The sequence below is a fragment of the Mus caroli genome, unplaced genomic scaffold (genome assembly GCF_978045245.1).
Source record: "Mus caroli unplaced genomic scaffold, Mus_caroli_1 scaffold_3, whole genome shotgun sequence".
In the NCBI taxonomy this organism is placed as follows: domain Eukaryota; kingdom Metazoa; phylum Chordata; class Mammalia; order Rodentia; family Muridae; genus Mus; species Mus caroli.
In genome coordinates this window covers 122,977,320-123,265,677 of record NW_028227258.1, presented here as the reverse complement: position 1 = coordinate 123,265,677, position 288,358 = coordinate 122,977,320, and the positions used below count along the sequence as shown (strand labels likewise).

Below are 288,358 nucleotides of genomic sequence, written 5' to 3'. Positions count from 1 at the left end.
CAGGGAACAGAGATGGCCGGGTGGATAGCAGGTGGCTCTGACAGAGCCCTGGGTGTGCACTGCCTCTGAGATGTTGAGTGCTGCATTGGTCCTATGGTCTGTCCCTTTGATGTTGGGGACATTACCAAATATACACTTAGGGAATTTGTGGCCACCCAGCAGAATTAGAGCAGCCGTTGTGATTGTTGGAGGCAGAGGGTTTGTATTATATATATATATTTTTTTTTTTCGTTTTCGTTTTTTTTCTATTTTCTCTTTCCTTAAGATGGCTTCTCTATGAGCCCAGACTTGAACTGCAGGATTGCCTCACCTTCATTTCCAGAGGTCTGGGAGTATGGACAGAGACACCACTCACGGCTTACAAATCTGTCCAGAGCTCCCGGAAGCTCCCAGGCCTTAGATTTAATGGGGTTATTGTGAATGTGACGCTGCAGTCTGAGGGTGGGGTATGTTGGCCCAGTGAATAGCCCCACGCAGAACCAGCGGAGGGCAAAGAAAAAGCTTTGGCACTGAGCATGCCCAGAGCAGCGGCCTGAGTTCTGTGCCTGGCTCACTCCGCCAATGCTTTACCCATCCTAGCTCATGCCTGTGTCCACAAAAGGACCCTTCACCATGCACTGAAACATGATCTTCTGTTGTGGAGAAGCCATCCGAACCCATGGACATGAATTAAAGCAGGTGAAGCTGCACCTAAGGCTTTCCTGAGAAGATAATGGTGATAGAAATCCGAGGTCTGGACAGCAACTTGGCGAGAGAACACAGACTACTTGTCCGAGATGGCTGGGATGGATAGCTATTGCTTAGTTCGTGTATCAGCTAAGGATGATAATGAAAAGTACAAAGAGCTAAATTCAGAGTGTGCGTTGAGAAATAAGAGTGTGGATGTAATGTGAACGTAAAATTTAAAAATAAAAGATACGGAGCTGGAGAGATGGTTCACTGATAAAGAGCACTTGATGCTCTTCTAGGGGACCCGAGTTCAGTTCCCAAGACCCACATCAGGGAGCCCACAACTGCCTGTAACTCCAGTTGCAGGGTATCAGATGCCTTCCTCTAGTCTCTAAGGGCACTACACACATGTGCATGAGCCTCCACCCAAACACACATACTTTATTTTAAAAAATAAAATAGTCATATTTATGATTAACAGCTTGGACTGTATGAACTATATCTGCATTAAATGCCAAATGTGGCTGATATGAACGCAGATAATACAGCCATGGCCACCTTTTTTTGGTTATTCGGAATGTATTAATACTGCCTTTGTTCCTTTTTAAATTTATTCAAGCCTGTTCTCTTTTTCAGTTTGGAACACCGGTCAGTGAAAGGGATTCAGAAGTAGCGCAGGCTTCCAAATCTGTAGCCACAAGGATCCAAACGATAATATCTCTGAAAATCAAAACAAGAAACTCTGGGATGGAAAAAAAAATCTCTGAATGGTTTTCAACCTCTGTTTTATATAAAATTCTACTTTGACTTGGAATTTTTGTAAAGAGTTCGGTTTCATATAGATGACAAAACTAATAAGCATGCCTTCTCACTTATGACAAAGTTCCTTGCAATACAGATGTGTTCTGTATGCAACAGCACACACTTAATTTTCAGTAGTATCTTTCTATCCTGCTGACACATGGTTATTTGGATTTTGATGTAAAATAAATCCAGCTTCCAGAAACAGCTATATAGAGAAAGAGTAAAACCAATTACACTGTGTTATTGTTAACATTAGTGCCAAACAGCAATATAAACTTACAGGGACATTCTCTGTTGATATTAAGGCGCCTGGAGGATGCCGTGTACTCTGTTGTCACTTAGAACTAACTTGTCTACCCAAGTCATCTGTGGTTTCTTTAGAAACAGAGGCCAGGTTTTTGTCTAATTTCCTGTATCTTTTTATTCTATTCACATTGTTTATACTCTGAAATTATTATCTCATTTAATAGCTACTATTACCCTCCTTGTGAACCATTATCAGTGCCATTTACAAACGAACAACCCAGGGTTCTATTAAGGGCTAAATAAAGATTTGGACTTAGATCTGTTCTTAAAGTCAACATTATTCTCCATCTATTATACAATAATGTCAGCATCTACCTCAAAATCAACAAGGGACTACCGAGCACTTTGCCTAGTCTCTCATCCAGCATAAGGGAACTCCCTCTCTTCTTGTCTTTTCCTTTTTCCATTCTTCAACTCTCTTCTTCCCTCCCTTTTATTCCCTTCAACAACCAAAAGAAAAGTAGATGAGTCCATAATAAAAACTCAAACCCCGTATGTTGCTCACAGTTGGGCCTAGTCTATGAGGATATGATATCAGTTCTCTAGAAACAGTTGGCCAGCGTGGCCGGTGTGAGTGACACAGGGGAGCAGTAAAGGGCAAAGTTCATGCAAGAGGAAATATGATGCTACCTATATCAAAGCCAGGCCTATCCCCTGGCAGCCCCATACTGCAGACAGATCTCCATCCATCCCTTGAACAGCTTAATAAATAGACAACAGTGGAATGCAAAACAAAGTTATTCAAAGTAGCCACACTGGGAAGGGAAACAAAGTTTGTGGACTCTCCAGTCCATCCCTAGGGTCCTGACATGGGGCTTAGGCTTAAAGAAAGCAGGCGGTGTGCACAGCTAAGACATCAAGGTGTGGTTCTGACTGTCATCACTGTCCCTACCCTTGACTCCCATGCAAGATGATCTGACATATTAGTCAGATCTTTGTGAACACTATTCCAGGCAGACAAGCTCTCCCTCTGGCTGGCTCCAGCTTTCAGTCTTTGCCTGTTCCCAAGGAAAATTCTAGTTTCTTGATGGTCATTGCCTCTCTACCTTTATAGCAGATGGGAAGGACACAGAGATTCTTTAGAATCTTCTTGCCTCCACACAGAGCTCTGCTATGGCAGAGGAGAGTTTGAAAGCAGTGATATTTCAAGTGTGACTTTTAGAAAAACAAAGACAATTATCATCAAAGACCTAATTATCAAAATAAATCTCCAAAAACTGTAATGTTCAAAAAAGATGTTTAAACTCAGTTGGTGAAGGAGTTGCCCTGCCATGAACAATGCCTGACTAGGCATACCTCAAGTGACCTTAGGTTGATTGTGTTGTTGTTCTGCCCAGTGTCTGACAATGAAGTGCTTCTCTGGGACATGCTGGTTGCTTTTGGGAGTTGTTATAAGCCATTTCATATTTATTGTCTGGATTGCCCTTTCTTTGTTTCAAGAGACAATGAGCCTCTTTCTTGTAAGGAATCAAAAAATTCTGTAATTGATTTCCCCAAGGTGTAAAGAACCCCTTTGTAGGGAGCCTCTCTCACAGAAAATGGAAGAAAATCACACTGCTTCTTGCTACCACCTTTGTTTCCATTGATCTCCAGCATTGATTGACACTGGATGCTGATAGTAGCTTCCTCAAAAGCAAAGCTGGTATCAAACACCAACCCATGCGATGGTGACCTCTTTGGTATTTTCCTAGAACCAAGTGGTTCCACAGCAATCTTTAGAGCCATCCCTGAAGTTTGGTTTCTAGCATTGATTTTCTAAAGTTGGTAACAACTGTTTCCAGATGCGTACGGCATCAGTCTTGGGCAGCATGTGTGCACTCCAATTCAGAATGCAGTAAGGGATCCAATTCTGTGTTTGTAGTCAACATCCAGGCTAGAAAGCCTTCTCTCTTTGGAGGACACTGAGATTTTAGCACTATTGTGAGAATATTTCTTTGCATATGTGTGTGTAGGTGCTCATACATATGCAGGGGAAAGTGTGTATGCAGATGTGTTTGTGTGTGTGTGTGTGTGTGTGTGTGTGTACAGAGAACAGAGGTCAACTGTGGGTATTATTCCTTAGGAACCATCCACCTCAGGTTTTGGTGGTTGTTTGTTTGTTTGTTTGTTTGAGACCTGGGACACCCTGATTCAGCTAGGCTGGAGCTAATGAGCTTCAGGGATGTGTCCATCTCCATCTCCCCAGCACTAGGGTTTGCAAGCTTTTGGTTTGTTTTTATGAACATCTGAGGATTAAACCTTGGGTCTTAGTGTTTGGGCAGCACGGCAGTTGAGTTTTCTCCCCAACTCTAGAATCTAAAGGAAGGCAGTGTTGGTTAAAGCCTTCTCCGTATAGACCAGAAGGGCTCATAATACCAGCTACAAAAGACCAGGCCAGTAGGTGGTTCTTCATTTGCCTCCCTTAGGCTTGAAAGAGTAATTCGTGTGAGACTGACTCAAGCATCATAGGTTCTGAGGGAACTGTGAAGATCATAATGGCCATGCCCACATATAATAGGTGAACAGGGTTGAATGGAGCTGAACATGGTTGAATGAGGCTGTGCTTATAACCAGCAAGAGACATTGACTTTGGTTGGTTGCTCATATCACAACATTATACAAGGGCTCTGGATATTGATAAAGTCAAGACAATTCGAAGACTGAGACTGGGAAATGGCTTTGCTAGTAAAGGCCTGGCTTTACAAGCATGAGGACCTAGGTTTGATCTGTAGAACACTTGTTTTAAAAGGTGGTGTAAGAACTGGGGAAGCTGAGACAGGCAGGTCTCTGGGGCTCACTGGCCAGCTGGCCTTCTTGGTAAGCTCTAAGCTGGTAAAAGACTATAGAGGTTTGAATGAGAATGGTCCCCAGGGGTTCATTTTCTGAACTCTTACTCCTCAGTTTGTGGAACTGTTTGGTAAGGACTACGAGGTGTGGCCCTGTTGAAGGAATTTAGGTTTCAAAAGTCCCCTATATTGCCAGTTATTTCTCTCTGCCTTGTTGTTACCTTAACATGTAAGCTCTTAGCTAACTAGTCCAGCACCATGGCTGCCTGCCTGTTTGTTGCCGTGCTCTTGGACATGGTGGTCATGAATCCTAACTCTGCAAAACTGTAAGCAAATCTCCAATTAGATGCTTTCTTTCATAAGTTGTCTTGGCCACAATCTCTTCACAGTAGTATGAAAATAACTAGACCCTGTCCAACACACACACACACACACACACACACCAAACAATGTGAGTAGTGTTGGTGGCTCGAGGATGGTATTGGAAGCTGTTCTCTGGCCTGAAAATACATTCAAATATACATGCATGGACTCAACCCCACCCCCATCCCATGTCGCACACACAAAAGTGCATCTAAAGATGGGTAAGGATCTCATTGTCTGCTTTGTTGCAAGAGTAGCTTTCACTGGAATTGAGACCACACTAAGATGGGTTTCTGCAAGAATAACTGTGGACACAAAGCCTTCCTAATAGCCGAGCAGGGAAACCCAAGCCAGACACTGTGGAAAGGGCATTTCTAGGATGACTGAGTAAGAATAAAGCCGAGCCAAGGACACTCTTAATGGCTGCTGATTCCACGCCTCGTGGCTTTAACAGAAGAGCTGTTTCTTCCCTGATAACCCTGGGGTGGATTCTGAAAGTACAACCCCTTCATGTCTCCACTTATTACTGTAACAAAGACGAGTTCTGTGAGCACTGGCTCTACTGAGCTCAGCTGAAGCAGTTTCCTGCTTCTAGCCCTGGGGTTTATAGCTGGGTCTCTCTCTCTCTCTCTCTCTCTCTCTCTCTCTCTCTCTCTCTCTCTCTCTCTCTCTCTCTCTCTCTCTCTGTGTGTGTGTGTATTTGATTTATGGATTTATTTGTCTATCTTTTTTCATCAATGTTTGTGTTTGGACATGTTTGAGTATCTGAGTTATTTTAGCAGCAGAGCCTGGACTGTGGTTACTTCTGAATAGCTAATTGCAATAATAGAGCATTGTTTCCTAGTGGGTTCTTCTCATTCTGAGGTTAATTCCTACCAGACTCTAGGAAGAAATCCTGTCTGTCATTCTGGGGCATGGCTTAGGGTAGAGTATTGAGGCTGAAGATCTCGGTACAGCCCTTGAAAATCAATGTGGGAAATGTTCTCTTCTGGAAAGACCCATCACTGGCCACAGCATCTGTTCTTAAGTGAGAAGCAAGAAGACCAACGGAGTTAAAAAAATAGTGTTAAAAAGATCTACAAACTTCCTATTCTAGTCTTACTACTGTTGCTATGATAAAACACCCTGACAAAAGCCATCTTAGGGGGAAAATGGTTTACCTTCCCTTGTAATTCCTGGTTGTTTGTCTGTCACTGCAGGGACAGACAACCAATGGCAGGAGCTTGACACAGCTGATCACATCATATCCACAATCAAGCACTTATTGTGCTTAGCTTGATTTACCTACTCATAGGGTTCAGTACCTCCTGCACAGGGAATTATACTACTCACAGTGGGCTGTGTCTTTCCACATTAATTAATTCAGTTAGGATTATTTCCCATTGAAATTCCTACAGACAATCCTCCATGAAGAATCTCTTTCCAGGTGATTCACACACACACACACACACACACCATGTAGTATAAAAAGAATGTGGCTTCAAGTGTAAGAAGCAAAGCAATGCATGAAATAAAAATGTTTTGAGAGTTAAGATTGGTAACTGTAATATCAAAGCAAGGGAAGCCAAGACAGGAAGATTAAGAGTTCAAAGTTAGCTTGGGCTACACACCAAGCCCATCTCAATGAACAAAGGAACAACAGAAACACCAGAAAACAAATTAAATTTTAGTTTTTGTCCATTTCAAAATGTAGTAAAAAAAATGAAAATTGAAGGCAGATCATAAGTGGGCTGGGAAACACACTGCAGTATGGAACAATTATTGCAAGATAATACAACAGGAAGCAGAGGAACAAGAGAAACAATTAACAACACATGGTTAATGGCATCCAAGAGAACTCCTGGGTGCTCTCCATGGCCCCTCAGCCTAACAGCATAACAACACAGTGTGCAGGCTACCTTATAAGATCTCCCAGCAGCCTTCACTTCCCACTTCTGACTTTATCCCAGTGATATCATCAACTCACTCTTTCATGTTTCTGTAGATATTCCATGTTTTGGGAAGGAAGAGAAGGTGGTCCCGGCAAGTCGAGAGAGAAAAAACCAGCATGATACATATAGAAAACTCGGGAAAATAGCAGACTTATTCCACTAACAACCTAAATAGCAGGGCCTACATCCCAAGTCAACTGAATACTAAACTCTCCTTGCATGGTTGTGCCTTGTAACTGACTCTGAAATATAAGATTCTATTTTGTTGTTCCATCCTAGCCTAGGATTTACCAGAATTGCTGATTTCACTGATGAAAAACTTACATTTGTATTTTAGTATTAAAATTAGGGATTCTCAACTTCACTAAATTACCGATTATCTTTTCCAAGATGTACACAGGATTTTAATATTTAGTGTGTAGTAGCACTAAGTTTCTGGTTGGAAACACGTCTGTGCAGGAACCACACATGCATGTAACCTGAAACTATGATGACTTCATGTGTTTCTCAGCTTGCACCACCCCCACCGTCTTACCTAGGTCAGCTTGAACACACAGGCAGGTGGCTAAGGAAATCACCCCACCGCCCCAGAGGAGTCACTCCTTGCTTTTCTGAAGGAGATTTCAAAGGTCGAGGGTCATGGAAGAACCTGAAGAACAGGAGGCAGCAAAGTTCATCTCCGTTCACCGTGGGGCATGAGCACGCGTGTAGCACTGTGCCTCTTGTGTCATCAGCAGGGCAGCGTAGTTGCAGATACAGTGGAAATGACCACAATAAAGGAGGTGCAGAGCCTCGTGATGGTTAATCTAGTGCCAACTTGACTAGATTAAGAATCGCCATGGAGACAGACCTCTCTGAATGTCTGTGAGAGGATTTCTAGATTGGGTTTATTGAGGTGGGAAGATCTGCCCTGCTCTGCCCACAAAGGTGAGTAGGAGCATTTCATGGTTTGAGATCCTGGACTGAATAAAAAGGAGACCTGGGCTGAGCACCAGCAGACATCTCTCTTCTGCTTATGCACTGTGGAAGCCACGTGATCACAAGGGAGAAACTGGGCTAAATGTCAGCAGACACCTTTCTCTGGTTCATGACTGTGGAAGCCACCAGCTGCCTGGTCCTGCAGCACTCTCAAACTGCAAGGCAAAAATAAACCCTTCCTCCTTTAAATTGTTGGTGTCCGGTATTCTGTGACAGCGGTGAGAAGGGTAACTTGCAGAGTACCTGATGATTTCCATGCCTCCATTCAAAGTGGTTTTGTGTTGTTTGAATTCTGGTTGGGTTACAGAAAGCCCTTTCTCCATCTCTCCTGTGACTCAGGTTCACTGAACACCAGTTTCCCTTCTTCTATGGCTCAAATTCAGTTCAATGGAGAAATGTTTGAATTGGTTTTGAGAAGTTAAACTGACCTTTTAAAAATAAGATCCTACCATTTTATCTACAAAAGCTAAGAAGAAGAAAAACGGAGTGTAGGATCTAAAAGGGAAAGAGGGACTGTCTGGTCTGATTGCCTAAAACACTTCCATGGACATTGCTCTGAGACTGGTCCTCTGTGAAAAGTGACAGTGTACCCCAAGCTGGCTGTGAGGAGCAGGCTAAAGGTCCTCAGCCACTGTTTTTTTGTTGTTTGTTTTGTTGTTGTTGGTGGTGGTTGTGATGATGGTGGTGGCGGTGGTTTTTGTTTGTTTGTTTTTCTGATTTTGTTTTTTGACACAGTATTTGCTTTGTAGCCCCACGGCAGGTTTTCATTCCAGCTGTAAGCTGTAAACTTTGAGCTTCACTTTTTTTCTCTTACAGGAGCCACTGGATTAGATGCCTGGAAGCGGAAAGGAGGGATGATTAACTGGGTAGTAAGTAGAATTCAGCTCTTTGCTGCCATAGCAGATGGGGAGAGGCACTGGGAAAAGAAGGGGGTTAGATGCCGAGCAAGCAAGCCATGGCTATGGGCCACAGTTCCACCTCTTGAGTGTCACACGTCAGTGTCACTGTAGCAGGACTTAGAGCTGTGGAGTGATCACAGAGACCTGAGGGAATTGTAGCCCAGGATTCAATACCCCGTGTGTACCTCCCTGACTAGCCTCAGGAGGGGCTTTGGAGAACAGCTCAAACTTGCTATTTCCAAGAACCATTCTCCAGCTACATCAGTTCTTTGTTTTTTGATGCAGGAAGAAAAATCTTCAATACTGAAGAAGCAGCTATAACCACGTTCCTCTGGCTTGTGTGACAAGGGGTATTTTCAAGCCACCAGCATCCTCCTCTCTTTCTGTAGTAGACAAATGTCTGACATCCCCTTGCCACCCAGGTGACAGCTGTACAATTGTGAGTCTCATCTTTTTAAGAGTGGAATGTGAGGCACTGATAGTTCAGCAAACAGACCTTATCACTGTGACCTGAAGGAGTTGTGACCGTGGTGGGCACGCCTACTGGCTGACTGCAGCCTTCTAACAGCCTGGGTAACAAGGGTTTCTTTTGTCTTCCGGAGCTCAAGCAACATCTGATATTCACAGCTGCTGTGCATCGATTTTGTTGGGAGGCAATCTCACTATGAAACCCAGAAGTTACTGACTGGAATCTCAGAGCCACAAAGGTTCAGGTCCAAGTGCTACAGACTTTGTCAGGGCCCAACAGGGCTATAATGTTTCCCGGAGCCGGCCAGACTGCTGTCTGTACATGCCGCTAGATAGCATCTCTTGGGGTCAGGATAGAAGACACGGAGCTTATAGGGTTTTTGTTGTTGTTTTCTTTTTATTACTCAGGGACTCATTTGAAGCAGAAAGCAAGCCCAGAGAGCCACAGCAGCACTGAACACACACACACACACACACACACACACACACACACACACACACACACACACACGCAAGCGCGCACGCGCACGTGCTTGGTGAGAAAACTCTCCCGACCAATGTTTGATACAACCACAATCAAGGCTGCACTGAACATGGACACAGAGGACTCAGTTTCACTATCCTGCTGTGGAGACTTTCTGAAGGAATTTCCCTGGGTCTCCCATTCAGAGAAAAGGAACTGGCTTTGTGCCAGCCAAAGGGCACACCTGGAAAGAGATTTTATACATTCTGGCAATTCTGACTACAAGGGTAGTGGTGATGGACCACACCTTGACCAGGGTAGCTTAGCTTTGCACCTCTTTCCTTGGGTTACACTCAAACTTCATTGGACTTCTTTGTTCCTTTCCCCAAAGCGACCACACTGAATAAATCTCTTTTTTTTCCTGCTTTTTGCTATCAACCGTGTTTTTTCAACAGGCCTGTTGAGCATAGGTGGCTTGTTGGCACTAACTGACCCGACCTGACCACAAAGCAGAAACATGGCTAAGAAGATGAGCATTATGTTTGGTTGTTTTAATTGCATCTTTCTAAAAATCTCTCTGAGGAGTTGTTAAAAGAATAAAAGAATAAAAGAATAAAATTTCTATGGGAGGATCACTGAAGCTACACAAAAGTTGAAAACTCCAGAATTCTGTCAGTAGCTTTTGGAGGAGACAGGCAGTTTGGGAAATCCACTCATCTTTGCCCAACTGTGTGTTCCATTTGCCATACAAAAGACACATTAGTGTGAATCTGGAAATATGCTTAAAGCAACAGATATAATTTAAAACATTGGATCTTTTTAAAGCTAGAAACAGGACTGTGTGTGCTGCGATGCTCCAGGCCTGCTTTCTGGGATGTTCTCTACACACATTGGTTTTTCTTTGTTCCATTCAAGGGCTCCACTGTTCTGTCAGGATGCTGAGGTCCAAACTGTCTCCTGTCCTTGTCCTTTTGTGATTAAGTCAGACATTTGAGCATCATCCACACGTCTGCCTGCCATAGACTTCTCAACACCTGTTTCTTAGGTTTCACTCCTGTCCCAGTATGGGTTTGTGGGATAATAGCTTTGTGTCAGCAACAGCTTGTAGGCATGTGACAGGAAACTAGAGACTAGAAAAAAAACTATATCAAGGTTAACACATAAAAGAAGTCAGTTGCCCAAGAAAGGATGGAAGCCCTTTACCTCCACTGGGCTTCATACACAAAAGGAGGATATTCAGCTGCGGAAGGGGCGCATGCTGTGTGAGTGCCTAAAATGGGTGCTGCCTAGCAATTTACTTGGAGAGGCTGGGCTTCTGAGGCACTTCCACATCTCTGGAAGCTGAGATCTAGAGGATGTATATGGCTCTTCCCCTAAGCTACAGAAATAGTCAACTATGGCAGGGCTAGGGAACCTTGACCAGCTCAGCTTTGGGGAACAACTACCCAACCAGCGTCCCTGCCCGCTGTTCTCCTACAAGCAGGGGAAACCTCTCTCTTACCCAAGTGCTTGGTATTAATTATGAAGCAGGAGAAGGCTCATTTTCTAGTTTCTCAATAGTGTGGCCCCTGAGATTCCACAAAACTGTGAACAGGAAGTCATTTCTAAAAGTTAGGAACAAGTTGTACGTGCATGCTTGTAATGCTATGTTTGTGGCTTGCACGTATGAAGTGCATGCACACACATTTCAGCTGTTTGCTGACACTGTGTTAAACATGTGCTGTTACGCATTCCCTGGGTTGCCGTCTGTTGCCTAGGCTCTGAGAAATCATTGCTGTAGGATTCAGAGTTCTTCGAGCACTAATTGGCTCAATGAGAGCAAAATGCTCAAAACAGCACAAACTTCGATAACACGTTGTACTTCTAATTGGTCTAACTGATGAGTTTTTTTTTTGGACTCATCATTTTTGGCAAAGATATTCAATTGAAAGAACTTTTAGTTGTTGACCTATAGCTTTTAAAGCACATAGGTTTGGGGTAGTAAAAATTCCATTTTTTATTTATATTTAAACATGAATATAAATTTAATAATATGCCATTTTAAGGAAAAATCACCTCCTGCTGTAAATTTACTCAAAAATAACTTTCATATATTCAACTAAAACGTATACATTGTAATATCTTCCTAGATTGTAATATCTTCCTACTAATGATAAACTTGAGTACTCTTGCTTCAGGAATTATGAAATATATTTACAATGCAGTAGTGACCCCCAGTGGTCAGAAAAGGTCAGGCAGCTCTGCATAGCTCAAAAGGCAGACAACATACTCCTTCCAAACTGAGTATTTACAGAGAGGTAAACTAACACTTGTGTTTGACCCAGGCAGGAACTAGTATTTGTAATTTGTAACATAGTTTATAAAGAAGTGTGGATGCATGGCACTCAAGACTATCAGTCGCAAGACTATTAACTTGCTTTTAAAAGGTATTTAATTGTGAATGAATCAAGACTTGGCACATGTTAGTATTACCTCAAGATTCAGAAGTTGCACTAAACACCCACCTATCATGGAAGAGAAAGTGACAAACAGAAAAGCCACCTAGTCCTATCATATTTTTTACTCACAAGTTTGAAGGACTCATGTCAGATATTTCACTCAAAAATAAATGTCTGAAAGGAAGCACTGTTAAATCCCATTCCTGAAACAAGCTTTATTTCTTCTTTGGTTTCTTTGTCTTTGCTGTGCTTTGAGATAGAGTCTCATTGTACAGCCTTGGCTGGCATAGAGCTTGCTATGTAGGCTGGGCTGGTCTTGAACTCACAGAGCTCCACATGGCTTTGCCTCCAGAGTGCTGGAATCAAAGGCCTGTGCCACCACACACTGCCTCTGACTTTTCTTCTCGACCTGATCCTTCCTCTTGTCTCAGTGTTCTCTCTTCCCCTCCACAGGTCTGGCTGGCAGCCTCAACGAAGTTGAAGTTGAGACATGGCGTCCTTACTGATGATCACCTCTCAGAGTTAAACCTATCCTTTTGACTGTTTATATGCCATTGTTCTTGTCTGTAGACTGGTTGTCGATATTTTGGTTCCTGTGACTATTCTAAGTTTAAATGCCTCTGCAGGGTTGCTTTGCACACTGTGTGTTGGCACTCTTGATGCTTCTGTTAAAATCGTGATTCCTCCCTTCCCTCCTTCCTTTCCTCATGATGATGCATGGTCTCAAAAACACAGAGGCAGGGAAGGCCGGACTGATGACTCCATAGGAGACTTCTGGTTAACTGGGAGTTCAGCCAGAGTCACCACTGTGCTTGTAGTCATGCTAAGAACTAATGTGATTAGTTACAGGGAAAAAATGGCTTTATTTAACCTCCTGTATATTCTTCTAGGGTATAGCCTAAATCAAGTAAATAAAAACAAGCAAGAGTTGTTTAGCTCATGTATACTGAATAGATAATGATCTTCAAACCTGTCAGATCTGCTGAATATGGCATTTAAGATGGTTAAAATTACTATGATAGACAGACTTCAAGATCCTAGCAGTGACCCCCCAGGGTCTCCAAGGAGACAATAGGCACAGGGACAGCAACTCCACGTGGATTGTGGTACTGCTAATCACCAGTCCAATGCCTTGCATTCTACCAGGGCTTAACCAAAACTGTGGTTACACAGGACACTGGAGAGTCAATTGCCCTGCTTTGCCTAGACAAAGTAAGGTCAGTATTTTCCATGTTCCTCCTGCACAGGAAAGCCTCTCATCTTCTGGGCTTGGTAGCAAAGACCGACGCTGTCCTGGTACCTCTATTTCCAACACCATGGAGCTCACAGGCGCCTGTGATGACTGTCTAGGTAATGAACTATGGAGTAGTCTCTATCATTTTCATTGACATGTGGGCCATTTGGATTATATATCCTGTAATAATTTATCCTTCTCATATCTCTGATGGCATTGAAGGCTAGGCTCACAGTAGCTTTATCAGGCAGGCAGCAGCAGGCAATCAGCTTCTTCCCCGAAGGATGCAGCCACCTCGATAGTTACTCAGTTCATCTAACACTACTAGGTATCATGTTAAGAAACAGAAGAAAGGTTTTCCTTGCTAACAGGCTTCCTATTAAAAGATGAGCAGGTTTCAGGTGTAGCTCTCCACAAAAGAAACGTACTTTACACTGACTGTTCTCAGTAGTAACTACTCATGCTCCTGGTAATGATTAGATTAAAAGATATATAAATACCAGTTGTAAAGGTATAAAAAAATAATTCAAGGTAAGGTTTCAAAGATCTCAACGGTTCAAATTTTAACATTGATCATTGGAGTTCTAATAAGCTGGTAGAACACTGACTACTTAACACTCAGTCACAAGCTTGAGATTTTAAATGTCCTTTGCTTGTCTTCTGAGTATAGACTAAAAGGTGCTTTTCACCCAGCTAAAACATCTCCCTGCAATCTCAATATCTCATCCTCTGGACAGACGAAAAATATTTATTCTTTTAAATCCAAAGCTATTAGTTTTTGCTAGGACTCAAAGGCATGTGTCTATTCCAGCTCTTTTACAATCTAGATTTCAATACCACGGTGACACAAATGCAACTAAACCTTTATCTCTTTTTATTAACTAATAATTCAGTAAGCTTCAGAGAGTCAAAGACTTCATAAAACGTGGATCCACCTGCTACAGGTTAAATATCTTCCAGATGAGTGCAGACTCAGTTTCTCCCCTGCCCATTCTTGAGAATGGGATCTCCTCCCTGATCTTGGGATTCCTCTTCTTCCCAGATTACTAGGACTAAGGGTCTGAGAGTTCCAAATGTAAGCTTTTCTTTTAAGTTTCTAAGTTGTAATTTCTGCCTCTAGTCTATATTTGTCTCAGCAGATTTCTGCTTGGCTGACAGACACCATCCAGTGGTCACCAGTGGACTGCAAACTGCTGAGCTCTAGACTTGCTGAAAACTGATGCAAACCAGTCCAGCCACTGTGATTGATCCCCTTTCACCTGGGTCAGCTAATCTGATAGATCCCCCATTGCCCAGCCTTTGATTAACCTTTCAGCCTTCCTGGGCCCTGACAATGACATTCTAGTTCAGATGGAAATAGTTACAGTATAGAGGAAATCATGCCTTGCTCCCCCAGCTGCTGGGAAGCTGAAATACTAAGTCAAAAGGAATCTCCCCCTGGCATAAGGGGCAAAGTAGCTACCAATAATGCTAATTAACATACCAGGAAGTAGACCTAGACTTATCAACTGGTAGATTCATTAACTGAAATAGCTCTGCAATATGATTGGGCACTTGGCCTGCCTGCTTTATGAAGAACAAAGAGGTATTATATAGCTTCAAAAATTGTTATTTCTGTACAAATCATTTGGGACTATCACTTGGCTGTACTTAAGGAAATACTACAAAAAGGAGACCTGAGACCTGTATTCCTCATCCATTTCCGGGATCCTTCCAAACATTAACCCTGATGCCAGCCATCACAGGGCCTTTTGCTTCTGCTAATTACTATTGGCTCTTACATCACTGATGCAACAACTAAATCATCCCTATCTGGGTACCACTAAGCTAATAGTTATTAGATTCCAATATAAACAAGTAAAGATCATAGAGTCAAGGATTTGACGCAAGATACAACTTAAGGGGGGGTACTCTAAGTCCCAAAGTCAACCTGTAAGCCCCACCTGCCCAAGGACCAGGTAACTTTCTAAAAATGCTTAGAATTGGAGTTCTTGCTGTGCCTCCAACTCCAAGAATTAGAGTTCTTGGAAAATATCAAAGTCTCATGGAAAATTATGGTGGTCTATGGGTTTGTCTTTATAAATCTCTGCAAAATGTGTTTCAGGGCTACTCAGCAGGGAATTCCAGGGAGTGGTCCTAAACAAAGCCCATCCTGGTCATTATTTAATTCAAAGCTTGCTTCAAATAGACTCAGATAGTGAAACCGGTTTCCTCCAGCAATTCTCAGGATTAACAATACAGGCTGTGTAACAATTAGAGAGCCTGAAGATGTTTTGTCTGTAGACATGTTCCCGGAGAAAGAATGGGAAAGGATAAATGGGATGACATCCCATCACCATTGCAGAGTCACACACATAAAGTATTTGTGATAACAGTGCCTTTAACTTTCCCTAGCTTCTGATAGAAACCTAACCTAGGATGTAGAATGCTCATCTACATCAGGCCAGATAAATTCACACAAAGTCAAGTACCATCTTCAGCTACCAGTACCCAAGGATGCTTGAAGAAAATGTTGGAAATAAATGGAGGGAGGAAGGAAGTCCAAATGGCAGAGCTCTGTGAAGAAACTAATCAGGCAAGGAAAGTCAGTGTAAAACAGTGTGGAACGGAAGGGCATGGCAGAGGAGTCTTAGAGAACAGAGTCTAAGAGCTTATTGTTGTCATGACGAGCCTAAAGCAGCAGGGGGAGACAACGAGGTATTTTTACCAGCGTCAGGAGGTGTTCTCTCAGAGGGACTTCCACTCAGATAAAACCACATCCTTGCCTTCCTGGCAGCAAACACTTCAGATGCAAAGTGAAACAATGTTAACGAATTTACTAGGAGGAGATACAGAGTTGAAAAAGTCACTGTGATGGAATCGAGAGATAGCAACTGCTCTAGTGGAGCAGAGTCTCCAACTCAGCAATCCCAGAATGTCCCTGCTGGAGGCTAGCAAGGACCTGTGGCTGAAACTAATGAGAGCTGCCCAGAAATGTCCTTGGGCTACCTGTGTGACCAGCCAATACCTTCCCCATATCTTTGCTCAGTTCCTGCCATGAGTCTTTCAGAATTCCCAAGACCAGCTCAGTCCTGCCTTATATCCCAGGACCACTCTGTACAGCATACATCCAGGGCTTTGCTGTCTCCCTGTCTCTGTCCCTCTAGGGTGTACACCTATGAATCTGCAATAAACTTCCATCTCAACTAAACACTAATAACGAAAATAATACAAGAAGTCATAGTGTATGTGTGCCCATGCATATGTGCTTGTGCGTGTGTGTGTGTGTGTGTGTGAGAGAGAGAGAGAGAGAGAGAGAGAGAGACAGAGACAGAGACAGAGACAGAGACAGAGACAGAGAGACAGAGAGAAAGACAGAGACAGAGAGATATATAGAGAGAAACAGAGAGGGATAGATCTAGGCACAGTAAGGGTATATGACTTGCATATCCAGTCTCATTAGTATGTAGATCACCAAGATGTTCTAACATTAAAATAAAAAAACCAAACCCTGAAATCTCTTAGATATGATACTTTCTGCAAATAAACAGGATATAAAACCCGCATGCAAAAACAACTAGCTTTTGTAAATAAACTCACCAAGGAAAAACAACAACCACCAAAACACCAGGATAGAAAATAGTCCAACTCACAAATGCCTGTTTCTGGTAGTGTATCAGGGGCTTTTATGATGATTAGAAATTGATCTAACTAAGGTTGTAGAAAACTTCTGCAATGAAAACATCAAAACATGAAAGGAAGAATTTCAATAAGACCGAAGAAGACAGAATGACAAGACCCTCTGTGTTTATCCTCCTGTGTTTATGGATCAGCACAATCCACGCTGTGGAAAGCCCACAGCACTGAGAGCAAGCCCCGCATCCAACAGAATGGCCACCAAAAGGTAACCCTAGCATTCACAGGGTAGCTAAAGATCTCACATAGCCAAAGAGTCAGGCTGCGTGTAGCATGTACTTGGTCCCTAGTTATGCTGTGGAAGCCAAAACAGAGCCATAGCAGGAAATAAGTAAACTCGCTCAGTAGTGGTTACCCGATTGTGAGTAAAGATGTCAAGAACACACATTGAAGACAAGGCAAGAGGTTTCTCCGACAAACGTCGCTGTGCTGTGAGAACTTGCTATCCACATGTACAGCAAGAGCCCAGATCCCCTCAGCTTACTCTGCACAAAGATATATTTCTCAATGGATCAATGACCTTAATTCAAAACTAGGAAGCAGCCACAGGGAAGACCCTTCAGGAGACAAGAATTGATTGATGGTAACCTGCAGATTTCTTTTGATCTCAATGTTAGTTTAGTTCTCTTCTTTACTCAATAACTTGTCTCCTCACTCACACTTGTTGTTCACATGGTCTAAGGGATCTCTGCAATCTGTACTCAGCCCCCCCTAGCCTCACCTTTTCTTCATACAAGTCCTAAATCTATCCTTGATGCACGAATATCTCAAGATTTGCCCTGATGTACGTGTGCAACAGCTTCCCCAGCATCTTCACAATGACAGATGACAGCATTCTCGAGTGCCACATCTGTAAGGCCTGTCCCGATTCACACAAAGTCAACACACCTCAAGTGCCACATCTGTAAGCTCAAACCATTTCACTTAAAGTCAAGTCATGTCAAGTGCCCTATCTGGAAGGCCTTTCCCATTTCACATGAAGTCAACTGACTTCATCAACTTAGATTCCACCCATTGTCTTTCTGACACTCAACAAATATCTGAGCTGTTACCCCTCCTAAATGCATGCATTCTGGTCTGCACTAGAGCTTTAGTAGTGAACAGCTTAGCCAAAAAGGTCTGGTTTCACAGCATTATACACAAAAAAGGTGGCCTCAAACAATAAGCAAAATAAAAATCCAGATAGAATGCTGTAGGCATCATTTGACCTTCTTAAAGGCATACATGGGAGCCAGCAGCTGAGGACCTCCTTGGAAGGCATGAGAGTGCAGGTGTGTGAGGCTGTAGAAGGGGTTCCAGGCAGAAGTTATGGAAGTGTAAACACTCTGAGACCAGGTGTTTTTTCCAGGAAAAAGAGGGCAAGCATGGCTGGAGCCAAGGGACCTTCAGGGAAGCAGGATGGGGAAACAGAGGTAAGCCAGATCAGGTGGAGACTTGACAGTCAGTGGAAGAGTGGCTTTTACCAGGTAAGACAGGAAACCTTGGTTCTGGGCAGAGAAGACATGACTTGGCTTCTTTCCACCAGAGTTCCTCTGCCTTTTCTTTGAGAAGCAACTGTTTGAAAGTGGAGCTGGAGTCAGAAAAGGGAGTGAGAAATGGTATTGATTTTAGAGATCCATAGCCAAAGGGCCATCATGCATACAGTCGCAGTACTTAAGAAATGTTCTAGAAATGCATCAGTGAAGCACAGCAGTGCCTTGAAGCTCTAGAAGCCATTTTCCAAACCACCATACAGTGTAGAATAACCCTCACAGGAGCACAAGAGCAGCAGGAGACTGTCCTGGAAATGGATCAGTTTTTAAATGAGCTTAAGACTGGTGTGTGGAAAATTCTGGAACAAATTCCAGTTTCAGGTTTCAAATTAAGTATTGATTTCGTAATATGGATTTTATAGGTAAACCTGTTATTTACTCATTTCTATGAAGTACCTTGGGTTTTGTTGTTGTTGAGTAAACTATAAAAATGTAAGAGCACACCAATACTTTAAAATAACCAGTTAAATGATGTGACGTTTATATTGGTTTTCAACTTGACAGGACACAGAATCACCTGTGAAACAAGCAATGTCTCTGGGCATGCCTGTGATGGACTATTGAGATTATGTTAATTGAAAGGGGAGAACCACCTTAGAGGTGGAGGGTTATCCCCTAGACTGAGCCCCTGGACTATATACAAAAAAAGAAAGCTATCTGAGCATGAACATTCATCTGTCTTTGTACTCTGACGAAGGCTGCAATGTGTGAGCTGCTTAGAGATCCAACCACCATGTTTTCTCTACTCTGACAGATTGCGCCCTCCAACTGCAAGCCAAAAAGAAAAAACCCTCCTTCCTCCACTGGTGAACTTTATCACTAAGAGTGGAGGGTGGCCAAAATCTCCAGTGGGTTCCACTTGAAATCTCTTTGAATACATAGATGAGAAACTCTACTTTCCCACAGATGTACACAGGGCCCAGTCATGGAGACAGTCCACATGGAGTTCATGTCCTCTGCCTGTCTGATATCTAATGAGAACAAATAGATGGAGTTGTTTTTAAAAGAATGTCTACTCTCAGCCACTGAGATGGCTTTGCAGAGAGGCTTGCCACCAAACCTGATGACTGAGTTTGATCCTTTGGAACCCATTGTAGAAAAAATATCTTGTGTAGTGTATGGATGCATCACCTGTCAATTAAAAAGCCTATGGCCTATGGCTTAGGCAGGAACTAGAAAGTGGGACATCCAGGATGAGAAAAAATTCTAGGATAGATCCTGGCATGGGAAGATCCACCAGGGATGACCTAACAAGATGAACTCATGGTACCTGACCACATGTAACCAGCCACATGGCAGAATGTAGATTAACATGCATGGGTTATTCTAAGTTATGATTCTAGTCAGAGAAGAACATAGCTATATTGCCAAGGTAATTTTAAATATAAATGGACCTAATTTCTAAAACCCAGATGGTAGAAAGGAAGAGATTTCTACAAGTTGTCTTCTGTCCTCCATGAGCATAGACAACATATGCACACACATAGAAACTGAATCAATGAATAATATTTAAGAAATAAAATTTATCTCATTGTATACATCATGAGAGTGTAAAGAAATCCTACCTTTTCACAACCACTAAGTATGAATCACAACCAGTTCCTTGGAGTCTTTCAGAGAACGGGAATCCATCCAAAGATGCAGAGCTCTCTTGTTCCACCATATCACTGAAGGGTGTGGGCAGTCGGCACCATTGGGCTTGTTTCTACAGGCTGGAAGACTGAAGCATACCCTGCCACATATTTCCTCTACTACTCTACTGTCCCAACAGAGAAATTCAACACTGCCCATCTTCAGATGCCTAAGTAAATCTTTCAACATGTGTGTAAGGTTCTCCCTGTGAACACAGGATGGCTGCCTGTGGTGTGATGCCTTCATGCCAGGGTTTGCTCACGAAGCTGAAAGCAGCTCTAGGCCTGATTTACATCTCAGTCATCAGAAGACATGGACAACCATCATTCCACAGACCTTTGCCTCCCCAGGACGCTGTGCCACTTCTGACCTCATCAGAGTCCCAGAGAAGTGTCTGTCCCTTAAGGTGACTTCATCCAGTCCAACACTACACAACAGAGTTTTAAATGTATGGCTTACTAATAATAATTAAAATGAATTCAAGGGGCTATAAAGATACACAATCCTACTTATAGACTTAAAATAGATTTGTCTGAAAATAAAACAGCCTTCCAAACTTGGCCACAGTCATAATCTTATACCTTTTCCCCATTTAGTGGTGTGTTTCTTCAGGCCTCTAGAAGAATGTGGAAGAATTGAGTAGAGTGTGCACCTCAAGACTCAGTCAGAAATGCTATAATAATCTACACCATGGACCTTGTGTTACTCTGTCCCCAGACCTCAGTTTTAAAGTACACGTAGATCCAACGGCTTTTAGCAAGAAATTGGACTTATGTCAAGTTATCTTCTGCGATGCCTAAGCTTGGTGTCAGTTTGACACATAAGTATCAGTTGAGGAATTACTTCCATATTGGCCTGTGGTCATGGCTGTGGGACATTTTTCTAATTGTTAATTGATATAAGAAGGCCCAGCCTCATGTGGGATGTACCACTGCTAGGCATGTGGTCCTGGGATGCATAAAGAAGCTAGGTGACCTGGAGCCTGGGAGTGAACCAGATAGCAACATTCCTCCATGGATTCTGCTTCAGTTTTTGCCTCCAGTTTCCGGCTTGAGTTCCTGCCCCTGGCTTCCCTTGATGACCTAGAGCCTGTAGACCAAATAACTCTTTTCTCCCTAAATTAGTTTTGGCCTGTTGGCTTTTCATCACAGCAAGAGGAAATCAAACTAGGTCATATACTAATCTGGAATAATTACCATGGCATATTAGACTAAAAAACTTTTAAAGACACATAAGGCAGTTCCTGGAAAAACAAATGTATAGATGTATGTGTTTTTATGCAAAAGAAATAGCTTCAATGCAGACTCAAAGACAGAGATCACTGGAAGCATATACCTGGCACTCTATTTTTTTTTTTAAATATTGTTTTAAAGAAGCTTGTACCTTCAGTTCTGAGTGCAGAGGTCTTGGGAAAACTAAAATTAAGAGTTAAGGTGTGAGGGGCAGTGGTGGTGCATGACTTTAATCTTAGCACTTGAGAGGCAGAGGCAGGTGGATTTCTGAGTTCGAGTCCAGCCTGGTCTACAGAGTGAGTTCCAGGACATCCAGGGCTACAGAGAGAAACTCTGTCTTGAAAAAACCAACCAACTAAACAAACAAACAAACAAACAAACAAAGAAATAAAAGAATTAAGGTGCTCAAGTAAAGAGGTAGCTACATAATATTCTTTTATTATAAACTCAATTAATTTAATCTGTATGACCCCAGACTAAAGGACTGCATGGATCTCTGCCTAAAACCAGGAAGCTAGAAAACTCAATAATCTAAAGTATATTAAGTTGATTTTTAAAGAGTATCACAGGTTAGTGCTAAAATGTTTTAGATGTGTTCATAAATTAAAAAAAGAATGAAAAGTCAGATGTTCAGCTGTTCTCTGTGTGAGCATCCATGGAGATGCAATTCAGAAGGGTCTATGCACTCACAAGGTCACAGGGCAGGAGCCACATGCCCAAGCAGGCACTGATGTTGGGCTGCCCTGCCAAGAAAGGGAAGAGAGACAAATTTCTTCTGTATCCTATGTGTCCAGACTCAGCACACAGAAAGCCATTACCCTTCACCCGAGGGAGGGCCTGCTGCTCAGAGTGAAACTGGAACACACTAACCAGGCCTATAGGACACAGGGACCAGAGCTCCAAGAGGAAAAGGAAGATGCCATTCAGGGTGACCTTCCACTTCTGTTAGACTTGCAAACGAGAAAAATGTAACAAAGGGCTGTGTTCTTAAGGACAAACCTGCCACCATGTGGCTTCAGGGAAAAAGACATTTTAAAAGCCTGCTTGGCATTTCAGCCTTACGGAGGGGAGGGCCCACAGTATGAGATTTCAGAGTTATGCCATTATATGCTAAGTATTACTTTGTATGTCTGTTGACTCATTTTGGAGACCTTAAACCAAGTTAGACGTAGAGAACCAAACAGCTTGGTTCAAATGAAGACGGTTGCCTTTGCCTTAAAGAATGTTTGCATATATATATGCATATATATATATATATATATATATATATATATATGAATGATAAGAATGTGTGATAATTTAGGCTCTAAAACGGTAGAGAGCTGCATCCTTCTCCGTTCTCTGAGGCATTCACATGGGAGAGCAGAGAACGTGCTCTCATTCTGCTCATCCTCACAGAAATCATAGGTCGATCTGGAAAACAGCATCCTGCAGTGGATGCTCCTCAATGGAGCCTGTTGATTACCTTATCAATAAATAGTGCGTAGGGCGGTCCTTGATATTACTATCTGGAGAGAAGTAACCAGAGTGTGATGGAGAGTCACCAAGGGCACTGACTGCAGAGGCAGCCAGACCCCAGAGCTCTGGGGATTCACAGAGGACCTGGGGTCTCTTCCTGAGTGTCAAGGGCCTTGCCTAAAAAATGAGTTGGGCATCTGAATTCTTTCTATACCTTAAAAAGGACTAAGTAAGATGATTTAGCTTAGCCACGGTTACAATTTAAATATGAAGATGGTGGCCAGTGGGTACCACATATCCAAAGATCCTAGAGAATAATTTTTAAGTTTTATTGAGTAGGGTAATAGCATGCTAGATATGTAGCATAATCAGTCCTTACAGGTGATGACATACTGAATTCTTGGGAACAGAATGGCTCAAACTGGTAGTGCACTCTGGCTGGCATCTCTAGGCTGAACTGTGACCCCTCAAAATTCATGTGTCTACAGGAGTGATTGCATACCTACACCACAGCCTGTGGGAAGCTGGGGCAGGAAGGTGATACGTTCAGGGCTAGCCTGGGCTCCATAGTGAGACTAGAAATGAAGAGTGGTAGGGTAGAGTTCTATCCTAGCATGGCAAAGGGTTGGATTCCATCCCTCAGTCCAAAATTAATTAATTAATTAATTAATTAAATTATCAGATGTTGAATTACTAACTTTGAAGATTTGACTATCAGGAGAACTTAGAGTCATATGAAGTCATAGCATCAGACTGAATCAGATATTTCTTTTCCTCTCAATGTCTCCTCCTCTGTCTCCCCATCTCTTTCTCTTTCTCTTGATCCCTGTCTCCATTTCTCTCTCTTCTTCTCTCCTCTGATTTCCTTCTCCCAAATCAGTGTATATCCAGCACAGATTGAGAGAACAGGGGAAGACTGCAGCTGTGGAAACCAGGTCAGATGTGATGTTCATTTGGAACCTTCAGGATTCTATTCAGTTGTGGAATTCTGCTGTCACAGCTGCCCAGAGGGTAGTCTTCTGTGGTGATAGCTAGAACATCAAGCACCCAAGAAACAGACATGAAGGCACAGGCGGGTACTACAGTCTCCTGAGAGCGAGGCCTGATTATGTGACTGGGAGAGTATGAGAGTGTGTGTGACTATTGTGTGAGTGTCTGAATTGTGAGAGTGTGTGTATCTGTGAGTTTATGTGTATGAAAGGATGTGTGGGGGGGAATCATAGGTATATATGTGTGTGAGACAGTTGTGTGTGCACGAGTGCATGTATAAGTGTGTGTGTGTGTCTGTCTGTCTGTGTGTCTGTCTGTCTGTCTGTCTGTCTGTCTGTCTGTCTGTCCATTCTAAAACCATCATATAGGGCAGATGCAGATGCTGAGACCTCTGACAGATCTCATGGATGGTAAGTAAAGTGACCAGAAGATGTGAACAATGATAGAAATTCTAAGAATCAGAAGGCAGCAGTAGACGGCAAAGTGCTCAAGCAATCGTGAGCACATTTGACTCTCTCCTTGACAGACATGACAGGAGGAGAAAAGCCACCAAGCCTGAGAAAATAAACACATCCAAATCAGAGTACAACTGGTTTAGGTTTCACTATTGTGAACTGTGGGCTACCATGAGGTGTGCAGTTTTCTTGTAACAGGAATACCAGGAGGGAAAAGGGAACCTGAAGGAATGGAAATATTTAAAGCTAGTTCAGTCAGGCAGCAGGGCTCAGATCCTGGGAGCTGGGAAGGTGGTAGGTGGAGTGAGAGGAAACCCTGGGCTTAAGTGAGAAAACAATCTTATTTTAGAATTCCAAAGATAAGGGCAGAAAAGGAAATAAGAATGCCTCACACGTGACAGAGCAAGAAAGAGAATGTTCTCTAAATACATCTTACAAACATGGGAGAAAAGACAAAAAGACAAAACAAGAGCAAATTGGTCGTTTAGACTTTCCCTCCTAAGGACCAGAAGCAAGGAAATAAAAATGGTAACAATCAAACAAACAAACAAACAAACAAACAGTCCTGCAAGTTTGTTTCCAGTAACCCACCAACCAAAAAGTGCGAACTAAGTTACTGAGAGAGCCATCCCTAGCTGTGGAGTTATCAGCAGGCCATGGCTGCTTAGGGAGCGAGAGCCATTTCTCTGCCAGCTCTCCTTGCCCCATTAGATGGCCCCACGCCCAGGCCCACTGTAGTAATCTACTTTAAGCTTATCCCCAACTAGTTTACAAATAACTGAGACGTGGACTATGGTTATTTTATTTGGCTTTGACAATGACTGAGGGGCTTAGTCCCTAACCCACTCTTCTAACTGCTGGCCTAGCTATCTCCCCAGCACTGTGCCCCAGACATTTGCTGTTTCTCCTGGCCCCTCCCCTCAGGCTGCTTCCCCCTCTCCTCTCATTCTTCCTGCTTCTCACTCTGGTCTCTCCTCACTCCTCTCTCTTCTCCACTCCCAATTATGTAACTCAAAACCCACCTACCTCTTATTCCCTCCAGTAATTGGCTGTAGTCAATTTTACTTAAGCAATCATTTATTCCCCCCTTTTTATTGAATATTTTCTTTATTTGTATTTCAAATATTATCCCCTTTCTCATTTTCCCGGCCTCCTTGAAAACCCCTATCCTATCCTCCCTTCCCCTGCTTCTATGAGGGTGTTCCTCCACTAATCCATCCACTCCCACCTCCCCGCCCTCCATTCCCCTACACTGGGGCATCTATTGAGTCTTCATAGTACCAAGGACCTCTCCTCCCACTGATGCATGACAAGGCCATCCTCTGCTACATATGCAGCTGGAGCCATGTGTACTTCTTGGTTTATGGCTTAGTCCCTGGGAACTCTGTTTGAGTCTGGTTGGTTGATATTGTGGTTCTTCCTGTGGGTTGCAAACCCCTTCAACTCCTTCGGTCCTTTCTCTAACTCCTCTATTGGGGACCCCGCACTCAGTCCAATGGTTAGCTGCGAGCATCTGCCTCTGTATTTGTAAGGCTCTGGCAGGGCCTCTCAGGAGACAGCCATATCAGGCTGCTGTCAGCAAGCACTTGTTGGCATCTACAATAGTGTCTGGGTTTAGTAACTGTATATGGGATGAATCCCCAGGTGGGACAGTCTCTGGATGGCCTTTCCTTCAGTCTCTGCTCTACATTTTATCTCAATATTTGCTCCTGTGAGTATTTTGTTTTCCTTCTAAGAAGGACAGAAGGACCCACATTTTGGTCTTCCTTTTTCTTCAACTTCATGTGGTCTGTGAGTTGTATCTTTTTTTATTTTTTATTTTTTATTTTCTATTCCTTATTTTTTTTTTTTTTTTTAGCTTTTTGAGACAGAATTTCTCTGTGTAGTCCTGGCTGTCCTGGAACTCACTTGGTAGACCATGCTGGCCTTGAACTCAGAAATCTGCCTGCCTCTGCCTCCCAAGTGCTAGGATTAAAGGCGTGCGCCACCACAGCCCAGCATGAGTTGTATCTTGATATTTGGGGCTTTGGGGCTAATATCTACTTATCAGTGAGTGCATACCATGTGTGTTCTTTTGTGATTGGGTTACCTCACTCAGGATGATATTTTCTAGTTCCATCCATTTGCCTAAGAATTTCATGAATTCATTGTTTTTAATAGCTGAGTCATTCTCCATTGTGTAACTGTACCATATTTTCTGTATTCATTCTTTTGTTTAAGGTCATCTGGGTTCTTTCCAGCTTCTGACTATTATAAATAAGGCTACTATGAACATAATGGAGCATGTGTTCTTATTACAAGTTGGAGCATCTTCTGGGTATATGCCCAGGAGTGGTATAGCTGGGTCCTCAGGTAGTAATATATCCAGTTTTCTGAGGAACCACCAAACTGATTTCCAGAGTTAACCAGTCATTTAAAAACATGAAACAAGATTTGTACAACAAAAATTTGTAAACATGAGAAGTCACTCATAGGCCTAGAGTACAGAGTTTAACATTACAATACATAGCAACAGAGCAAACCTCAACAGCCCGTGCTCAGCACTAAGTGGTCCTGGGAGGCGATTAATAATAACATAAAAAAAGGACATGAGACTTTGCAGGAGACAGGTTGGAAAATCTGAAAAGGGGCTAGGTGTTGAAGGGAAGAAATAAGGAGAGTGAGTGACATCAAAATACATTACATGCATTATGAAATGTTCCAAGAATATATTTAAAACATTATTTTAAAAAAAATCAGTTAGATAAGAGAAAAAAGATGTAGGTCAGAAATACAGATGCCAGGCTGCAAAGTTGTTGTCGTGGTTAAGAGCATCGGCTGCTCTTGGTGAGGACTGGAGTTTAGAACCCAACTCCCACAGTGGTTATGGTGGCTCATAACCACTGTGACCCTGGCTCCAGGGTATCTGATGCCCCCTTCTGGCCTCCTCAGGCACTGCACACATGTGCACATGCACAGGACAGAAATATAGGATGCATGAAGGTAGAATAGATAGTCATCATTTTTGTTCTTATCTGTTATACATGCTTATACAAAATAGGGAAAGGGGTGACATTTTTTACTTCTATAAGTATACTGTACATATAAATATGTATGTAATTAAAATTGTTGTAGAAAATGGCTGACTTCACAAAGCAAAAGAAAGAAGAGAAGAACCAGGAAGCTTTTGATATAAAGGATTATGCTGTTTGAAAATTAATTCTCATTATTTATTGTGAATATTGAAAACTCTAGAATAAAGCCCAGGACACATGCAAGGAGAGAAGATGGGAATGCCTAAATGCTCTGTTGAAATGCTGAGAGACACAAAAGATCTAAGACTAATGGAGGAACAGCAAACAGGGGACAGGCAGTCAGCAGGGCAAAGCCACAGAGCGGGGGCTGTTTGTCATACTCTTTTGTTGTGGTTGTCTGATCTTTTTTTTCTTTCTTTTTTTGGGGGAGTGTTTTAAAGATTCATTTTTATTGCATTTGTTCGTGTGTATGCCTGTATGTATGTGTGTGTGCCAAGTACATGCCCGGTACCCAAAGGTGCCAGGAGTGAGTACTGGTTCTCCTGAGCCCAGACTTAAAGATGGTTGTGAGCTGTTATGTGGGTACTAGGAACTGAACTGGTCAGTTCCTGGTCTCCTGCAAGAGCAACAAGTGCTCTTAACCGTGGAGCCATCTCTACAGCTTTCTCGGTTTTGTTTTTGCTTGCTGATTTGTTTTGTAGACAGAGTTTTACTGTGTAGCCCTGATAGCTTGGAACTCACCTTGTAGACCAGGCTGGCCTTGAACTCACAGAGTTCTGCCAGCCTCTGCCTCCTTAGTTAAAGGTGTTACCACCATGCCTGTTATTTTCTAGTCTTTCACTGAGAACATTTGCATGTGAGTTCATTGCGGATATGTTCCCATAGTTTTCACACCTTGTGTCCTTGTCTGGACTTGGCCAGGGTAATATGGCCACCACAGAATGTTTTTGATAAATTTCCTTTACTTTCATTTCTGTGCTACAACTTGACAGAAGAATTATCATCAGGTCTTAAAGCGTTTAGCATCATTCATCTGCAGAGTCATCTGGAACTTCTCCATTCTAGGGAGGTTTTTCATCATTTATTCAACCTCTTTACCCATTACTGATCTATTTGGGCCTTTGTGTCCTGGTCATTTGGTAGGTCATACATGTTCTAAAATTTATTCATTTTTTTTCAAGGTTTTAAATTTGTGTGTGTGCTCATATGTAGATTATGTGAGTGACCATTTGTGGGTATGTTCACATGTGTGTGTGTGCATTGGAAGGCAGAAATAGCTTTAGGGGTCATTTCTTAGGTAAGGCCTACCTTTAAATTAATTAATTAATTTGGAGTCATAGGATTCAACTGGCCTGGTCCTCAAGAAGAGGCTGGGCTGTATAGCCAGTGAGGCTCTGGATCTCTTTGTCTCCACCTGTCCGCAGCTGGTTATGAATGCACATCATCATGGCTGCTTTAAGCACTGGACTCAGAGCAATGTGCCTGTGTGGCAAGTGCTTCACCCACCCTCAGCCAGGTTTTTTCTTAATGGCTAGCAAATGCATGCTGTACTGACCCCTACAGCACTGCTGTTTCTGAGACAGGGTCCTTTTTATTCATTTGGGTTTCCCCCTTCAGTCTCTGTTGATCTAGCTAAGAGCTTGTCCACTTTCTTTATCTTTCCAAGAAAGTGGATTCTTTTTCATTGCTCTTTTCCCACACGTTAAAAGTCTCGGCTCTACTCTGTCCCCCTGCCTTCCCTTCTGCTGATTTGGGTTTGGGTCTTGCATTTATAGTTCTCTGAAATGGGCCCAGGAGCCACTCACTTGGACCGTTTACCTCTTCAGTTGTAGACACAGGAGACTGCCTCTCAGCACTCCTGCTTCTGCACCCACAGTTTTGGTGTGTTTTGTTTCCCTTGCCTCTTTCTTGTTCTGAGAACATTTTAAGTGTCCCCTGACTTGCCAGGGGTGTGATTTATTTGTGGTGTGTTGTCGTTGTCCTGAGAGTCATGTGATACATAAACCATCTGTCAGTGTTGACTTCTCATTTTATTACACGGTGATCAGAAAAGAATCAAAGACATGATTTCAAGTGTTAAATTTTGTTAAGCTGTGTGGTCTAACAAAAGACCCTCTTGAGAGCAGCATCTCCCGATTGGTACACAGACTGTTTGGTGAGTGTCTGATGAGTCTGTGGTACAGTTTGATGTTGATATTTCCAGTTGGATGGTGTGTCTGTTGGTGACAGTGGGTAATGCAAAGCATACAATGTTTGTGTTAGAGGCTATTTCTCCTTTTATCTTAATAGTGTTGTTTTTGTAGACTTCTTACACCACTGTATGGAACATAGATACTTTCATATGTACCCTTGTATTTAACTAATGCCTTGGCTTCTAGAGGAAAGCTTGTTTCTCTTGCAGTTTTGTCTCCCATTTTTCCATATAATTATAGCAGTTCCTGGTTATCTTGGGGTTCCTGTCAATCAGAATCTCATGTCTACCCATTGTTTCCAGCCTGTGTACATTTTTATTGGTGAAGAGGCTATCTTGTAGGCAGTGCATTGTGAGGGCAAGTTTAGAAACTCATCAATGTAGTCTGTATCATTTAGTTGAAGAATTTATTCTATTTATTTTGAATCTTACTATGGACAGGTTAGGATTTAGTCCTGTCATTTTATTGATTTTCTTCCTGTTTTTTTCTTTGCTCTTTTTCCCCTTTTTTCTCACCTTTTGTATTCCTTTTCATTTAGTGGCTTACTATGTGTTTTAGTCACTGTTCTATTACTTTAAAGAGAAATCATGACAAAGGCAACTCATAAAACAAATTATTTAATTGGGGGAGGGGCTTCCTTATAGTTTTAGAGGTTAGTTCTTGATCATCATGTCTAGAAGCAGACAGGTATGGCACAGGTATGGTAGTTGAAGGGTGTCACACCCACTCCAATGGAGTCTGCAAGACAAGTCCAAAAGCTTGGCTGCAGTCCTGAGGCAAAACGTTTCACAGAAACTGGTCTCTTGGAGTCTTTGGTATCCCATAACACAGATGTGGTCCAGATATGCCCTTGTGATAGTCGGTGAAGGGTTTTTGTGTGCTTTCCTTCAGTATTGTTTTATTATAAGTGCCTCCAAGGAATGATTTCACAAATAGCTAAGTTAGATTGCACATAGCTTCCTGGCCTCCACCAGTGTCCCAATATCCTAGGCAATCATTGAGCTGACCTTAGGCTTTGAATTGCATAAGAATATTACTTATTCAGACGAAGTGCCTCCAGTTCTGATAGAGAGATAGTGAAAGAACTCAGACATTGCAGTTTACTGGATAAGAGTTAGAAATCTCAGGGCAAGTTCAACAAAGTAAACTTAGAATTCTCATTACAGTCATGTATGGCAGACCATATCACATATTAGAAGAAAGTTGATGGGCTCCTCTGATAAATGGAGGTTCCCTGCAGATACTTAAAATAACAACTAAGTCACTCCCATATGCAGAAATTTACAATAGCCTAGGAAGAAGGTGGTTTGTCGTCTAAGAAGGAACTAGAGTAAATACTTATAATATCAGCTGAGTCACTCCCATATACAGGGATTTACAATGGCCCAGGGAGAAGGTGGATTATACAAAAGACTCAAATTTGAACTATGGCAAGGGAATGAAGCCCTTGCCCCTGGCTTCTAAGAATAAGCTGACCTTAGGTAGGGCTGATTTTTATCCCAGTTGTAAACACTGCCTTGTTCCTGTTATGTATTTATTTCTCTGTTTTGTGTAAAGAGTCATTATGCATCGGATGACCTCAATGTATCACCTAACTTCCTTGTATTCTTCTGTAATATAAGTCTGGTGCTCGCTTTGAGAAATTACATTCAGATTCAACACTCTTTTTTGTTCATGTCTGTCATTTGCTGACTCCTTACCCACCTGAGTACCGGGACCCTGATTTCTCTTCAGGGTTTGAGCGATCGACTGAGTCCACTTGGATAAGGCAGGGGGAGAGAGAGAGAGAGAGAGAGAGAGAGAGAGAGAGAGAGAGAGAGAGACCTTCCCAAACAGTTTCACTCTCTGGTGACAAAGCACTCAAGTATATGATCCTATAGAGGATGTTCCCATTTAAGCCACAAGACTATACTATCTCACTTTTTACAATGTCTTCTTTGTGTAGCTGGCTGCATAGTCACATTGATGCTTTCCCTACACAGGTTCCCTGTCTCTCACATCTGATTATAGGCTCCCACAAGCATTAATGTTCAAGCTTGTCTGTTCGCCTCCATTTTCCTTCTGTTCTTGTTTTTCTGCAGGGTTGCTGTTTGGTCTTGAGTTTCATAGTTTCTCACAATGCTCTCAAGATCCTGAGCCTTTTGCATATTATGGTCTGACTGCATCACCCTTCTCTGGCTTAGACAATACCTCGCTGCTATCACAACCAACACATCCCAGAGCCTTTCCTCCCAGGGTTTACCATCTCCTTAGACCATTCCAACAGCTTTCACGCTTGTCTGTTGGCTGGTGTCTTCAAGCCCTTGGATGTTCTCTTGAAGATCAGTTTTCTTTGTTTCTTTCTTCCTTCCTTTCTTTCTTTCTTTCTTTCTTTTTTTTTTCTTTTTTTCTTTTTTTTTTTGTTATACCTCTTTTCTCTTTTATCCCTGCACTCTTTTTAATGGGCTGAGGCCAACCACCAAAAAGTTTTTGCTTTAGTTTAAATCATTGAGATCTTCATTTCTTACTTTTTACAATGTCATCTTTCTATTTGGTTCTGTATCAAAATCAATCAATCTCTCTCAATCTCTCTCTCTCTCATCTCCTCTTTCCTCTCCTTCCCCCTCTCTCTTCTTTCTCACCAACTGTACTGGCTAGTTTTGTGTCAACTTGACACAGCTGGAGTTATCACAGAGAAAGGAGCTTCAGTTGAGGAAATGCCTCCATGAGCTACAACTGTAAGGCATTTTCTCAATTAGTGATCAAGGGAGAAAGGCTTCTTGTGGGTGGGACCATCCCTGGGCTGGTAGTCTTGGGTTCTATAAGAGAGCAGGCTGAGCAAGCCAGGGGAAGCAAGCCAGTAAAGAACATCCCTCCATGGCCTCTGCATCAGCTCCTGCTCCCTGACTTGCTTGAGTTCCAGTCCTGACTTCCTTTGGTGATGAACAGCAGCATGGAAGTGTAAGCTGAATAAACCCTTTCCTCTCCAACTTGCTTCTTGGTCATGATGTTCGTGCAGGAATAGAAACCCTGACTAAGACACCAACTATGCTAAATTCTTATCCAAATCCTGAGTTGTCTTCATATTTGAGTTACTCCTGTGTCCTCAGGAACTTTCCAGGCATTTGAGTTCTCTTAGACTCTTTACCAGACACTCCATGGGCTCCTGCTTTCTCGGGATCCTTCCAGTAGAGCTGCTATGCTTGTGACTGCCCTGTTACTTTCTTTTCATAGTCTCCATGCTGGGGCTTATACAACTGGTGGCTCTCATATCTGCCTATTACATTGGCTGGCTTTCCAAAGAAGCAGCTTTCCCTGAAAACATGTTTCAGGGACTTGGCTCGCTATGTGATATTGGTGTTACTTCTCATTAGGCACTGAGGTCATTTGAATAGGTATGGCCCCTGTAGACCCATGTGCACGAATACTTGGTCCACAGTGACTGGCACGATTAGAAGGTGTGGCCTTGTTGGAGTAGGTGAGTCTTTATTAGAGGAAGTGTGTTGTAGGGGGAGTGGGCTTTGATGTCTTATAAGCTCCAGTCTGGCCAATGTGTCTCGGCTGTACAACTCTCAGCTTCCTATGTAGCACCTATGTCTGCCTGCATGCTGCCATGATTCTTGCCATTATGATAACAGACTCAACCTCTGAAACCCTAAGCCAGCTTTTATTAATTAAATGTTTGCCTTTATAAGAGTTGCTGTAGCAAAGGTATCTCTTCACAGCAATAGAAATCTTAACTATGACCGGCATCATGACAAGGTTTTCCTATAGTATCTTTGGCTCTGATCAAGACCTTTGAGTACAATATGTACCATGCTCAAGAAAGGGTGTCGTAGCATCTTTGTGGGTGTTGTTCACTGCCTGCAGTGTGAGTGGCTGCACTATTGGCTGGTGGATGATTTTCTAGGACTGAGATCGCTTGCTTGCTTGCTTGCTCACTCGCTATGTCACTAGCTAGCAAAGCGCTCTGGCAGTTTTGGTCCTACTATCAGTAAGAGGCTAAAGCACTGGCCCCAGAGCAGTGGTATGGGCTGCACAGGGAAAAACATTGACTGAAAGCTAGCCCCTTCTGCGGCTCTTCCACCTGACTCTAACAGCTGTGCCTAGTCAGGAAACATGGGAAAGGTATTCTGGCATAAAACATCAAGAAATGTAGTTTTCTTCCTGGTGCTCAATGGTCCTGACAGTGGAGAAGAACTCTAGCAGAGTCTAGGAATTTAGCCCTCAGCTTGCCTGTCCATGGAGCTTCCGAATGATTGACTCTCTCAATCCAACCCGGGGCACAGTTACTATAGGCTCTGTGCTGTCCCTTCCTGTCTAGGAGTCAATAGTTCCCCGAGTCTGATCCAGATGAGAGGTCAGGTAAGGCTATCAGGAGTTCTGGAGGTTTTAATTTTCACTCATGCAGATCCATTTGAGGTTGGCCACACCTTCACCTCAGAGAGTAGCAGAAGTAAGTAAGGATGCTACCTACCTGAAGTAAGGATGAAGGGCAATGCCCTTGGGTCCCCTACAGTGTGGGATACACAGCAGGCCTGGATTGAAGTTTCTTATGGGTTTATAAGCAGGGCAGAGAAGAAGGGGTTAATATGCTCTGACATTGGGAAATTACTGCTTCCAGCTAAAATCAGCTTATTTTCTTCTCAAAATACAGGTTTGCAGTTTTTAATCACAGACTCTGTAATTAAGGATGCAATGAAAATGAGGCGGGTCCAAGAAGCGTCTCAAATAAACAAAGAGTTAAGATGTGTTTGATAGAAAGACAAGAGCCCTTTGGACTGGTCTGCAGAAGTCTTTCTGATATATAGCGCACTCTTTCGTTAACCAAGCTCAGAAATGGTTCAGTACTAGTAATGACATCTGCTAATTTTCCTGACTCCCAACACACCAAGCTCTGAGCTTATTATTATTTTTATATTTGTGTGTTGTACTAAATACTTTGATTTATATGAGATATTATTCTTTATAAAAGAGAATCCTGTTTTAATCAAACACTGTCATTTGGGAAATGTTTCTTTATGAATTATGCATTTCATACTGCACCCTCAGAACTGTTTCTAGCCTGAAAGAAACAAGCAACATTATGAAGAATATAGGTTCTGCTACAGGACCGAGAATCCTTATCCTGAAAGAAATAAAAATGGGATTATCCACAAATGTCTGGTTGTATCAATAAGAATCCACTCGATGACCTCAAAATGTCAAGAGGGGACAGACACAGACACACACTCCTTTGTCAGGCGCTGTGAACCCAAAACATCCAGGTGAGGAAACAAAGTTCTGCTGGGGGACACAGGAAAGTAACTGACGCATGCGCACTGAGCACGAGGGTCACTGATTGATAAACACTGACCCCTGCCCGGCAGGGTGGTCCAGCATCCAGGGCCCTGGCAGATGGCAAAGAGAAAGATGGCTTCTGCATACAGTTTGCCTGACAAATCCACGTGAGTGTCTGTAAGTAGGACGGTTCTTGAAGAGCTACGGAAAACAATGTCTAGAAATTCTCGAACAGATGGCTAATGTCAAGCCACTATACCCACCATAGGGACTTGAACTTAGAAACAGACTTTCTGATTGTTGTTGTGTTCTGCAACCCTCCCCACAGCCTCTGGAAGCTTCCCTGATGAGTGGCTGACAAGCCATTCTGAAAGACACTGCTTTAGATTGTGGCGTGAAGTCTCAGTTTCATGCTTATCTTTTTTAGCCAAGGCCGTGGAAACCTTTAGCTGCACCAGGAGAGAGGGAGTTGAGTAGATCTTTACTCAGTGCTATCTGAATTCCAAGCATCATGTTAGACACAGAGAAAACAAAATTGTTTCTTTCCCTGGCTCCTGTGGTATGGTGCCAACTAGTACCACGCATGTAAGACAAGCAGGGGAAAAAAAAACCCTGTATAATTAAAGTGTTCTGTGTCCTCATTCAGTCTCCGGGTAACAAACTAAATTACAAACTTAAAAGAAATGTATATTTAACACATAAATTTAATAGCAGAGAAAGAATCACAATGTATTGTTGAGACCCCAATTGCTTAGATTGGTGAACACCACAATTAATTCATGAGAAAATAAATATAAATAGCATATACATTAAGCCATCCCTTTTATATCTTCGGATGGCTCAGGAGTTAAGACAGGCTGCTCACTATAACTCAGTTGGTTCTCTTACTGAGAAAACTTAATATACTTCAGTTTCTGTTAGAAATGGTTATAAATTTTTAATGAAATAGCTAAGCAAGCAGAATAAATTGATATTTATTTCAAGCATTGCATGATTTCCTTTTTCTTTTTTTCCTTTCTAAATAATTGAGTGATTTTGATATATGCATTCTTTAAAAGAAAAAAAATTGATTTAACCAAACCAATCCAGAAGCTGTTTGTTTGTTTGTTCTCTACTATGTCCCGATGGATCTATTTTAAATACCCACATACAAAGTGACATTCAAACACCACTCTTGGGAACACGAACATCTTCAGCATCTTTTGCCTCAGCATCTTCTGCAGCAACAAATGAGCTTAGAAGAATTTTTAATGAACGTAAAAGGTACAAGTTATTGTTTCTAGTCCGTTCATATAATTCGTTACCACTCAGTGGGGGAACACTTATGGTGAATAATTATCACACCCAGAGATGCTTAGTTCAGAGAAAACATGAGGTGGGTCATCTTGCAGCAGCTCACATTTGATCATCTTAATTTAAAATCAGATGTCAGCTGTGAGCTGTGGGCAAGGGTTCCCTGCCCTCTTGGATGGACTCTCTGACTGGGTTCTTCCTGTTGTCAACTCTTCTGTTGATAAAAGTTACAATAATGTTTTGCCCATGTATCTAATGGTCCCATATGGCCAGCTGATCCTCATTTACCTGCTGTGACAAACAAATACATTGACTGAATTAATCAGACACACACACACAGACACAGACACACACACACACACACACACACACACACACACCTTCTCTTTTCTCTCTAGCCCAGTAGAGATCCAATGCACTGTTCATCTTAATGGTTTTGCTAGAACACATAGGGTCTTTAACCATCACATGCATTTATTTCAGACTGAAAGAGCTAACAGGCTTCTAGATAATGAAGACAAAACCATGACCAGTTCTTGACGTATGTTTCAACAAAATGGTAGATTGTTCCAAACAGTTGTTGAACTGAGAAGTTTCTCCACATTCTGGGCAGTAATTACTAGCTTGTGGTGGAGGCCACAACACTCAGAGGAGGAGGCTTGCATTCAGTGTAAGCAAATTCCATTCCAGTGGGTTTGCTCACGCAGTCACACAGAGGATATTATGAAGAATTTTCAAGCAAACCCTTCATTTGGTTTTTCCCATAAGTGTGACATTAAAAAATAAGATTCTAGTTTCCATCATGTAGTTTTAGATTTATTTACAGAAAATGATGGCTTCATAGAGTCTTTTTTAAACACTAGTTTGACTAAAAGTGGTATATTCATATATAACATTGCTTATTGTTTATATAAGCAAAGGCGCACACATTGTGTGTGTGTGTGTGTGTGTTATAAACGTGATTAGGAATATATGCATGAAGGAGATTTAGTTAATAAAGAGAAACCAAAGTAGTGAAAACCTAAAAAACCAAAGGGTTTGTATAAAAGGCAGAGAAGATGCCTATCTTAAGAGAGTGGAAACAACTTGGAATTAATCTTGCAGGGATGGAGAGTTGGCTCTGTGGTTAAGGCTCATGCTGAAAACCTGCCCTGGGTTCCCAGCATCCACACTGTGGAGCACACTTACCTGCAACTCCAGTTCCAGGGGACTCGATACCCTCTGCTGGCCTTTATGGGTACTACATGCACACAGTGCATACAGTACATACACACACATGCATGTAATGCATGAAGGCAAATATTCACACACATAAAACATAAATCTTTATTTTAAATTAAGCTTTTCAAAGACACGGGTATGTCTGCCTAGGAACCTCCTGTGCTCTGAAACAAAGGTCAGCGGGGGATACTAAATGGCCAAATTGACTCCTACTTCCTGTCTTTATAAATAAAGCTTTATCAGAACATGCTCATAATCAATTGATCACATTTGTTGTTGCACTACAAAAGCAGAGTTAATCAATATGATCACTATTAGCTTTCAAATTCTAATGTATTAATAGCTTGCTGCTTATGTGAAACCGTTACCTTTAGTCTCAGATTACAGCCTGACTTGACTGTGGGTCTCTGCTGAACATAAAGTTAAGAAACAGCTTAATTTTGGCACATCTGTCAAACTTACTAGAATCTTAAGAAAGATAATACTTTATAAAAAGCAAAATTAATAACATAGGGAAGACTGAATCTCAGCCTGACAAACAAGACTGTAATTGTGGTGAAATAGGTACCGATAGGCTGAGTGATTTGATATAAACACACACACACACACACACACACACACACACACACACACACACTATTTTATGTACAAAGTTCCTTAACAGAAAACTGGTTCTTTTCTTAGATCGAGTTACTGCTGCAGTGCCATGAACGAAGGAGCTGGGGAAGGAAAGGATAGATTTGTCTTCAATAAAGGAAGTCAGGAACTCACACAGGGCAGGAATCTGGAGGCAGGGGCTGGCTGCTGCAGAGACCATGGAAGGATGCTGCTTACTAGCCTGTGTCCCCTAGCTTGCACAGCCTGTTTTCCTATAGAACGCAGAACCACTAGCCCAGGGGTGCTACCACCCACAATGGTCTGGGCCCTCATCCATCAATCATGGATTAGGATTAAGGATATGTAGGATTAAGGATATATCCTTCAGGCTTGCCTGCAGCCCAATTTCATGAAGGGATTTTCTCAGTTAAGGTTCCCTCCTCTCAGATGACTTCAACTTGTGTCAAGTTGACGTCAAAGTAGCCAGAATAGTTATGACAAAGAGGATATTAAATGAAACATTAGACATTGTTTATCTAGATATTCCTCAGGAATGAGCTGAGGATGGCAGATCAATGCCACAGGGTGTAGTCTTCCCTAGAGAAAAGAGAGTCAGAGAAGGGAAAGTATCTGAAAGAACAAGGGTGACAGCCCTTCAGCTCTGAGAATATCAGGCTATTATGTGATCACTTATGTAAAATTACTCAGGTTTATTTTCTTAAAACATACAAGAGCTGACTTCATGCCAGATTTACCAGATGAAGTCCAGGAAAAAATGAGACCTCAGAGAGGTAAGTTCAGTACCAAAGCAGCTCTCGGGGAAGATTCTGCTCAACTCACAAGTCTGACCGTCAAGGTGGCCTTGGGTGTGGGAGCTTCGAGTTTCTCATGGGAATGGACCTTAACCAACTTATTCACCCTGCTTTCTCCAAAGCAATAGAAAGAGGATGGCTACAACAAGACTATGTTGGGAGGGTTGAGGGACCCAGCATTGAATGGTTAGAGCCACAAACAGTTCTGAAGTTCACATTACTAGGATGATAGGATAGAAATAAAAGCAGATTCAAGTTTCAAATTGCCATTTTTATTTTTTATTAATTATAAATCACTTTATGGTAATGACTCATATTCTTTGAGTCCATCTTACCAATAATCTGTAGAGTCAGGATATGCAGTGTATTTGCTAAGGGTCACAAGGCCCTTATGATTCAAGTATCACAGAAAACAGCTATCAGACAGACAGACAGACAGACAGACAGACAGACAGACAGTGACAGTGTGTTAGAGAAAAGCAGGGAACTTGGTGGGATGTTTTACGCTGTCTCAACTTCCCAGGTCCTAGAGTTATAGATAGGAACTAGAAGGTCTACATGAGAGCGGTATGTTTGTAATTCACTTGGTAGTACTGTATAGAATTTCATAAAATACTGTTTCATTGTGATGAGTATCTTTGATCCAAGAAAACAGTGGTTTCAGATAAAATAATAACCCAATAGGATGGCCTATTTGATTGTCAACTTGATAAAGTCTAGAATCATCTGGAAGGAGAGGGTCAATGAAGGATTTTCTAGATCAGGTGGGCCTGTGGACATGTTTATGAGGGTTACCTTGATTAGATTCATTGAGATGTGAAAACCTGCCTACTGTTGGTGGCGCGATTCCCTAGGCAGGGGAACCTCAACTGTGTGAGTGAAGGGAGTAAGCTGAGTACAGACAAAGTCATGCATCCATTCTCTCTGCTCTTGGCAATGGATGTGGTGTGGTCAGCTGCTTCTGGTTCCCGACACCCTCACTTTCCTGCAGTAATAGACTAGAACTTGGAGTTGTGAGCTAAAACAAACCCTGTCTCCCCTAGGTTGTGTTTGTCAGGGATTTTTATCATAAAAGCAAAAAACAAAACCAAGATACCCATAGATACCCAATGAAAGCATTATCATTTTACAAAAGTAGGAAACATCTCTATTCCAGAGAGACTGACTTCATAACCAGACAACCTACTATAAAACAGCATTGGTAAATCAGAAAGAGCTAAATCTCTGTGATACAGATTGTCAGGCACAACTTTGACAGCACATCAAAACAATATTTAGTTTGTTCAAAGAAGTGGAAAACAAGCATGCAAGTATTTGTTAGAGTCCAGGCATTTGTGAAATAGCAGAGCAGAGCTTTGCACACCAATAATTTAACAAACCTGAATGGAGATTTTTGGCAGCATGTTAGAAATAGTTGAAGAGAGGGTTTGTAAACTGGAAGATGAGTCAGAAATACTCAGAATTAAACATGGAAAAGTAAAATTTACATTATTAGAATAGTATTATGAGACATAGAAACACGGGTATCATGATAAATGTGACTATTTTTTAAAGAAAAAAATTGTACGTGTGTGTGTTTGTGTGTGTGTGTGGGGGGTGTAAGGGGATAAGGAGCACACATGTGCCATGTGCTCATGTGGAGCTTAGAGGACAACCTGTGTCTCCTCTCACTATGCTGATCTCAGGAATCAAACTTATGTCATCAAGTTGGGGGCCAAGTTCACTTTTTTTTGAGCCACCAACCAGGTCCTGAATATTTTATTACATTTTTGTTTACACTGAGTGTGTGTGTGAGTGTGAGTGTGTGTGAGTGTGTGTGTGTGTGTGTGAGTGTGTGTGTGTGTGTCCTCTCACATTGCGCAGCCCTCATGTTTGCAAGTCAGAAGACAACTTTCAAGACTTGGTTTTCATCCATCTTGTTGATCATTCGTGTATCAAACTCAGCTTCTCAGACTTGGCAGCAAATGCCCTACCACTGAGCCATCTTGCCAGCTCTAATGTAAAACTTCTAAAAAATTAATTAAAAATAAAATAAAACAGAAGAACTAGAACCATGTAGGACACACTTGGTGGTTTGAAGGGAAACCTAGTCATAGGCTCAGGTTTTTGAACACTTGATCTCTGACTTGTCATGAAGTTTGGGGAGGTTATGGGACCTTTGGGAGATACAGCTTTGCTGGAGAAAGCATGTCACTGAGTGAGCTTTGAGAGTTTATAAGTGGTTTCACATCCTGTTCTCAGCTTCTGTGTGTAGTTAAAGAAGGGACCAGTCAGCTTCCTGCTTCAGAGGGTATGTGTCGCTGCCATGACAGACTCTCTCCAAAGCTGCTAGCCAAAATCAAGTCTTCCTTAAGCTGTCTCGAACACAGTATTTATCACAGCAACAGAATAGTAGCTTATACACTAACAGGCACATAAAAAGCTGATTTTGTTAAATAGGGACAGCCTAAAAGTTCCAGGTAAGACATAATTATTTTTAAACAGTTGAAAAATCAAGCAAGCAACAAACAGACAGAAATGATAACACTACACCAAACCGGATCTCAAAGGAGGCAGGAAATAAGATGAGAAGAAAGACAAGAGGAAATTCCACCACAATGGAGCCAAGGACACTGGCTATTTGTGTGTCAGAGATACATTTTCAGGACAAACACACTGTTTAGGATCAAGAAAGTCTTATCATAAGTAGAAAAAGGCTTTATATACTTCTGTTATTAAACAGATGAGGAAATGGATGGGGACATCTCTGTAGGGTAAGGTTTCAAATGGATGGGGACATCTCTGTAGGGTTAGGTTTCAAGGGACAGGACTCCTTCTCAGTACATGGAGTTCACAGGGAGTAAGAGGCTTGCTAAGGGGGAACTGTGTTGGTAGGAAACAATGTATCTGGGGGCACTTTCTGAAGTAGGAGGGGGGGAGTTATGTTAACTTCTGGCTGAGGAATTTAGGTTCCACAAAATTGAACTTACTACCCACAGACTTGAACTCAGCTTTGATTTAGAAGATGTTAAAACTTTTAATAATTAGTTCTTAGTCATATCTATGCAGGTGGACATGATATTTTTTTGTCTTTAGCTGCGTTATTTTCTTCATTTGCAAAACATGCTCATCTAATTATAAAAGTTGACTACTGCAGCACCTTGAGGAAAATTAATAGCTTTCACTTTGTGTACCAGAAAATGCAAAAAATAAAATAAAATAAAATAAAAAAGTACTGAACCCAACATTCAGCACATACCTTGAAGAAGTCCATCAACTAAGACCATAAGGAAAAAAAAAATCAGAGTTCTCTGAGACACCAGGGTCTTGGAGGGACCTGGTATCTGTATGACAAGGAGGCCTGTCCACTGTGGGTACAGACAGAGCAAAAAGTCAGGGCAGCAGTGAAGATAAGAGTAGAAACATGGGGTGTGATCCATCAGGCAGTAGACTGAGCTGCATGCACAACACAAGATCAGACACCTGTGTTAAAATCGCAGCACAGCTAAAGGGCACCTTTGCCAGACCACTCAGGATAGCCTCAGACTGAGGTCATTGCCTCTGGAAAATGTGGTGTGGAGGGCATGAGGGGTGATAAGGAGTAGAGAAGACTGGAGTGTGTGAGTGTGGACGGAAGGGAGGGAGGACACCTCAGGCCCTGGGGAGACTGGGAGAGCAAAGACAATGTGTTTATCACTTTTCCTGCGGCTGTAACCAAATGCCTGAAAGGATCAGGATTGGGACGGAAGGTGGGAGTGCAGTAGTACCTGGAGATTGGCTGCACCCACACTCAGGAAGCACAGAAGGAACAGGTCCTATTGTCTGCTTCTAGTGACCCAACTCCTCCTGCAAGACTCCACTTCCTAAAAGTTCCACATTTTTCTCAAAAGGTGGGCGGAGCTGGGAACTAAGCACTCAAATCTGTGAGCTTATGGGGGGCGCGTTAGAGAATTAAACCAGGATGGAAAAGAAGAACAGAAAACAGAGAAGAGTGGAAGTGAAGAAATGATGGGAAGATGGGGAGAGGGAGGCTTCATATTAGTCACCTGTCTTGTTGCTGTGCCAAAATACCCGGATGAAGCTGTTTAAGGAAGACTTTAAACTGGCTCCCAGTCTGAGAACCCAGGTCGTCATGGTGGCAGGAGTAGGAGACAGTAGTTTTGCCATGCCTGCAGTAGGACAACAGAGAACAGTGAAGTCTGGAGCTCAACTCCTCAGCTGGCATTCTCCTTCCTCTTCAGTGCAGAGCCCCAGCTGATGGAATAGCGTCCACCATACTTAGGGTGGGTTTTCCCACTTCAGGCAAACTGGTCCCGAAATCCCTCACAGACATGCTCGGAGATGTGTCTCACTGGGGACTCGGATCCTGCCAAGTTGGCAATCTTCAGCCATGGAAAAACTGCATTCATAAAGGAAATCTGAAAGAAGAATTGAGAAGAGGAGTGTTAGAATCGAGGAGACTTAGCTCCATCTTGCAAGTGTCCTGGAAACCGAGGAGTGTGGTTCATTAATTGTTGTTACTTCTTGCCAAAAAACCCATAGATATCACTTTGGATGTTAAATTAAATATGTTCAAGTATGTGTGCGGAGCACAGCAGAGCATCACGAAATCACTTGTTCAACATATATGCAAAGTTCAAATGATTTGTGTTCTCCGGTTCGTCTCCTGCTTGGGCACACATGTGTTTCTTCCTACCCACTGATGTTGTTGAATAACTTATCCCTGTGAACCATTTGTCTGTCATAACCCATCATGGATGGACGCCAGTACCACAACTCAAGCAGGAGAAGAGACAAGAACCGGTGGGAAAAGCTGCTTCCTGGCTTGCTTCCACTGGTTTTTAATATAGTCCAGGACCACCTGCCCAGGGGTGGGTGTACCTACAGGGAGTTGGATACTCATGCATCAATCATTAATCAGGAAAAGCCTCACAGCCAGGGCACAGGCCAACCCAAAGGAGGCAATTCCTCAACTGAAGGGCGCTCTCTCTTCTACAGCGACTCTAGGTTGTGTCCAGCTGACAAAACCAATCAGCATGGATTTTAATTCCATTTTTGTTAAAGCTCCGACTTGACAACCATTTTCATAACTAATTAAGATTTGGTGGGAAAATTAAACTACATTTGTTTGAGTTTTCTGAAAGGCAAGAGGAAATGAACACTTAGAAATGGTCCTAAAGTCTTCCATCATACCCTTTGTCATCTGCTTAGTGAAGTGGTTCATGGTTTCAGAATGTATTTCACATGTACAATGACCTCACGAGAAGAATTACGATTTTTTTTGATATGTATGTTAGAGAGATGTGAGTGTGTGTGTGTGTGTGTGTGTGTGCGCACACGCGCGTGTGCTCCTGTATGTATGCACATGTGTGGAAGTCAGAGGACATCCTGTCCACTCTTCCTATCTTGCTCTAAGCTTCCTTTCAAAGACATCCTCAGACTGCTTGGACTGGTTTCCACAGATTCTCCTGTCTGTGTCTCCCATTTCCCACTAGGTGGTGCCACAGTTACAGACAATTGTGCTACTTTGTCTGGTTTCTGGGGATGGAACTGACGTGGTCAAGTATCCCTGGCAAAAGCCTTTATTTTCACCCTGAGAAAGAATTACGTATATGGTAATATATTATATCTATTATCTATTATATTATATATTATGTTATATTATATATAATATGTTAATATTAGATAATAACATAAATAATATATATGGTGTATATATATACATATATATATACATATATACATATATGAGGTAGTATACTATGTTAACACAGCTCTAGAAATTTAAGGGAGACAAAAATAAAATGTAACAAAAGCTTTATTTCATGCTTTATTCAAAACATTCTCCTTATTTCTTTTTAAATTATATACGACGAACGCAAAATTGTAGTTTTGTGTAGAATTATCTGCAAATGAGTCATTACATCATTATGGAAAGTTAGTTGTTAAACTAACCAGAGCATTGCTTAAATAATTTGTGGCAATCCTCTCTTGGAATTTTCCAAACAAATATTTTTGGACTGAATGTGACCCATTTTTTTTGCATTGCTTTTTTTATTTTTTAATTTAAGCGAAAACTATACACTTATTTCACTCCATTCTACAGAATGAATTAAATTACCTGTTTTCTCAACTTAAATTTACTGGCAAGAGATGTTAATTCCATTCTGTTGAGCTGTGAAGGCATTTCTCATGCTCCCCAAACAGACACCAGGCAGACCAGCAAAAATCCAGTCTTCCCCCAATATATCCGAGTGGTGTCTTCCCAGTTTTATGTGATGGAGTAGTGAACTGCGCAGGACTAGCAAACAAAACTAAAGTCTTCTACAGTGTTCACACTCTCATAGCTGCGGTTTGTAGTCCCTTTGAACAAGCCTTAATTCACGAATCTTTTCTGGCTTAATTACAGTTAAATACTGGCATTAGGGGTGGGGGTGGGGAGGGGGGTGTAGGTGGGGTGGGGTAAGGGTTGGTTGGCACTGATAAAATAATTTTGGCGGGGCTTAAGAGTGGTTTTGTCTGTTTTGTTTTGTTTGTTTTGTTTTTGCTTTTTTAAAAAGGGGGGGGCAGTTAATGAAATATATTCAATAGCTTTGCAGTCAGAAAAATGTAGCAATAGAGACGCCTAACTCTCTGGTCTGCGTCCAGTTCACTCATCACGCTATAGCTGGGGAAAAGGCAGAAATGAATGTTCTAACTAAACAAAGGAATTCGCGATGTTTTTAGAATCGGGGCTCTATCTTTCCTCAGTTTAGGGTACAGGCAGTTTACGTCCATAGGACTTGAATGTGTTGTCTTCTCTATCGCTTTTGATTGTTTTCTGACCTCACACAAGAAAAGGCAGTAGGACATCCTTCCAGATCCTTTTCTTTGCCCCCATCCCTTGGCAAGAAGGAGGAATTAGCTCTGTAACCAGATCTTCCCAGCTGCATTTAATTTAAGGCACGAAACCAGCCACTGTAGCAGCCAGATTGGGTATAAGCAGCAGGGGGCAGTGTTGACTCGTGCTTGAACCATCTCTGGGCGCAGAAAGTTTGATGTTTGGAGGGATTCCTGTGGCAAAATTGTATGACATATGCCCTATATTTGCATTATTTGGCTTCAGTTCATATTTTGCAAGTTGATTCCCTTAAAGGGGAAATTTATTGACCCGATTCCTAGTCACGTTTTCTTTCTTTCTTTTCTTTTCTTTCTTTCTTTTTTTTTTTCTTTTAAAGAAATCTCACCCGGCATCACACAAATAAGCCAAGGCAGGGGAATAAATAATCTGAGTGCGGTTGGTGGTGTGTGACACTTTTTTAAAAATCAAATTTGAACTGCATTTTATTTATTTCTATTTTCTTATAGTTTTTCTCCCTACCCCCACCCCATCCCCAGGCCAAAATCGAAACCAAACGTTATTAGATTTCCTTTGGCTAGAGAATGTCAAGGGGAGAAAAGCCCCACAGGGGGTCAAAAATTCCAAACTGGGTTTGTAAGAGAAAACTGTCCCTGCAGAAACTGCCATTGTTTCAGCTGAAGCCTACAGACTGCTCTCGGACAGGATTCCTGCTAGGAGACTAACCGCGCGCCGCCTTGGGTGCCAGCGCGCCCCTCTCTTCCTTTGAGAAGTTTGAGCTTGGCTGGCATCGAGGCCTTGGACCCGAGGGACAGCGAAGAGGGGCGCAGGCTCACGAATCGGGAAGAGCTGGGGTTCTGTTGGGGTACCATGAGCCGCAGTTTGCTCGAACACTGCCCTTGACGAGGACACGAAATGGTTAAAGCTCAGCAGCCTCGCGCATTCCCAGACAGGCTTTGCCTAATCCTTCCTCCCGCGTTAACAGACCCTCGCCCCAACCTTTCTTTCATTTCCCTCGACCCCCTCCACCGAGTTATTACCAGCCTAACAGCCTAATGGCACCCCCAGCTCCGGACACTAAACTTATTTCCAAACCTGACCCCACCTCCATCTATTCCGCGGCTGCCTCTTGCTGTGATTGCGCCGACGCCGGCCAAGGTTTGACCAAAAGGGAAAATAAATAAATAGAAAGGAGTTGGGGGTGGTCGCCCCCTTCTTAGCGCCTCCGCCGCCGTGGGGCTCGCCCACCTCCCGCCCACAGCTTCGGAGGCCTCGGTGACGAGCGTCGCCCCAGCCAGTGGCGGCTGAAGGCTAGGGCGGCGGAGACGCGGGGCGGGGCTGTGGCCAATGAGCTGTAGCGGGGCAGGGCCCGCGGGTGACAGGACCAGAGCAGGGGAGTGGCGGCCACTGGAGTCCGGGAGCACCGAGGGGCGAGCAAAGTTTCTCAGTCCTGCTCGCGATCGCGGACAACCCTCCCCCTCCGTGTGTGCGCGCGTGTGTGCGAGTGCGTGTGTGCGCGCAGCGGGGAAGGGGCGGGGAGAGTGCGAGGGACCAGGAGAGGCAGCGGGGGACTCGCCGGGCTCCAGATACGTCGAAGTGCCACCTCAGAGTCCCGGCTGCAAAGGAGCGCGTCCACACGGCGCACCGATCAGCTGCCCCGCACCTCCGCGCTCCCATCGCCCGCGGGGACCGCGACGAAGGGACCCACCCCACTCCAAACACAAAGCCTGGAGGATTACAAAGTGAAACTGACCCGGGACAATAAAAGCACAGATCCCAGGACAAGGGCGAGGAGCGCTCGGGGGCGCTGGTGCCCGCTGACGCCCGGGGAAGAGCCCCTGGCATGGTGAGGGGAGGGGACTCCGGGACCAAGCGCTGCCGCTGCTGTCCGACCCCCGCGGCGCCGAGGAGGAAGGGAAACCCGCGCTCAGTGGACTTACAAATGATGCCGGCGCGGAGGTGAAGGATGCGGAGCAGCGCCTGCGGCAGCCTGGGCTGGACCTCGGGCTTCGACCCGCGGCGAGAGCAAAGGCAGCCCGGGCTGCCCGCAGAGGCACTGAGCTGAGAGCTGCGGGAGTGGGGACGCGGAGCCCTGGCTGCCTCCGCTGCAGGGGGAGGGAGCCCGACCCACAGACCACCTTCCAGGCTCGCCCGAACGAAACCAGAGAAGAGTCTTCACAGCTAGCTTAGGGCTCTCCCGGCTCTGTCTCCAGGGTGCAGGGGCTCTGTGGCCCTTGGCCCTGCGCTTTTTGGCGTCCCGTTCCGGGGTAAGTTCTAAAGTTTTTGGAGAGACGTGAGTGCAGTAAGAGGCTCCTCAGATCCTCGAAATCCAGGCCGCCTCTCGCAACTCCGGTCCGCGGTCAGGACGCTCAGACTTGGGATTTCAATCTAAGAGTCTGGAGGCCTGGAAACTTTCAGCGGAGAGCCCAGGGATGCTCCGTCGCCTGTCGCCTCACTCTCTTCTGCGATGCGCGACTCACCGGCCACCTAGAGCCTTCTCCAGAGCGCCTGTCCCTCACCCACTCTTCTGAACTGCAGAGGTCTCTGGCCAAACTGGCTTTTTACTGGCGCCACTCAGAAGTCTTTCAGACCATCCCGTTTCCTTCACCTTGTTTCTCTTCTCCAGGTTCCTGGAAACTAGGACCATGAACTTGGCCGCAAACCCGGCTCCTGGCCGCAGGCGGCTCCCGCTACCTTCTCCATCTCTGTGCCAGCTCCTGAGAGTCTGGGGGCTGCTGTCACTGCTCCCCGGCTCGGCCCGAGTCCAAGCGGCCGAACAGCGCCAGGTGTTCCAGGTGATGGAAGAGCAGCCCCCAGGGACTCTGGTGGGCACCATCCCAACGCGTCCTGGCTTTACCTATCGGCTCAGTGAAAGCCACGCCCTGTTCGCGATTAACAGTAGCACTGGAGCGCTGTACACCACCGCTACCATCGACCGCGAGAGCCTGCCCAGCGATGTGGTCAACCTGGTGGTCCTTTCCAGCTCCCCCACATACCCTACCGAGGTGCGAGTGCTGGTGCGTGACCTCAACGACAACGCCCCAGTCTTCCCAGACCCTTCGATCGTGGTCACCTTCAAGGAGGACAGTGGTAGCGGGCGTCAGGTCATTCTGGACACCGCCACGGACTCTGACATCGGCTCCAACGGTGTGGACCACCGCTCCTACCGCATAGTCAGCGGTAACGAGGCGGGCCGCTTTCGCCTGGACATCACCTTGAACCCCAGTGGCGAGGGAGCGTTCCTGCACCTGGTGTCCAAGGGCGGGCTGGACCGCGAGGTCACACCTCAGTACCAGCTCCTGGTGGAGGTGGAGGACAAGGGTGAGCCAAAGCGGCGGGGTTACCTTCAGGTCAACGTGACGGTACAGGACATTAACGACAATCCCCCGGTGTTCGGCAGTTCCCATTACCAGGCGGGGGTGCCTGAAGACGCAGTTGTGGGCTCCAGTGTCCTGCAGGTGGCGGCGGCGGACGCAGACGAGGGCACCAATGCAGACATCCGTTACCGGATGCAAGATGAGGGAACCCCCTTCCAGATGGACCCAGAGACGGGGCTCATCACCGTGAGAGAGCCGCTAGATTTCGAGGCCCGGCGACAGTATTCGCTGACAGTTCAGGCCACGGACCGGGGCGTGCCCTCTCTCACCGGGCGCGCAGAAGCGCTTATCCAGTTGCTAGATGTCAACGACAACGACCCGGTAGTGAAGTTTCGCTACTTCCCTGCCACCTCGCGCTACGCTTCGGTGGATGAGAACGCGCAGGTGGGTACAGTGGTGGCTCTGCTCACCGTGACTGACGCTGACTCCCCAGCAGCCAACGGAAACATTTCAGTGCAGATTCTCGGGGGCAATGAGCAGCGTCACTTTGAGGTGCAGAGGAGCAAGGTGCCCAACCTGAGCCTCATCAAGGTGGCCAGCGCCCTGGACCGGGAGCGCATCCCTTCGTACAACCTCACAGTCTCGGTCTCGGATAACTCCGGGGCGCCCCCTACCGCCGAGGTCCAGGCTCGCTCGTCTGTGGCCAGCTTGGTGATTTTCGTCAATGACATCAATGATCACCCTCCGGTCTTTGAGCAGCAAGTATACAGAGTGAACCTGAGTGAGGAGGTGCCTCCGGGGAGCTACGTGAGTGGGGTGTCGGCCACCGATGGCGACTCTGGTCTGAATGCTAACCTGCGTTACAGCATTGTCTCCGGAAATGGGTTGGGCTGGTTTCACATTAGTGAGCACAGTGGCCTGGTGACTACCAGTGCTGCCGGGGGCCTTGACCGTGAACTTGCTTCCCAGATTGTACTAAATATTAGTGCCCGAGACCAGGGGGTCCACCCCAAGGTATCCTATGCCCAGCTTGTGGTAACTGTCCTGGATGTCAATGATGAAAAGCCGGTGTTTAGCCAGCCTGACGGTTATGAGGTGTCTGTGGTTGAAAATGCTCCAACTGGGACAGAGTTGTTGGTTCTCGGGGCAACAGACAGGGATCTGGGTGACAATGGGACAGTGCGCTTCTCCCTGCAAGAGGCAGAGAATGACCAAAGGCTCTTCCGCCTGGATCCGGTATCTGGAAGGCTGAGTACTATCTCCTCCCTGGACAGAGAGGAACAAGCCTTCTACTGTCTATCGATTCTAGCCACAGACCTGGGTTCCCCTCCCCAGTCCTCCACAGCTCAGGTAAATGTCAGTCTTCTGGATATAAACGATAACAGCCCTGTGTTCTACCCAGTCCAATACTTTGCTCATATCCAGGAAAATGAGCCTGGAGGTAGCTATGTCACCACAGTGTCTGCTACCGACCCAGACATGGGTCCCAATGGAACTGTTAAGTACAGTATATCAGCTGGGGACAGGTCTCGGTTTCAGATTCATGCGAAGAGTGGGGTCATTTCTACAAAAATGGCCCTAGATAGAGAAGAGAAAACAGCATACCAGCTGCAAGTAGTGGCCACAGATGGGGGCAATCTACAGTCTCCCAACCAGGCCATCGTAACTGTCACAGTGTTAGACACACAAGACAACCCACCTGTGTTCAGCCAGGCTGCCTACAGCTTTGTGGTCTTTGAGAATGTGGCTCTGGGGTATCATGTGGGCAGTGTTTCTGCAACTACAATGGACCTCAATGCCAACATCAGTTATCTCATCACTACCGGGGACCAGAGAGGGATGTTTGCTATGAATCCTGTCACAGGGCACCTGACCACAGCAAGTGTCATTGACAGGGAAGAACAGTCCTTTTATCAGCTGAGAATAGTGGCCAGTGGGGGAGCCGTCACGGGAGACACTGTGGTTAACATCACAGTGAAAGATTTGAACGACAACGCCCCCCACTTCCTCCAGGCAGTGGAAAGCATAAATGCCGTGGAGAACTGGCAGGCGGGACACAGCATCTTCCAGGCCAAAGCCGTGGACCCGGATGAGGGTGTCAACGGTAGGGTGCTCTATAGTCTGAAGCAGAACCCCAAGAACCTGTTTACTATTAATGAGCAGAATGGTAACATTAGTCTGCTGGGGGCCCTAGATGTCCACGCTGGCTCATACCAGGTAGAAATCGTGGCCTCTGATATGGGTGTCCCTCAGCTGTCCTCCAGCATCCTTCTGACAGTTTACGTGCATGATGTAAATGACAACCCACCAGTGTTTGATCAGATTTCCTACGAGGTCACACTCTCTGAGTCAGAGCCTGTGAATTCTCGATTCTTTAAGGTACAAGCTTCAGACAAAGATTCTGGAGCAAATGGGGAGATAGCATATACGATCACAGATGGGAACAACGGGGATGCCTTTGGCATATTCCCAGATGGCCAGCTGTATATAAAAAGTGAACTGGATCGTGAACTTCAGGACAGATATGTGCTACTGGTTGTTGCCTCTGACCGGGCAGTGGAGCCTCTAAGTGCTACTGTGAATGTCACTGTGCTTTTAGAAGATGTGAATGACAACAGGCCTTTGTTTAATAGCACCAATTACACATTTTACTTCGAAGAGGAGCAGAGAGCTGGGTCCTTCGTAGGCAAAGTCAGTGCTGTGGACAAAGACTTCGGGCCAAATGGGGAAGTCAGGTATGCCTTTGAGGTGACACAGCCAAATTTCGAGTTGCATGCTGTCACTGGGGAGATCACCAGCACTCACAAGTTTGACAGGGAGTCCCTCATGAGGAGAAGGGGGACAGCAGTATTCAGCTTCACAGTGGTAGCCATGGATCGGGGCCTCCCTCAGCCCCTCAAGGACCAGGCCACTGTGCACGTCTACATGAAGGACATCAACGATAATGCCCCTAAGTTTCTAAAAGACTTTTACCAAGCTACAGTATCCGAGATGGCGACCAATCTGACCCAGGTCTTACGAGTGTCTGCCTCCGATGTAGATGAGGGAAGCAACGGTTTGATTCATTACTCTATTCTCAAAGGAAATGAAGAAAGACAGTTTGCCATAGACAGCTTCTCTGGACAGGTGACTCTTGTAGGCAAGCTAGACTATGAAGCAACCTCGGCCTACTCTCTCCTCATCCAGGCAGTGGATTCGGGGGCCATTCCCCTCAACTCGACCTGCACCCTGAGTATCGATATTTTGGATGAGAATGATAACACCCCCTCTTTCCCAAAGTCAACACTATTCGTGGATGTTTTGGAAAACATGAGGATTGGCGAACTTGTATCCTCCGTCACTGCCACTGACTCTGACTCGGGTGTCAATGCTGACCTACACTACACTATTACAGGGTCAAACAACCATGGGACTTTTAGTATTAGCCCCAACACTGGAAGTATCTTTCTGGCCAAAAAGTTGGACTTTGAGACACAGTCTTTATATAAATTAAACATAACAGCGAAAGACCAGGGGCGGCCTCCTCGATCATCCACGATGTCAGTGGTGATCCAGGTAAGGGACTTCAATGACAACCCCCCCAGCTTTCCTCCAGGAGACATTTTTAAGTCAATAGTGGAGAACATCCCCCTTGGTACGTCTGTTATTTCCGTGACAGCACATGACCCAGATGCAGATATCAACGGGCAGCTGTCTTACGCCATCATCCAACAGATGCCCCGAGGCAACCACTTCAGCATAGACGAAGTCAAAGGAACCATCTACACCAGTGCTGAAATCGACCGGGAATTTGCCAACCTCTTTGAGTTAACGGTGAAAGCCAATGACCAAGCAGTGCCGATAGAAACCAGGAGGTACGCTTTGAAAAATGTGACCATTTTGGTGACCGACCTCAATGACAATGTCCCAATGTTTATATCCCAAAATGCACTGGCTGCAGACCCTTCAGCCATGATTGGTTCTGTCCTGACTACCATCATGGCTGCAGACCCGGATGAAGGTGCCAATGGCGAAGTGGAGTATGAGATACTCAATGGGGACACAGACACCTTCACTGTGGATCGTTACAGTGGGGATCTTCGAGTGGCTTCTGCCTTGGTGCCTTCACAGCTCATCTACAACCTTATTGTATCAGCCACAGACCTGGGCCCAGAGCGGAGGAAGTCAACCACAGAGCTAACTGTCATCCTCCAGGGCCAAGATGGGCCTGTTTTCACACAGACCAAATACATAACCATCTTGAAGGAAGGGGAACCCATTGGCACCAATGTCATCTCCATAGAAGCAGCCAGCCCCAGAGGGTCAGAAGCTCCAGTGGAATATTACATCGTTTCTGTTCGTTGTGAAGAGAAGACTGTCGGACGTCTCTTTACCATTGGACGGCAGACAGGTGTCATTCAAACTGCAGCCATTTTGGACCGGGAGCAGGGAGCGTGTCTCTACCTGGTGGATGTTTATGCCATAGAGAAGTCCTCTGCCTTTCCCAGGACACAGAGAGCAGAGGTAAGAGCTTGTATTCTTTCTTTTATTTGTTCTCAATATGCTTAAAAATTACTTTCTTCATATTTACTCTTTATGATTCAACTTTGCTTTTATGGCTACTTTTATAAATAGGGACAATTGAAGCAGGTTGTCACACACTGACAGTTTCAGAAAATGCAGCTGCAATCCAGGTTGTCATCAATAATGAATTTTTTAAAATATACTTTAATGTCCCTTATCAGCAATAATGAGCATAAGGCTGCTGCCACCTGTTTAGCCATTTGCAGAATTAAATAAAGCCCATTTGTATGAGCAGAGTCACTGTACTAACCTATATCTCCCTAAAAAAACCCCTGGCTTGTGGGTGGAAAGTCTCAGAGTTAAGAAATCCCTGTTCTAAGGGGAAGAGCTTTGCAAGAACTCTGAATGGATTAGATTTCTGAGTTGAATGAAGCAGGAGCCTGCGTAGCAGTTTACATTGGAACAATACTGACTTTTCCATCCTCAGCAAGCTTGGTGGATTCTTCATAGACAGCGAATAATTTCAGTGTGCAGAGCTAAGTCTGTGGAGGTTCCCGACTCCTGCCTGTTGGGCTTACAAACTGGCACGGATTAAATACTTCCTTTTCCCCTGTACATGCAGGTGTCTGTCAACAGTTAGGTCAGATGTGCCAACCACTCTGGTTCTTGCAATAAAAGAATGCTGTTAGATGCGATGGTACAGGCACTTGTGCTGTCTCCAGGTGGGAAACAAACCATTTCCAAGCCCATCCCCCAGAAGGTGCAGACTGCTTCCACCCATCCTCATCCTCGTATCATTGTCTGCCTTCCTTTCTATTAAGTGCCTTTGTTCCAGGGTTGAGGGAAAGTCGCCAAGAATTGATACAGCTACCTTCTGGAAAGCTCCATTGACTCTTTCTGAGTTCTTCCTCCCACTTCCCTCTCCCCTCAGAGATGTTTTAGCATCTGTCACTCATCCAAGAATTCAAAATATCAAGTGTGGTTTCTGATGCTTGGCAGAGGTCCAACTACAACACGCTGGTGGAATGGAGGCTGCTATGTTTGTTTGCCTGCTTTCTCCTTGTGGGAGATGAAGGATGCTCTGCTTTGGAGTGCTGGCTTTTATTGTTAGCTTTTGAAATTCCCTGTGATTATTTATTTTTGAGATCGCTAGCTGGATACATCCTATGGATGGCACTCAGAGGGCATTAGCATTCATTAGAAATATAATTCCCAACAGGGCTGTAATTGTAAGTGGATCTCAATTTTTCCTTGCACATCCTGACCCCGAGAGGCTTCCGAGTCAAGTTGTCTCCTTATACCTTCTATAAAGATCTTGACATCAGAGGTCTTCTGTTCAGCTCAGGTCATGATTTACGTGTAATTTTACTTTGATTTGAGTGTATTGCCTGTCTCCCGTTTTCTTCTCTGTAGTTATTTCTGAGATGAGCAGCTTTGATTAGTTTGAAAAGCAAAATATTTACTGAGGCTTGGCAATTAAGACTCTCTGGATAATGACTGCATTTGTTGAACAGGGGACATGGTTAGGTGTTTATGTCAGTCAACTGCTTTTATCAGAAGATTGCAGAACAAGGGAAGGAATATTCCTGGGTGCCATTAGATCTCTCATGCTTGTGATATGAATCCATTCTAAAGGGGAAGTTTGGTTTGTCATAAATGTACTAGACAGTGATATCTCTGAAACATTCATAAAGGCTAAAAATAATCATTACAAATAATTTTTCTTAGGAATGGGGACAGTATGCTACAGTGTCTCTTTAACTTCAATTAACATCAGTGTGACAGGTATTCTTTTGGGCTTCCTGTGTTTTCTGCATTGAGAAACCAAAGGAGAATCAACCTTTGTTGATTGTGTGTGTGTGTTTATCTGTGTGAATGTATCTCTGTGCATGAATGTGTGTTTGTGTATTTGTTTCTCTCTCTCTCTCTTGTGTATGTGTGTGCCTATTTGTGTGTATGTGTGCCTGTTTGTGTGTGTGTTCCTGATTTCATGTGTGTGTTTGTGTGAATGTATCTGTATATGAATGTGTGTTTCTGCATCTCCCTCTCCCTCTCCCTTTCCCTCTCCCTGTCCCCCTCCCTCCCCTTCCCCCTCCCCTCCCCTCCCCCTCCCTCTCCCTCTCCCTGTCTGTCTGTCTCTGTCTCTCTCTCTCTGTGTGCACTCGTGACACGCCCATATATGAGGATGCCCTCTATATTCTGAAGTGCTCAAATTATAAACTAACTCTGAGTTCCTCTGGTACAGCTCTGCTGAAATTTAAAGCAAATGCTTTGTTTATTTCTTATGCCCAACGAACACTGAAAGCAGTGGTTTATAGTTAAAATTCCACATTACTATTGATCATATTTTTCCCACATATAAATTAAACCAGCTAGTTTTTCATTGTGTTCAGTTGATTTATTACGATTCTGGAAAGAGGATCCTCGGTGTCACGGAAGGGTTACTTGTGCACTGTTTGCAGGTTCAGACTTTTTGCTGAATTTGAAAACACGGATCTCTCTGACCTGATAGAGGTCCAGGCTGATGCACATGGCTCAGGCCAATGTCACAGCAGATCACATGCTATGTAATAAGAATGACGAGAGAAGATGGACAATTGGCCTGCTTTCTCTGTCTAGCTCGAAGGCTTGGTGTGGGCACAGATTACATTTGATATTGTTTACGCTGGACATTTGCCCAAGGGACACATTCTCTCACTCTGCCTGTAAGAGCTAAAGGTTGGCAGGGGCAGGGATGCCTCCAAAGTAATTCTGTCTTCTGTAATATGCCAATTAATTAATTATTTTTGATCGAAAATTAAAATATATTTCATCCACAAACTTCCAACTTAGGGTCTCAGACATCATGATGACCAGGGCCTTTGTTTCATCAGTCGTTGTTATTTCAGAGTCTTATTCTTTTACCCAGCATGCAGTAGGGGCTGCAAACATGTTACTACTGAGTAAGATGGTAGACGAACCAAGACTAGATAGTGTACAGCTTCCTCGGGGAGGAGTCCAAGAAAAGCTGCGGGAAGGGAGGATGTTGGTGAATTTAACTGATCAGTTGAGTATGGGCAGAGAATAGTAACTACCTCTGCTCTATAAATGACATGAGAATTGTCAGAAAGTCGAGACAACAGAGGGAAGTGAACGGTGGTCTGACATGAAAGGGGCCGCACCCACTGGAATCACAGACGCTGCATTGCAGGCCGCTGATCTCCCGGCCCTCTTATGTTCCCTTGAAACTCTCCAAGGGCTTCCTGATGAAGAGTGTCTCTCAACTATTTTACTTGTTGTGCCTTGAATGAGAAATGTCCTGCATAGGCTTCTGTATTTTGGAATTTTTAGGAGGTCGAGCTTTGTTAGAGGAATCACTGGGGGAGGCGCGAAGATCTTATAGCCCCGCCCTATTTCTTGCTTGGTTCTCAGCTTCCTGTTTGCAGTTGATATGCAACTTTATGCCATGCTTGTCCTTCACTACGGACTTTTATCTCTCTACACCATAAGCCAAAATAAATGGCTTTGTCTGTAAATTGCTTTTGGTTGTGGTATTTCATCTCATCACCAGACAAGTAATTAATGTGGTAGTTTTAACTAAGCAACAGAAACATATAGGATACTGATTTATTAACATTATAAGGAACACAATGTTCTTTTTTGTTTAAAGATGTTACATGTTCAAATTTGAAAAGTGGAAATATCTCACATTTAAATTTTTTCTTTGGCTCATGACTTACAGAATATAGTAGGAGTCTCAAAGACTTACAGAATATAGTAGGAGTCTCAAACTTTTTTTTCTAGTTGAATACAATGAGTTGTTTTTGTTTACTTTTTCTTCTATTGAAATATTGAGATTAATCCATCCTCAGAAAGGGAGGTTGAATAGGGCAATGGAAAAGTATTTTGATTTGGTGCCCTATTCAGGTAATTATTGATTTTACCATCCCTGTAGGGACAATGCCTTGGGACTTAACTGGCACCCCACCAGAAAACCAGTCAGCTGCTTTCCCTGTGTAGTTATGCAAATATCATGGTCTATGCCATGTTGCAGTTGGATCGTTCCCTGTTTAAGCTATATCCATCAGCCATTTGTTTCTCAGAAAATACTGGTGTAAATGACAGAGACTTTGTGAGACAGGGAAGATTTTAGTAGTTTGTTTTGTGAATTTCAAATACTATTTTTTAAATGATGGATAACCTAACATTTTGATGTTTTTTAGTGTGTGAATGTGTTTATGTGTGTGTGTACATGTATATGTATAAATGTGTTTATAGGTGTTATATGTATATATGTGTCTTAGTCACGGTTTCTATTCCTGGACAAAACATCATGACCAAGAAGCAAGTTGGGAAGGAGAGGATTTATTCAGCTTACATTTCCACATTGCTGTTCATCACCGAAGGATGTCAGGACTGGAACTCAAGCAGGTCAGGAAGCAGGAACTGATGCAGAGGCCATGGAGGGATGTTACTTACTGACTTGCTTCCCCTGGCTTGCTCAGCCTGCTCTCTTATAGAACCAAGACTACCAGCCCAGAGATGGTACCACCCACAAGGGGACCTTGCCGCTTGATCACTAATTGAGAAAATGCCTTACAGCTAGCTAGATCTTGTGGACGCATTTCCCCAACTGAAGCTCCTTTCTCTGTGATAACTCCAGTCTGTGTCAAGTTGACACAGAACTAGCCAGTACAATATGCAAATGCTTATGTGTGATTTTGTGTGAGTATACACACACACACACACACACACACATATGTGTGTGTGTATATATACATGTATGTATGTATGCATACGTTTGTATGAATGTGTATGTATATGTGTATATACGTGTGTGTGTATTTATTGTGATATAGTTAAGCCTTGCTAGTCTGACAGATTATTACATAACATGCTTATTTTTGTGATGACAGTCCATAGCACACTCCCTTTATATGTTTCACAAAAACAGTGTATAAACAGTTATGGTTGCTTTGCTCTATATTAAGTCTCCTATAATGCGTTCCTCTTAATAGCAGTGGTGTACGCTTGATCACATCTGACTATCTCCTGTCCAAATACTCCAGACTCTAGGAGCTCCACTGACCTCTCCTCCTGTGCCATCAGCTTTCAGGTATGAGCGAGTCACAGAGATCATGTGGCATCCGTATGTACTTGATGATATCACTCAGCATCATACTTCCAGTCTCCTCCATGGAGCTGCAAATGCGAGCCTCAGTGCTCTGACAAACCTGGAGTGTCATGCACATGCATCCTGTGTTCTTCAGATGGTCATATAGGTTAGGTTGGTTTTATAGTCCGGCTCCTTCACAGTGCTCAGTTAGCATGGAAGGAACTTGGCTCTCCAAGGTCTGCATTTTGATCCTTCTGGGTACTGCATCCTGTGGCATTTCTTTCGTGTTTGTACAGAACTTCTCTAGTCTTTTCTGTGACAGAACTACCAGTTCGCATTTCACTGCTACAGTTCAGATGTTGTGGGCTCTGTCCCTGTCATGTCACTACTGAGATGTGTTGAATCCCTGCATAGGTGCAGCTGGGGGCGGGCATTTAGGATATTTATGACATCCATGACCAGTGTCATGACCCATTTCTCTTCCTCTTGGTTCTCTGGCTCATGATGTAGCTAGTTCCTGCCACCATGTTCTTCTGACTCAATCTTTGGCTCACCACTGGCCCAAATCAAGGATGCCAATGGGTCAGGAACCACAGCCTTCAAAGCTGTAATCCACACTAACCCTTTATCCTCATAATCTGGTCATCCCAGAGGTTTTGTTATAGTCACAGTAAGCTGACCAGCACACCAAACATTGGTATATGTGAGTAAATTCTTCACCGCATCTGCAGCACTAATCTTGTGTTTAGATGTTGATCTTTCTAACTGGAGTGGTACATGACATCCTAGTTTTGGTTCATGTTTACCTGAAGCTCTTTGATGTTGAACAATCATCTACAGACCTGTAGGCCACTTGTGCAACTTCTATCACATCGCATGCCCATGATTTAACTCTGGTGCTTCCTCTGATGCTATTGAAATGTTTAAACTTCTCATATATTATCAACACTAAGCCCCTGTGGATGCATCCTTTAGGCTGTTTTCTTATCTATAGGATTTTCTCTTACTGTGTTGGTTGTTTCTACCACTCTAAAAGCTTTTTAGTCTTGATTTGTATTTGCCTTTTTAAAAATTTTTCCATTCTGTTCTTTTGAGCTTTTAATAATGATGATGATGATGATAATAATAATAATAAAGCAAGATCACTATTTTGGATCAAAGTACACTGTGGGCAGTGTTTTATTCTAACAGTTCAGCTTGAGGTCTGGCCTTTCATACAAAGGTCTAGCTTCATCCACACTGCCTATGAGCAGGGCTTTTCCCAGCACTATCTAGTGAGGACCATGTCTTCCTCCCGATGTGTTCTTGCAGCCACTTGTCAGTGCAGGCCAGTCCACCGGCAGTGTGTGACTTTGCCTCTGCTGTCTTTCCCCTAGTGATCTGAGCACCTGTTTTCATGAGGACACATAGCATAGCATTTGCCTTGCAGAAAACACTTCCCATGTACTGATAGCAAGCCTCCTAGGAATGGTTAGGAATTATTCACAATCCAAACTTTTACTTGTCAGCTCAGATTTTTATCACTAATGACTTACCTTTTCAGGTATTTTGCTTGAAGTGTCAGGTCCCCTTCATTCATTATAAAAGTGAACAGTTTCTGTTAGTGGCTCTTTGCAGTGGAAATGGGCCTCCCCAGACAGTTGCTTTTCAAGCTAACAGCACAGTCAGTTGGAGCTTTCTTTTATACCACCTCAGCCCTCAGCTGGGTGCAGAACACTGATTCTCTGTGCATAACTCATCCTGAGTAACATAGAACACTGATAAGACATTAAGACTAGAGACTTCATCTAGCATAATTGATTCTAAAAAGCATTTACTTTTTTATTTTGAGTGCAACTGCCATTCATGTTTACTATGAATACTGGCGGTGAACCTGATGTTGACCTGTGGCTCACACAGGCACAAATATCCTGATGAACGCCTATAGATACCAGCCCAGTCCGTATGTATGTGGTTAGCCATTTTTTGGTGTCAGGAGTAAATGTCCTCTGTAGACAGAGGATATATCAATTGCTTTAAAAATTACATTGTCTTTACTCCTGTATTTGTTATTAAATCTTCAAGAAGTGATATAATGCATGGGTGTGGTGAAGTGGATCTGTAATCACATTAATGGAGAGGCAGAGGCAGAGGCAGAAAGAGCTCATGTATGAGGCTAGCCTCAGCCACAGAGAAGGATTATTGTTCTAAGGCTTCTCACCTGCTGCAGTTAAGGTGGTCAGCAGATCAGTTAGTGATGCTGACCCAGACCCCAAGCTGAGGACACTGTGTGGAGTGTCTGAGCGGCTTGGCCTCAGCAGTCTACAGAAGTGTCGCATGAGCAGCAGGCCACTGCAGCTGGAAGTGGAGAATCTAGCTCCATATTAGAGTTCCGAAGCGTATGTTCTAAAAGCAACCAGAAGTCTCACACAGCTGCGCACATCTGTAATCCTATTGGTAGGGGGTGGAGGCAGAGGTATCAGGAACTGAAGACTAGCTGAAACCCGTGAGACACTGTCTTGAAGAATGAGACAAACTGCTAGTACTGGACGGATGAAACAGTGAACTCTCTAGCCTTCAGGAGTTTGATGCAGGAGGATCACCATGAGTGCAAGACCAGCCTAGGCTACACAGTGGAGTTCTGTCTCAAAATATAATCCCAAATCAAAAGTATCCCGAGGTTATTATTGCTGACTACTGTATTTTAAAACGATTGAAACCCTGTGTCATAGCTAGGATTTTTTTAGAGCTAGTTATATCCATGGTGCACACTTTAAATGCACCTTCAGCTGTTTTAGTGACAAACTTTCAGAGATCAAATCCATCTTCAGAGTCATTTACTCTTTTCCTTTCTCCTTTACTAAAACTTCAGTCCCTTTAGTATCCTACCAATGGGTTAGGCTTTTGGGTACCCAAGCGAAGAAAATACTTTTTCAAAATTTCTGCTTGTGAGCCTTATTCAGAGTGGAGATTTCCTCTCTGTGGCTTGTTCTCCACCATGATTAGAAGAACACGCAGTCTGGGGACTCCTCAGCTGAGAGGATGGGTGGTGACTGCTAAGGGGGTCTCCTGGTGCCCATGATGGACACAGTGTTCATCACATTGTCATTGGGGGTGCTCATTCTATCTAATTCTCCTCAAAGGCTACTGACATACTTTCTTTTGCTTCTGTTAAATGCTCCCTTCGCTAGGCTTCCAAGTCACTGAAATCTGTAACTTTGTATCTCTCTTTGTTTCTTAGACTAATTACTTTCCCCACCCCCACCAGCTTCTCTCCATCATCTCACACCATGAACATGGTAAATTACAGAAGTGAAATTCTGCAGCTGGTTTGTGACTGGGAAGAGGTTCTCCCAGGTGAATTCTCTCAAGTACCTGGAGAAGGTTCCTGTCAGTGGCTCTCCAGTGCCTCACAGGGGAACCTGACAATGAAGGCCTTTACAAAACCTAGCTTAATCTACCAGGGGAACTTTTTTTTTTCTTTTTCTGTCTTAAAGCATTAGGGAGTGGTTAAATACTTGATATTATCTCTAGCCATCAGTGGTTTAGATTGTCTCTTTTCATTAAGAATAGAAACCACTAAAGCTGCAAGCTAAAAGATCTATTGAAGAACTTCTGCTGTTTTAAAGATGTGACAGGGTTTCAAATGTTAAAAAGGACTTGAATGGCAGTTACATCCCCTCATCCCCAGGGGAACATCTGACCTACAGGAGCAGAATGACAGGATGGGGGAGGGGCTAAGGATGGGGGAGAGACTCAGGCTGTGAGTACTAGGGAGACCTTGCAGTCTCAGAGAGAATGATAAAGGGAAGTGATTGGCAGTCTGTCTACTGACATGACAGACCTGAGTGGCAGAGGTGTCACAGAGTGGGAAATTGTTCACGTCTCAGTCTACAATCAGGGTTGACTCCACGCTTTGGCCTGAGACTCCAGCAGGCCTATGAGCCCCACAAAGACTTCTCAAATGAACATTGATCTGAACTGGAAGCAAAGTTTGACTGTGAAAATGTGGCTCACGGATGATGCAACTAGCCGACTTCCTGCTCACCTCTCGCCACTCGGTGAGCCTGTCACGGTCCCAACCAGATTGCTGATCCTCATGGACACAAGAAAAGGAAAATAGCTTTGCTTGTGCATGACCATGGCTCTGAAACTTTCCACAGAATCATGAGGAGTTTACTTCATTTCATGTTCTGGAGAAGCTGTGTGTCTTTAAATTTGAAAGTATATTAAATATTGTTGTGATCATTTCAAATTTATAGCAATTTTCAGATTTGTGACACTTTTACGACAAGTAGTATGTAAAATGAGGCCCATATATTATCCATTGCTTTAATGCTAGTTTTAAGTGTGATTATGTCAAACTGTGTAATAATGGAGCTTTGAACCGTAATTGCCCCGAAATGTTACTGAACTGCTTCTGCCTCTGACAGGGTGTTCTTGCTCAGTAGGAGCCACTCAGAGTGTGTTAGTGCTACATAACATTGAGTCATAGTCTATTTTTTTTAAAGATAGTGTATTAAATCACCCAGTAAAACCATTAAAATAGCCATCCATGTTTGTGTTTTGTGGGCCAGGGCAGCCTCTGTTGCAAGGTCAGCTTCTTACTGTTTGATTACTCTGAATAATAAAATGCAGAAAGTATCTTTCTGTTGAGGTTGTAATTAATTGGATGTCAGTACAGAATCTTGAGTATCCAGAGCTCAGGGCCAGGTAGACTAGGAACACCACTTGACCCCTGAAATAGTGAGGAATAACGGAAGTGGGAGCGTAGTTTTTGTTTGTTTGTTTGTTTTTTGTTTTTTGTCTTTTGTTTTTTGTTTTGTAGGGTAAGATGGCTTTGGATAGGCGGGTCAATCTCGCTTTTCAAGAACATGGTCTTCTGATTGGGCAAACATGGCTGGATGCGATAGAGGCAGCCAATCCGATATTCTCTCTTCTGCGTATCTGTGAAAGTCAGTCAATGCCTTTATTCCCTTGTAAAGTGTTTGTCACTCAGCATCTAAGAGCAGATACGTATGCTAAAGGAGTCACTTCTGTTTAAAAATGCTGGAATGGGAGTGGCACTGGGGTGAGCTTCAGGAGCATAGAAGAGTGAGTGTGTGAAACAGGACTTTGGCACACTTGTTCACTGTTAACTTCACCACATCCCACACTTAGATGTGGGATGCCTCTTACCCTCCCTATCTTAGAGACTGTCTGAAGGACCCTGGGGTCACTGGTCAGCCTGCCAAGACTCCTTCCTGAACTCCAGCCTAAGGATGAGACTCTGTCCCAAAAACCCAGAGAGGACCACACCTGAGAAACAAAGCTACCATTGACCTCTGACCTCCATACCTCTTAAACATTCATCAGCACCCATAACCATTTAAACATCCCCCTATACCCATGAAAAATATACCTTTTAAAGTGCCCTAAACACATTTTACTTGTTGATAAAACATGAGACAAGGTATACATAAACCAAGAAATACAACTATAATTTACATTTTATCCTTATTAACTTTGGTATTTCCTAACCAACTTTTCAATCCTCTGTTAGAGAATTTGACACACATTTCATTTTTTGGAGGACCTCTCTATTGTTGTTAATACTAGGTACATAGGCATACTGCACGTTGAAATTTTGTGAACAGGACTTGAGTTTTACTTCATATTTTGTGTTTATGAGTGTTCTCTCACATACCTGCACATCCCAAGAGAACACTGTATCCCATTATAGATGGTTCTGATCCACTATGTGGGTGCTGGGATTTGAACTCAGGACCTCTGAAGGAGGAAACCAGTATTCTTAACCTCTGAGCCATCTCTCTAGTTCCATGGTCCGTGGAATTTAAAGGGGAGAGTAGCTTGTTCCAAACCCTACCTGTGGTGGGAGCTTCAGGTAGATGGTCAGCCTTTTTGGTCTTTGTGCCTTGTGTATAAAGAGAACACAACGGAACCCCTCAATAAGCCTTAGGAGGAAAATGTGCCTCACGGTAGGGTAAATTGTTCTTCAGTGTTGCTTGGTTTACTGTTGAGACTCTTTCATTAGACTGTTTACTCCTTGTGTGGTCCAGAAGGCAATGGTTTCACAAAGATGTAAACAACTGCTCCTCAAGGTAAGAGCTCCTGTTCACACAGGGATGGTGCTGCCGATACGTGAAGGACACCGTGTGGATGTGAGTAAACCAAACATTTACATTTAAGGGAATTATTAAGGATGTACATTAAAATGACTCTGGTCATTTGCTTCATTACCTGAAATCCAGGACAAAAATAGATTTTAAAAGACAGTGAGTGGCCAGTGAGCTGGAGGGAAAAGCTCAGAACTGAAGGGATTTTAGCTAAGTGAGAGAAGTGAATCTTGTTTTTAAAATACTGTTTTTTTTTTTCACAGACACTTACTTTATTTTAGGTAACTCATAAAATAAACCCAGATGAGCGCTCTTTAGTTCATAGACTGTTTACATACCTGTTTGGTTCAGACATCATTTCTAAGCTACATTCCATCCAGGGGATGCTATAAAATATTAAAAAGGGACATTGAGTATTCAGCAAATATGTCGAAAAGGGAACTTCAGGCCTTATTCAGGCTGTAAAGACCTTTGTTTAATTTAATCACTTGTGTGGGATATTTCCTCACAGTAGATCTTTGAACATCCTCACCTGTCTCCTAAACACTGCAGTTTCTGTTACTATGAAGCACTATGGTAGAAAGTGGCCATTCTGTTTCCAGTTCTCTCATTCTGTTGTCTTTTGTTTGTGAGTGTTGTAATGGTAGGAATGAAGCAATTTTGTTAGAAATAAAATGTTAAATATGCTTTGACCCGGAAGGCAGGTCTGGCACCTACTGTACTGATCAGTCTTTATTGTTAACTTGTCACAACCTTGAATTACCTGGCATGAGGGAACGTCTAAAGAATTGATTGGATTTATTGGCCAATCTTTGGGGCACCGCTTTGGTTGATGACTCGTGTTGGAGAGCCCAGCCCATAGTGGGTGGTTCCATCCCTAGGCAGAAGGTGTGTAAGAAAGGTGTATATGATCAACCATGATCACTGGAACACACTGTATTGGATAGACTTGGGCTCAGTTTTATTTGTTACCAGTGCTTTTGTTCTTTCTAATACACTTCTCTGCTCCTAATTATTATACATAATCATAAATTTCACATGACAATATGATGAAAAGATGAAGCTTCAAGGGATGAATTGACAGCCTTGGGGGCTAATCTATGTCGTCAACAGAGCTTACAGTTTCATTTGCAGCTTAGTGAAGACTCATTGGCTTTTGAGTCAGAAAATAGGTTTAATTAATATTTCTGTGAAAGAGTTAACAATGCCCAATTTCAGAGAACATGAACATATCAGATTAAAGAAGCATTAATTAGTAGTTAGCAGAAGTATAAATCAACACAGTGAGGGAGGATGGAAAACTCAAAGCTTGCCTGGGCTTCAAAGGGAGACCTTGGGGCAAACAAAACAAATCAAGGAGAGGAGAGGAAGGACATGCTTAGAAAACAGAAAATTTTCATTTGCCTTGGATCACATTTATAGTTAGCTAAATTAAATTTGGATGTTAAGCTGACTTTGAAGGGGTGTCTCTACCATAGATATAACTACGAGTGCCTCCTAATTAAATGTTCAGACATGAATGAGTTGGGTTTTGCTTTCTAGTAGTGTTTGTGGGAGAAGGAAAATTCAGTAAGTTAACTGTTAACGAACACAGACTTCTTAGTGTCTGAGGAGAGGTAATAAGGAGCATAAGTGTAAATGGGATTTGTATCACACAGACAGGGTGCAGAAGGCACCCTGGTGTCCATGGCACCAGCGAAGGCCTGTTAGTGAACTCAGACATTGTGAAGATATTGCTGGATGTGCCATTGTAGAGATTCAGCCTTTGGATGATTGGACAGTAGCTTCTGGGCATGTGTAGAAGATAGCTCATGATAGCAAGAAACACTTAGTGTAGTAAGCTGCTTACCTCATAGTGACCAGGAAATGAAAAGCAGGAAGAGAACTCATTTCCCCTCATAGAGACCAGGGAACAGAGAGAAAAAGAGGAGACCACATTTCCCTGTATTCTCCCAGGACACTCCGTCAATATCTGAGACCTCCTCCTGGGTCTCAGTTCTTTTGTTCCTGTATTTTCCCACATCCCCAAGTTAAGGACCAAGAAGACTGTCGGCTTCAGACCTAGGAAAGAGTCAGAAATGAAGTCTACCTGAGGCTATGTAGGGTAATGAAAGAAGGAAGGATTTGTATCTAGTTGTCTCTGGGCAGGCATGACTTTGTACACTGTACAATTTGAAAGTTGAGTCTATATTGCTGCTTTTAGATACTAGGTGTACACAGCCATAAGAGTCATCATCTCAGCCTTTAGACAGAGCCAGTTTGGAGCATTTACTTGGGTTGTTTCAGCAGAGAGTGAAAACCACTTAGGAATTCCAGTTTTGTAGGGAGACAGCTGATAGAGGCAGGAAAATGCTGGCCTCACTCCTGGCCATGGCCTTGGGTTGGAGTCTACTTGTCTGTAAGCAGTTACCAGAGACATCACAATCAGAGGGGTTAGCTCTAGAGTCTTGTGAATAGTTTTCTATGACTTTCCAGTCCTCAGTCTTACCCCAGTGTTCATTCCCTGGTATACTGTTGAGTGTTCTGGGATCCAGCAGCCCCACTTCAGACCCACCCTGCAGCACACAGGAAGTCTATTGTAAAGACTTGTGTCAGTAGAACTAAAAGACAGCTACACAGAGAGGAGTCACCAGTTGATATCCCTGACTCAGGATTGTCCCATCAAGCTTTCGTGTTTGTGGTTTTATAATCTTGGTTGTCAGTGGGAACCAAGTGGGATCCGGAATCTTGACTGGAGATTGCCTCCGGCAGACTGGCCCATGGGCATGTCTGTGGCGGGTATTTCCTTGATTGCTAAAGAGCAAAGAAGGGTGAGCCCACTGTGGGCAGTGCTACCCACTCCCTCCTCCAGCCAGTGATTTTGGCTTGTACAAGAAAAGCATCTGAGTAAGCTGGACAGAGCAAACCAGTGAGCATCCTTCCTACATGGTCTCTGCTTCAGCTACTGCCTGAGCTCCTGTACTGACTCCTCTCAGGGATGAACTGTTACCTGCAAGTGTAAACCAAATAAACCCTCTCCTGAATGTTTTATCACGGCAATAAGAAAGCAATCTAGAGCAGTGTTAGATTTAGATAGGGATTTTCTCAATTTTTTTGTGACCCGGGGGGAAATTGCTCCCTATAATGTGATGCCTGTTAGAAACTGCCCATCTTTGTTCTTTCCTGATTTTAAATAATTTAATATGAACCATCACTATGTAATTAAGTGGACCACAGCTCCTGTCAAGAGGCTCTTTCCTGCACTCAGGTCTAGGGTCAGCATTTCTAACACCTGCCTTTCCTTCTGGTTTAAGACCAGACCAACTCTGTGCTTATATAATCTCTGCCGTCTTCCTTTCCTTCCTTTTGAAAACAGGCCCACCCGTGCTACTATAATCTGTGCTTTCCAGAAACCCTTCTTTCCCTAGAAGCCCTGGTCATTTGAGTATTTAAATGACTTATTTATAGATCTCCCTCAGGAAGTACAATTATTCAGTGATTTTTTTAAAAAAAATCTTTCTAGTTATATTAGCAGTAAGCATTTACTATGTACTTATTGGATATGATCATTGAGCAATAATAAGCTCCTATTCCTGAGACAATAAAAAGCAGCATTCAGCAACAACAGATGGCTACTTAGGCGCTTTCATGCAAGCTAAAAATGGTGCTCAGAAATGAGTTCTGTTGCTGGCACCATCTTACAGATGGTGAAGTGGAGGCTCAGAGGAGATGGATTAACTGCCTGCAGTGCTGTTAGAAAAGGCTGGGGCGAGCGAGGTTTGGGCTGTCAGTCCAAACTGCGACACATTCTGACTGTAGTCTTCGAGAACACTGTCAGGACAATGTTTAACTGGTATTTTCATTTTGTTTGGAATACATTGGTATGATCTTTTTCTTTGTGTGTGTAAGTAGCATAGATTACAATGTTCACTTTGGGTTCTTTTAGAATGAGCTATGAATGAAAATGATTTAAACACAGAAGTATAATCTCAGTCAAATGAATGTGGAAAGCAATCACCAAAATCCTGATTTATAAAAAGTACTGGAACCTAACAAAATACTGTTCTCCAATTTCCTTTCTTATCAAGGTCTCTTATTCTCTATATATTCTTTCTCATATGTGTGTGTGTGTGCGCGCACGTGTGTATGTGTGTGTGTAATTTAAATGAAGCAGAATTTAAAGAAGTTTAGAGAAATATTTGATTTTTTTATATGTAAATGTTTTAGCTTGATTCATTCCCAATTACTATCCATGAGTTGTGTGGGCATTATTTATGATGCAAAGTATTTTCAAAAGTTTATGTAAAATCCCTGGGGAGACCTGAAGTGGCGGTGATGAAGTAGCATACAGGACATCTTAGCAAAGATCCTCTTAGTTGGTTCCTGCTTCTTACACAGAACGGGAACCCCACATTTGCACCATCAGGAGAGCAGCTTTGAGGGTGGCCAGCCTGGTTCCATTTCTCTGAAGTCGCTGCATCAGCACAGATGAGAGTGTAGGAGAGGAAGCTAGGGTCCTATAGGGATGGCAATACCAGCGGCAACAGTAGTAAGGGGGCAGCGGTAACAGTTACCAGCGGTGGTGGGGAGGATCAGTCATAATACTTGGAACCACAGCGAAAGGAGCCATGATAATGGCAATGGAGACGCAGCAGCAGGAGCAGCAGCAGGGACTGCAGCAGGTGCGCTAGCCTCAAAAACACGGGAGCAGCAGAACAGAGGTGGCCGAAGCTTCCGGAGGGGAGGCAGGCAAGGCGCTTAGCAGTCAGAGGAGCATAGACAGCATGAGCAAGGGGATGGCAACGGAGAGCTGCTTTTCTTACTGTAAATGCCTTTTGAAACTCCTGCAGTATTTGGGCATTAGTTGACCAGCCATTACAAGTGTCTGTCATCACGATTGTTTTTGATGTATAAGGCGAGCTTAGTTGATGAAAGGAGAGGAGCGGAGATGAGAAAAATGCTTTGTTGTAAGTACAGGAAACAAGGAAGGCCCTGAGAGCCGCCTGAGACCAGCATGTAAGATGGACTGAAATCAGATCTTTCTCCTAGCATTCATTAAAAATGCCTCTTTAATTCCTTTTAGGATGAGCTAATGTATTCAAATGGTTTCACTGTGTGGGCTATATGAGTTGTTGTAAACAGCACATGAGATGCCCGGAAAGTCACTATCTGGATGGCATGTTTCTAACATTATACTTTGAAATAGACACGACAGATGGATGACTGTAATGTCTGTGACCGTGAAATGAGACTTGCTGTGAGGTCCTAAACTCTCAGCGTTCTGAACTCAGATAGAAGCAAAACCGCGAGAAGAGAGTAGGGTCCATTCAGACGAAAGTTAATTGGTGGTGGACTAGAACTTCTCAGAATCGACCATACCCGCAGATGTGATTTATCGTCTGTACCAAGGTGTTGTTAAGACATTGGGATTCCCTTATGTTCTTCCCCAACTAGAGAAAAATCTACATTTACATATAAGAAAATAGTTGTCCGCACCCATCAACACACAGCCTAGCTTTTAATGTAAAGTCTGCATGCACATAGGAAAAGAACCCTTGAGAAAAAGCAGAATTTAGCATAATTGAAACGTGGTTAGCCATCTGGAGCAGTCGCTGCAATACAAAGACATTTGGTATTTTAAATAGAGGATTTGGAATTCTTTTGTGTCTTTTAAGAACATTGATTTATTGAGACTATGCATGGCTTTCCATCATATACAAAAGAGTAATGGCTTCCTAAATACCTTTTTCATTCATCTTACAAAATGTTCAATACAGTTACACAGAAAGGAAACTTTGAGGGCATATAAACTGAAGTTACAGGAAATATACAAAATATTTTGTACCAAGAATTCACCAAATGGTATAAAATATAAGTTATTTTTCCTAGAAAAAAAAAAACCCTGGATATTTTTGAATGTTGGACAAATAATAAACAATTTTAAGGATTGTATCAGTATTACACTAAGTAATTCTATGAAATACATTTTAAGAGCGTGTAAAGTGACTCTAGTGATTAGTCTATGAACTTCTAAAATTCCATAATAATAATTAGAGTTGATAAACTTAAGGCATAGAGTTGAGATAATTTTATGCAAATGAATTCATATAAATAAGATATTTCATGAGTAAAAGTTTTATTAGGCTCAGACAATTATGAATAACATTTCAAGTGATTTATATTATAAAATATGATTATCTGGAGGTTTCATTATACTCGCCTCTGACATTTAAATTTTTGAGCATTATTTTAATTTATATCTGCTTTATTACTGGAATTATAAACATTATTTGTATGTTTTAAGTCAAAGTGGAAACCTGACCACTTTTTCAGTGATCTACTATTATACAAATTTTTCATGCAGTCACTAATGAGAAATAAGATTTTGTTATTTCTTGTTCAAAACATATGAACCTTATCTATATCATCTATATACATATATATATGCATCTATATTTATATATACACTTATATAAATATATTTTTATATATGTATATATAATATGGCTTTCTATTGCTATCTAACCAGGTAGGATAAGATCATCACAAGAAAAACAGAAAGAATAATATGAAGACTACCAATTCCCACAAAACTCACTTTAGGGTGACTGAATTTACTTAACCTGCTCTTTAAAAATTACATTAGAATTTGCAGTTAATTGTTTTATTTGCTTATTCAGAACTAAAACAAAACTCTAGGATAATTTTCAATCTCTTTCTTTATGTTTTTTGATCAGCATATGGATCTGATGGAGTAGTAAAAATTATTTTTTGAAAAATAACTGAATTGCATTTTTTATTTTATATAGCATTGTGTTTTATTATTCTTACTAGCACAAGTGAATTAACTTTGAGGGTATGGTTTGGAAGTTGTAGTTATTTAATTGAGTACACTAGCACATGACGTATTTTCCTTTACTTTTATACCATATTAGGAGCTGTAATAGGACTCTATCTAACGGTAAGTATTAATTTAAACAGAGAGTCTAAAGTGTGTTGATGTCTTCACAGCAGTATCCTGAAGTGTTCCGGGACACTCTATTTTTGCTGTATGAGATGTTTTCTTTGTGGTTTTCTTTGTACTGGAGTCAAGTGTCTGAGTCTGTGTTTTCTAAGTGTCCTCCTGTTTTGGTATGCTAAAGATCACCATTCTGAAATGTCCTCATTGGAGTGGAAGGGTGAGCATATTACCTGCCTTGATTTTCTACGTATTCTATTAGACAACAAATCCTGTTCAGTGTGATAAATCACCTCATTATACTTGCAAAATCTTTCTTTTCCTAAGACATAGGATGTAGGCCACCTCTCCAACTAGCAAGAACAGTCACATCTGTTATTAAGCTGTTTCCTTGCAGATATACAACACATAGTGATTGCATACATAAATACAGACACATTGGTTTAAAATCTTGTGGATGGACACCACACACACACACACACACACAAACTTTCTATAAACATAAAGTTAGAGATGTCCCCTGAAGATTTTCAAACAGTTAGTGTTGCTATTTTGGAAGATTGCAGAACCTTTTTGAGGTGCGTCTCTGGTGGGGTAGAGCTGAAGGATTAAGATCTGAGTTTGTCAGGGTTGTCTGCTAGATGAACTGTCCTATAATGACAGTAACTTAAAAACATCACATGTGTGGAGAGTACCTGTGGAAGGCTGCACTATAGAAAGATGTTAACAGCACATATGATGTAGACCAGTGAGGGAACACATAAGAAACAAGTTAGATAGACTCTTAAGTATGTTAATTTGAAAGTCTCCTACAGAGAAGATTTCTCTCATGATAATATCAATGTCATGAAAGTATAAAGGTATCTTTAAAGGTGAGCCCACCCTGAAATAATGCAAAATAAAGCATAAGCAAACAAAGCAAAAACAACCAACAGAAATTGCACTGATCTTGTGGTCATACCATGTAACAGAATTGGCAAAGGTTTAGCTTCTTATATGATTTAGAAGTGCCAGAAGAGGGCATTTGGGTGCATTTCCTTGCAAAACTGATCAATTTAAAATTTTACAGCTCTGGAAACTTCTGTTTCAACTGCTATAATGTAGATTTTTCTAGTGTCTATTGAGCAGTGCTATAAGTTGGGCAGAACATGCCCAAAGGATGTGTGTGACATATGGCCCTGGAGTTGGATCTACCTTGGAAGTTTATCAGTTTACTCTATCGTATGCATCCTTGATTCTGTTTCCTATGCTGAATGGATTTCTCAATTAGTTAGAAAAAAATGTAGATGGAAACTAGTTAGGTAAATGGCTTTGACAGTGTACTCACCCCATTACCAATAGTTTAGAAAGAGAAGGAGCCTCTTGCTGATTAATCCCTTCTTCTGCAAGCTCATTGAGGTAGACTGGCCAGTAGAGCCCACAGTTTTATTTACTAAAATTCCCACAGCAGGAGCCTTGACTCCCCTTGGCTTTATGATGGCAAACCTCACTAAACTCCCTCCCAGGAAGATCCCTTCCTACTGCTTTTCCCTATGCACACTGCTTTGGAAGGTATCCTTGGTTACTATCCAGATAGAACCAGTTTGTCCCTCAATGACCTCAATTTAAATAATTTTGTTATCACTACAAGTGCTAGGTCTACTGCATAGAATTACAGAATCCATCTCTACCACCTCCCCTCCAAAATTACCGTCTCCTTGACCTCATGTCGTTCTTCATCCCTGGGCTCTTCATGTCTTCAGTGCTGACTGCTAAGTAGATACAAAGATACAAACATACAGAGGTCAACTGTGAACAAGTTCATGGGCCTTGCTGTACTTTTGTAGCCTGTAGAAGACCCATGTTGCATCCATGTATAGATAGGCAGCTATACATCTTCTTAACGTGAGCAGTCTGCATGCACTTTGGTCACAGTGCAGACTATTCATGGTAACAAACGCCTTACCGTAGTCCAGTTATAGCAGGCTGAAGCATTGTGAGTGACCAACAAGTATGTGTTTACAGTTGCTGAGCTGAGAAAACATCCTGGTGGGAACACTGAGTGTGCAAATCATCTTCTGCCTTGATGAACTGGGCATTTCAGGTGCCGAGTTTGCAATTTGGGCCAGTCCATGTTTCTTCCACGGATAACTACAAATTTAGGCCATAGAGAAACACACAAGGAAGAGTTCTTGTAAATGACTGAGAAGGAAGGAGAAAAAATGGTGGTGATATGTATTATTTTCATTGAAGTAAGTTGCTTTCCTGTAATTTTTTTTTCTGGTGTCCAGAACTTTCCCCATAACTAGCACTTAAATAAGGGTAATATTTCGGATTATTTTTAGTGATACCTTACAGCTTTTCTCTGCCTATGCACCTCCTATCTTCCATGCATTATTTATGAGCTTGGCTTCACATCTGCATGCTGGAATTTCTTCCACCCGTGATTCAGCAGGAATGGGGTGTATAAACCTGACTATATTTGCCTCCGGTGCAGCTGTGGATCTCTCTAAATCTGACTTGCATCCGCTGAGCAAATCTATGTAGAGCTGGCCTCTGATGTTAACCAGGTGGACTTTCTCAGCTTGGGGGTGCAGGGGCAGAGAGCAACACCCTCTGCTGTATCATACAGTCAGTGGGCTGTCCTCCCTCCGTGAGATCAGTCTTTGGGAGAAGGCAAGGGAGGTTTTCTTATTTAATTTGCTTCCAGCAAGTTCCCCTCACCCCCTTTTCTTATAGTTTAAGTAATGCTTTCTTAGTTGGTCATTAGACTTTGGGAGTTACTCACTTTGTTGGCGCAGACACTAAAACCTTCTGTCTTTTAACTCTGATTAGTGGCACTTTAATAAAGTCATTTGAAGTTCAGTGGACTGAATTTTCTAACTTTTCTGATGTTTCTATGGTCACAGCGAAGCGACCTGCATTGAAGCCTCTGTGCAATCTTTTACATGCAAATTCTGCAAAACCATGCATAATTTTGTATATCTGACTTCCACACCAACTGCAGAGTGTGAGGGATTTGAATAAAAGTGGCTGCAGCGCTCCCTGTCTTTGTTGTTTTTCCAGTTGGGGTGCAGCAGGCTGGGAAATAGAGAGGCTGTCAATTTACTGTCAGTTGACTGAATTTGGGTCTTTCAGGATCAGCAGTTTGCTGATAAAGACTTTTATGGTCATACTTTAGGCTTTCTTAACAAACCAATGTTGACACCACCTCATTTTCTTCCCCTTGATTGGATAATCCTGATAATGCACGCTATTGAAGGAAATATTTCTCGGAGTCAGGTCAATGAATTTTTGCTCGAAGAGGTGGAGAGAGTTTGTCCAATGCCTGTAATTAAATCATGCATGGTGAACTGGCTTTGGGGGAATTGACGCGTTGTGTATTGCATTACAACCTGAGTGAGCACTGACAACGCCTGAGAACGAAGCGGATGAAAAATTATGGTTGTTTTTTGGTTCCCAAGAAGCCAACGAGGCAGGTCATTGACTTGATTTTCATGGGAAGCCCAGCTTTGCCCTGCTCGCATATTCAGAGACCCAGCAACCTGTATTGAGTTTGGGAAGGAGCAGGCAACAGTATTGTGCCAGGGTTTGTTGAGGAGAAACAAGGCAAGATTTAAAACAAAACCCTGAATAGGAACAGTAGCCCTGTGTCTTGCAGATGACCGACTTTTCCTCAGTGGTATTTCATACGAGTGCCCCCTCTTTTCCTAAATAAGGCTATACTGTAGTAAGAAGAATATTTAAGATATAATCCAGTGACCTGCCGGAGCTGGAGCAGTCACAACAAAAGGAAGAAATAAGTTGGGAGCTGTGAACTACAAATGTAGTCAGAGTGTGATCCACAGAAGGTGGCCCTGAGCCAGGCGAGTACAGAAGAAGGCAGATCCAACCAAGTGAATGAGGGACCTTGAATACGTTTTCCCCCTAACCCTTAGTAAACTTGTGCATCTAATCGCATAGGAAAAACAAGTCAGTTATTGCCTTCGTCAAATTTAGAAAGCTCTGTTCCTTTCTATGGGTTTTGTTAATCTCTGGATATTTTTTTGTAAAAACTAATTTAATAGAAACAAAACCAATGCTATCATAGGCAGGATCTTGGCAGCAGCAGGAGTGGGCTCACTGGGGACCTGTTGCTTCCTGAGTGGTGGTGACAATGAATTATGATGAGGCTGTGTGGGGACGGTGACTCTCAGGAGCTGTATGCTGTATGGATTCTCAGTAAGTAATAGGAGATACTGGGCAGTGATGAAAATGAGCACTTGTAATTTTGACTTTCTGGAAGGTGATAAGAACATTTTTTTTTAAGTTTTAAATTTTTTCTTTTTGCATCAAGTACTATTTGTGTATATTCATGAAACACAATCAGGAACTGTAGATCATTGCTGTGATCCAGGCAGGGAAATTAGTAAACCTTTACAATTTTCTTGCAATCAGTACTAAATTCTTCCTTTATTTTATTTTATATTTTGAGAAAGGGTCTCATGTTATGGATGATTCTGGTCTCAAATTCAGTGCAATCCTCCTGCCTCAGCTTCCTGAACACTGTAATTATAGGTGATAGTCAACATTCTAGCCTTGTACCATTCATTTTTAAGATTTAATATGAGAAGTAGCTGAATAAGAAATTCCTCACATTTTGGTTTCCATAGCTTTAATTAATCAACCACTGGTATATATTACCAACAATATCATATAAACTCTTTATTGTCATAATATGTAGTTGTCTTAGTTAGGGTTTCTATTACATGTCACCACAAGTCTTATAGAGGAAAGCATTTAATTGGGGCTGGTTTATAGGTTTAGAGGTTTAGTTCATTATCATGTTGGGAAGCCTGGTGGCATGCAGGCAGGCATAGTGCTAGACAGGGTTTTAGATATGGCTCAGCAGGTAGCAGGAAGAAAGAGCCACTGGTCCTGGATTGAGCACTTGAAACAATAAAGCCCACCCCTAGTGACATATTTCATTTAACAAAGCCACACCTGCTCCATCCAACAAGTCTACTTGTCTTAATAGTACTATGGCCTTTGAGTCTATGGGGGCCATTTTCATTTAAACCACCAGAATGGTACTGTATGTATTTTATTTCTATATATCTTTCAATATTGAGACAAACTAATTTCAGAAAATTTACAGAGAGACATGAGAGGTACCATGGACGTCAATGAAAGACAGCTAGATGACAAGTAGAGGAAGAAAAGACAAAATAGGAACATTCATAGTGTTCTTTCAAAGCCATTGCCAACGGGTCAAAAAGATGGCTTCGCAAGAAAGACACCTGCTACCAATCTGAGTTTGATCCTCAGACCCACAATATTAGAAGGAGAGAACTGACTACTGCAAATTGCCCTCTAACCTCCCCACAAACACTATAATATAAGTACCATCTCCAAATAAAGGGAATAGATAAAAATTAAAAAAATAAGCAAACACCAAAAGATTCTCTGGGTGGAAAAATAGTCCTGTGAAATCTATCTGTGTATCTGTGTGTATATGTATGTATGTATGTCAGTGATTCTATAGTTGGCATTTCAGACAATAGTTTTCAATACTAGCAAAAACAACCATTTCAGAAAAGTAATAATTTGTGTGTTTAGATGTATTTCTGAAACATAATTTGGATTTTTATATATAACATGCATAGACTAAATAAAATCCATTGATGCAGCACCCAGTGTCCATCAGGAAGACATAAGAACCAATCTTTTGAAATCACAGTGGTTCTGAGTACACAATTTTGACCTTTTTTTAAATGGTTTTTCAAGACAGGGTTTCTCTGTATAGCCCTGGCTGTCCTGGAAGTCACTTTGTAGACCAGACAGGCCTCCAACTCAGAAATCCCCCTGCCTCTGCCTCCCAAGAGCTGGGATTAAAGGCGTGCGTCACCATCACCTGGCCTAAAATTTTGACCTTTAAAAGACCAGAGCTTCATAATGTGGTTTCAAGGTCACATGACTGAAAATTATTTGCCATTTGGTGATGGGTGCATGACAAGCTCATTCACTTGGTCACTGTAGAGCTACAGAGTTCTCAGCAGAGTCACTCTGAGGCTTAGCAACTTATCTATTCATCGTCTCAGGTGTTCAAGCTGTAAAAAAAATCCCAGTGTGACTCTGACAAGGTAGGAAAAGGCCAGTCTGGGAATCAGGGGACATGTATTCAAGCTTCAGATCACAAACTCTCTGAACTAGGTCAATTATATTTGGAAGTCACTAAAAATTTTTTAATCTTAGTTTCTTTGTCATTGACATTGGACAAAAATGTTGCTCTCTGGTTTAGTTAGTTCTGTTCCTCATTAGTTAATCACCCCAAACACCCAACCTGGGAGTTTCTTAGAACCATCACTCTCAAGGGAAGAGCTATTGGCTGTGTAATATGTCCTTGGTCATATTTCAAGGACATGATCATATGTCTTTGGTGTGTAAATAGTATGTTGAGATCTCAATATCCCAGTCTAGAGGTCATCACAGGCATGCCTCTCAGACGTGGAATGAGGCTCTGTGTGTGATATTATCTCCATGGAGATGGATTTCTGGTTTCTCCTGCTGGTTATTGCAATCCCAGGGCCAAGCACACATCTAATAGAGCAATCTAGAATGGTTTAGTATGACAACAAAGTAATTCTTGGAATTACAGTGCAGTGGAAAGATGTTAATAAGAGAATTGTGTTTATAATTAAGTTTGTAGTTGAAAGCCACCCCCAGTGTGTGTGTGTGTGTGTGTGTGTGTGTGTGTGTGTATGTGTGTGTGTGTATTAGGTACAGCAAACCTAGGCAACAGTTCAGCTTGTACTATAACATCCTGTTTGTGTAGATATCTCCTCATGATGTTACTGATAATAGTGATTGAGTTGGGTTTCTTATAGAATAAAGCTTGAGGAAATTGATATATATTTTATCACATCTAAAAGAAAGCTGAAGGGATAATTTTTGATACCAAGAAGGGTCAAGGAATGTAGGAATTGAGTATAGGCAATTCTCTGAAGAGAACAGTTATTTCTCCAATGTTTTAACTTTTTCCAACCAAAGCAAAAAGATTAAAAACCAAATAGATCCAATAGCGTAAGGATTCTACACAATGGAAACAGAAAGCTCAAGGCATTGAGCTTGATGACCTGAGCGGAGTTAGATCCCTGGCTTCCCAAGTAAAAGGAGGGAATCAACTCCTGAAAATTGTCCTATGACCTTCACATGTGTGTGACATGGCTTCGTCCTATGACCTTTACATGTGTGTGACACGGCATGTGTGTGATCACACTCACAGAAATACATAAACATCACAGTACATAGGAAAAGATAAATAAAAATTTGCATTCTGAATAAAGCAAATACAAATGACAAAGTTGCTGAAGAGTTTTAAAAGGATGCTTCCTGTCACTGAAGTGACAAGCAGATTACACACAATGGCCACACCTTATAGCTTGAGAGGGATGGGGTTGAAATGTAGCACATTTGTGTCTTTGTCAAAGAGATGAAATGTGTTGAAAAATCTAAGTTTACAGGAGGTTTAACTTCGTTGTGAATGGCTTTGACAGCTGTCAACAAATGGCAACAGGCTTCCACCCTCAGAGGAAGAATACTGAAGCAAACGCTTATGGCGTCTGAAGTTCCTCTGTCTCAGTGTTATAGTTTGTGTTTCCGAGAGACTTACAGTGACTTATACAGGAAAATAGCATAGTGGAATTATATATTGCATAGCTAGCATGTACCAGATATTTCATTTATGTGTATTTGTATGTGTGCATGCATGGTATATACCTTCAGGGTATATACCGTGGTTGCTTTCTAGAGTTCAACAATGAATTCCTTTAAAGTATGGTTTTGCTTGCCATTCATATCCAATCAGCTAGATTTGAACATTATAAAGATGCCCAGAGTTACCTCACAAACACAAGATTTATTAAATCTTACAAGATGGAGAGAAATCCCTATTGACTTGAGTCTGACCTCACACAATTCCAGCCATGAACTCAATGTGAAACAGAAGACACATCTGACATCTAAACTTGCTGACACCATTAAAACGATTGTCATTGTGTGTGTGTGTGTGTGTGTGTGTGTAGACTGGTTAATTTCACTTAAATGTGAACATAGAGATTTCTATCCAGTGAAGCTTGGTTACTTGGTACTTTAGAAAAATGTACATTTCATACAATGAGTGAAAATTTTCTTTATGCTTCTTTGGAAGAGGAGAGAAGGTCAGCTTCTTGCAGAAACACAAAGGATCATAAATTTGGATTCTAGCAGCTCCGGGCACTTCACAACCCATTAAATGCACGTGTAGCTTGGTTATGTTTCTCTTTGGTCAGCCAGTGTTTTCTTTCTTTCAGCAGAGTATGATGACATTTGGAGTTTTATCTCTGCATGTATCAGGCCAATTAGTAAAACACAAGAAAGTCATAGAGTTGGACTGGACTTCACTGATGTCATTTTATCTTTGTTTCCCAAAAATAAAAAACCTAAGCTCCATTGTCCATTGTTTGGATGACCATTTTAGAGTCCTGTCCTTTAGCACCGATTCACGAAAAGCGCATCTCTCCTCTCTCTGACTTGGTTTCTTGTGTTCAGCAGGAAGTCTTTCCTCTCTCTTACTTGGTTTCTTGTGTTGAGCAGGAAGACTGCACTTGGAGCTTTGTAAGCGTGAAAGCCTAGGAAGGAAGTGTGCCTTGTGCAGCCAGCATTTCCAGGCAGGAGTCTGTGCTTTGTTTACTGTGGTTCTCATTCAGGGCGCATGTTCCTATCTCTAATGAGCTTTGGAGGAACACCTTTGTCCAGCACTGGCCTCCAGGAAGGCTTGGACGCTCACAAGCTGGGAGAATGGATCCTGGCTGCCATCCACAGGAAAACAGAGCTTTACAAACCTCCTGCTGCTTTCCTTGAAAGTCCCCAGCCATGCAGAGCCATTTAGTGTTACTATGGAGGGACACTGAGCAGAAAGGTTGTTGAGCTGTCCCCTTAGCCTTGCCAGTTAAATTGACCATTACATTTGCCGAATGCCCAACCTCCAAGGCTGCTGGGTGTCTTATTACATTTGTTCTGGACATTCTGGGAGGAAATGATTCCTTTATCATTGCTGCTGTGTTAGAGGTGATAGGATGTCCTTAGAGGACCCTGGAGTGGTCCTACATCATGCAGTAGTATAGAGATTCATTGAAGAAGTCAGGCTGTGTGGTTGGTCAGGTTGCCGAAAACCTCATCTCTGGTTTTCTAAATTTTTCCTATTTCATCTTTACGCAAAAACCTTATATTTAAAGGCTCTGGATCTTATGACTGTCTGAGTTTGGATTAAAATCTGTAAATTTCATGCCACTGATTTAGAAATAGGCACATATTAAATCCTGAACTATGTCCCTTACCTGGCCATCAGGGCTTACTTTGAAGACTGTCATAAATTTCCTTTGAATGTAGAGTTTGGTCAGTGTGCTTTTGTGCTTTTAGTGGAACAGCATCTAGTTCCAGAAGTGTCTACTGTACATATGTCATCAGACAAAGCCCCATGTCCTTGGAAACCACAATGTCACAGCCTGTTTTCCTTGGCTGTCCTCTGCTGGTGACCAAGACTTCACTGCGGCTGTCTTGTTAGCATTGAGTTTGCTTTCATATATCTGCTACACAGTGGATCTGTCTTCTCTTTTCCTTTATTAAACATAAATTTATCCTTAATGTGTGTTCAAGAGTGTTGTTCTGAGTGCAAGCTGTCCAGATAGTTCAGATTGCCTGGTTGGGTCTATCCAACTGGAGTGCATATAAACTTGGGGGATGGAGGCATATTGACGAAGCAGGATTCTGCTGTAACTTTGCAATTTTTGTCAATGGAAGTCAGAAATGGCTTCAGACATCTTTGTTTGAGTATGACTCCAGTAACTACATTCTCATATTCTGAATTTTTTACAATCATTACATGTTCTTTGTTATAAGATTCTTCAGAATTTCCCAATTTGCTACAAATGTTTGGATCTTCCCAACTTGAGATGAACTTTGCTTTAAGAAATCCTAGACTTTATGGACCAGATTTAATATCCAATTTTCATCATTTTAGCAAAGGAGACAATTCCCGTAGAGCATTTTACAGTGGCATTCCCATAGACAACAGGGGCCTGGCTTTAAGACGTGCTACAATGTAACTCTTCTGCCTTCTAATGAATTGGGGGCTTGCAACTCCAAGCGGACAAGGTAAACCACCAACATGGTGGAGAGCAAGCAGCAAGAAGGCAGGCATGGAGCTGGAGCAGCAGCTGAGGGTTCATTCTCCTTCTCAGACAAGAAGCAGAGAAAGTTAACTCAAAATGTTAGAAATGGTGTCTTTTGAAAATTCAAAGCTCACCCCCAGTTACACACCCCCAATCCTTCCCAAACAACCACAAGCCATTTTCTGAAATGAAATTGGGGTTCCCTGCCTCTGACACCCTCAATCTTGTCCCCCAAGTATATAAAATGTCAGCTTCAAGGTCTAGGCAATATGACCACAGGAAAGTTTCTGCTGATGTGGCAGAATTAGAAGAGAGTTTTATTTCCACATTGCTCTACCACCAACGGAGTGCCCTGCATACAGCTGAAGAATGTGTTTTTAATTCCAATTCACCATCTTCAGTACTACATTGTTAAAATGTGAGTCCACTCTAGCTTGAAGATGCTTTCAAATTCTTCTGGGATTTTAGAAGGACTCAAGGGTGAATTCTTAATGACCAATAAAGATTTCCAACCAGATTTTATTTGTCAAGAAATGTCTAGTTCCATAGAAAACTTGGCATTCAGTCAGAATGACATTTTTCTCCAAGCAGTTTTACAACAAGTGGAAAATGAAACCCAGCAGTGTCTGGTGACAATCGGCTACAGAAGCCCCGCCCACAGAGTCAGCTTTAACATGGAGATGTTCTCCCTCTCCCTTTGGCATCACCATATATCTGCCACATCTGCCCTCTGTTGATTTGCCTGGTCTTATGTTGTTTAAGAATATGTTATAAATTAACATGTTTCTTTATTTCCCTTCCAGTTTACAACTATGTCCCAGATTGACTCAGAAGTGAGATAATTATGCTTTAAAGTAAATCCTTTAAAATATATAGTTTCAATCCTTTGTCAGTCTTACTTAATGTAAGGCTTGGCACCAGGTGCAAAACTGAAATTGGTGTATTATAATAGAACAGTGCCCTGTCAGATGTCAGAATTACAGAAAGTCTCTAATGACTGTCATGAAGAGAACTGTTGATTTTATAGCATGGCTTAGCCCAGAAAGACTGTATTAAAAATAAATGTTTGTTTTACTATTTAGAGTAGTCTGTATGGTCTCTAAAAATTCAAAATGCAGAATATGCATTGGTTGGACCATGGTGTTTGAAAATTTACAAAGTCACCAATAGAGACTGTGTCTCCCCAAAGGGCTCAGAAATATTCCATAGTCTCACAACGCTCCTCAAGACAGAGCGACACTTAATATTCATATCTGTGATCTTACTAAAACTTCCCCAAATGAGTAAAAATCATAAGGTGAACAAGAAAGCTCTCAAAATAGGGTTATAATAGTGAGAAATGAGATTGTAGCTTAGGTTAAAAACAGGTCTCAGCAAATTATTAGTAAGTGGTCTTAGAAGTGTTTCAAAAAATGGGCAAATAGCCATTTTTCTCCATCATCTGATGTCAAAATTAACTGAGTTTTGTTTTAAGGTATTTGTTAATAATGGAAATTTTTATTTGTGATACTGAGTTCATATTATTTTTCCTATGAGGAAAGCAGTATTTAGAATTCTCCAGGCTGTCTTTTAAGATGAAGTCAAGTTTCATGATTTTCATGACTTTTAACACGTGGTTGGCTGAAAATACACTGGATCACCTCCTTGATGGTCGGACTTGAGAGAATTATCTTCCTTTCTTGTGTAGTGTACAATAGTCAATAACTACATAACTAATGAGGCTCCTGGACCATTACATCTATCCAGGAAAAGAAACTAAACCATTATCCCTTCAAAGCCAAGTTCTGTGCCCTGGAAATTACACCAAGCTTCAAACCCGACAGGGAAAATCTGTGGAAGCTGAAAACAGGGACCACTGAAGAGAGGTTGTCAGATCATCCACGCCCAGGTCACTGAAAGTGGCTACGTGACAGTCATAGAAACTAAAGGACGAATCTACAAGCTCAGTTTCCCTCTTTTTCTTGTGTGTGTGGTGTACAAATATGTTTATGCACATGTGTGTATGCATGTGAATGAGCCAGTATGTGCTTATGTCTTCAAGTGGATGTCAAAGTTCAGCTTCTACTGTCTTCCTACATTGCTTATGTTCTAAGGCAGGATCTCTCACTTGAATCTAGCACTCATTGATTCAATTAGTATACATAGCCAGCTTGCTTTCGGGGTCCCATGTCTCTGCTCCCTGCACACCTGTGTTCAGGGTTTGTGTATTGCATATACATCTTTCATGATACAGGTGAAATATCTTATACTTTTTCCACTTGTTCCATGATGAGGAGATAGTGTTTCAAATTGGGTTTCTCTTCTCTAAGCCAATCAATGAAATCAACAGAAATAGTATGAGGAGTGCCTTGTGGAAGAGAAAAACATTTGACAACGATGGTAAGGACAGGAAAAAGCATTTCTAGTGATTTTTCAAAGCATTGTTTTCCTGTAGGGTCACCCAACATTAGCCCAGCCTGAACATAACCCATAGACACACAGCATTTACCTGTCATTAGGCTGATTGCACCAGGGCCTTCTGCTGGGGCAGTTGTGCTCTTTGATTGGCATTATTATGTCTCTGAGGAGCACCCCTCTGCTAGGACCCTGTTTTGCTTTCTGACAGCAGAATTTTTTATTCAGTAGTCAGATCTGCTCCCGAGTGGGAGTCTGAGCAAAGCAATATCACCCAAGAAACTTCAAAGAACAAAGGAGCAACCCTGATATTGCTCACAGGAGCCACTCGGGTGGTCCTACCATATAATAGTGTCTCCTGGCTTGCATTCCCAAGCTCACAGAGCAAAGTCACCCAACAGCCATACGGCCTCAAAATCTCGGCATGTCCTCAAGTTGGATCTGTAATAGAGGGAAAGAAATATCTGCTTCCCTCGGGACTTTGTCTTCAAAGGCTAACTAGACTCGTACTCTACAGATTTATGACATGTCTGAGCCAATATTTATTTTACTCAGTTGCTTGAGCTAATAATATATAGCAGATTGGTATTTACAGAAGCAGCCTGAAGTTTCTTTGTTTGGTTTGACTTTACCGAGAGGCCCCACTCAAACAGATGGTCCTGACAGGGATGCTCTTCAGCTTAGAGATCTAAGTCTGCTTATTTTTCTGTGCTGCCATTTATGAGTTGTGAAGTAAACTTAATGCATTTCAACAGATCCTATACAAGTCAGATGAAAAAGGGGCTTGGGGGCTAGAGAGATAGCTCAGTGGATCAGAGTACTTAATGCTCTTGAAGAGGACCCATGTTTGGTTCTCAGCATCACGCAGAGGCTCCTGACTACCTGTAACTCCAGTTCTAGAGGGTAAAGTTGCCTCTTCTGGTATGCAGATGTACACATGATTTTTTAGTATAGGTGATTAGAATTGATACTATACTAAAGTAAAAGATAATTGAGTCATGGACTATTCTAATAATTCAATCAAATATCAAATATTTTGGATTAATATTATTTGGTAAATAGGAATATACATGCATCATTTACCTCTATAGACACCATGGATATAAAGCAAATATAATAATTATATATTACAATGATCTGAAATATACTGTGATAGCTACAGTGCAGACACCAATCAACAGATAGCGCAATCTGCTAAGTGATGAATTACCTTATATTACAGGAATTCTATAATAGGCATTTATGAATCCAACACCATGGAATTAGATTTTCTGTGGATGTGATTGCATCTATGTGTTTCATCTATTTTATTTTATCATAGAGGTCTTATAACTAATGAATAAAATAAAAGGCAGATATATCCCATGATATTTATAAAACACCAGTACAAGTTTTCATGAGCGAAACTGAATTTACTTATTCTCAACTATAAATAACTGTGTCTCTGGGCCTGGGTAACCAGAAATAATTATTAAGACCATCTCATCAGTCACAAGATCATAAACTAACGTGCCATAATTGTTTCCAGAGAATCAAAATGTCTGAATAAGCTATTTTTGTTTTATGTTGAGTTTAGGCAAACATTCAGTCTTTTGATCCAGAGTCAAACTGTCATCTGTTCCCTTACATTGATAAGGTTCCTATGAGCAGAGCATAGAGCAGATGTCTCTCAACACAGAAAATATGTAGATCCTTTGGCCTTAACAGCACCAACAGCAAAAACAAAAGAATTAAGCAGAATCTTGATGATAGTTATTTTATTAAGGTGTTCACAGTGTTAGCTAAATGATACTTCCTTGGCTGAGGTCCCCACCTCAGCTGTCTTGACAGCATTGTCCTCTCCAGCATAGATATTAGAGATGCCATTTGGACCATTCTCCAATAGAAATTTTATTCCCTTTTCTAAAGAGAGAGAAAATAATTTCTTTCTCTACTGTGCTGCTCAGATTTAAAGCCATTGTGCTATGTTTGATTTACGGGTTTGGGTGGTGTCAGTCCCTTCTCCTGGTGGGGTGGGTAGTGACTGTGGAGGGTCTTGTTCACTGTTCTGAGAGGCTTCATGGAGAGTCTGCTCTGTTCATTGTATGGTAATGTCGTAATGGCTGTTTCTGAGGGAAATGCCTCACAACTTCACAGAGTTCTAGAAGATTCCCTTGACCCCTCGTGTTAGTTTCTTCTGTAATTGCTTAACATTTACATAAATCTGAACAGTCTTTCTTCTGAGTTAAGGGAGACAGGTGTGGGGGAATCCCTATTGTGACAGCATGTGTTTAAGAAAAGGCATGACACTCCCCACTGCCCCTGTTCCCCCTTTATAAAGAGAAAAACTGACTGCATGGTTTGAACTCTGTCTTTATCAATAACCGAGGCATGCTGCCTTTTCTGTTACTCAGTGAGCCCTGAGCCTGCCCAGTCGTTTTCTTTTGCTCATGGGTTCCAGCATGGAGCTCTGAGAAGCAGGTTCAAAATTAGACTCATTACTCTCACTCTCAGAGCACCAAGTTCCCCTTGGGTGGAGAACTGACTCTTCACAGGAGAGCTTCCCCCCAACATCCTCTTGAAGAATTGCTTTCTCTATATTGGAGAACTGTCTTCCATCACCTTAGTACATACAAGTGTGCTATTTTCCTTTCATCTTGGCCTTCTCTTGGTTCTGGTGTCTTCAGGGTGTTCACATTTTATCTTACCTGTTCTTCAAGTAGGACATTCTCAAACTTCATGCATCTCCCTCCTCAGTACAAAGCACCTTGAAGTCATGATCTCTCATCTAAGTATTGAATTGACAAACAACTTAATCAGACTTTTCAAGTCCAAGACCCAAGAGACAGCATCTATCCTCAGGGAGCTTACAGTCTTATATGGGAAGATGACCAAGTAGGGGTCATCATACATCTTTTGGTTTGTTTGTATGGTACAGGGGGGTGTAGGCACTTTAGTTTGTCCTTGTCTCTTTGTTGGTGTAGGGGAGGATTCAAGCATGGTGAATGCATCTCTGTGCTTTAGGATTTCTCCCCATTTGTAACCAAGCTTCTAAGGGAAGTCTACACGTGAAGCTGTTCAGGGTGGTGGGACTATAGAAGCATGAAGCACAGAGAAAGGAAATGAGTGGGGCTTGACACCTTCCTCTGAGGAATGGAATGGGCAGGAAAATACTGGAAAACCCACAAGACTGCTCTTTCAATAGTTGGGAGAGACTAGCTTCCAACTAGTTGGGAGCTGGTAGGCAGTTAACAACCTGGGAAGCTACTGACAGACTCATTTACTACTGCTAAGTAAGGTAAAGAGAAATGCTTCTGATGACAGAGAACTCTAAGATCTTCCCTTCCCTTCCCTTCCCTTCCCTTCCCTCCCCTCCCCTCCCCTCCCCTCCCCTCCCCTCCCCTCCCCTCCCCTCCCCTCCCCTCCCCTTCCCTTCCCTTCCCTTCCCTTCCCTTCCCTTCCCTTCCCTTCCCTTCCCTTCCCTTCCCTTCCCTTCCCTTCCCTTCCCTCCCCTCCCCTCCCCTCCCCTCCCCTCCCCTCCCCTCCCCTCCCCTCCCCTCCCCTCCCCTCCCCTCCCCTCCCCTCCCCTCCCCTCCCCTCCCCTCCCCTCCCCTCCTTCCTTTCTCCCCTTTCCCTCTTCTCCCCTCCCCTCCTTCCCCCTCCTCTCCCCTCTTCTCTCTTGTCTTCTTTTCTCTTTATGCCAAATTTGAGTTATTGTTAGCTACAGAAGCTACCCAAAGAAAGGGCAAGTCGCTCTGTTCATAGGAAGCACAGGCTCTGACATGCTCAGTTCTTTCAAACTGACCATCTTAGATGATGTATATAAACACAGATTTACTTCAGGGAAGAAGAGTCGGAATGTGGGGAGAGAAGGTTTTTCTATATTGAAAAGTGACTTTTTCCTGCTCTTTGGTTCTTTTGTGTTTTCTAGTCTCTTTAGTCATGTGTAGGCATATCATTTCAAGGATGAGTGATTCCATCTTGGGCAGACTTTAGAAGAGAAATTATTCTTTATTTGATAATATGGAGCATGTGGGTAATGTTTCAATATACAAATACAGACCTGGTCAGTGGTTTTCTTTCATTAGGAAGGTAGCCTACAGAGATAGAATTTCAGCTTGGCCAATTCCATGGATGAGTACCGGATGGCTTTATTAGCAAAATATTCAGTTACTATTGGTACAGGATTTATTAGATTCATTGAATTAAACAATTTCTAGTGAAAGAATAAATATAAGATGACATCCTAAACATGTAACCTTCTTCTGGAAACTCCCAGATGTGACAACGTACTCACCAGGGAAGAGAATTATTTTCTAGTTTGACATATTTGACTAGCTTTTGTGGAAGATGTGCATCCCTCATAGATCAGTAGAAAAATATAATTGTCCAATTAGGAAAAGTGAATTTCTGTTTTAGTTCAAAATATAAGAAAATCACTCTGAAATCATCAGAGCAGAGGAGGCACCGAATGCTCTTCATGCACAGGTATGTTCTTTGATGGAAATAAACACGCTCTCATAGAGGCATATACAGCGAGAGAGATAAGCTCAGTGCGTAAAACATACAGTGTTCTTGCAGAGATCCAGGGTGTGGTCCCTAACACCCTGCCTGGGTGACTTTCAACCACCTTTCAACTCCAGCCCTAGTTTATTTGACACCCTCTTCTGGCTTCCAGGGGTACCTTCACTCAAATGCATATGCACATGTACACACACACACACACACACACACACACAGAATTATAACTAGAAAGATCTTTTTGAAAGTGTAATTTGTATATTGGTCATAGTCTTAGATATAATGAAGAGATAGACTGATGATCAGAGAAGAGATATCAGAGGGATGTGCTTGTGTGTGTGTGTGTGTGTGTATGTCTGTGTATCTATCTACCTTTGGTAGACAGATACTATAAACAAGAATGGAAAGTCAAATTTACTCTGTTGGTATAGAACTATGAAAACCTTGTGTTTGGCCTGTGTTTTGCCTGCTTCTGCTTTGTAGGACTTTTCTGCTGGTTCATTTAGTATTTGTTACTAGCTTAGAAATAAGCTTTTTAGAGGCAGGATGAAGTGCTAAGCATTTGGCAAGAAATGAGACAGATTCTGATGTAGCATTCTTGTGGAAGCCCTTGGCCTGTCTCTGATGCAGGATTGTGTGGGGTTGGGAAGGTGGGCATAGGTTGATGTAGGTTTAGGGAGGTGAGGCTGGGCCAGTACAGGTCTGTGATGGGCTGTACAACTTCCTGGGTACCACGGATGTGATTCTGAAAGTCTTTCACTCCAGTGCCAGTTTTGATTATTTATCTTGGTTTTTAATATCAATGGTTTAGAGCGAGGCTCCACAACATTGCCAATAACCATCCATGCCATTAAAATATGAGAAGGACAAAAGAAATGCAAACTGGAGAGATATTTTAGAACAGAACTGGAACAAAGCCAATGAGACTGACTTTGTGGAGTGTTTGGAGGAAATCCAGGTAGTCTGTGATATTTCCCTAGTGTGCACACTTGCACACACACACACACACACACACACATCCTTGGATGAAAATTAACTCTTTCTATTGAGGTTAAATCTGAGACTTTCTTGATTTCAAAAGTCAAAACTGGGTGCAAATTAAGAATGTTGAAAGTATGATAAAAATATACCGTACGCTCACTTGACTTTTGGCAAGGCCTCACATCTGTCGAGAATGTCAAGATAGGAAGATATCCAAAGCATTTTCTCTTCTTTTTTTTTAAGGAAAGGTTGTATCCTAGCCAAATGCCTGCTGAGGAATTCTTAGGAGAATTTCTGGAAACTATAGTTTTTAAGGTAATCATATCCTCCATGCTTTCCTGGCCCCAGATATTACTGGAGTGGTTTTAAAGGCTCATTTATTTGTGTCTTGTTCATCCTTTAGACTGAGGTGGTCAGATTTCATTTTGGCAAGATGACAGAGGGAAATATTGTGCTTGGCACTGTTCGGCCTTCAATTTCTTTGCAAATGTCTGCGCCAAGGAAGAGGTATTTTGTGCAGCTTTAGCTAGATTTTTTTTTTTTTTAACGTTTGATGAGTATGTCTCTTTGTGTTAGACAAACCTAGACCACACTTTGATTTTCCACTAAACTTGAGCACATATCATACACTTGGTACACATGTATTGTGGTGGGGAGGCACAAGTGAGATGAGATTCTAGGTTAACCAGCAGTGCCTAACCCCAACTTAACTGTCAAATCTTTTCTTTGGGTTGCACCTGTGTCTCATGTGTCCTAGACTGGCCTCAAAGTTGCTATGTACCTAAGGATGATCTGGAACCTTCTGGCCTCCAATACCCAGCTGGGGTTGCTGGGAAGGGTCACTACAGTGTTTACTGTTTAGAATTGTTTGAAGACAGTTGTCTAAGTGTTATGGAACAACTTCAGCCAGCCATGACCAAGAGTGAACAAAAACTCCCAACTTTTCTGCAGCCATTTTCATGTCGATCTCATTCATTCACTCATTCATTCATTAATTGATTTACTCTTCAACATACATGGTAGATAGTTGCATGATACTTTTTAAAATTTTTGATAAAATACATACAACCTACACTTCCTGTTTTAACCAATTTTAAATGTATTGTTTAGTGGCATGTCAGGACCTTCTGTAGTTGTCATTATTATGCACTGTCTGTGTGATTTCGGCTTCTGACACCAAGGCCTTACACTCACTGGACAGTCACCCCCTGTGATGAGCTGTGTTTCCGGAGTTGGACTATTCTGGTGACAGGCACAAGGGGCACTGTGTTATAGGTGCTTAGTCCCTGGGCCATGCCACTTGGTTAGTGTGTTTTGTGCATATATCCCTGCAAGGTCTATTTGGCGTCTCCTTAAAGTTGAGTGATATGTGTTATATTAACCTCATATATACAACATACCTTGTTAGCCAGAATGGACACTCCGGGTCCTATCTTCTTTTGCTGTTGAGGGGCTCTCGATTTGAGATATGTGACACTAAAACAATGCAGGTTCAAGGTGACAGGCCCATACTAGGTTTAGAGTCATGATAGTAAGCGTTCTGTGATCAGTGGAGCAAACCTTGTGTGATGTTGTTCTCTATTCTGTATGGCTGAGATGAAATGGTCCTTCATCTCACCATTGCCTTTACTTACTATTAAACACTTATCTATATTACCCCATTCTAGATGCTCCCATGCCTCCTCCTACTACATTAATATAAGGAGACTGGGGGACTTCAAAGAAAGATGGTCACATAAATCAACTGTCCATTAAACCTTCACATTGGGCCTGGTAGGAAGGTCATTCTCATAACACTCATTCTGAGTATTCAGAGCACAGACAGTCTTTCCTTTGTTTGCAACCTTCTCCAACTTATGGTTTAAGTACACTAAAATCTTCATTGTTGAGTCTCCCTTTAGCCAAATCCAAATATATTTAACATTTTTTTAAGTTATGAGTGGGATATTCTTAATTTCTTGCTCTAGGGATACACAGTTGGTATAAGTGAAGGCATATATATATATATATATATATATATATATATATATATACATATTGATTTGCATTCTGTGGTACTATTAAGTGCTTACTATAGTAAAATTATAGGTATAGGTCCTTTTAATTATAGAATCAGGGCATGTGTAGATAGGGTTAGGTTGGCTCTTCCTTTCCCAAGTTTATTATTTGTGTCTTTCACTTGTCTATCTGATATAGCTGAGACTCTGAGCCCTTTATTGAATAAGAGAGGAGAGAGTAGGCATCCTTATTAGGTTCCTGATCTTAGAGGAAATAGATTATAGTGTAACTGACAGCGACAGTGTAAAACCCCAACTGAAGCTTTACCGTAGCTCCAGAATTGCTGTTCTAACTGCAGTTGTTTGCCTGCATTACAACAAAGTGATTCTTTGTTAATTGGTAAAAACAAAAGAAAACAAAACAAAAGAAAACAAAACAAAAAATACCCCACTGTCCAGCACCGAAACCATGCAGGATTATTCGCACTGGTCATATGGTGCTGCTGGGTGCTGGAACTGAAGAGCAATCCGTAAGCTGGGAGGTGTTACATAGCCTAGTGGGCTGTGCAAGAAAGAGTACCCCAGATGTGGCCCAGAGTCAGATGAACAACTGCAAAGCAAAAAGGAGAACAAAGCCAAAAGCAGTTTGGGCTCTTAACAGGCTGATGTTCACAGGATGCTTTTAGTTTTTAATGTAGGTATAGGATGTTGGACTTCCAGCAGCACTGAAGTCTCAGTGGTGGACAGGGTACCAAGGACTTAAGAAATTACCACCAGTGCCTTATCAATGTCAGTTTATATATTGCTGATAAGCATCTGATCTGCCTTACGGAGTCAAGTCATGTGCAGCCATCTAGCTCTCAGGGCATTCAGATGGAGCCTCATTTTCTCTCTGTGCCTTTGTAAGAGCATCAAGCTTAAGGATGTGTGCATTGGTGAACAGCACACCTCCTTACAGCTGAATACAATTCCATTGTGTGTATGTAACATATCTTTATTATCCATAAATTGATGGACATATAGGCTATTTCCATTTCTGGACTCTTGTTAATAGAGCCACTGTGAACAGGAAAGTGTAAGGAGGATATCTATAGTCCTTTGGATATATGTCTAAGAGTGGAATAGCTGACTCACATGGAAGATCTACCTCTGGATTTGTGGAAGACCTCCACACTGACCTCCATCCTGGCTGCATCAATTTACAGTCCTACCAGTGTTGGATAAGCAGACCACTTTGCCCACATCCTGCACCACATTTACTGTCCTTTGTCTCCTTGATGCTAACCATTCTGCAGGGGTTAGATGGACTCTTGGGGGAAATTTCAATTAGCATTTCCTCTAGCCACTAGAATTTCTTCCTTTGATAACTTTGATAACTATCTGTTCGGTATTATGGCCCAGTATTCAAAATTGTGTTGTTTGTCTCCTTATTCTGTAGGCTGTGTCTATAATTGGTTTACACTTTCATTTGTTGTACAAAACTATTTACTTGTATGACGTCCCCCTTGTTGATCATTACTTGTATGCTTGAGTTGGTGGAATCCTATTCAGAATCTCCTTACATATTGCCTGTACTTTTAATTCACTCCCTACTTCTCCTTCAGGCAATTTCAGCTTCTCAGGACTTATTCAGAGGATTTGATCCGTTTGGACTTGGTTTTCAAGCAGAGTGAGAGAAAAAGATTTAGTTTAATTCTACGAGTAGCTAGTCAGGATTCCAAGCATTTGTCAAAGATTCTGTCTTTTTCCATTGTGTATTTTTTTTTTTGGTCATATATTAAAAGTACTAGGCAAATGTAGATGTGTGGACTTGTATCCTACCCCTCTATTCTTTTCCATTGTTAGTGAGTCTTTTGTGCCAGCAGCATGCTGTGTTTATTATGATGACTCTACAATGTAACTCATGATCAGATGTGACTGAACCAGACCAGCACTGTCCCTCTTGCTCATGACTGCTTTCCTTATCTGGTGTCTCTTGTGTTTCCATATAAGTTTTAGAGATTTTTTTTCTATTTTTGTGAAGAATGTCACTAGAAATTTGGTCGGGATTGCATGGAATCTGTAGACTCTTTTTGGTGTGATAGAACCTTTCAGGATTTTGAGTTTTTCTAATCCTTGAGCATGAGAGATCCCTCAGTCTTCTTCGATTTTCTTGTTCAGTGTTTTATAGTTTTTTTTGTCTTTTTCACTATAGAGGCCTTTCACTCCCTTGGTTAGGTTTATTCCATGGTATTTCATTATTTTTCTTTGAGGCATTATGGGTGGGATGCTGTAGCTGAACTAAAGGTTTAGGTCTTACATCAGGGCTTTCGATCCACTGGGAGTTAGTTTCTGTCTAAGGTGGGAGGTGGAGAATTTATTTTCATTTCTCTACATGTGGATGCTCAGTTTCCCACCAGAATTTGTTGAAGTGGCTGTCATTTCCAGCATACGCTTTCATACCTTTGACTCACCACTCGTCTCTGTAGAAATTGACATTTTAGTTGTTATTATGGTAAACATCAATAAGGCTTACTCTGCTATCCCAGAACCTCTGGCCGCCTTTCCATCCTCTGCAGCCATACCGAGTCTCCATAACAGATAGGTTCATGGGGGAGTGAACTGTCAAGTTACATGCAGCAGTATGGCTTATTCATAAACTCAGGGCAATACAGCATATCTCAAGTACCAGGCACACTTCAGGCCAGCAGACACTGGCTTTTTCCTTTTATTTGTGTCTAAGCAACCATTACTTAGAACATTAAATTTCTGGAGGAAATTCAGGAATGGAAGCCTGCCTGTTCCCAATGCACCTGCTCCCTTCCCTGTCAGTATTGTTTCTTATTGAAGAGCCCCTGTACCTCAGAAGCTGACTGGAATGCACTTCCTCCTGCCTCTCTGAGTAGCTGCAGGTGGGGCTGTTCTAGGCTAAGATTCAGGCAGGAAACTCTGGTTTGGACTACAGATTTCTCATCTCTGACACCTCCACTAAAAATACACCATCCTTTTCCTGGTACTAGAGGCTGACAGAGCCATGTGGTTCTAGGACATTTCAAGTTTCTCCATTTGTGACTATCCTACCATTCCAATCGAGCATCATAGATGAACTAGTCATGAGGCACTGGGAGAACTAACAATGTCAGTGGGAGGGACACACAGATACTTATGAGGAGGGATGAAGAACTAGGCTCAATTAATCAACCAATCAATCAATCAATCAATCAATCCTCACCACAACCTCTGCTTTTAACACATGCCTAACATTTACAGTTTTCAAGAGCGTGCACATGTGTGTAGTTGTGTACAAGTGTATGTGTGCATGTGTGTGCATATGGGTATATAGCTGTGTGCATATATACATGTGTGTATAGTGTGTATATAGTTGTGTGCCTGCATATGTGTATATGTGTGTATATGTATGTGTGCATATGTGTGTAACTGTGTGCATGTGTATGTGTGTGTTTATGTATATGTGTATATATATATATATATATATGGGTGTGTAGCTCTGCGCATGTGTTTGTGTGCATGCCAGAGTATGTGTACGTGTGTGTGTGTGTGTGTGTGTGTGTGTGTGTGTGCTAGTGTTCAGTCTTGGGTGTTGTTCCTCAGATACCATCCACCTTTTACCTTTTGGCTGGGTAGTCCCTCTCTGGCTGGTTTAACCATGAAGGCTAGCCTAGCTGGTCAGCAAGCTGGAACGTTCCTTCTGTCTCTGCTTCAAAGCTCTAGCATAACCAGCAAGCACCAGGATGCCTGGCTTTCTTTTATACTGCCTTTGGGGCTGGACATCCAGTTCTCATGCTTGCAAAGCAAACTCTTCCCTTTATGGTCTGCCTTCCAGATTTTTCACTGCTCTGAGGAGATGCTGACTCTGCATCATGATATCTAAAGCCCACTAAGCAAGGGAAAAAGTGGGCTCCCTAATCTCCACAGTACTTTTTCATTTGTTTAGTTTTTATAAAATTTCCCTTTGCAATGTGTCTCCCTTATTCCAATCAACATCTACCGAAAAGAGCACTCTGGGATGCTTTTGCAGGGTGCTTGGCTTGTAGGAACATAAAAATGTCCTCAAGTTCCACATGAAAGCCACACATCTTTTAATTCCATCTTCTAGTCTGCACATACTTTAGGGCATGTGCAGGAATCAGGGCAAATGTAGAATTCGGCAGTGTCGGTTTCAGGCAAAGTTGACGTGGGTACATATGGCAGCTTTAGAAGAATTCCTTATTTGGTTCTGACTTGAGCAACCCTGAGAGTACCAGGGCTCCAGCTTCTAGTTTGTCACCACACACTTAGTGAGGTATGGCAAGCGCGCTGCCTCCAGAACGGACTTAACTGCTTTGTGCCTGCACCCCCGGCCACCCTAGTCATTGCTGGCTCCCCTCCAAGCCTGCCTGCTACTCACAAGTATTTCTTGCCTATGAGAAATGCATCAAAATTCCAAGAACAGATGCTGCTGACTGCTGGGAGAGTTTAGTGGCGAGAGATTAACATAATGGCTTTGGTTTAAGAAATTTAATTGGGCATGGTCACATCCATGTAGAGTATATGGGTAACAAGCTGTGCCTTGAAGATTTTTATGTGATTTTTCAATTTGTTTTAAAAGCAAAACTAAAGAATTGAAAATGCACACGCTTCCTTTTCCCCTAATGCTCAGTAGTCACTGGACTCGAGCAACCCATCTTTGTATGGAATGATGCACAGGTGCCTACATATGCCTGTGATTTCATTTAAATTGCACAAAGTTTCAAATGCTGAAATGCTTAGTAACTTAGTATACCCCAAAATAGCTTATGACTAAATTAATTTTTATCAAGCCTTATCCCTTTTAAATTTTACTTTTTCTAAATTATTTCTTGTAAAATAATGTATACCTGATATAATGGTTAGCTATTCATTTTCTATTAAAAGTCTTATGCCATTTTCATTCATATTTGCATATATGTGTGTTGGGCTATGTGCAAATGTGTATGCAGGTGTGCATGTACAGGTAGTACGTGTGTGTGTGTGTGTGTGTGTGTGTGTGTGTGCAAGTATACCTGCTAATAAATGTGGATGTCAGAGAACAATCTTGGGTGCTGTGTCTCAGAAGTGGTTCACTATTTTCTAATTTAAAAAAATTTCTTGAGACACGGTCTCTTGCTGGGACTAGGGGGACTAGGCAGGGAGTCCCAGGCAGCCAGCTGTCTCTACCTTTCCACAGCTGAAGTTACAAGTGCCACCTCCAAGTCCATGATATTCACATAGGTCCTGGAAATTGAAGTCCTTGTGAGAAGACCTTTTCATCTTTATGCGAAGGCCTTTAGTGACTGAGCCACTTACCCAATCGCCCAGGCTTTTCTTTCAGCTAATCAGTTAAAGACGAGTCTTGCTCTCTAGCTTAGGCTAAGATTGACTTTCTGGACAGCCACTCACCTAGGCCTCCCAAATGCAGGACTTATGGCTCTAAACAGCCACACCTGGCTTTCTTTTAATTCTAAAGTGGGGAAGGAGACAGCCTCTAGCTGGATAGGGAGCTCAGCGTTTATGAGCATTCATTGCTCTTACAGAGGACCTGGATTAAGTTTCTAACAGCCACATAACAGCTTCTAACTGTTTGTAACTCCTGTACCAGGGGATCCAACACCCTCTTCTGGCCTCCTTGAGCACTAGGCATGCACAGAAGGCACATACAGATTTCAGTTTTCACTAGTGTGATGTTAGCTGAGGCAGAACATAATTTTCAGCCCCCCTTGGCTTTCCTGACACCTCACACACAAGCTCCTGCCAGACTCTAACAGTGTGTGATGCGAAGTCTTTCCTCCAAAGTCTGATTTCCACTACCAGCATTCCCAGTTCTTAGTTCTAGACCATCTTCAAGAGGAGACATACACTCTTAGAACCACGGCCTCTGGAATTGGGTCGGTTCTATGTGATAAATAAATAAATGCCTGAACGTATTGCTCATAGGCTGATCATGACCCTGTGTGCCTCCATAGTCCAAACGCTGTGGTCCTGACATTTGGGCATTTAAATGTAAGCTGTTCCTTGTTAAGACCTTCTCATAACTAAAATGTGAGTCACTCCCAAACTGTAATGGAAGTTGGCCCTGCAGCATGATAAACCAACTGCTCAGAACACAGGGTAAGCTTTACCCAGACTCATGACAACAGAATTCCCAAGTGGTCGCCCCAAATAGGGAAAGGCCCGAGGAACAAACTGAAAGCAGTCGGGTGGATCCTGGCACCATCCTTTACAGCAGCGTCGTTTTTCCTTTTAAGAAATGAAAATTCGCAGAGGCCAGAGCCAAACAGTACAGCGTGGAACAGGGGTTGGGTGTTTGTTATACTTACGATAAGTTTAAGTTTCTATTTGAGATGTTAACCTGGAGTCAGTCATGTGTTCTACTGACAAAGCTCCCGGTTAGTTCATCTACAATCAAAAGGCAAAGCAAAACCAAAGCAGAGTACCAGTGTTCTGCCTGATACTGAACTAGCACTTGGGGGGTTATTACAGCCGGTGTAGGCTTTCATATAAGTTTAATAGACAAAGATTTGCTCCCAGAGACTCACAGGGCATAATCAATGAGCCGATCCCGTGAAATGAAATAAATCACGTCGTGTCTGGTTCTAGTCAGGGTAGACATTAACACATTTAAATCTAAATTTGATTGTGTAGCCAGAGTGGTGATTCTAATGAGTCACCCTGCTGTCTGTGTAATAACGACTGCTCTCTGGTTTCCTGGGTAGACTGTCAGCTTCCACGTCCCATCAATCGTGGGCCTTCTGTACAGCTCCGTCCAGGCATTTTAGGAAATGTAAAATCCACATGACACCTCAGGTCAAGCAGGAAAGGTGGCGCTTTCCTCTTTTCAGGGCCAGAGGAAGTGAGTGATTAGATGAGGGTTGAACAGCTCCTGAGGTAGGTTTCAATTGGACTTCCATAAGGAAGAGGGGGTGGTCTCTCCATAATGAAGAAGGGGTGGGACCTCCATACAGAAGAGGAGGTGGGCGTTTTTCAGCATCTACTTCACTGTGATGAAATTGTTCTTAGTAAGATTAGAATGTTTTTCTTGGTGATTTTCAGTGGTGTGCACCCAGTCTACATGCCTGTGACTGAGGTACCATTTAGCAAAGTGTCCCTGGAGGGTCAGCGTGATGGCCTACTCTGGGCCATGCTCGCTGGAATAGCCCTGTACTGTGCAGCTTGGCAGCCTCTGCCATGGTGCTGGTCCCTACTGAGAGTCTCACATGCTCTCTCAGATGGAACCCATTCCGGACAAGTCATGTTTATCTCAAGCTCTGCTACTGTTTGAGTCTTGATTATGAGCATGGTGTCAATATCTTATCACAGCATCTTTAGTAGCACCAAGAAGATGCCTGATGGTCAGTGGGATGCAAAGGGGCTAGGAGAGCGACAGGATGGGGGCTGGTTCTTTCTGGCTACCTCTGTAGGAGAACAGCTTCAATCAGTATGTTCCTCATGTCTCAGTAGCAGGTCATCATTGAAAACATATAAAACATATAAAAACAGGGTGGCTTTAAATGACCTGTCCCTAAAAGAAAGATTCTGTTAGGCACAGGAGGGCTGTAAATATGAACAAGACAGATTTGTACTTTCCAAATCTCTGAATCTAGAAGTCACTGCTTTGAGTGTTGCTAACGGTCTGGGGAACTGGAGAGTCTCAGTGACAGGCTGAGCGTCTCGACTCCGATGATCTAAAGTACTTTGAAATACACAGTGTTTTAAGCATGGGCATATTGCCACAAGTGGAAAATTCTGCAATCGCCCCTGGGAAGCAGTCATGACATAGGCAAACAGAAAATATGTCGTCAAATTACCTTCAGCTGTGTGTAGAAGGTACATAAGAAACAAAAGTGAATGTGGTATTTAGACTTGAGTTTCTTACCTCAAATATGTCAATAAAGTCTTTGTTACAAATGTTCCCAAATCTAGAAGCAGCAGCCTGCCAGGAAATCCCTGACCCCAGGCTTCTAGAGTAAGCATTGCTCAGTCTATGACAACTTCAGCAGCCTGTGGATATATGGAGAGAATTCTGACCTATAACCTTCTATTATTGAAAGAGATTTTAGAAAAAACAATTCATTAAAAGTTGCACCTTTGGGGCTGGGGAGATAGCTCAGAGGTCAAAGGCATATACTACTAATTCAGAGGGGCCTGATTTCAACTCCCAGAACCTGTGCTGAGTAGCTCATACCTGCCTATAACTCCATTCCTAGCTCAATAGATATGATACCTATGTGAGTGAGCACACACAAACACACACATACACACACACACACACACAAACATGCATACACAAACATGCATACACAAACACATACAAATACACACACTTATATAAACATACATATATACACATACACAATTAAAAAAAATCCTTAAGAAATGTACTTTTGCATAATCTTGATGTAATCCTTCAATATCCATAGAGGCAATGCATGTGAACTCTTAATATTCATTTTTGATGCAATGCTTTTCATAATTTATATAAATCCAGTTATCTAATAACTCATATGGGATCTGACTAAAGTGCCAGTTCCACAAAGATAAAATGGGATGTTATATCTTGTTTGCCGCTCAGTCACACATGGTGTGACATGCCCTGACATGGTGTGGGTTGCTATTTTATAGTTTGTGCTCTTTCTGTCTCTCCAACTATTTCACTGTTAGTAGTTTCTGAAGTGCTTAAAAGGAACTCACCATTTAGGAAGAAAACATATCTGATTTTTAAAGCAATCAATTATACTTGTATCTACACCATGGCATCATTTGTAATACACACCCCAAGCTTCCCACTGAATGAGCAATTGAGCTTGGTATAGTGCAAAGACAGACCTATCAACATCTTCCCACAAGTCACAGGTGAAATTCTTAAAAATGGAAAAACTGTAGATAAAATCTCCCCCCCTTCCTTCTTTCTTTCATTTTATTATTCTTTCTTTTCTTTCTTTTTCACTTCTTCTCTCTTTTCCCTTAACACAATGCCTTTCAATATAGCTTGTATATGTTAACTTCCTCAAAAATAACTTTCACGCTGCTTTGAATTAGGACATATTTCTCACAGCAGGTCTCTGCTTTAACACCAAGGGCAGAGGCTAGTGGCTTCAGGCGCATGGTTGAGCCTGCTCAGCATTCCAGACTCTGCACTTGGCTGAAGAAAATTCAATGGGCCCTGGGCCTGTGGCGGAGCATTGTTTTTCTTAGATAAAGCACTTGACAATTCAATGCCTTGGCTCACACTGCCTGTGAAATAAAGGAACCGAACATGATGCTCTTTCAGATTTCTTAAATATTCATACATCTTGCAAATGAACGGAACTCTGAACTTTCAGTGTGCTAAGCAACCTACAGTCTTACAAACAATACAAAACATCTTTCCCACATATTGAGAATTTCTTTTCAGAGGCTGATAGGAGGCAAAAACTTTCAACAGGCTACATGTTCTTCCTCCACTCTGACTGGTGCCTTCTCTATTTTCATAGCTATAGTAAATGAACTAACCTAACACAATGCCACACATGGTTTTAGGATAAGTGTGTGTCCACATGTGTTTGCATGTGTGTTGCATGCCAGTATGCACGCTTGTGTGTGTGCTTGCATGCATGTGTATGTGTTTGTGTGTGTGCATGCCTGTGTGTGTATGTGTGTGTGTGTGTGAGCCTTCACAGAAGCCAGGTGTGAAGTTGTGAAATTCCCAAGCTTAGTATCAACCCAGAGTGCAGTTCATGTCAGCTGCAAGCCATACAGAGCAGTGTTACTATGAAAACCTGTGCGTAACCAACAAACACAGTGAGTGATATTTGAAAAATATATCCAAGCTATAAATACATTGTCACACATACACAAATTATCCTCTTCTGGAATCTGGTCTGTGTTGCTTGTGGTATGCTCACTCATGCCAACATTTGTCATTCAGCTTTTGGAGTCTACCAGTGCTGAGCCTGTGTTAGCCACAACAACACAGAAGGAAAGAGGACTGAACACTCTTCCTTTAAGGGAAAGGGTGAAATGTGCTTATAGACATACATGCAAAGTGAAGCACTGATATCCCCCTTGCCTGGAAACCAACTGTTGACATCTTGGGGCAGAGAAATCTGTCTCCTCACCCTGAGGAATTCCTTGAGCTGTCTTTTCATATTTGGGCAGTCATTTCTCTCAGCACAGAGAGGACTGTGCCTGGCTCAGTGGCAAGTTTCCTATGTCAACGGTTTCTATCCTGTTTGGATGAAGATGTGGGATGATTTGTTTTGAAATAGTATATAAAACAGGAACCAAACATCGAAAGTTTAGCGAAGACAACGTGAAAGCATAATTAATACTATAATTTTAAAGACCTCCTTCAGTATAAACCTGGTCATTTTTTAAAGATGAAGCCATAGTTTTCATTAGATTCCTGAATGAAGAGGGTGCATGTTGAAAGATACTTTCTTGTATTCCATGTTCATTTAAAAGACAAACCTCGAGCCAGCTCTGGAGGTGAGGTCTGCTGCTGGCCACTACCTGTGCTGTAATTCTTCTGGGAGTTTGAGGAGATGCCTCAGTGGGTACAGCTCTAGTTTAAAAAGTTTTTAAAGTTCGAGTGTGGGGAGCCAAGTTCGAATCCCTGGAAGTCATATAAATTGGGATACTGCAGCACATTTGTAATCCTAGATTCCATACCCCAAGATGGGAGGAGGAGGAAGGATACTGTCTGGGTGAGCTAGCAGATCTGGAGAATACGGTGATGAACACGAGACTGTGTCTCAAACAAGGTACCAAGTATGGATCAACACCCAAAGTTTTTAGCCACATGAGGATGTTCATGAATGTGTATATGTCTCTCAAAGTTTCCTACACAGACCCATGATTTTGAGATGGGGGACTGAGGCTAAAAGAATAAAAATATCCAGGTTCAGTCAGGAGAAGGGCAGAGTCTAATTTGTTTGTAAACCCACCACATTTGGAAATCTGCTCCGATCCTGGGTTGGGCTGTCTCTTCCAAGTGCAGATAAAGCTGCCATGGACCTCTGCTCAGAGGGAGGATGAAGAGAACCATTGCTAGTGGACAGACAAGTTGTGGGCTTCCCTTGCCTTTGCCCAGATGGGGTTGGGTCATTTGTTGGTGAGCAAATCTCTTCCATTAAGATGGAGAGAGGCTTGGAGCAATTATTAAGTATTCATTTTATATATTTTCTTCATTTGTCGATTGCTCATCTACTTATTAATCTAATTTGCCTGTATTTTCCTAATATATTTGATCAGAGAGTGACGTTGTATCCACCCAAGTTTCTCTTCCTCTTTCCTGTGTCCCTTGAGGAGCTCTGTACTCTCTGGCTGGCCCCCTGTCTTCCCATTCCTCATCTTAATCCCTGGATCTCATAGGGTCTTCACAGTAGAGGTATGAACACTGGCATCCCACAGAACACCCCTTTTGTGAGAAAAATGCCCTTGCTAGCTGGCTGTCCTTCTCAACTCAAGCTGTAACCTTCTCTCAGGAAGCTTTTGTTACACTAGTAGATGTCTGGCATTGTCTCAGGACCTCTGCCTCTCTTACCCAACTCAGAACAGAGACACAGGGTGAAGCTGCTGTTTAAACTTCATACATCTTTTCTTCTGAAAACTTTACTTATGTAGGGAGACTAACTCTAGCTAAGACCTCTCAAACAAAGCAGTTGATACTTGTGATCCATGGACCATGGGGTCTGAAAGGAAGGTTGGTCTATGCTTGCTACTGTAAATGGGAGTCAAGACGGATAAGTATGTAGTTTTTGTGCCCTACCCTGGCATTTGAGAGGTGATGGTACATGGAGAAATTCCAAGTATTTCTTAAACTAATGCATGGATGTCTTCATTTCCCAGACATTAGCTGCTACCGTGCAAGCATTTTAGACAAAATCCATGGTGTCAGATGGCACCATGGTTGAAAGACGGCTGACTTCTAGTCTTGGGAGACATTCCCTAGGGGTTGCAATGACAACTCTCATGGGGCCGTTTTCAGTCTGAATTTCACTGTGACCATTTAATACCATTTGCCATCAACAAATCAGATGCTACTTGCTTGGTCTTAAGTGTTCCTATGAATATTTGATACCCTTCTTTCAAGAAACATTGCTTTGGGGATACTTTTTTATTCCTTTAGGGAAGGAAAGTTCCATGGACTCCTGGTCTCCATTTCCGATTGAGGCCTTATGTATTGTTTTATTTTCTTTTGCTTTATAGGTAGAAATAACACTTCAAGATATCAATGACAACCCACCGGTGTTTCCAACAGACACCCTGGATCTCACCGTGGAGGAGAACATTGGAGATGGCTCAAAGATTATGCAGCTCACTGCCATGGATGCTGATGAGGTAGTTTATGTCTTTAGTGATCACAATGACTTAGAGAATTTCAGATGCATGGGAGCTCTAGTGATCAGTGAGGTTACAGATTCTGTGTTCTTTCTCTGAGAGCATCTATTAGTATGTTTGAAGTGTGATACAAGAGTGTGATATACTTAGTCTGTAAACTGCATGTCTCACAAACATAGAGATCCAAGTTTAACTGTCTTTACCCTCATAAAAAAGCTGTGTGAAGCAGTGCTGGCTTGTAACCCTACTCCTGGAGAAACGGAGATAGGTGGATCTCTGGGGCTGGCTGTGCAGACCATCTATCCTATTTGGTGAGCCCCAGGTCTCAGTGAGAAACCTTGCCTCAAAAAACAAGATCTCACTGCACAGATGACCTCATCAGTCTAAAGCACTGACTGCTCTTGTAGAGGAACTGGATTTGGCTCCCAGCACCCACCTTGGGGTGCTCACAACTGCCTGTGACTTGAGCTCCAGGTGATCCAACAGACTCTTTGACATGCATGGGCATTGCACTCATGAATTAAAAATTAATAAACGTTATTTTTAAAGTTGGACAATTCCTGAGAAACATCTAAGTTGACCCTTGACCTCCACCTACATTCCTACAACCTGTACCTCTATAAGCCCATACATACCCCAAACACAAGTAAAATTCAAGAATGGGACCAGAGAAGGTCAGTCAGAGGCTGGTTTCTGATCAGTCATTCAGGTGTCTGTCTTTTGCATTTTAGATCTCATGGCCAAATAATATTTTAAAGATAAAGGCACCAAAACTGTGTCTGTTTCTTACATTTTTCTCATTTGTTTTCGCTGTCATAGCAGCCAAGTATCTATTTTTTATTTTATTTGTGATTGGAAACAAATAATTTAAATTTAACAATATTTAAGGTGACCTTAAAATTTATATTTTTAATAATTATATACTTTTATATAAATTAAAATTTTGTAATATTTATTTCAGGTTGTCATGCAGGTAACTAGTGAGTTTTTCAATTTATTGCCATGAACAAATTTCATTCCTATTGGGAACGTGAAATTTGGACGTAGTATAAATTATCACACTCTATATTTTATTGTAAGTGAAGACTTACAGTAGTTATTCTACAAATCACATGGAAGGTTATATAATTAATTTACATTTCCCCACATGAAATCTCTTTGCTTGTTTTCTCCTCAGTGAAGGGTCTAATTAATGCCCTGCCATTGAGAGGAAACCCTCCTCAAACATAAGGAAACTCTCCCATTTCCCCTTAGCTAAACTCCACAGAACTGGCTTTCTCTACTTAACTCCAGGAATTTTTTTTTTTAAAACTATGGTTAAATGGTTCATAGATTCACTTATTTAACACTGAATTAGTAGGTATTGGCTTTTTCCTCTCAACTCCAGGAGTGTCTGAACATCTGATTTTTTTTTTTTTTAACTACGATTGAATGGTTCATAGATTGACTTATTAAACACTTTTTGAACTATGATTAAATGGTTCATAGATTCACTTGCTAAGCACTGACATAGGTAGAACAGGCTGGATGGGGCAATGCTCGCCTTTAATGTAGTGGCAGAGGCAGGTGGATCTCTGTGAGTTGGAGGTCAGTCAGCTATACCCAGTGAATGCCAGGCATCAGGACTACATAGTTAGACCCTGTTTCAAAAATACAATATTAAAAAGGTAAAGGAATAATAAATAAATAAATAAAAAACAGACTAGTCCTAACAGCCAATTTAGAAATATAATAGCCTGGTCTGTTAATTTTTGCAAAAATTAGTAAAAGGGAATTGAAGAGAATGTAAATTTTTAGATAATTATAGTTCTCTTCTAGAAAACACTTGGTATTTTTTTTTTAGTGCCTGCCATCTCATTTTGTTTAGAGAAATATTAATACTGATTCCAAGATCAGTGATTAGTAACAGCTGTGAGAGTGCACACCTGTCCTGTGCATCATATATAACAGCTGATGAAGTTTAGCAAATATCTCACTTTATTAAAGCTGATACAACATATTTAGCTGTATCCATTTATGAAATCTTACAAAGTCCAATTTCAATATAACAGCAACATGAATATCATACAATTGAGTAGGATAATCAGAGCTGAATGGTCGTAATTGCATTTTAGGAAGAGAGAAATAAAACTCATGTGATTGGAATGTTTTGTTCTAATCACTTTAGAAGAACGAGGCAATAGTTATGTTCATTTTAATAAATATTTTATTGGTATGGATGTTGACTCTGTGGAATTACATGATTAATGTGGGATTTCTCAACCCAAATTATAGTGGATTACAAATAAATTGTATATGGAAATCTGATTGTTTTAATCAGCATACAACTCTCCTAAGAACTGTCCTCTTGGGACTGTTAGATCCATTGTTAATTATTTGCTTCCTTTTAAGAGCACATGCTGCTGTGTGAGTTCTGTGCTGTGTGCATGGCCTGCTTGTCTTTGAGTCTGTACCATGTCTGAGAATGCACTGTGTACAGGGCTCATGCCCAGCCGCCTTCATGCTAGTCTCTGAGGTACACTTGGAGTCACAATAACATTCAAGGAAGAGTTCGAGGTTCTTTATCTTTCTAGGTATTTACACCTAAATTGGTTTTCATCTATCTTATTGTTTTATTTTTGTTGAGAGTCAGTTTCTAGAATTAATACTTAAGTAAGGCATGCAGGCATGGTCATGTAGACATCCCAGTGTACAAAGACAAAAAGATGCCCAGTGTGTACGCATTCAATTCAGGATCAGGCAGGGTGGAGGTGCAAGGGTAAAGCAGAAATGGATGGGTGGGGGGCTTTTGTCGGCAGGTCAAGATGGGGAAAGGAAAAATCTTAGGGAGAAGACTGGGGTGCCTACATACACACACACACACACACACACACACACACACACACACACACTTATGTGCACGTGCGTGCATGAGTGTGAGAGCACATTAGAAAAGCAGGGTGGATCAGAGAGTTTAAATTAGTAAATCCACCAGAAGTCTGAAGCCTGCTTTAAGATTGTTCTTTATTTTGTTAAATGATGAATCCCAAAGGGCTTCTATCCTATTTCCACAACCCTTTTCTTAATAACGGGAGGTTCCCACGGTACAGAGAATTTCAGCTCTTGCTGTGAGGTACTGGCATTTCTTTGACCCTGTATGAAGCAGAGCGGGCACACAAGCTCCCTACAGTGATTCACAGATGTGTCTTTTTCCCCTGTGTTGCTGTGATGGGTTCATGTTAATTATTTTTTGATAACCCCTTGGTCTCCTGGCTTTGCTTGCTCAGCTCCACACCTCGTAGTTGGAGTGGAAACAGCTCATTTGACTGTTTCCTGTTCTCTGAGGTCCTTGCTGTGTTTTTCTTTCTTCCTCTGCTTTGTCAGAACAGGGTTGAGATGCAAGGTACCCTTTACTCTGCAGTGACACAGGACGTTGCTGTTACTGACTGTGGAGAAATGAGTAGCTTCAAAGTGCAGAGGGTGTAGATGTTGCTGGGAAATTCTATCAACTTATTGTTTTACAGTCTCTACCCTTTTTCTTTAATTAGTGTAACTGGGAAATATTCATGTGCTAGAGAAACTGCAGGGCACTGAGGAAAGGGGTGAGTGTCAGAAGGTCCAATTCTCCAGTCATCGAGCCTGTGTGTTAAGGACAGCCCTGAACATTCAAAGATTCCATTGTTGAAAAGGACATCTCAGGTGGAAAACTCAGTTGCATGTTACTGTTATTTACTCTGGAATGCCCCATGGGCCTCTGCCTCTGCAGCTCAGGGATGGGGCTTTAATGGCCTGTCCTCATTTGACAGGACTAGGGTGTTAAACAAACCCCCATTATAGCCAGGCTTCTTGACAGGACATTTCGGCTGTTCATGAGTAAATAGTACCAGCTGATCCTGAAGGGGAACAGATTGTGGTGTGAGCTCGATCGATCTATCTTCACTTGGAGGAGAAAGGCTCCCATGTGAAAGATATTGATTTTTATGGTGAGTCATTTTGTCGATGGGGCTTTATTCTAAGCATGGAATCATTTGTATAATGGTTTCAAGAATATTCCCGTATCTTCAAATTCTCTTAGCTTCCTCATCTGTATCATTTTGATAGTCTAGAATAGAGTGTAGCCCTTGGGTAAGGTGCCATTAAAGTAGTAGAGTTCTTTATTAAATAGAATACTCCAGAATGTGGGCAGTGCAGCAGTGAAAAAATGCTTTTCAGATGTTTTTGTTCAACCATAAGATTACAGTGAATACGTTAGATACAGGTGGATAAAGAAGGAGAATGTGTCAAACTCCAGTCATCTTGTATTAAGTTATGGGGGGTTTTCAAGGCAACCTCTTTATTAAATTTTAAGACTGGCATTGGGAATGCAGAATAAAAAGCTCATAGAGGCTGCTGAACATAAATTTAGAATGAAGGTGTTCTTTTCTCAGGCTGCTGAAACTGTTCTCTGCCCAAGCAGGAAAACGGAAACACACATAATAAAAATCGTCAAAACATCTCATAGAAAAGACATACAGGTGCTTCGGATCTGTAACCCAGTCAAGTCAGCTTTTCATTCCCACACAACACTTTATTTCCTGCCCGCTAGCTAATGTTAGTGAGAGTTCTGTGAATATTTTAATGAACCAATTCCTGGATAGTCACAATGAGAAAAGGGAAATTTGTTTCCAGGAGCTGTGTTTAAATCAAAACAGGTTTGTCAATTCAAGAACTCCAGCAATCCTTATACCTTGTAGTCAAGGGCAGCGACTGGGATAAGACATTTGATGCCGTAGACTAACTAACAGAAGGCTAACTCTTCTGTCTAGATTGAACTTACTTGTGGACCACCACATCACCAAGTCCTTACCTTAAACAATGAAGGATAAGACCAACTAGCATTTTCCTACATCCTTTAGTCCTGAAGGACCACTCTAGTTTTTAACATGGGCATGAACCAATTTAGTCTTGGAGACAGCTCTGCTTGGCATGTCATCTCCTAACATTGACTGTGGTGAACAGTGCCAGGCTGAACAGGAAACTATCAATCTCTTTTTGAAATGCTTTCCGTCCCTTTGCATACACCAGGAGTACAACTGATGAATGGGTTCTCAGGCTTTTTGACTGTTTGCCTTTTGAGATTCTTCCTACTGTTTCCACTGCTCTCAATAGGGGGCAGGGTTCTGAGTTTCACTGAAGTTTGAAGTTCTTGATGATTGTTGCTGTTTGTGGAATGTAACTGCTCTGTTAGGTCTGATGTAGGACATGTGTGTAATTTTGCTTGAACCTCCATGGCAATTGGTGATGTTGTACCCCTTTTGACACAACTGCTGCCTTTCCTAGCCTCTTTGGAGAGATGGCTGCATGGGTCCTTAGTTTTTATTAGGGCAGGATATATTTTTCGCTCTCTAGGTATCTTGGGAATTAACCTATCACGTGTAGAGTTTACCCTCACAACTGCTGGTCCCTTTATAGCCTAGAAGTCCTTCAGTTTGGTGGCACCTCACTTACCACTTTGTGGTGGTCTTCTCACCTGCAGTGTGTGTGTGTGTTTGTGTGTTGTGTGTTTCATGACCGTGAATTGATCAGCAAGACCAACACTATCAGGAAGAGAGACATCTGAGTCTCGATGAAGACTTAGAATTTTGGGTCTCATGTTTAGGAGTTCACCTATGTTTGAGCAGCATGTGAGATGCCTCCTCCTTTTTTTGTTGTTTTTATTTTTGACACATGAATAATCAGTTTTTCCAACACCTTTGGCTGAAGTGCTTATTTACAAATGTATAGGAATTAGTTGACTATTCACGTGGACTCAGTTCTGAGTCTCCTACTCTGCTCTGTTATGGATACATGAAGGAATACAGTTTTATTACTGTAGCTTTGAAGTGTAGTTTGAAATCAGGGGGAGTGATGCTTCAGTTTTCTTCTTTTTTGACATTGTTGTCTCTCATTTAGATTCTTTGTGTTTTTACGTGACTTTTAAAATTGTGTTCTTTTCTGTTTATTTGCTTATTTTGATTCTTGTGTATGTGTGTGAACATGTGTGAGCTTATATGTACCACATCACCATGTGGAAGCCAGACGAGGGCCTCAGATCACCCAGAACTGGAGTTAACAGGCATTTGTGTGTCTCCATATGGCTGCTGGGACTGGAACCTGGGTCCTCTGCGAGAGAAGCACATGCGCTTAATTGCAGAGCCACCTCTCCAATTCCCTCTGTCATTTTCTATTTCAATAAATGGTCATGAGTATTTAGAAAGAGACCCTGTAGATTGCTGCGGATGGTATGGGTCTGGTAGCCATGTAGGACCATCTAGTACATGAGCTCAGATGAATTTTCTATTTCATCCCTGACTTTTAATTCCCAGGGCATGAATCCTTCCCTCCTTTGTTGAGTTTATATACAGTGACTTCTTGAAATTGTACACTGTTTGCATGCAGTTAAAGTTCTACTGCCTCCCTTTCTCAAATTCTCATTCACTGAAAACAAGAAGCAATGTTCTTGGTTCCAGCAGTTCACCTACCTGGTCTTTTCCCCCAGGGTGCCAACGCTCTGGTCACGTATGCTCTCATTAGTGGAGCTGATGACAGCTTCCGTATTGACCCTGAGTCTGGAGACCTGATAGCCACCAAGAGGTTGGACAGGGAGCACAGGTCCAAGTACTCATTGCTGGTTCGTGCAGACGATGGCCTCCAGTCCTCAGACATGAGGATAAATATCACCATCAGTGACGTGAATGACCACACCCCCAGATTCTCCAGGCCCGTGTACTCTTTCGACATCCCAGAAGACACAACCCCTGGTAGGTGACATATCCTGAGATGTGTTTTTCAGGGATAACCTTTAATAGTAATGATGGACACTTATGATTGTTTTAAGTGGCGAGGAGAGTTTACCACAGGTTTACTTCATCATGTATACATCACATTTTGTAATATTTTGCATGACATCTTTTATGCGATTCCCGGAGAAAATTACTAATATATGAGAGCAGATGAGGAGAGGTAACCTTGTGGTTAGTAACTGTAGGCATGACTGTTTCCGAGCGTCCCCATGCCTTGAGTCAACAGCCTTCATGGCAGCCAGCCCCACTCTCCTTTTCTACTTCAAAAATGGGTGAAACCAAAAAAAGTGTGTGAAAAGCTCTAGTTAGCAAGTCTAGTCTTCACCAGCTGTGTGGCCAGGGAACAGAACTCTTTCCTATAGGCATCCGTTTTTCCTTCTGTAAAATGGAAATAGTAATCATTAGAATTGGCAAACTATTGATTTAGAAGATAACTGTGAAGCTCCTTGTGGTAGATTACTCCTGTGATACTATCACGCAGGAGGTAAGACAAGAGGGCAGCCTCTGCCATATTTTATTGCTGTCTGCAGAACGCTACAGTGCAACAAGATATGGTGGCACATGTCATTAATCCCAGGACTTGGGAGGCAGGAGCAGGAGCAGGGGCAGGGGCAGGGGCAGGGGCAGGGGCAGGGGCAGGGGCAGGGGCAGGGGCAGGGGCAGGGGCAGGGGCAGGGGCAGGGGCAGGGGCAGGGGCAGGGCCAGACCTACCTCTGAGTTGGAGGCCAGCCTGGTCCAGAGTGAGTTCTAGGCTAGCCTAAGCTACACAGAAAATTGGGTAGAAGTGACTTTCAAATAACCCCTCTCTAGGACAGTTTCCTCTTTACTTCCTGAGATGAGCTGTCCACTCCTTAATGAATTTCTCAGCACCTTTACTCCCTGTATTAATTACAGAAATGTCAAATGACTACTGGCACCAATAACTGCCAGCTCTAGGATACACATCTATAATATTGCTTGGAATCTCAGTTCCCTACACTAGCTGTTGGCTCCAGTGATTATATATTGCTTTATTGATAAGTGTATCACTTGGTAGCATTGGGTGAAACACTGTCAGAAGTAAGATGACCTCTCCGTTAACACTTGCAGTGCAGCCTGAGCTTCATGGAGTGTCTGACATGCTCCCTGACTGTGGCTGTGGGTCCTGAGTGTGGGGGAGGGCATGTCAGTCTAGAAGTCAGCAGAATACTGGGCTCTCTGTTTTAGAGTGACCTTCTACTTAAAATATTTGACTGTGAAAACACATTCTTGGTCTCAGTCTATACATTTGGAAATATTCCATACCCCTTGTTCCACTGATTTAGACTTGGGTTTTCTTTCCTGCAGGTTCCCTGGTGGCAGCTATTTTAGCAACAGATGATGACTCTGGTGTGAATGGAGAGATCAGCTATGTGGTGGAGGAGGATGATGGGGATGGCATGTTCTTTCTGAATCTGGTCACTGGTGTCTTCAACCTGACCCGAGCACTGGACTATGAAACGCAGCAGTATTACATCCTCACGGTCCGTGCAGAGGATGGTGGGGGTCAGTCTACCACCATCCGAGCTTACTTCAACATTCTTGATGTCAACGACAATCCACCTGTCTTCAGCATGAGCTCCTACAGCACATCCTTAATGGAAAACCTGCCTCTCGGATCCACTGTCCTTGTGTTTAACGTCACCGATGCAGATGATGGTATGTCGTTTCTGTGATGGACTTACATACTCCACTAAAGTCGAGGGCCTATTTTGCATGCGTTCAATATTAATATTATATGATTAACTACACTATTCATATTTGTTTAGAAATGGTATACTATCAAGGTGGAAATTTGAGTTTTGACTTAACTGTAGAGGATTTTTTTTAAATCAAGCAACATGTCATATAATTGTTTTTTAACTATACACTTAGTATGTTTAGATACTTTACAAATTTTCCCTTTAATTTTTGCCCTAAATATTTTAGTTCAGTAATTTAGTGGTCAAGATAAAGATTCATTCTGAGTTTGTGTTAGATAAAATTATTATGTATGTGTGTATAAATATATTACTCAAACTTTTAAATTTAATTTTTATTATATTTATTTATTTACTTGGTGCATGCATGGGTGTGTGGATGCATATACCATGGTGTTTGGAAGTCAGAGGACAATATGCAAAAGTTGAGTCTCTCCTTCTACATTGCGGCTTCTGAGGAAGGCCAACAGACTTCACCGTGAACAAATTAACCTATCCAGCCATCTTGCCACCTCATATGTAACTTAAACTTTGAAAAAATGAAAATTTAAAGACAAAAGAGAAAAAAGTCTTAAAGAAAAATACTTGATAGTGAATAACTAAATTATACATTATCAGATGAAAATAATATTCTCATAATAATATATTGACAATAGTATTATTATTGGAATAATATTTTGGCAAGAATCCGGTGCCTGGAAAGGCTGGGATTTGTTTAGCCTACAGTATATAATAAAGTTAAGAATTTTTAAAAAAAATTATTTTATTTTAATTTCTGTGCATTAGTGTGTGTGTGTGTGTGTGTGCATATGTGTCTGTGTGGGTGTTTTGCTGTATGTGATTGCATGTACAGAGGACACAGCTTAGGTACTGCTGCCATTGTGTAGGCTTGCCCACCGTGTTTTATGAAAGAGTCTCTAGCTGGCCTGAAATCTGTCAGGTGTGCTTGTCAGTCTGACTGTGGATTTCCAGAGTCCACCTGTCTCTGGGTTCCCAGCATGGGAATTGCAAATGTCTTCCACCATACCTAACATTTTTATGTTAGGTCTTGGGGATTGAACACAGGAGCTTATGCTGCAGTCCTGGGGCCAATTTCCTAAGCTAAACATGTTTCTGCCTCGTATGTACATGGGTTGTGATCTGTTGAAGCCCAGTGTATCCCCTGGAGTAAGTTTCATTTACCCTCAGAACATTCAATATAAATACGATGAAAGGGAATTCACTTAATGCTTCAAAACTTGCTGGAATGATCCCTGCACAAGCAGTCACAGAGATATAGTAACTGTAAGCACCAAATCTTTTGTTAAAAAAGGGTGTTCCCCCCTTTAATTGTGCTGGTTAAAACTGTAAAAGTTTCAAGCTACATTTAGCCATTGTTTAGCCTGAATACTTTTATCAGTGTCATTTCCTGCACCTTGGCTTAAAATAGAGGACACAGTTCCTATTCCTTCTGGATTTGGAGGATAATGCTAAGAATGACCTTGTTTGTAAGAACACCAACATAATTATAGCAAACGCTTCCAGCGTGTCTATGAGCTATGAATGTTAGCAAGACACTGAAATTAACTGATTCTTCTTAGCCTCTGGTCAAAAAGTTCCTGATAGGTCATACTGCTGTCTTCTACATAAACAAATGCTCTAGGAGAGCGACTTTAACATTTTGAGTTGTCTATGCACACACTCAGAGTTTAGACTTTAGGTTACATAATCTCAACAATAAAGCAAATCTTATATTTTTGTTAAGGCATAAGTAATAGCTTTATTGCTATAAATATGTATATTAATATTAGTAGAGAGTATTGCATGGAACAAAATTTATAGCTTGAGACTATTGTAGCAACATGTTGGATTACTGTTCTCTTACCATTCTGGAAACCACACATGCTTGAGGCATGATGGTCATAAAAGGATGTTCAGATAGTGACACAACTGTCACTTTTTCTAAATGAGTGTGCTCATTGATCCTTGGTGCATGCTATAGACTGAGTGAGAGCCCAACCTCATAGTCCAGTTCCCTCAGGACCTCGTTGAAAGCATTCTGTGAAGATGACTGGTAACGGCCAGTACTATGTATCTTTGTCCTGTGACAGGGAAGCAAATACTAACTTTTAACCTAGGGCAACATTTATAAATTACGACTAAATGTACACATTCATAATATAGCCAACTTTAGGGTTTAAAAATGTGTGTCATTACTTTTATTTTATATATTTATATAATGTTCTACAGTTCTTGGGAATAAAGTATACACCAAATGCCAATATTATATAATCACAATCAAACATGCACATACAGTCATTCACAACTATACACCCCCCTCCTACCACACACACACCTTTGTGCATCTGCAAAGCTCTTATAGCAATTAAATTCCCAAGGAAAATCATGGAACCACATGACTTCTAGCAAGTTGAACTTGAATAGTTGAAAAACAACCCGTATTCAGTGTAGTATTCCACTGGACTGTAAAAGCCCACCCAATAAAAATTTGAACGTTGTACTCAAAATTAAGAAAAAGTATGTGTTTCCTGTTTTTCTGCTCTGACATTTGCTGCAAGGAACAGGAGGGGAAATGGTTAGATCTTTGTAATTTTCTAAATTGAGCCAGTGTTGAGAGGAGTTCTGAGTCCTTCTGGAATGCATTTTCCTAGGTATAAATTTCAAGGCCAAGGTTGCTTTATTAATTAGACTCTTTGGAGGGAAACGTCCCCTTTAAAGTGCAACTCAGTGAAACACTGTTGATTCTCATTCTGAGATAAGGCCGATTTCTTGCCTTAAAACATTCCATGATATAACAGATACTTTGTTGTTTCAAAGATCATGGTTATCTCTGCTTTGTTTTACGTGGCATTGCCTAATTTATTTGTGATTACCCCTTTCCCTTCATAAAAGGCCATGAGCTTTGTGACCTTGTCTTTTTCTTCTCCACAGTTTAACATTTACCACGAGGGCCATGAGGATGCTTAGATTCCTGACAGCAGGCTGGAATGGCTCCCAGTTGAGCTGATTTGTGTGGATCCCATAGGTCTCTACTGAAGTCATGTAGAATGCTATTACTGTTTCTAATTTCCATTGATCTCAGCTGGGAGCCATTTTGTATATCCACACAGAACCCAGTTTTTCCTGGACAGTCTTTGGTATCACTGTGACTCCTATGCGTTGGTGGTGGCTGTGGATCTCAGTAAGAACAAGAATTCCACATTTGCTACTGGCTTTAGGAGACTCAGAAAATGTACTTATTAAAACACTCTTTCTGTAAAAAATACACCTGATATAATCAACTATATTTAATTTTTTTTAATAACAAAGTAGGTGGAACTTTTGGACCTGGACAGGAATAAAACATGGTGAAGGATGCAGTTGACATTGTCCATTCTGAAGCATTGACACTTTCATTCCTGCAGGTGGATTGTGTGTGGTCTCTGAGCTTTAATTTTTCACATTTCCCCTGATGTTCAAGCCCTAAGCTTATAAAATCTGCTTCATTCATCCCAGAGTCATCTTCAGGGAAGTGGTGTGATGAATGACCACAAGGCACGGTCTATGTCTCTAAAGATTTGTGCATCAAAGTTCTCACAAGAAATTTTAGATCAGTAAATTAGTATCTGACTTTGCCTTCTGAGTATGATTTCTTGTTATCAGCATGGGGAGAGAGAGAGAGAGAGAGAGAGAGAGAGAGAGAGAAAGAGAGAGAGAGAGAGAGAGAGAGAGAGAGAGAGAGAGAGAGAGAGAGAGAGAGAGAGAGAGAGAGAGAGAGAGAGAGAGCCCTTCGGGTGACAGGAACAGACTACCCTGGAGAAGGAAATTCTATTACTTGGGTAATTTGCCTCAAAGGGAACTAGAGAATCAAAAATAGAAAAGCAAACATGTACTCAGGTGTTTTCAGACCCCAGAAGAATATCTTTCACAAGAAAACACTAGCAAACTGTTCTAAGAGATTCTTTTATTATTTTAATGTTTCTTATTAGATATTTTCTTTATTTACATTTCAAATCTTATGTTGTCCCCTTTCCTAGTTTCTCCTCTGAAAACCCCCTATCCCTTACCCCTCCCCCTGCTCCCCAACCCACCCACTTCTGCTTCCCATCCCTGGCATTCCCCTATACTGGGACATAGAACCTTCACAGGACCAAGGGCCTCTCCTACCATTGATGACCGAGTAGGCAATCCTCTGCTACATATGCAGCTAGAGCCATGAGTTCCACCATGGTTGGTGGGGGGTACCGCTTAGTTCATATTCCTGTTCCTGTTCTAGGAGATCCTTAGCAAAGAGCAGACATTGTTTCTGGTAGGTAGGACTCAGAAAGCTCAGTAATTACTTACTATGAGATGGGAGAACAGGCCTGCCACTGTGAGCTACTTGAGACACTGTTCTGAGGTAGGAAGTCTGCCCTCTGACTGTTTTTTGTGCTTACCTAGAAACTCCCTTTCAATGAAGTTTTAAAACATATTGGCAAATGTACTTTCCTTGCCATCTTCACTGTAGTCTTTTCTGCAACTTTTAAAAATAAGTTGATAATTTCTTTTAATTAAATGATGATACACTCTTTAGGGACAAAAAGAAATTATCTAAACATAAGTCACCAACAGCATGACCCTTCTGCCTGTGCTCTTTCATGTATAGCTGTATTGCTAACCATTCCTTTAAGGACTACTTTTTCAAATGTTTGAATGTGCATAAAGTTTGAGAAGAGTCGTTTCCTTAAAGTCCATTGTTTGGCCAGATGCATAATAGGAATTAAAAGTATTTATTAGTTCTGACAAGAAATGTAAAAGGAGACTTTAAGCATCCATGACTAATGTCCTACACAGAGCATTTTATTACCCTTCTCTGAAAACTGGTGTCGGCCTCAATAAATTACTGAAGTTATAAATGTTTAGCTAATAATATAGAGAGTGGCATTTGTACTGCTGGGCCCCAGGGAGTTCCGTGAGAGAAACAAAGAAAAGTTTAGAAAAATATCTGCTTTCTGGAACCCTTTCTTCCTCTTCACGTTGGTAATTTAACATTTCAACGTTGCAGTAAATAACACACCCTCGTGTATGGATCATTTGTACACCAGATTGTAAACGCCTTTCAGATCAAAAGCTCAAAGGAGACCAAGAGTCGTGTGTGCAGTATTTTCTAAGTGTATATAGCTGTAAGTAAATCATCTACAATCACTTCAAATGATTCATGTACAATCTGAAAATCATGATAGTGGGTAACGTGTCGGAAATGCTCTACTATGTAGCAGAACCTTCTTGTAGCTTAGATTACCATCTCACCCATTCAATAAACTTAACTTTCCCTCTTTCACTTCTAGGTGTCAACTCTCAGCTGTCCTACAGCATTGCTTCAGGGGACAGCCTTGGGCAGTTTGCAGTGGATAAGCACGGAGTCCTCAAAGCCCTCAAAGCTTTGGACCGGGAAAGTCAGTCCTTCTACAACCTGGTCATTCAGGTCCATGACTTGCCCCAGCCTCCTGCCTCCAGGTTCACCAGCACAGCCCAAGTCTCTATCATCTTGTTAGATGTCAATGATAACCCACCTATGTTTCTTTCTCCCAAGTTGACATACATTCCAGAAAACACACCCATTGATACTGTTGTCTTCAAGGCTCAAGCGACAGACCCAGACAGTGGCCCCAACAGCTATATTGAGTATACTCTCCTGAACCCTTCAGGAAACAAGTTCAGCATTGGGACCATTGATGGTGAGGTGCATCTTACAGGAGAGCTGGACAGAGAGGAAGTTTCCAATTACAGCCTTACAGTGGTGGCCACTGACAAAGGGCAACCACCTCTGTCGTCCTCTACTGAGGTTGTGGTTATGGTCCTCGACATCAATGATAACAACCCTGTTTTTGCTCAGGCTATGTACCGAGTGCAGATTAAGGAGAACATACTCACTGGAACAGATATAATCCAAGTGTCTGCAGCAGACAATGATGAAGGCACCAATGGACAGGTTCGCTATGGCATCGTGGGTGGAAACACACATCAAGAGTTCAGGATCGACTCAGTGACAGGGGCCATCACAGTGGCTAAGTCTTTGGATAGAGAGACGACCGCTGCTTACACTTTAACTGTTCAGGCCACAGATCGGGGCAGTAGCCCCAGAACGGACTCCTGCACAGTCGCCATCACTTTACTTGACATGAATGATTTTGTTCCTGTATTCGAGCTGTCTCCGTATTCTGTGAATGTTCCTGAAAATTTAGGGACCCTGCCCAGAACCATTCTTCAGGTCAGTATACTTAAACACAGCAGGGTATATAGTACCATTAAGACTTCAGACCAAAAAGTTTCCTTCTTGAACGGTCTTCAAGATCTCCTTCATCCTCTCACTGTTGGGGGTTGGGGACAGGATCGATGCAGATATAGAAAGTCTTGAAAATCAAGGCTTATGAGCATCATGACAGAGACTTATGTTCTTTGCATAAACTCATTTTGCACACATTTGCTCATGTGAGTATTTTAAGATTGTGGTTTACTATGGGAATAATATCCACATATAAGGCGATGTTAAAATTTGGAAGAGTTCATTTAAAATAGTATTCTACCTTCCCTCTTTCCAAAAATGATTAAAAAAAAACATGGTATACACTTTTGGAACGTCTTCCACAAATCCTACACATTGGTTTATGCATAGATTTCTGCAAATATGTCTGCATAATACATACTATTATTTGCTACTTTAATTATAACATCCTTGGGCTTATTATTTTATATATGAATGTTTAGCCCACATATGTGTATGCACATGTTGCATGTGTGCACCATATGTGCCCAGTGCTCAAGGTGGCCAGAAAATTGCATCTGATCCCCCAGAATAAGAGTTACAAATCGTTTTGAGTACCATGTAGGTTCTGGGGACTGAACCTTGGTTCTCTACAAAGCAGCCAGTGCTCTTATTCATTGAGCTGTCTCTCCAGGTCTCTGCCCCCTCTATAGCAGCACTGTCTGTACCCTTATCCCCTGTTATCTCTCACTTGGCCCACATGTTTCACATGTTAGGTAACTCATTGTAGTCCCATGACTCCTCTCCCCTGTAGGTGGTGGCAAGAGACGATGATCAAGGTCCAAATAGCCAGCTCTCATATGTTTTGCTTGGTGGAAATGAAGACAATGCTTTTGCCCTCTCGGCCAGTGGCGAGCTTCGGGTGACCCAGAGTCTGGACCGGGAAGCAAGAGATCACTTCGTCCTGGTTGTCACAGCTGCTGATGCAGGTGTGTTCTTACCGCTTTGCTCAGTTGTGAATTAGATCCTCAGTAGAAAATGAATGCAGTTTTGTTAATGAATCACATGTTTATTGAAATTTACTAATGCTTGGAACAGTCCCAGATTTACATTGAGTATAGTTAATGAGATTTCAGTGCTAAATCGAGAGAGTCTCCCCGCTGAGGTGCAGCTTCTTCATAGAAAAATTTCCTTGTCCTGAAAGCTACTTGAGCATCTATGAGTGTGGCCTTTCACTACTACATACTGAGTAAGGGTCAATTTTACTGTGAAATATATTTTTTTATTAATATGTCATGGTGAAATTCTTGTAGAATGTAATGTTCCATATAATCAGAGTGCTTCAAGGCCCCATTCAAACATCAGTAGGGGATTTTGTGATTATAGCTAATGACATATTCCAAGGACAGTGCCTCTCAGCTTTAATTGAGCACTATCCCCACTTATTCCAACTCTTCTGTCCTAACCTCTCTCCCTCTCTGGACCTTGTGGAGAAAAGTAGTAGCCCTTCTATTGTTACTGTGTGTGAATTATCTTGTTGCATTATATACACAATTTTAAATCCCAAGGAAGAGGAATAGAATGCAGTATATCAGCCACACCCAACTTAATCCAAGTTAATCAGAGACCTGCTCATTATGTCCAAGTCAGCATTCATCACAGCTCTCAGACTCTAGGTGTATGTATCCTTCCAGAAAACCAATGGAAATTGGCTTTAAATACCAGTCAAGGTGCCTGGTGAAGTTGAATTCAGGAGAAACTGGAAGGGAGCTGGATTTTAGACCCAAGGTTTTATTGCTAAAATATTCCAGCCTCAGCTGTCATCACTCATTAGAGCTGGAAGCATGTGGTCAACCCCAGACACTCACAAACACAAATATGGTTTGTGGAAAGTAAGTAGCAAGATCGGAAACTGAATGGAAGATCCAAGCCCCTCAAGGCATCTGGTGGTGGGTATTCTGGGGTGTGAGAGGGGAGGAGGGTTTAGAGGTGCAATGTAGAGTGATCTGTGATGGGCAGGGAACAACACACACAAGGTCCTAGCAGAGAACTTGGCATTGGAGCAGTCCAAGTCAAGAGGCATGGCAGAAAAAGACCTTCCCTCTTTAGCTAGATCCTTTTTCCCTCCAAGGACTCCTAAGGATTCCTGAAATGAGTGGGCTGGGCAGCAAGTGAGGTGATGTTGGGTAGGTAAAGGGATATCTATCTATCTATCTATCTAAACATTACAAAGTTTAGCATAGGATTTTTTTGTTACCATCTCTATTATCCATCATTAGGATGAGAACATTTAATACTTTGCTGAGTGTCTCACAGCCAGTGAATGGCAAAGATAAAACAAAGATGCCCTCAGAGCTCCGGGTACTCTAAGACTTTAGAGGAAGTATTCAGTCCCAAACCATCTGGTAGATAATCAGGCAGATCACAGCCAGTACAGAGAAGAGGAGAATTTTGAATCCAAATCACTCTTGTTTGAATTCTGGTTTCTCCACCATCTGGGTGGCTGGTATTGTCTTTCTCTACCTCAGCATCTTTTGCGAAATGGTGTAGTGATGTCTTAGTTTTGGTTCTGTTGCTGTGCTAAAATACAATGAAAAAAAAGTAAGGGGAAGGGGTTTGTGTATCTCACAGTACTAGGTGAGAAGCCCTCACTGTGCAGAGGTCAGGGTGGCAGGAAGTCTACCCTGGTCACATCACATCTACAGTCCAGAGCAGAAAGTAGTGTACAAATGCATGTATGTATGCACTCAGCCTGCTCTCTCATCTTTCTTCAGTCCAGGGATGAGCCTATCATATGTTATGGCCGACAGACCTTCCAGATGGATCACTGGTCTTCGCTAACCCAATTAAGAAAGTACCTTACAAGCATGTACACAAGCTAACATAATCCAGACAGACAGTTTCTCAGGTGATTTTGGATTATTTTAAGTTGACAACAATGGGCCATCACAAAGAGAAAAATACAAAATTCTTCTTGTGAGATATAATCATGTCCTATTTGTTAAGCTGCTCAATTTTATTACAAACCCTGCAGTATACACAAAAATTTAATAGTAATTTCCCTACAGTTATTGGTAGCAAAATTCACAGTGGAGAGCCTGAGGGTTAATCTTGTGCCCACAGACAGAAAGGCAGATATTGTGTTGAAATCTGTGCCCAGAACTCAGTTGTCAACTTGACATACATAACCTGGAGTCATCTGAAGGAGTCTCAATTCGAGAAGTACCCAGATCAAACTGGCTTGTGGCCATGTCTGTGAGGAATTGTCTCAATTGTTGAATGATGTGAGAGGGTCCAGGCTACTCTTAGGCAGTTCCACTACTATGAAGGAGGTCTGGCTGTTACAAGAAAACAGATTGAGCAAACTACAAGGAACAAGCCAGTGAGCATCATTCCTTTGTGGTCTTTTGTTCATTTCCTGCCTTCAAGTTCCTGCCCTGGCTTCCCCCAGTGATTGACTGTTACCTTCAAGTATAAACTGAATAAGCCCTTTTGTCTCTCAAATTGCTTCTCGCCAATGTTTATCTGGATAATAAAAAGCACACTGAAAGATTTCACTAGAATATTTTCAAACTATTGACAGTCCTGTCCTTGATGACCACAGCCTGGGCCCAAATAACTTCCACATGTATTTATTTATTTATTTTACATGTTTTGAAAATTTTATACTTGAGTGTTCTATTTACCTCAGCCTCTCTCTCCACAGCTCCATCCTGTGTTCCATTCACTCACTCTTAAATTCACAGCCTCTTCTTTAAATATTATTTTCACACACATGTGTGAATATAATCTCACGGAATCCATTCCGTGTTGTTCATATGTGCTTGTGTTTGGGGCAGACCAATCTGGCATAGGATAACCAATCAGGGTTCTGGTCCCCAGAGAAGACTGATACTCTCTTTCTCAACAGTCATTCAATGTCTATAGCTATTCATCTAAGGGAGGTACCTTGTGAGATTTGCCCCACCCATGTTATAATATTGATTGGTGTCCATGTACATGTCTTGTTTAAATAATTTAAATGGAATTAAACTACTTAGAATGTTAATGCTCTCCTTAAGAGCCATAGACTAACCAAATCTCCAGTGGTAGGCATGGGAAACCTCCTTTTGAGATGTTAGTAAGAAAGTCCAGGGAATACCTACACCCAAAACAATACAGACTTTTCCTGTTGCCTTTGGAGTTGACAGTAAGACTCTCCAACATTTTTGATATTATAAGTAATTCCATGTTCATTGTAATACAAATGTCAGTGTTATCAGGTTTCATAATCTATAATTCAGTCCTCTTTTCTTGGCTTGAAATCTCTGGCAATGGACTTAAACACTGGTCACCATGATTAACAGTCAGAGCAATAGGTGACATGAGAAAATGCAGAAAAGTATGAAGGATCTGAGATATCAGATGACATGGTGTCAAATTTGTAGTGTGTGAGGATCAAGGAAATGTCATAGTGCTCTTCAGGAACATCTCTGACAGTTTTATTCCAAATCTTCAAATCACCTCTGTTGTACTCTCTTGAAACTCTCACTCACTCTGTCCAGCTGTGGCAATACGCTAAAAAGTGACGTCAGCGCATTTTAACCAGGCAGAGCCCTAAACGCCTGACTCCTTTCTTACTAAACTCCAGAATGCCCACCTTGCTGTGTTTTTCTTAGTGACTCTCTGCATGGCAGTGCAAGAGAAGCTCCCTCTCCTGCACTCACGGTAAGCTCCGCTCATCCTTTCAATCCAGATGAACAACTAAAGCAGAACAGGGCATATAAAAATTCCAGCTCAGCTTTCTAACAGCATTAAAATGCTGAACACACTGCAACTTAATCAAGCACAGCAGTCTGCTTGTCTTTAGTCAAAGATATGGGCGCCTCGCCAGCTTGATGTGTTGATTGTTGACATGTGGGTCATGTGCGGCTTACTTTTGTCTCTTCATGAGGATGCACTTAGCAGGGTAGAGGCCTTTCTGAGCCTATGTTGCCTCTATCCTCAATGAAGGAAAGTGATCCTGTTTCTCCAGGTTGAAGAGATCATGTTGACACAGCTAATGTCCTTCTCAAGGTTACATGGCCAGTTTGTAATGGCCTCCCTTGCAAGGGTTTACAAACACTGTCATCACAGTGTAGAGAATGCAGGTTGTCTTAGGTACAGTAAACAGCATGAGCAGAGAAGGCAGCATACTGTACTTAAAAGTTCACTGTGGAATTTTAATTTATAAATTATAAAGTCTACCCTGGAGTTAAATATATAGACCCTTAGTGTTCAACCTACAATCAGAGATTTCTTCCATGCTCTAACCACAGTACTTTGGACACATTGTCTGTAACTAATAGTAATAGTAATGCTGAAATATAATATGTATTACACAAATGTAATATGTAATGCACATAATATAATATGTATGACACAAAATAGCTAAGAGTCTGGGTTATTAGCTATTGATATTAAGGCTTTTGTTTGCTAAGCATGTCTTAAGCTTAGTAGGGCCACAGTAAATAGCTGTGATTCTGATACCCTGAACAGTGTTTACACAGCTGGTAAGGGGGAAATCTTCCCATTCTTTGTCCAGCTTCCCCTGTACATTGAGTTTATTAACAAGTGGGTTCAGGTTCAGCAAGGTTCACACTGTTTTTGAGTGGATCTCATGGTCTTCCTCTCCACCGTAACTCCTCTGCTCACGTGAAGGCAAGGGCGACAGCCTCCTCAATGCCTGTCTTTCCTTCTGCACGCTGGTTTTTTCAAAAGGCAACAGAGGAACCTTTGCATTAGTTAGGGTTCTCTAAAGTCACAGAACTTATGGAATGTCTCTCTATACTAAAGGAAATTATTAGAATGACTCACAGTATGTAGTCAAACTAACCCAGAATGGACAACTGTGAACGGGAAGTCCAAGAATCTAGTAGTCCAAGAATCTAGTAGTCCAAGAATCTTGCTCAGTCCCACAAGGGTAGGTGTTTTTTCAGGTGATCTAGATCTATATAAGCTGGTATTCTGAAGAAGTAGGTTCCAAGAGGTATGCTGGCAAGGAAGTGTAAACAGGTGAAGAAGGAGAAAGAGAAAAAAGTTGATGAAGAAGAAGGAGGAGGAGGAGGAAGATATTGTCCTTATATAGGTCACTAGCAGAGAGTATGGCCCAGATTAAATTTGTGTACTAATACACCTAGATTTGGAACTTGCTCTGTCCCAGGCTGGCCTTGAACTTGAGAGATCTGCTTGCCTCTAGAAGATTTTTAAGACAGCAATGGAAGGCAGTGATCTTATTTGAGACCTTAACGGTTGTGATGGCTGTTCTTGGTTGTCAATTTCACTGCCTGGAAAAAAATTAAAGGCGTATGATACCTTGCCTGGGTTTAAGCTTTTTCATGATCTAAAACAAAAGTGTGTGTCATCCCATGTTAAGATCCAGGTCACAGCCAGGCGTGGTGGTACACACCTTTAATCCCAGCACTCGGGAGGCAGAGGCAGGCAGATTTCTGAGTTCGAGGCCAGCCTGGTCTACAAAGTGAGTTCCAGGCCAGCCAGTGCTATACAGAGAAACCCTGTCTTGAAAAACCAAAAAAGAAAAACAAAACAAAACAAAATGAAAAAAAAAAAAAACCAACTAACCAACCAAACAAACAAAAAACAAACAAAAAAAAGATCCATGTCAGAGGGCTATGTCTTCCAGCCTCAAGACCTGGATCACAGGTGTGCCCTCCAATCTGGATTATACTTCATTTTAGATGTAGTCAAGTTGACAACCAGGAATAGTCATTGTGACCTTTATGATCATAAATTGGATCATTGTATCTCATTGTTGTCTTAAACCTCCTCCAGTGGTTACCCTTGACCACTGCCCAGCTACTCAGGCACTTCTGATGTTCTTGATCTCCTCAAACACTTCCTAGACCCTTGCCCTGAGCAATCATGGGGGGAATGCAACTTCCACTCTGTCTCTTTTCTGACCTTTCTTTCTGTGTCATAATAGTATAGTCTTAGCAGAGTCTTACTTAGCCTAGGGTAGTTGGAACATGCTATAAACTCAAGAAGACCTTGAACTTCTGTTCCTAGTTCTGGGATTATAGACGTCTACCACAAGGCTTAGTTTATAAGGTGCTGGGGATTGAACCCAAGGCTTAGTGCATTCGAAGTAATTATTTTGCACTTAGCTATAAAATCAACTAAATTATTTTTCATGTAGTATAAAATCTGGGTAAGTGATGGGGAATCTTGAAGAAGTTGGGAGAGAGAGGTAAATATCAAAATGTGATGTATGGAATTCTCAAGTATTTAATAAATTCTACTAAATTATTAAAATTTAAAATATTAAACATTTAAAATCCAAAACCAAAATTTTCAGGGCAGATTATCAAGAATTATTGTAGACATGTTTTATTTGAGATATAATGTGAAATACTTTTCTTTTTTTCTTATAGTATAGAATAGAGTTTATTCAGGACATGGGGAGGGGAGTTAAGAGGGTAGTAGAGTCAGAGAAAGAGAGAGTGAGAAAGAGAGAGAGAAGGAAGAAGGAGAAGGAGGTGGAGGAGGAGGAGAAGGAGAAGGAGGAGAAAAGTAGAGAAATAGAGGCTGTCCATGACCACGTGGAGAGAGGGGGAATGGAAAAGCCCAAGAGGGCAAGGGAGAAGCAAGAGGGAAATATTTACGATTCTACTTCCTTAAAGTAGCTCTTACAGGAGGCTATTTGTAAATTAGTTTTCAATTTACTAGCTTGATCATATCAATAAATGTACATTCAAGGATTTCATGCAGTACTTGGTAGATCTGTAATATGCTAACATGACATGATATGTGTAATGTACTCCACACGCATGTGTAGACAGGATGAGGATCTGCATTTAATAAGAGGATGAGATTCATCTTAGCATAAATAAAATCCTTTGTCCCTTATCTGTTTGTTGCTTTAGCCAGAAAGTTCTAGAATGACTGTGAATCCACATAATTAACAAGTCTATGGGGAAAAGGTCAGTTATCAGTGTCTCTAATGAAGGGCATTTATCATCTGGCTGAAAGACAACGTGGCTGCACTCTGAGGCAGGGTGGACATTGTGTTTTTAATGGAGAAAAACATGATGTGTTTGCAAAACCCAACCTGAAAAAGTTAAAGAACCAAGCACCATGTGCCACCTTCCTGGTGAGGAGATGGCAGCATTTTGAATTAATACTGTCCACCCGTTGCTTAGATGGGGGAGGACCATCAACTCATCAATGGATCTGTGATAAAGAAGAGGCTAGAGCAGTGTGCAGGACCTGACACAGCTGAAGGGAGTTTCACTGACTATTTCAGAAAGGTTGCATTTTGTTGTTACAATTCTGCCTGAGTAAAAATTGCCTTGTGGGTTATGGTGAAGATTTTTAATAATAAAAATTATGTCCATGAGCCAATGTGAATATAGTGGTGGACTTCCCTTTAGTTATCAGAAATCAATGCCGTGGGACGTCCTTGTACATTCGAGTCTAAGGTGACTGTTTATTTCCAAATAATCATTTTTTTCTATTTCTAAAAGAAAAAGTTTTCATTTTAGCCAGGAATTTAGTAATTCATACCTTACTGGTTTTTTAATAAGTTAATATGTTAATTTCAACATTATTGTTTCATTTCCTCTCATTTCTAACGAGGCTTTGCATCATAGCTCTTAGTGACATAAATATTTAATTTTTTGCTGTATATAATCTAGCCCTTAATCCTAAAGAACTTTACCACAGAGGATTTTATTCTCTACAGATTAAAAACAGATACCATTTAACTTCAAACAGTGCTAAATCAGACCTAGGATTTCCATTATATTCTGTAAGAATAAAACATAATAAGGCAACCTGGTCTGTTGCTCTTCTGTGAACTTAGAAGCTAAGGACACAAGGACTCTAACAGCAGTGAGAAAAGACCTTTCCCAAGTTACAAAACTTCCCATGGCTTCACAGGTAAACATTACACACAGCAGCTCCAGGCTTGGTTCCTGGATCCTGTTAGTCTGGCACTTGGTGTTCCTATCGAGTGGCAGAGCAGGTGGAGTTCAGTATTTGGAGACAGCTCTGGTGTTTCATGGTTTCAATGTCTGGGTGTCTGTTTCCACTCTCAAAACAGCAATTCCTCATGGTGAACTTTTTGTCTGAATAAAAGCTTTAGCTGATGTTTAATTTTAAAAATGTAAAAAGTTACTGTAAACTGCCCTTGCAATAAGATTTAAGCCACGTTGACTGAACAGGACACACATAGCTGTTACTTACTAAAGAAAACTATTTCTTTTTGTTCACCTTATCTCTGTAGAGTACAGTTTATCCTGACATTTTTGAAATATGAATACATGTCAAGTGATACCTGTCTATGTGTGTTTGGTTTATTAACACATGCTCCCAGGATGAGTAACTGGTCATAACATAGTATTATATGTGTAAATAATTAGATAACAAATCTCAGTGACATTTAAACTCCAGTTTCTGTGCTTGCTGGATTCAATGGCAAGTATAACCTGCAAACCTTTGATGGTAACATTGAATGGCTGAACTTTGGGCCATTCTCAGGGGTGATTTGATAACTGTGAGAAAAATGGCCCAGTCTCTCAGTCATAAATACCTGGACTTCATTGCATGTAACACATGTGTCATCCCAGGGCCGGCACACTGGGATGAATGCTACATGGTGGCTATCAGGAATGGGATCCATTGAAAAGTAATAAAACAGGGTAAAAGTTAGATTTCTTCTGCTCTGGTCTTTCCCACTGGGAAAATGTGTGTACTGGCAAATGAATAAGATGATTAATAAAACTAACTAAATAAAGGAAGCTGAGAACCACAGGGGAAAATGTATGTAGTGTCTAAAAGCCATAAAAGTGACATAAAAGTTGCATTTTTGTAGAGTCCAGTGATATAGCCTAGTTTATTACACTTATGTATGTTTTCTGAAAATGCTTGCCTGAACCATTTTCTTTTGAAAATAGTTCTTTAGACTTTCTTGAATGTCATTTTGATATGTTTGAGCTTACAGTGCTGCCACTCATAAAGGTGCTACACATTTAATTAGTTCCCAAATCCCAAACCAGAGACTGTAACTCAGAGGCTTTTGCTCCGTGCTATTTTTTTCTTATATTTTAATATAGGCAGCTTCTTGCAAATTTATCCATGCTTATACATTCATGTGCATGTGCATATATAGATAAATAAACACACACATACATGTTTTTATGTAGTATGTACAATTTTACAAATTGAAACCTGAAATTCCTATGTCTTATGGTTACTAATTACAATTAGACTTTTGGATTACAGTTGCCATTTTGACTTCCAATTGAAGTGTCTTTCTAGCTCCAGTAATTACAGGTTCCCGAGCCCTTGCCTTCTGCTTGGTTTGTATGCTTGGTCTTATCTTTAGGTCACACTGCACTGGGTGTGTCTCTCTGTATGCTGCCTCTTTCCCTGACTGTGTCTATTTTGATAAATGAATCCAGATGAGCTGTGACCATCTGGCTTTATTACAGCACCATTATCAGATCTATTGAAGCTACACTTGGCTCTGTCTTTTTCTGGGATACAGATTTCATTAGGCCTTCTGGGTGTATGCAGTTAGAATACACCTTTGACCTTTGTCCCCAGTATTGCTTTCTGACCCCAGCTGTAGGCTGTCATCTGCCTTACAAAATGGCTCTGCTAAGGTTTGTAGATCATTGGGCACTGATCATATAGCCCGTCTGTAGCACTGATTTCCACATGTAAAATGAAAGGAGTTTAACAGACTACTCATGGACTTTTTGTGTAGACATTTACAAAGACAAGTAACAGTTTCCTTCTGCCCCCATTCAACTTCCAAGTTCGAGGAAAGTCGATGAGGGTGACAGTGGAGAGTACATGTGAATACTAAGGATGCTGAAGTTTGGCATCAGATTAGTGAATGGAGGAAAGGCTGTTGAAAGAATCGGTGACTCCATTTTCTTGTCCATATTCAGAATTAAATAAAGAAGAACCAATTCTTTAAATTTTAGAGTAACAGTAAAATTAAAAACAACATCTGCTTCATGTAATATGTTTTAAAATGAGAATTGCCCACATTAAATGTGCCATTATAAATCTCATATTAATAATTCAATAATAATATTAGGGCTGAAGATTTGGGTCAGTGGTTAAGAGTATGGAACAGTAATATTGGGCTGGAGGATGACTCAGTTACATACTGTTCTTCCAAGCACCTATGTCAGGAGGGATACTTCAATTTGTAGCTCCAGCTCAATAGAGTCTGATCCATTCTCTGTCCTCTGCATACAATTACACTCATCTGCACACTCCCCTTAAAAGAAGCCAACAACATATATGTGATTATATATAAACACTTATATGTATATATCTATGCATATGTGTGTGTGTATTGTGTGTGTGGGGTTATATGCCAAGTTTAATTTTGATTTCATGAGTAGTATACTCATGTTGAGAAACACTGGTAGAAGGAAGCTGAAAGATACTTGGTGATTAAGAAGGGTACTCTATTTGTCAAGGCTACTGTAGAACTGAGACTCACTGGACAGTAGGAGACTTTCTCAGAGCTTTCTGGCCATCTTCTTGTGTGAAGTGAGAAGCAGTGACTGCTGGGATTGATGTTATAGGTGGGCAAAGTAGAGTCTGGCACTGGCACTGTGGTGGTGGCAGTTGGAGTTTGATGAACCTCTTTCCCTAGACTAGAAGTAAAGAGCAGTGACTAGGGGTGCTTTCTTGGGTGCTTGCCAGACAACTTTGTGTATGGAACATTCATAACATAACCTTGCTTCTGCTATTTACACTAAGCAACTATTCAAAACATGAGTGTGGTTTTAAAGATTGCAGTGGATTATAGGTAGAATATATTGGGATCTAATTTTCTGTCCTCTAATGTAAACCTGTTTTCTCATAGACAATATTTCAATGGTCATGTATTTTAACATAGCTTAATATAAATAAAATGCCTAGTGTAATATAGTACTTATTTAGAAAGACATAGACACATATACAGTTTGTGACATCAATTCTCAACATGTAGCCCAAATTCGGTATGTGAGTGTCTAGGAGGGGCTATGCTTCACTCCACTCTCCACCTTTTATGCTTGTGTAAGCTATTTTATCTGATGTGTAGTTAGCTTCCTGTACAGGACCCATGAAACAGATCACCATTATGTCAATCTGTAGTCTGCTGATTGAGGCTCCTACACATTTTACCTCCAAGGCTGTTTGGTCCTGTGCCTTGAGCAGCTACAAACTTTCATCTGAAAGAGACTTAAATTGTGGCAAAATAAATATCATCAAATGACAAGATTACTAGAAAAAAAATAACAGAGAAAGGCAGTGAACCTCAACATCACTCTGTGATGATAAAGCTATTCCACGAAGCATGTGCCAGCCAACTGGAAGTGTCGCTTTCATCTCAGAACCCGTGGGATAAATACAAGTACTTTGTAAGCTTCCTACAGAGGAAGAAGCTTTGGGGGAAGAGACGGGTAATCCCTCAAAGATAAAAAGAGAATATCTGGGCTTCATTTTATTTAGTTAAAGGCTGTGTGTTGCATACCCTATGATTTTATTTGGGAAAAATTAACATTTGAAAAATGGCTTTGAAAACACAACCAAAGGAAATGATTTTCCCTTTAACGATGAAGGCAGCCCACAGACTTCTAACCGTTCACCATTAGATGTGTCTGCTGACTTCGGACAACACACATTGAGCACTTGCAGCTTGGTTGAGGGTTCACCTTGGATTAAATGATGACAAGGGCTGAAACAAACTTTAAATGACTTATTGAAAGTTTATAGTAAATAGCAAGTAGGTTCAAAATAACTTTTATTAGCCCATCAATATGAAGATTTTGCTGTATAATCCAAAGATTTTGTCCTCACTATAAACAAGTATTGGTTACATAGAAAAGAGGCTTAAATACTTGAGGAGTCTTACTGTATATTCAGGTTGAATTGCTGATGGTCTCAGGCATTATGTTGTTTGTAGAGTCAGTGACCAGGTCATTCCTGTTGGATGCTCCAAGTCTGATGTTTCACTATTTTAATACAATTTCAGATACATCATGGGTAGTGTGTCTTCTAGGGTGTTGTTTCCTGCTCTGATGAGTCTGTACTTTTGAGATGGAACAGAAACATGCCAATGTGTTTTTTTGAAGAGTCATGAATAGGCAGTTGAGATCTTAGGTCACCAGCAGGGGAAAAATGAAAATTCTGTTACATTTTTCATGCAGAATAAAAATTAAATCGCATCTTATATGATTAGAAATTATTCCACAATTCTGTCTACAGCTAATAATTGTGAAACGTATGGTTGCGGCTGTCTACAAACATTGAAGTTCTATTGTATTTTCTTTGCAGGATCCCCAGCCTTGACGGGAACAGGAACAATCAACATCATTGTAGATGATATCAACGACAATGTCCCCACTTTTGCCAATAACATGTACTTAACTTCAATTCCCGAGGATGCTAGGACGGGGACAGATGTCCTGTTGGTGAATGCCTCAGATGCAGATGCTGCGGCAAATGCTGTCATCAGGTCTGCACACTGAACTCCATAACATATTCCCCATCAACTCTGGTCTTTAACAGCACAGGATATCTAACTTCACTGGGGATTCCATATTAATACTGCTCCTGTGAGCCATTGTCAAGCAACTATCCTGGAATTGAGAATTAGACAGTAGCTAGCATGTTTGCTTCTTCTAAGTCCGTGGATATTAATCTATTTCTCTATTTCATCATTTGCAGAGTTCTTTGATGACACAATTGTCCCTTTCTTTATTCCTTCTGTTCTCTCTTTTCCTTTCTGTCTGTCTGTCTGTCTGTCTGTCTGTCTTTCCTTCTTTCTTTTGTGCTATTTGTTGCTAATTCCTGTTTTTATATCTTGTGCTCATCATGGCAGTGGGCTGTTCTGCACTATGCAGCTGGCTGGTGCTAGCCAGCCATATGTAGTTGGGATAAGGGTGCTCTGAAGGGTGCAGCATAGCATCACACACAGGTGCTTGAGCAGGGTAGGGTGGTGGAGATGAGGCTCAGTTCTGCCCTCGCTCTCCTCGCTGAGCTCCTTAATGGGGTGACTTTCAACATGATGACTTTTAGTTTCAGAATTCTAGATGGGAGTTGCTAGTTATAGTCATGGTCAGACTTAGAAGTGTCAGACATCACTTCCAGAATGTTCTAGGACCAAAAGCAGCTTCACCAATAGGATAAATACACCCAAGGCCTGAAGCGAGAAACATTGAAGACTTTATAACCAAGCAGTCACTCCAACATTAACATGTTTTCTTCATCTAAACGTTTCTTTAGAGGACAGCAGTGTGGATTCTTGTTTAAAGAGATGCAGAACTTGTAAATGTGTAATATTTGGCTACTATAGTCCCATTTTCTTCTTATCAGCTCCTTCTAAATAGATAAGGAAAGATTTCCCTATTTCAAGAGATAACCCTTGAAGATACATTTCTATAATTGTGTGTGGGCTGTGTGAGTTAGGTGGGATCAGGAGACAGAATCTGAAAAGGTCTGAGACGCTGCCAAGTAACGACAACATATGCATTAATAATATGGCAATGCATGTATTATATGGCAATGGACCCATTAATTATTTTTGTTATTTGTTATTCTTGTTATTTGCTATTGATTTCTCATGAGCAAAGCCTCTTGGGAAACCAGTTTCTTCCTGCTGCCATCAGGGATAAGGTTGCATGAGGTACAGAGTCAATCACATTTAATAAACATTGAGTTGCTGATTGAGTCCATGTTAGATAAGACTAGAGCTCTGCTCCCATTGAAAACTTCCATCCTTTGCCAGGTAGTCAGTGAAATGCAACGAAGTAAGATTGTCTTACACTCGGTTGTTCCCTTGAATGCAAAAGAAAATGACCTAATTAGGGAAAGAGTGATGGGCATGTTCATCCTTATTTTTACTGTGACAAATACTTGCTTGAAAATATCTAAAAAGAAGGGAGGGTTAGTTCTGGTCACAGTTGCAGAGGCTTTAGTCTGGATCCAGGACTCTGGGCCTGGCATAAAGGAGGTTAGCATGGCTGAGGGTTGCTCACTTGATGGTAGCCCGGAAGCAGGGAGGAGTCACAGGAAGGACAAGAGCCAACATAAACCCTTCCAATGCATGCTCCAGTGACTCACTTCTAACCAGCAGGCCTTGCTGCTTACTGCACCAACCTCCAGAAGGCTGCTCACATTTTATGTTTGGGTCAGAGCTTCTGAAGACACTCTTGCAGACACACCCAGAGGTATCTTTTCCTAACCTCCTGACTTAGTGTCCAATCAAATTTCAGCAGTACTTGTCATGGTTTGTGAAGCTCTAACAACATATTTCAGAGCAGTGAGCCTACACTTTGTTTTGATGTATTGCATGTTATAGTAGTTGCTGGGAAGGACTAAGGTTAAAACAAGGAGGGGACAGTTTCTATGGTGACTCCTGCTGCTGAATTCTCTGAAGCAGATGATGCTACAGCAGCACAGAAGGGGAAAGCAGATGCAGATAGATATATCCCTGAAGACAGTGTGAATTTCAGGGGCCTCACTAAGAACTTAGCAGATGTACTCCCTCAGGTGTTGTCAGTATGTTAGACGGACCTGACATAGGGAGGGATATGAACTTGATATTTTCCTCTAAGAAAGGCACCATGTCAAGGTCAGAATGGAGAAGAGGTTAGACAGTTAGGTGCAAAATATTAAAGCAATCTAAGAGCTTTTGGACTATGATATAAAGTTATGATCATTACAATTACTTGCATATCAGTAACTTTGGCATGTTTTAAAGTTGAGGTACAAACATAGATTTTGAGTATTCAGATTGAATGAAGGAAGTAAGACCAAGGACTCTAAAGGAAGATGTGTGGAGACCACATAGGAATTACTTCATATAAATATTCAAGCATATGCCAGGGCAGTCTGTGCTTAGCTGGTGCAAAGAAATTTGAGAGACTAAATAAAAGGCACGTGATTGACCCCTAAAATTTCACACAATTTAAATGCAGAATGAGTGCCATCCATTAGTTAAGCCTTTGCCTTGAACAGCTGGACAGACCATGGCATTGTTACCAAAGTGGAGAAACTGAAGGAGGAGCAAATCAATTATCCTGTGTGTGTGTGTGTGTGTGTATGCGCGCGCGCGCCTGTGTGTATGTGTGCCCACATGCACTCCTCCAGTCCTATAGTTTATATTGTTCCAATTCCTGAAAGACTGAAGGCCTCTGTTCAGCTGATGCTCAGTAGTTTTTTTGATGGAGGTTTTAAGAAAGATCGATCAATTTTAAAGCTTATTGTTCTAATTCCTTATCCAGGGAGAGGAAACTCTCTTGAAATTGAGCATGTAGCACTTTATGCTCAAAATCTGATTCCTTCACCCACTGACCACAAGGTTGGGTTTCCCTCAACCACTTATTCCCAACAGTCTTCCAATCTGATTTTTCTTTCATTGTGTTACTAAAATATGGGTGCTACTAGGAGACTGCAGAAACCTATAAAGTCCCATTGACTTCAGTCTTCTTCTTCTACTTCATCCACATTGGCATCTCTCTTTTTCTTTTTTTCTCTGACAGATTTTCTTCTCAATAGCTCTGTTAGTTTCAGTCACCGTGGTGCTCTGGCTACACAGTTAGTTCTCTGAATTTCATAGTTCCTACAAAGCAGCTAAATAATTCCCACAGCATTTCCTGCATGCACAAACATACACACACACACACACACACACACACACACACACACACACACACACACACAGAGAGACAGAGAGGGACAGAGACAGAGACAGAGATGGCAGTGCTATACCTATTACTATCCACCATGTCTGAACTGTCATTGTGATTGTATGACTTCTTACCCACACCTGTTTATCCCATGATCACATTCTCATGTTCCCATGGTTTCCTTCGATGCTCTTGTCAAAGCTCCAGTTTAGACTACAGGTAACCTAAGGCTATGGTTGAACATTGTGCTCCCTGACACCTGGCTGCACTATAATGTACATGATATATAGATACCTATGCCTATGTGTGGGTTCACTGTTCAACACTAAGGTATGCAGGCTCTTTAGCCTTGCATCTTCTTATTCAATGTGGGATGTGGAGGCAGACTAGATCCTCAGTCCAGTCAGCCAAAGCATTAAGTCACTAATGAACTCTGCACTGATGCCTTAGCCTTGTCTGTGCAAATGAAAGAAGACATTCTAGGAAGAAAGCAGGGTGAGTCCCAAGTCTCTGAGGTAGGAGAAACTTGGGCATCAGGGAAAAAAGACTGGGTAGGTGCTGTGTGCGTGGGTCTTGGAAAACTAATGAAGAGATTAACATTTTCTGTTTTTTATAGAAAATAAAAAACCACAAACAAACAAACACAAGTGAAGGTTTAGGCCATAGTGTGCCTCACTGGAATTTTGAGTCAATTCTACTGTGCACTGTAGAAAGTAATTCAGAGAAGGTGGAACCTCAGTCAGTGATGGAATGGGCTGTGGCCAGAAACAAAGCTTGGGCATCTTCTGGCTCAGCCTTTCTCAACAGTCTCTTGGTATTTGCTATTGCCTATTACCCAGCCTCTAGATGCCAAGACCCAATAAATGGGCTCAGGAACTTCAGGCTTATTGTGCCCTAAAGAAAGCCAAGCGTTTAGTACCATAAGATCATTGTCTGACCTAGTGAAAGGATCAGGACTTTCCCAAGCCATACAGCCATGTTCATACCCCACTCTGGCCAACACCAAAGCTTAGCGCATGGACATACAAAGATCAGATCTGTCTCACTGCTGCTTTTGTAGCCTGATTTCTGAACCTAGCCATACCCATCTGAAACAAACAAACAAAAACCCACCACCCTTTCTGTGTTATCTTACACGTGTTTTAACAGACATCTTGTTGAGGCTGAAAACACTATCAGAAACCTATATGGAAAAGGTTGCCTGGGACTCTGCCTTTCTTCCTTGGACAACAATATTCTATTATCAGCTTAGCTCCTTATTCCCTTCTTCCATCCTTAACTCTCTCTCTCTTCCTCCCTTCTTTCTTTCCTTTCATTCTCTTCCTTCCCTCCTGCCTACCCTCTTTCTCTCTTTCTGACATGGTCTCACTAGGTAACTCTGGCAAGCTTGAAACTTGTTATGTACTCCAGGTTGGCTTCAAATTCACCTGCCTCTACCTCCAAGTACTGGGAGCAAAGGCATGTATCCCCATGCCTAACCCCAGATACGGCATTTTATATCTTTACTGTATAACTTCACTTGAATTTTCCCCTCTTACCATAGCAGTATGGTAGGCAAAGAGCATGTTGAAGCTACCAAGGTTGAAGTCTCCCTGTAGATGGGCCATTTCTAGTTTGTAAGCTTCCTGAACATTTCCCTCATAGATTCAGATGCATCATCCATAAAAAGTCTAAGGCTACATTCAACTAAATGGTGAGGATTGTTTTGCATTTCAAGGAAAATATACAAATTGCCTAGAGTGTGTCACACAATAAGTTAAATGTTGATCTTGTGTTGGAAATGTTTAAAGAACAGCATAGGCATTCAGGACATCATGAATCTATGACAGTCCCTGAGGGCCCAGAAGCCCAAGATCAGCTACAGTGGTGAGACCCCAACTGAGTCTCAAATAAATGAGGTGTTGGAACCCTGCCACGGGCTGTATATAACAATCTATTTAGAGACTGGCATGTGCTTCTGCCCACTCTTCTCAACTTAGAAGCATAAATTAGCAAGCAATTGCTGCTACACGATACTTCATAGTTAAAATACGTTTTTTATGACCTCAGAATTTAATAGAGCCCATAACAGCAATCATATTAATATGGTAGTTAATTCTTTTTTGTAAAAATTCTTAAGAATATTACCTATTTTTAAACATTCCTATAGGCAGCACTATGTCCTATATAATCCGTGTTTTACTATAGAGGTTTTCTCTGTCGTGTAGTTAAGCCTGCATCAGCTACTATCTGAGACATTGTCTGTCTTTCCACCTTTGCTCCTTTTCTCCACCATGTAGGAAACACCAAAGTTCAGTTCCTTTTATTTTTGTTGCTCATATTTTTTAATGGATGTTTATGGGAGGGAATAGTTGGCTGAATCTTGATCTTTGTTGTTGTCAAGTTTATTGAACAATGGTCATAGCAGAACAAATCTCATCTTTTTCCTTACAAATTATTGGAAAATATATAGCTGTTGACAGCAACCAAGTTTTTAGAGTAGATATCACACACCCCTCAGGACTCCATTTTCCAGAAACGGTCAGAAAGGCGAGTACATCGAAGTGCTTCACAAGCCTTGGCTTTATAACTATTAGAATTTTGCCTATAAATGTTTGACAATTGTACGTAATTAAGAGAAAAGATTTTAACTTTAGAGAGGGGTGGTAGTTGTACCTTGCTATAAGGCTCTTCAACTCCAAGAAATCCAGTACAATTTATTCTGCTTTAGGTTTCATTCTGGTGTATATGTATGCCCCAAAGGGTGAAAGCCTGAACAATGTCAACTACTTTATACATCCTTAAGTCACTGCTTAAATAAATATTCCTGATATAGTATATATTCCTGATTCAGTTGTATAGGACCACTGAACTCTAAAATATATCACATTCATAGAATAATATAGATAGGCTGACATTTTCCTTCATCTGTAGGCACATCAGGGAATATGCACATTGCTGTCGTGACTTGAGGTGACTGTTTCTTGCACTGTAGTTTCTAGGAGACATACCTCCTTGCTCTCACATAGCCAAACAAAAGCACACATCTGACTCCAAGGAGGACATCTTATATAAAGAGGAAGGCTTTTAAAATTCATCTACTTTTTCTGTTCTGCAATTTGTGCACTGCAGGCTGTCCTATGAACCTTGAGGTCAAGCTGCTTCTCTGACTGTCGACCTGAACTCCACTTCAGATATAAAATCAGGAATAGGCACAAGTAGCCCCCTCTTCAGAGAAAATGGAGAACCTGTGCTTGGTGAAACCTCCTGTGAGATCACTGATTTGTTTAGCATCACACTGTCCAGGGAAATGTCATCCTTTCTTGCCAGCGAAACAGTGAGGCCACCTTAGGGGTGAGCCATGAGGCAACATCGAAGCAGAAATGGCTCTGTATGCAAACAGTCCTTTTGCTGTACTGGAGAGCCAACATGCTACAAATCCTGAATTTTCCCTTTAAAGGATAATATACCCAAAGGATCCTCATATTATAGGTAGAGCGTAGGAAAGAGATGCTTTTTAAGATGTTTTAAAAGTATCCACTAATCATTAGGAAACATCAACCCCAGTATTAGAAAAAGGCCCTGTGGTTGCAATTTCTAGCTCATTGTCTGCATGGTAACTGTTCTCTAGCATTACTCTGTGGCCTTGCATTGATCTAGAGTGTGGAGACTCCTAATGATCTTGCAGAACTCTTGTGGTCATTGAACATTTTAGAATAATGATTGCTTATGTGACAGCTACAGAACATTTCAAGTCACAATTTAATACATGTTTTTCTTCATTGCTGTATGTTCAAATATTGTGTTAACTATCTACATTTTCTACTTGTTTTAAATTATTCATGGAAAGCAGTGTGTCATGAAACAATAGCTAAAGGTGACCTACCTCTCTTTGCTCTCTTCCTCAGTTACAGTATCATCGGTGGAAACTCGCAGTTCACCATCAACCCATCCACGGGACAGATCATCACTAGTGCTTTGCTGGACAGAGAAACCAAAGATAATTACACTTTGGTCGTGGTTGCCAGTGATGCTGGGTCTCCAGAGTCTCTTTCCAGCTCTACTAGTGTGCTTGTGACCATCACGGATGTTAATGACAACCCACCCCGGTTCCAACATCACCCATACGTCACACACGTCCCATCTCCTACTCCTCCAGGTAATTCAATTCTGAGGTCACTCATGTGACTCAGTGACTTAGCAGACATGTTCTGAGAACAAAGCTACTATATATACATATATATACATATATATATATATACACACACACATACATATATATATACACACACACATATATATAATATATATATGATTTCTAATACATCCTAATCTGGAAAACCCTAAAAATTGGGATATGACTTTAGATACAATGAAATTGAAGAGATTCCAATTCTTCTCTTGTAAATTATATTCTTTTATCCCAATTAGTTGTGTACAGGACTTCACACCTGGCACAGCTTCCTAGTTTCAATTCTCAAAATGCTTCTTCAATATAGCAAATGAATAAAATCTATCCCTCTTCGTTGTCAGGGATGGCTGTCATCTGACATAGCATTTGTGTGTAAGTTCCTAAGAGGAGGAACAAGATCTTTATTCCTCGTACCAATCCCCTGCTTGTTTTTGTTGTTGTTTGTTTGTTTGTTTGTTTGAGACAAGGTTTCTCTGTATAGCCCTGGCTGTCCTGGAACTCACTTTGTAGACCAGGCTGGCCTCGAACTCAGAAATCCGCCTGATTCTGCCTCCCGAGTGCTGGGATTAAAGGCATGCACCACCACACCCTGCTTTCCCCTGCTTGTTGAAGGAAAATAAATATTTAAATTTAGTATTTCATAGATTTATTTTCAAAATGTTGCATGGATGACTAATTATAAATATTGCTTATTTTCACTTCCAGTCTCACTTCTATTCTTAAGCTTATGAGCCCCTTGTGATTGCCATCTTGGAAACAACAAGAATTTGTTTTCCTGAATTAAAAAAAAAATAGTTTACCATTTATTTTATAAGTAGTGAGATGCTCTCTTAGGATCTAAGCAGATATTCAGAAATTTGTAATTTTTGGTGAAATTATAAACAGTAAAATATGCAAATATAAGTAATACTATCTTTTCCCTGAATGTATATTACTGGAATAATAAAGTAATGGATTCAGTATTTCTCTTTATGTTATTTGATCTCCTACTACCTAGAGCATATCTGATACCAATTGAATAAATCAAATCTACAAATATATGTGCCAGATTGCTATAAAAAAGATAGGTGGGTCACAGATACTTTTTGAAAAAAATCCAGCTGGCACGATGCTAACTGCATGATTCTGATCCATCCTCTGATGTACAGAGGGGAATCCTCTAGGCAAAATGAGATGTTGGTCATGACATCATTCTATTAGTATAACTGGCAAGACTCATTCATTGGCTCTTAATGAAATTCTAGCCTTTTCCTTTTGTCACTTCTGTGGGGATTAAGGAAAAGGTTTCTGAATGAGATATTGATCATTAAAAATTGTCCTGCTGGATGCTTCTCTACAGATTTCTACTACAGCATGTTTCAAGGGCATCAGGCCCGACACTCGTGCTTGAAATCCAAATTGAGTCCTGTCTTCATTTCTTATTCCATACCACTTTACATTTACTTAAATCTATTAGGCATATGTGTATATACATTTATTTTATCTCTATAGTAGTGGTAGCTCTGAGATCAAAGAATTTTGCCAGGAAACAAAGGGGATAAGTGACCCAGAAGCCACATTTGGGATGGGGCATGTTGGTGGACAGGCTCTCGTTCTCAGAAGTGTTTTCAACTCAAAGGTGTTTTCAGAAGCTAGGGAATGGTGAATGCTTTTCACTGAGCTGGAGGGTGGTGGCTCTTGGAAGAACTTATGAACGCTAATATCTGCTGGAAGATTGTGTGCAGGGGCTGAGATTCCAGATAATCAGCTGATCTTCACCCTGGTTCTCTCAAGGGCTTTTTGAAAAATAAGTAAATAAAACATGTGTGGGGGTTGGTCAGAAATTAAAGGCTGGTTTCAAAAGTCATTAATCAGATTTGACTTGAGACATCAGAGACAATAAACTGTGCTGATCATTCCAGTAGTATTGGAAAGGTTAATCATGGCAGTACCATAGTCTCAGACTTATCAGGCACTCACCCAAGGGATTCCCTGTGATTTTAACTGAGAACCTTCTCTGTTTTAGGTTCCTTTGTTTTTGCTGTCACAGTCACTGACTCGGACATCGGATCTAATTCTGAACTCCATTACTCACTCTCAGGTAGAAACTCTGAAAAATTTCACATTGACCCCCTGAGGGGGGCAATCATGGCAGCTGGGCCACTAAGCGGAGCTTCGGAGGTGACGTTCTCTGTCCACGTGAAAGATGGTGGCTCATTTCCAAAGACAGATTCTACTACAGTGACTGTTAGGTTTGCCAACAAGGCAGATTTCCCCAAAGTCAGAGCCAAAGAACAAACATTCATGTTTCCAGAAAACCAGCCAGTGGGCACTGTGGTCACCACTATCACAGGGTCCTCTTTGAGAGGAGAAACTTTGTCTTTCTACATCGCAAGTGGAAACATGGGCGACACTTTCCAAATTGATCCACTAACAGGACAGGTGTCCATCAGCCAGCCTTTGGACTTTGAGAAGATACAAAAATATGTTGTTTGGATCGAAGCTAGAGATGGAGGCTTCCCTCCCTTCTCTTCTTACGAGAAGCTTGACATCACGGTGCTAGATATCAATGACAATGCTCCAGCTTTTGAAGAAGACCCATTTGTGTCTGAGATCCTGGAGAACCTATCCCCTCGGAAAATCCTTACTGTCTCAGCAACAGACAAGGACAGTGGTCCCAATGGACAACTAGACTATGAGATTGTGAATGGCAACCAGGAGAGCAGTTTCACCATCAATCACGCTACAGGTGAAATCAGAAGCATTCGGCCACTAGACAGAGAAAAAATATCCCACTATGAGCTCACTGTGAAATCTTCCGACAAAGGGTCCCCTTCTCAGAGCACCTCCGTAAAAGTGATCATCAGTATTTTAGATGAAAATGATAATGCACCTAGGTTTTCGCAGATATTCAGTGCCTATGTTTCTGAAAACTCCCCCTTGGGATACACAGTTACCCGTGTAACAACTTCTGATGAAGACATTGGGATAAATGCAATTAGTAGATATTCCATAGTGGACACAAGTCTTCCATTTACTATTAACCCCAACACAGGAGATATTGTCATCAGTCGACCTTTAAACAGAGAAGATACAGACAGATACAGGATTCGAGTGTCCGCACATGATTCTGGCTGGACTGTAAGTACCGATGTCACCATATTTGTGACTGACATCAATGACAACACTCCAAGATTTAGCAGACCCTCTTATTATTTAGATTGCCCTGAACTTCCTGAGCTTGGCTCCAGAGTAACTCAAGTGTCTGCCACAGATCCCGATGAGGGGTCAAATGGGCAGGTGTTTTATTTCATAAAGTCGCAGTCAGAGTATTTCAGAATCAATGCCACCACTGGAGAGATTTTCAACAAGCAGGTGTTAAAATACCAAAATGTCAGTGGCTTCAGTAATGTGAACATCAACAGGCACAGTTTCATTGTGACAGCTTCTGACCGAGGCAACCCCTCCTTACTCAGCGAGACCACAGTTACCATCAACACGGTGGATAGCAACGATAACCCACCTCAGTTTCTCCAAAATAAATACTTTACCCCAGTTACCAAAAACGTTAAAGTTGGTACTAAGTTAATCAAAGTGACTGCGGTGGATGACAAAGACTTTGGATTAAACTCTGAAGTGGAGTATTTCGTGTCAGATGGGAACCACCTAGGGAAGTTTAAGTTAGACAACGATACTGGGTGGATTTCAATAGCCTCTTCCTTGGTTTCTGACCTAAATCAAAACTTCCTGATCAGAGTCACAGCAAAGGACAAAGGGAACCCCCCACTTTCCTCCCAAGCAGTCGTTCACATCACAGTCACTGAAGAGAACTACCACACCCCTGAATTTTCCCAGAACCATATAAGTGCCACCATCCCTGAGAGCCACAGCATTGGGTCTGTGGTCAGAACTGTCTCTGCCAGAGATCGTGACACAGCCATGAATGGTCTGATCAGTTACAACATTACTTCAGGGAATGAAGAGGGCATCTTTGCAATCAATTCCTCAACAGGTGTGGTAACCCTAGCCAAAGCCCTTGATTATGAGTTGAGCTCAAAGCACGAGATGACCATTAGTGCCACAGATGGAGGATGGGTTTCGAGGACTGGCTACTGCAGCCTGACTGTGAGTGTGATCGATGTGAATGACAATTCCCCAGTGTTTGTTCCTGATGAATTTTTCCCAACTGTTATGGAGAACGCCCCAAGTGGGACCACTGTTATCCACCTAAACGCAACAGACGCTGACTCGGGAGCCAATGCTGTGATTGCGTACACTGTGCAGTCATCAGACAGTGACCTGTTTGTTATTGACCCCAACACGGGAGTCATCACCACTCAAGGCTTCTTGGATTTTGAAACCAAGCAGAGCTACCACCTCACAGTGAAAGCCTTCAACGTCCCCGATGAGGAAAAGTGCAGCTTTGCCACTGTGGACATCCAGTTGAAGGGGACGAACGAGTATGTGCCTCGCTTTGTTTCTAAGCTCTACTACTTTGAGGTGTCAGAAGCGGCTTCTAGGGGGACTGCTGTTGGAGAAGTGTTTGCCAGTGACAGGGACATGGGTGCTGATGGAGAAGTACACTATTTGATCTTTGGAAATAGTAGGAAGAAGGGCTTCCAGATCAACAAGATGACAGGGCAGATCTACGTGTCTGGGCTTCTTGATAGAGAGAAAGAAGAAAGGGTGTCTTTGAAAGTGTTAGCCAAGAACTTTGGCAACATTCGGGGTGCAGATATCGATGAAGTCACCGTGAATATCACTGTGCTTGATGCTAATGACCCGCCAGTGTTTAGTCTGAGCACTTATAGAGTCCAGATCAGTGAAGGGGTCCCTATTGGGACCCATGTGACCTTTGTGAGTGCCTTTGACTCAGATTCCATTCCTAGCTGGAGCAGGTTCTCATACTTCATTGGGTCCGGGAATGAAAATGGTGCCTTTTCCATTAACCCACAGACAGGGCAGATCACAGTTACCTCAGGGCTGGACCGGGAAAGCCTGCCTGTTTATAATCTCACTGTCCTGGCTGTAGACTCAGGGACTCCCTCTGCCACAGGAAGTGCTTCCTTGTTAGTTACCCTGGAAGACATCAATGACAATGGCCCAGTGTTGACTGTCAGTGAAGGGGAAGTTCTAGAAAACAAACGACCAGGAACTCTAGTGATGACCCTGCAGTCCACAGATCCTGACCTCCCTCCAAATCAAGGCCCCTTCAATTATTACCTGCTGAGCACAGGCCCCGCCACTAATTATTTCAGTCTCAGCACCGCTGGAGTTCTAAGCACAACCCGGGAGATCGACAGAGAGCAGATTGCAGACTTCTATCTGTCTGTGGTCACAAGGGATTCTGGGGCTCCTCAAATGTCATCCACAGGAACTGTGCACATCACTGTTCTAGATCAAAATGACAACCCCTCACAGTCCCGCACAGTGGAGATATTTGTTAATTATTATGGTAACTTATTTCCTGGTGGCACTCTGGGCTCTGTGAAGCCCCAGGACCCGGATGTGTTAGACAGTTTCCACTGCTCCCTCACTTCAGGAGTCACCAGCCTCTTCAGTATCCCAGCGGGCAGCTGTGACCTGAGTTCTCAGCCCAGATCCACAGATGGCACCTTTGATCTGACTGTTGTCAGCAGTGATGGGGTTCACAGCACAGTCACCAACAATATCCGAGTTTTCTTTGCAGGATTCTCCAATGCTACGATAGATAACAGCATCTTGCTTCGTGTTGGTGTTCCCACAGTCAAGGACTTCCTGACTAATCACTACCTACATTTTCTGCGCATTGCTAGTTCCCAGCTTACGGGCCTGGGCACGGCAGTGCAGCTGTATGCTGCCTATGAGGAGAACAACAGAACGTTTCTTGTAGCAGCTGTGAAACGAAATAATAACCAGTATGTGAACCCCAGTGGTGTAGCCACGTTCTTCGAAAGCATCAAAGAGATTCTCCTCCGTCAGAGTGGTGTCAAGGTCGAATCTGTGGATCACGACCCATGCATTCATGGGCCGTGTCAGAACGGAGGCAGCTGCCTTCGAAGACTTGCTGTGGGCTCTGCGCTGAAGATCCAGGAGAGTCTGCCTGTCATCATTGTGGCCAACGAGCCTCTGCAGCCTTCCCAGTGCAAGTGTATGCCAGGCTATGCTGGAAGCTGGTGTGAGGTGGATATTGATGAATGCCTCCCAGCCCCTTGCCACAATGGGGGCACCTGCCACAACTTAGTTGGGGGATTTTCATGCAGCTGCCCAGAGGGCTTCACTGGGAGAGCCTGTGAGAGAGACATCAATGAATGTTTGCCCAGCCCTTGCAAGCATGGGGCCGTCTGTCAAAATTTCCCAGGGGGATTCAACTGTGTGTGCAAAACTGGATACACAGGTACGTCCGTGTGTTACTTTCTATGTTTGTGACTAGTTTTCTTTAAAAGACTTTAGCTTTGATATGCATGTTGTCATTTGAATGTATGTGTGAGTATATATATATATATATATATATATATATATATATGTTTTTTTGAGAATTTCATACATGAATATTATGTTTATATCATTCCCAACACTCTCTCTCTCCCCCTTTCAACTCTTCCTATATTCCCTCTCAAGGTCTTTATCTCTTCTATAACTATTATTGCTATATATCCATACACAAATCTAGCTTATTGAGCCCATTTAGTGTTGCATGTGTAGGGGTGGGATTCTTGGAAATTTCCAGCATTTATAAATTGGCATGGCAATTGGTGTGGTTATTTTATGGGTCTCATTTCAGCAACAATGTTGAAATTTCATGGGTGCAGAATCTCTGTCATGTTTAGAAGGCACTGTCTCACACCACACATCTTGGTCCTTAGAATCCTATTGTCTTTCCACCCTCTCTTCCATGTCATTCCTTGGGCATTAGATATGAAGGTTAACAATTATTTCTATTTTAATTTTTGTACTAATTTATTTTATTTTATGTATGTAAATGCTTTGTCTGTTTGTATGCATGTGCACCATGGGTATGCCTGGTATCCATAGAAATCAGATGAGGGTCAGATATTCTGGGACTAGAATTATAGATGGTTGTGGGCCACCATGTGGATGCTGCAAATAAAACCTGGATCCTCTACAAAAGCAACAAGTACTCTTGACCATCTCTCTGCCTTTGTGTCTACTTTTCAAATATTAAGTCAGAGCTAATGGGTCATACAACAAATCCCAGGGTTATATATGTATACACCTCTAAGGAAGAGTGTATAACAGTGCTTTCAATAGCTATTTATGACTTCCTTTTATTTTATATTTCTATTCTTTTATGCTATTTATTTTTGTGCATCCTATATATCACTGGATATATATATATAGCACCTAATAGTTGTAGGTATTCATGGATTGCTAAAAGGAATTATGTGAAATAAGGTATGCACAGAAGCATATATGGAAATAAATCAAAGCCTACATTGGTTCTTTTATTTTTATCACATGTGAATTCTTTATGCATATCTTAAAGCAATTTCTTCCACTGAGTTTCTTATAAATCTGATATTGGCTCATGCTAATTGCACAGAGACGGTGGCTAAAATATTTTCATACACATATTGTATATACTGGTCATTCACTGTCCTCTTCTCTTTCTTCCCCTCCCTTGCTGTTACAAATCTATGTCTGCTTTTCTGTCATATATAAATACATATATGATTTTATGTATCTATGTAAAATCTAGGATTTGGGATTGGGAGATGGCTCAGTGGTAAGGAGCACTAGCTGCCTATGCAGAGTACCTAAGTCCAGCTCTCAGCCCACAAGGTGGCTCACATCCAACTGTGACTCCAGTCTCTTTATATGCTCATCTGTTGATGTACATCTAGGCTGGTCCCTTTAGTCATTGGCTTTTGTGACTAATGTACCATAAGTGCACACATATCTCTGCAGTTGGAAATGAATCCCTGGGACATATGCCTGGGCCTGGTATAGCTGAGTCAGTTGCTAGTGAGCTGGAAGAGTTCCCATTCCTCCCAGCAGTGCACAGAAGTTACCCTTCTCTTCATCCTCATTGTGTTCTTCATCTGTTTGGATGGTGACCATTCTGATTGCGATGAGAAGAAAGCACAATGCTGTTTTAACTTACATTTTCCTGGTAACTCAGGATGCCAAGAAAATTCCCACCAGTTAAACAAGCATGGGGGAAGAAATGGAAGGTGGCTGGGCATATCGCAGCCTCGGTCAAGAAGCAGAGAGAAATAAATGCTGTTATCCCCATCACTGTCATTATTCAGCTCCGGGCTCTAGGCCATGGGCTGAACCATCTACATTCATGATCATATTTCTTTAATAACCCAATATTCCTTTTCCTATTCATTTGCATGTATAGTGGAACATAGATAAGAAAGCACAGAGGTAGTTGGTAGCCACTCAGGTCTTGTCTTCCTACTTGCAGGTTTACAGTTTGCAGTATGTCCTTGAGTCCCTTCTAAGAGTGAAAGGTGTCTTTAAGCTCAACCAGCAGATAGGTCTTGTTCCTAAGTCTGGAGTGCTTATAATACACTCAGAGCATGGGCTTATAAAACGCTTAGTGCATGGCTTCTTTCTGTGTACCTCCACACATCTGGATACATGTCAGGTGTGGCCTTGAGAAGGATGCCTTGGATTTATTACCATGTGACATTTCCTTCTACTTTGAAGCATGTCTTGTTATTTTAGGAGAATATATATATATATATAGGCTGTACATAGTAATTTTTCCTAAGGAGTTTGCCAAACACATGCTTTCACAGAATGGAAAGAGTAAAAGACTTTGAAAAAAAGAATCCCAAGTTGTGTATGAGTGCTCTGGTAACTATGAGGTCAGAGAGATGTATGATGCAGAAGAAAAGAAATCTGTGAGTAGTTGTGGCATAGCTTTTTAAAGAAAATGTATTGAGAAAAACATTTTGATAAGTTAAATTTCTTGGTGGCACCTTTCCCTGGGGAAAAGGATGGCAACATTTGCATAGTGTGCAAAAATAACTACTTGGTGCTAAGATAACTGTAAAAGATTCTAAGGGTTGGAGAAATGGCTCAGCAGCTAAGAACACATTCTGCATTCCCAGAGGATAGGAGCTGGCACTCAGAACTCCTGTGTCAGCTCACAGCTATCTGTAACTCTAGTTCCAGGGGGTCTCATGCCCTCTTCTGCCCCCCCCCCAAAGCACTGTATACACTTAGTGTGCAGAAATAACCTGCAGGGAAACCACTCATATGCATAAAATAATAAAGTACTAAAAAATCCAAATATTTATCATCAGAATGAATAACACATATGCAAATATTAATAATAAAATATGTTAATAAGATGATTTACAGAGAAAATGGATTGGAGTAGTTTCTATATACTCCCTTCTGCTCTGTGTATAAACATAAGAGATGTGACAGCATTTGTGGTGGGAGATGTAGGTGGTGTGCTTGAGAAGACAGAATGTCTCATCAACTAAGGATATAAAAAATTCTTATCTACAGAGGATGACTCTGCTTCATAGTTAATAGCTAGTTAATAGCTCCACTCTAATTATCAAAAAGATGTGGTGTTTAACAAATACACCTTGAATATCTTTCCTTAATAAATGTAATTCCAAGAGGGCCAGTCTGTAGTCTACAAACACTTTCATCTTCAGCCTATGATCAGCACATCCATCATCTTCAGCCTGTGTTCAATGCACCCTCCTGTACTCAGTCTCTGTTCAAGCCACCCCACCCCACACCCATCTTCTGCCACACACTGTGCATCTTAGGTTGAACACTTCCTGTACACTTAAACCCTACTCTTGGGAGCTGTGTGGACACCCTATCTAATGATTATATATTCATTTTCACCTTCACTATTTCCCAGTTTTCATGTGATCAGAATCTACACAACCCAAAGCAACTCTCCATCTGTCTATGATATATAGTGACTATCAGCACAGTTCATGACCAGATGTCAAAGCAGTGAGAACAGTTCATTCTTCAAACACCCGCTATGAGAGTAACCATATCTGCACAGAGAAGGTGATGTGCATTGAGGAGACACAGATCTGCTCTGTACATGCTAACAGGGAGCTTACAAGCCTAGCAACTCTGATGGGCATTGCTGACTGACTGAAGTTAAGGATCCAAGAACTTGTTCCATGCCGCTGCAGCACACATGGCATCATACGGGGAGATGTTGTGGTACCCGAAACTTCTGCCATTTCTGCCTGATCATATGCCATTAACAGAAGTTAGTTTACATTTACAGGAAGAGCCACACAGAACAGTTGAGAAGTGACTGTTGGTTTCCATCTGGGTCTTATAGTCTCTACATTTCACACCTGAGAATCTTTTAGATTCTGAAATTTAAATTAAATACATATGTTTTCAAATGTAGCCTTGAATATAAGTATCAACTCTATCAATATAATGGATTTTAAATAATTTGTATTCATTAAAGAAGAACTCAAAGAACATTTTCAAATAGTGATTAACTCATGTATTCTGACAAGAAATAAGAATATTGTTTTTAAAATTATTTAACTTCTTATTTAATGGCTTTATTAACTTTTTTATGTATTTTTGATTCTTATCTTCTAAAAAATTTCTAAGAGAGTAAATTAAAGTTACTTTAAATTTTCTTTAAATTAAAATTCTTAACAAAAATTATTTTCTGAAAATATGTTTGTTGTAAAGATGATAAGTCTCAGAATATGTCTTATTTTTCTAGCAATTTTAGCCACAATTGTAGTTGCAGAACATTTAAAAATGCATAAGTAAGGCTTATATTTATTTTAGGGTGTTTTCTATTCTTCTTTGAGCTAATTGAAATTGCCTTTAGTGAATACTTATATTAAACTTAGATGCTTACATGAAAGTACCATGTATGAATAAAAAAAGTTCATTGTAAAAGTACACAAAAAATAAACCTGAATTTATTTTATTATTTAAATTGAAAAATTTAAAAGATGATGTTTTCAGTGGGATTCAACTCATGTTAGATTTTTTTTTTTAATGACTCACTTTTAGTGATGTGTATGTGTGTATGTCTATGTGGTGGTATGTGCACCTGGGTGCAGTGCCTGTATAGGCCAGAAGAGGGCACTAGGTTCCCTGGAGCTGGAGTTACAAATGGCTATGAGCCTCCTGACATGAGTGCTGGGAACACAGCACCAGTCCTTTGAAAGAGCAGGAGTTTTTCTTAACCATTGAGCGATCTTACAGCCCCTGGAGTAGAAATTCCAAAAATTAGCCATGTCAGTTTAAAACTCCTATAGTTCATGTAGCCCATGTTCTTGCTAGTCCAGCCTAGGTTTTCTGTCCTTGCTTCCCTGTCTCTCATCTTTAGGAAGTATGGTTAGCTGTTTATATCCCACTAGTCACTAATATATTGCCAGGATCTACATCTCTCCCCCACAGACTGTAAGACATATGGGCCTACTGTATAAATATGTCACTTTTAGCAGTATTCTAAAAGAAATATTCAAATGAGAAAGAGAATAATGAAATATAACAGTACTTACCCTTTTAGTATATGGGAAAATTGCCTATTCTCTACAGCAACAAAATACATGGAAGGAGTGGTGTATGACTTTCTTGTAGCAAAACAATAAAAAGTGAAATCAGTAGGTCTTATTTAAATCTGCATTGGATAGAGACGGCATTTTAATAAGGGAAATGTAAACCACATTGCTAAGAAGACACATCCTTTATGCAGCAGGGAAGTGAGTTGTCAGGTGGAGCGGGATGTGTTTCCAGCCAGCATCAATGGTGTGAAGTTCAGCACAAACTTACAATAACACGGTCCAGCCTGTGTCTCTCTCCTTCCACACTGTGAACTTATTTTTGGTGCCTCTAAATCTGTAACTTGTTTATTTTCATGATATCCCCTGAGAATTCAAGAGTGTTCTGAAAATGTGCTCTGTACTCTGCCTTGTCTGGAGGTAACTGCTGCTGTTTATAAAGGAAAACTATCATGTGTGTGATTCTGTGGTGTTCAGAAATGGGCATGCAGTGCCACGGGGCTGACTCAGATTTATAATGTCAGACTTAAACAGCTGTGGCTTCAGAATCAAGCCACAAGAACAAAAAACGAGTTAAACAAAAACTTAAGATGTGTGTCAGGCGAAGTTGCTGTGATGTAAGCTTTGTCTGTGGTCAGCTTTGTCTCACTATGGGGACAAAACATCCATGCATTGCAAGATACACAAAGTGCTCATTAGTGGAGCATAAACAGCTCTACAGAGTGCTGGGCTAGCAGGCAGAGGGCTTTAAGTTCAATCCTTAGCACTGAAAAAGCAACTGAGGGTTGGAGGAGTGTCTCGGATGGCAGAGTGGTGGCTGTCAATCTCTAGGGGCCCAGATTCAGATCCATAACATGTGCTAAAAATCTTAGCATGAGGGTGTGTCTGTAATCTCAGAGTTGGGAAAGGCAAAGCCGGCAGATTCTTAGAGACAATTAACCAGCCAGCTTGGTCATTCAATGATCTCCATGCTCAGTGACAATCTATCAAAACCTATTGTAGACAACCATTGAGGAAGATGCCCAGTGTTGACCTGTGGCCATATATGCTTATGTATAAACTTATACATGCATATACACACATTTCTCTCACACATACATATAGACACAAAGAACAGATTTTTGAAGACTACTAATTAAAATCCTAATTTTGATAAATAGAAATTAAAAGCAACAGTCTTTCTATTTGTTAGAATTGGCAAATTAGGAATTTTCTAATAGGTGTAATAATATAGCATTTTAACTTTATGGAACAACTTTTTAAATTTATATAAAAGTAAACAATGAAACAAGACAGGGTTCAGACACTGCATTTGGCTATCAAGATATCAAATGCTCACACAGCCCAGTATGAACTGAACACAGAAGCAGAAAACCTAACTGGTCAGTGGCACCGTCTATCACCTCAGAGGCAGGAGACTTACTTTCATATTAGTCACTTTTCCTGTTTCCGTGTCAAAATATCAACTTAAAGAGGGGAAGGCTCATTTTGACTCACAGTTTGTGAGAGTCACAGTAGCAGGTGCAGAGGCTGCAGATCACATTGCATCCACAGCTAGGAAGCTGAGAGGTAGTTTCTGGTGCACAGGGCACTTTCCCTTTTGGATTAGTCCTGGGATCCAGCCTACTTTAGGGTGGATATTTCCATCATAGTGGACAGGATCTGGAAACCCTTTCGCAGACATGTGCAACATTGACACTTCTAAGGAGAGTTCCCTTGACACATGTACCTTTCCTTCATGTAGGTTTATCTTGATTCTGACCAAGGAAGTATCCCCTTCAGGCCATTGTCCACTTTCTTATCTGCTATTCTCTATCCACTCTCTGCCTGGCCCAATACTGACACATCTGATTTAACAAGATATACACAGACAACATTTATATGGTGGAACTATGCAGCATGTTACTCTTTCAGAAAAAGATAAAGCATGTATGGGATGTGCTAGGGGACAAATGGACAAATGAATGAATGAAATCGAAAAATGTGATTAACAGGTTTTCTATTTCCTATTCTGCTTTAAACAAGGCATGGGATAAGTTCAAGTTCCGAGATTTGGTTTTGTTTCATTTCATTTCATTTCATTTTGGTTTGTTTGAGAGGTAAAGGAGTGGCTTGACAAGCCCATTCACACTAATTCTCCCTTTCAAATGTTTGAGTCAATGAAAGTTGTATAATGGAAAGAATGTTGTGAAAGTCTGAACTCCATCCCTGGTGGGTCAATGTGAAGGTGAGAATCTCAGCACAAGCAACATCAGGGAAATAATTCAAATGTTCTCACCATGACACTATTTTGAAAATGGGTGTCTTTCCAAGATGGTTACATAAATGGCACACATTGCATATGCCTTAATGATAGCACATCTGGATAAGAGACAGAACCTGTCTGAGAAATGATCCCAGTGTCCTGTTGTTGAGTAGGTGGGCTTCTGTGTCTCTGCTCTGTGACTTGGTACTAAAGGATGTAGCCTTTTTATGTAGCTACAGTAGTTGTGGTTGGTATATTTACTTTTAAGATTTCTTAACGAGTTTGGTACATTTTAGGAAAAATGTGTGAATCTTCAGTCAATTACTGTGAATGCAATCCCTGCTTCAATGGTGGTTCCTGTCAGAGTGGTGTGGAATCCTATTACTGTCACTGTCCATTCGGTGAGTAAAATGTATCCATTGCTATGCTGATCTAGAGACTGGCTGTGGCACCTGGCTCAGCTGTCAGGGTGCATGGAGCCTTGAGTTGAATTGTTGGAACCTCATGGTGGTACACTCTTATAATCCCAGCATGCAACAGAGGAGGCAGGAGGATCAGAAGTTCAATTCATAAGAGACTATTAATCATTTTGCACAAGGAGATTAAGTAAAATGAAATATTTAATGCTGACTGTTTTAAAGGTTAATTGTGAAAATGCTACCGAGTACATCACTGTAATTATTGTTAAAAAATAATAGTTTTTTATAACATAATAACCCTATTGACACCTTATTTTAGTCTAGAACTTAATAATTAAAATACTATCTAAGCACTTTTAATTCTTCCACAAATTTCTAATAATAGTCAAAGTATATTTGTTTGTTTGTCTTTTACTTTAATCCAACAATTTCTATACTAGATGATTTGGTGAGCTAAATGTATATTAGGCTTTTATAGATAATCCTTAGTAGCTAACAGAAACAATATCATTTTGTTCTCTTGAGGATTGATTAGAACCGTTTATATGACTTACTGGATTCAATTGCTTCAATTTCTGGAACTGTAGTAGAGAGAGAGAACAGTAGACTCCCCTGGATTGCTCTCTCCTCCACATACATGCAGAACACACATTTCTCCACCACACACACACACACACACACACACACACACTCACACCAATAATAATTATAATAAGACATAATTATGAAAAACCAATTTTACCGATATGTCTGAGACTCAGAAGTTAAGGTATTTGTTCAAAATCAGGAAAAGCTTGGCCTAGACCATCCATGATGATTTAACTAGAGAGCAGGTGGAACCTATGGACATTGCTGGTATCATGCCAATATCACATTTTTCAAGGTCTCATCAAAATGCTCATGAAGCAAAATGTTTGTCAGTATGGAAACAGCCCCTTCCTCAGATCTCCTACAGGGCCATTTTATTGGTATCCCACAGTCAGGCTTCAGGATTTAACTTGTATTTTGGAATGAAAGAAAAGTAAATTGGACTAGAAAGTGGAAAATAATTTTCAAGTGACTGACAGAGTGTTTATGATGTTAGCATTCCTCGCCATTTCAATCGCAAATAAGCATACTTAGAACAATTAATGCCAAACAGTCCGGTAGTTTTCCATATGGTGCTGCTATAAAACCCACTGTACTGGGGAGAGAACAGGGGGTGTACCTTGGGATCCAAAAGGATCTTCCCTCACCCTGCCCTCGGGGAGAGAAACAGCATGCTCTGAATTACAGTCGGCAAAGGCTGGCAGTCCAGATCCCACCTAATTCCTTCCAAAGGCAAAACCCCAAAGCACTGTTGAAATGTAGACACTGTCAGCTGACCATAGAAGCATTTAGAAAGGAAAACAAAATAAAAGGCCTTGGAATTCCAATACATCATTCCAAGCTGCACAGACTGAATTAGAAGGAAAAGTAATTTGCCTTCTTAAATTGAATGTGGGTGACACACTCAGAAAGAAGCGGCAGATGGAAATGCCTCAAAAACCTGAGGTGGTGACACACAGGGTGGTGAGACATGCACCCCAAACTCTAGATTCCCTAGGGCTTCAAAGCTGGAAAAACTGTTCTATTCATAGTCTCATTCACCAAAATTCATTCTTTAGATTTCAATATATTTTTAGATTCATAGACATATAGGTAGATAGATGATAGATAAGCAGATGCTAGATAACAGAAAAATAGATGAAAGAAAGATATATAAGTGAAAGATAGATGCATTGTATTGCATATGTTATATATATGCAAGAGCTGTGTGTGTGTGGTCACACAGCAACTTGTAAACTATCCCGTGTGTGTGTGTATTTATATATATATAAGTACTAAATTATACTTATATAATTACTAAATATTTTATAATTATAGAATAATCTTTTAACAAGAGAGACTGGGGTACAGATCTTTAAAGTAGAAGAGGAGTTTCCCTTGATCTCTTTATCTGAATTATTCCACACAGACATTTGGAAGAGAAACTTTAAAGACATAAATTTTATTTTATATTTTAAGATGGGAGATATCCCTTTCACAGAAATAGTAAAAAACTCTTCAAGACAAATCTATATACATATTTTATATTTGAAAATACGGTGTGAGTTCGAATACAAATGCAAAGCTCATTGCCTAATATCTATACATTCCACCTACATTTAAACTCTGTATTTTTGTGTATTAGTTATAATATAACAGGAAAAGGCCCATAGCAACACACTGTATGTATGACTTACCTTTGCTTTTTATTAAGCTTCATTACTCCTTGCTTGTAGAAATAATGTACAGTGTAATTTTTAACTAATCCATGAACATTACTGTTTATTTGTATAAATAATATGCAATACAAATTCATAAAATAAATAATGTAGATATAAGTCAATGGCATATTAAAGGTTACCAATACACTATATTACTTATGCGTATATCCTCCAGATTTTTCTCGTTAACTTTGGTTTAAGAGTTAAACCAGTCCTAGTCATTTGATTGACTGTCATCCCTACCTGGACAGAAAAATAACAAGATAACCTGTGTAGGCACTGCAAACTTTCCTAGGCCATTTTATCTCAAAAATTGGATATAAAATGTGACACAGTCAAAACAGTTAAGCAAGATCAGTGTATCTGGCTTTGAAGGTTTCCTCTATTTCCCATGATTCCATGACCTTGGTTAAGCTGTAAATTCTCTGTGAAATAGTGGCTGTCACCTCTTGAAACAGAGCAGCTTCCTAACTCTAACTTCAATGCATTTACAGTAGATACTAAATCTAAACTAAAGAATGAAACCTTTTGAAGGTGAACATGAACCCTGCCTGCGGCCAAGGATCACTTTCCAGGCATCAGCCGCATCTGCCAGTGTCAGTGGAAAAAAACGTTTTGCCTAGTATAGCCTCATCAGTAAAACTCACTTTCAAGTTGGGAAAAGACAGTACAAACATATGGACAGACCAAAACACAGTCACTCTAAATGAACATTCTGTGACTCATCCCATTGCAAGTTGAAAATGAGACAGATAAAAACTCAATACAGGCCGGGCAGTGGTGGTGCATGCCTTTAATCCCAGCACTTGAGAGGCAGAGGCAGGCGGATTTCTGAGTTCAAGGCCAGCCTGGTCTATAGAGTGAGTTCCAGGACAGCCAGGGCTATACAGAGAAACCCTGTCTCGAAAAAAAAACAAAATAAAACAAAACAAAACAAAACCCACCCCAAAACAACAACAAAAACTCAATACAGGGTGGAGAAATGGCTTTGTGCTTAAGAGCACTGTCTGCTCTTCCTGAGGGCCACAGTGTGCTTCCCAGCACACAGCCATCTGTAATTTTAATTCTAGGGCATCTTCTGGCCTTGGTGGGTACCAGGCATAGAGGTGTTACACAGACACAAAGGCAGACAAAAGACCCATTTGCATAACATAAACTAAACTTAAGGTAGTGACTTCTGCACTAGGTGCAGCAAATCTATTCCCCATTTTGTGACCTTGTAAAATAACATTGAATCTAGGACCTGGTTTTTTGTTTGTTTTTTTTGTTTGTTTGTTTGTTTTTGTTTTTTTGGTTTTTCGAGACAGGGTTTCTCTGTATAGCCCTGGCTGTCCTAGAACTCACTTTGTAGACCAGGCTGGCCTCGAACTCAGAAATCCGCCTGCCTCTGTCTCCCGAGTGCTGGGATTAAAGGCGTGCGCCACCACACCCGGCTTAGGACCTGATTTTTAAGTGAAAACCACGGAGTTTACTCTCCTCAATTGAACTAACGTGGTTTTAAAGAATTATAACTATGCACCATGGTCTTTGTAGTGGCACATGCCCTTAATTCCAGCACTGTGGAAGCAGAGGCAGGAGAGGATCTCTGTGAGTTCCAGTACAGCCTGGACTACATAGAAAAACCCTGGGTCAATAAAATAATGAGAAAAGTATAATGGTTGAACATTATAGGATAGTAAATTTTACAAACATCAACAAACCAATTTTCAGTGTATTTTGGGAATGAACTCTCTTCAAACATACTCCTTTCCATTGTCTTTAATTTTTAAAATTTAGGCATATTGAGGTAGATTCCTAACTCACCAAACAGCATCAGCATCTCTTCTCTCTCATACTTTCCTGTGTCTTCTTTTGGCGATGCTGTAGGCAGGACCAGCTTGCCAATCATGACCACAGAGTTTCATCTGGCTTTGGATAGCACTTGAGGAAGGGATGATGATAATGACATCTTTAACCGCACGGTTCATTATTATAACTGAAAATATTTTGTTACGAATAACTTAAGAAAACACTGCTAGGCTTCAATGTCCTTTCTCTTCCCTGCAGGCGTCTTTGGCAAGCACTGTGAGTTGAACAGTTATGGATTTGAGGAACTGTCATACATGGAGTTTCCCAGCCTGGACCCCAACAACAACTATATTTATGTCAAGTTTGCGACCATCAAAAGTCATGCTTTGTTGCTTTATAACTATGACAACCAGACTGGAGAGCGGGCAGAGTTCCTGGCTCTGGAGATTGCCGAAGAAAGACTCAGATTCTCATACAATCTGGGCAGTGGGACGTACAAACTGACCACCATGAAGAAGGTGTCGGATGGACAGTTCCACACAGTGATTGCCCGGCGAGCAGGCATGGTGAGGCATCTCTCCTTCCTCAGCATCTCTTCTCTGCACTGCAGCCCTTCAGCCATTCCTTCTGAGAAGCACGTATACAGTTCCACATTACAGGATAATATGCCAGTTTGTTGTGTGGCCCCAGAGTGATATTTTTCTTTGGCTCTTGTTATCTATGGTGAAGTTTCAGGAAAAATGAAGGATACATCATGTGGAATGATTCTTTCTCAGCCTTCTACCTCATTTTGATGCACAGCCATGGTCATCTGCTGTGTCCTTCTGTCCATGGCTGCAGCCAGAGCTGGACCGTGGTCAAGTATTGAGTAATGCTAAATGTGAAGAAGATATTTCTGCTATTACTAATTTGGCCACAGTGGGAAGATGTCTTTACTTCAGAAAATATGCAGGAAAAAAAGCTACTATTTGATTTTGAATCTCTTACATTATACATTTCACAACAGAATTGTAGGGAATTGGCAAAGTCCTTAGTCTCTATGCTTTCATCATCCCACAGCCAGACCAGAGATGTCTCAATCTACGCTCCTGCTGACAGGAAAAGAAGGAATATATTTTGTTAGAAAATGTAGTGTTATGAGGTGGTTTCCATGACAAGTATTTAAAGAATTCCAAAGATTAAATTGCATGAGTGACTAGGGCCTTTATATCTTCTTTGAGTTGCAAACAAACAAACAAACAACCAAAACAACAACAACAACAAAGCTTTACAGCTTGAGAATGCCCACTATAGATGCCAGTCAGTGTAGAACAGGTATTCCCTGGTTGGTGCATAAGCAATGTATATTTTGCAAAAGGATTTTGGTATCTTTTAAGATCAGTGTTTTGCACACTTGCTCTGCAGTGGTATGTTCACAGCAGCACTCAAAGTGCTTCTCCAAAATGCAAGGTTGCTTTTGAGGTTAGTGCCTCTTAGTTATTTAAATAACACCCCAAGCAGTATAAAAAAGTGAAACATCAATATCTTGCATTGGATTGGAATGGTAGATTTTTTTCCAAAAAATAATGCTAACATTTATTATAGTTTACTTGAGAGGAGAGTAAGAAAAATATTCATGCAGCTCACAGGAGTTTGTGGAGATTTTAATAGCTGTTAGATATATTAAAAGTGAATGAATAGTATGTTTTAATATTACTATTTTAATACTCACTGGGCAATAGTGATAAATGGACTCTATTAATAATTTCTGAAAAAAGAGAAGGTTTTAAAAACTTTTCAAATCTTCCCTTTAAACAGCCACGTTGCTGGCGAGCCCCTAAAACTCATAAGCAGATTTAATAAACTGAAGTCATTTATATCCATCTTGAACATGGCCTTATATTTAAGACAGGGAATCAGATGTCTGCCCTGCTTTTATGCAAGGGAGGTGCACTGATGAACTTGCTATGCGCCTGTGCTGTTCCTGCTGTTTATTATAATCAATCCCATGGCGCACAGTCACACATGGGAAGTGCTTTCTTCAGACGGATGTGCCATGTCATCAGAGTACACTTAGGAAGAATCCTTTCACTGAACCAGGAAAAGCACTAAGTCCACCCTTGCTAATGGTGTTGGACTCCCTCGACCTTGGGCTATCTAGTATAATGCTGTGCACTGAACCTCACGTGCAATGTCATGGCATGTGGTGACTTTTCCTGATGGTCAGGGAGTGATCACCAGTCTCACCATGAAGGAGAGAATAATGGGGAAGTGCAGTGTTGTCTCTCCCACAAGTAGTCCCCTTGGCCATTGTCCGGAGAGAAGACCTTGTCTTCTTCAATCAGCTTCTTGGATCTTCTCTACCCCATTGGTGGCTTTTTACTGATCAAGGGGTCTGTCCATACGCTGACTACACAGGAAGCTCCATCTGGAGGGCTGTGGTCCCTCAGCTTGCACAACAATGGCTGTTGGTTGTGACTGAAACCCCGATGAGAGGTTCTGAGCATCAGGCAATGAATCTGTTGACACAGGAGATTGCTGATATAATTTGAAATAATAATTTTTAATATCAATGAGGGTATTTACTTGATGTTTGCACATTTTTAGAGAGAGACAAAAAAGCAGAAACCAGGATCATAATAGACAACATGGAAATAATTATAGTCAAGAAAAAAGAAATAGCCAGGCGGTGGTGGCACACGCCTTTAATCCCAGCACTTGGGAGGCAGAGGCAGGCAGATTTCTGAGTTCGAGGCCAGTCTGGTCTACAAAGTGAGTTCCAGGACAGCCAGGGCTATACAGAGAAACCCTGTCTCGAAAAACAAAAATAAAAACAACAAAAAAAAAAGAAAGAAAAAAGAAATAATAAAACACAATTCAAAACACAATTTAACATAATTTAAAACATAATTTACAACATATTATAGTATACATATGCATATATACATATGTATATACATATATATATATATATATATATATATATATATATATATATATACATACATATCTCACACCTTTACACTCTCTTTGTAAATAAGACAGATAGAATAAGTCTTTTGAGAAAATTTGAAAGACATATTAGGATATTGGATTATAGAACAGATATTGTTAGTAAAATTGTAATCTCATGGATTGATATTTTTCAGACAGAATAAGACTTCTTAATCCTTTCTCATATAAAAGAGGCAGAAGGACAGGACTATTTCCCAAACAGCCTCAATATATACATATATGTATATGTGTATATATATATATATACACATATACACACATATTTACATTTCTAATTCATATGTATATATTTCTAATAATATTTCTAATTCATATATACATATATATGAATTATAAATATCAAGGTGAATTATAAATATCAAGGAGATCTGCACTTATATGTTGATATTTAAAGCAAGTCACGTGGTGTGTGACTAAGTATACAGTAAACCAAGGAAATCATAGTAATAATAACTTCACTTATCCCCGCATGAGAGCCATGCTGGAAGTATCTCCCTTGGAGGCTGATGCCATCAGAAGGCCATGGTGACTGTTCTCTCTCTTGCTTACAGGCAGCTTCTTTAACTGTGGACTCCTGCTCAGAGAATCAAGAGCCAGGCTATTGCACTGTCAGTAATGTGGCGGTTTCAGACGACTGGTAAGTAAAATGATAGCTCTGTTCTCATCATCATTAAAAATAAGGTTTATAAGAACTTTATTTTTTTTTTAAATTTTTTATTTTTCGTTTTTTGAGACAGGGTTTCTCTGTGTAGCCCTGGCTGTTCTGGAACTCACTTTGTAGACTAGGCTGGCCTCGAACTCAGAAGTCCACCTGCCTCTAACTCCCAAGTGCTGGGATTAAAGGCGTGCGCCACCACTGCCTGGCTTACAAGAACTTTAAAATAAGTATTCTCCAGACCTAACATTTCCTCACTCCCTCAAAGAGATATTCACCCTATAAAGCAATGAATGCCAGAGAAATATTATTTTAATGTTGTGTTTAAAGGTCACAAACCATCGAGTCAAGGATAAGGAACGCTGTGTCCACTGCAGCCAGAGCTGTTTAGGTTGACCTTCATGAAGTGCTTTTATGTTTCCTGAACTCTGCAAGCCTTAGGGCATGATCACCACTCAATCCGACACATTCTCTCCCCGTTTCTGCTGCAATTAATGTATGTTTTTCAATAGCACTTCAAGCTGAATTGCAGCATTGGCCAATCAAAGGCATAAGGGCCTTTGTCAGGAGCGAGACGTAAAGATGCAGTGACCTCCCACCCAGTTTTTATCAATATGCTCCAGGGCTTGCCATGGCTTTAGAGAACCAGAGAGGTCAGTCTTTACTGCTGTGCATTTGGTCTTCTCTACAACGCTCCTTTTTGCTTTTTTTTAATTCTTATTTTTTTGGTGCTGACAACATGGCCATGTGCATCCGATAGTTGGAAATATAGTTTCATAAGCTTGACTGATTTTTTATTTTAATATGAAGAACAAGCAATCCTGGGAGCACCTGCTTTGAGGATAGGTGTTGAACTGTGATGCTCATTCTCACAAAGCTAAGTAATTGGGTGAAATGTGCTCTGTGGGCTCTCAGATCTTTACCCTTTTGTGTTCATGTAGGACTCTTGATGTTCAGCCAAACCGAGTCACTGTTGGAGGAATCAGATCACTAGAGCCAATCCTTCAGAGGAGGGGGCATGTGGAGAGCCACGATTTTGTGGGCTGTGTAATGGAGTTTGCTGTCAATGGACGACCCCTGGAGCCCAGCCAGGCTCTGGCAGCACAAGGCATTCTTGATCAGTAAGATTTTATTTCTTATCATTTAACAATGCAAGTGTGGACACTGAGCATCCAAAGGCTCCAGTTGAGACCTTTCCTGATTGACAGGGCTTCTGTGATGTGGCTTAACCTGTAACTTGTTTGCATCCTCTTTCAGACCTCTCTATCACTGCTGTTTCCCACATCCACTGTTCTGAGTTCACAGTAGGATTTCACACTGCTGGTCACTCAGTATGGAATGATCTTAAATGTCACCATTCCTTGAGACCTCAATACAAAAGACCTTCCCTTATCCCGAATCTGGAGATACAGGAGCCCCTGTGCTCATATGCTCTTAAATTTATACAGAGGAGCTCTGTCTAACAAACCACATAAACACATTTCTCCTTATTGTCTGTTAGTGCCTTGAGGTAAAGGAACTCTTCTCCATGAGTATGCGTATTTATTTCATCTCATTATGTACATGGCTGGTGTCATACCTGGCTTATAAATGGGCAATGAATAAGACTGGATTACAAGTGTCTTTGTGGGGTACTTGTGGACCTAAGTTAACATGTGGCACTGAACCATGCTAACTAAGGATTTCTGGACCATTTTGCCCTTACAGAAGTTGTCACCTTTGGTTGTCATTATATAAAATATTTTATTTAGCCTTCTTCTTTACTGTGAGTTAGACTGTGTTATAAGGTTCTATGTGATCAGTAGCTGCAAGGTAGCTGGCACAAGTCCCTTTCTGTCCTGCAAGCCTGCTATTAAGCCTATTGATCAGTCTGTGTCTGCTTCAAGACAAGTTTCCTTCTTCCAGTTTGGTGCCTCATCCCTCCTTTCTGTGACTCTCTTGTAGGTGTCCTAGATTGGAAGGCACGTGTGCTCGCAACCCCTGCCAGCATGGTGGCACCTGTGTGGACTTCTGGTCATGGCAGCAGTGTCAGTGCATGGAGGGTCTGACTGGGAAGTACTGTGAAAAATGTAGGTCACCATTTTCACCTTCACAGGGTGCCATTGCATCCCCAGAAATCATTTATATATGCGCCTAAGCATGTTACTGCGTTTGGACTCTAACATGGTCATTATTAAGTATTTAAAATGGGGTAAAATACAATGACAGTTATAAACTGGCCTCTTATCCGAAGGGTCAAATAACTGGACTTAACTAAATTCTTAGTTTCACCTTGTAAATGTATCATGGTTTACTTTACATCATATATGAGGCAGTTAGAAACTCTAAAACTTAAGCAACTATATTGACGTTATAGATCAATATTATCTAAGGTCTAGTGGTATTTCTCCGGTCACATGTTTTATAACTGGCAGGAAAAAAGTGTACATGCTGTATCACTGAATGATGCCCAGCTCCAAACACTGTGATTGTTAATGTGTTAAAAATAAAAGTCCCAGTCTGTTTTTACTTAAGTGGGCTTTGAGTAGTACTACCTCAGTCTTCTCACTAATGACTTTCCACTTTAGCCCAAATCTTATGGTGATCAAGACATCTATAGTACTAGAGCCACCAGCAAAGAATTGCTCTCTAATCGAAAGCTGTGTATTCTATTATACCCTGAGCCCTTATGGCCACTTTATTTATAATTGTTTTATTTTGAAATGAATGACTAGATTAATGCTTAATTCTGCCACAGGCACCTGATGACCTTTAAAAGAACTATTTGTTGCTACTGTAATAGAGAATGATGAGAAATGAGTGATAGCATTGGAATATATTATAATCAAGGAGATATTAGAGGCAGGCAGCATAGATGTATCTTAGCATCCTGGTAATAATACAGAGAGAGAGAGAGAGAGAGAGAGAGAGAGAGAGAGAGAGAGAGAGAGAGAGAGAGAGAGAGAGAGAGAGTTACCAAGTGGCATTTCTTCAGTGAGCTTCCCTGAGACTCATAATTCTTCCCATGTTATTCTGTGTGTAGAGTATAACACCCAGGGCAGAGTTACCCCCATTGCATTTCCCCAGTGTCCCTTCCTGAGTTATGTTACTGGTTATAGAGATGTTAACCTTTTACTTCCGAGAGTCTTTTATCAGATCTGATGATGTGCTATTCATGACGATGGCTTCAGGTAGAGGGGGTTAGAAGTGGAAATCTTTTTGAGGGTCCATAATTCCAAAAGTCAGAGGCTAGAGGCATAAGAGTGAAAGGTTTCCAACTGTAAAAGTATATTTGCTTAATAATTTCAGGAATGCATTGAAATTGAGTCAAGTTTTGAGTTGTGCGCTTTAGCAGTTGGCTGTGTGTTCCATGTCCAGGCTTTCTGTTCCACAGCAAAGAGTTTGGATGATGAGTCCCCAAGTAATTAATGATTGTCATCAGGGGTTTTAGGTTTTACAGATCCAAAAAGGACTCAACTATTGGAGGTACACTTGCACAATTATTCACAAATGGAACTTGTTTTCTCAGAGGAGGACCAGGGACAGTGGCTTTAGAAACTTGAGGTTTTGCCATTTCTCATACTCAGAAGAATGTTCTAAACAATGCCTTCAATTTTCCCCCTTTCTTCTTGGCTTTCAGCTGTCACTCCAGACACTGCCTTGTCACTAGAAGGCAAAGGACGCCTGGACTACCACATGAGCCAGAGTGAGAAGCGGGAATACTTGCTGACACAGAGCATACGGGACACCACATTGGAGCCTTTTGGGGTCAATAGCCTGGAAGTAAAATTCAGGACTCGGAGTGAGAATGGTATTTTGATCCATATCCAGGAAAGCAGCAATTATACCACAGTGAAGGTGAGAAAGGATGCCACGGTGACCCCATGGTGACCCATCAGATGATTCCTACCTGCTCTGGGGGCTCAGTCACTTCTCCTACAAATTCTGTCCTCTTCTGTACAGTCTTAGAGTTCTGACCCATGCTTGGCAGTAGTCTTGTACCAACCACCTTAAATGTTTCCAGGGTCTGGACCAGAGCAAAAAAATAAAATCTGAGAGGTCCAGTTCTTAAACACCTTCATCTTTAGAATAGAGTCAACTGTCAGGTAGGCCAGGATGGATAGCTTGTCAAGTCTGTTTTGCCTGATAAAAATCATCATTGCGTTCCCTCCTACTGTAAGCAAAATAAAGCAACGAAGAGTGCGCCTTGATTATGAAGAGTTACTTTGCATCAAGAATGACTTTCAACGCTGCTAACAGAGGTTAAGTGCTAAGATTAGAATACATTTTTAGAAATTATCTGACTTTGTTCTGAAATATGCTTTTCATTCATCACGTAGGAAAAAAATCCATGAAGTTCAATGTATTTGGTATTTATTGTAAGTAGAATTTCTTTTTGTCTCTTCAAATAAGTTTTAAAGAGAGGGAGAGGGAAAGGAAGAGGTGTATGTTGTGGGCCAGGGGCCGGGGTGGGGGGAGGCAGGAATCTGTGTGAGGGATGTATTCTCAGTTCCATGGAGACAGAGAAGGACACGACAGAGAAGGACACGAGGTGCGATCCTATCATTTTCCTTCTTATTCTTTGGATCAGGGTGTCTCTTTGTTCCTAGAGCTCACAGGTCTGCTTTCCTAGCTGCCGTGTGCATTTAGGATTAGCTTGATTCCTTTGCAGCTATTGACATTGGTGCTGGGGTTCCGAACTCAGGCTCTCACACTTGTACAGCAAGCACTGAGCCACTTCTCTGCCCACTTTAAATAAAATAAAAAACTCAAAACAATAATTTTCTTTTTTTTCAGTTTTTTTTTATTGGGTAATTATTTCATTTACATTAAAACAATAATTTTCAAAATATGTATTCAACAAGAAGAGTGGATTTGTCTGCGGGCTTTTACTTCACATTTCCTCTCTATGTCTAGAAGTAAAAACAAGTTATTCACAGCCATGAGCCAGTCTTTTCCCACCCTGGTGATCTTCACAGTCTTTCATATGTAGATAATAGCACCAATTCACCGACAAGATCTTGTATTTAGTTCCATCAACTGTTTTACAAGATCATTCTGTGTTTTATAGTTTTATTGATACTTTTGTATTGGCTTTAGAAAATTCTTACAACAAACCCATGCTTACCAAATTATTTTTGCTATCAAAATTTTAAAACACATAGAACAGTATTAGCAATTACTTGATTTAATTCACAAATAATATTAAAAATGAAATTGATGTTTATCATTCAATTTTAGGTTTTGGTTTTCCAGATTTTTCTGTACAGTCAATTCTCCTTGCTGTATCTTAGGTGTCTCTTTTCAGTAAGGCACACAAACGACTAACTTTTTTCTGGTGATCTACTTGTATCTTCCTCAGGCATTTGTTTCTAGATGGAGTTACCTCTTATGGTTTGGTGTTTGGAGATGTTGCTTCTGGGAGGGGTGATGGTGTTACTACCATGTTTTTGCTGGAGATTAGAGTTGAACACCCTATGATACGAACAGTACCCCAGTGGAGAACTGTGTGCTCGGAAATGTCAGTCAGTGTAGAATCTGAGACAAGGCCCTGATTTCCTATAAGGATCTCTTCAAATCTTCCTTTTACTTTCATTACTTAGACAAATATCCTGGTTCATAAATTAATATACCTTATACAACAAAAAAGTGTTTGAAGTGTGCTCAATGTGTGTTGCTTATAATTTCTACTCCAAAGCAAACGAGAAGCAATAAAGACAGAAGATACCAAGAGAGCCCTGGCCTAAAGAATCATGGCCTAAAGAGTCAGGATCTAAAGAGAGTGGATTCCACTCCCTAGAACACCATTCCTTGCTGGGAGGGGACACTGAGGGGACTCTGCTCAAAGTCCCTCCATTCTGAGAGGCCACACTGCAGTTTTTGCATGAGATTTTCTGTGACACTGCTTCCAAGTCCAGATGCCATTCAAATGACATATGACACATTGCTATCTGCAGTCTCCTTCAGCCAAGACATTCAGAAGACATATAACATGGTTGAAGAAGCAAGAGCTTCCATAAGGAAGCTGTTGAATGTTAGGGTCGGTCTCTGTCACTGTCAAATTTAATAGGATGGCAGCTTGTGCCTCCTCAACGTGGTGTCCCAGAACTAAAGAAGAATTGGGTTAAACAACCTGTAATTAGCGGCCATGACATTTAGTGAGAAAATTGTGAGCAGCAAGTTTTTAGAACTAAGGAGCTTGGCAGGTGAAATATGTAGAAAAGGAAAAAGCAGTCAAAAAAAAGAAAGAGAGAGAGCAAAGTGGACCCAGAAAGCAGCTGTACTGGGCAGGTGACGGGGAGGGGGGTTTGCTGCAGTGCAGTTGAGGAACAGTGGGACAGAATGTGGTATTCTAATGTCAGCTGCCAGACATCCAAGATCCATGGTTTTGTTTCTTTTGGCTCACCTTCTTTTTTTTTTTTTGAATTTTTTTTTGAATTTTTGTAACCATGGTTACATTGTTCTAATGTGGTAGATTCACTTTATTTTTTTTTAAATTTTTAATATTTTTTATTACATATTTTCCTCAATTACATTTCCAATGCCATCCCAAAAGTCCCCCATAGCACCCCCCACTTCCCCACCCACCCATTCCCATTCCCTTGGCCCTGGCATTCCCCTATACTGGGGCATACAAAGTCTGCAAGTCCAATGGGCCTCTCCTTCCAGCGATGGCCGACCAGGCCATCCTTCGATACACATGCAGCTAGAGACAAGAGCTCCGGGGTACTGGTTAGTACATCATGTTGTTCCAACTATAGGGTTGCAGATCCCTTTAGCTCCCTGGGTTCTCTCTCCAGCTTCTCCATTGGGAGCCCTGCAATACATCCAATAGCCGACTGTGAGCATCCACTCCTGTGCTTGCTAGGCCCCGGCATCGTCTCACAAGTGACAGCTATATTTGGGTCCCTTCAGCAAAATCTTGCTAGTATATGCAATGGTGTCAGCGTTTAGAAGCTGACCATGGGATGGATCCCTGGATATGGCAGTCTCTAAATGGTCCATCCTTTCATCACAGCTCCAAACTTTGTCTCTGCAACTCCTTCCATGGGTGTTTTGTTCCCAATTCCAAGAAGGGGCACAGTGTCCACACTTTGGTCTTCATTCTTCTTGAGTTTCATGCGTTTAGCAAATTGTATCTTATATCTTGGGTATCCTAAGTTTTGGGCTAATATCCACTTATCAGTGAATATATATTGTGTGAGTTCTTTTGTGATTGTGTTACCTCACTCAAGATGATGCCCTCCAGGTCCATCCATTTGGCTAGGAATTTCATAAATTCATTCTTTTCTAACCATTTCTTAAACTCTTCATTTATTGGACTCCCTCCCTCCCTATCTCCCTACCTCCCTCCCTCCTTCCCTGTCTGTCTGTCTGTCTGTCTGTCTGTCTTTCACACACACACACACACACACACACACACACACACACACACACACACACACACACATTAGTGCTCATAAGGTTCCGGGTGGTTGAGTGTTTGAGGATATAGTTAGAATAATCGAGGGGAGAATTCTAGAATGGTTCCGCTCTGATGATTTAATTTCCATATGCATATTGCTTTTAATACACATCTGCACTGTGTGAGTGGATGGTGTTTGTACATAAGAGAGATGCATATGCTGCAGGCCACAGCATGGCTCTTGCTGTCTTCTTCCATTTTTTTCCTCTGCCTTATTGCTTTGGGTGGGTCCCTTACTGAACTGAAAGCCTCACGTATTGCTGTCTAGTAAGAAAACTCCCAAGATCCTCCCCATGGGTGCTGGAGTCACGTGGTTGTGCCCAGCTTTTAATGTGGGTGTTGGGGACTTGAACTCAGGTCCTCTTGCCTATAAAGAAGCACTTTTACACACTGATCCAACTCCCAGGCTACGAAAAATAGTTTTTGTCTTGAATTATCACATTAAAATATTACTATCTGACTGGTATATGTAACTGTGACATGAGTTCTCCACAAAGCACAAATGAAGTGATTTGCAGTGTTCCTGGAAGTGATCCTTGCATATGGACATAGTGTCTGAGCTGAGTGACACACAGAACTGACCCCTGCTTTCCCTTCAGTCACTCTTGGCTCACTGTATTTCCCTGCCTGGACAGCAGTCCTATCTGGCAGCAGGGATGGGAAGGGCTCTCTGACCCATGGGCTCATCTTGCCTTACAAATTATTCATTTTCTGAAGGATCAGCTCATAATACTGGAAACTTCTGAGTTGGAAACTGGAGTGTCCTGTTACCTAGTGTTCTAGTGGGTGAACTGAAAGACATCAAATTCCTTTAGATGAATTGAAGAGACAGCTGTAATGAAGTCCTGGCCAAATCCCCTGTTACTTTATGGTATTCTACCTTGGAAATGAAATTATGAATCCCATTTTTTTCCCTAAAATTCCAGTGTTGTGGGACACAGAGGAAAAGCTACTTTTGTCATTGTTTTTCCAACTGCTCTGTCTTTGTAGCTTCCTAATCACTTTTTGGTATTGAAAGATTTTATTTTTATTTTTTAAAAAACTGTTTTAGCCTTTTTCATTTTTTAAAAAAATGAAACTTGGTGATTTAACATGCTTCTCTCTGTCCTTAAAATACAGATAATCACAATTAGTAAAATTAGTGTCAGTTATTTAGGCTACCTAGCCACTTCAGTATTCAGCTTTGTTCTGGAAAATTACACACCCCTCAGGAAACTACTTCCAAAGTTAAAACCTGTTAGAATTAGTAAATAAGCAGTTATGTTGTCTACAATTACCATGATATTTGTGAGTACATTGTATTGCCAAAGATTCCTCATTTGTTCCAACTCCTTCAGGTTAGTAAATATTTTAAATACATCATTTTCATATTTAAGGGTATCATGTTTGACCCGTGTGTGGTTTTCTTTAATGCATCTTCCAGATTAAGAATGGCAAAGTGCACTTTACATCAGATGCAGGTGTTGCTGGGAAAGTGGAGCGAATCATCCCTGAAGCATACATTGCAGATGGCCATTGGCATACCTTCCGGATCTCAAAGAATGGAAGCATCACCATGCTGTCTGTAGACAGGATACACAACAGAGACATCGTCCACCCCACCCAGGACTTTGGTGGCATCGATGTGCTTTCCATGTCTCTGGGAGGAATCCCCCCCAACCAAGCCCATCGAGACACTCAGACAGGTAAATGTCTAGTATATCCAGGATGATGATAAAGCAAGGGGAAATCTGCTCTTCGAAGTCTAGGTGATGTTTGTAGCAAACGAGGTAGGATGGGGGTAAAATTGAGTTTATTTCATATGACTTACTTCCACAGAGTAATTCCATCACAGTGTAGTTTTTACAAAGGTAGTTGGATTTATGACGCTGTGATTATGAATCTTCTCATCAACATAACTGTTTTTAGAGAGATCGGGGTCAGTGCACTATCACTTCCATTAATGGCTTTTGCCTATGCTGCTGAGATCTGATTTAAGCATGGGCTGCTCTGATGCTTGGTGTGTCCTCAGGACCACTGTCTATTAACTCCTGTGTTCATCAAAGCCAGTGTCCCAGGTAACACAGCAGAGCAGGGTAGGGTGCTCACAGGATGTAGATGTTACCTTAGGTCAGTGGTACAAAGGGAAATGCAGAAACCTGTGTGTTCTTAAGTCAGAAGGATGGTGAAGAGTGCCGAAAGGTTTAATTGATGGAAAATGTGAGCACAAAGGCAGATAATAAAACTGGGGGGTAAGAGGGTATTCTGGCTGGAGAGAGTGGACTTATTCATTTCACGTGCAGAACAGTGAAGAGTAATTAAGACTTTAATGAGTATTGCAGTTAAGCATGCTGTAGTATTGACCATCTTTCAGGCTCTTTATGAGGATGAACTGGGGAGGACTCCCAAGACGAGGTGTTAGCAGCCAGTATCTGAAAAACACTGCATTATGGAAAGATATTGTCTTAGTGGGATGGCCAAGGTGTGACATCCAAGTAAATGGACCCAAAGTAATCTGGAGGCCATCTTCAGTAAAGATCCAGGAGAATTCTGACTTTTCATCTCAAACCAATTTAGTGCTACCAAGGAAGGTGGCCGTAGAAGAGAACAGAGAAGCAGATCTCAGGGAATCCTGGGGTTTGCTATAGAACAAATGGAGTTGAAGCACCTTTGAAGGTCATTGAACAGATCTGAGGGACTCGGCATAGACCTGGGCTAGAGATGTCACCCCCATGTGTGTAAGTGGAGTGTTGGTGGGTATAGATAAGATATTTTTGTTTTCTGACTCCTGAATCCTGACAATTTGCAACACTGGTTGTCTTAGCTACCTCCCCATCCGGGGAAATCCCCAAACACCGTGGCCAAGGTTTTTCTTCTGATTCACAAGGACCCATACTTGGCTGTTTGGAAGACATATGGTCAATGATTGCACATCCCATGGTCTTGTAGTTGTAGCAATTGGGCTTGATTTTGTTCTTTCTGATGTTCATAATATAAATTTGATCTCGTCATAACTCTTGGTCTTTGACCTGTAAGAATCAAACCAATAAACTGATTAAATCGTCAAATGGATGAACAGAGCGAAAAGGGTCAAGAAGATTCTGGCCGAGGAGACCTTCCTAAACATTCTGATTCTTCCCATGTGTTACCAAACTACACTGATCTGGGTTATCCTCAGAGGACATGCATTCCCCATCTTTGAGTTGGCACATCGCTGAGAAATTCTTGGGTGGCTGTGAGGGCTTCTCTTCCTCATATCTTAGCACTCAGAAGTGGTTTCTTTCCTCTAAGTTGCCTCCTACTCTATCTCCCTGACAGGTTTTAATGGCTGCATTGCCTCAGTGCTCTATGGTGGAGAGAGCCTCCCCTTCAGTGGGAAGCACAGCTTGGCGTCCATCTCCAAAACCGACCCTTCAGTGAAGATCGGCTGTCGCGGCCCTAACATCTGTGCCAGCAATCCCTGCTGGGGCGATCTTCTGTGTATCAACCAGTGGTATGCCTACAAATGTGTCCCTCCTGGTGACTGCGCATCCCACCCTTGCCAGAATGGAGGTAGCTGTGAACCAGGTCTGCTCTCCGGCTACACTTGCAGCTGTCCAGAGTCGCACACAGGGAGGACCTGTGAGACGGTGGTGGCCTGCCTCGGCGTTCTCTGTCCTCAGGGCAAGGTGTGCAAGGCTGGAAGTCCGGGGGGACACGTGTGTGTCCAGAGTCAGGGTCCAGATGAGATATCCTTACCTCTGTGGGCGGTGCCTGCAATTGTGGGCAGCTGTGCCACAGCCCTAGCGCTGCTGGTCCTCAGTTTGATTCTATGCAACCAGTGCAGGGGAAAGATGCCCAAAAACCCCAAAGAGGAGAAGAAGCCGAAGGAGAAGAAGAAAAAGGGCAGTGAGAATGTAGCTTTTGATGACCCAGACAACATCCCTCCCTATGGGGATGACCTAGCTGTTAGGAAGCAACCTGAGGGGAATCCCAAGCCGGACATTATAGAGCGAGAGAACCCCTATCTAATCTTCGATGAGACTGACATCCCCCACAACTCAGAGACCATCCCTAGTGCCCCACTGGCTTCCCCTGAGCAGGAGATTGAGCACTATGACATCGACAATGCCAGCAGTATCGCACCCTCAGATGCAGACATCATCCAGCACTACAAACAGTTCCGAAGCCACACGCCTAAGTTTTCCATCCAGAGGCACAGTCCTCTGGGCTTCGCCAGGCAGTCCCCTATGCCCTTGGGAGCAAGCAGTCTGACCTACCAGCCTTCTTCATATGGCCAGGGGTTAAGAACCAGCTCCCTTAGCCACTCGGCCTGCCCCACTCCCAACCCTCTTTCCAGGCACAGCCCAGCTCCTTTCTCCAAACCATCTGCCTTCTACAGGAACAGCCCAGCCCGGGAACTGCATCTTCCTCTGAGGGATGGTGGTACGCTGGAAATGCATGGGGACCCCTGCCAGCCTGGCATGTTCAACTATGCCACCAGGCTAGGGAGAAGAAGTAAGAGCCCTCAGGCCATGGCATCTCATGGTTCGAGACCGGGGAGTCGCCTCAAACAGCCCATAGCACAGATCCCTCTAGAATCTTCTCCTCCCGTGGGACTCTCCATCGAGGAGGTAGAGAGGCTCAACACCCCTCGCCCCAGAAACCCCAGCATCTGCAGTGCAGACCATGGGAGGTCCTCTTCTGAAGAAGACTGTAGAAGGCCCCTGTCCAGAACCAGGAACCCAGCAGATGGCATCCCTGCCCCAGAATCGTCTTCTGACAGTGACTCCCATGATTCTTTCACGTGCTCAGAAATGGAATACGACAGGGAGAAGCCCGTGGTCTACACTTCCAGGATGCCCAAGTTATCTCAAGTCAACGAATCCGATGCAGATGACGAAGATAATTATGGAGCCAGACTGAAACCCAGAAGGTACCATGGACGCAGGGCTGAGGGGGGACCAGTGGGTACCCCTGCAGCAGCGTCTGGGGCTGCAGACAGCACCCTGAAGCTGGGGCAGCAGGCAGGCAACTTCAACTGGGACAACCTTTTGAACTGGGGCCCAGGCTTTGGTCACTATGTGGATGTCTTTAAAGATTTGGCCTCTCTTCCAGAAAAAGCAGCTGGTAATGAAGAAGGTAAAAGTGGGGCAGCTAAACCAGCCGCCAAAGATGGGGAGGCAGAACAGTACGTGTGAGGTGTATGTGTGGGCAAGAAACACTTAAAGCACGGTGTGGCTTCCCACCAGCGGGGGTCACCTTTGTAAAACAGGCCAGTATAGACCGGTGGCCAGGGACACATTTAAAATTAACCACAAAGCTGCTCACATAGACTCCAAACGACTGACTCTTTAATTTAAATGTGCTCAGTGGAACGGAATGATCCTCCTGCATGCATCTTGTTTTGTGATGAGTTTGGGGGCATGCAACATTGGGAAGTGTTGCTTTGTGTTTGGTTTGTGGTTTTTTGCAGTTTATACCATTGCAGTTGTAGACTCGAGCTTGTTCTTTCACAGTGGGGTTGCTTGTTTCCATTGTAGTGTTATGGTTGTGTTTTACCTCGCAAGATCATTTAAGTTTAACCATCCAGTGTAAAGGGCAGGAAGGGGCACTTCCCACCTTGGAGGGATGAAAGACTGCACATTTAACATTCTTCAGATGAATAGATTCACATGTGATGTTGCTCAGACACAATAAGGGCTTGTTTTACATGACGGTGGGTACTAAGAATAAGTCATTTTGTTCCGCACTTTAAAGCTTTCTTAAGAACTGTGTTGACACTTGTGTGTCTCCGTGCGAACAGTCATGGCCTCCTGACTTACCTCAGGCTTCCAGGAAGAACAAGATGACCACATACTGTCCCCAGAACACTGCCACCTTTCCTCTTCCGGGATCACATTCTCAGCGCACTTCTAAGAGACAATTTTTAAAGTTATTTATTGAAGAAAAAAAGTTCTATGCTTTTAACATTGTAACAAATTGACCTATGCAGGCCCTAATTGGTTTTATTTTCTATCCATTCAACATTTACCCCAAGTACCCAGTTTTTATAATTTATATAAAGTCAGATTGCAATGTTTCTTACTTTCTGTCGTTTTGTAGATCATTTTTTTAATACTGTGTAAAACTTTTTTTTTTTTTTTTACACCTGAGCTGTGGTTTTGATACTGATATTTTCCTATGCCGGAAACTTTTCTTGCTTTCAGGGAAGGTAAGAAAATGTGTTTTTTACATTTGTTACTTATGTAACATTCATATTTTCACAGTTTGATATCTGTAACATACTGTATGCTTTCTACCTGTAAATGCCAACAATAGAATTAAAATATTTATTTAAAATACTGTGTCCTAGGGTCTCAGTTTCTATCTTTCTCTGTTCTAATATGGGCAATTGAAAATATTTTTTGTTGTTGTTGTTAGAGAGACATATAGCAAGATAAACTTATAGAGGCCATACCAACTTAGTGCTAAAAGTCAGATCTGTGGATAATAGCCAGCAAAGCCACCTTAAAGCCACCCAGTGCATTCTTTCTTACCAGCGTCCTGGGATTTGCCTGTAGCAGATGATTCTAAGCTAGTAAGGTCCTGGAGGGCCAACCTTGTGAGCCCTGTCTAAGCACATTCACTATTTAAGACAGGATTTCTCTGTGTAGTTCTGGCTATCCTTGAACTCTCTTCTTTAGACCAAGCTGGCCTCGAACTCACAGAAACCCTCCTACCTATACCTCCCAAGTGCTGGGATTAAATGCGTGTGCTACCACTGTCTGGCCACATTCACTATTTAGAACTTCCCAGCTAAATCTGTTCTGTGAGAGACAGCTTTAGACTGGGCTTATGGTTGTAGAAGTATCCATGAATTAAAGCCAATTGTGAAAGATCTCTTGCCCTTGTTTTCTTCAAGATTACAGCTCCATATTTTTCTAAATCCAAAGCAGGTAAGAGGAATGTCAGGGAAGGTCTCTGACATGTAGCCATCATTAACTCTCACCTGGAATATCTACACAGTGAGCATGCTCTTGTAGCTGAGGTCAACCCCTTTTCTAGAATGCAGAAAGGCAAAGTGACTCCACAGAGAGTGGCACCCAGCAGGACCTATTTGTTTATAAAGAGACACAGCACATTTTAAAATGGTTTTGCCTCACTCCCCCCAGAACATTCTAGAACTAAATATCTGCCCCAAACCTTATATTTTCTGGGAGGCTTCCTTGACAGCAACCATCAAACATCATCCTACAGCTGAAGGATTTGCAACATACACAAAATCTGAAACTAAAACTACTAAATTGCCCTATATCCTGACTTTCTTTCTGGTATTTTTTAAAAAAATATTGGATTTATTATTTGTGTTTCAGAATAAGAAGTACAACATGGATTATAATCTAAATCATGATAGTCATTGAATGTGGTTAAAACCATAGTATCAGATGCTAATCTAATTTTGTCTTTTTGGGTCACCTGTGATGGAGCATACTGTCTTAGTGAGTCTTAGTGTTTCAAGTTTATTCCCCAAATATGGGGAAATGTTCATGCCTTTGTATAACTCAAAACAGAAAACTGTTTCCCCTCTGAGGAAATTCTGAAGCATCTCGGTGTCCTTAAGGACATGAAACTCTTTAATTCAGAACAGAGCTAAGAGTAAACCAGTAAACCCAATCATAGCTACGCATAAAAGGAGAAGTGCTGGGTGCAGATAATTCTCTGAGTTTGAATTCTCGTTGCCCTCTCCACTGATCCTAGATCAGGGTAAGTGGCACTCCTACAAGAAAATTGTTAGTATTTTCTCCTCTTGGTCCCCCACCCACACACACACACACACACACACTGGAGCAAGGGAGGCGTTCACAGCAAGGAAAATAAAATCTCTGTGTAGTAAAGGTCTCACATAGAATCTAAATGAATCCTCTACTTCCCAACGTCACGGTGTGGCAGGAATATCCTGCCTGGAACATATGATGGGCAATTTAACAAGGTAACAATTTCAACAAAATAAATGGTTGATCTCCACTTCACTGTTCACACACACAATCACAACCTCGGAGTTTTCTATAAACCTTGAAAGCCTTGCTGGGATTCCTAGAATATGGCTGCTCCTTTTGCTCTCCTCAGCAAAATATCTTGATTTACTTTCAAGAGGAACCTTAAGAGCCCTCTTAACCCCCCTGGGGAAAAGAAAGAGGGGTTTGGAGCAGCAGCCAGAAATAGAGGTAGGTACCAGGTCCTGTGCCACAGGCTGAGCACAGAGCTCCCAAGACTCTGTCCTGAGGAGAGGATCCCTGTGGCTTTCAAGGTTGTTTCTAGAATTTTCTAAGTTAGTTGATTCATCGATAGTTCATTAAGATAAATTAAAACCATTATTATTTTTTTTTTGTAAGATGGGGAATGAGAAGAGCCTGGAGCACAGTTCCCCAGCTCCATGTTGTTAAGGAAATGCTTGTGAACAACAAGACTAATGAGAAGCAGAATCCTCACACTCTTGAAAGTCATGTACTTCATAAATATTTTATTTATAAGAAAAAATAAAATACATCGCAAAGTAACTTTATTCCCTGCAGACATTCCGTCTAAGAACATATCACTGGCATCACAGACAGGCATGGGTTTCATTTTATGTGAATTTAACGTTATGGTAAAAATCAATGTGTGTGAAGTTAGGTTTTTTGCTTTTTAACATTTTTGATTCAATAATTCAGCAGAACAGGGCTTTCTTGTGACCCAGTTTTAAAAGGAGTCATGGTTCAAAGCAGCTCAAGTGGCTTTTCCTTGGGAGGCGTGAGTTCAGGAATGATGGCTCTTCTGGCACCTGACCAGGCCAGCCTCTAGTGTGCTGTTAGTCCCCACTGTCTGTGTTCAAACAGGGTGTAGGGAGTGACACACAGATCACATGGCTAGACAGCTGGGAGCTTGAGGGGTCTGTCAGTCTAAGAGGAGTATCAAGGTGGTTTGTATAAATTCAGTAGTTTTTGTTTTAATGAGAAGAAAGGCACTATATTCTAGGAAGTTCAGAGCAAGCAGGTCAGTGGTTCACTCCTTAACTGCACAGTTGTAGCATCTGTGTGAATGGCCGTCCAGGGCAGGCTCTGGTAGCCATAGTCTAGAAGGGCTTCACAGCATGCATTTGAATTCACTCTGCTCTGTCCAATTGAAGTTCAGAAGATAAAACTAGACAGGCACAGCTGTGAGGAATTTCTCTAGTGACCATGACTCATCCCTACTGTCTCTATGACCAGCCCAGACACAGAGGGAAAGCAAATAAATGGGAACAATCCTCAGGTAGTGAATGACAAAGACATCCATATTCTGTTGTCACCAAGGCTTGGGGTATAGACACACAACACCCCTCTGAGGAGCAGCTTGGAGAAGACTGCATTTTAGAAATTGAGTTTATATTTTAAGGGTTAAACAGTTGTGGCAAAGATATTTTTCAAAGTGAATAAAATAGATGTGTTCTCCAGAGAGAGTGGTGTAAAAGAAGCAAGCTCAAAGCCATTGCTCTTAATCTCCACTCAAGTTCAAGGCGGTCAAATATTTCCCAGGAAACCTGTTAGGTTCGACTTTGTTATTGTTCACCCTTTGCAACTGCATCTTGCTATGTAGCTCAGGCTGCCCTTCCAATTGTAATCCTTCTGCCCCAGCCTCCAAAGTGCTGGGATCAGAGATGAGTAACACCACATGCAGTCCCCAAACAGCATCTTAATCAACCGTTATCACTTGATGAGCATAGACTCCATATCTGCATCAATAATGCAGTTTATTTTCAAAGTATGTTGTACCATCAGTGGCATCCAAGTAGAGTGCTGGGGGATGAGACTCAAATAGAAGGAGTTATTTTGCTCTTTAACCATGACCAAATTCTTGGGAAAGTCTTTTCATGCACTGCATAGTATGCACATACTGAGCGCATGGAGGTATAAGTACCATGAACAGTTCTGAAAGCACCTAGCTGTTATCAACACAGATAAAGAATGCTTGTGTTTAGTAAAGGAATGTGTTGAATTTATGCCAGACCTTTCAACTCTTTATAAGACACGTGTTATGTTCAAAGTACATTTCTTAACATCCATATGTGAGGGAGTCCCCTTGTCTGAAGAAATAGCAACAGAGTTTACAAAATGGTACTCCCTACAGGCAGTTTTCAGGTGACCCATCCATATGTAATTTTACTATATTATGAGTCTGTTTACTGAGCTCCCAATCATGTTGTGAGGTCCATCAGCATTGTGTTCTGGTGAGAAGCACGGGTGGTATTCTACATTCTATTCTAGCCCAAATAAAATAACCAACGATGGACAAAGTTCCCTGGCATTCTCATCAATTCTTAATTTCAAATTGAAACCACATTTCATGTGGTGCAGATGTTGATCAAAATAAGATTCCATTTTGCCTCAGAAGTCTGCCTGTTTAAGTTATCCCTCTGGCCCTCAAACTGACAGTCCTGGCCTGAAATGTGTCGTGGCAGTTGATATTTGACTGAATTTGAAACATAAAATGTTCCAGGGAAATGCTTCTTACATGAAATGGTATAATATGAGATTTAGGTCTACTGCAAAAATTCGTTAATTGTTTTACAAATGATTATCTGAGAAAAGAGATGGCTGACTGCTGAGGCTAAGGTGATAAAACTCAAAGTCAAGTCATAGTATTGGTTTTTCGTAAGACACTGATGAATTGTGGAAATAGCTTTGGATAAAAAGAAAGTCAGAGGCTTGTACTCTTGCTTTGGCAGAACCATTGCTGATAGTCTTGACTTGATGTGCAGCAAATGGCTATAAAGAACTAAAGAACGAAGACATGAAGCTGGATAGGGAGGGAAGTGGTAGATCTCATAGGAGCTGGGGGAGTGGTGAATATGATACAAATACAGTACAGTGTATGAAATTCTCAAGGAACTGATAAAGAGAAATAAATATGAATCAACAATGGTGGCCATCATTTGGCAAGTCCATTTGGGTCTTGAAAACATAATTCATGCAACACAGGCACCAAGCTCAAAATAACATCTTACTACAGAATGTTGCATGAATGTGGCAGAGACATGCATGTTTTTGTCTGTAAGCTCAAAGGGAATTGAGTGGTATTCAAAGAAAGAGGGATGTTTGGGCTGTCATGGTGCAACCTGAGACGAATGAGCTCATGGAGTCTCAGGAGATTGTAAAGCAGCAGGGATGGTCATATGAAGTGGAAATTCCTCATTTCTCTAACAGCTCAGTTGTGTTCTGTGATCTTTTTCTGTCTTAGGAGAGGATTTTGCAGAAGCAAACACATGAGAGAATATTTTCTGAGAACAAATATATGGTGTTCTTCTGGAAGCTCTTATGAGAGGGCACATGATGTTTAGAAAGATCAGGAATATAACTCCACAGACAGTGAGAAGATGCTCTTGCATGAGTTTGCCTTTCAGCACTTTTCCTTGATCATTGTTCCCGGAGAGAAGAGCACCAAAGAACTTCACCAAAGAACTTCTCATAGTGTTCTGGCTGCCTCTTACTGATTTTGGCAGAGCCTCTTGGTTTCTTCTGGATCTAGCCACTCCTACTGATTAATGTTTGGAATTGTCCCCAAAGAACTACTTCTAAACAATTCCATATCACCTGTTTCCTATTAAACAGGTGATACCTGTTTGATTGGTGGGGTAGAAGGGAGGCTGAAGATTTTAACAACCCCTATTAAAGTAGGTTTTGAAGAATCTAAGTCTAAAGTTATAAAGTGCAGGCAATCTTTTATACTGATGAAAGAAGATCCACAGGTGTGATGGCCAGCTCTAATTGTCAACTAGGCACAGACTAGACTCACTCAAGGAGAACGTCTCAATGGGCAGTTGTCTGCATTGGGTTGACCTGTAGGTACGCCCTTAGGTCCTGCTTTTGACTTCCTACAACAAAGGACTGTAACCCGGCAATATACATAGACTTAAACCCCTTTTCTCCCCTCAGTTGTTTTTATCAAGGCATTTTATGTCCCCAATAGAAATAAAACCAGAACACATGTTATCCTGTATTCAATGGCCACTTTGGAACTAGTCTTTGTGATTTATCAAGGAAAAAATAATTATGTCTTATACATTAGCCTATGAATCTGTGTAAAATATCTTTCTTTGACTTGCTCAACAGCAATCCTTGGCTGCCAACCAGCACAGAGAACTCTGCAAATAAAAGATGACTCAGACAGGAGAGGGCTTGCCTTTATGGGCAACTAGACTGTGCTTTGTTAAATCCTGTCAAATTTAAAACCTTCAGAGCTCTAGGTCCCTAAAATTTTTGAAAAATTACCAAAGAAAACTATAAATATGTAAAGGCCTGGCAGAAACGTAGATATTCTAATGAGACATGTGTGTCTCTCATTCTGATTGTTAGATAGTTGAAACAATGGACCCCACAGAAATAAGAATCTACACAGAATTTTATTCTGGGAGGACAATGCCCCCAGCCAGAGGGGATCTTGTCTCCTGGAAGGAGATTTCACACAATTCTAACAACGTATCTGATCACCTTACAAGATGAGCCTGAAACCCAGAAAATGGTGGGTCAGTGGTGGGCAGGACCACACCTTGATCAGAACTGCATACATGGCCCACTATACAAACTTTGATCTCACTTCAGGACCCAGAGGCAGACTTGGAAGCTTTCTCTTTGCCCCTCTTCCCAATGTAGCCTCATTGAATAAATGTCCTTGTCATGTTTCTGCTATTAACTTTGCTCCTTTTATTTCTTTATATGGGTGTTCTGATACAACTTGGGTACAGGTTATGACCTCCAAATTAGATAAGCAGTAATTCACAGTTGATAAGCAGCAACCACACATAGAGTATCTAAGGCAATCAACTATTTCAATTGTTTCCTAAGATGCAGTTCTCAAATGTAGTTTCAAAAGTAATTAAAATGTGTGTGAGCTTTAAAGAACAGGCCAGTTTATGATATTTTCAGTGAGTCTTCTGTTGTCTTAATTAGCTAAGAGCACATTAAAATCCTGGTATTTGAATGCTCTCACCATGTGTTAATCATCCAGGCTGCGGCTTCATAGCACAGCTATTCTGAAGTGGGTTCTTTGGTTTTAGGAGAACACTGACACAGATTGGGTGTCATCTCCAGGAAAAAAAAAATATGTTCATTTTCCCAGACTGATCATGTTTTGCTGAGTTTGTGGTAAACAAGGCTGATGTTTGAATTGGTTTAAAGTCCTGAAGTCTAAGTAATTCCTTCTGACATCTGTCTCGTCGTCTCAGAGCTCGTTTAGCTTTGCAGTTGTGATGTTGTTGATTTTCCATTTTAATTTCCCTGGACTTCTGGAGTTGGCATAGGACCCCTCATGGCTATAGTCTGTGAGAAGAAGACACTCATAACGAAGAGGCAAGATGAGTGAACAAATGACTCAAGTATTTTCTGACACGTGCTCTCTAGTCATATATTGTTCTGACTATTCTGGCAGAGATGAGTAAAATAGCTCTATAGATCTTTGTTTCACAACAAATTTTCTTTATCAAATTTGATTTTTTTATTTCTTTAAAAATATTTTATTCTTTTATTAATTATTTTACAATTTTATATCAACAACATTTGATTTCTTTCTTTCTTTCTTTCTTTCTTTCTTTCTTTCTTTCTTTCTTTCTTTCTTTCTTTCTCTCTTTCTTCTCTGTATAGCCCTGGCTGTCCTAGAACTCACTCTGTAGACCAGGCTGACCTCGAACTCAGAAATCTGCCTGCCTCTGCCTCCCAAGTGCTGGGATTAAAGGCGTGTGCCACCACTGCCTGGCTTTGGTTTCATTTTTATTTTAGATTTTAGCTATATCATTTCACCCTTCTCTTTCTGTCCTTTAACCTCTCCTTTGTAGTCCCTTGTTCCCTTTCACATTTGTGACATCTTTCTCTTTAAATGTTGCTACAGATGAATATGTATATTTATGTGTTCCTAAATAGATGAATACAACCTATTCAGTTGGTTTGATGTTACTGTATGTATGTATTTGGGGATGACCATTTGGTATTGGATAACCAGTTGGTGTACTCATCCCTGGGGACGACTACCCACTGCCCTAGGCATTCCTTAGCTGCCTATGTTGTACAGGGTTGAGGCCTCCTGTGCTTTCCCTTAGCATGCGAACATGTCTGTTAGTGTTCTTGTTCAGCTCACATCTGGGTAGTTATGTTGATGAGAATTATGGTAGCTTCTGACCTTCCTAAGGGACAATTTCACAGTAAATACCTGGTTCTTCTGACTCTCACAATCTTTTCACCAATTTTCCACAGTGATCTTGAGCTGTAGGTATATCTACTGGGTCTGGGCTCCACAATTCAGCCTTTTGACTGCTTGTGGTTTTCTGTAGTTGTCTCTCTTGCAAAAAGAAGTTTCTTTGAGTGAGTGAAGATAGTCTGTAGGTATAAGAGTAAATTTTTAGAATGTTGTGAGATAATTATCTTGGTTTAGTAAAGTGGTAGTTGTAGATTCACCTTCAAGATTCATGACTTCATCAGCTCTGAGTAGTTGGTTAGGATTCTAGTACCAGATATGTTTTCCATCTTTTTGAGTAGGTCTTAAGTCCAAATAGAGAGTTGTTGGTTACTACTATGATATACATGCCACTATTGCACCCTTCAGATTATTGTGCCATACTGGCCATTGTTATAGTTCACAAATGTCATAGATATGGTATAACTGTTGGTTGGTTTCCTCCTTTAGAAGCTTTCATGGCACCTCTTGTGGTACTATGAATCTTGTCCTTAGACAGGAAGCTTTCTAGTCAGATCCAGCCTAGTACTTCAACTCCTTGTTTAGGCTTACTCATAATTCTTTGAGGCTACTGAGACTCTGAATGTGTTCATGATCTTTTTCTTTACATATTTATTGTTGGAAAATTTATGATGTTTCCAAGTTGATTCCCTATACTGCCACACTACTGAAATTACTTACCTTTTCTAGAAGTTTTCTGGCATACTTTTTGAGATCTCTAAAGTATAGTTCTATGTCATCTACAAAGAGGAATAGTTTGACATCATCACTCCCTCTTTCTACCCCTTTAATTTCCTTTTCTTGCCTTATTGTTGTAGCTATTACTTTGAGCACTATGTTGAAAAGGAATGGAGAAAGTAGACATCATTGTTTCAATTCTCACGTCAGTTGTGTTGCCTCAAGTTTTTCTGTGTTTATGACTTAGTCATGGGTTTCTCATATATATATATATATATATATATATATATATATATATATATATATATATTTTTTTTTTTTTCTGTTGAAATATATTCCTGCTGGCCCTAATTCTCTAGGACATTTTTTATGAAGGAATATTGGATTTTGTCAAAGGCTTTTTCTGTATCTATTTAGGTGATCATGTTAATTTCTTCTTTAAGTCCATTTATATAATTTATTACATTTATATTCTTTCACATATTGAACCATCTCTGAATTTCAGGGATCCAATTTGGTCATAGTGAATACATTTTTAATGTATGCCTGTATTGTGTTTGTAAGCATTTTGTTGAGTACTTTCGACTTTTTGCTCATCTGAGATATTGGCCTGTGGTTTTCTTTTCTTGTTTTGTATTTACTTGATATTGATATTAGTCATAGTCACATCATAGAAGGAATTGAGGAGTGTTCCTTCAGTTTTTATTCTTTGAATATTTTAAGAAGGGTTGGGCATAGATATACTTTGATTCTAGACTATATAAATGGAGAGGTTGAGCTACACAGTAGCACACAGGCATTCATTATTCTCTGGCATTGGATGTGATGTGATCAGCCACTTTAAGCCCCTGGTACCCTGACTTCCCTTCAAAATGAACTGTAACCTTGAAGTGGGAGCTAAAATAAACCTTTTCCTTCTTGACAATGCTTTTGTAGAGATATTTTATCACAGAAAAAGAAACTAACAGGATATGCTTATATACTGAATTCTAAGAATGAATTTTTTAAAGGTAAATCTTGATTGTGCTTTTGCTGGTATTGGAAATACTTGGTTTTATTTTGGGGGTGTACTAGCCTGAATTATATTTTGTTTAATAAGCAAATCATTCCAATATCAAGGTGAATGGCTTATTATTTTGTAATAGAAAAAAATATAAACTGAGGCAGCATGGAATAGTGAATGGGATTTGAAGGAGAAAGCAGATCGCCTTCCTGGGAATATGTTAACATGGGTAAAAATGTGGTCTCTGACAACATGTCTTAAATTAAGAAATGATAGAAATTTACAAGACAGTTGTATGGACAATTTAAAATTTATTTATTTTTTTTACTCCAATCAATTCTTCCTCCTCCTCCTCTTCTTCAGTACTGCAGATTCAATCCTGGGCTTCACACATGTTAAACAAACACAGTCCTACTGAACTATGTCCTTTCTCTCCTCCCCCTCCTCCCCCTTCACTTTTTATTTTAACTTGAGTTAGAGTCCAAGTTGCCCAGATCAACCTCTAGCTATACACATAGTCCAACAGCTCTTGAATTTATGATCTTCCTGTCAGCCTCACAAGTACCTGGAGTTGCAGGACTGTACCACAACATCCAGAAAATGCTTTTAGACTACAGATGGTCCTTGACTTACGTGTTTACATGCCACTATGCACACTGGAAGTTGAAATTGCATTTAAGAACCTTACTTGCTGAACATCACGCCTAGTGTACCTTAATCACTTTTAAACGTATTAGCACCAAGTTGGACCAAATTAAAAGATAATTTCAATAAGATGAGGAATATCTCAAGTATGCTATTGAGTGCAGAATCCTGTACAGTCTCTAGCTTTGTCTCATGATTACGTGTGAACAGATGGCTGACTGAAGCTGAAGTTCATGACCCTTGCCCAGCATCCCTAGAAACAATTGAATTTCACGTCATCTGCCTTGGAAGAGATCACAATTCAGAATTCCAGGTGCAACTTCTGCTGCGTGCACCTGGCTTTCACACTGTCATCAAGATGTTTGATAGCACTTGGTGCTTTTGCAGAGGACCCTGGTTTGATTCCCAGCACCCAGATGGTGCCTCACAGTCAACTGTAACTGCAGTTCCAGTGGATCTGGTGCCTTCTTCTGGTCTTGGTGGGCACGAGGCATGCATGTGGTACACATATGTGCATGCAGGCAAAAATTCTTATAAAAATGTTTAAATGTTTAAAAAAAGATTGAAATATCATACTTTAAACCATCATATGTCAAAAAAAATTATTTTTGTGTGTGTGTGTGGGTGTATTCTGGTAAGGTAATATGACTTTAGTAATTCCCTCAAATGAGGACTGTATTGAGAATATCAGTGCACATGGCTGATGAGATTGTTATGTAGGCAAAGGTGCTTTCTGTCAATCCTGATGGCCTGAGTTAGATTCCTGGAACCCATATGGTGTAAGAAGAGAACCGACTCCTATAAATTGTTCTTTGACCTAAATGAGCCCAATGGTACATGTACACATACTCACACTCACAGCTACAAAATCAATAAATATGAAAATATAATTTTTAAGGAGTATCAATATACAGTTATGATTTGCTAATAAAGAAAGGGGAAATAGCAGCAGTTTAGACGTAGGTCCTATAAAAGGAACAATGATGTTATATGTAGACTCACATTGAAAGAGAATTGTGATATCAGTTTCAAAATTGAGCTTGAGTGCTTTTGATATGTGCTTTGATAATTGTGGTGATATAGAGACAAGAAAATATTCTGACTCTTTGAAACAAAAGATTTCAAAACAGTGGACTCAAAGTCAGCAAAGTAGATGTTCACTTGGTTCTAAAATGATGTTTCTTAGACCTGGTAGGAGGGAGGAAACTGGAGGGGGCTGCTCACAAGAGGGCTCAGGGAAGACCTCTGCAGACTGGAATTAGAGCGAAGGTTTCAGAGAGAAGGAGCTGCCAGGAGCAGAGCAGGGAGAGAAGTCTCACTCCCCAGGAGGGAGGAAAATGAAGAACACACTGAGACAAATGGCATGTTCTACAGCCCAAGAAGGTGTGCAACCAAGATAGCCACTGAAAACTTGGACATGGGACTCACAGCACTCAGATCCACATGCTAGGTTACTCTGTGATTATTGGTTTTACAAATCATCTGGAAGTTCCTTATAAAACAGATCAACAAATGTTAACCATATTTTACACACACACACACACACACACACACACACACACACACACACACACACACACACACGTGCGCGCGTGCGTGCACATACATGCACATACACACTAACATATGGATTAATTGCAAAGTCTTCTGGCGTCTTGCTTCAATACACAAGATGCCTGAGTGTGGTTATCTGTTCTCAAGAACAAGCCTTAGGCTCCTTTCTGAGTATACTCGCCCTTCATTCACTTAGTGAATATTTATAAAGCACTTAATAGTGTAAACCACAGCTTCATCTAACTGTCCACTGGAGTAAAAACAGCATCACCAACACATAGCCCCATCACAAACTTTCTAAGTGTTATGAAATTTAAATGTTTCCATAGGATTGTATTCGATTGCCCATGTTGTTTCTGGAAGTTGGTTGCCTTTCAACCGATGAGAGAAATTCTGCTCAGCAATTGTAACAGATGTTACTATGTGGTACTTACAAAATAGGTAAATGGCATTCCTACAGCTTACAATAAGATAGCTGTTTTTCTAGCTCCTTCACTGGGGACTCTGAGCTCCATCCAATGGATGGCTGTGAGTATCCAGTTCTGTATTTGTCAGGCACTGGCAAAGCCTCTCAGGAGACAGCTATATCAGGCTCCTGTCAGCAAGCACTTGTTGGCACCCACAATAGTGTCTGGTTTTGGTGGGTCCCCAGTGAAGGAGCTAGAGAAAGTACCCAAGGAGCTGAAGGGGTTTGCAGCCCCATAGGAGGAACAACAACCAGTATCTAATGAACTAACCAGTATCTCCAGAGATCCCTGGGAGTAAACCACTCACCAAAGAAAACACATGGTGGGACTCATGGCTCTAGCTGCATATGTAGCAGAGCATGGCCTAGTCGGTCATCAGTGGGAGGAGAGACCGTTGGTCTTGTGAAGGTTATATGCCCCAATATAGGGGACTGCCAGGGCCAGAAAGCAGGAGTAGGTGGGTTGGTGAGCAGGACAGGAAGGGGGAGGGGATAGGGGGTTTTTGGAGGGGAAACTAGGAAAGGGAATAACATTTGAAATGTCAATAAAGAAAATATCTAATAAAAAAAGAAGAAGAAATAGCTGTCTCATATTCGACTGGAAACCACTGGTCTTCAGGCTGCCATATACGTAATTGAAAGTGGGGAACTGATGGCTTTCTGCTTCAAGTCAGGCTGCCACATGAAATCCTCTTATGTATGCAGTCCATGGCTAAGCTAAGATTTGTTGCTTGACCTGGCTGCTCAGATCTGTGCCTCCCACCTGGCTCCTGACAGCTGTGCAGTGCACATTGTCTGCATCCCTGTCCCTCCTCTTGGAGTTCTGTCTATCTACTGGAGATAGACTGAGTTCTCTCTCCCCACTTTTGGACTTTTGGGCTAAAGATTGAGTCCTGAGAGTTTCTCACTCTCAGATGTGCTTACTCCTGGAGAGATGTGAGGCTCTAGGGAAGGGGGATGCCTAGTGATGGGAAGAAGGGGAGCACCCTCTCTAGGCAAGGGGGGGAGGAGGGATGGAATGAGAAACTGTGAGAGGGGGCCAGGAGAGGGATAACAGCTGGAATGTAAATAAATAAAATAATTAATGATAAAAAGAATGTCAGCGTGTTTCTTCCGGATTTTCTAGGGGTAGAAAACTACTCTCTTTGCACTCTTGGTATTAATTTTATAGAGCAAACACCTAGCTTGAAGTTCAGTCTCATTCATAGCATTTCCTATACATGTCCATTTGGGGTTTCCTTTTCTGAATGGCTGTGACCTCAATCCTTAAGAGATGGAGACAGACACTGTATTTAAAAGACTGTGTGGACCCACATGCAGAGAAAAGAGGAAATCACAGCTACACTTGTCCTGCCTCCCAGATGCCTCAGCTTCAGCAAGGAGGTCTATTGTGAGTGAATATTCGATGCTAAAAACTTTGCAAAGCCTCAATACATCATTTCCAAAACGAAGAGAGCACCATTTATGAGACTGAACTATAATTTCCATAAAAGGAATTGTTGATATATTCTTTTTGGAATTCTCTAATTTATGTGTAAAGGTAGCTGATTGTATACTTAAGGAAGCCCCACTCTTCAAGAAACAAAGTACAAGGAAAATAAGCATTTAAAATTTTAAATTATTATTATATGTGTACTTAGGTCTGTGATATGCCACAGCATGTGTGTGGAGGTCAGAAGACAGTCCTCGGAACTCTGTTCTACCCTTCCTTTATGTGGATATTCTAGGATAGAACTCAGGGCATCAGACTTGCCTAATCAGTAATGTTATGATTAACATTAAATTTTCTGAGCCATTGTACCAGCCTGGAGAAGTATTTTTAAAATAAAATGACTTTACTGGGTTTCATTTGTTTGATCATTAGCTTTGCTGAGCAATATGGATGATTAGCATCCAGTTCCCTCAGAGAAGAATCAGGTCTGTCAGAACACTGACTTTCTGTTATGGGATATCACCATTGTTCACACACACACACACACACACACACACACACACACACACACACACACACAGTGCTCTGTCATGCAACTTCATAACTCCATGAAATGCTGTGCTCAGTTCTTGGGAGGAGATCATTGGGCCTCCTGATGGTTCTGGTGGCAGCTAGGTACCAGCTCTTCTTCTTGGGAATTGCTTTCCTATTTGTAATGTTTTGTATGATAGGTCTGTAGGCTGAAAGATGACCTTGTATTTGGACCAATATCTGTCTTCTCTAACACTGCCATGGTGTTTAGTTAACAGTATAATCTTCTTTAAATAGTGCATTGACTCCCAAGGAGTATATGGTTAGAATTAAAACATGCCGGATACAAAGGATTTTAGTATTCCTGTTTTTTTATGTACAATATTGAGTAATGTTACAATTTTATATCTTTCAAAAGATTTACCCCATTTGTATATTATATTATGATATTGCCATAATATTTATAGCAACAATTTGTCTTACCAATTCTAAGAAAAAACACAGTAGGAAATGATCTATTTCCCACTGAATCATCATGTTGCTAAGCTCATAACTCAGAATAGGAATCCAATAACATCTCTACCCTTCTATTATATTTAATGGTAGTTGGTATATAAATTTGTTAAGTGTTTTAGTCTATTGCAGAGACGTGACAATATGTGTCAGTGTTATTTTTATAATTATTAGCAAAATTCCCTTATTTTGTGTCACATCCATTCAATGTCCCTGAAAACATTCAGGAGCTGGAATCAGAAGCAAATTGGTTAAGTTGTATTTAGAAACTTATGTAGGGTGGGCTCAGGTATAGATCAGCTGGCAAAGTGCTTCCCTCATAATGAGAACTTCAGTTTGTTCTTGGGGTGCTGGGATGTGGAAATAGGTGGATCTGATGAACTTTCTGGCCAGGCAGTTCCAGACCAGTGAGGTACTTTGACTCAAAATGAAGGTGGAGGGCACCTGAGGACAAGCACACAGGTAGTCATTTGGCCTCTGCATACTGCACATGCACTCACAGCTACACAAGTGCACACATAAATCTATACACATGCACACACATACAAACTGACACACATGTGCACACACAGACATACACACACCTATACATGCTCATACACATATACAAATATGTATATATGTATATGTATTCACACAATATGCACACAAAGATACATATTCATGTACAATTACACACACATGCAAACCTACAGAGACAGACAGATAGACACACATGCACACACACACACACACACACACACACACACACACATGAAGTGGCCCTGCCATCTCCTCAGGGGCTGTTGGTCACTGACCCTGTGAAAAACACAGGCTGTGAGTAGTGATGCATTGAACTTCAGGATCAGTTTCAGTAAGGCAACTTAACTTTATTTGGGCTGAACAGATGTTATACAGATCTTGGGGAGTGGGGAGTGATTTCCAGAGTGGATATATGTTATTGGCTACAGTAGGAAGGCTTCATTTACATGAAGAGGAAATTCCAAGAAACTACCAGGCAGGTTCTTATCAGGAGAGAGGACGGTGAATCTGTAACCTGGCCATAGGCTACATGACTTTCCTCAGAGATTTTTTTTTTGGGGGGGGGGCTTACAGGTGAGAAAGGCTGATTGGTCATACCACAGTATCTAGTTATCATATGGTGGGACGGGTCGAGTAGGATTATGATCTTAAATCATGCAGAGCTTGCAGGAAGGGTCATCCTCTGGATAATGTCAGGCACGTATGCTTAGAGAGACTCTCTAGATAAGATCAGGCAAAGAAGAAGCTCTGCTGAGAATGGGAGCCCTCCATTTAGCGCCAACCTCAAAGAGTTTATCAGGACATGATCATCATCAATTTTAATAGCAAGGTCTTCCAAGATAGTACCTACAGCATTGGCTATATATTTCCTTCCTGGAGGGGCTGTCACCACAGGACCGTCTTAGCTTACTTACAGTAAGGTTGGCCTTGTAAAAATCTTCACCCTGCTAAACATGACTAAAAATATGTGGCATTTTAGAGCAGGGCATTTAAAAGCATCGTCTACAGGCACTTGTCATTCTCTTTTTCTGTGACGATTCAAAATCAAGCTGTCAATGATACAGAAGGGAAGGACCAGTGTGAGAGAGAACAAGCCCTCTGGAGTGAGCCAGCAAGGCCACCCAGTCACATGTCACCCTTGCAAAGTAGGCTCAAATAGAAAAGCAGATGAAACAAAAATCTGAGTATGACTGATTTCAGGTACAGTAACTTATGGTGGTGTTGACACCAATAGAAATATTGGTATGTTTTTGAAATCACAGAATAACACTTTATATTCTCTTATGACTCTAGCTTGTTTTACGGAAGTGTCTGATGTCCAAGTAGAGTAAATAGATTAACATGGAAAGCCATGATTCCACTTTTATCTCCAGACAAATGAGTACAAAGGAGAATCGTTTGTGGTGGTACTCAGTGCCATCTGTTGACTAAATTATTGATGCCTCCAGGAGCCCATGGTGGTTGTTAGTTTCCTCTGGTAGCAATTGAAAAGCATCAGTTTGCAGGTTCTGCTTCCTGTAATATCAGTTTGATTTACTTTCTATCATTAAAAACTGTATTACAGAGAAGCACATTAAATATTCAACAGAGGCTAATTAGCTGTCCATGTTTTATGTGCAGTAATAACACTGGAATCCTCTTCAAATTTATTAACTATATGTAGATTGGTGCAGAACAAACTGGTTTTCTGAACTTAGCAAGCAATTCACAGGAATCAAGTAACTTGTGGGCCCATATAGGCTTCCAAGTTTTCTTGTAATTGCCATAACCCTTGGTTATTTAATCAGGACTGAATCAAGGGTTAGAAGGGTTAGAATTTTCTTTTGCTGAGGTATAGATTCCCCCAGTGACTGTCAGCAAAAAACCAGAGCAATCAGCAACACTGCAGAGGAGAGTCTACTAGTAGAGACCAGTGCTTTCAATAAAATAGACTTGAAGTAAGCTAATTTATTTGTTATTTCAAAACTCAGGGGCATTTGGGAAGTCAGACTAGAAGCCTCTAAACTTAATCTCATGAAAAAATCTTTAATATGTTGTGTTTAAAACTCTATGCACACTATTTAAAATTTTTATTTGTGTGGGTATTTTGCTTGTATTTATGCTTGTTCACATGTATGTGGTGTCCAGGATTGCCAGAAGAAGGCATTCGATTCCCTGTTGCTGGAATTACAGATTATTGTGAGCTGCCAGGTGGGTGCTGTGAACTGAACTCAGGCCCTTAGCAAGAGCTGTCAGTGCTTTTAATTGCTGAGCAAACTCCCTAGCCTATCATACATATTATTTTTGAAAGGTGTGCTTTTGACAATGGACTATTTTATTTTCACAGATAGAAAATAATTTGGGCTCCAAAAGTCACAGCTTTGACCATGCTATTTGATTTGTTTTTGAAATTTTTCAATCTGCTAAGTAAGTCAGTCTGGTACTGGACCAGATGTTTGAAAATGAGCACTGTGTATTTGATATCTTTCCTACAGTCTTTGAATTCTAATACTTGCAGTTAAACCACTCCCATTGGAAGAAGATGTAACCTTTTTCTGATTCTAAATACTTGACAAAGGTCTAGCTTTTCCAGGCAGAGAGAGAGCTGAAGAAAGCTTGACATTTTGCATAATACTGACAGAGCACAGAAGAATGTTTTCAAATAGAACTGGAGTTCCATTAAGCTCCCTGTATCCCAGGGGATGGCTGCTATGAGTCTTGGATGCTAGGCAAAGTTTTTCCATTTTGAGTTTTTTGGGATAAGCATTTTCTGTCTGGCAGTAAAATAGTTCTATGTTCTTGTGACTCTCACTAGAATATTCAAAGGAAATATCATTTGACTCTTTTACAATAGAAAAATTGGGGTTTAAGCGTTTTCTTTGTCTTATAGTATTATTTTCTCTTATGGAGACATTAATACATTGGGTTGGGGATACAGTCTGACAGTGTTCTGGATCCTGGTGAGCAGGTCCAAAGCCTTGGATTTAATCTCCAGTATCACAGGACAAAATGTTGAAGCAAGGTACTGGTGATGTTGTCTCTAGGTAGAACACGTACTGTATTCCAGATCACCAGTATAGAAAAGGAGACTTTTATAAGTGCTTACATTTTCCCTATAAGGGAAATGCATTTATAGTAAAATTAATCTAGAGACCTTAGCACATATTTTTTATAAGTAGTGATTTTTTTTATAAGACATTGTCATTACATGACTGAGTTACTGAGGAAGAGGGTTAGGGACCCTCTAAGGACCTAATTTCAATCTCCTCAAGGTAGAAAATTATTCTTCTCAGATCTAAAGTAAAGAAGAGTATCAAATTAATAGATACAAAATATTTTGAAGATATATATAAACAAAGGATACTTTGTAAAAATTCAAGCTAACATAAAACACTAAAATAAAAAATTAGACTGTCAACAAGATATGTACCTTATTTATCAAATAAAATAATATCACTGATCAAATAATGAACTTTCACTACATTTATACATCACTCAAATGAAAATTTAAAACTATTTCTTTGAGCAAATGTTATGTTTTTAAATTATCCAGAAGAAACTTCATAATGACAGTTTTAAAAAAAATTACAGTGAATGAAACATATTTGATAGGAAAGTCTGGGGTTGAGGCAGACAGATTTCTGAGTTCGAGGTCAGCCTGGTCTACAAAGTGAGTTCCAGGACAGCCAGGACTATACAGAGAAACCATGTCTTGAAACAAACCAAAAAGAAAAGAAAAAAGAAAAAGAAAAGAAAGAAAGACTGGGGTTGTCAGGGCAGTGGTTAAGAGCACTTGACCTACAACATGAATCTTCTGTACCTATATAAAAAGCAAGTCACTGGCTGAACAGGCAGCACATGTCAGCATTGTAGGGGTTAGGGAAGAGTTAGGCATTCCCCAGGACTTGCCAGCCATCTTGACTCCTAGTTCCATTGAGAAACCCTGTCCCAGGGTAACAGAAGGTATCTCCCAACATCCTGAACCTGCATTCACATCCATGTGCACACAAATGCATGGCTATCCCACTCCCATGCCCCTAACCCACCCTGAGACTTGATATTTGATAAAAAGGAGAAACTACCCCAAAGCATGGTTCTTCCCAATCTATTACATGAAAAAGAATGTTATATAAAATTTATTGTATATGTTAACAGGATCTGTAAAACAAGCTCAAATTGCTCCTCATGCCTATTCTCAGAAAAGGAGGTAACCTGGAGAAAGAGCTATACATTAGATAAGGCTTTGCATACTGAACCTATAGTATGGAGAATGTAGGGAGGTAATACTGATGGGCTTCCAACAGGAAAACTTAACCTTCCTGAAGATCTTAGCCAATAAAAAATTGAGGGGGTGGGCCAATGAAATGGAGAACTATAATAACTGTTACTTCAGACCAAATTGGTACTAGACATTTTTTCCTTTTACCTAGGTCAAGGTTAGACTTTGTAAGGATGTAAGAAAGCTTGCTTCACTTTTACTGCTTTGAGTTTACTGGGCTCTTATTATAAAGTGAGGATCATTGATTCTCTAGTCCTGATCCCAACTTCATCAATTTCTATTTTTTTGAAAAATCTATGGTGTTAATTCCTCCTATCATATTTCCATCCATTTAAGATGTGGGGACCTTGGGAATTCTGAACTCTAGGCCTATAGGAGGTTCTGATGAATAGAATCAGATGAGTAGACTGTGTTTCTGGTGGCCAGTTACTTAACACTATTGAAGAAGAGCAAGATCAGGGGCTGCATATATTTTTCCTCTCATCTCTTCTTTACTTACATCTTTCTGAGGAGCATTTTGAATCATAGAACAGGATGTGCAATGATTAAAAACCTCACAGCAATCACACACTTGGAATGCCTGGCAGTCATTCTTTAAAATAATTAAGTTTTCATAGAGTAAGAGGTTCACTCTGTTGAATCATTTTTTAAAAATTATCTGTTTATCTTCCCACTTTCTATTCATCTCTCCAGCAATCGTCTACTAAGTGCCTGGCTGGCCCAGGAGACCAGAGACAAGAAGAGGAACAAGCTTCAGAGAGGCCCTCTTTCTTATGCTTGGGGTCTTAGGGAAAGGTCCCTCATTGGGCGAGTGGCTTGTGTATGCTCAGAAACAGAAAGAGCTATTAGCTTGACATGTTCTATACCAGGGTGACATCAATGCAGGGACCTAAAACAACACACATTAGTCACTCTATAAACTGGAGACCAGAAGTTTAAATTGAACTGGATAAGATGAAGTCAAGGAGTTGGCTACCAACCCTCATCCTCCAGGCTCTATGGAAGTCCGTTTTGTTGTCTTTCTCAGCTTCCAGAGGCCTCCCATGATCCTTGCCTCATGCCCTCTCATTTCATCTTTCTTAAAAAGGGTAATTTATTTTATTACTTTATGTGTTTGACCACTTTGCTTGAATGGGTGTCAGTTTACCCCGTGTATGCCTGTTTCCTGTGGGGGTTGGAGGAGTTGGATCCTTTGTAACTTGAGCTGCAGATGGTCATAAGCCTCCATGTGGGTGCCGGGAATTGGACTTGTGTCCTCTGCAGAACAGTCATTGCTTTCACCTGCTGAGCCATCTCTGCAGTACCCCTCTCCCTCCATCTTTACAGACAGGAACACCTCTCTCAGATCTTATCTCTGCCTCCATCATTGGATCTTCTACCTGACTCTCAAGCTTCTACCACCCATGTAGGCATATGTGTGACTCAACTGAGTTCAGCTAAATAATACAGGCTACACTCCCATTTCAATATCAGAAATCACACTTGCAATATTTCTCTTACCTATGATATACTGTAATTGCAGTTGAACTGGGAAGATGGTTCACTGGGTAAAGCACTTGTCATGCAAGTAGAAGGCCTAAACTCTCAAACCCAATAAAGAAAGATAGAAGCAACTGTATAAGAGAGCAAACAGTAGTAAAAGCAGAGCTGAGGAAGGAAGCAGGCACCAGTGATGCAAGTTGTTGGTGACGTGGAGAAATAGCTAAGAGTCTCATTAATGCAACTAGGAATACCTAAGTATGTTTTGTTTGTTTGTTTGGTTTAAATTTAAGCAAGAAATTTACATAATCTAATTTGTGTCAGCTGTAGTTGCCAAAGAGTAAAGAGAAAGGCTTCCTTGTTTTCTACATTTTCATCTGTTCCTTTGGAATAGAAAGTGCTCCCTAAATGAAATAAGTAATGATTAAGCTGATGTGTCAGAGATAAAATACTTTCTTTTACTAGGTTTACTGTAAAAAGAACATTGACTTTTAGCCACTATGCTAGAGTACTCATTAACTGCAAAGTTTGGGAAACTAAAGTCACAGCACACATAAGATTTTTGTTGTGTGTGTGGGTTTAGAGTTCATGACAAACAGAAAATTCATTGGCTGCTGGAGACTATTAATTGAAGAAAAATAATTCCTGCATGATGTGTCCTTACATAACTAATGCAGTGGCTCTAAGGCCATAGGCACAAAACTTCTTGGCTGCTTCGGATTTTAATATGATGGTTCTGATTACCATACTTAGTTGAATGGTCACAGAATGTGGAAATACCCACCTGGTGCTCCAGCACTTGGTTTTATGGCAAAATAGTCATGTTTGAGGCTGTAGATTGGTGACCTTGAATGTTTAAGCCCTGGGATGTATTTATGCAGTGTGTCTGGAAACACTCTGCCTGAAACTGAAGGATGAGATGGACCCCATGTGTGGGTGTCAGTGGCTTCCACACGCCTCTTGTCTGCTGCTTAGGAGCAGTTCTGGAGAGAACTTGAGGAAAGACTATATGCTGAGGGTGCCTGTGCTTCCTACCTTTCCACAGAAAGTTCCTGCATAGGATGGCAAGGCCTCTCTGGGTTCAGCATTCAGGTTACTTCTCACAGAATCTATGTTCTTTGTGAGGACAGGGGTTCTATTACCACCTGTGCTGACAGCTGATTGTTGACCTCCATTTTAAGGAAAATGGAACCCAAGTGGTTTCTGAATGATTTTGCACTGCTCAAACCAATAATATTGAAGGAAAGGGAAGAGGGTTTTGTTGCCAAATTATAGGCAGTTTCTTACGAACTATACATCTGCCATGTGGAGGTTCCTCACACCCCCCCCCACCATAACTGGCTTTGTGTCCCACCAAACAGCACCAGGACACACCTGACACATCTTATGGGATGTGGTGGACACTTAGCTACTCTGTGATTTGACCTGGCTGATGAGGATATCCAGTCCTGAACAAATGAACATCAGCTTATGAAAACTGTAAATAAATGCATGTACAATTAAAGCTAGACACACTGTAATACTGAAAAGACATGGAGCTTTTAAGGCCACAATTTGCCATGTCTCTTGCCCCAGTGTCTTCATGGCACTATACATTTTGACAAGGAGACAGGCATGGATGGAAGCGATCAGCCTTGCACCAGGAGCCTTTTCCTTAGTCAATTTACAGCATCAGGGTACTTAAAACTGACAGTCTTCTGGATACTTGAAAAAGTTCACACCTGTGAAGATCTTTGAAATATTGACTTTTGAATCTCTCAACAGAATTTGAGGTCTCGTGTGTTAGGAATGTGCGGCTTTTCTGGATAGCCAGTTCTCACCTAGTGGTTAAGGAGTCTGGCTCCAAACCACCCAGCTCATTGTTTTTATACCCACAGTGTGAAAGAAAAACTAGCTCTGTGCCAACCCCACATCATATAAAACCCTAACAATGTGCGGAGTGTGACTTAAGAACCCATAATGGATTTCTCGTGAAGGTAAGGAAAATGCATTAAGGAGATTAATTTGTATTTGGAGAGACTCCCTCTCTACAGCCAGAAATATTTGTTCTGCTAAGTGTGGCTTGCCGATACACTAGATAGCCCTGCACCCCAGTAACAGCGCTGTTATTGGCATTGCGATATTTTCTGCAGATGTAGCATTGGTGAATTATTAAACAGATCTTTCTCAAAACGAAATGCTGATTTGGTGCTAAAACTTTCTTTTGGCCATTATTGTAGCTAAATGTTTTAAAGAGGGGGCTAGCCCAAGCCGAAAGCTGAATAGTTTCTTTAGGAAATCTTTGTGTGTGGGGGGGGTGGGGCGAAGGGGTAGGAGGTGTGCCCCTGTGTGGGCATGTGAGTGAATGTGAAAAGCTACTTTGGGGCACCCAGGTAATGTTCGTTTGCTGTTATTCAGGAAAAGCTTTCTAGAGGAGTTCATAATGTCTGTAATAAGTTCTTTAATTGTTTAGCCTTATGGTGTGGATGTAAAATGGCCTCTATGCATTGCAGGCCTGAATCCCAGCTGGTGCCCCTGTCTTTGAAGGCTGTGGACCTCTGAAAACTGCAGTTGAGGTATAAGAAGTGGTTCTTGGGATGTGGATCTTGGTGGTGATAACCTTTTCCTGATTCTGACTGGACCGTCTCTGCATCCTGACCTATCTTATGAACAAGTAACTGTGATCCTAACCATGCTAGCCATTCTCACTGGGCTTGGTCCTATTCCCTATTATGGAGTGTCCACCAAACTGTGAATGAAAACAAGTCCCTCCTCCTTTAAGTTGGCTCTCTCCATCACAGTAGTAAGAAAAGCAATGTATGTTTAGCCACATATGGATTCAGCCATTTGATGAACTTAAAGATCAATGATTTGAGTTATATTCTGTAGGGAAGAATTTAAAGAAAAAAATTGAACCCCCCCCCCCACACACACACATGCAATGAAAAGGACCTAGAATGTACAGCTTTATCCTTATTCCAAGTCACAGTTCTATTGTTGAACAAAGTGTGCCAGTGTTCTCAACATTGATCACTGAAACCAACCCAGGCATCTACAGAATCTGGCTATCTATTGGGGGGATTCTTCTGTTCCTTGTCTGAGAGTACCTGAAGATTAAGACTGGCCACCGTTGGTAGTTCTAAAATCTAGCTGGAGGAAAACAAAGACCCAGCGGAAGCCCCTGCTTGATTCAAACGGGGCAAGGGGGTAGAAAGGAAGGAGCCAGCTCAATGAGTTTATAATTTCTTTCCTGTGCTATTACTTCCAACCAACATGGCCTCATTTCTGCTTGGAGATTCCCTGTGTCTTACAGCTGCAAGTCCAGCTTTATGTGTCCAGGATATAAGCCTCCAGTTCTCGTGGCTGCTTTGTGCCTAGGAATATAAAGAGGCTGGAGGTGCTGCACATGTCTGTCCAGAGTCATCAGGGCACAAGCACACCCCCTTGTGACAGATCTGACCCAATCCCAGCTTTCATCCTCACACAGAGATCACTCCCTTCCTTGAAAAATGGTGACTTTGTTCTCACTCATTTGAAGTTAGTAGCAGTCCTAGAAGGACTTACAAGGACTCTGTGGTAGGGCATTTTTGGGAAGCTAGAATAAAGTGGCCCCTATCCACTTGTCCACTCTCTTCTCAGAGAGAAAGGAGACAACTTGAACCAACCACCAGATTCCACACACTCATCTTAGGCCTGGCACATCCGTATAGAAGCCACACTCCATCAGCAGCTTAGCTAATATCTCTACGAAGCCAGAAGCAAAATGAGCACAGACAATGCATCATAGATCAGTGAAGATAAAAATAAAGAGCAAACACCCAAGAGTCTGTTGGGCAGTATTATGATTTGTGGTTCCTGTGTTCTAACCTCCCTTCTATGAATGAGTAACATCATGTCTAAGTGACAAGTGTTTGACAAAGCTCCTTTCTTTGGGTGAGCTCATGAAGAAGAAAAGTGATCCAAGGCTCTTGATGGAAAGGATGATGTTAGATACATAGAATGCTGTAAGATCTCTTCCTAGACATTAGATATGCAGAAAACAGTAAGATCCCTCCCTTGATGGAAAGAGTGATGTTAGAAGTGTAGAATGCTATAAGACCTGTAACAACTTATAAATATGCAGAACAAAATGTAATCTCAGAATGAGCCCATTGGTGTTAGAATTTCTTGATGTCTAATCAGGCTATTTTGGAATAATTGAAAACTGAATAATACAGCAAAATGATTAAGAGTAGGTTTACCAGTCAGATTAAATTAAATTGATTTTAAGTGACTTTGTGAAGTCTCTATGACAACTCACTTTCCAGGGCCCTCATTTCCATATGGAGTGGAGTATGATTGTGTTTCATGAACTAGTCCACAGCTGAGCTCAGAGCTTTGCACAGTGTCTAATACTACACATTGATAGTTACACATTTTACTAATCAGTCCCCTATCTAACTTTGATAAAGAACCTCTTAATGCTGATTCTTTGCCAATGTAATGAAAAATATTGCAGAATAATACATAATAGTAGTTTTCCTCAGTAGGGGAGTTCTTCCTTTAAAAAATTTTCAGTTCAACAAATTCACAGGCTTAAAGAAAGATGTGCTTCTAAAATGTTGGCAGAAGGCCTGGGATTTAAAAATAATAATAATAATTCTTATCACACTTTCAATCACGGGACCCACTGCAATCACTGCCAAAACATGTCTTTGTTACCATAGAGACCCATGGAGATATTCATACATTAAATAACAGTCGTTGCTCAGCCAGAATAGAGTTGAGGACAATGTCCTCTGTTTACATTTTAGAAATAGATCTAATTTTACAAGACAGTGGACTAGAGGTTGAATATGGAGTGACGTTTATAAGTGCTATGATCAATCAAAAATTGGTTCTTGAAATACAGACATTGTATCAGTGGTATGAATGGGACATATTAGAAACAACTTTTTTTTTTTCATGACTGTTCTTGTATATTATTCTCTATTGAGATAACCCTTGCTTCCTTGGTGGGTACAATCAACAGAGGGTTTTTTTCTGTTTTTTTTTTTTTCTAGATCCTCTGACCAAATAGCTTCTGAGATCTTAATACCCCAATCAATTTTAATCCATGACATATTTTTATCATGTTAATATTCCAAAATTGCAAAATAATAGTTCATATTCCTTTTGAGGCAAAGCTCCCAATTTCTATCAGCCGTGTGTGTGTGTGTGTGTGTGTGTGTGTGTGTGTGTGTGTGTGTGTTGGGGGCAGGTGCAGGACTTAGTCAAAAGAAAGATTATTCTCTTCTTGTCCGAAACACTGACATTTTGAGCCCCTCAGTTCTACCTTGTGTAATACTCTCAAAGGTGACAAGACAGGTGGCCCTCTCCTGCTGTGCTTTCCTGCTCATGTGCTTTTGAGCGTCTCGAATTTGCTAAGTAGGTAAGTAAGTTGGCAAGCTCTGGTTTATGAGCCTTAGCTTGAGATATTTTTCTTTTCAATTCTGCCCTGTGCTTGGCCTGATCCTAGACATCTCTTATTACATAGGACAGGGCAAATATTTCTAAATCAGGTTTTTCACTACTGGAATGTTCTGCTCTGTCATACTAACTTTTGTTTGCTTTCTTCTAGTTAGTTGAATGGAATCCAGTAATTTTTTGTTTCTTGTACTCTGAGAGGAGAATGTGATACATTTTTGGAAAGAGTTAATAAAACATGCTGAGCCCCATAGGTATTTGATGTCTTATATTTTCTTTATTCTTAGATTTCTTCAACAGAAGTAGTAAAAGCAACCGTTAATAACTGGGCAACTTCTACACCTCAAGCATAGAGCTCGAGTATACACAGTAACCCTTGGATGTGGCTGGAATAAACGCGTAGGAACACGCTATAATGTGTACTCTGAGAATGGAGCCCGAGGACCACACACTCAAAGCTTCAGCCAATGCTTCAGGAAGTTAATCCCTCCCCAGCCCACAGGTCCCTTCTCATCTATATCCATTTCTGCTTTCTACAAGAACCTACCCCAGTCCTGCAAAAAGCTGCCATGAGCAAATCTTATTATTTCAAGAAAACTGTTCGTGTAAGAATCTGGGAAATGTTTTTGGTCAATTGAAAATAGTGTGTTCTCTCTTTCCAAACTGTAAGAGCGACACCTCCCACCTGTCAGAGCTACAGATATTCCACAAGAGGGGCTAATCACTTTCCCAAGCTTGTGTGGCAGGCTCAGGCCCTCCTAGCAGTATACAATGTAGACAAAGACGCATGTGCGGGGTAAAGAGACTCATTAACTTTGTGCTGATTTGCAGCTCAAAGTAAGGATCCCATGTGAGATGCAGAAAGGTTACTCAACTCTCATTTTAACCAACATTTCAAAATGTTAAAGTAGACTTGTTTTCTTTTTAAAAGGAGAAGGGGAATAGAGATAATTCCTGCTAATAGTGTCAAATACACTAACAGGCAGACATTCGGGAATAAAGAACATTCTCATGTACAGCCTTTCAAGGACTTTAAAGTGTCTCACATAAATGTATGCACCATTAGCATTCACTCGCTATAAAAGCTTTGATCTTCCTTTAAAAGAAGCATGGGGGAAAAGGGAATTAAAAAAAAAAGGAACAGAGAAAGCATAGCTGTCAGCAGTTTGAATGCTGCCAATTATCACACCACTTATAAAGAGCTAATTAAACTCGATTGCTTCCCAGAAGAATCAGCCTTCCTCTTTTAACGGTCTCTTTTTATTTGTACTGTTAAGAAACTTGATTATCGATAAGACCCATATTGCAAGCTGGATTGGTAATGTTTCTTTTACCTCACTCAGGCCTAGGACGGAGGCCATTTCTGGCTTTGGAATTCTATTTTCAGATTTTTAGCTTTAAGTCTGCTTTTGACCATCTGCAAATGAAATGCAGTTATAAAGTTTGTCTGTACAGGATTAACTTACATATTTCTGTGTGTTCTACCAACACATAAGGATAGTTTAATATTTCTAGGAAATATTCTGTAGCCATAAACTCAAAACTGTAAGACCCCAAGGCCATCTTTCCCTGATCTTACCTCTTGCCTTCTCCGCTCATCCAACTGGCTCCACTTAAAACGTGTTCCTTTTTCTAATGTCTCCTCCTGGGTCTCCATCGTTGTGTGACCTCATTTCCTCTCTCAGGAATCACAAGAATCCACTCTCCATGGCTGCTTCTCCACTACACGGTCAAGAGTCTCTTTCTGATCATAACCTTCTTATTGGAAAAATAAATGATTCTGATTTTAAGACATTTTCGGTGGTGATATGAAATAAATTTGTGATGCAGAAAAAATTACAGAGCAATTACCTGCAGTTTTCATTTAGAATGACTATCTCATGATGAGTGCCTGAAAGACAGCCACCGTGTCATGATATCTAGCGTTGGCAGGGCACAGTTACCCATTGCTCTGTAAACCCAGTCTCCATTCCAGTGTTCTGCTCTGTACTGGATGCTCCTCTCTTGTTTACAAGTGCTCTTTTAAAATCTTTCCATCAGCCTTTGTTTATATGTGGCAGACACACTGTCCCCCTTTCTGTAGCCCACTTTTGAAAACCCCTCTTTATTTCTTCAGAGACCCACCACATAAAATGTTGCATCTGATGTATCACACTGTTCTTTCAAGGTGATCAATCTGCACTCTATCTAAGTCATTTTTCCATGTTCCAGGAGTGTGAAGACATTCTTGCATGACATATTATACACATGCTATCATTTCGAAATTCACACAAAGGCCTGCAATATACCCTAAACTGACTCTCTCGATTTTTGTCTTCATGAATTTCCAATTTTCTCTTCCAAGTCTCCCTCTTCTGCTTGTCTACTGCGATTTCTCTTTCTTTTCTCCCTTTATCATAATTTTATGTTTCTTGTTCTCCTCATCTGCTTTCTTTATATTTTATTCTGGGTCTCCTCTCCCTTAATTTTTGTTGTTGCCTATGCTGTCTCTAATTCTTTTCATCTTTGTATGGTTTAAGTCATTTATTTTATTTTTCTGTATCTTATTTCACTCTACATGTTCTAAACCGTCCATTTTCCATTGTTCCTGCTGCTATTTCATTGTTTTTAATTTTTGCTTTTTTGAGGAGCTAAATTGAGCCCAGACCAGCTTAGCACATGCAAAGTGTGTTCTCTGCCACTGAGATGTATTCTCAGCCCTGCTGAGGGGGGTGGGGGGGCTATGCCTAACTGCAGACCCAAGCCACTCCCACCCAAAACCTGGCAGATCTTTCAACTTAGAAACAGAAAGAGCCAAGTCCCCTCCCCCAACTGATGATAAAACCACACATTGGCACAGCTAAGAGGGCCTGACATACTGACTTTAGATGAGATTAGAAAGGTAGCTTGCCAACTAAGAGGCCATGATAACCTCTGGTTTATTGCAGATTTTTAGGGTTTAAGCTGTAGGAGTGAGGCAATCTGATTCCCTCTGTATAGTTTTCACAGGGATTACCAGAGGCAGTGGGGAGAATTCATGTAGGAGGCAGAAGGGAAGGAAGGTTAGCCAGGAATTGTTGCAATAACCCCAGGGAGGTGATGTTGGCTTGAACTGGAGTTATCCTGGAGGAAGATGTGGGATGTGATTGTTGGACACTGTTAGAATTTCAGTGTTCTACTTCAGTGGTCCCAGCTGTGCTCCCATATTGCCTCTATACACTTCACTTTCCTCTCAGGAAAGGCTAAGCCTGTTCTTTGATTGTTGACATCCCATATCACCAAAGGCTCCCTGTTGCAGGCACTGGCTCCTTAGCATCTGTGGGCTGTACCAGTCCCATATCAATGCAGCCTGTGCAGATACCCCTGAGTCAAGTGCTGTGCTGTTTTTCCTTCTATCATTTAACACAATAAATGTACACAAGCTCTCTCATATTTCTTGATTCCTGCTTAGTTCTTTACTGCCTTAGACAGAAAGAGAGAAGTTGTGTAGACACAGAGGGTTCTGTTGCTTCTGTGGTCAGGACCCGTTTCTTTAGCAGGGAGCTGAAGTTGAAGCCCCTCTGAGCTTCTCTGAGTCCACCCTGACCACAATCTTCTTCCTTTTCTCCCTGTCCCTCCATCCCCACCTGCAATCTTTACAGGCACAAACTCACCTCAGGTGTTGATAGTTTGAAATCATTCGTCCAAAGAAGTCCACACAAAGGGGATGGGCTCTCTCACACTTGTCAGACCATTAGCCCAGATTCTGTGTCATTCTCATAGGCCACAAGACTGAAGTGGAAACTCCCAGACACCTCTGCTTCTTCCTCTCTTCCTGACACAGTGTGAATTTGCTTGGTTTATTTCTCTTTTTCTCTCCCCTCTACATTCAGTTCACAGGCCATCAGGTAAAACACATCTCTCCCGACCACTTGTGGTTTGTTCTCCATTGTAGTGGCTTTTGACCCATTAGAGATTTTTGCATCTTTACTTGCTCACCTTAGTGGATCTGATTTCTTATACTAAATCAGAGAGTGTACAACGTATCTTTTATTATTAAATAAGCACAGTGCTCTTAGTGTAGGAAAAAGAAACATGGATTTTAAATGAAAGGAAATTGTATACACGTGTACACATGCATATGCATGCAAACACACACACACACACACACTCGCGCCATTCATTTGCTGACTATTTGTGGAACAGTTAAAAGTCCCAGGAGCTTTCTTGAGAGGTGATAGGGAAAGGACTGCACTACTCATAAAGATTCAGAAGTAATCTTTTAATTTGCTATTTTAAAAGTGTTTGATGCACACTAGCAATGGAAGGTTCCAGTTGCTTGAATGCTCCATTTTTTCTGTTCTCTGAACACTGTCATTGCCATGTTAAATCGCTGGCTTGAAGGATACCAATGTCACGCTCTGCTTCTGTGAATTTCAGCACATTCTTCATTTTCTTCCATCTCATTTTTCTCGTTTGTATGATTGGAGTTGCTGAGCTCAATGAATGCATTCACATCTGTAAACTGCTTAGGATAGTGTTGTGAAATCACAAACTGTATTTTAATTATATTGGCTTACATCTGTTCTTTATTTGTTAAATACTAATTTGTCTTTTAGTTGAGTATGTGTTTGTGTATGCTTATGTGTATGCGAATGTAGTATCCAAAGAAGTCATCAGAGAGAATGGGATCCTTTGCAGCTGGAGTTACAGGCTATTGTGACCCGTGTGATCTGGGTGCTAGGAACTGAAATCAAGTCCTCAGTGAGAGCAGTTTGTATTCCTAACCACTGAGTCACCTCTACAATACCACATCTATCCGTAATAAGTTAATTTTCTTAACTGTCAAAAAATTCTTAGGACAACTGTAATATTAATACATGACTAGATAATATAACAAAACTGTATAAAATTTTGAACTTTGACATGGGCATTTGGATATTCCTCCACCTAAGGGGTCATTTTCTCAGTATTTTAGGGAAGAATGTAGCCATAAGAATCAAGACATTGTGTAAGATGCTGGGGGGGGGGGGTCATAGAATCCCCAAGAACATAGATTGTTCAGAAAAGAAAGAAATTTAGTATCATAAGATGACAAGTTTGGGAAGGAGTTGTAATGCAAGAATACAATTTGTTAGCTTGGTCTTCTAGAGAGAATGGTAACTTTTTCTGAGGGATTTGTTTTCCGACATGTTTGACTTGCGGGGGAGGGGAGACGCCACCAGCAATGAAAAGAGCTGCTCAACTGTTCTGTAGTATTGACAGTTAGTGGATGCCAATATTTAAAAAGGGAACCTTCCCTCAAATGTTACAAGAATAGAAATGATGACGAGACCAAGTCAATTTAGGTCAGGCACAAAAGCAAAGGAATCATTTTTTCTTTGGAGTCAGAGTTCTAGGAATCTTGAGTCTCTTTAACTGCAAGGGAATCAGTGTCCATTTACCTAAGGGCACAAGACCCTAAACCTAACAGCAGCAGAGAACTCATAAATCCCGAAAACTATTCATCGTAATACAACGTGAATATAAAAGGCATAAATAAAACTATGCTATTAATATGTGGGGTAGTCAGCCATATCAAAGTGGTCATTTGATTCTTTGGAGACAAAATTATTGTTTATTAATTTAATTCCATATATTTTTATCTGTCACAAATGTGAAAATACCTTTAAAATATTACATTTTCTTTTAATTTATATTGTTAGTATTATGTGTGTATAAGTTTTATAATGTTATAAATGCTTTATAATTTTATTTTTAATTAAGATTTATTACTGGTGCCTAGTATTTCACATAGAATAAACATTTGTGGCACTAGTAGACATTAAAATGACAAAGTATAATGAAGCTTATGCTAGTATCTGGAATTTTCCAGTCAAGTGCAGATGGTTTGCAGAAGATTAGACTGTTTATCCTTTATCGTTGCTGTTTATTAGAAACTAAACTAACTGCTTATCTGTCTGATAGTCTCCCTTAGCAGTGGACACTTGAATGATGAACGCTTCCAGAATGGGGGACAGATGTATGTTTGCACGGGAGCGGAATACTATGTCATTTTCACGGTCATCTTCCTCCTATTTCAGAGCTGTTTTGGCTACTCGCCAGCTTCCATCTCCTTCATTAGTCCCCTCTGGATTGTCCAACATGACAGTTATTTGATTTAACCAATTCAAAGGCGTCCTACTGGGTAGGCAATCAAGGCCTGCCGATTCACAGTGCGCTGTGAGAGTAACTGTTTCCAACTGTATGATCTCTCTGAACATAATTAAAAACACATGCATTTTAAAGCTTGATAAAACTTGACACTTTTTCAACAAAAGCATCCAATGAGGTAAAGCCACCCACTGATGAAGAAAGCATCAAACCTGGACCGTTTTGTGTGGAAATAGATTGCTCAATTCAGTCCACGAAACGACTCTATTTAATGCAACTCAGATATTTTCTGAGAAAAGGATCTTTGATAATTTAAATATAATTATAATGCCGGTATGGAAAATTATATAATGAAATTGGCAGCCTTGTGGGTGTTTGCCTGTGACTGCTGTTTGTATTTGGTAGTATGCTAGGTACCATTCCACAGGTCTGCAGGCGGTTGCAATAAGATAAGAGAGTTAAGCTGCTTTATAAACACCAGCTAGACACTTTTACCCATGAAAGCAGGACTGAGAAAGAGGAACTATATATCTACATATCTACATATCTATATATCTACATATCTATCTATCTATATATCTACATATCTATATATCTACATATCTATCTATCTATCTATCTATCTATCTATCTATCTATCTATCTATCATCTATCTATGTGTGTGTGTGTGTACCACCATCCTCTTCAAACCTCATTTTAGAATGCTCCAGAAACAACACTTCCTTTCCTACCAGTAGATTCTCATCTATCACTGTAGGTCTGATTCCTGCCTTAAGATCCTGGTATGTTGAACCCCTTTGCTTCCAAGTATTCATTATGGGCATTATGTACAGACTTCATTATCTTGGGCAGAAAGAGAAAAGAAGAGCTGCCTGTCTGCTCACTGGGGTCTGGAACAGTCCAGGTATGCACTACTCTTTGGAAGAATTGTTACTAACGCTATTCCTAACATCAAGAGAAAGATGACATGTCTTACCAAGACAGTCAACAACAGCATACTGCCATTTTCAGTATGAGCCCCATGAAGGGGATTTTCAATTGTGTTGTTGATATGATAGGCACAATTGACTCTCTTAAAGGAGGATACTTTTTATGACCTTTGACTTGGGAAAGAGTTCTTGAACGAATATAAGATTTGTATAATTAATCAAATACTGATAAAATGCACCACAAAAGAGTGAAGTGTGTATGTGGGGGTGAGAGGAACGACTCAGCAGTTTAGAACTCACATTGCTTTTTTTAGAGGGCACAAATTTTGTTTCCAGCACCCACACTTGGCAGCTCATAACCTCTTTTGACTCCAGCTCTAGGGGATCCAACACTAGCTTCAGGCCTCCAAGAAAACACAACCGCACAAACAAAAATAAAATCTGTTTTTAAAGTAAAAACAATGACTTTGAAATCTAAAGCAAGACAAACAAACAAAAAGCCTTCTAAATCAGGAGAAATGCAATATCCAATTCCAGTTTATATTGCTGTCAGGTTCTCTTTACCTGGACACCAGATGTTTGAATGGAATATTTTCAAGTGAAAAAATGGGAGATTCCAGTAGTTTGCCACTCTGCAAAAGGAAGGCCATTCATATTCATAATGACAGCATAATGAAATAGAAATAGTAAAGAAAAAAATCATGATCTGAATGTTGCCTCCTAAATTCATACTTTAAAGCCCTAATTCTCAGTGAGACAGTTCTGAGAAGTGGGATTTTTGAAAAGCATTAGGTTTCAGTGAGGTGCCCAGGACACTGTGATGGGACTAACTCCTTCAGAAGAGTTCCCTGTCCACAATGTGAAGACAACTGAACGGGAATCCAGAGTCAAGAAGTGGGTTCCTTTCCACAAACTATCCATCTGCAACATTATCATGGACTTTCTAGCCTCTAAACCCCTAAGAAATCAATTTAATTAAATGTACAGAACAACATTATTTTAGACTTCGCTGGTTACAGCACCATTGAACTAATGTACTAAACAAATGCTTCTATGAAGCTATCTTACTGGTAGAGTCTCCACACAGGTGTGATACTTATACAAATTGAAAGAATAAAGAATATTGCTTATTAGTGGGTGTTTTACTTGTGAAAACATTTCACCTACACAGACTAGTAGAGAATGACATCTGTTAGATACCAACTAAATTACATTAACTTCTGAATTGTCTTTCTCTCTCCCATATGAAACTTGTCCTGGCATTTTCTAACTGGCTCTGAAGACCCGATGCAAGATTACTTGGAAGATATTTAAACAGACATGTTTGTTTTTCTATCTGTTAGTGCTAAGATCTTACTCAATTTTTTTGTTTGTTTGTTTGTTTGAGACAGGGTTTCTCTGTATAGCCCTGGCTGTCCTGGAACTCACTCTGTAGACCAGGCTGGCCTCGAACTCAGAAATCCACCTGCCTCTGCCTCCCGAGTGCTGGGATTACTCATTTTTAAAGTTCATCATAGTAACAGGGTCAAAACCTCAATGTAATGGCAAATATAATTTATCCACATGCTTGGTGCAAATTTTTAATGGTTTGTGACTTTTTTGTGTGTTACTTAAAGAGAGACAGTGAAATGTCAGTCAGTCATAGGAAATGAAAATGTCTGTGTCCAGGAAGCATGCTGACCACATTCTAAAGAGGCAATAGGCCCGAGTAAGGTGGGATTCACCCGGGTAGAAAATAAACTTTTCCCCTTAGGCTGGAGAGAAGCATTTCAGGAGTCTAAGAGTGTCTGGAAAGGGCAGCTGTGATTGTGCCGCTGATTCTAGAAAAACGGGCTCAGAACTTTGGAGAGACTCATTCAAATAAAATAAGATGCCCCCTTTTCATTTATCCATTGATATATATCTCTATTAGACATGGTGGCTAGAGTCAGGATGCTAAATCATTTCTCAGTGCATGAGTTTGATGGAGAAACAGGTGAGATGTGGTGGCCTTATTAGAAAACCCCATGGCGTCAGGTGATGAACAGCATGATGGGTCTCTCTCAGGGATGCCAGTTGTCTCTGGCTACCATTTACCGCTCTGGCACTGTGTGGTGGAGTGTCTGAATGTGGCTCTTCCTGTGGAGGGGCCATGTGGTCACTGGCATCTAGACACATGCTTTCTCGAATCAAAGCAAGAATGTACCAGCCATGACCTAAGGCATGAGATAGAAGAACTAGAGTCTTCTGCTCCTCCCTTTTGGCCAGACAAGTCAGATGTTCTTCATGTTCTTCATGTTCTTGATGAAGATATGAATAAAAGTCTTTGTCTCCAGTCCTTCATCATCTTTCTGGTTTCATGTTTTGATCTTCCCATGACTCCTGAAAATGCTTACATCGTTCCACACATTGTGAGCTTAGAGTCTTGTCTCTAGCCATCAAAATTAGATACAAGTTGTATGGTGAGCTGGGTACCATTTCTTGAGTGTGATTATTCTTCTAGAGACATACTCAGAAAATTGATAAATTATCAGTTAAAAACCTCAAAACAACCCCAAACAAAAGAAAAACCAGAACATGACATGTATAATAAGACAGAAATAGCATTATCAAACTAGACATTGAACTTCAGAAAGTTTCTCATTGACACAAGGTGGCCCTTGAGTCACAGAACTGCTGGGATTCAGGCAAGTAGAGTTCCCCAGCTCCTTGACTAGGACCACGTTCTGCACCTTAAATGTTTGTGATTTTATGTCTGATGCCACATGGGTACCTACTAGGGGTTCTAAGACCAACTCACTCTCTGTAAGTATTAAAGTCACATCGATCATAATTGCCATTGAACAATCTCTTAACATGTTTATTACTGTCATCAGGTGGCTTGAACAGAAGGACTCTTTCCTGTTTTTTTGAGTGACCTCATGGGAGGGTGATTGAGAAAACATTTTAGGAGCCTTAGGGGCTCTAACTTAGAAGGTTTCAACAAGGTCATTCCTCAAGACTCTTTGATGATTGACTAGATAAAATGGTATGTATTGCACAACTATAGACATTTCTGATCTCTTCGTGATGGGCCCAGCTCTTTCAATACATGATGAACTTCCTGAATCCATTTCTTATCTGAAAAAAATTTCAATGGGAAGGAAATGTAGCTAAGAAATTAATGTCTAGATCCAGGAATCTCTGAGAATTATACCTCTCAGAAGAGAATTATGTCTCTGAGAATCAATACCTCCCAGTTCTTACCCCTGTATCATGTTTCCTGATAGGTGCCTTTAAGTAGGTAAGTGTCCTGGGTTACCTTGGTGGGCACTAGATGATCACACACATCCTCATAATATGAAGCAGAGAATAGAATAGAGTCTTCCTGAGGTTGTTGGGAGAACAGAGCAGAGATTTTCAGGCTTCTGAGATTCATTTTCAACAGATGAAGGCTTTCAGAGGCCAGGCACACAGCCCTGTGCATACACTTTATTCCTCTGCATTTGAGATGAAGTGCTTAAAATGTAGATTTTTTTATATTTTCTAAAAAAATGGTTTACTTATTTATGTCAGCGCCTGTGCCTTAATGAGCATATGTTTACCACCTCCATGTAGGGGCCCACAGAAGCAAGAGGGCATCAAATCCCCTAGAACTGGAATTATAGATGGCTGTGAGCTGCCAGATGTAGGTACTCGGAGCTGAACCCATGTCTTCTACATGAGTAACAAGTGCTCTGGATCACTGACCCATCGCTTCAGCCTGATCATATTATGTGCTTAACAATAAAACAAAGTTCACATATGACTCAAAGAGAACATTTAAATGACCATCTGAACTCATTTCTTCTGGACCCCTTCCTTAATGTCAGACCATGAGGGAGCACTGAGGACCATGAGGGAGCACTGGGGATGCTTCTGAAGCTGTTGGCAGCATGACTGCAGGAACGTGTGAGAGAGCAATCTCAGGCTCACCATGGGCTAGCTCAGTGGTTTATGATCCAAGCCCAGGCTGTGATATCGGGCCCATCTGGGATCTCATTCTAGCTGTGATGTTCATGTTTTGTCAAATACAGGGCCAGCTTATGTTGGCCTTCTTCTCTAGACATGATAAGACAGACTTCACAGTGTCATTGAGTGCCTTGTGTGAAATGCTTAGGTAAAATGCCTGGTGTAGGATGTGACTTACAGAGCACTTAATACTCAAAGCTTCTATCATTGAAAAGGAAAACAGAAAGAATGAGACAAAATCCCCCAATGACTAAGCCATGGTAAACAATGGCGCTTATTAGAGCCAATGCTAAAGAACCCCCCACAGTTCAATGTCCTGCCTGAGATTTTGGACCTCCCACTGTCACAGGGAGATGCAATATACAACCACTAAATGACCAGATTGCTGGAGTCCTCCACAGAAAGCTCAGAGGTTCAGCTGGGTTTGGGGGGTGGGGTCAGTAAACAGAACCTTTCAGTAATGTTGCTGCCTTGTCAAACAGCCTGATAAAGTCAAGGCTAAATAAAAGACTTGAATGTACAGGGTCCTTATGACGAAGAACAACTGATTTAAGGAGCCCAAAACAGAAACCCTTCATCCCCGACACACATTGCAGGTCTGATGTGAGCGATTTGTGTGGGTTTTCATAAAGTAAGGAATCTTTAGTCTGCACAGATGCCATCACTACACCTAAATTCTTCCAAAGAGAGACATCAGTCAGAATAGAGTGTTGTGCGTGCTATTTTCAATCTAGGTCTTTGCATTTCTTTGGTGAGATTAAAACAAATAGGAAAAATAAAATCCAGGGATGGGGCCTGTGCTCTGGTGCATAGAAAGCATTTTTAAAGACCAAGATTATGCACATGGGAGAGTCCTGACTTCAGCTCAAAAAAAGACGTCAGTCAGCATCACTGGCTTTGGACAAAAGGGCAGCCACCCCTCCCCCCTGCTCAACTTCATTGCTGGGTTTTCAAGAACCTTCTTCACATACAGCCCAGGAGTGATGAGCCAGGGTGTGGCTGGAACAGATGACCACAAACCATTCCATCAGAGGGTACCTGCCACTTAGAAGCATATTATCCTTCTAGCTTATTATTTTTCCCTTATAAAATGATAAGCCCACTTTATAGTAAAAAAAATTAAATGCTGTTTGGTAATCTCAGGGTGATGGAATCAAAGTTCCAGCTTTAGTGATTTTCTATTCCATTTAAGGAGGTTCTTTATGTTGAGAGTGGGAATTGATAGACAAAGAGAGCCAGAGAGAGTCAAAGCTAACATTCATACTCAGTCAATACAAGAGAATTCTTAAGGAGGATGTATTCATCTGTTCAGCAGGGCTTAGGGGTTTTAATTATATTTTTACATTTATCTATCTGTCTGTCTATCTATCTATCTATCTATCTATCTATCTATCTATCTATCTATTAAGTGTGCACTGTGTGTGTGTGTGTGTGCGTGTGCATGCACATCTGTGTATATGTCTCTGTGTGTGTGTGTCTTTGTGGACCCAGTGGTGCAAACCTTTGCTGAACCTGTGGCAGTTGGAAAAGGTGCCCTGACACTGGTTTTAATATGGCAGCAACTTGAAATTGCAGCTTCATGGGTGTCTAACTAGTCATGACTTCTCCATGACCTGCATCCAGCAGTTTCCTTGGCTTCCTCACATGCAATTTCTTGTCTCCCTTCCCAACTTCTATTCCACCAAAAAAATCTTTTATAGGAAGATAAAGCTTCAACATACAGATTCCATGGAGCCAGCCCTTTTGCCAGCAGGGTTGTTGCCTGCTGTGTTCTCACAAGCTGGTCTTCATTGTTGGGGTCCTTGTCAGCATCTCCCCAGTTGCCTTCACAATCACCATTTACTCTGTTCACTTCATTCTGGAACTCCACTGTATTTTTGTATCAGAGAACTCCTCCCCCTATACCACTGAATAAAGAATTCCACAGCATGTGAACCACCAGGTATGCTACTTGTCAACAGTTTTTCTGTCTGATCTTTCCATCACTGTGACCAAATACCCAAGAGAAATCAGTTAAAGAAGAAGGCTCACCAGAATATTGGAAATAAATCTACCTGAAGATCCAGCTATACCACCCTTGGGAATATACCCAAAAGATGCCCCACCATGCCATAGGGGCACATGTTCCATAAGTTCATATATCAGCCTTATTTGTGATAGCCAGAAGCTTGAAACAACCCAGATGACCCACAACAGCAGAATGGATACAGAAAATGTGGTTCATGTACACAATAGAATACAACTCAGCTATTAAGAACGAGGAAATCCTGAGTTTGGCAGGAAAATGAATGGAATTAGAAAATATCATCCTGAGTGACATAACTCAGACACAAAAGGATATGCATGGTATGTACTCACAATTATGTGGATATTAGCCAAAAAAGTACAGAACACCCAAGATACAGTCCACAGAACTCAAAAAGGTCAACAAGGTGAAGTGCCCAAGAAAGGACGCCTCAATCCCACTTGGGAGAGAGAAGAAAGTAATTACAAGTGGGGAAGGAGGGAGGGACCTGGGAGGGAAAGTGGACAGGGGGAGGGGAGTAGTGGGGGAAGAGGGAAACATTATCTGGTATTAGGTGAGGAAAAAGGACTGAAGCCCTGAGGGCCAGCAGAAAGAATGGAAACAGCCAACCTTGGGAAATAGAAGGTTGCAGGAACCCTCCAGAATGCACCAGAGACCTGGGAGTTGAGAGACTCTTGGGACTCAAAGGGAGAGATCTTAGATGAAATGCCTGACATCAGGGAAAGGGAACTTATAGAGTCCACCTCCATCAGGAAGACAGGGCATCAAGTAAGGCATGGGGTTGCTATCCTACAGTCACAACTCTGACCCATAATTGCTCCTGCCTGAAAGAATTACAGGGATGAAAATTGAGAGGAGCCCGAGGAAAAGAAAGTCCAGTGACAGGCCCAAAGTGGGATCCAGCTCAAGGGGAGGTCCCAAGGTCTGACACTATTACTGAGGCTATTGAGCACTCATAAAAAGGGACCTATCATGACTACACTCTGAAAGACCCAACAAGTAGCTGAAAAAGTCAGATGCAGATATTTGCGCCCAACCAATGGACAGAAGCTGCTGACCCCTGTTGTTGAATTAGGGAAGGCTGAAAGAAGCTGATGAGAAGGCTGATCCTGTAGGAGGACCAGCAGTCTTAATTACTCTGGAAGCCCCGAGATCTCTCAGATACTGGAACATCAACCAGGCAGCATACACTAGCTGATATGAGGCCCCCAACACACATACAGTAGAGGACTTCTGGGTCTGTGTTCATTTGGAAATGATGCACTTACCCTTCAAGAGACTGTAGGCCACAGGATGTTTAGAGGTCAGGTGGTGTGGGGAGTGGGGACCTGGGAGGTAGGGAGGAGCTATGGGATGTGTAACAGTTGGAGGGTGGATGGGGTGGAAATAAAATATGGAGTATAAAAAATAAATAGGAGAAGAAGAAGAAGAAGAAGAAAAGAAGAAGAAGAAGAAGAAGAAGAAGAAGAAGAAGAAGAAGAAGAAGAAGAAGAAGAAAAGAAGAAGAAGAAGAAGAAGAAGAAGAAAAGAAGAAGAAGAAAAGAAGAAGAAGAAGAAGAAAAGAAGAAGAAGAAGAAGAAGAAAAGAAGAAGAAGAAGAAGAAGAAGAAGAAGAAGAAGAAGAAGAAGAAGAAGAAGAAGAAGAAGAGAAGAAGAAGAAGAAGAAGAAGAAGAAGAAGAAGAAGAAGAAGAAGAAGAAGAAGAAGAAAAGAAGAAGAAGAAGAAGAAGAAGAGGAAGAAGAAAAGAAGAAGAAGAAGAAGAAGAAGAAGAAGAAGAAGAAGAGGAAGAAGAAGAAGAAGAAGAAAAGAAGAAGAAGAAGAAGAAGAAGAAGAAGAAGAAGAAGAAGAAGAAGAAGAAGAAGAAGAAGAAGAAGAAGAAAAGGAGAAGGAGAAGGAGAAGGAGAAGGAGAAGGAGAAGAACAAGAACAAGAACAAGAACAAGAACAAGAACAAGAACAAGAAAGGCGGTGGCTCACAGTTTCTCCAGTTTGCAGTCTGTGGTCCCTAGACTTTCAGGCCATGGTGAGGCAGGACATCATGGTAGAAGCTTAAAGTGGAAAACAAAAGGAGAGAGAGAGAGAGAGAGAGAGAGAGAGAGAGAGAGAGAGAGAGAGAGAGAGAGAGAGAGAGAGAGAGAGAGAGAGACTCTATGTTACTGCCATAGCATGCCTCCCTTCTTAAAGATTCCATCATTCATAAAGACAGCCATATGCAGGCATGTAAGCCATTATCACACAAGACTCTGGGGACATATTTGCCTCAATCTGTAACACCAAACATTTTTAAAAAAATTTTCTTGTTATTGCATAAGAAATTTCAGTTGGACATGATACCTGTTCTTTCTCACATGCTCTCATGCATATTATCTGCAGCGTTGGGAATGTCCATGCCTTTGAGAGATGCTATTTATTTCAAGGAACTGCTGCTCACCCTCAAGCTTTTTCTCTGTTTTAACTCATATCCCGTAGATATGAGTTAACCTTTAAGTGAAATTTGTGGCCCTCTCCTGAAATGTTATACCACTTGATCCATTTTACTTGTTCAACCTAAACCAACTAATACTGACACCAATGAAGATACTCATTCTCTTCTTGCTACCACACCATGAGAACAGTGAATGCAAACGCACTGGCTGTCCTGGCTGCCCCGGATGCATCACTGGCTGTCCTGGCTGCCCTGGATGCATCACTGGCTGCTCTTGCTGGCTTCCTTGGATGCACAGGCTGCCTTGGTTGCCCTGGCTGCCCTTGCTGTGCTGGCTGCACTGGCTGGCTGTTCTTGCTTCCCTGCCTACCATGGCTACCCTGACTGCCCTGGCTGTTCAGGAGCTACCTCACAATAGAATTCCATTTCTATCTTCCCCTGTTGGATTAAGCCCTAATGTGTAGGGCACCCTGACAACTTTAACTTAGAAACCAGGTTAGATTTCAGTATTGCCCAGTTTTCCAGTGTTGTCTCTTTGGATCTCCCTCATCACTACTACTGACTTGTGTGTGAAGGGGTGGAGCCGGGCTATGGAGATTATTCATTTGAGAAAATCACATGTATGGTTTGTGCATGTTCATGCATTTAGAGGTCTGAAGTGCACTGTGTACACAGATACATGTTTCACAAAGTCTCATTCCTGCTGATCACTTACACAAATTCATGTGTAAAACCAGATAAAACATGTAGAAAACGTGGAAGCTATCTGAAAAGTAAAAGTAGGATACATTTGTGCATTTTTATTTTGTGTTGCATGCATTTAGACCTTTTATTTTCTTTAATTCAGAAGAAATGTCTTTTTATAAAGATTCAGTTGAGTTATATTGCTACCTTTTATTTTCTTCCTGAGCATTGTGAGAGAAAGTTAGCAGACCTACTTCATTTTTTTTTATGAAAGGAAATACATAGTATTTAAATAACACACTAAATAACAGTATTTAAATGAATGTTAAGAACAACAGGAAAAAAACTGGCAGGGAAAGTGGTTCATGCCTTTAAGAGTAAAGATTTCTAGAGCCTGGAGAGATGGCTCAGTGTCTAAGAGAGGGCACAGTGCTTGCATAGGGTCCAACTGTGCTTTTAGCACCCATATGTGATGGCTCACTTGCCTGGAACTCCAGCTGCAGGGATCGGATACTCTCCTCTGACCTGGGAATGTACCTGCAGTAAAGCACATGCCCATATGCAGGCACACACAGTCTCATAATCAAAACAGAAAAGAACAAACGAGCCAGGCAGTGGTGGCACATGCCTTTAATTCTAGCACTTGGGAGGCTGAGGCAGGTAGATTTCTGAGTTCGAGGCCAGCCTGGTCTACAGAGTGAGTTCCAGGACAGCCAGGGCTACACAGAGAAACTCTGTCTCAAAAAACAAAAACAAAAACAAACAAAAAAAGAACAAGCATTTTCTTTTCTGAATTCACCATTTTAAAGGTTGAATATTGATGATCACATGATGTGACTTGACTAAGAGTCAAGCACATTTTTATACTATCTGGAAAACAAATATAAATATTCACAAGGAAGAAGGGGTAATTCTTTTCTGTTTCTAATTTAAGGATTGGGTTTTCTACACCTCCGTGGACATTCTAAATGCCAGTTTTTAAGCATATCTTAAAAACATCTTTCTGTGGATCTTTAAGTGTCAGAAACCCACTGCTAGTTTCTAACACTTTTAATTATTAGAAAGCTCTTGTCCCTTTCCCAATCTTTTGGTTTCTCTCTGACCAAGGATTTTTATTTCTGTATATTACATACAGCTGCATACCTGGTGGTGTCTCTTCTATAATCGCTAAATTGTCTTACCTACAGTGTTGTGTGGTCTTGAAGACTAGATTGGTCAACATGTGTGAAATTCTTGATGGGGTAGAGATATGTTAGCTTCTAAGATTTACTATTATTAGATATTGCAATGTGATTAACACCATATTTTTCCCCAAACATGCACAGTGATCTGACATCTGCTTTATATTCTGGAATGAAAGTGCTAAGAAGTGTCTGTGACCATGATACACAGAACCCTGTGTTGGACATTGTCTTAGTCAAGGTTTCTATTCCTGCACAAACATCATGACCAAGGAGCAAGTTAGGGTGGAAAGGGTCTATTCAGCTTACACTTCCATACTGCTGTTCATCACCAAGGAAGTCAGGACTGGAACTCAAGCAAGTCAGAAAGCAGGAGCTGATGCAGAGGCCATGGAGGGATGTTCTTTACTGGCTTGCTTGCTCTGACTTGCTCAGCCTGCTCTCTTATAGAACCCAAGAATACCGGCCCTGAGATGGTCCCACCCACAAGGGGCCTTTCCCCCTTGATCACTAATTGAGAAAATGCCTTACAGTTGGATCTCATGGAGGCATTTCCTCAACTGAAGCTCCTTTTTCTGTGATAACTCCAGCTGTGTCAAGTTGACACAAAACTAGCCAGTACAGACATAGTAGCAAGAGAAAAAGGCCATACTCATGGACTTAATGCAATGAAGTCCCCAGTGATCAAACTGACCAGAGTATGATCAAGCAGTTGCCTGTTAATTTCTGTAAATTCATAGGCATATTGAATGGCATTTGAAAGTTATTGGTACTATAATCTGTTTAATTCATTTAAAAGTGGGAATTACATTTTACCAGGTTTAGTTTTGTTAAGAACAGTAAAAACATTACAAGCAACTGGACCACCTTGAATGTGTATGCAATTCAGTGTCAATCTTTAACACATTTGAATAATTACATGCAATGAGTATTTCATGTTAATGCATAATTATATTATAGTTAAGTATACATGAGCTATCAGTAACACAAAATAAACGCTGTGTTTACCTCAGAAAGCATTTAATATGCAGAGATTAGAAAAAGTCTGTGCCTTGAACGCTATATTTTGCCATCCCACACTAAAATCTGATCTCTAGACTTACTGCTTTCTCAAGTACCCGACTTTATGACTTTAAAAATGCAAAGCCCAGCATTCTTTGGAGCAACCCTTGTGAACATTACATGTACCCAATGTGGGTCTCAGTATCCTTTATGATTATTAATGAGCCTTTCAACAGTTGCTCATTCTGTTGACATAAGAGTTACACTGTTTAACAAAACATTGCCTTATGGAGAGCAGTCCTACGTGTTGTTATGTTTTCAAAACTAACGTCATGTCTCAGAAGTAAAATATTTACATACAATGTACGAAGTGGAGCACTTTTGATTTCAGCATCATCCTCATTCTAGGAAGCCATTTTCACGGAGCAGCACAGTAAACGCATGTTTGCAAAGAGAAGATTTGCCAAACATGTATGTCCCATTGACAAGGTTATCTGATCATGTAATGGAAAAAACCCTTTGCTCTTACACAGTGGTTTCAGGTGACTGTGGCAAGCAGTCTTCTGATTTCCTGAATGACCCAAGGCCTAATTATATATCTCATCTTAACACTTTTCTTTCTTTTTTTAATATTTTAATATTTTTAATATTTTGCCTTTCGCCATCTGCAACCTATAGGGGGAACAACTTTCTGAACTAACCAGTATCCCAGAGCTCTTGACTATAGCTGCATATGTATCAAAAGATGGCCTAGTCGGCCATCACTGGAAAGAGAAGCCCATTGGACACACAAACTTTATATGCCCCAGTACAGGGGAACGCCAGGGCCAAAAAAATGGGAATGGGTGGGTAGGGAAGTGGGGGGGGAGGGTATGGGGGACTTTTGGGATAGCATTGGAAATGTAATTGAAGAAAATACATAATAAAAAATATTTAAAATATTAAAAATATAAATATATATTTATATGTTACTTGACCTTTCTCCCTTACTGTTTTTAATATTCTATCTTTATTTAGTGCATTTGTTGTTCTGATAATTATGTGTAGGGAGGAATTTCTTTTCTGGTCCAGTCTATTTGGAGTTCTGTAGGCTTCTTGTATGGTCATGGGCATGTCTTTCTTTAAGTTTGGGAAGTTTTCTTCTATAATTTTGTTGAAGATATTTGCTGGCCCTTTAAGTTGAAAATCTTCATTCTCATCAACTACTATTACCCGTAGGTTTGGTCTTCTCATTGTGTCCTGTATTTCCTGGATGTTTTGAGTTAGGATCCTTTTGCGTTTTGTATTTTCTTTGATTGTTGTTCTGATGTTCTCTATGGAATCTTCTGCACCTGAGATTCTCTCTTCCATCTCTTGTATTCTGTTGCTGATGCGTGCATCTATGGTTCCAGATTTCTTTCCTAGGGTTTCTATCTCCAGCGTTGCCTCACTTTGGGTTTTCTTTATTGTGTCTACTTCCCTTTTTAGGTTTAGTATGGTTTTGTTCATTTCCATCACCTGTTTGGATGTGTTTTCCTGTTTTTCTTTAAGGACTTCTACCTGTTTGGTTATGTTTTCCTGTTTTTCTTTAAGGATTTGTAACTCTTTAGCAGTGTTCTCCTGTATTTTTTTAAGTGAGTTATTAAAGTCCTTCTTGATGTCCTCTACCATCATCATGAGATATGCTTTTAAATCCCGGTCTAGCTTTTCGGTTGTGTTGAGGTGCCCAGGACTAGGTGGGGTGGGAGTGCTGCGTTCTGATGATGGTGAGTGGTCTTGATTTCTGTTAGTAGGATTCTTACGTTTGCCTTTCGCCATCTGGTAATCTCTGGAGCTGTGCAGAATACACATGGCGGGGTCCCAGAACCAAGATGTCTGCTGCAGATGTTCAGGCAAAATGCTCTCGGGCCAGGCGACCCCCTCCCCTGGTCGGGAAAGTGGCCGGATGTCTGGGGCCTGTGCAGAATACACTCGGCAGGGTCCCAGAACCAAGATGCCTGCTGCCCATGCTCAGGCGGGCCGGGCAGACCCCTTTCCTCTGGACAGGAAAGTGGCCAGCTGTCTGGGGCCTGTGCAGAATACACTCGGCGGGGTCCCGGAACCAAGATGTCTGCTGCCGGTGCTCAGGCAAAGCGCTCCCGGGCCGGGCAGGCCCCCCTCCTCTGGCCAGGAAAGTGGCCGGATGTCTGGGGCCTGTGCAGAATATTCTCGGCTGGGTCCCGGAACCAAGATGTCTGCTGCTGATGCTCCATCTTAACACTTTTCAAAGATTGTTACATTTATACTGTGTGTACATATCATTAAATAGATCATATGTAGGAGTGCATGCCAAGATCTGTGTTTACACATGTGGAGACCCACTGCACACATGCAATGCTTTAGAACCTTAACCCCCACCTTTGTGTCCTCATCATAAATGACAAGATGTTCTAGTACCAGCAGCTGAACCCTCAAGGTATGAGAGCTAAATAATGTGACTTTGAGAGAAAGCCTCCTATTCTGCTATCTGGTCTGCTATCTGCTATCTGTTCATATGGAATGGACTAATTTAATAACATGGCAACAAAGGTGTTATTGTAACCATCTGTCATTCTACTAAATATTTATAAACTTTATTACATTTTGATTTAGATGACAATTTCTCTAGGGTAACAGAAGTCAATTTTCTCTCAAATATTTCAAATGTCCTTCAAATTGAACAGTAAACATGTGAAACATTGGCTGACTATGCCTTTTGAATTAGAAATTTACTTGTGAATCACAGACACATCTGTGGCATCTAGCGGCTCATCCATAACATCATCAATAACATACCAGTCACAAAATCCTATTAAGCATATTTTGTTAGGTACATTTGTGTCATGTAGATTTCTAGTTCTGAATACTGACAAAAACACGGTATGGAAAATAGTATCAGTGCTTGAGGTTTTCGTTCCAACTAAAGCCATGTAAATGAAAGACATGGTGTTATTCTCAAAAAACAAAAACAAAAGCAAAAGCAAAACAAACAAACAAGCAAACATGCAAACAAACAAAACACACCCAAAACAAAAAAGGCCAGGAAGGTGTTCGAAGACTTCTCTGTGTGTGCATCAAAGAGAGACAGACTACAGACTGGCTTTTCTGGATTGGACTCCTGTGCATAGAGTTGTGTGCTCAGGACCAGAGTGAAGAGGTTGCACATAGGATGAGTTCAGTTCAAGCTGGGAAGACTGGTGGATGTGAGTAAAAGATGGTGGAAGTTCTAATATCATTATAGCCACGGTCTACAGCCTTCAGTGCAATACAAAACACTCAGAAACCTGTACCTGTACCTCTGCCTCATGTCCTTTAAGGAGTCTGAACCTGTAGTTTTGATGAGTTTGCCAGGTGCTTTTGGTTCCAAATCTTCATGGACTTGCACACCAGGGTAGACAAACAAGGAGACAAAACACCAGCATGAGAATCAAGACATGTTTGCACAGCAGAAAGGGCCATTTAGCAATGTCCATGTCTCTCTTGGCATTGAGGGAATGAAAGCCTGAGGACTCAAGGACTGTTGCCTTCAGGAACAGTACAGTTCATCATGGTGGACAGGATAGAGGCAGGGAGTAGAAGGAAGGCAGGAAAAATTCGCATCAAAATGCTGGGATGGTGAGAAGCTTTAGCTCCAAGTATCACTGCCGAGATGGATGTGAGGAAAAGGGGGACCTCCTGCCCTGGAATGAAGGTGAGTAGATAAATACGAGGTTTGAGCAGAAAGGAGAAAGGGTCAAGTCAACTCCTTAAGCTTCTCTTGACCTTTGGCACCAGCAAGGGTATGAACAGGGATGAGCTTTTAAGACATTAGATGCTAAACTCAGATGGACTGGTAAGACATTACAAGAAAAAAATAAAAGGGTGCAAAGACTATCAAAAGTTTGAGAAATTCTGCTCTATTTTGCTGCAGAGAATATTCCACTCAGAGTTAATGCCACAAATGAAATTTACTGCCACGAAGGAGATGCTCAAAAAGATTAGTTTGCTCTGGGTCATTGAAGATTGAAAGCTGGGCTTTCGTACTGGTGTTACTTTCCTGTCATCCTCTGGGGATCTTCTTCAGATCATTAATTCTTATGGTGTTAGATGAATAAGCTTCATAAAATAAGCGAGAAAAAGGATTATGGGTTAGAGTTTATAAAGTTCAATTCTATGATAGAAATAATGGCTTAGTGTGAAACACATTTCCTACTTAGTCCCTATCCCTTTGACAGTCAATGCTGATCTAAGCACCTCAGGCTGGGCCGTCAGCCTGGCATCTTGAGTGACCTTCCAGAGAATGTGAAAAGACTCTTGAGACTTCATTGGAAAAAATAATGGCCTTTCAATATTATTTCCTTCCCACTCACTCCTGCTTCATGAGGGCAATGGCACTCACTCGGGCTTTGGGATCAGCAAGGAGTACGAACAGCTCTATGCTTGGAGTGTGGGAAGTGTGTCTCCTTCAGGGCTCTCTGTTTGTTAACAGATATGGGCAAATTTGACAGAAATCAGTGTTCCTTGGTCAGACCAATGCACAGCATACCAACGTCTCTACTTAATTGCACCTCCCTAATACAACCACACTCCTGAATGACGACAGGAAAGGGTCAGCGGTCTATGCACACAACTGCTGATCATCCTGAGATTCTGAAATTAGCAGTGAGAAAGGAGTGTGAGGCTGGAAATATTCCTTAAGAAAAGAAAGTTTTCTATGCCAAGGAAACTGCTGCATGCAGAATGCAGGTGACTTTGGAGTTCTATGCAATGTCACCTAGAGAATGTTTTCTGCTCTGTGCCAGGTTCTTCTAGAAAAGATAAAGACAAAGCATAATCAAGTGAAAGTCTTCTTCCAGTCCTGTGTGTGTATGTGTGTGCGCATGTGTGTCCTAAGTTCTCTTTGAAAACCTAATTATGACAGAGTGCAGCTCTTGGTATTGTTAAACTATGATCTCAGCAGTAATGCTACATTCAAACACAGACCCACAGCAGGTAAGAAAGTCACATAGGAGGCTATGGGAAATCACTCTATGTAACAGGAAAAGTAAAATTCTCTTAAGCCAGATCCACTGGGCTGTTTATAGAGTAACTAGGGTGTGAGCATGCCTAGAGACATAGTTAGACGATCATAAAGGGGTGATAGGAGATGATTTCAGAACACAACATTAGAGCAGGGAGCAAGAGAACCAGAAGCCAAGAGTAGTCAGGTGAGGTAACCATAACATTAGGATTCAGAATTATCATGAGCATCAAAGGAGCCTGCTATTAGTTTGAAATCGGTATATTTGTTTAGTGTAGAAAATTTTGTTCTGGAAGAATCACTGAAAAGTTTCAATCTCTTTCACACGAGTTGGCAAGATGAAAATTTGAGGAATGTGCTAGAACATAGATGAGATGTTACAATCAACAGCCACTGTGGGTCCTGCAGCTATGCAGATAGAGTAACACTAGTTCTTAACCAAGCTTAACAGATTGGAAACATGAAAGTTGGCTGATGGTCAGAACCAGTTGATGAAGAACTCTTATTAATTAGACCAGATGGAGACCAATAATAGCAGTATTTTAGAAAGAAGCTAAACTTGAGTAGTAGTGGTTAATTAGTATCAGTGAAATGGTCTAATCTTAGAACCCTGAAAAAAAAGTTAACTGCTTAAAATTAAGTACTTTCTGTGATTTTGTTCCTGGGTTTTTCTTTTACTAAGTGTAACACTCCCATGCCATCGACATTTGCTCAGTTTGTGGTCATATCATGAAGGGCTGCTTGAGCTTTAAACATGCTCTTAAAGCTCTGTATTGAGTCATAGTAAGGAGCAAGAGTCATTTAAATGTCCTATAAGAGACCAAAGTTCTAGGTTACAGGAGGTAGAAAACATGGAACATTAAACAAATGTTACTGGACAAAAGTGAACTGTCCTTTTGAAAACACAAACAAATGACCTGCATGAACCATATGTATTATATGTTCTCCTGCCTTCACCAAGACAGTGTGCAGAGGAGGATAATTTGTTATCTGGTGAAATTTAAAGCTTCATTATATCTGTATTGTTCTACCTCCCTCCCCTCCCCTCCCCTCCCCTCCCCTCCCCTCCCCTCCCCTCCCCTCCCCTCCCCTCCCCTCCCCTCCCCTCCCCTCCCCTCCCCTTCTCTACCTTCCCCTGCCCTTCTCTTCCCTCACCTTTCCTCCCTTTCCCTTCCCTTCCCTTTTCCTTCTGTCTCTATTTCCCCATCTGTCTTCTTTCCTCTTTCTTTTCTTCCTTTCCTTTCTCCTTCCTCCCTCCTTATCTTCCCTTCCTTCCTTCCTTCCTTCCTTCCTTCCTTCCTTCCTTCCTTCCTTCCTTCCTTCCTTTTTTTCCTTCCTTTCTTCTATGCTCTGATTGCTCATTATACATTTTTATGAAGAAAATAGTTTGGAAAGAAGAAAGGAAAGTCTGCATGAAGTCATGATGTTTGCACTAAAGGTTCTTCAGAGAATGTTACATGACAGGATTGGCAGTCAGGCTCCCCTCTGCCTGAGAGAAAAAGCTCTCCCCCAAAGGGAATAAGAGATATCTCATTCTGTAACCAAACCTAAGTGACCATGACCTAGGGATCTGAATTAAGGTTACCCCTAATGTTATATTAGGATATAATATCAGTTTTTGAAAATGTTTATAATGCCAGAATAAAAAACCAAACAAACAAAGAAACAAAAAAACCTCATGCCAGGAAGTGGTGGTGCATGCCTTTAATCCTAGCACTTGGGAGCCAGAGGCAGATGGATTTCTGAGTTTGAGGCCAGCCTGATCTACAGAGTGAGTTCCAGGACAGCCAGGGCCACACAGAGAAAGCCTCTCTCAAAAACCAAACCAACCAACCAAACCAAACCAAACCAAACCAAACAAACAAACAAACAAAAAACCCTCACAAGTTAAGACATGTTCTAATAATATATCAGTGTAAATAATAGACAGGTTATAGAAAAATGGGGAAATGTGCCTTCAGATGACGTTCTTGACCTTTGTGTTGGTGGAAGTCAGGGCTCTCTTTCTCAGGATATTACATACAGAGCTAGGTAAGAAATGGCAACCAAGGATGAGCTAAACTGAGATTCTGAGACAGTCAGGACATGTCTTGTAGATTCTTCCATGCATACATTGGGTGGTCAAATGACTGGTAGCTGGGTTGACACTACTGCAGTGAAGTGTCCTCCTGCTTATGGACTTAGGTGAGGGTGTTACACAGCCTTTCCTAAGTGTGATATATTCAGGAAGTTCTCAGGCCTTTCCTACCCAATATGATTTTAATATGCGTATGTGTTCTGATGGTGCCAATTTATTGTGGTAACATTTATAGAGTGGCACATTTGAGGCATAGCTAGTCTACATTTTGTGGACGGTGTCAGAGAGAGTCAGAAAAAGACAATGTTGTTTATATTTCCACAAAGATTGAGTCACCTTGCCTTATTATTTCTACTCAAATGAAGTAGAAATACACTTATAAGGTGGAGTCTGAAAGGATTAGCATAGCCTGAAATCCCACTTATACAATTTCCAGGGCCTTAGATCAGGGTCCAGTCTTATCTCGACACTATTCAATCTCCACACATTGCTTCAAATTATAGGACAATGGGATAGCATTTAGTGCTGTAGATTGAATGAGATGACCCCCCATAGTCTTCTGGTGCTTTCTCCGGATGTTTTAGAGGTATGTCCTTCCTAGAGAAAGCATGTCGCTGGAAAGCCTGGTGTTATGTATTTGTTTCTTCTGAGATTGCAAGGAGAAACATGATTCCAGTAAGCTGTCCTTTGATGTCCACACATACCTATAACATGCATACCCACACACAAGTGTACACACACATACACTGAGAGAGAGAGAGACAGAGAGACAGAGAGACAGAAAGACACAGAGAGAGACAGAAGCAGACAGAGACAGAGACAGCAATAGACAGAAAGAAAGATGTTTCTTTAAAACAGAAAGCTATAAAGGGCAAACCTTCAACTAGTCAGCAGAAGATATTAGTGCCAAACCTTAACATCAGCAAGATTGCAGATATAAAGAATATTTGATTCCAATTTAAAATTTGTTTTGAGAGAAACAGCCCCTTGCATAGTGAACTGCAGTCTTTTCAATTTCATGGAAGAATTGATGGTCTGGTGAGCCTTTCAGCCACTTGCTCCCCAATAAAACGAGTTCTTGGCTTTGCTTTTACTGTCTACAATTTTGATTTACTGAGCTGAATTCTTCCATTCTAAGTAGAAAGCTTTTTGAACAGAATGACTCCCTCTGGCATGTATTTTGTCTAGTAACAGGTGCTTTTATTTCATCAGAGAAGAACAAGGTTTACCCTATAAATTATGCTGTGTCAGCTTCTGGTTTTTCTGTCTTATGTTATCTTATGTTCTGCACTGTTAGAGCCATGCTGGACATTTGCATATTATTTGCTTTAATGAGAGGAGAGCATCACAAATTCACTTTCCAAACTGACCAGTGTCAAAGACTTTATGTGGCACCATGAATGCTTCTTTTCTTTAGTGAGCTTTCAGCTTTATCTAAGACAACCAGTATGGGACTATGAAAAGCAGCCTGTTTTCTGGTTGAGTTAGGTTTAAACCCTGGAGATCCAGCAGGTGTTCCTTCAAGGGACAGAAGGCCTGCTTGCCATGCTCACAGACATTAGGCTCCTGACACTAGGCCTCAGCTTAATAATTCTGTGATGATCAGTCATGTAGGACAATGCCCCAAGCTTCTGGTATTCTGTCTGGACATCACCCCCACAGTTACCTGGCAACAGCCAGGTATGCTCCTCCCCATAGTTACCTGGCAACAGGCAGGTAGGTTTGACCCACTATAGAAGGGGCTGTTTGCCCCATCTCCCTCTCTTACACTCTTACCCTCTTACTCTCTTACTTCTGCCTCTCTCTTGCCTTCTTTGCTCTCCCTCTCTCCACCTTCACTTCCTCCCTCTCTCCACATTGCCATGGCCATCCTCTACTTCTTTACTCTCTCCCTCTTTCTGCCATTCTACAATAAATGCCTTAAAACCATGGACTGTCTCTTCTCATCAGGATCCACCTTGCTGGAGCAACGGAACAGTTCTTCTTCTAAAGAACACATCTAATCTCCCACGGAATACCTCTCAGTACTTTTAACCCAAGCCTCTGACCAAACAAACAAAGGACTCTCTTTCCTGTGGGAACCAGCTGGAGTGTTCCCCGTTCTTTCCCCTTCTGCCCCAGGCTAGAGTCAGCCCCACAGGGCCCCCCACTCTGTTCTCAGCCCTTCCACAGCATCCAGTGGTATCTGCAGTGTCCAAGAGTGATAACCTGCTGTCCCTGGACTCTGTGAAGGTCTGGGAAACCCTGAGCCAGACTCTGGCAGTTCCACTGGGACCTCAGACTGAGTCTCCCCACCCCCAGATTGGGGTCCTGAGTCTTCTCACAGTCCAATGCTTATGGCCTATGCCTCTGACACTTGGAAAGTCCAAAATGATTCACATAATGTAGTGGGAGGCATTATTTTACTTGTTCCTAAATAATACCTCATTTGAAAAATGAGGTTTTTAAACAAATAATATACATTGATGTGACAACTCTCCCACTATGAATAATGAAATGACATACGTTTACTTTAAAACAAGGACATTATCATCCTTATGGGTAACTCTGTCCTGTATCCCAGCCTTGTCAGTTTCATAGGGTGCCTGGCAAACAGTGGACACAACTGCCCAGACATACAGTAAACTGACAAAACTACTGCTTGGCATGCAGAAGTGAAGAAAGTTGCTTCTCTGGTTGGTAAAGGATGGGGTTCTGTGCTCCTTGTGATATACACTCAGTTATGGTATTGTTGTGCTTTGGGAACAATTATTTAGTAGGGTTACAGTCAAGGAATATTGCACATATACAAACAAGATACATGTCTTTCTAGTCACAAAGCACCATTCTGCTTTGTGCTCTCTTAGAGTTTGTGCTTTTCTCTCACCACCTTGCATACCTTAAGGACTCTCCAATGTCCCCAGCATTCCTTTACCTGAGCTCAGTGTTCTCTTATACTCTCAAAATTATCACAGAGCACTCTGTAAAAAAACAGGGCAACTTAGGACAGTTTGGTGTTTGAGTTGTCTTCTCAGATAGTTTCCTGAGTTCAACTGCAGATATGCCACAGGGCCACCAGATGAATTGGTTTGGTGTTGACCTCAGCTTGACATTGTGATCAGATGTTAGGTGAATGAGCAGAGGGTGATCCAGCCACAAATGAAATGTGTTCTGGAGTCAAATGACACTTCATGACAAGAAGTCTTGACTAGATGCTTAAAGAGTTAGGGAAGGCATAGAAGGTGGCTTAAGAGTGCGTGCCAATCATAATTATATTTCCTGGGATGGAAGTTACAGATGGCTATGAGCAGCTATTGATGGGAATTGGACTTAGGTCCTCTGGAAGAGCAGCTGGTACTTAAACACTGTGCTATTTTTCTATACTGATGAAAGTTATCTTTAAAAATAGAACACATTGGTGTGTCAGCAGGGAAATGCAAATCGAAACAACCCTGAGATTCCACCTCACACCAGTCAGAATGGCTAAGATCAAAAACTCAGGTGACAGCAGATGCTGGCAAGGATGTGGAGAAAGAGAAACACTTATTCACTGCTGGTGGGATTGCAAGCTGGTATAACCACTCTAGAATTCAATCTGGTGGTTCCTCAGAAAATTGAACATAGTACTACATGAGAGCACAGCTATATCACTCCTGGGAATATACCCAAAAGATGTTCCAACATATAACAAGGACACACGCCCCACTATGATCATAGCAGCCTTGTTTATAATAGCAAGAAGCTGGAAACTACAGAAAACATGGTACATTTACACAATGGAGTACTACTCAGATATTAAAAACAATGACTCCATGAAATTCACAGGCAAATGGATGGAACTAGAAAACATCGTCCTGAGTGAGATAACCCAGTCACAAAAGAACACATATGATATGTACTCACAGATAAGTGGATATTAGGCAAAAAGCTTGGAATACCCAAGGTGCAACTCACAGACCATATGAAGCTCAAGAAGAAGGAAGGACAAAGTGTGGACGCTTCAGTCCTACTTAGAAAGAAAACAAAATAATCACAGGAAGTAGAGTGGGAGGGACTTGGGGGGAAGAGAGTAGGGCATGCGGATCAGGATCAGGCAGGATCAGGCATGGGAGGAGATAGGGGAGATGTACAGAGGGTCAGGAAATTGAACATAGGTGTGTAGCAATGGGGAATGGGGAACTGGAGGTAGCCACCAGAAAGTCCCAGATGCCAGGAAAGCAAGAGGCTCTCAGCACCCAGTAGGGATGACATTAGCTGAAATACCCAACAAAGAGGAGGGAAAACCTGCTGAGACCATGTCCAGAGGTTAAGGTCAACCCCCTAGCTGAATGATTGGACTACCCACACATCTCCAAATTTTAACCCAGAATTGCTCCTGTCAAAACAAAACAAAACAAAACAAAACAAAATAAAACAAAACAAAACAAAACAAAACAAAAAAACAAAACAAAAAAACAAAACAAAACAAAACAAAACAAAACCAAAAACCAAAAACCAAAAACCAAAAACCAAACAAACCCCAGAAGGACAGAGTAGGGCAGAGATTGAAGGAAAGGCCATCCAGAGACTGCCCAACCTGGGGATCCATCCCATATAAAAACACCAAATCCAGTCACTATTGCTGATGCCAAGAAGTGTTTGCTGTCAGGAGCCTGATATAGCTGTCTTCTGAGAGGCTCTGCCAGAGTCTGATCAATACAGATGTGGATGCTAGCGGCCAAACATCAGACTGAGCATGGGGACTCCAATGGAAGAGTTAGGAGAAGGACTGAAGGAACTGAAGGGGTTTGAAACCCCATAGGAAGAACAACAGTATCAACCAACCAGACTCCTCCAGAGCTCATAGGGAATAAGCCACCAACCAAAGAGCACACAGGGTGGAACCCATGGCTCCAGTTGCATATGTAGCAGAAAATGGCCTTATCTGGCATCAATGTAAAGGGAGGTTCTTGTTCCTGTGAAGGTTCAATGCCCCAGTATAATGAAATGCTAGGGTGCTTAGGTGTGAATGGATGGGTGGATGGAGGTACACCCTCAGAAGCAGGGTGAGGGAAGATTGGGTAGGGGGTTTGTGTGTGGGGAAACCAGATATAGGGATAACATTTGAAATGTAAAAAGATAAAATATCCAATAGAAGGGGGAACAATAGAACACATTATATAAGTGTAAGATAAGAACATTTTTTAGTAAGGACAGGTACTACAAAAAAGGCTCCATTCTTTTACCTTAAATTTGACAGTCTTACTGTTTCAATGGAACAGAATGCTTGTCTTAGTCGGGGTTTCTATTCCTGCACAAACATCATGACCAAGAAGCAAGTGGGGGAGGAAAGGGCTTATTCAGCTTACACTTCCATACTGCTGTTTATCAGCAGGGAAGTCAGGACTGGAACTCAAGTAGTGTGGAGAGCCGTGCTGCGAGGAATCGCTGTGGAGAGCCGTGCATGCCAAGAGCAATCGCCATTATAAGATGGCGCTGGCCTCCGCTGTGCCTAACTAGTAAACAAACCTGGTGCGAGAGTGAACTCACAGAGAGTACACAGGTGCGAGAGTGAACTCACTCCTAGTCACTGCCCATTCTCGGGGCGTAATAGTGGGGTGATGGGCGAGCAACAAATCAGGAGCCAACACATCATATCAGGTGCTGAAACCGCCATGGCTGAGGGCTATATAAGCGACTCCATTTTCTGGGGTCGTGGTCTTCCCTCTTGAAGAAGCAATAAAGCTTTTGCTGCAGAAGATTCCGGTTGTCCTGAGTGTGTTCTTGCCAGCAGGAACAAAAGCTTGGGATAAATGGCACCAGAACTGCGGGACACATAAGGCTCTGTAAGGTACGTACAGTCTTGAAATTTCTTCAGAGTTAGATGACCTTTTGATTGTTTGCACGGTGATTGCACTTTTCCTTTCGGTTTCATTTTGCTTCCACTGCTGGAACTGCTGACTGGTTCCCAGTCGCAGTCAGGCCTGGACAGCACCTGGACAGCGACCAGTTTCAGTCGTGGTCAGGCCTGGACAGCGGCAGTATGGGAATCTCCCACTCTGTAGTAGTGGCATTACGGTCGGTCCTGAAGCATTGTGGCCTGAAAATTGCCACTAAGACTATAGAGGGATTTGTCAGGGAAATAGACCGTGTGGCACCATGGTATGCTTGCTCAGGGTCGTTAACCATCACCTCTTGGGACAAACTGAAAGGAGATCTAGTTGAGAACAGCAGAACGGCAAACATAAAGCAGGGATCATGTGGAAATTGGTGAGATCGTGCTTAACAGACGAGGATTGTCAGCAAATGGTTGAAGCGGGGCAGAAAGTTTTGGACGAAATTCAAGACAGTCTACCAGAGACAGAGCGGGGAGAGAGAGTAAAAGTTGGGAGGAAACAAGGTGCACCAAAGTATGAAGGCCTTTCCCCGGGCCTTGAGCCCGAGGAAAAGAGAATTAAGGGACAAAAATGCCCTGGGAGAACCTAGAAAAAGGGATGGAAAGGGAGAGAAGAAGAGAGATCGAGCTGGGGAGGCACATAAGGAAAGGAGCCTCTACCCACCATTAGATGAGTTCAAGGCACTAGCTGTCAGTAGCTCAGGATCGGATAAGGAACTTAGCTCCTCTGAGGAAACAGACTTAGAGGAAGAAGCAGCAGGCTATGAGGGAGAAAGATACCAGCCAGATGAAAGACGAGTTAATCAGTTACAGAATGACATGAAAGCAGCTAGAGACAAATGTCAAATCGCTGCGTGGTCTTCGACCTCTGGGTCCTAGTGCACCTCCACCCTATGTGCAGAGGTACACAGTCAATGCAAGACGCATACTCTGTATTAATAAAAACGTTAGGGCAAAGGGGATTGCAGGTGGCCACCGAAAAGGTGCAAGTTGCTCGAATGGGAGCCTTCCTAGGGTCACTCATTTATCCTGACAAGATTGTTCCTCAAAAATTAGAGATTCGCAAAGATCAACTACATACCTTGAATGATTTCCAAAAATTGCTAGGAGAAATTAATTGGCTAAGACCATTTTTGAAAATTCCATCAGCAGAATTAAAGCCCTTATTTGACATATTAGAGGGAGATACCCACATCTCCTCCCACAGAGCACTTACCCCAGCTGCATGTCAAGCTTTACAAACAATATAAAAGGCCTTACAAGATACTCAATTACAACGCATTGACGAGTCAAAGTCATTTGAATATTAAAAACTGCACAGTTACCAATAGCAGTCTTATGGCAATGGACCCTTATTGTGGGTTCATCCTAATGCTTTCCCTGCAAAAATCATTGAGAGGTATCCTAATGCAGTTGCTCAACTTGCACTTAGGGGGATAAAAGCAGCCATTACTCATTTTGGGAAAGAACCTCATATGCTAATTGTACCTTATACGTCTGCTCAAGTTCAAACCATGGCAGCAACAGCTAACGATTGGGCAGTCTTGGTTGCCTCCTATTCAGGACAAATTGATAATCATTATCCAAAACATCCAATTTTACAGTTCGCCTTAAGCCAAGCCATAGTATTTCCAGTAATAACAGCCAAACACCCACTTCCAAATGGGGTAGTAGTGTATACAGATGGATCCAAATCTGGTATAGGTGCATATGTAGTAAATGGCCAAGTAACATCTAAACAATATAATGAGACATCACCCCAGGTTGTAGAGTGTTTGGTAGTTCTAGAGGTCCTTGAAACTTTTCTGGGACTGCTCAATATTGTATCTGATTCCTTATATGTAGTTAATGCAGTTAATATGTTTGAAGTTGCTGGCTTAATTAGACCCTCTAGCAAGCTTGCTCACATTTTTCAGCAAATTCAGTCAGCCTTGTTACATAGAAGACATATATTACTCATGTCAGGGCTCATTCTGGCCTTCCTGGCTCCATGTCTCATGGAAGTGACTTGGCAGACAAAGCCACTAGAATCGTGGCTGCTGCTCTGTCCTCACAGGCAGAGGCTGCAAGGGAGTTTCATAAACGCTTCCACGTGATGGCTGAAACATTATGCTGCCATTTCACTTTAACCAGGAAAGAAGCTCGTGACATTGTCACCCAATGTCAAAACTGTTGTCAATTTCTGCCTACTCCTCATGTAGGGGTAAACCCCCAAGGCATCAGACCATTACAGGTCTGACAAATGGATGTCACTCATATTTCCTCCTTTGGAAGAAATCAATATTTACATGTTTTCATTGACACCTGCTCTGGTGTTATGTTTGCTACACCTTTAACAGGTGAGAAGGCCTCTCATGTTATACAGCACTGTTTAGAAGCGTGGAGTGCTTGGGGCAAGCCCACAATTCTTAAAACTGATAATGGGCCAGCATATACCTCTACTAAATTTCAGCAATTTGTCATCAAATGGATGTCACTCACTTGACTGGCCTTCCTTATAATCCTCAAGGACAAGAAATTGTGGAACGTGCCCATCGTACACTCAAGTCTTATCTTATAAAACAAAAGGGGGAGTTGATGAGATTTGTTCTCAGTGCCAAGAGTAGCTGTATCTATGGCACTCTTTACACTTAATTTTTTGAATCTTGACGAGCAAGGTCGCTCTGCAGCTGATCGACATAGCTCAGACCCTGATAGACCAAAAGAAATGGTCAAATGGAAGGATATCTTAACTGGTCTGTGGAAAGGCCCGGATCCTATTTTGATAAGATCCAGGGGAGCTGTTTGTGTTTTTCCACAGAGTGAAGACAACCCATTTTGGCTGCTGGAACGATTCACCCGCAAGATAGTAATCAAGGATGGTGCGGAAGATGCAGTTGTACAGAACTCAATCCTTTGATCTTTATCCAGGGAGGAACAGTTGGAAAGGCTTCTTTTACTGGCATCTCAAGATTTGCTCAGTATTGGGGAATACATGATTCCTCCCAGGACTCTTATGGATATACTAATACCAGTGTAGAGATCACTGGATTCAATAAAACTTTGGTAAATAGATTAATTATCCATTTACCCCAGTCTGTGTTTACCACCTTTCTTGTTTATTCTTTCAAATGATTCATTTGAAGTCTGTTGCAATGATTCTTGTTGGATTTCTCAATGTTGGGATGTAACAAAGAACACCCGTGCCATGTTGTCACAGATCCCACGTTGGATCCCTGTTCCGGTGGAAACACCCTCCACCTTATCCCTGTTTCGACAAAAGAGAGATTTTGGCATTACTGCTGCCGTGATCATAGCAATTTCAGTCAGTGCAGCTGCTGCTACAGCTGCAGGGTATGCTATGGTTAGTACGGTTCAATCAGGCACAAAATTAAACCAGCTTTCAGCAGATCTGGCTGATGCCATCACTGTCCAAAATTCTGCTAGTACCAAGTTAAAGGGAGGGCTGATGATTTTGAATCAGCGCCTTGACCTGGCGGAGGAACAGATAGGCGTTCTATACCAGATGGCCCAGTTGGCTTGTGAAAGGAAATTGGGTGCTCTGTGTATTACCAGTGTCCAATATGAAAATTTTACTTATGCAGCTAATCTGTCTAGACAGCTTTCCTTGTATCTTGCAGGAAATTGGTCCGAGGGATTCGATGAGATTCTTGAGGCCCTGAGGGTGGCAGTTTTAAAGATCAACTCAACAGGAGTGGACCTGTCATTGACAGAGGGCCTCTCCTCCTGGATTTCATCTGCATTTTCTTATTTGAAGGAATGGGTGGGGGTAGGTTTATTTGGTGTTGCCACCTGCTGTGGACTTGTGTTCATGCTCTGGTTGGTTTGCAAGCTCAGAAACCAACAAATGACAATTGTGGTTGTGATAGCTCAAGCACTTGCTGCCATTGAGCAAGGGGCCTCCCCCGAAATCTGGCTATCTATGCTCAAAAATTAGTTGACATTGGTGGCTGGCCTCTTTTGTAGAGTTCGCCCTAGGTCATTTAGTAGTTACTGTCACATAGCACTGTGGTATCCAGGGACGGGCAACTTTCCTCATGCACAGATCAACCTAAGACACGGTGCCCGGTGGCCATAGGGTTATCCTATGACAGGAAAGGCTGTGACATTGGAAGAACGACCTAAGACAGGAGCCACAGCGGATGGGCATAATTACACAGACCTAGTCCAGCCTCAATTTAATAAAATAAAAAGGGGGAGATGTGTAGAGCCATGCCGTGAGGAATCGCTGTGGAGAGCCGTGCGTGCCACGAGCAATCGCCATTATAAGATGGTGCTGGCCTCCGCTGTGCCTAACTAGTAAACAAGACTTGTACACAGGTGAGAGAGTGAACTCACTCCTAGTCACTGCCCATTCTCGGGGCGTAATAGTGGGGTGATAGGCAAGCAACAAATCAGGAGCTGACATGCCATATCAGGTGCTGAAACGCCATGGCTGAGGGCTATAAAAGCAACTCCATTTTCTGGGGTCGGGGTCTTCCCTCTTAAAGAAGCAATAAAGCTTTTGCTGCAGAAGATTCCGGTTGTCCCGAGTGTGTTCTTGCCGGCGGGAACAAAAGCTCGGGATAAAGTAGGTCAGAAAGCAAGAGCTGATGCAGAGGCCATGGAGGGATGTTTCTTACTGGCTTGCTTCCCCTGGCTTGCCCAGCCTGCTCTCTTATAGAACCAAGACTACCAGCCCAGAGATCGTCCCACCCACAAGGGGCCTTTCCCCTTTGATCACTAATTAAGAACATGACTTGCAGCTGGATCTTGTGGAGGCATTTCCTCAACTGAAGCTCCTTTCTCTGTGTCAACAGAGATAACTCCAGCCTGTGTCAAGTTGACACAAATCTAGTCAGTACAGTGCTTGAGGGAGTCTAGGAGGATACTGTAAGCAAAAGGCCTTGTAACACAAGCAATTTTCCTCACAGTTTTGACGTAGATTCAGGGATCAAGTTTCTGGCTGCTTTATTTTCTGGTGTTGAAGGAGGGATCTATGTTTGGCTTTTAGGTTGCTGTTTTTTTTTATTGTGCCCTGATAGATTGAGACTTCTCATTGTCTTTGTCTTATGGTGGCATCAGCCCCATCAGTATGGTTTCCTTTGTTTGGGTGAGGGCTTTTGCTTTTCCTTTGTCGGATCCAACAGGAATTAATCTTCACACATATAAGAGCATTGGTGAGGGAGGTCAAGTGGCACAGGATGCTTGCCACAGAACACTCATTACTCTTTAAAGCTATCCAAAACCATACAAAACTGTAAAGCTAGATCATGCTGTTTATATCACCAGTTCTCCACCTGAGGATCACACCTTTTCAAGTCATATATCAGATATTCCCGGCATCAGATATTTACATTATGATTCATAACAGTGGCATATTATAGTTATGATGGAGCAACAATTTTATAGTTGAGAGTCACAACAACATGGGGAAATGTATTAAATTGTTGCAGCCTTAGGAAGGTTGAGAACTACTGAACATCATAAAAATTATGGCATACTCTTATCATAAAATTTTGCAGAACAATGTGTTACTAAAGCAACTGAGACAATTTATGAAAAGTCTTAGCTTGGCTTATGGTTCTAGATGCTCCAATCCAAAACTGAAGGGGAGGCTGTACTTTGTGGTGGAGGTACACTATGGGATAAGTCAGTTACTTCAACTCAGGAAGCAGAAGAAAGGAAGTTCAGAGTCCTCAGAAAGCCGTGTCCTTCGTGACTTAAGGAGTGGCCACTAGTCTTAACCTCCCAAATATCTCACTGCCACCCAAGAGTTGCTGCCCTAGAGATTAGTTATACAACATATTGGCTTTTGGGGAGCATGCATCCAAACTAAAAAAGACAATAAAGCAAAAAAAGAAAAGAAAAGAAAAATATAATTTAATTATTGAATTTGTGGCAGTTTTCATGATTGATATTGATTCAATCAAGATCTCAGAGACTGGTGTCCTTCCAATACAGAAAAACTCCCAAGGAACAAGCTCTTTACAGGATGTGTGATTTCATAGGCTTGAAGGATTATAGAATGGACTGTAGCCTCTCCCTCTTATTATGACCTAGAGCAGGAACAGAACAAGGGAAATTTCATCAAGCAGAACTAAATGGGGAGAGAAAATCAAAGTGCAAACACGGGTTGAGAGAACTGGAAGACAAAACTGAGATTGGAAGTGTATATGTGAAAAACATTTATCTGGTGAAGGATCATGAGGAAGTCTACAGAGAATGGAGATCCAGAGCAAAATGGAGAAATGAACAACTGCTTTAAAAATGCCCCCAAAGGCTAAACAGACCATGCTAAAGATGTGCAGATGTAAAGCATGAAAACTCAAAGCTGAAGCGGATCATATGCATGATGGCTTGCATGGCCTCCTCCCCATGTTCACATGAGGAAACTCTCATTCCTACTGTGACCTCATTTGAAAATGGGATCTTTCCATATTTGTTCCTGTCTGAAAGAATTACAGGGATGGAAATGGAGAGGAGCCTGAGGAAAATAAGGTCAAGTAACAGGCCTAAAGTGGGACCCAACTCAAGGGGAGGTCCCAAGGCCTGACACTATTACTGGGGCTATGGAGTACTCACAAAAACAGTTCTATCATGACTGCCTGCTAAAAGACCCAACAAGCAGCTGAAAGAATCAGATGCAGTTATTTGCACCCAACCAATGGACAAAAGCAGCTGACCCCTATTGTTGAATTAGGGAAGGCTGAAAGAAGCTGAGGAGAAGGATGATCCTGTAGGAGGAACAGCAGTCTCAATTAATCTGGACCCCCGAGACCTCTCAAGCACTGAAACACCAAACAGGCAGCGTACACCAGCTGATATGAGGCCCCCAACACACATACAGTAGAGAACTTCCGGATCTGTGTTCATTCAGAGATGATGCACCTAACCCTCAAGAGACTGGAGGCCCTGGGGTTCAGGTGGAGTAGGGACTGGGGACATCTATGTTGATACAGGGGGGTAGGGAGGAGGTATGAAGTGTGTAAGAGTTTGAGGGTGGATGGGGGGCTGGAAATAAAATATTGAGTGTAAAAAATAAATTAATTTAAAAAAGAAAATGTGGTCTTTATAACTGAGGTCTTTAAGAAGAGAATTGAGCTCAAATGACTGTAGGACACAGATCAATGATGCTGGTGTCTTTATAATGAAAGAGATGCCAGAGATAGTAACTCAGATACAAGGGTCCCATGTAGGAGCACAGACACACAGCAACAGTCTGCCAGCAAGGACCAAAGTCCTGGGCAGAGACTAACCCCACTACTTCCTTGATATAGCAGTTGAGCCCCTGTGACTGTAAGAAAATATTGGTTTATTTTTTTATTATTCCCTCACTTTGCATATTGGAGAATGGCAGCTTCAGCAGACGAATGCAATATGTCATTTGGAAAATGGAAATTGAAGTGAAATGCCAGGATGCATGTATAAGAATGGCTAGAGCCTGATCGGCTGATGGAAGCAAATGTGAGGGGCTTGGGGGGACAGAGGCTCCCATAATTTGATGGTGGGAATGTGGGCCAGTGTAGCCCTACACAACCACTTGGAGGTTTCTAAAATACAAGAGGAGGTCAAACCATAAACCCAGAAGCCATCCCCCTTTGAGTTGAAGATTTAATAACTTAAAAAGAAATATTCTTAGATTTAAAATGATGGGAAACTGGACAAGTAAATCATTTCCATTATTCCAAACATAAATATCATCTTAAAACAATCATTTCAACCTTATTATTTTGATTATGTATATATTACTCATATTTTTATGGTTAACTTAAAACAGTTAATTTTAAAAATTAGTATGTGAAGTAATGGTTAACTGCTTATCAAATGCTGTTAACATGAATAGTTTTGTCTTTAAACATTTGTTTGCATATGATTGTGTAGGTTTTGTTTACTCCCTTTTAATTTCTGAAGATTATAAGTGCTTTATAATTTGTTCTTTGATTCTCAAAATTACCTTTGTTTATATGCATTTTAAATTATTCGGTATAGGGAATGGTGTGCCTTGAGAAGCTATAGCTATGGTCTCTGATAGTGGGAGAGAATATCTGAGAAGGAATCAGGCATACCAGTGAGGGAACCAAGGGATCTGGCCCTGGGTCACTACTTCGGCACCATGAGACAGTTACCATAGCAACAAGTACTCTGCATTTCCCATGTTCTCATGCACTATGGAAAAATATAATGTCAAACTTTGAAAAGCAACTCAAATTCTGTGTAGTAATTCTTGAGTCAGTCTAGCTGGGTGAATTCCAGAAGTTCAGGGCAAATAGCAGATCAATACTAAGAATAGACTGAGAAGAGAGACAAGAATCTGTAGGTGTTGGGACTCAGATGGAGCCAGGGTCCGCTGAGAGACAGCTACTACACCCCATGTTTAAAGTGGTTACTCTGAAACTTAGCCAACTCTTAGAGGAACAGAGAAGCAGTTGAAGTAAATGGTAGGGGCTCTCCAAGGACAGGAGGATCTTGATATTGCCAAAAAGAATGAAGTGATGGTGTCCTTGATCTCATGCCTGATCTCAGCATGCCTGAGCTACCAGGAGGAACATGGACATTGTCCCCAGACTCTTCAATGCTCCTTTCTTCCTCTTCCCAGCTAGCACTGCAATCTCCTGTAATCCTAGAATACACAATGGAAAGTCAGGCCTGGCTGGTCCTCCACTTTCCCTATTCTTCGGGCCCCAGACTCCCATCCTTCAGCATGTGCCAAGACATCTTGGGGGCATGCAATCTGAAGCCACCTGCTCCAAGGTTTCTTCAGTTTCCTTGACTTACAACAATAATGAAATGTCACTGTGATCAGGAGAAAGGAACACAAACGACAGAACATGGCGCTGGGAAGGCTGGGAAGCCACAGTGGTCGAATGGCTTTGCACTCTATCTATCACCTCTGGAGTGACAGAAGTTGGCTGAGAAGTTCAGAGAATGTGTGGGCTAAGGGATATGCTACAGGGCTAAGATTAGCGTCTCAGGAATTACAACCTGGATGTGGCTCTGCTTCAGCTTGGATTTATGGTTTGGCTTTCACGCTAGAGCATCCTAAAAAGAGCCTACACTATTTTATATAGTGCTGGGATCATGCACACAACAGCCTTGAAATAGGTGTCAAGAATCTGTCAAAGCTTTACTCCTTTCCATTCAACACCGACGTCCTTTCCTTTAATTGAAGCCAAATGTATTGCTTTGCTGACTCCATGGGATGGTTCTAGGTCTCTCTGTGAGGTTTAGATCCAATAAATGCAAATATTACCCTTGTGAATGTTTTAAAACATCTTCTGCTCACAGTGCTGGTGGTAGATTTTTTTTTTCTCATCTGCGCATACTCCTGTGATGTTCTCTTTAAACACTCCAGTATCTGCCTTGCTTCACTTAGAGTCAGCCCCTAAGGATGAAACACAGTACGGTGGAAGGGCTTAGCATTCCCTCAGCTTTTTCCCTACCTTCATAGGTAGTTACAGTGCCACTCCTGTTAGTTCACAGAGTAGCTACCTCTAGGGGATTCTTCCCTTTAGGTTAGGATCAAAGAAAATTGCCGTTTACCTTCTTAGGGACTAGTATGAATAAGCTATGGTATATCTTGCATTTACTTAAATTTTTATTTTTTATGTGTCTGTGTTCATGTGTGTGTGTACGGACATGCATATGGATGGGAGTGGAGGCCAGAAGTTGACACTGGGTGTTTTCTGTTGCTCTCCACTTTGTTTTTGAGGCAACCTCTCTCATTGAACTTGGAGATTACTGCTTCTGACCAATGAGCACCATGGATCTCCTGTACTTTTTCTCTCTCTTCCCAGACTTGGGTTATAGTTACTGCTCTATCGGCTTCCTGTGTGGGTGCCATGCATCAGACTCAGGTCCTCATGTTTATGTGGCAGGAAACTTACATATTAGCCATATACATGATTTCTTCTTATGACATTCTTGATACTTTCAAATCTTTATGCTGTGCTTTGTTTTCCTAACATGCCAGTTCACAGATGTGTATTTCTTAGTTGTGGTGATTATTTTTTTCCCCTTTAAATTTGGTCTTCTGTGTGTTTCCTGTCAAAACTGACTCGCTTGGTTTAAAGCATATTTTGAACTGAGCTGGGTCCTGGAGTTAAACTTGAATGTTGGACTCCACAGGATGGCAAAGAGGTCTCAGTGAGAACAGAATCCAAACTTACTTTAAGTAAAGTAGCCCCCTTTGGTATTAGCATGTTTGATACTGTGCTGTGCAACAGATATGAGAACACAATATCATTTTCAATGAGTGTAAGTAACTCGGAAAAAAAAAACCCAAATCTCACTAAAGAGAAAAAGGAAATTAATGGATACTGAAGAAAAACAATTATTTTATTGTTACAGCAAAATCCAAAGAGGGTGCAACTGCAATGAACAAAGTATTGCTGGTTAAGAAGGTAGACAATCACAGAACCTTTACTTAGTATTTCAATTCATATGTGAAAGTTAGTGCCAACTGTCAAGTTAACAAAATATAAAATCATCTGAGAGATTGGCCTCAGGTTAGGTCAAGGGAGATTGTCTTGGTTAGTTTAATCTAGATGGGCAAAGCTAACCACTGTGAGTGGCACTACTCCTTACTCGGGGAGCCAGGATGGTGGTGTAACAGCAGTGAAATGGAGTTTAGTGTCAGCATGTATATAACCATAGGGCTTTTCTTCTTAATTTAGACAGCATTTTCAGCTACTCTAAGCTTCTGCTGCTGTGACTTATTCACTGTGATGGACTGTAGCCTGAAACTTGAGGTCAAATAAGCCCTTTCTCCCTTAGGTTGTTTCTGTTGAAGTATTTTATCACAACAATGGCAGAAGAAACTGAAATCGAAATTGGTATCAGGAAGCAGGGCTGTGGTGTGATAAACATGACTATATGGCTGTTTGACCATCTGAGCAGTTTTCTGGCTACAGCATGATAGAATGTAGAACTCTGGGCAAGACAGAAAGAGCATTGAATGATGGAAACAGAGCTTACTGGGTTGTTCTCGTGGGAGCTAGGGAGGCACAAATGTTGAGAGACATGTGGACTGTACTCAAGTCTCAGAAGGGCTAAATATCAACTGGGTTGAAGGCCATTCATGTGGGGTTTTAGCCAAAAACTTGGCTTCATATTGCCTATGTCCTAAGAACTTGAGTGTAGCTCAATTGAAAGAGTGATTGAATTGCTTAGCAGAGGGAATCTCAATTCGAGAAGGTAGTCAAATTGGTGCTGAAGCATCTGTAACTGGTAGAGGTCAGCACCATTGTAGAGCACAGGGAGAATGAGAACACATCCCATCTTATTTAGATGCAAATTCATTCAAAGAAAGAAGGACTTAGCCTCAGAGGCCCCCAGCTCCTTAAATGCAGCTGCCTAGTAAAGTATTTGTTAGCACATAGAAGAGGATGCAGCTGTGGTCCAGGGGCCAGGCTCCATCTCAAGCTGGCAGCAGAACTTGGCAGCATCATCTCTGTTGCGCAGGTTTTGAAGGCATGAAAGATGCAATACTAAGTGGGTCATAGAGAACAGATGAAGCCAATGCACTCTGTGGCATGCTCAGGGTTCCAAAGGAGGGGAGCTGAGGGGCCATTATATACAGCTGTGAAATCTAACTGCAGTTGAGACCCTAGGTTATTGGAGCTGCTAGGATCGTAGAATGTCTGCCAAGAAAGGCTGCAAGCCAGAGTGGAGTAGACTGGCAGAGAATCTCTGTGTGATGCAGAGCTGGAAGGACTGGGCTTCCAGAGCAGGATGGAGTTCAGAAAATTACACTGGGGCCCCAGATGCTGAATGTGCAACTGTGGGATTTTTTGTTTGCTCTACTGCATTTTGGTTTTGTTTGTTTCTTCTTTGCTATACCACCATTCCCTCCTTTACAAACAGAATTGTTTATCCTGTGGCATTACATACACTGGCTGAGCTTGCAGTTGAGATACTGGAGACTTTAAAAATGCTGGAACTATAAAGATTGTGGAATCTTTTAAATTTGGGCTATGTTTTGTTGTACATCATCAGATAAATATGAGATATTAGGGGGAAGAGATGGGAGATTAATGCCTTAAAATTGATGTATTCGTGTTCCAAGGTCACAGTACAAGTGGTGGAATTGTGAAGTTTCATGTTAATCTAACACACACACACATCACATCATATACACGCATACACACACACACGCGTGTGTTTGTGTGTGTGTGTGTGTGTGTGTATGAGCACGAGCCTGGAGGATGAAACAGAGCATCAGATGCCTTGGAATCAGAGTACCAGACAGTCATAAACCACTATAAGGGTGCTAAGAATCAAACCTGGGCCCTCTGGAAGAGCAGCCAGTTCTCTTAACCACTGAGGCTATCTCTCTAGCATTCAGTGTTATCTTTCAACTTCATAAATAAGCACATGGCATCTGGACCTTTAACATGCCTGTGAGGGAATATCTTGATTCTGTGGATTGAAATGGGATGACTTGAACAGTGATGCCTTACTTAGGGTTTTGTTGCTGTGAAGAGACACCATGACTAAGGCAACTCTTATAAAGAAAAAGCTTAAACGGACTGGCTTAGAGTTCCAGAGGTTTAGTCCAGTACCATTGTAACAGGGAGCATGGTAGTCATGGGGCTGAAAGAAGGAGCTGAGAGTTCTACATCTAGGTCTGCAGGCAGCAGAAGAGACAGTGAGCCACTGAGTCTGGGCTTGAGCTGCTGAGGCTCCAAAGTCTACCCCCATTGACACATTTCCTGTAAGAAGAGCTCATCTGCTCCAACAAGATCACACCTACTCCAACAAGGCCACACCTCCTAATATTGCCACTCCCTATGCACTTATGGGGTCATTTTTATTCAAATGACCCCAGCTGATATTACAAATATGAACTACCATGCACAGATAGAAGCTTATTTTGTTGATTGTATTTTTAATTCTTTCTCTCTTTCCCTCTTTCCTCCCTCTTTCTCCCTCCCCCACCCTGTGTTTGTGTGTGTGTGTGTGTGTGTGTGTGTGTGTGTGTGCATACCTATACACAGAGTCCTGAGTGTATCTCCCTGGTGATTTATGTAGTTATGCACCATTTGATGTGGGTGCTAGAAACTGAACTTTGTTCTTCTGCAAGAGCAGTAAAGACTCTTAATTGCTAAGCCAATTTTCAGAAGGTATTTTTAATACACATAATTGCATATATGAGCATTCACAGAGAGATGGCCTTGACTATTGCTGTCCATGAAGTAGCAGTTATGCAAAAGACATCTGCCATAAACTCTAAGTTAACATGAACATCACCTCCACTGAAACTTCTATTTTTATGTATTATGCTAACCATATTTGACCTACTTAGGTGGTTACTGACATCTTCAGCTATCAACTTGATACAAATGTAGAGACACCTGAAAACAGGGGATACAACTGATGAATCATGCTGATGGTAGGTCAGGTCTATTGCCATACCTCTGAGACATTAATTGCTAATTACTGAATGAGGGCCCTTCCTAGTGTGTATTGTATTATCCCTAGGCTGGAAGGCCTGGGCTTCATAAGAAAGCTAGCTGAGGCTAGGGTAAAGGAAACCAGTGAGCAGTATCCCTTAATGCTGGTGCCTCAGGTTCCTCTCTTGAGTTACTGCCTTGGCTTCTCTATATGTCATAGGGTAGCCTGTAAGCCAAATACCTCACTTCCATGGCCATTGCTTTTGGACAAAATGTTTTGTTACAACAATAGAAAAGCTAGCCTGGACAAGCCATTTGTACTGAACTATAGATAATCATACGTATGAGACACAACAAAATTGTGTTTAAAAAATTTTGTAAAATTCATCTTTGTGTTGTTCTCTTTTTAAATGTAATGACTTTTAAAAAGTAACACTTTCTCTCTAAGAAGAATTCAATTAAAGGAAGGTTATTAGTAATCTATGTTAATTGATTACAAGCTAAACAAGCACAATATGGACCCCAGGAATTACTCAAGACCAAGGCATATTTTTTTCTCATATGATATCAACAGCTGCCAAGCAGTTATGTGGGTCTCTATATGGTGACTACCTGGCCCAAGACAGCCCCTCCATTCGTAGCTTCTTTATGTCCAAAAGCAAGGCAGGGTGGGGCGCATTAGGAGTGAGACTTCTCATTGAAAGCAAGGCCTAGACATGGAACTCACATATTTTCAAACTCACATTTTTTACTTCAAAAAAAAAAAATGAAAATGCTGTTACTGTGTAACAAGCATTGCTTGAAGAAGCCTAGAGCATGCAAATGGCTATTATAAGTTGCAAAGATAATTTGGAAATGTATTCCTTATTTCCTGACCATAGACCTAGCTAAGCTTTTACAGATAAGAATTGCTGAAAAAAATCAAAGAATAACTATGCATGTGTGGTTATGTATATATGGAAAAAGGTGAAAAAAGTTAACCAAATGTCTTCATGAATTAGTTAAAGAAAATGGCTTCTTAAAAAAAAAAACAGTCAAAGCATATAGAGTTTGTGGTAATTGTCAAAATATTTTCTTTTACTCTTTCCTAAGTTTCATTCCAGAATGCTTTATTTCAAAAGTAGATCACAGCTCATTTGAACACAAAGCAGAGAAAATTAGATGTAGAAGTAGGCTTTTCTTTTCCTGTCGCACTCATGCTTTCTCCTTTTAAGGAAAACAAAAAACAAAAAAACAAAACCTTTAAAATGATTTAATTAAAATCCCATGAAAATATTCAGAAGTGTTAATTGTTTGGCTTCTCAAAATATTTTTGTGAGGCTAAAAACATAGCAAAACAAGTGCTTTTTTTTGTTTGAGAATTCAGTCCACTCCACCCCAGCATTGGGGGCCACTGGGAAATAAATCTGTAGTGACCCTTTCTCTGGTATTGTCAATCTCAAAGAGAAAAAGAATGTCTTTTGGGTTTTGTTTTGTTTTTAATGAGCATAAGTGTATATACACCTGAAATTAAGATGGGGAGACAGGGTCAAGTTCTCCTATGTTTTGTAGCCCAGGGTTGAACTGAAAATCTCACTCGGTTGCTTGACTGAGCCTGTAGCTGGGAGCGGAGCTATGAGAGGAAAAGCAAGCTATTGTTACTGTGCAAATAACTGTCAGCTTCACAGCCATATCTAGAGAGTCTCCTTCCTAATCATTACCCTCTGTTCTGACATCGAGTGTGCAGAATACTCAAAACACTCAGAGTTTCAGGCATTTCAGTGAAATAGAGGCGAAAGCCACAGAAATGGAATCAGAGACAGAGTGAACGTTGATACATCCCTCAGACCATGTTAAATATACATCTCTCAGCTGTCAGTTCTCACTTTACTTTCAGAATCATATCCTTGACCCCAATCTCTGCAGCAGGTCCTGCTGCTCCATGAGGCAAGAAACTGTATCCCACCAGGAAGCCTGAAAAAGTGACTTAATTTGATGAAGAAATAATCTTTCTGTCTCCCTTCCCATCCTCCCTGGCCAATATCAATCTTGAAATATAATACTCTATTCTCATATAAACAAGTCTCTCAAATCTGAATAGCTGGGGAAGGCACACTACGTAATCTACTTGTGGACCACTGTGGCTGTCCTACTAAACAAATACAGAACAGAGAATATAAGAGACGCCTATTTTTATCCTTCTTAAAGTTATGAAAACTTGCAAGCCCCACCTTGCATCAGAAGCTGAATTTAGAATAAACATGTTCCCGAGTCACACAAACGGCTCAGCACAATATTCCAGCAGTTAGAGACCATAGCTTATTTAATCGTAAAGGAAAAATAAAAGCTCGAATGACAGGCCTGTTGGTGTCTTGATTATTTTTCTCCTATATGCTTCTGTAAGTACCAGGCCAGGTTGTCATTTCTGCATCATTTAGCAGTGGGAAGAACAACTGCTTAGAGAAAGTCAGAGATCTCAAAGGGTGAACGTTCAGTTTACAGAGTCCCCACTCAGAATGAATGAAACCTGAGTTGCAGTCACTTTGGTAGTCTAGCTGCTCCTGGAGCAGATACAGTCACACAGACAAAACCACTGGAGTTTCCAGATGTGCCCATCAAGCTGCTTTGCCTTTCAGTTTTTGTTGGGGAGCTTTTCTTGGTAAACAGCATGGCAAAATTGCCTTACTTTATTGATAATGTATTTTTCTTTATTTTTGACATCTGAAAAATAAATAAGGTTTGAGAAATTCATACATACATATTATGTGCTTTTGTCAACCAGTCTTCTTCCCATCCTAACTCCCTGTTGTCTTCTATAATTCGAGAGTCCACTTAGTGCTGCCTCTGTGTGCACAGGTGGGGGGCCATCTACTGGAGCATGGGTGATCTCTCTGGGCTGCATTCCTAGAGAAAACCAACTATCTTTCTTCTGGCACCTATAAAATTGCCAGTAGCTACCAAGCTATGAGTGGGATTTCAAGAGCTCTTCCTCCATCCACAGAGAGATTTTTGTCTGGCTGGATCTTGTCCATGTTGTCACAGCCACTGTGAGCTCATCTGTGCAAAGGCTCTGTCATATCTGGCAAACACTTTTCACTCCAAATGTCTACTGCCTCAGACTCATACAGTCTTTCCTCCTCTTCTGCAGTGATTTCAGAGGCTGGGGAGGAGGGGTGTGATGTGACATCTCATTCAGAAATTAGCACTCCATACTCTCTTACTTCTATACACTGTGCAGTTGTGGGTCTCTTTATTAATCTCCTTCTGTTGTAAAAAGAATATTCTCTGATGAGTTTGAACGATGTACAAATCCATATGTATAAAGCTGAAAGCATGAGGCAGTTGATTAATATGTGAATTTAGAAGAAAAATAGTACTGTCTCCTCTCCTAGGGCTTATGATGCATCGAGCAACCCTCCCCTCATTAAAGGTATCAGGCATAAATCCCATCAGAAAGTGGTTGGTTCTTCCATAATGTTTGTGCTGTTATAGGACCATGGGCACGTCTTACCAGGCCCATCCACATACTGTAGCTCCCAGACATCACAGTTGTATAAGACTGCTGATTATTTTTCTTTCTCAGTAGCTTTCATACAAACCTTGCAGCACTATGAAAGTCAGTTTTTCTTAAACTCAAAGTGGTTTATTGAGAGGAGGGAGGAAAACAGAGATCAGCAAAGGCTTTGCAGTAGCACAACTTTCTGATTATCTGTACTGACATTTAATTTAATCTCAGATGACACGTGTCTACCTCCCACCTGTGATCATTTTTAACAGAGATGAAAAACTTGTCAGTGCTGCATGGGGAGGCAAGAACTGAAGAGACATCCAAGCCCCCTTCCTGCATCCCCATAACCTAGAAAATTGATAGATGCACATAAGCTCCTAACTTGGTTTAGTTATCAAATGAAACTAGTGTAATCCTGGAGCGTCCTTTCACAACCTTGATCTCACATCTTTGCTCGATAGTCATGTATCCTCTCCAAAGCACAGATTCTGAATTTGTGTGACTGCTAATAAGAATCTACTTAGCACGTCTTACTGGGAGTTATTTGTAGAACATATTTTTGGAGGAAGCTGACTCATCTCAAATTCTGCCATGGCTCACTTATACCAGGTTTCCATGACAGTGTTGTATTCTAGAATTTTCTTTAAAAAGAGCAGCATTGTATGTAAAATGTCTTCCTTCTCAACTGAAATATTTTCAAGCAACACACCAGACTCAGCCTACATGGTTTTCAGAACACTTTCCAGAAGGGTGGGTGTTAGCCAGTGAACAAGTTGCAATACAGGAGACAGAGAGTCTCACTTGTCGTATTTTTCATTATTGAGTTTTTATCTTTGCTGTCCTATAGAAAGAAAACAAGCCAGGGCCCTCTTCATGGTAGGCAAGTTTTCCACCACCGAGTAAGCCCACAAACCATAGATTTATTTAACATCCACACATCTTCTCATTTTCTATAACTGGCTTGTCCCACAACTCCAAAAAAAGTTTAAGGGCTGTGTGTCTTTGAACACTATTCATAAGTATCAGTGTTAGGGGAGAACACTATGAAACTGGCTCCAAATGAAAATGGGTTGTGGTTCAGGGATATATGCAGCAGCTTTTTATGTTGCTTGGCCTTAGAGACTAGGGTCTAACTTGGTTTTGAATCCAGTGCTCCTTTCTTCACATCACATCACATCACATCACATCACATCACATCACATCACATCACATCACATCACATCACATCACATCACATCACAGCACAGCACCTAGACCACTCTTGAGCCTCGCTCCTTTTTTTCAGAAAATCTGTATGGAGTCTGGAGACCTGGCAGTTCTCATCAAGCCCCTCCCCTATCCCCAATTTGCTCCAGGTGAACTGTGTATTCTTCTTTCATTCACTTTTTTGTGTGTGTGTGTGTGTGTGTGTGAGATGGCTAGCATGATTCCCATATGGCTCTTTCTTCACCTCACCCAGGATGTGGTGATAAGTTCCATAAACTTTTGTTCCTACAGAATATGGGACATAAGGGGTTTGGGTTACAAATGAAGTCTTTCTAAGTGGGCTTTGAATCAAGTATGCTCATTTTACTGGATACAGAGAAGGAAGGCCTGCCTTGGACATTCATTTTCTTAGTCTCATTTCTTTAAGAATTTGATACTAGCGTTCTTAAAAAATTAAAAAGCAATATTTTTGTGAACTGCCTATTCACAGACCACCTGATGGGACAAGGATTTTTTTTTTGTCCTTTCCACAGAAGGAATTAATATAAACCCCACCCACTAGTTCACTGGTCTATTGTAGAGAGAGTGGCTGCAACTTGGGCTGCTGCTGTATTCCAGGGATCAGAATGTGAACCCAGTGTATCCAAGATGTTAGGTCAGCACTAGGTCACATGGGATCCTGACTTTCCAAAAACCATGACTCTCTATCCTACCAAACAGGTACTTGTATCTCCATGGTCAGTATTACTATGTTCACAACAGCTCCAAAGAGGAATTAGCTTAGGTGTTCATGAAATGATGAACGACTATTGAAAGTGTGGTATTAGACACAATGGAATATTATTCAGTCATAAAGAAAATTAAGTTTTACACTTTTCAGAAGAATTGAAATATATTTAGTAAAGTAACAAAGGTTCAGACAAACACATGTTCTCTCTAGAAGGCACACCCTGGATACTAATTAAAAATAAGTATTTATTCCTGTTCTTTCTGTGTTGAGCATACATGTGTCCAAAAGGAGTGTGAAGGTCAAGATGCAGCTTTGGGGGTGTTGATTCACTTTTTCCACTATTGATGAGCCAGGGATTGAACTCAGGTCATTAGACTTGACCACAAACACCTTTATCTTCTGAGCACTTATCTGTGAGGGAGAGAGTAGGGTGGAGGTTGAGGCCTGGGGTGTAAGAAGTGTAAATGGAGACTGGTAGGGAGGTGAGAGGTCACATGTGATAAGAAGGTAGATATGAAAATGGAAGGGGTTGGTGTTGAAGGGAGCAAGATAGCAGGGTAGTGTGCATGAGGCAGAGGTGGGCACATGGAGATAGGGAAGTTGAGACAGAGCCTAACCAAAAATTAAGTATCTATGGAAATGGCCTAAGCAAAGTGATTACTTTGTATACTAATTAAAACAAAAGATTTTAAAAATCTAATAATATAGTTTAAGAAAACCAAAAACTAATTAAAATTAAAAGAATGTAAAAATCTAACAATACAATTTTTAAAAAAGGCAAAACTCCACAACTTTCACCTAATTTGAAACCAAGAAGGGCTATGGCGCATGAGGAGGACACCTCTAGCTGTATTCTCTGGTGCTATATATGCCGTGTCCCTAGCGATGTTCTAAGTGAACTATGGGTTTTAGGGGAGGAGTTTCTGTCATGGGGGTTCACCTTTGCTGGTAATGCTGAGCTTCCTGGACTGATCAGTGACCATGTAGCTGCGAGCACATGTGAGGGAGTGATCTGAGGTCTCTCCTAGGCAAGACAAACTAAAGGACTCATTGAATCGGGTTCAATTTGAAACCAATGGGCTTGAAATCTTACATACCAAGCTACATAGCTTTGCTCCTAAAATCTTAAAAGAACATGGGGAACACTTTAGAATGAAATGTCTCACATCAAACTAGAAAGTGTGGGTGGAGGCGAATACCTTTTCCCATGCAGAGTGCGTTCATCCATGCAGATGGCATAACTGTCTAACTTCTCATTCCATTCATTTTTCTTTCCATCTTTTTATGGTTCCTGAAATTAGATCCCAGCTAGGGAAAATGTATCTTTCATGTAGAGTATGGAATCGAGAGGCTCGGAAGAACCCAGCTTTAGAGGGAAGCATACTGTCAGGGAATCTGGGTGATCTTCTGAGTTGGAGAAGATTCCACAGCTCAGCCTGATTCAGGTTCGTGTTGCATCCTCAGCTCTAACCCTTCTCTTCCTCCTCTTCTTCCACACCCTCCTATTCATCCATCTTCTCCTTTAAGATAAGCATTTTTTAATTCATTCTTTGAGCATTTTATCCATCCCACTTTAATCATAGCCAACCCTAACCCATCCCCTTGAGCCTTACAAGACCCACTACCATCTTCCTATTCACCAACATTATGTATTTTTAAAAGTTTAGTAACCCTTCAAGTGCAGTTTGCACTGTCCATATGCTGTTGCATATAGACTTATCCACAGCAGCCACACTCTTAAGGAAAACTGATTTTTTTTTTCCTCCTTGAGAAGCCATCGAGTGTCCCTAGATTAGGGGTTGGGGCTCATTAGCTCCATGCTAGAATACTGACAGGCTGGATCATCCATAGGTCCTGTGAAAGCTGCTACACCTACTGTGAGCTCATGAGTGAGTGTGTGAGGGAGGGGGGTAATTTGTGTCCAGAGGGAATTGTTTCACTCCTTCCTGACATCCAGCTGTTACCATGTACCTGTGTTGGGGATGGTTTTGCACACTGCGTATTTAGATGCTGACTTCTGTGCCCAGCATCTGGTTGCATTGTCATGGTCAGGCATCTCACGTTTCAGTGGTATGTAAAAGTTGTTTTCCACCACATCTGACTGGCTTACAAAGAGTCAGTAACTGGGGAGAGAAGAGAGAGAGGTGAGGGAGGAAGGAAAGAAGGTGTGGAGAAACCATGTGGGTAGACCAGGGGACTTGCCATGAGGTCACACTGAGAAAACAGCCATGAGGACACACTTTGTCCAGAGTGAGCCAGGGCAAGACTCAGATGTAGGGAAAGGAGTACATAGCTGAAAAGTAGGCAGCATAGCCAGGTTACAGTAGCTCAGAACCTACTTAGCTTACTGCTTGCAATTTGTTAATAATCATCACCAGGTGTGATGGTTGTTATATGCTCGGATAAGGGAGTATCGCTATTAGGAGGTATGGCCTTGATGGAGTAGATGTGTAACTATGGATGTGGGCTTTAAGACCCTCATCCTAGCTGCCTGGAAGTTAGTATTCTGCTAGCAGCCTTCAGATGAAGATGTAAAACTCTCAGTTCTTCCTGCACCATGCCTGTCTGGACACTGTCATGCTCCTGCCTTGATGAGAATGGAGTGAACCTCTGAATCTGTAAGCCAGCCCCAATTAAATGATTTAAATGTTGTCCTTATAAGAGCTACCTTGGTCCTGGTGTCTGTTCACAGTAGTAAAACCCTAAATAAGACTCCAGGCCTCTGTGCCATTTATTTGGGGGGGTGTAAGTGGGCTAGAGCAGGCTTAGAAACACTGTGCAGTTATTTTGAAGCAAAGGAGGTGAAGAAGCCCCACCAATTACATTTACATTTCTGTTTCATACTTGGTGACTCCTGATTCTCAGGGAGGGGGCATGAGATCAGCATCTCACTTGTGGCTAAACACTCCAGAGATACTTTATCTCTTCCTTCACTAGCTGTGCATTTTCCCACTGGACAAAAGAAACTTTCCTGAGAAACTATGAGGGTTGCACTAATTCAACTGTGCAGAGTTACAAACGTAGAAGGCAGCTTAATACTATAACCATTTAACAAATCTGTGGTAGTAGGGTCACCCATGGGTTCTGTGAACTCCCCAACATGAGTTCTTGGCCAGACTATAGTACCAGAAATGCATTTCTTCTTGTGAAGCAGGCATTAAATCCAATCAGAAAATGGTTGGCTATTTCCATAGTATTTGTGCCCAAGTAAATTGTACACATGGTAATGTTTTTCCACAATGGCTGTTTTTGCATTATTTACAGGGTCTATTCTAATGTGAATATTAGACTTCAATTACTTTCTCCTTCAGCAGCCTGCATAACACCTTCCAATGCTATTAAAACAAGCCAACAGAGAGGAACCTACCTGGATAGAATTGGATTTGATTATTCCATATCATGTGGCCAATGTATATAGTGTCCTTCACAATAGCATCTCATCATAGAGTTCTAGTGGGGAAATAAAGAAATAGCAATAGTCTATATTGTTTGTGGAACTTGGGAGACACCCTTGACCCACAGCTCCAGGATCACTGGTACCAATGTTGGACTTTATACTTGGGAAATTATGCCTGTCTTCTTGTTCTATCCATTCCTATCCACTCATTCTTTAGTATTGTGAAACAGAAACTGGGTTTTCTCATTCCACACTTTCCATTGTAATGTCAACTAACACAGCATCTGCTAGACATAGCATTTACACCATTGTGTCTGGGATTTGTCATCACCCTTATTCCCAGGATGTGTAAAACCTATCTGTTGTGTTTGTTTTCCTCTAAGGTCATGGAGCCTCTTCCTGTTTGAGACTCACTTATGTCTTCATATCCACACTTCTCTTCCATCTAACTCCTATCCACAAACATGAGGCACCCATCTTCATGTGGAACTAAACTGTGGCCCAAGGACAATTTGCTGTTTTCTTTAGAATCTCTTTCCAAGTTTCAAGAACTGTCTCCACTTAAGATATTAAATTTCTGGGACTCCAGAGATGGGGACATAGTTCTTTATTCTTTTGTTTATGCTAGTTAGTCAGTGTGACAAAATGGCTGAGAAAGCCAAGTTAGAGCCCACGGCTTCTGAAGTTTGAGTCCATTTGCTTCTGTGGCTATGGGCCTTGGTCCAGGCAGAACAAAATGAAAGAGAATGTCCAGTAAAGAAACACTGCTCCCCTCAAGATGCCCAGTAAGCAAACAGAAAGAAAAAAAAAGAACAGGGTTCCACCACACCTTTCAAGGCCCCACCTACTAAAAGACTTACTGCCAGCAGATTACCCTCAAAACTTGTGGTACTAGGTATTCGATATATATTTGAGGAACATCTAAGATTCAAAGCATAATGACAGTATTTCATTCTTTGTGTAGAACAGGAACACTTGAACAAAACATTTAAAGAGTCTCTAGGAGAAAGATGTAAACGAGTGAAGACAGATGACATATTCAGCTAGTATATATACAATGCAGGGCCATAGATCCCAGTGCAAGCACCTAAGAAGATTGCATGTTTAAGAGACAAGATCTGAGAAGCTTAAAGGAGCCAAAGAGAAAGAAGAACCTAGAACTGGAGCAAGAGGCTTAAGATAAGGTTCTAATATGGCATTGATTTGAGATTTGTTCCAATATGGCACTGATCTAAGATTGGTTCTTAGGAGGGTGTGCAAGACCCACAATCTCAGAGAGTTCATCCACACTCTCCATCTCCTCATTTCATTGAATTTATTTAGGAATTATTTATTTCTTGGCACTGAAGATTGGGCTGCCCCTGTGATAGATACTCACATGTTCTATGACTACACCCAATTTCCCTTGCTTTTCAAATTAGGTGTTTTAAAAACAGGTGCCTGATTGAGCCATCCCTGGATTCCCAAGCACAAACAAAGAAAAGAAAACGGAGTGGCAAATCTGTTCTCTGTTTGTTTACCTTGAAAAAGAGGTATTGTGCATACAATGTGGTATATTAGCATATTTACTTTGAAGTGTTAGAACAAAGATGTATTTTGAGCTTACATGTATCTCAAATAATATTTCAATTACTATATAACTTAGCTACCATTACAGTGTGGATCTTCTGAACCTGGCCAGCATTGTGAGCTCCTGTCTTAAAAACAAACACACACAAACAGAAACCAAAAAACCCAAACACAGAAAAAACAAAGCAAAACAACAAATTCAAGGGGCTGACTGAGCATGGATTGAATCTATGAAGCAGAATAAACCTTCTCACTTTGTAAGTTAACAATGAGGCATTTGTTACAGTCTCAGGGAGCTGACTAGGACATCTTCATAGAGACATGACTGCTCACACAATTTTATCACACATTTATCAAAACACAGGTGTGGAGTGTGGTTTGGACACAGAGCCATGACTTAAGAATTTTCTGTATATTTAGTCTCGTAGTCATTGACTTAAGCTTTAAGAACACAAACAGGGTGCTCTTCCCCCAGGCCTTCCCCTTCTCTGGGGCCTCAAGGCTCTCCAGGATTAAGTGCATTTTCTTCCACTGAGGCCAGACCAGGTAGACCTCTGATACATATGTACCAGTGGCCTCAGACGGGCCTGTGTATGCTCCTGGTTGGTGGCAAAATCTTTTTATGTGGGAGGGAATATTGAGAGAGGGCAACAACTTGAGAGTAGATAAATTTAAATATTAAACAATATGAGGAATCAAAAAAAAAAGGATAGAAAGCATTTTAAGTTATTTCCCTGGTACAAAAGGTAAGATATTGGAATGAAACTTTGAAATACAACCCATCAGGCAAACCCTTTTACCAGGTCATAAAATGTTCTACAAGGAGACACCCAGAATGTAGCAGAGAAACTCAAACAAAGGAACAATGATGTTACCCAGAGCTGATGTTGAAACTACTCTAGATGCACATGGAATATCAATGTTTGATTTGATCATCTGTTAAACTTTACATAAGGACATTTCCTATAAATATTTAAAATCAGAGGGAATGAAAGAAATCTAAACAGTGGAAACAGAAATAATGCCTTCACATTTTTCAGAATGGTAAGGCTTGGCTATCAAGCGAAGAATAAATATTTTATAACAAAAAAATCAATCTGAAGCATTACTTTTTAGAGATTAGGCTGAAATATATTTGCATGCTGTCCCAGTTAGGGTTACCATTGTTGTGGTGAAACATTATGATCAAAAGCAACATGGGGAGGGTTTATTGGGCTAATGATTCCACATCACTCTTTTGCAAGGCTGCCTATTGGCTTGTTCTCCTCATGGATGATCAGTCTATAGAATCCAGGACCACCAAACAGGGGGTTTCCCCACCCCCCAATGGATAGGGGCCTCCCACATTGATCACTAAATAAGTAAATGTCCTGCAGGCTTGCCTGACTGCAGGTCCAATCTGAGGGAGGCATTTTCTCAACTGAAGTGCCCATCTTTGAAACGGCTCCAGCTTGTGTCAAGTCCACATAAAACCAGGCAGCACATTTAATAATCTTTAGAACTCAAGCTGATGTTGTTTAGCAGTAGATTGGTGCTCAGAAGTAGGTACATTGTCTCTGTAATTGGAACATGTGTGTTTGTGATTCATTTAGTTTTTATTTTATGCCCCTTCAGTTAAATATGTCACCCTATACACACTGCAAGCTCTTGACTAGTCAATAGCCACAATCAACAAATGTGTATTGGGCATCCTCTGTGATAGAAATGTCAGCATGTTTTCACAGGGTTCACATACACAAATGAGCCCTGGGCTTACACATAATGTGCCTGTCATAGGATGTACCAGTAAAGTGAGGGAATTCTAAAATTCTAGCTTAGCTTGACCTCCTCACTAAACAGTTAGTAGAATAACCATCTCTTGTGATCCTTGATTATTAACAGATTTTTCCAGACATTGACTGGCAGACTTGAGGACAGGAGTGTGTTCCTAGCCTCTGTGATAGAAGGATAGGTCTATAAAGAGTTTGCCTTTATATTTTAGAGAGGCCACTTCCCTTCCTTTGCACCCTAAATGAAGTTTTTGTTTGCTGTGTGATCAGATATGTTAAACCACTTTTATGATCCAATAAATCAGCTTCAACAAAGGCTAAGTTGTTTCAGTAAATCATCCCCACGTAAAAAAAAAAGTTCAGTACATAACTCTGATGATAGGTGTTTCTCATACATGTTGTTAGCTCTAACAACTAGTCTGTGGGGATGGGAAGATAGCCAGGCCAGTGTCTCTGGCTTTGGGACAGTCATCGTACCCCTGTGACTAATAAGCATGCATATGAGTGACTTTGCTTCCAGTGTGTCTTCACTGGACACTTGATCAAATCTATGCTTCAATTTTCTCAACACAAATCTTAAGCACAATCATAAACACTAAGATCAGTTATCTTGGACTTGATTTCAGGCGCACATACACACACAAACCCACAAATGGAGTAAATTTACAGGCGAAAAAATGTAATACAACCCAAAATACACATGAAGAACAACACAGCTTCAGAAATACTTGGATAACGGCAGCTATTTCCAAAATAAAAGCCTATGTAACGCAAGAAATTGGAGTCAGACCACAGTGAAATGAAGTAACCCCAAAGAATTTCTTAATTATCAATGCAAATCAAAAAAGAATTCATCCCTAGACCTCTTGCTGGAAGAGGAAACTTGAGTTATAGATGAGGCTGAAAATATTCCTTTTAGATGAACAGTTTAGATAAGTGACTGGAACTTTCCAGCACTCCTTAAAACACAGCAACGCTGGCTGAAGAATATCTCCAGTCTTTCAGTCTGCCACATTAGACTTACATGATTTGTGGAGCGAATTCTGAGCTGCCAGCATCAGTGAAGTTCTCCTTGGCAGAGTCACATGGGGGGTACCCTGCCCCTTCTCAGCAGATAAAACATGAGGTGCGGGGTACTGGCATGATAGGACAGGAACAAATGGCCATGAACTCTGGGCTTTCCTTCTTGTAGGCAGACACTGATGTTTTACTGTGAGCTCCTTCCCAGTTGTCCTCTCAGGGCACTTAGTTCTGCATAGACCCTTCCCACCAGGTCTGGGGTTAGGCTGCATGGCCTTCTTTGCCCTTCTCTGGGGCATGATACAACTGTTAAGAGAGTTCTCTAAGGTGGCATAGCCCACAAGCACACCCCCTTGCTGCTCAGACAAGCTGCATTCCATGGGACTCCTCCAGCCCCTTTCTCCCAGTCTCTTTTTCCTTCTCAGGAACCTGAATCTGGAAAAGCCTTAGCATCAGTGAGCCCCAGAGAAGGACAGAGCCATGCCAGGCAGCTTTTCCGCAGCAAGAAAAAATACTTTCTTGAAAATAGGGTGAGTTTCTGCAGGAAGCTTCTATGACAGACATATACAATACAGATAACCTAATCACTGACTTTTAGACAGTAGTTCATTCTTTCTTTCTCTCTTTTCTTTCTTTCTTTCTTTCTTTCTTCCTTTCTTTCTTTCTTTCTTTCTTTCTTTCTTTCTTTCTTTCTTTCTTTCTTTCTTTCTTTCTTTCTTCCTTTCTTCCTTCCTTCCTTCCTTCCTTTCTTTCTTTCTTTCTTTCTTTCTTTCTTTCTTTCTTTCTTTCTTTCTTTCTTTCTTTCTTTCTTTCTTCCTTTCTTCCTTCCCTTCCCTTCCCTTCCTTCCTTCCTTCCTTCCTTCCTTCCTTCCTTCCTTCCTTCCTTCCTTCCTTCCTTCCTTCCTTCCTTCCCTCCTTGCCTCTCTCCCTTTCCCACTCCATCTCCCTCTCTCTCTTTCTTTGTTTTTCATAAAATGTGCTGAAAATAAATGGGCAATTTCCAGCACTAAAGAGAAATCCAGAATTCTACTATGACTTTCATGTGTGGAAGTAAAAATATCAAACAAAAATAAGTAAGTAGTAACAGGGCAAGAATGGGTTGTACTAAAGTGGTTTTAAGAAAAATACAACTATGGAATTTGCTTTTTTGAGTATAATTTTCTAGAGGACATTTTTCATGAATTATAATCCTCAAGGTCTACTCTTGTTAGTTATCAAGTAATTTCAACACACAATGTTTTGGTGAGGTGGGGGATGTTCCTCAATAGCATAGCATTGTACCAAGCAAAGTATTCAGGTGAGGCTACTAAGTAAATGACTGGAGGCTCATACTTTTCACTCTTTAATTTTAAAGGAAGTTCATTAGGGTCAAAAGAAGCCCACCAAAAAATGTTATTGTTGTTGTTATTTTAAATTCATATTTGCTCCCCTAAGGCATTCTGAAGAGTAATTATGCTGAAACATTGTTTTGTTTCAATGAGGTGTTTTGATTTTCTTTGAACAGAATAGTGTCAAGTTGAAATGTTCCTCTTTTTTAATACTTATTAACTTTAAAAAGTTATTCAAGCAAAGGAAATCTACGAGAAAAACAGTCCTATTTTCATGTGAACCCAAACTTCATCACATACCCAGAAATAAATGTTAAATTTCATTTTTATCAGGGCTGATCAGCTTACAAGGGAGGATGCTATCAGAACAATCTGTGAGTGTAATAGTAATTTAACTCATAAAAATCTGTGGGGTCATTGCCCTGTTTTCATTTTTTTCCTTTCATTATTTTTAAGGTATCCATAAGCAATTTTTTATTAGATACTTTCTTTATTTACATTTCAAATGTTATCCCCTTTCCTGGTTTTCTCTCTGAAAATCCCTTATCCCATACCCCATTCCCCTGCTCACCAACCCACCCACTCCTGCTTCCCCGTACTGGCATTCTCCTATACATCCTGTGGGGCATCTAGCCTTCACAGGATCAAGGGCCTCTCCTCCTATTGATGATTGACAAGGCCATCCTCTGCTACATATGTGGCTAGGGCCATGGTTCCTTCCATGTATACTCTTTGGTTGGTGGTTTAGTCCTTGGGAGCTCTGGGAGTACTGGTTGGTTCATATTGTTGTTCTTCCTATGAGGGCTGAAAACTCTTTCACCTCCTTTTGTCTTCTCTAGCTTCTCCATTAGGGACCCTGTGCCCAGTCCAATAGATGGCTGTGAGCATCCACTTCTGTATTTGTCAGGGACTAGCAGAGCCTCTCAGGAGTCAGCTATATTAGGCTCCTGTCAGCAAGCATTCTTGGCATCTACAGTAGTGTCTGTGAATGGTAACTGTATATAGATTGGATCCCAAAGTAGGGCAGTCTCTGGATGGCCTTTCCTTGAGTCTCTGCTCCACACTTTGTCTCTGTAGCTCCTTACATGGGTATTTTGTTCCCCCTTCTAAGAAGGATTGAAATATCCACACTTTGGTCTTCTGTCTCCTTGAGCTTCATGGTTTGTGAATGGTATCTTGGGTAGTCCCAGCTTCTGCGCTAAATTCCACTTATTGTGTGTGTGTTCTTTTGTGATTGAGTTACCTCACTCAGGATGATATTTTCTAGTTCCATCCATTTGCCTAAGAATTTCATGAATTCATTATTTTTAATAGCTGCATAGTACTCCATTGTGTAAATGTACCACATCGTCTGTATCCATTCCTCTGTTGAAGGACATCTGGGTTCCTTCCAGCTTCTGGCTATTATAAACAAGGCTGCTGTAAACATAGTGGAGCATGCTTCCTCATTAAGCAAAACCACTGCAAGTCAGTCTACAAATCCAGGTAAAGACAGAAAACCAAAAATATATGCGTGGTAGTTTATTTGCCTAAGATTTTATTTTCTTCTCTAGTGATGATGATGTAATTTGGGCCATTGGTCTTGCTCAGATACTGTAGAACTGGCTAATGATTTAAACGCTATAATATCAATTTTTTAATTCCTGAATTTAACTCTTTTGGTGTTTTCAAAATCCACACACAAATCAATTACAATTAATGCTTGCCATTTCTATGAGTGAATTTTGTGACTAGAGGTGGAAAGAAGTCAAATATTTTTCTTTTACACATTTCAGCTTTTCACATACAACTTATTTCCCCTAAAATATGCCAGTATCTTGAGAATTATAATCATGAATAAATTCTATTTATTGCTACAAGTTTAGAATATGTTTTAAATAAAACTCCCTATTTATACAGTATACACTGTGTATTGATGGCTTTTGGTGCAGTATATGCATAGGACTGTGAAGTTAAGCCATTACTATTTTAAATGGAAGAATAGCTTTTATGAATATCATTTGTGTATGCAGGTACTATGGTTATATTCTGTCCCCCTACCCACAGGTCATCTCCTGACTCCTGTTCACCCATACTTCCTTCTAACTTGTTTCCTTTCCTACTGCCAATTCTTATGCTCCTGTGCATATCTTGTGCAGGTGGTCACAGCTGCCATGTGTTCATGATTGCTATGGCTGAGGCATATCCATAAGACTGAAGTTCATAGCACTCCTTCTGCTGTCTCTTCTGAAGCATTTTCTGAGCTTTGGAATGACAGATATAGATATCACATTTGAGGATTATTCAGATATGTGGACCAGTTCAGCATCTTACCAATAATGAAGTACTGAGTTTGCATTATTCAGCACTATTGCAGCATTGAGTTTACAGCACTCATCACTCCTGCAGTACTCAGTCTGTAGTATTTGCCACTACTGCAGTACTGAGTCGGTAGTACTCATCACTACTGCAGTACTAAGTTTGTAATACTAAGCTCTACTACATTACTGAATCTGTAATACTCATTTTTACTACAGGCTAGAACACTTACCAGGCCCATGTTCTTAGCACATAGACAAAATGAGGCAAAGAGTAGGCATTCGGTAAAAACTTTGGATCAAAAGGATGGGTTCCTGTTGATCATAAAGGATTCCAGCATATTTTTAACATAGGGTCTCATTGGGTCCCATGCATTTGGTCACTGACAGAATTGTTTGCATCTCTGTTGTTCAGCCATCAATCTTCTCTTGTGACCTTTACCTCCATATCCTTTAGATCCTTCACTTTTGCCCTCTGTACTCCATGGCCATGTACTCTAGGTTGTCAAGTTCTTATGTTTTCCACCATGTTCCTGTCCCCCTCATCTCATAGTCCATTTTCTCAGTCCTTCTGGGTGGCTCTTGGCCTGCATGCCTGCATGGCTCTTTTCACATCATCTTTATGTTGCACTCATTAATCCTCAGGTCTTGCTCCATTCTCCAACCCCAAGCTCTCCTTGACCCCAGACCCTATTTAGTGCTTTAATGAACATGGGTGGGAGGTGTGCAAAAGTTGGCTCAGTGTAAGAAATCAGGCAAATTGCGGAAGGTGGTTCCTTGAGCTCACTGCACTGTTAGGTAATATGCCTTTCCCTGCTGTTTCCTTCTAAATGAAGGCAACTCAATTAGCCTCGATCCCTTCACTGATTGCTTTATACGAATTAACTGGATGCTAAATGACTTTGCTTCCAATTATGGTCCAGGAGAACGAAAGAAAGGGAAAGTTCCTGGCTAATTTCCCACAGGTATAGAACTTACATAAAACCCCGATGTTCCTCCAAAAGGGATTATGAGGGTCAGGAGACACAGGTGTTATAATGACTGTTCCTGTAATGGTTGGGCGTAAAATACCAGAGTCATCTTCCTTCCCATTGATCTTCTCATCTTTTTTGGATGCTGTCATTTCTGATTTCCTTGATGGGGGGCAATCAAATAAAATTCAAGTAGGAGCATGCCTTGAAGATCGTTGCAACTGTGCTGAAGCCATGTAAGACTGATACAGAACTGAACAGAGTCACTACAACCAACATATGAGGTGAATGGTGGTCAAGACAGACATCAGAGGACAGCTTCTGGCCTCAACACATACCTACCCATAAAACTGTGCACAAACATGCACCCACATGCATGCACAGTACATATACAAAACAGCAAAATGAGCTATTATGAATGACTCTAGTAGGCTGGTGAGCTGGCCCCAAGCATAAGAGTGTGAGGGCTAGCCATGTACCTCACCTGGAAAGCACAGTAGAGCTGGTCCTAACAGTGTGGGCATGGGAGATTCTGGGCAAGGGCTTGTATAGCAGGAGAGCTAGCCCTACCCCTCGCCTGGGCAAAGATCCAACCCTGGTTTCATGGATGCAGGAGAGGTAGTGGTCTGACCAAACCAACATTTAGCCCATATATGAACTACTGAAGCATATGAAGGGGCCAGTTCTTTAGATTCAAAACTGAGGGGTATTCATAACACGGGCAACAACAGAATATCTGAGCAGAGTCCCAATGAAGATCACTTATTGATAGTGTAGCAGAAACTAGAGGCCTCCAACCAGATCAATGATTCATTATAATGACCATTTTCAAGTAAAACTGTTTCAGCAAAAGGATATATGGTGGAACACACACAGTGGTTTCTAGGGAGAAATTTTTGTTGTTGTTCTAGTTCATTATTATGTTTTGTTTTGTTTTGTTGGGGTGGGGTTGCAGGGGCAGATAGGAAAGGATGGAGAGATGATTGAAACGCATGGTGCTAGATCCACAAAGAGTCAATAAAAAGTTACAAAAAAAACCCCCAAAATAAATAAATCAAATAAATGAATATTGTAAATAAGTAAAGTCTCTAGCTTTAATAAGATTTTTTTGCAAAATGTAAATTAAATCATATAGAATGTAAATATGTCTTTAAAATTAATATGCAGTACTTACACTTAAAATAAACTATTTTATACAAAGTTAGGCTTTTCATCCAACTTGGATGAATTAGGCCTGGGAAATGGAGACAAGAGTGCCTGAGTGGTACTGTCTCCTTACACTAATCCTGGGTGTCCTCCAGTTTCACTTTGCAGCTTGAAATCAAGTGCAGCCTTTAGCCACCAGCTCTGGGAAAGAAGTGGAGTCCCAAAGCTCCCCTATAATGGATCATTGACCCTAAGTTAGTCCACAACAGTGGCTAGGAATCTATTCATCTATCTTATAAGTGATTCCATTTTAAAACAATCACCAATTACCTGTCAAAAAATCAGGTTTTGTTTTTGTTTTTCTCAGCAGCACCATGAATCTTGCTACAATTCACATTTCTACATGTGTGTAGATGCATGTGTGTGTGATCATGTGTATGTGAGCACATGTATGTGGGAAAAGATAGAAACGATCCTGGCTGTTATTTCTCATGTGACTTCTCCCTTGATGTTTGAGTTAGGTTTTCTCCCAGTGCCTGGAACTCAGCATGCAGGGTAGACCGACAGGCCAGTGAGCATCAAGGAGTTGCTTGTCTCTGCCTTCCCAAGACTAGGATTGCAGCGGGGTGTGTGCCTGTCATGTGATGTGGGTTCTAAGAAGAGAACCTAGATCATAATGTTGCCTATGGCAACCATTTTACCAACTGAACCATCTCCCTCACTTTACTTTTTACATTAAACAGATCGTTCTTCCTTTACGCAGACAAATTGACAGGGTACAGTCCAGCCACTGCTTAGTTGTAAACTCACACACACAAGAGCCCACACTATGGGCCAGCACAGAGTAGAGATACTAATAGAGCTAACTCCCTAGGTGGCAGAGATTGTGTGCAGACAGGGATATGCTTGTCCTGGAAAGAAGAAGCAGCAACATTTCAGGAAAATACTAAAAATATAGGTTTACTTCTATTTTACAAAATGGCAACAGAATCTATTTTTTAAATGCTGAAGGCAACATTTCCATGGGAGGAAAATATACTTATATATTTATATCCTCTATGGAAGGAGAGTTAGAATAAGCATCCAAAGATTAATAGAATGCTGTTTTGATTTTGATGGTATTTCATGTCAGGAAAGTCCCAGTCTGGTGCTCTTGAGGCTTCTCTACCTCTTATATTGTCATTTAATAGCAGAGAAAGTCTCTCGGAAGGTTCCTGACTTTGGGAAGATATCTTCTAATCAGTCTTTCTACATAAACATCTTATGATCCAGAGTCATGTAAGTGTTCTACCAGGGTCCCCTTTAAAGACAGGGATGCAGGTATTTCTAGCTCACTGAGGCAGAGGCACTGTGATGAACAAAGCTGCCTGTTTTTATCTGCCTTGAGGGACTGGGTCTCTTCTAATGTGGAAGATATAAGAAATATGAACTTGCCTGCTTTTAGGGAAACTCAAAACATAAGTTTCCTTTAATGTAATATTCTATACTTCACGTTCACATAAAAACTATGTTACCCAGCTACCTCAATCCCATGTGAGATGACTCAAGAATTTTCAGTGCTCTTTTGGCTTTTTGTTTGTTTCTTTGATGTTTTGTATTTGTTTTTATGTTGGCACATTGACATGCAAGGGATAATGCAGAAACACCTCTGAGAGATTGAGTTAGAACACACATCTTCACAACACTGCCAACAAGACTGCCGAGCAGAGGGGCAACTCAGAGGCATGGAAAGCCCTGACACAGTTTCATTGTGTATCTTAGCTCATTTCTGGTATTGTCATAAAATACTTGACAAGAGCAACTTCAGGGGGAAAGGGTTTCTTTTGGTTCCTACTTGCAGAGTGCCTCACCCTATCATAGTGGACCTCGTGTAGCATGAGTTTGAGTTTGGCTCTGCACTCAGGAAGCAGATGGAAGCAACATAGAGTGGGTCTGGATATCGGACTTCAATGCCCACCCCAGTGTGTAGGGCTTTCTTCAGTAAGGCTCTACCCCTAAAGGTCCCAGAACCTTTCCAAACATCATCAAACTAGGAAACAACTGTTCAAAAACATGAGCCTCTGGAGGACAAAGAACAACAATAGGTAATTTAAAACATTGACCATGTGTGTTGATTTTAATTATGATTGCTAGAAATGAATGGTTTCTTGGTTATTGGTCAAGTCTGACTAAAACACTAGTACCTAAATGGTTTATCAGATTTATCAAACATTTTGGATTTCGTAGACCTTAAACTTCAAGTATTCTTTAATTTGGAGTTGGAAAATGATAAATTGTCTTTCAGACATTTCTCTACACCACAACACACTATGGCAGTCTCATCAGTTTAACATGAAAGATATTCAGAGTCTCAGCTGAAGTGATCTCAGGGGCTGAGGATGCGGTCAGCAACAAAGCAATTGGATAACGTGTGTAGCTCTGAGTCCAACCCCTTGCAAGGGGGAAAAGGTATTCTGAAGTTTATTATTAGCCTTCAGTAACACTGTAAGACAATGGGAAGATTTATCCACTGGGCGAGCTTGGGCTTGTCATCTGCTTTTATTCTTCCTGGGATCACTTTGATTCTGCTCTATTGTTTCTGATCAGCTGCATATACATCCCCCAAATATTCTTATTATTTTTGTTAACGCATTCTTGAAGTCACAGACGTGCGGAAAGAAGGAGAGGAAAAATGAATGACCACCTCACACTTTTTCCTGCCCATAATGCAGAGCACTACTTACTACTTTCTTTTATCAGATCTGTGGAATCCTGAGAAGATAACACATTCTCACCTTTGGCTACTTTCACTTTTAAACATCTCATGTCTCTTGACAGATCCACAGTGGATTGAGTTTGAGTGTGAGTGACATGAAGCAGGGTGAGCAATCCCTACACCCATCCCCTTGTAGGCAGTGAAGCTAACCTGTTTTCTCTTTGTTATTAAAGATGGAAGGAATGAGACAGAGCTAGAGAAACATACCATCTACTCTGCTAATTATGCCCACCTCTATTTTCTGTTTGTAAGGATATTTGATAGTTGTTTCTGTTAAGAATTACCCTAGTTTTCCTTAGTGAGTTTTGCAGCTGTGTGGAGTTCCTGGCAGGCAATGCGGTTGAGGCTGAGTGAGTCTAAAATGTTTCCCTGAATCTCAGTTCGTATTGAAAACAGGCCCACACTCTTGAATGTTTAAAGCAGCATCATTTCTGGCCAAAATTTCAGTGTCAAAACAAAATACTGCAGAAGAAATTACATTTCAGTTTTCTTTGTTTCTTTTCTTTCTTTCTTTCTTTTTTTTTTTTTTTAAGAACTCAAGGAAAGGGGAGAAAAGAATATTAAAAAGAAGGAAGTTGGAAGACAAAGGAAAGATATGGAAAATGTGTGGTTTAGTCCAAGATTTACATGGATTAACTTTAAGTAAATTGCTACAAATAATCTGTTAAAGTTTTCCAATGAGGTTCATTTAAAAAAATTATATTAAAAGACCATTCTCCCCAAGAATGTGAAACTCAAAAAGAAAACAAAAATATGATAGGTTTACTTATAGGAATAAGAAATCATTCTATGTTCCTACTCACTGTCTAGTGTCTGTGTCCAAAAGCATAATTTGAGGGCTGGGAGAAAGCTCAGTTGGTGAAATGCTTGCCTTGAAAGCACAGGACCTGACTTTAATCCCCAGAACTGTCATAAAAAGAGTCTGCATGATGGTAAGTAATTATGGCGGCTCTAGAGGGAAGAGACAGGTAGATCCCTGAGCTGCTGACCGTACAGCCCTTCTGAATCATGGAGCTCTGCACAGGGAAGAGGATGGTGTCTGAGGAATATAGCCAGGGTTATCCTCACACACACACACACACACACACACACACACACACACACACACACACACACACCCATGCAAGACCATACATCCAAACATAATTTCAATGGTAATCTTTCATTAAATCTTATAGAAGAGCAACTGGCAAGAACTTCAGGATACATGTATCTAAACATCATAAGGCTTTCATCTATGTGACTGTCTAGAACTGTAGTATGAGAACATTTTAATTTTAAAAGATAAACCCAAGCTGATTTAAAGAAAGAACTTTCCAGACTGATGATGTAAGTTGATTGCTTCCAATGTCCTTGTCATCATCCTTGATGAACTCCAGCAGCATCTGTGTCATCATTTAGGATGACTCTGACATCCCTATCAACATCCCCGAAGGTTCAAGCATCTCTATGGCCACCAGAGACTGAAGATTGAGTTTCTCTTATTTGGAAAAAAAGAAAAAGCATAGAAATAACCACTCACAGACACCATTAAATCATTTGTGAAGTACCCATCTTATGCGACACAAGGCAAGTTGCATGTATGTGGTGGCTGTTATTATATACTCTATAGCTTAGGGAGTCTTCCCATGTGCAATTCAGAAGTGATTATTAGATCATTCGGTATGGATTGTCCTTAAAGTCCAGTCACCTTCAGGAATATCACATTCTTATTAGATTTCTGAAATATGAGGCTTTGTGGGGGTGTCTTACTTAAAATAAGTGGAATTTCTGAAAATTTTTATGTGAAGTTTGCCTGAAATATTGTAAAAGGCTTTGTGTTGGCAAAGTGTGTTAATAAAATATGTATAATAAATAATGACTCAGACCATGTGGGACTAATAAAGATGTAAACTAGAGACTCAAGCACACATGCAAGGCTTTTCAGAATCACAAGTAAGCTTCCCTTAGTGAGGAAAAGAAGGTTCCTTCTAGTTCTGTTTGTTTGTTTGTTTGTTTGTTTGTTTTTTTTGTTTTTATACTTGCTTTCACATATCCCAACTTGAACTTACTATATAGCTGAGTGCTTACTTGAACTTATGATCCTCCTGCCTCTTCCTGTGGAATGGTGGCATAATATGTGTGTCTCTCCACACTGAGTTTAAATGGTTCATGGGATCGATGACTCCAGGCTTCATGCACTCTAAGCTCTGTCAACTGAGCCTTTCTAATGCCATGTCTTTCTAATTCCATCATAACAAAGAGATGAATCCAGGCAAGTCACAGTGCACTAAACTTTTTCTTCATTTAGCCACAGTACAATGACTGATACCTTGTAAGAATGTCTTGAGCTTGAAATGACTAGCCAAGTGATAAATGGGGCAGGCATATGGTAACCCTTTGTGCTCTTGTACTGATGAGGAGGTATGCAGCAGAAGCCATTCAAATGGCCTCTAAGAGGAAGGAGGGCATGCACTCTGGACTATTGGGCTCAAGGCTGGTGAAGAGGAAGAAACTGTTCAGAGAATTAATAGATAAATCCAAATTCATAGGGCACTGCTCCCATCTAAAGCGGAAGTAGAGAAAACCCACTGATTTTTAACTGGGGATGAAAAGTATGTTTTCTCCTTTGCCTCTTGTACAGAAACTCTCATTATTACCAACAGTACTCCTAGTGTGTGTTATCATGCCCCAAATTTGGTCACCATGGATTCACCCAGAGATTAACCAGGGACACTACAGTTTCTATTAACTGCTTAACCCCTGAATCCAAGTAACAAATTGAAGCCATTTGATGCTCACAGAATCACCAGGACTAAGAACAAATCAGAAAGGATTCCCAGGGAAGGAGCTCTACCAGTGCCCAGCTGGGTTAGCAAAGACTTTGCTCTTGGTAGCTCATGAGCCAAAAGAATATTGTACAGGAGAAAGGAGAAAAAAAATGACAAACCAGCGAACATAGAAGAAAATCGAGAGGGGGAAAAAGACCTCATTGAAACCATTCCTGGAGGATTCAGGGCCTCATGCGTGTGTGGCAAGCACTTAGCCACTGAGTCATCTTCCCAAACCAAATGGACCTTTTTTCCTTTTTCTTTTAATTTTAAGTGGATATAGCTATGGAGAGACTCTCACTGAAGCTGTGGTTTTGGAGAAGTCATCTGTAAATGTTGGACTCTCCCCATCCACAGCTTCCTAAACTTACGTTAATGTTCTTATTTAAACACAATTAAATTCAAAGCCTGGCTTAGGTAAGAAGGAAAGCTGTTGTCTCTCAGGCAGGGAGGCTGATCTTGGTTTGGTGACTTGCCAGAGGCAAGCCAGGGCGTGCCGGCCTTCATGTCCCTCTGTGGCTGTGTTGCCAGGCTTTCCAGGTGTCAATTGCTTTACTTGTGCTCTGCTGGAAAGGACACAAAGAAACTCACTGGGAAATACTGCCAATTAAGAAAAGCAGATTTTTTTTTATATTTATGGGGATGTGTTATTTTCTACTTAAACTCCCCTGGATGCTTAGCTTTCCAGCTTTCATATGTTTTACACATTCAGAGATATCTTTCCAGTTTGGCATATGGTAGAGTTTGGCTACATCTGAATATGTGCATAAGAAAATATATTTACGGGAAAGATTCCTGGCTAATGCCATATTCTCAGTCCTCGGTGAGGAAATTTCTTTACTGCCTCTACTGGTTAGGTAAAGCCCAGATAGTGCCTTCTTTTGTGCCTCACTACTTACTCTGAGAGTCACACATAGTAGGTGTACAGAGGGGGATCTGACCAGATGCCGAACAATATATAGGATGATCAAGAACCAATAGAGTTGTTTGATCTTAAAGACATGCTCCCACCCTCCAAACTGTGATGATAGCTGGGCCTGTCATAGTCTTTCTCAGGAATCTGAAGGACCGATGAAGTGCAGTTGAAGCATGGTTGCAGAGAAAGTCATGTGTTCTGCTGCTTCAATCCCTTCTGCATGTGTGTGCTTGTGTGCACACACATGCTAGTGTACTGGTGCATGGAGGGTAGATGACATCATTGCATGTGTTCCTTTCTCCATTGTTTTGGACCTTATATATTGAGACAGTGACTCTCACCGAGTTAGAGCATACCAGGTTGGCTAGGCAGGCTGGACAGAGGTTCTTCTATCTTTTCTTCTCCAGTAACTTTGGAATTATAAGCATCCTAGCCTTTTATATGGATGATGAGATCCAAACTCAAGACCTCATGTGTGCATCTCAAGACCTTCAATGACCAAATCATTTCCCAAGCCTTGAATTTCTCCTTAAATCAAGTGTGTGCTCTGCAAATGACTATGACAACTCCATACTAGAGTGTATCAATGAATCAAGCCTTGACTGTAATAGACATATTAAGCTATTATTTTGCCTGATCTAAGTTTCTGTGCCCAGGATGACAAAACCTCTTCTAATTTGATTTGTGGCACTTAGAGTTCATCTTAAATGACTGTAACTGAATTATATGGGCTTCATTTTGGACTGCAGGGACTAGAAGGGTGTGGACTGCTCAGCTGGGTTGTTAACCACAGCAAGGTGAATTCATAATACACTGAAAATTAATTAGAAACTTCATGATTGTGAATGAACAGAGAAACAAACCTGAGCCATTTCTGGCTGTCCCATGTTGTTACCCCATGTCTGTGTTCATGGCTTATAAGACACACACAGTTTACAAACCCATGTTTGAATGCACGATAGGCCATGGCACTGTTACTCTCAACTGAAATGTTCTACTAAAAGATTTCAGGAAGTGAAGATGGCTCAGAAGTTACAGAGCACACTGCTATTCCAGAGGACCTGGGTTCAGTTCTGAGCATCATCGTCAGGCAGCTCACAGCTATCTATAATTCCAGTGACTCGGCCACTCTCTTCTAGCCTTCACAGACTTTGCTTTCATGGGTGCACACACACATTCACACACATAGACATTAAAAATATATTTCATTCCTTCTCCTTCCCTCCCTCTTCCTCCACCATTTCTCCCCTCCCCCTCCCCTTTTCCCTTCTGTCACTCTCTCCATCTCTCTCTTCCTCTGAAAAGTAAGCCTACTCATTTGTTCACTCAAACATGCACAGCAAGAGTCCTATGAGAACAGTTGGGATCCCAGATGAGGCTCCTGGATTCCCTGGATCAACTCTGGGAAGAAAGGAAGAGACTCCTATACTTTGACCAAGTCAGATCACCCCATCCACCCATGTGCCACTGTGGAAGGGCCAAACAGATCATACCTTCTCACAGGCAGCAGTGCCATTTGGAAAACAAGCATACATATAGAAGCCTAAGAGGGGGCAGGGTGTGCTAAGAGTTAAAGCACAACTGCAGGCAAATTGCAAAGACAGAACAAAGGATAGAAAGAGTTTGCTGGATGCTGCATTTTCTCTCTGCTGATGTGCAGTATCTCCATTCCAGCTTTTATTTTTGACTCACAGCTAACTGGGCTCACTCAGGCCCCTTTCAGATATATATTCATAGATAGTTTGAGATTTTACAAGAATATCATTTTCCTTTATCAGGCATTAATCAGGATCTTTGTCATTTGCTAATTAAGATTTAAATTCAAAGCAAGTGCTCAGATATTTAAAGTCTGCTTCTTGCTTAGTTTTTATGGTTCATTTCGAGTTCCTGGTGGAGAATATCATTGTCATTTCCCTTAACTTTTTTTATTGGTAAAATGACCCACACTAAATAACCTAAATAATGTGTGGATACTTTAATTGCCCACTTATTTGTGCGTGTGTATATCTGTGTATGATATTATGTGTATCTGTATGCATGTGTGAACATGTATATAAGTTTACATCCCTGCCGTGTGTGTGTGTGTGTGTGTGTGTGTGTGTAAGTCAGTGGAAAGTCTTGTGTGCCAGTCTTCCCAGGCCACCCTGTTCCCACACGTGTGCCTGCCCATGCTCCTGCCTGCATGTCCCACTGTAGGTGTGCTGGCCTACACTCCTGAGTCTGATTTTGCCTGAATATCTCAAGCTTACAAAACAAGGTCTTTACCCATTTAGCCATGTCTCCAGCCTTCAGCTCCAACTTTCCAAAGTTATACTTGAGTCCCAGTTAGTGGTCTCATTTATTTTATTTGCACTTTTGTTATTGGCCAAATCAGCTCTCTAATACTACAGGAGTGCATCTTCTCTTCTGTCATACCGTTTGCTCATCTGTCATGAACTCAGAAAGGAAATAAAGAGCAAAACTGTGGCTATTTCTAAGCCTGTTGGCCTAACTCTGTTACTTGATATTGCAATCAAGAGAGTTCGATGTACATAATTCAGACAATTGCCCATATAGCTGCATTTTAAAGGGAAACAAAGCTCCCCATGCTAAATATGTGTGGGGGAGGGGAATCTTCCCACCTTTGTTCTATTCATGTGCTGAGGAATACCATTCATTCCTCTGAGATATAATTTCACACATTACAGCTGTACTTTAGGGACAATCACAGACTGCCTGAAACCAGATTGAATTGAATTCAAGCTCCAACTAAGCTGCAAGTTTTATCGTCACAGATAAAGTATCCACTTTCTTCACGTCTTACAGTTTTCCTGGGGGACATTCTTGTGCATTGATTGGCTCCCTGTGGGCATTGAGCCTTATTGTATTTGTACAATCTTTCCAACCATGTCTGTTATTATTATTATTAATGTTGTTTAATATACTTTAAATGGCAACACGCTGGCTTCATAGAGTTTAGAAGCCTCCTGGGCTCCTCATTGCTATGAGACAGAGATAGTTGGAAAGAAAGGTGACGTTCATGGATGTGTGTGTTCTCAACCGAGAGGACAGCTACTGATCTGCCAGTTCTCAACCAAGCTTCAGGAGCAAGTACCCTGCACAGGGTAAACTTGTCCACTCCAGTGGGATTCCTATCCAGACACTATTAATGACTTTGGCTTTCTCTATCTGTATTATCCAGGGAGGTTTGCGGAACAATTCACTAGGCAAACTTGTGCTGGCATAGCTATATATTTGATGACTTTAAATATCCACAGCTTTGGGGTTTTGGAAATTTTCACTTTGGTATAACTTTGGACTTGAAATTCTTTTAGACAGTGTGAAATCTAGCGGGTAAATGGAGCATGTGTATAACTTGACAGACAAGCATGAGACCATAGCTTGCCTTCATGATGGTCTCCATGTAACTGAGTTACTGTCCTGAGCAACAGGAGGCCCCTCCTAGTTACTCCTCAGATGGAGACAGAGGTGGACCTGCCACCATAAGGCATAAAATTAACTGACAGGCTCAGTCTACAGAGGGAATGGAAGAACCAGGGAGAAGCAGGAAAGCTGTAACACAATGGACGAAGCATGCTGTAATGTAAACATACAGTTCTAGGGTTATAATAGTTGTCAAGTGAGCATATCTATGACCCTGGAATACTACTTTATGTTTCCTGCCAAAGTCATCATTATTATATAGCTTTCTTGGGAAAAAACACTGGAAAGACTCTAGACATTTAATTGAATATAGATTAAAGGAAAAAACGAGTAATTTTCTATAAGTAGTTTCCTTAGAATTTGGAATTTTAGCTTTCTTACACAGAGTGAGGAATGACGGGACCTCAGGGTTCATGTGGGTCATTTCCAAGGCTGAGTGGCAATGAAACAAATTTATAAGTTCTGAGTCACCACCTGGAATCTTATCCCTCGCATCACAGGCCTTCCAGCCCAAGCATGATATAACATCCACAAGGAAGCGAAGGTTTCTGTATAAATGTGCACACAACTGGAATGGTTATATGTACTGTGATGCTCCCTGGTTGTTGTGTGGTTGATAATTAGCAGGATTATTATGGCATCTCTGGAAGGTTTTTCAGTTCCCCACCAGATATGAATTCATGCTTGTGTGTGCATGTGATTACATGTGAATGTCCTGTGTGCATGTATTCATGTGTGTCCCATGTTTTGCATGTGTATGGGTGTGCATACTGAGCATTCTGTTTGTGTCTGTGTCCTGTGCACATATGATTATCTTATGTTTCTGTGTGTGTCTATTTTCCAAAGAGGGTAAGTACCATGCATTTTAATCATTGGGTACACAGTTGACCATTGCTCATGTTTAAGGAGTTTGCTACATAATTGCTATGGTCTTATTGTATAGCAATGATCGAGTAGTCATGAGAATAGCAATTCCAATCCTAAAGTGCAGTTTTATACTAATTATAATGCTCTGGTGTTTCTTATATAACAATAAAATTCCTACAAAGCTACTATGGAGCAAATGTATAGAAAAAGGAACAAATTCCTGACCCCACAGGCTAATCCTTGAGTGGTGGTCACTGCTGGTCATGGCATTACTTTCAACTGCCAGGATGCATTCTTGCACATCAATAGCAAAAGCTTCATAGAAGGGAAATGACTTGTGACAGCACCGCTGACATGTCTCATCTGATTTAAACACAGGCATCAGAACAACCAAGTTGCTGCCTGATTTTATGTATTTCACAGACATAAAGGCTCTTCTGTAATGCATGGATGATTTAGACTATGCTGAAAACCACTTATTAGGCCATTTGGGGCATTTTGTCATGGTGTGAACAAATGATTGTATATTTCTTGATGATTCCCTGTAGATCTTAAACAGAGGTGATTTTCTCCTTTCTTTCTTCCTTCCTTCCTTCCTTCCTTTCTTTCTTTCTTTCTTTCTTTCTTTCTTTCTTTCTTTCTTTCTTTCTTTCTTTCTTTCTTTCTTTCTTTCTTTCTTCCTTTCTTCCTTTCTTCCTTTCTTCCTTTCTTCCTTTCTTCCTTTCTTCCCTTTCTTCTGTCTTTTTTGTCCTGTCAGGTAAAACTTTTCCAGAGCACAGGCTCTGACCTGTAGTGTCTCTAAAATCTAACTTCACTGTGTCAGTAGAGCAGAATTGATTTGGAAAATGACAAGTGGAATCACTGATGTATGTTTATTTTTCCCTGTATGACAATATTTCCATAGTTTTTCTTATTTCTTTTTAGAATTTGTCTTAGTGTACTGGCTGGCTTTGTGTGTTCACTTGACACAGGCTGGGGTTATCACAGAGAAAGGAGATTCAGTTGGGAAAGTGCATCCATGATATCCAGCTGTGAGGCATTTTCTCAATTAGTGATCAAAGGGGAGGGCCCCTTGTGGGTGGGGCCATTCCTGGGCTGGTAGTCTTGGGTTCTATAAGAAAGCAAGCTGAAGAAGCCAGGGAAAGCAAGTCAGTAAGTATCATTCCTCCATGGCCTCTGCATCAGCTCCTGCTTCCTGATCTGATTAGTTCCAGTCCTGACTTCCTTTGGTGATGAACAACAACATAGATAGATGTGTAATCTGAATAAACCTTTTCCTCACCAACTTGCTTCTTGGTCATGATGTTTGTGCAGGAATAGAAACCCTGACTAAGACAGTTAGGGTATCCATTTGTGTGAAAAGACATCAACACATACAAAGGTCAACATTTAATTGGGGCTGGCTTACTCTTTCTGAGGTTCAGTCCATTATCATCATGGCGGGAAATATGGCAACATGCAGGTAGACATGGTGCTGGAGAAGAAGCTGAGAGTTCTACATCATGACCTGAAGGCAGCCAGAAGCAGGCTCTTTTCCATACGGGGCAGAGCTTGAGCATAGGACCTCAAAGCCTGTTCCCAGAATTATGTACTTCTTCTAACAAGGCCACGTCTCCTAATAGTGTCATTCACGTAGCCAAGTATACTTAAACTACAGAATTGTATTCCTAATTGACAAACAATAATCATATGTATGTGTAGGGCAGAAAGTAATATTGGACATGTGTTTACAATGTAAAATTATTAAGTCTCATTTTTGGCAAATAAATCATCTTGTACACCCTAAACAGTTTTTGATGGCAAAATGTTTAAAATATATTCTTTTAGCATTTTAGCATATTTTGAAATATACAATTCATTTTGTTTGTAATTGCAGTCAAGAGTCTGTTCAGTGATCATCATTTATTTTCTACTTGTAAATCCTTAGCGATATTATATTCATGAAGATAATTCAGAGTTTACCTGAGTAGATTATGAAGCACAACCAAGCATTATTTTTGTATAATTTAGTGTATTTTTATTCAGAGTGAAGCTGCTTAGAAAATGTCATCTGTCATGCTGGTAGTACTACACACACTTGTGAAACAATGTCAGTCTTTCAGGAAGTGCTTTGGGGACACTTATGGTTTCCAATTCATAAAGTAACTCCAGTTGTACTACTGATTCTACTTAACACCATTCTTCATATGTTGACATGTATGTAACTATACGAAACTATGTGGTTCCATTAGAACCCATGAATGTGAAGAAACAAAGGCCTCCCTTGCCACACTGAGAAGAATGTCAATGCAGGACCAAAGACCTGTCTTAATCACTGTCCTATTGCTGTGGAGAGGTACCATGACCAAGGAAATTCTTTTAAAAGAAAACATTTAATTGGGAGGTTGCTTAGTGTTTCAGAAATTTAGTCCATTATCATCACGGTAAAGAACATGGTGGCACATAGGCAGACATGCTGCTGAGAAATTACATGAGAGTTCTACATCCACATCTGTAGGCAGAGAGTGAGACACTGGGGTTGGCACAGGCGTTTTGAAACCTCAAAGTCTGCCCTCAGTAACACACTTTCTCCAACAAGATCATCCACCCCAATCCTTCTAATCCTTTCAAATAGTACCACCCCCTGATGATTAAGCATCCAAATATATGAGCCTATAGAGCCTAGTCTATTCATTACCACAAGACCAAAACCCAAGCTACTCCAAAGGAATTTTATATTACTTGTATTTGTCTTTCAAATTTTATTAAAAAAATAAACAAATTTGAGTTTTTTTTAGAAAGTTTAAAAGTTAATAATACAGAATTGTATTTGTTATGCCATGATTTTATGAGAAACCTGGGAGAGCTCAAGAACTGAAGAGTCTGATGCAATTGTGCATAAGTCTTTTTATTTTTGAGTCAGACTCAGATCACAAACCTTCCCACAGCGCTGGGCAGGAGTGTGACCCCGAGCTTGGAAGACTTGTCACTTATATACAGCATTGTTACAGATTCTTTGAATGCTTAGGGTGATGAGGGGAGGCAGGTGAGGCAAGTCATAATTCAAACATGATACCATTTAGTAGGACAGAATTGCATGGCTGAGAGGGGGATTCTTCTGACCTGAGGATTATCTTTGTGGGGCTATCAGAAACTAGTTTTATAGCCAGCCATAACTGTCTGTGATTTCTTGATAACCTCCCTTCTATGATTTAAATGTGGGACCCTAATCTCCTTTTTCCAGGGACAGGCACCAGCTGCACTTGGGAAGCACCCAGCCTGTTATCAGGGAGAGTCACAGAGGCAAGAGAGGCTGTCATAGGTCTCACATAAGCTGGCACCTGTGGGTTCTCGAGTTCTCTCAGAGTGGTCAGGGAGGGGAAGAAAGCCACATTCACTGCAGGGGGCAGCAAGGGTTGGGGAAAGCAGAAAATGCAGACTGTGGCAAGTGGTAGACCTTCTTTGGGCCATGCCCTTAAGGAAAACTGGCTTCTCCCACTCCAGTAGTCTATGAATTGCCAATAACCTCTCAGCTAGGGGTGGAACTTTGTGCCCACCTCCCGGGATTTTAAACAGGAGAAATAAGAGAAAGAGAATCACCTTAGTAAGGGAATAAAGGGATTGAGAGTTGACTTTCATCATTGTCTTTAAAATTTATGCACATGGATTTGTACAAAAGGGACCCCAAGGAATTTAAATGGGATTTTAGGGTGACCCATTGGTGGCACTTGACAGGATTATGGTTGACTAGGGAAAGTTTAGCTCACAAGGGTACCAGAAGATAGAGCTGACAGACCGGCTTGGTGTTCCTAGAAAATATCTGGAGAGATGAATGAGGCAATGCCTAAGGTCACATAGACCTTATCCCATTCAATGCCATTTCAAGAGTCTCTCTGTTGGAGACCTTCACAACAAATGGCAGTCGTTCTGGGATTCTGGCTTCTAGGCTAGAGAGAATCATCAACCAGACTCCAGAGTGAGAGGCTTTTCTTCCATGTACCCATTATTTTCCTCATTTTCCTGCCACAGTTCCAACATGTATTGGAAGAAACTTAGAGAATAATTACTTGGTATAAGTCAAACTGGGAAAGATTTCCCCATACTCATAATACGAAACCAGAACCATGCAGGAGGACCTGCTCCAAATCTCTACTACTCGTCTTGCTGAACTTGCACATGAATTCCACATTTTGTGGTGAAGTACATAAGCCCTAATACAGAAAAATGCTAGTGTGCGTAAGAGCAAATATTTATGATGTCTTAAGTAAGTCATAATTTTCACTTGCAGAATGTGTGTAATTGCATAGTAATTAGCATCAGAAAGAACATTTCCTGACAATTAGAGTCTGATTAAAAAAATTTAGAAAGGTTCCTAAAGTTAGGTTACCTTGGCCAAAAGGCTATTCTTAGTATCCCAGGAAATGCCCCCGCATTGGTGACTGGAATTAGAAATCTTGGCAAAATGACTTAAACATAGTCATGTGGTTGGTGAGGCCACACAGATGAGGAATGCTGAAATGAAGCCGTGAGCAGAAGAGCCTTGGCTGTCCAAACCTTCCAGCATGCCTTCTTCTGCTCAGCAAGACTGACTTCTTGCACAAAGGCAGTTTGTAAGGAAGGGTGTGGCACATCAGACTCTCTGGCTTCCACCAACCAGACCTCACAGGTACTGATAATATATGATGCCTCTAGATTGTACAGATACCTCAAAGAGCCACCACCCCAGAGGACTAGGTCCAAAGCCCAATAGTCATTATGACTTTGTGACCATAGGCTTCCTTCTGTCCACCTCCCAAGGCTGTCCCTGAGATATATACCTAGAATTAGAAATCAGATATAACCTAGATGCTTGCATATCTGGTTTTCTGCTTGTTGGTGTGCCTAACAGAAGAGGGGCAGCAAGCTTAGCAGCAAGTCTCAGTTGCTGTAATCATCACTCTCAGAAGAGGGTCAGAGGAAAGCTGTCTCAGCAGGGACTCCTCTTTTCTCCAGAACTGTGATTCTTCAGACCTGCTCAGAGCTCCTTGCTGAAACCATCTACCCTGCATTGTGGAATCCCAGGAGTCAACACAAACTTCATACCTAGTGAAGCAACCAAAAACATGGGATGACTTCAGCCCATAAATTATTTGTAATAATGATTGTTTATATTAGCATAACAGAGATAATATTGAGTAGCCACACAGGACTTTACAAACTTATTTTATGCTTAAATAACACAATATTTTTACAAGTTTAGATATACTTTTTGAAAACAATTAACATTAGTCCAAATAACTAGTAATCTGAATTGCTGCTTGTGTTCTGAAAACACTAACAGGCTATGAACAGCGAGAGTCTTTTATTGTGTGATGACTGCACACAGTAGAGAAAGAGAGCACACAAGTCAAAGAGGACCCTTCATATGTTCTAAGGCAGTTTTCCATCATGAGAATTCATAGACAGAGGTAGGGAGAAGCTGACACCAAGACAAAAAATAATAATAATGGTGTACTTAGTGGCCAAAGGGTTTGAAAATATTGGGTAAGTTATATTCTTTATTTAATAATGTTCTTGCAGAATTATGCAATGTTAACAAGAACATACTTTTCCATGAAGAGATTATTAGTATTAGACCCTAAAGGGTCTTAACTGAAATGGTTTATGCATTTATATATTAATACTGTATATAATGCCTAAACATACTGTATATACATATTTCTGATATATGCCATATATTTATTTATACATCTATTTTAAGAAGTGTTGTTTAAGAACCATTTGTTATTTGGAATAACTTACAGAACTCTCAGTTGTACTGTCATTCTGAGAATTATAGACTCAAATATATAAACTGTATTTGGAAATAATTCCACAGAGACATATAGTCCTTGGCTGCTATATCTAGTAGCAATACACAGTTTCAGTTTTGTCCCTATTGTGAATTAAGTTTTCATGTCTCTGCATCCGAGATTCTGAAACCCATGCCAACAGGACCTGGCTGTCCCACGCCACACACAGGGGACATTTACTTATACATGAATAAAATAAAAATACATCTGACAGCCGGGTTTGAGTTTTAAATTTTGTTATATAACAAAACCAAAAGAAATAGAAGTACAGATGATGTTTCAGTTTCTGTCCTTACTGTAAAATTAAGTTTTCATATATCTGCCTTTGAGAATCCAAAGCTTATACAGAAGGAACATTTCAAAATTTGAATCAATAATGTGTTAATTTGCCCTGTGAGAGATGACAGGTTGTGAAATCTGTCTATACTGTGATTGAGAGTGAAGTTGTGGAGATAGTTAGTTTTCACAAATATGTAACTGATATGAAATTTCAGGCTCAAAATCTGAAGATGTGTGGGTTTTATTTATTAATGCAATCGATCAAAATGTAGTAATTAACTTCACTTTTTTGTTTAATCAAGGCACAGAGTCCCATGATTGAAAAGCATTAGTCAAAGGTCTGGGAGAAGTGCATGCTATACAGTATGTTTGGACAAACATTACCAAACCAAAATTTTTATTTATTTTTTTTGTTTTATTAAAATTGGGAGAAGGAAAGAACTTTCAGTTGGGTGGGTAAGGAGCTTTGGAGGACTTGGCAGGAATTGTGTGATGATAAGAAAGTTGATCAAAATATATTGCATTATAATTTTAATTAAAAAAAACTGCTTTTGAATCTCCATTGCCCACTTCCCAATCTGGGTATGGCTGAGCATGGCTGAGCATGGCTGAACATAGCTGAGCATGGCTGAGCATGGCTGGGAATGGCTGAGCATGGGTGAGCATGGCTGAGCTTGGCTGAACATGGCTGTAACTCCAGTGTGTAGGGTCAGAGGCAGGCAGGTTTAGGGGCCGGATGATCAGTTAGCCAAATAACAGTAAGCTTCCAGTTCAATGAGAGCCTCTACCTCAAAATAAATGACTAAACAAATAAAATAAGATGGGGAAACAATTGAGGAAAGCATATTGAAGTTGGCCTCAGACTTACACACGCTTACACACTGTCTAGGGCATTTCATGCACATGCATAAATGCATGCACACCTATGCACACAAGTCCATAGAAAAACTCTTAGGCAAACACTATTTTACCTTTAATTTTTTTCCATCATAACTATTTCTAAATGTAATTCTATATGTTAAATACAATAAAAGAAACTTCTACTAACTATTTCTCTCTCTCTCTCTCTCTCTCTCTCTCTCTCTCTCTCTCTCTCTCTCTCTCTCTCTCTCTCTCTCTCTCTCTCTCTTGTTTTTTTGTTTTTAAGGACCTGGTTTCTAGGTTCAATTCTCAGTAGTACATCAGTATAACAATGTAACTCTTTAGGTAGTGAATGCAAGGGACTCAAACACTGGTAGAGTTTGGGTTCAGGGACTTCTTCACATGTTTATGCTTTTGTTCTTTAGTCCCCTTCTAACTCACTGATACAACATTCTCATTCTGTTTGAAATAGGTTCATATTCAGTTCATATTTAGTTCACATGGCTGCCAAATTTACATCTCTTTAGAATTCCCCATGTTAAAAACATAAATGTGTTGTTTATAGAAATCCTGACTATATATGTATGAGCTTGCATACACCCATGCATGTGGGAGTATGTGTGCACTCAAATGCAATACACACACACACACTGATTCCAATGGTTATAATTTAACCTCTTTGGTTTGGGGGAGTATGTAGTTCTTCATTCACTTTCTGCTACATTAGCAGTCTGCTTCACATGAAAGGACAGACTTCTGTAAATTTTATGAGCCAGTCTGTGCTGTAGATGCAATGATCCATGTTTTATTGTGTGTGACATGATCAGAGTCAAGCTCCATTCATGCTACCTCAGGTGCAATAAACATCTCACATCAAAGCAAACACCAATCTGACTTTCACTGTACAGGGTTCATGAGCAGTGGTTGCTAGATGCAAAGCAAGAGGCAGGAGACAAACAATATTGTTCAACATGGGATGTAAAAATTACTTGTGGAAGAAAAGTAAATTGTAAAGGAAAGAGGGTGATAAATATGCAGAAAGGAATCTATTCTTTCTTTAAATGTCTAGAAGAAACAAAGTCTCTGGAATACTTGCTGCAGGCTTGGATATTGCTGATTTTTCCTTGTGCTTCTGAATAATTAATCTGGACAAAATGGAATAAAGGAATGGAAGGTGCTCACTCTGTAGACAGTTTCTCAGAAACTGGTGCTTTGTGTGAGAAGTTCTTATACAAGGATAGAGTTGATGCTTCTCAATCAAACACTAACAAAGTCTTTCCAAGCATTATTGGTATCTTCTGAGATGCAAGTTACCATGGATGAAAAATTCATAAAGTCTTTGGAAAGATTTATGTTACATATTAATCACCTTACTGGAAAAGTGTGCAGAACAGGAGACTAAAATCAAGGAACTTTTTCACTGATGAGATCATCTGTACAGAAAGTAGAGAAAATGAGGAAAATTCTACCTTTTCTCTAAAATTGTAAAGAGCATCTGAGATGTTCATCAACACAGGAATGGGCAATAAAATTTGGTACTTAAAAAATTCAAGTCCAAGTGGATCAAAGACCTCAACATAAAACAAGATACACTAAGTCGAATATAAAAGAAAGTGTGGAATAGCTTTGACTCCATTGGTACAGGAGACAACTTCATGAAAAGAACAGGAATATCTCAGGCATAAAAATCAACAATTAATAAATGAGACATCATGTAACTGAAGTTTCTGTAAAGCAAAAGACACCATCAATAGGAAAAAGTGGCAGCCTTCAGAATGGGAAACTACCTTGATCAAGTCTACATCTGACAGAGGGCTAATATCCAGTACATATAAAGAACTCAAGAGGTTATGCACAAACAACCCAAATAATCCAATAAAAATGTGGTACAGAGCATCTCTTTCTTTAGGTTTGGGAAGTTTTCTTCTATAATTTTGTTGAAGATATTTGCTGGCCCTTTAAGTTGAAAATCTTCATTCTCATCAACTCCTATTATCCGTAGGTTTGGTCTTCTCATTGTGTCCTGTATTTCCTGGATGTTTTGAGTTAATATCCTTTTGCGTTTTGTATTTTCTTTGATTATTGTGCCGATGTTCTCTATGGAATCTTCTGCACCTGAGATTCTCTCTTCCAACTCTTGTATTCGGTTGCTGATGCTCACATCTATGGTTCCAGATTTCTTTCCTAGGGTTTCTATCTCCAGCGTTGCCTCACTTTGGGTTTTCTTTATTGTGTCTACTTCCCTTTTTAGGTCTAGTATAGTTTTGTTCATTTCCATCACCTGTTTGGATGTGTTTTCCTGTTTTTCTTTGAGGACTTCTACCTGTTTGGTTGTGTTTTCCTGTTTTTCTTTAAGGACTTGTAATTCTTTATCAATGTTCTCCTTTATTTCTTTAAGTGAGTTATTAAAGTCATTCTTGATGTCCTCTACCATCATCATGAGATATGCTTTTAAATCCGGGTCTAGCTTTTCAGTTGTGTTGGGGTTCCCAGGACTAGGTGGGGTGGGAGTGCTGCGTTCTGATGATGGTGAGTGGTCTTGATTTCTGTTAGTAGGATTCTTATGTTTGCCTTTCGCCATCTGCAACCCTATAGGTGGAACAACATTCTGAACTAACCAGTACCCCGGAGTTATTGACTATAGCTGCATATGTATCAAAAGATGGCCTAGTCGGCCATCACTGGAAAGAGAGGCCCATTGGACACACAAACTTTATATGCCCCAGTACAGGGGAACGCCAGGGCCAAAAAAGTGGGAATGGGTGAGTAGGGAAGTGGGGGGGGGATATGGGGGACTTTTGGGATAGCATTGGAAATGTAATTGAGGAAAATACATAATAAAAATATTTTTTAAAATGTGGTACAGAGCTAAACATTTGCATTCTTTTTTTTTTAATATTTTATTTATTTATTTATTTATTTATTTATTTATTTATTTATTTATTCTGATAAAGAAAGTGCTGATGATCTGCTGTCTACATTGTGGCATGGCAGGCTCTTTTCTTTCTTTTTAAATTTTTTTTAAAAAATATTTATATTTCAAGTGTTATCCCTTAACTCAGTTTCCCCCCTTCCAGAAACTCCCTATCCCATCCTCCCTCCCCCTGCTTCTATGAGGGTGTTCCTTCACCCAACCACTCACTCCTGCCTCCCCGCCCTTGATTCCCATACACTGAGGCTTCTATGGAGTCTTCATAGGACCAAGGACCTCTCCTTCCATTGATGTCTGACAAGGCCATCCTCTGCTGCATATACAGCTAGAGCCATGTGTACTCCTTGGTTGGTGGCTTAGTCCCTGGGAGTTCTGGGGGGTCTGGTTGGTTGGTATTGTTGTTCTTCCTATGGGGTTGCAAACCCCTTCAGCTCCTTCAGTCCTATCTCTAAATCCTTTATTGAGGATCCCACACTCAGTGCAATGGTTGGCTGTGAGCATCCACCGCTGTATTTGTAAGACTTTGGCAGGGCCTCCCAGGAGACAGTTATATCCAGATCCTTTCAGCAATCATTTCTTTTTTTTTTTATATATTTTTATTACATATTTTCCTCAATTACATTTCCAATACTATCCCAAAAGTCCCCCATAGCACCCCCCACTTCCCTACCCACCCATTCCCATTCTTTTGGCCCTGGCATTCCCCTATATTGGGGCATATAAAGTTTGCAAGTCCAATGGGCCTCTCTTTCCATTGATGGCTGACTAGGCCATCTTTCGATACATATGCAGCTAGAGACAAGAGCTCCGGGGTTCTAGTTAGTACATCATGTTGTTCCAACAATAGGGTTGCAGATCCCTTTAGCTCCTTGGGTACTTACTCTAGCTTCTCCATTGGGAGCCCTGTGATACATCCAATAGCTGACTGTGAACATCCACTCCTGTGTTTGCTAGGCCCCAGCATCGTCTCACAAGAGACAGCTATATTTGGGTCCTTTCAGCAAAATCTTGCTAGTGTATGCAATGGTGTCAGCGTTTAGAAGTTGATTATGGGATGGATCCCTGGATACGGCAGTCTCTAAATGGTCCATCCTTTCATCACCGCTACGAACTTTGTCTCTGTAACTCCTTCCCTGGGTGTTTTGTTCCCAATTCTGAGAAGGTGCACAGTGTCCACACTTTGGTCTTCATTCTTCTTGAGTTTCATGCGTTTAGCAAATTGTATCTTAAATCTTGGGTATCCTAAGTTTTGGGCTAATATCCACTTATCAGTGAATACATATTGTGTGAGTTCTTTTGTGATTGTGTTACTTCACTCAAGATGATGCCCTCCAGGTCCATCCATTTGGCTAGGAATTTCATAAATTCATTCTTTTTAATAGCTGAGTAGTACTCCATTGTGTAAATGTACCATAATTTCTGTATCCATTCCTCTGTTGAGGGACATCTGGGTTCTTTCCAGCTTCTGGCTATTATAAATAGGGCTGCTATGAACATAGTGGAACATGTGTCCTTTTTACCGGTTGGGACATCTTCTGGATATATGCCCAGGAGAGGTATTGCTGGATCCTCCGGTAGTACTATGTCCAATTTTCTGAGGAACCGCCAGACTGATTTCCAGAGTGGTTGTACAAGCTTGCAATCCCACCAACAATGGAGGAGTGTTCCTCTTTCTCCGCATCCTCGCCAGCAACTGCTGTCACCTGAATTTTTGATCTTAGCCATTCTGACTGGTGTGAGGTGGAATCTCAGGGTTGTTTTGATTTGCATTTCCATGATGATTAAGGATATTGAACATTTTTTCAGGTGTTTCTCTGCCATTCGGTATTCCTCAGGCGAGAATTCTTTGTTCAGTTCTGAGCCCCATTTTTTAATGGGGTTATTTGACTTTCTGGAGTCCACCTTCTTGAGTTCTTTATATATATTGGATATTAGTCCCTTATCTGATTTAGGATAGGTGAAGATCCTTTCCCAATCTGTTGGTGGTTTTTTTGTCTTATTGATGGTGTCTTTAGCCTTGCAGAAGCTTTGTAGTTTCATGAGGTCCCACTTGTCAATTCTCGATCTTACAGCACAAGCCATTACTGTTCTATTCAGGAATTTTTCCCCTGTGCCCATATCTTCAAGGCTTTTCCCCACTTTCTCCTCTATAAGTTTCAGTGTCTCTGGTTTTATGTGAAGTTCCTTGATCCACTTAGACTTGACCTTAGTACAAGGAGATAGGAATGGATCGATTCGCATTCTTCTACATGTTAACAACCAGTTGTGCCAGCACCATTTGTTGAAAATGCTGTCTTTCTTCCACTGGATGTTTTTAGCTCCCTTGTCGAAGATCAAGTGACCGTAGGTGTGTGGGTTCATTTCTGGGTCTTCAATTCTATTCCATTGGTCTATTTGTCTGTCACTATACCAGTACCATGCAGTTGTTATCACAATTGCTCTGTAGTAGAGCTTTAGGTCCGGCATGGTGATTCCACCAGAGGTTCTTTTATCCTTGAGAAGAGTTTTTGCTATCCTAGGTTTTTTGTTATTCCAGATGAATTTGCAGATTGCACTTTCTAATTCGTTGAAGAATTCATTTGGAATTTTGATGGGGATTGCATTGAATCTGTAGATTGCTTTTGGCAAGATAGCCATTTTTACAATGTTGATCCTGCCAATCCATGAGCATGGGAGATCTTTCCATCTTCTGAGATCTTCTATAATTTCTTTCTTCAGAGACTTGAAGTTTTTATTATACAGATCTTTCACTTCCTTAGTTAGAGTCACGCCAAGATATTTTATATT

The 288,358-nt window shown here is 41.3% G+C and overlaps 1 protein-coding gene and 1 long non-coding RNA gene across 2 annotated transcripts; one reads left to right on the top strand and one right to left on the bottom strand.

Moving 5' to 3' along the window:
- The first annotated feature begins 46,926 nt into the window (after positions 1-46,926).
- Positions 46,927-174,954, top strand: Fat4 (FAT atypical cadherin 4). Its single transcript, XM_021158479.2, has 17 exons — positions 46,927-53,317; positions 103,669-103,800; positions 110,297-110,558; positions 111,927-112,277; positions 117,625-118,547; positions 119,356-119,530; positions 131,865-132,045; positions 139,108-139,358; positions 141,397-145,746; positions 153,395-153,499; positions 157,852-158,159; positions 161,139-161,224; positions 162,184-162,363; positions 163,187-163,311; positions 164,862-165,079; positions 170,110-170,371; positions 171,984-174,954. Exons 1-17 carry the CDS (start codon positions 48,143-48,145, stop codon positions 173,843-173,845), a joined length of 14,946 nt encoding a protein of 4,981 aa, XP_021014138.1. The 5' UTR covers positions 46,927-48,142; the 3' UTR covers positions 173,846-174,954.
- Positions 171,032-172,465, bottom strand: LOC110291363 (uncharacterized). Its single transcript, XR_002377552.1, has 3 exons — positions 172,404-172,465; positions 171,562-171,694; positions 171,032-171,107 (listed from the first exon to the last, which is right to left on the bottom strand). It is a non-coding gene; the product is annotated as an uncharacterized LOC110291363 (long non-coding RNA).
- Positions 174,955-288,358: the final 113,404 nt, after the last annotated feature.

What these genes read in the sequence shown, in the direction of transcription:
- Fat4 (XM_021158479.2), top strand. Translation starts at nt 48,143, where the DNA reads ATGAACTTGGCCGCAAACCCGGCTCCTGGCCGCAGGCGGCTCCCGCTA. An exon ending in CCCAGAAGACACAACCCCTG is followed by an intron (nt 110,559 to 111,926) that starts GTAGGTGACATA and finishes TCTTTCCTGCAG; the next exon opens with GTTCCCTGGTGGCAGCTATT. An exon ending in GCACAAGGCATTCTTGATCA is followed by an intron (nt 162,364 to 163,186) that starts GTAAGATTTTAT and finishes ACTCTCTTGTAG; the next exon opens with GTGTCCTAGATTGGAAGGCA.